Source organism: Pipistrellus kuhlii, unplaced genomic scaffold (assembly GCF_014108245.1).
Source record: "Pipistrellus kuhlii isolate mPipKuh1 unplaced genomic scaffold, mPipKuh1.p scaffold_m20_p_23, whole genome shotgun sequence".
NCBI classification, from domain to species: domain Eukaryota; kingdom Metazoa; phylum Chordata; class Mammalia; order Chiroptera; family Vespertilionidae; genus Pipistrellus; species Pipistrellus kuhlii.
This window is the reverse complement of record NW_023425522.1, coordinates 1,025,113-1,234,529: the sequence shown is the minus strand read 5'-3', so window position 1 is coordinate 1,234,529 and position 209,417 is coordinate 1,025,113. Positions and strand designations below refer to the sequence as shown.

The following is a 209,417-nucleotide window of genomic DNA, read 5'->3' as shown; positions in this document are numbered from 1 at the left end:
CATTTTAGGAATTGCTTGACGTTGTAAGAGGTTAAGAGTTGTTGGTACACTGAGGACTGAAATGTTAGGAGCTGTTAGAGAACAAATTATTCAGTGACACAGTACAGAAAACTTTATTCAAGGAACACTTTCTTATAGGCACAGGGACCACCGCAATGGAATCTTCCGGTGGGCAATAGAGATTGGGCTCAAGTGGGAATATGGTATGGCCAATGGAACGTATAGCCAAGGAGGCGGGGGAGGGGTGTCCGTGGATGGAAATTAGAGGAAGAAACGTGAGAGGTGAGGAGGATCTGGCTAATCTGACAGGGCCAGGGTGCTCAGACATCACCCAGATAATGGAGGATGAGAAATTCAACCAGATATGGAGGGGGAAACAGACTTATCAGCATCCTTGCTAAAACTGGACCCCGTGGATTTTGGACTCTGGTCCTGCCGACAGCAGAGACAAACAGGGAAGTCTGGAAATCAGGCTTCCTGACAAAATACTTCAGAGGAGCCTGAGTAGAATTTGGTCAAGAGGATCTGTCAGCTCTTTGCCCTGTGCTGTGCAGCCCCTTGGTTTTGTTATAGTTAGTGTTTTTATTCCAATAGTTATTGAGCCCTAATTATTTTTTAATATATTTTATTGATTTTTTTTTACAGAGAGAAAGGGAGAGGGATAGAGAGATGATGAGAGAAACATCGACCAGCTGCCTCCTGCACAACCCCCACTGGGATGTGCCCGCAACCAAGGTACATGCCCTTGACCAGAATCGAACCTGGGACCTTTCAGTCCTCAGACCGATGCTCTATCCACTGAGCCAAACTGGTTCCGGCAATTGAGCCCTAATTATGTGTCAGGCACAACGTTAGTGTTCTAGATCTGTCTGTTAACCCTCCTGACAGACATGCCAGGTAGATATAATTATCTCCAACTCAAGAAGGAGCCATGAAAGTGCCTGTTCTAGGATTCCACAGGTACGGAGTAGCAGTGTTGAAGTTCAAATTCACGTTCGACCCACTGAAATGACCACCGTGCCAACCTGTAAGTTAAATATAATGAAAGAGTTAAATATAAGCAACAGAACTCATTCCCAACCCCAGGGCCTACCCAAGTTCCAGGGGCAGGCCCTGCAGGGAGTCCCAGCACCCCAGCTTCCAGGCCCGCTGCCGCAGGCCCAGGTGAGCTCGCCCCGCCCCGCCCCGCCCCACACGCAGCGCTCTGATTGGCCGCCTCCGGAGGCGGGGCGGGGCGAGGCGGGAGCGGCTGGTCACGTGGTAGCTGCGCGGGCCCCGGGTCTCGGGCTCCGGTCGGTTGCGCAACAGCAGCGTGGGCCGCGGGGTCGGTGTTGGTGTCGGTGTCGGTTTCCGTGTCGGTGTCGGCAGGCGGGCGCGCCCAGTCGGTCCGGCAGGTGCGCAGCTCCGGGCGGGCCTCTGACCGGCGCTCGCCGCGCTTGGCTGTGCGGTCTCCAGGCCCCACGTGCTCCGCGGCCGCGCAGGTGAGGGGCGCGCGGGAAGCCTGGGATGGGTCGGCGGAGCCCCGAGCGCCGTTCCCGGTCCCGGTGCGGCAGGGGTGGCCTCGGCTTACCACAGGTCCGGGCTGCGGCGCTCTGGGCGCTCAGGCCGAGCTTTTAGATGCAGGGCAGCCCTTCCCCTCCCAGTGTCCTCACAGCCAGCAGCGCCGGGTGCCTCCACCGCCGGGGAGGGCGAGGCCGGGAGAGAAGAGCCGGTGTAGGCGGAACCCTGCAGCAGGGCACCCGGGATCGAACCGAGGCTCACCGAGGCCTGCGCTCCCAGCCGCTACGTGTGCGGTCACTTTCCTGGATCCCCGGGGGAGGGCCTGCATGCTGCAGCCCGTCCTCGGAGACAGACGTCGCGCCCAAGGCTTCTTGGCCTGGTGCCCCGCGCTCCCGGGTCCTGGGAGTTGAGTGGACCTTGGTCCGCTGAGCCCGCACCCGCAGGTGCCTCAGCCGGGCATTGCTGCACTGGAAGCACCAGTTTAGGTTTTTATTGCATCAGATTTGCAACTTCCTCCTCGAGGGAGCGGGCAGCAGAGGTGGGTGAGCAGGGCTGCGAAGAAGGGCTTTACAACTCCGGGCAAAACGGTTCAAATGACATGACCTTAGGCCCTGAGCTCTCTGAGCCCCAGTTTTCTGTAAAGTGGAGGTCACAGAGTCTGCGAGACAGGTGACACTCAGCAGATGGTTCCCACCGCAGACCCCGGGGTGGTGCCACTGTGACCGAGGCCCAGGGAAGATTTGGAGACCTGGGGAGGCTGGTGGCTTTGGAGAATGAATTCACTTCCTAGGTCTGTCTCCCTGGGGGCGAGTGAGGCTCATTCCACCATGTCGTGACCGATGAGGCTGCAGGAACTGCATCCCTAGCCCAGTGAAGGCCATACAGCACCCCTCAGGATGTTTCTTACGGGGTGCCGCAGCATAGAATAGACTTAAACTGACTTAGTAGATATAATAGATTATATCTCTAATTGGTTTAATTGAAACAAGTCACAGAATCTAGAACTCTGAATGAAGAACTCAAACTTCTTCCTGGTTAAAAAAAGCTTACGTTAGACTGAGGCTATGGATTTCCTGAGAGTGTGAATGAAGTACTCCGTCTGGGGGAGACTTGATCCTGAGTGGTCACAGGCCCCGGGGGAGGACTCGCAGTGGGTGGGCAGTGAGGGTGGGTGCTGGCCACACCACACTCTGGCCTGGTGGAAGCGGCGCTGTGCGTCAGAATTGGCATCTTGGACAGGGAAAGGGTTGCAGCAGGCGGGCAGGCTGTTGCTGCAGTGAGAAGAGTGGGAACACAGAGGAGGCAGACTTTGTCCTCTTTCCTGAGCGGAGGGAGCCGTGCCTTTCACAGAGTGACCGTGGGTCTGCTGCCTGCCCCAGGGGGGGGGGTTCCTGATGGGCTTCAGCCATTGGGTGGTTGAGAATTCTGCTTGCCACCTCAAATCCTTCTGAACTTTGACTAGTCAGTGTTTAAAAGAAGCTTTTCCCTTTGAGCCTATTTTTGGCTCTGGAGCTTTTTGTTGTGGGCTTACCACTGCCGAGGGTGCGTGTTGGTCCACACACGGGCCCATGGGTTGAACTGGCCATTCTGAGTGCAGAGGTCACCATTCATGTGTCCCTCCACCGCTGGTGGAAATGTGGGACATGGCCACCCACATTCAAGGTCGCCTGCCTGTTCTTGGCAGGGTGGTGCCGCTGTGACCACAGAAGTGTCCGTGCGTTCCAGCCCAGTGCTTCATTTCTAAACGTACAATAATGGCTGCTTTGTAAGCCCTAAGAGGAATTTCCTGGTTAAAGCTTATAGTGCCAGAGATGGAGGATCACTGTAATTTGAGACTATTAGACTATTTTGTCTAATGGGCATATTTGTTCAGCAAATTTACTGTGTGTGTACTTATACGGAAAAGCTACAACTTTCTGCTGAATTTCTCTTTTACTCTCACACCACTACCACGCATCCCATCTGACACCACATGTGTGGGGGTTTCCACGCATCAGCAGTTCTGAGACACCACTGGGTGTCTTACAATTCAATCCAGCTCTACCTGGAGTTAATTCAGCCTCGAGACTGCCTCCTTCAGATGTCAATCACAAGTAATAGGTCTCGGGTTATCCTATTCTGTCCTACTCGGCGACAAAACAGAGGGTCCCATGACCCCCTCCTGGGATTCCATTATTTGTTAGAGCAGCTCACAAAACTCAGGAAAACACTTAAAGTTTATTAGTTTTTTGGATTTTTTAAATAAAACTTTATTGTTCAGATTATTACAATTGTTCCTCTTTTTTCCCCCCATAGCTCCCCTCCATCCAGTTCCCACCCTACCCTCTGCCCTTACCCCCCACACTATCTTCATCCATAGGTGTACGATTTTTGTCCAGTCTCTTCCTGCATCCCCCACACTCCTCCTTTCCCAAGAATTGTCAGTCTACTCCCTTTCTATGCCCCTGATTCTATTATATTCACCAGTTTATTCTGTTCATCAGATTTTTAATTCACTTGATTTTGATTCATTTGTTGATAGATATATATTTGTTGTTCATAATTTTTATCTTTACCTTTTTCTTTTTCTTCCTCTTCTTAAAGAATACCTTTCAGCATTTTATATATTGTAATATTGGATTGGCAGTAATGAACTCCTTTAACTTTTTCTTGTCTGTGAAGCTCTTTATCTGACCTTCAATTCGGAATGATAGCTTTGCTGGGTAGAGTAATCTTGGTTGTAGGTTCTTGCTATTCATCACTTTGAATATTTCTTGCCACTCCCTTCTGGCCTGCATAGTTTCTGTTGAGAAATAAGCTGACAATCGTATGGGTACTCCCTTATAGGTAACTAACTGTTTTCCCCTTGCTGCTTTTAATATTCTCTCTTTGTCTTTTGCTCTTGGCATTTTAATTATTTACGATGTGTCTTGGTGTGGTCCTCTTTGGATTCCTTTGTTGGGTTCTGTGTGCTTCCTGGACTTGTAAGTCTATATTTCTTTCACCAGGTAGGGGAAGTTTTCTATCATTGTTTCTTCAAATAGGTTTTCAATATCTTGCTCTCTCTCTTCTTCTGGCACCCTCATAATTCAGATGTTGGTAGGCTTGAAGTTGTCCCAGAGGCTCCTTACACTATCTTCATATTTTTGAATTCTTTTTGCTTTTTGCTTTTCTGGTTGGGTGTTTTTTGCTTCTTGGTATTTCAAATCTTTGACTTGATTCTTGGGATCCTCTAATCTGCTGTTAGATCTCTGTATATTATTCTTTACTTCAGTTAGTGTATGTTTAATTTCTAGTTGATCATTTTTCATACCCTTGAGGGTCTCGCTAAATTTATTCTAGAAAATTCTTGAGTAACCTTGTAACCATTGTTTTGAACTCAATATCCAGTAGTTTGCTTTCCTCCATTTCTTTCATTTGTGACCTGTTTCTTTGTATCCGCATTTTGGCTGCTTCCCTGTGTTGATAGAGTGGCTTTGTGCGCCAGGTGTCCCAGTGGCTCAGCCTCCCCAGTTACCTGAGGTGGACACTCTTGGTGTACCCCTTTATGGGCTGTGTGCACAATCTTGTTGTAGTTAAGCCTGATTACTGTTGGTATCACTAGGAGGAATTCAATTGGCTGTGAGGATCTGTCTATGCTGGGAGAATTTCTGTGCTGGAGACATCCTTATGAGATAAGACTTGCAAAAGCCTCTGTGCTCAGGGTGGATGAGGTGGAATCTCAGGGCGGAGCAGACAGCAATGGCTTCCCATCAGTTCCGCCCTAAGAGGCCCCTGGGTCTCAGTGTCCCATGGTAATCTCTGAAAGCACCTTTGAGAGAAAGCTGCCCTTGAGTTTCGCCTGCTGCCAGACAGTCCAGTTTTCCCCCAAATGAGTCTGGGTCCCCAGAGTCTCACCCGGAACTGGAGTTCAGAGCAGTCGGGAGCTTTTGTCTCCCTCTCGATTGGGAAAGCCAGCTGCATTCTCAGTTGCCAGCCCTCTCTGCGCTCACGCCTTCATATCTCTGCCTTCCGCAGGTCCTCTGAGTCTCAGTGTGCTTTTCTCTTTCCTTCTAGTTGTAGAATTTCCACTCAGCCAGCCTTCCTGTGGTTCTGGATGATGTCCATTTTGTCTGTTAGTTGTAGTTTTGAAATAATTGTGCGAGGCAGCAGTTTAGGTGTTTACCTATGCCGCCATCTTGGTTTCTCTCCGTTTATCAGTTTTTTAAATATAATTTTATTGATTTCAGAGAGGAAGGAAGAGATAGAGAAACATTAATGGTGAGAATCATTGGTTGGCTGCCTTCTGCATGCCCCACACTGAGAATGGAGCCCACAACCTGGGCATGTGTCCTGACCAGAAAGTGAACCATGACCTCCTGGTTCATAGGTTGACATTCAACCACTGAGCCAGTCCAGCCAGGCTACCAGTTTTTTCAGAGAAGTGATAAAGGATACAGATGAATACGAGGATGAGGTCTGGCAGGGTCCAGAGCACAGGAGCTTCTGTGCCCGTGGAGTTAGGGTGCATCACTTTCCAGGGTGGATGTGTCCACCGACCTGTCAGCTCTGAATATATGCAGGCTCCCTCATGTAGGCATGATCAAGATTAACTCCTTTCTGGAGAAGTGGTGGCAGGGCTGAAAATCCCAAGCTCTGATCCTGGCTGTCTTTCTGTTGACCAGGGCCCCAGCCAGGAGCCAACCAGGGGCCCACCCAGGGTCACCTCACTAGAACAACAGAGGCTCCTAGCTCTTTTCACTTACCAACTCACGGGGTCAGAGCCAAGGCCAATATATATATGTATTACCTCGGTACTCTTGGGAGGTGGGCTCTCTCCTCGTTACTGGATCTTCCTTCCTTCCTTCCTTCCTTCCTTCCTTCCTTCCTTCCTTCCTTCCTTCCTTCCTTTCTTTCTTAATCAATCTTTATTGTTCATATCATTACAAAGGTTCCTCATTTCTTCCCCCCCCCCACCAGGTTCCCACCCCACTCTCCACCCCCTCCCCACTCCCCCATTGTCCTCATCCATAGGTGCATAGTTTATGTTCAGTCTCTTCCTCCCCCCCCCCCCCCAGAACAGTCAGTCCACTCCCCTCCCATATCGCCGACTCTACTACAGTGAACTGCTATTATTGTTCATAAGGTTTTTCAATCTCCTTTTTTTCTTGTTGTTTTGTTTTTTTTAATTAATAAACTTTTACACTTCTAAGAATAAATTTTAAAATCTAATAATTTTAAACCTTGTTTTTTTTCTGCCCTGGGAATTGAGAACAAACTTGTTTACATGTAAACTTGCCCTTAGGCTTAGGCTATCAAAAGGTGTAGCCATTCAAGTGTAAATGGACACATTGTTTAAACATAGCTGCTGGCTGGAATTGGATTACCTGTTCTGGGTAGGAAGGGCTTGTCATTCCCTTTCTCCATTAAAATTGAGGTGTTAGCTTTAAAACCTCTTTTTGGCAAGAGATCTTAAACTTTCAGAACTTTAAATTTTTCAGATAGTAAATCAGTTACTTAGCATTTTCTCAAATCAATAATACCTCCACATGCCCAAGGATACACTTCACACAAAAGACATTTACAAATAGATCAACCAACCTCATCCAGGCCCCACACAAGGCACTCACAGATCAAAACCCCAGCGTTATACTAACTCAACACATCCAGATCTAAGCCTTCCTCACGTGATTCAGCAGACCCTCAAGTTCCCCAAAAGTTTCCAGCCATGTCTGAGAGGCAGCCTTGGGGCGGAGGCAGGCAAGGAGCGAGCTGTTCCGGGCCTGGCTGCTCCGGGCCTGGCCTCTGTTGCTCTGGTCCGTTCCACAACCAGCTGCTCCGGGTTTGGCCACTGCCGCTCCCGACCTGGCTGCTCTGGGCGTGGCTGCTGCTGCTTCGGGCCTGGCCGCACCCGACCCGGCCGCTCTGGGCCTGGCTGCTCCGGGCCCGGCCTCTCCGGGCCTGGCCGCTCCCGACCTGGCTGCTCCAAGCATGGTTGCTGCTGCTCTGTGCCTGGCTGCTCCCAACCCGGCTGCTCTGGGCCCGGCTTCGCCTGGCCTGGCCATTCCAGGCCTGGGTGTTCCTGGACTGGCCACCCTGGGCTTGGCCGCCTCTGCCTCAGGCCTGGCTGCCACTGCCCCAGGTCTGGCTGCTCCAGTGCTGGCCGTTGATGCTCTGGTTCTGGCTGCTGCTGCTCTGGGGCCTGGCTGTTGCTGCTCGAGGCCCGGCTGCCACTGCCTTGTGCCTGGGCACTCTAGGCCTGGCCGCCGCCATTCCAACATTCTGTCCTTTTTTTTTTTAAACGCATTTATGTTGCAATGTTGGCTGCTGAGTTGAGTTCTGACTTAGTCTTCAATTTTTCAAGATCTTCTTTGTATTCTTTCTTAAATAATTTTACTATCTTTTGCCCTCACTTGATTTCTTCCCATTGAAAACTTCGGTTTCTTCCTCCTTGTCCTGGAAGCTCAGCAGGTTGGCCTGTGGCGCCCCTTTGTTCTCCGCGGGCTCCTGTGCTGCTTCAGCCTGTTGCCGGGGTTGGCGCTGCCCAGGAAGCAGCCCCCGGCCTCGGCTTCGTGGCCCGCGCTCAGCGGTCGAAGGCCCAGGGGCACCCCCCTAGCCCCCCTGGGGGACCCATCGCCCGGCTCCTTGCTGGCGCCTGGCTGGCCGGTGTCCAGCAGGGGCTCCTGTTCCTCGTCGTGTTCCTCCAATCTGGAGCTTCTTTTCTCCTTCCCACTAGGGGAGTCTAGCATCAGAGTCAACAGACTGTCCTCTGTGCGCAGTGTGCCCGACTCCGGGGGCTCGCTTTTCGCCGCTCCCCCAGGACTCCACCTCACAGCCCCGTCTCCTTCTGCTTGAGCCTGGGTCCCCAGGGATTGGCACAGAACTGGGGTTCAGAGCAGTCGGGACTGGGGCTCAGCGCCGCCGGAGGCTTTGTTTCTTCCCGCCAGGGGAATCCAGCATCAGAGTCAACATTCCGTCCTCTGTGCGCAATGTGCGTGACTCCGGGGCTCCTCTTTTCGCCGCTCCCCTGGGATTCCGCCTCACAGCCCCGTCTCCCCCTGCTGGAGCCTGGGTCCCCAGGGTCTGGCCCCTAACTGGGCTCAGCGCTGCCAGTTCTGGGGTTCAGCCCAGGCTGGGGGTTTTATTTCCTTCCTGCTAGGGAATGCCAGGCAGGCACCCAGCCCTCTCCTTCTCTCCGGCTGCGTCCTGTCCGCGCGCGCGAGTGTGTGCGTGCGCGCAGCATGTCTCCGTACCTTAGGCTTTTTCAGCTCCTCTGATTTTCCTTCTGGATTTCTTTTTCCTTCTTGTTGTAGAATTTTCAGTCAGTCAACTACCTGTAGCTCTAGGCAATCTCCACTCTACATTTTAGTTGTATTCCATTGAAATTGTTGTGTGCTGCTGCGGTTAGGTGTCTACCTGAGCAGCCATCTTGGATCCTCCCTCTCGACTGGATCTTTCTTAATCTAGACGCCCTCTCCTAGGATAGGCCTTGCCTCCACGTCCACAGTGAGCTCCGCTCACCCCAGCACCCATCTCTTGTCCTTGGTGGCGCTCTCATTTTATCCGTCTGCATTTAGTACTCTTGTTCAGTTTGCTACTCACCTTCCGCACCAGGAAAGGCCCTTGATGGCAGGCCCAGTCTGTTGCTCACAGTGTGTTCCCAGTAGCAATGCCATGGCGGCACAGAGAGGCCTGAGTAAACAGTTGTCGGTGAATTGTTTTATTTTATTTTTAATTTAATGTTCTTGTTAAGCCTTGCCCGAGATATTTTTTCCATTGATTTTTAAAGAGGGTGGAAGGGAGTAAGGGGGGAGAGAGAGAAACATCGGATGTGAGAAAGACACACGTGGATTGGTTCCCTCCCAAAAGCACCCGGATTGGGCCTGGGATCCACATGCAGTCGAGGGGTGTGCCCTTGATGGAGATCGAACCCGAGACTCTTCAGTGCATGGGCTGAGCACTGCCACTGAGCCACACCGGCCAGTGGATGAAAGCTTTCCAAGTGACTGGAGCGCTACGGAAACGCTGCAGCTTGGTTAGGGGGATGGGTTCCTGGGAACATTTAACTTTCGCGCCAGGGGAGATGCCACACGTCACAAAGTCTCGTTCTTTGTAGAAACGTAAATTCCCCAGCGTTTTGATGGGATACAGCTTTCTGATGAAAAATATTGATCTACGGTTTTGTGTTTTTTTCCCCCCTATCTATAATTCTTACAGGGCAGTTTGTAGTTAAGCCAGTGCATGCTTTAACTTGCAGTTTCTACAGGAATCCTGTGGTAAAGAGAGCGTACGATTTTGGGTTTCGAGTCTGACCTTCATGGCCAACTTGCTGTGCAGCCACAGCCTAAGATGCTTTACTTCTCTGAGCCTCGTTTTCATTGCTTGAAAAATGGAAAACATTAACACTTAAGTCAGTAATTTGTTGTTCAGGCAAAAATTACTTCATGTGTGGCCACACTGAATTCTGTGGGAGATTTAAAAAAAATAAAAGTAACACCAACCCTTGCCTCCCAGGAGGTTGTGTAGCTGGGGAGAGCCCAGCAGGAAAGGTTAGTTGAGAACAGGCTGGACGCTCTGTCCGCAGGGTCAGGCCTCCCAGGGAGCGGGGTGGTGCTCATCACCAACTGGATAACAAGCTGACATCGCAGTTCGGAGCGGACCGGGAGTCCTGCATGGTGGTGTTGCAATAGAATGGTCTCATATTTGCCAAGCAGTTGAAGGGAGGGGCTAAAAAATAGTGTCGATACTTTAGCAACTCAGAGAACTAATGGGTTGCATTGAGCTTTGACTAAAATTAACACTGGAAGTTCTTCTATTTTAGGCGACTTTGAACCAGTGCAATGGCGACTGCAGTGAGCAAGGCTCCCGAGAATGCTGACCTGTGGTCCTCGCACGAGAAAATGCTGGCACAGCCCCTGAAAGACAGCGACATCGAGGTGAGGTGGTGGGGTCTTTGAGGGGGTCCTTAAACCCCAGTCTCCTGTTTCCTCTCTAGCTCTAATCCTAAGTGCCCTTCACTCAGAGCAGCCTTGCAGTCAGTGTAAGAGGCCAGGCTCACAGGCAGCCGCTGGCAAAGAGCTGAGAGCCCTGTGGGCAAGGTTACAAAGTGCAGAGTGCTGTGCTGGGTGCTCGGGAGGGACGGGAAAGCCACTGAGTTTTGACCCTTTTCTTACAGTTCAGAGGAGTACATTCAGACACCAAGAAGCATCTTTTATTAATGCATTTTTAAAAATATATTTTATTGATTTTGTACAGAGAGGAAGGGAGAGAGATAGTTAGAAACATCGATGAGAGAGAGTCATTGATCAGCTGCCTCTTGCACACCCCCTACTGGGGATGTGCCCGCAACCAAGGTACATGCCTTTGACTGGAATCGAACCCGGGACCTTTCAGTCCCCAAGCTATGCTCTGTCCATTGAACCAAACCGGTTTCGGCTATTAATGCATTTTTTAAAAATATATTTTTATTGATTTCAGAGAGGAAAGGAGAGGGAGAGAGAGATAGGAACATCAATGATGAGAGAGAATCATGGATCAGCTGCCTCCTGCACGCCCCCTACTGGGGATGGAGCCCGCAACCTGGGCATGTATCCTGACTGGGAATTAAATGTGACCTGCTGGTTCATAGATCAATGCTCAACCACTGAGCCACACCAGCCTGGCCTAACCGTCTTTTAAGGAAGCTTATCTTAAGAAAGAGAAGCAAGGAATCAGGGAGAGGAAAACGAGGTGAAATGTAAAACTAAAGATAAGATGGTATAGAGTTAAAAATTAGGTGAGATGTTTATCTTAACTAGATTCTGAGTTTGGTTTTTTGGGTTATGGTCAACCTCTGAGGTGGCTGTGTAAAATGGCTCTTCTCTTTCCTCGGCCATTGTTTTGATCAGAGCAGAACGCTGAGCTTAGAGGTCCCAGTGTTTATGTCTGTTTTCTCCTCTTCAGGTTTACAGCATCATTAAGAAGGAGAGTCACCGGCAACGGGTTGGACTGGAGCTCATCGCCTCGGAGAATTTCGCCAGCCGCGCCGTATTGGAGGCCCTGGGCTCCTGCTTAAATAACAAGTACTCGGAGGGGTACCCCGGCCAGAGGTATGTGGATGCTGCTGAGCGCTGCTCCGGCAGGCGGGCGCGGCGCGGGTCTGCAGAGTGCGGCCCCGCGGGCGCCTGCCTGTCCATGCCGCGGTCCCACACACCTTCACGCCGGGCGGTGAGCGCCGGTGTTCCAGAGCCGCCAGGCCAGGTCACCGACGGCTCCTGGGGGCTTTCCTGCCGAGCCACCAGGCCCTCTAAGGGTGCGGAGCTGCTGAGCGGAGGGGAGCCTCCGGGAAAGGTCGGCAGGCGCCCTGAGGGATGCCGTGGGCGGGGTTGCTGCGTGTGAGCAGTCAGAGCGGTCTCAGGAGTGGACACTGACCTTTGCACAGACGCGTTGCTGTGTTAGGAATGTTGGCTTTACGTGGGCGGTGATCTGGGTCACCTCCCTCACCGGAGAACCGGAGAAACCGTGCTTTTACAGTCATCGCCGACAAAGTGCTGATTACAGAATCGACGTGTGGTTGTGCAAATTTGTATTTTTGTCCCGAAGGACACAGAAGAAGCAGGGTCACCCTGGGAGTTGACCTGGCAGTCCCCCCTGAGGTGCTCTGCGCTCTCTGCAGATCGGCCAGACAGCGAGGGCTGTGTTCCTCTGCGAGAATGACTCACGTTTGCGTGGCACTCGGGGAGTCACTGGGTGTTTTCACAACCACTGTCTCCTTTGAGCCTCACGGCTGCCCCGCAGGGACAGGGGGGCCGTGCTCCATGCTGTGAGGACGGGAGAGTGAAGACTCACTAAGATTTGGTGACTTTTCAAGTTCGCACACAGGTAGTGGAGCTGGGGCAGATGTAGATGCTTTCCAATGGGGCCATGATAAGAAATATCTGGTCTTTGTCCCTGGTTTCCGGCACCTGAGCTCCTAAAACTCTTGGGATCTGATAGGAATGTCTTACTCATAATGAACACACCTGCGTTTGTGTTAAGAGGTGACCCTGGCTGGGCCTCTAGAGGGCTTCAGGGTGGGCTGGTGGCCAGAAAGACCAAGGCGTGCTGAGGGCTGAAGCCGCGGTCACCACCGATGGCCCAGGGAAGCCTGTGCAAACCCAGCCCGGTGAGGGGAGGGCTGCCCAGTTGGTGAGCGGTGGAGGTGCTGGGCGGGGGCATCCTGAGAGGCCCGGGAGCCAAACCCTGTCCCCACACCTGCCCCACGCGTCTGGCCAGTGGGTCAGTAAAGTGCTGTCCTGCGTCCCATGGGTCTCTCTGGTGAGTTCCTGAACGTGAGAGAGGGTATAGGAATCCAGAGTTTATCAGAAAGAAGTGAGCAGCCTGGAGACAAGCCTCTGAAGTGGGCCGGCCTGGGGACTGAGCCTGAGCCTCGGGGCTGGGGCTGCCCCGCTGGTGGTCACAGCTGAATTGAATTGTAGAACTGATGGCGTGAGAAAACCCCCTCACATTTGACATCAGAAGTGTTGTTACCGGAAAGGGGCCCAGGCGGTGGGTGGTTGATGTGGTGCAGGGAAGAATTCATCCGTGAGTCCAGGTGACTTTGTGGGACGCTGATTGAAGCTGGGCAGTGAGACAGGAAGGGCTGGGACAGAGGCAGCAGGAGAGCCTGGGGGGTGGGGGGGGCGGAGAGGGGGGAGACCTGCTCCGTTCACTAAGGAGTCAGAGAAAAGGGGTCAGGGAGACAGATCACATTGGAGGGTGAGCCGGGACGAGCTGCCGCTGCCCATTGCTCCCTGTGGGTCCCGTGGAGAGCAGGGGCGCCCACCCGAGGGGAGGGAAGGCAGGGGCGCTCCTGGGAGGGGGAGTGCCAGCTGGGTCCCTCCTGAGGGTTTATGGCTGGGCATTTAGGGGAGGAATTAACCACTTTCAGGGTCATGGTCTCCACTAATTGGTCAGCCCCAAGGCAAGGGGTTTAAGCTGCAGGACCAGCAATATGCCAGGAGGAACAGGCTACCTGTGGGCAAGTCTACACCAGGTTTGCTGTTCCTCGTCACCCAGAGCTCTGTGTCTGCTGGATGGCTGGCCAGTTTGTTAGCTCTCTGTTTCCCCAGCCCATGTGGCAAGGAACTTCCCTAATTCCCTACTAACCTGCCTTATTGTGAGTAAAAACCCCTCAGTCGCCCTTTTTTCCTTTTTGTGGTAAAATATACATAATAGAAAATTTTCCTTTTTAAGTGTGCAGTTCAGTGGCATTAAGCACATTCACAATATGGTACAACTATCGCCACCATCATCTCCAGAACTTTTTCATTTTGTATAAACAAAACTCTGTACCCATTAAACTGTAACTCCTGCCAGCAAGCACATGAACCAGGTGCCAACATCACTGAACATCAGCGACATTCCGGTCAGAACCCCAATGAGCTATTGCCTCCCTCCCATTAGGATGGCTACTGTAGACACACACACACACACACACACACACACACAAAACGAGTGTTGGTGAGACTATAGAGGAGTAGGCCTTGTCCCCTGTTGGTAGGGATGTAAAATGTGCAGCCACTGTGGAAAACAGTACACAGGTTCCTCAAAAAATGAAAAATAGAATTATACTAGTGGCCTAGTACACGAAATTCGTGCACGGGGGTGGAAGGTGTTCCTAAGCCTGGCCTGCACCCTCTCCAATCTGGGACCCCTCAAAGGATGTCCTACTGCTGGTTTACAGGGATCGGGCCTAAACTGGCAGTTGGACATCCCTCTCACAATCTGAGATTGCTGGCTGTAGCTGTTCACCTGCCTGCCTGCCTGATCACCCCTAACCATTCTGCCTGCTGGCCTGCTCACCCCCAGCTGCCTCCCCGCCACCGGCCTACTTGCCCCCAAATACCTCCCCGCCAGCCTGATCACCTCCAACTGCCCCCCCTGCTGGCCTGTTCCCCACCTTCCCCACTGGCCTGCTCACCCTCAACTGCTCTCCCCTGCTGGTCTGATCACCTCTAACTGACCCCCACTGATCACCCCCAACTGGCCCCCTGGTCTGCTTACCCCCAACTGCCCCTGCCATTCCATCTTGGCATGATCAGCCCCCAGTGACCCAAGGTCCCAGCCACTCCTTTTTTCTTTTTCTTTTCTTTTTTTTTTTTAATTTTTCAGCACCTCCTTGAGCAGAGGCTAGGGCCGGCTGAAAGCAAGTATCTAGGATATATTTATCTTCTATAATTGAAACAGAGGCCAGGGCTGGTCAGGAAGCTTGGCTTCCTCCATTGCCAGGGGGAACTCAAGCCTCCTGCTTGCTCCAGCTCCGTGGCCGCCGCCATTTTTCTTGGGATTTGTTTATCTTCTATAATTGAAACTTTGTAGCCTTGAGCAGAGGCCAGGGCCAGCACAGGCGGGAAGCTTGGCTTTCTCCATTGCCGGGGGCAACCCAAGCCTCCAGCTGGCTCCAGCTCAGTGGCTGCTGCCATATTTGTTTAGTTAATTTGCATACTCACTCCTGATTGGCTGGTGGGCATGGGTTGGCATAACAGAGTGATGGTTAATTTTCATGTTTCTCTTATTAGTATAGATGATACAGTAATTCCACTTCTGGGTATATATTCCAATAGAATTGAAATCAGGGAATTAATAACTCTCTATCATCTAACTCTTCCTCTCTGTGAAAAATCAACAAAATATATAAAAACGAAATCAGGGAATGAAACAGATATTTATACACCATGTTCATAACAACATTGGTCACAGTAATCAACATATGGGAGCAACCCAAGTGTCTATGATGGACAGGTGGATAAGCAAAGGTGGTCTATCTATAATAATAAAAGTGTTATATGCTAATTAGACTGGACAGCTGAACGACCTTCCAGATGTCCTTCTGGACTAAGCCTTGGTGACAGGGGCCAAGGCAGAGGCAGTTAGAGGCGATCAGGCAGGCAGGCAAGCAGTTAGGAGCCAGCGGTCCCGGGTTGCAAGAGATATTTCTGACTGCCGGTTTAGGCTCAATCCTGCAGCTCCTGGATTGAGAGGAGGGTGCAGGCCAGATTGAAGGACACCCCCCCTCCCATACATGAATTTCATGTACCGGGCCTCTAGTACATACAATAAGAAAAAGAAGGAGCCGAAACCGGATTGGCTCAGTGAATAGAGGGTTGGCCTGTGGACTGAAAGGTCCCAGGTTCAATTCCAGTCAAGGGCATGTACCTTGGTTGCGGGCACATCCCCAGTGGGAGGTGTGCAGGGGGCAGCTGATCGATGTTTCTCTCTCATCAATGTTTCTAACTCTCTATCCCTCTCTCTTCCTTTCTGCAACAAAAAACAAACAAACAAACAAACAAAAAATCAATAAAATATATTTTTTAAAAATAAAAGAAAAAGAAGGAAATACTACCACATGCTGCAAGGATGAACCTTGAGGATATTATGCTTCATGAAATGAACTGGTCACAAAAAGACAAATACTATATGACTCCATTTATACGAGGTCCCTAGAATAGTCAAAATAATAGAAATGGAAAGTAGATGGTGGTTCCTAGGAGCTCGGGGAGGGAGAAAGGGGGAGTTGTTCAGTGGGTGTAGAGTTTCAGTTTTGCAAGATGAAAAAGTTCTAGAGATCTGCTGTATAACAGTGTGAGTACTTATCGGCACTGAACACTACTACACCGTGTACTTACAAATGGTCAGGTGGTATGGCTCGGTTGGTTGAGTATCGTCCCATGCACCAAAAGGTCATTGTTTAATTCCGGTGGAGGCATAGGCCCATGGTGCTGGCTCAGTCCCTGTGGGGGAGCATGCAGGAGGCAACTGATCGCTTTGTCTCTCACTCTTTCTCTAAAAATCAATAAAAACATTTTTTTTAAAAATGGTTATGATGTTAAATTTTGTTAGTAATTTTTACTATAACTAAAAAAATGTAAACACATATAATTTCAAAAATTTCTAAGCTTTTTGTGACCACAAGGCCTTAGTATTAAAAATTTCTTCTGGATTGAGTTATCATGATTATTAGTATGTATACCAATAAAAACATAAATATATGAGAATTTTTTAAAAAATATATTTAAATTTTTTTTTAATTTATTCATATTTTACAGAAAGGAAGAGAGGGATAGAGAGTTAGAAACGTCGATGAGAGAGAATCATCGATCAGCTGTCTCTTGCACACCCCCCACTGGGGATGTGCCCGCAACCAAGGTACATGCCCTTGACCAGAATCGAACTTGAGACCCTTCAGTCCACAGGCTGACGCTCTATCCACTGAGCCAAACCAGTTTCGGCAATATATGAGAAATTTTGATATGTTGTCATTAAATGAGAAGTAAAATTTTATTAGAAATTCAAAAACCCTCTACCTCTCCCTCCACCTATCCCCCTGTCAACCACCATTGCACATTCTGTCTCCCTGAGCGTGACTGCTGTTGGTGCCCACGTCGGGGCCGGATCGGGCTTGTTCCGCTCAGCACGAGGCTAATGCCAGGCTGGCCCTGTAGCTCACGTCCGCTTCCTCGGGGATGAGGAGACACTGACTCGGAGTCGGAGCGGGCACTGGGGAGGGCGACCCCGTGGCTTCACCCGGGCCCACTCCTGTGCCATCCAGCGCGCAGTCTCTGGCTCCGCCAGAGGCCCTGATCTGCTCCTCTCGCAGGTACTACGGCGGGACCGAGTTCGTCGATGAGCTGGAGACCCTCTGTCAGAAGCGAGCGCTGCAGGCCTATGGTCTGGACCCCCAGTGCTGGGGGGTCAACGTCCAGCCCTACTCGGGTAACTACCTACCAGGCTCACAGAGAGGAGCTGAGCGAGGCCTGCCCATCCACGGGAGTTAGAAAAAGCCTCCTGTCAGCTTGTCTTTCTCCACGGCTTTGGCTCCGCTGTCCTTGCCCCTCAAAGATAGTGCACGGTCTGACCCTCCCCCCCTCCCCTCCCTTCCAAAGGGATGGGTGTGGGGAACCTCTGGGGGCTTGAGGAATGCATCATTGTTTCCCGTCCAAAGTCCACGTGCCCCCACTTTGAAAGGCCAAAACTCAGAGTTTGGAGGAAGGGAAGATTTGTTGATCGAGAAGATGGGCCCTGATCTCAAACCCATCTTAAGAAAGCAGAGTTGAGGCCCCGCAGACTCCCTCTGGTGACTGGCACATCGGGAGCAGGCCGTTAGCCTAGCGGCCATGGGAGCTACACAGATTTAACCTGATCGAGTCAGAGACGGAGCATTTCTCTCTTCCACACGGTGGCCTAGTCTGCTCTGGCCCCTTCCGGTGGATGGTCTGGTAGCTCAGCTGGGAGTCCTGCGAGGTGCCGCCTGGGCAGGAGCAATTATACGCCCTCTGGTCTGCCCGCTGCAGGCTCCCCTGCCAACTTCGCGGTGTACACCGCCCTGGTGGAACCCCATGGGCGCATCATGGGCCTGGACCTGCCAGACGGAGGCCACCTGACCCACGGGTTCATGACAGACAAGAAGAAAATCTCTGCTACGTCCATCTTCTTTGAATCCATGCCCTATAAGGTAAGAGTGCCTCTCTCCACTGCCTCCTCAGAAAGCCGCCGGCGTGTGGCTGCTCCGATAGGAAAGAGCTTTGCACTGTAGGAAGCCCCACGTTCACCGTTGGTCATGTCCCTGCCCTGGGTGTCCTCGGGCACACAGGGCAGGCTGGGCGGTGGGGGTGGAACCCCGAGGGGCTGAGCTGCGGCACAGGGACGGTTGGGGAGGCAACTGTGTAGAGACTCCAGCCACAGCAGGGCTGCCAGCTGCTCCAGAGCGAGGGCAGTGACACCTCCCAACAACCAGTCCCCCAGCTGGACCCTTAGTGACAGCAGCTGCAGCCGGAGCTCCCGCCGCAGCCCGCAGCCCCATCAGCACCTCGCCAGCCTCCTTAGCCAGGCCCTATGCCCATTGCGGGACCGGCACATATTTATGTGGGGCCCTTGTCATTATAAGCAGTTTGGTTTAAAAAAAAAAAAAAAAGTATGTAAGGCCCTGGCCGGGTAGTTGAGTTGGGTAGAGCATCATCCTGCTATGAAAAGGGTGAGGGCTCAGCCCCACTCAGGGCACATGCAGGAGGCGACCAATAGTGCATGAATGGGTGGACAACAGACCATGTCTTCTCCCCCTGCCCCCAAATCAATAGAGAAAAGTGTGTGTGAGACCCGTGGCCTCCTGGGGGTGCAGACAGTGCGCCGTGAAGATGGGAGAGAGTGGTACAGAGGTGGCATGCACACCTGCTCACGGTACACCCTGTGCACCTGCTGCTTCCTCGATTCCCGGTCAAGGGCAGGTACCTGGGTTTTGGGTTCAAACCCCACCCATGCAGTGTGTCTCTCTCACCTCGCTATAATGTTTCTCCCTCCCTCCCTCCCTCCCACTCTCTCTGAAAAGCAATGGAAAAAAATATCCTCTGGTGAGGACTAACAACAACAAAAACATACTTAGGAAACAAAGAAAGAGCCGTGGCCAGTGTGGCTCAGGTGAGCGTTGACCTATGAACTGGTCAAGGCCCATGCCCGTTTGGGGGCTGGATCCCCAGTGGGGGTTCCGCAGGTGTTTTTTTTTTTAGCATGTTGCATGTCCTTGGTTGTTTGCTGTTTTGCTTTGTTGTGTGTTTTATCTGAGGATATTTCCCCATTGGTTTTTAGAGAGAGTATTAGAGAGAGAAAGACATAAATAACGATGTTAGAGACACATCGATTGGTTGCCTCCTTCACGCTCCCTAACCAGGGCCTGGCTCAGGGAGGAGCCGGCAACCCAGGTACATGCCCTTGACTGGAATTGAACCTGGGAACCTTTGGTCTGCTGGCCAACGCTCTATCCACTGGCTAGGGCTGTTTGCTGTTTTATTAGCCTTTGTCTCAGTTCTAGTAATTGCACATAAGCTTTTTTTTCCTCATTGATTTTGAGGGGCAAGAGAAAGAGGAGGGAGGCATCGATTTGTTGTTTTGCTTATGTGTGTGCTCATTGATTGCTTCTTGTATGTGTCCTGACAGATCAAACCTGCAACCTTGGCGTATCAGGACTCTGCTCTAACCTGCTGGGCTACCCGGTCATATGCTTTCTGAGTGCAAGTGCTGGCTCATTTCTTTCCATGGGAAGCCTTGGTGTTTGCAGTGGCGGTATCTCACTCGCCAGTGCTGACCTTGAACGTGGAATCTGAAACAGGACAGTAGTGATACAGTCTTTGCACTGAGAGCACAAATGCCGATTTCTGGCTTCTTTCACCGGGGGAAGCCTGTGGCAGAGGAGCCGTGGGCTTGCTCTTCAACCTTCACGGGGGCCTTTGGGGCGCCTTGTGCTTTTTAGCCCAATGTCTGCTGTTATCGAAGTCTTCCTGGTATTAGCAAGCCTGGGGCCGCACCCAGTCACCCCACAGCCACCCTCTTCTTTGGCATGCACTATGCAGGCTCAGTCCTGTGGACAACGGAGGCCAGCCAGTGTTGGGCTGGTCGGTATAGAGTGGCTGAGACGGGACCCTGGCCAGCTTTGCCGGCTCAGCTGCTGGAGGATAGCTTTGGGCACCGGCATTGGTAGTCAAGCAGGAGGACACAAACCTGATTGGTCTTCAGCAGCAGCTGTTACCCATCAGGCCGCTCTCCCCCAGCCTCTCAGCACTGCCCCAGGGGACTTTCACACCAGCCACCGCCCACCCCGGGCCGGGCAGTCCATCCCTGTGGAGAAACAGCACGTACCTGCTGTACCTGCTGTCCTCTGCCCTGTGAGTAAGGCACCTCCTTCCCGCTGGGCCTGTGCCAGGAGGGGGCTCCTTCCTCTCCGAGGCCTCCACTCTGCTCTGGCTGCAGGGCAGTTGGTCACATGCCTGTGAATCCTTCCAGGAGATGTGTTACTGCCGAATTTTTGAAATTAAAAACAAACAAACAAAAACAAACTTTAAAAAATATCCCACAAGTTTCAAAATCAAAAAGTGCAGGGAAAGAGTAGCAACTGATTTTTTTTTTTTTTTTTTGTGGGGGGGGTAATTATGTCCTCTAAAAGTTTTTAGAATGATGTCCATTTTTTTAATGTGGATCAGCCATTGATTTTCCAGTTAACAGTTTCTTTGCTGAGTTTAGGTGACTAAGAAAGATTCAGCTACATCCTTAAAACAAAACAAAACCACAAGTGGTCTTTCAGCCTGCTTTCCAGACCAGAACTCGCGCACGCACATCTGTGCTTGTGTTGAACTGAAAGCATTTTTTTTTAAAATATATTTTATTGATTCCTTACAGAGAGGAAGGGAGAGAGACAGAGAGCCAGAAACGTCGATGAGAGAGAAACATTGACCAGCCGCCTCCTGCACATTCCCTACTGGGGATGTGCCCGCAGCTAACATACATGCCTTGACAGGAATCGAACCCGGGACCTTTCAGACCGCAGACCGACGCTCTACCACTGAGCCAAACTGGTTTTGGCTGAAAGCATTTTTTTAATTTGGAAAGGATGACCACCTAACTTCATGGGGTGGGGCTTCCATGCGAGAACTTTCTCTCCACCTCCTCCCCGAGGGCTCCCATGCCCCCCACACCCCTAAGACTTTCCTACAGTACCCCCTGAGATTTTTTTTTAATAAGTTTTTATTGATTTCAGAGAGAGAGAAAAACATCCAAGAGAAAGAAATGTGGGTTGGCTGCCGCCTGCATGCCTCACACTGGGGATCAAGCCCGCAACCTGGGCATGTGCCCTGACCGGGAATCAAACCGTGACCTCCTGGTGCATGGGATGGCACTCAGCCACTGAGCCACACTGGCCCCTGTGATTATTTTTACTTCCCCTTCGCGTACGTAGATGCTTTAACATAACGTCAGTAAATTGAACTTACTGAGAAACGTCCTACCACCTGCACTCCATCGGGATTGAGTTGGTGTCTGGAGGCCTGTGGTGGCTGCGGCAGGCACCCTGCCGACCTCGCACCACATGTTGGAGTCCTCGCTGCCCTGCGGCTCCGCACCTGGTCCCAGCCGGCTCCCTGCCCGCTCTGTTGCCACGCTGTCCCTCCCCGCGCACAGCCTGCATTGTCACCTTTGAGTGCTTTTACATGTCTCTCAATAATGCTCTGGATAGCGGCCTTGCACATCTTTTGTCATGTTAAAATTTCATTTTCTGATTTTTGCTGCTCATGGATATGAATATAATTGATTTTTTAATTGGCTTTTGATCCTACATCCAGTGACCTCACTAATGCAATTACTAGTAGCTTGCTTCTGAGTCAGGTTTGCTAGGTCCTAGGTATACAAGCGGTGAGGGAAGTCCGCTCTCAGGTTTCCTGATCCCACGACTTCGTCTCTGTGGCCTCCCTGGGCTGGCACTGAAGGAGCTGCCGGCGGGCACCTCCTGTCGGCTGCCTGCTGCCCTCGCTCCTGTTCTCTGCAGGGGCTTTCTAGTTCCTCCTCATCCCAGGAGAACCTGGGGGGGGGGGCTCACTGTCCCCGAACCCCTCAGGCCTTCATGGGTCCGAGTGCTGCTTGGTGGCCTGCACTACAGGGGCGTGCCAACGAGGGCTCCCGGCCTGGGCATCTTCCTGCCTCAGGCGGAGAGGAGTGGACAGCTCTGGGCGGGGGAAGGAGCCGCCTGGCCCGGGGCGGGGCTCGGGCCCCTGAGCTTGGTGTCCATGCTTCCACAGGTGCACCCGGACACTGGCTACATCAACTACGAGCAGCTGGAGGAGAATGCCCGCCTCTTCCACCCGAAGCTCATCATCGCAGGTGATGGCGGCGGGACGCGGTGGTGGTCCCGGCCCCGGGCTCTGCTCCTCCCCGGCCGGGCTCACGCCGGTCTCCGCCGTGGATGGCTGAGCTCCGGGTCTACGTGCGTCCTTCTCTCAGGGCGGAGACCACTTTGCCGCATTAGCCCTGTGGATAGGTCCGAGGCTGTTCCCGAGAAGCATCTGGGAACGTTAATCCTTAGTAACGGGGGTGGTATCACAGGGGGGCTGTCCTCACCCAGGGCATCGAAGAGGCAGAGATCAGAGTGGCTGCCTGGACACAAGATGTTTTTCGAGAGCGTCCTTCATCTCTGTTCTCCGATTGGAGGGAGACGTTCCAGGCTCTCTGCTTGCCGCCGGGCCGAGCTGGCTGCGGCATCTCCGACAACGGGTCGCTTCTGCCGCCTTAGGAACCAGCTGCTACTCCCGAAACCTGGACTACGCGCGCTTGCGCAAGATTGCCGATGACAACGGGGCGTACCTCATGGCCGACATGGCGCACATCAGCGGGCTGGTGGCGGCTGGCGTGGTGCCCTCCCCCTTCGAACACTGCCACGTGGTGTCCACCACCACCCACAAGACCCTGCGAGGCTGCCGCGCCGGCATGATCTTCTACCGGCGAGGTGCGTCCTCGGGCGGCAGCTGTGCGGGCGGGCCAGGTTCCTGCCCTCTGGGTGTGCACAGCCATGGTGGGGCGGGGGAGACTGGATCTGAGAGCGGCTGAGGGTGAGGGCAGGCTGCAGGGATCTGGAGAGAAGCCGCAGCGCAGCTGTCGGACCCGGGAAGGGAGGTTGCATCATGCTGGGCGGCCGCCTCAGGTGCCGAGGGGAAAGGACTGCGTGGCTGACCAAGGCGACCGGGGCCGCCGGCACAGAGTTGTTTTGGTGAATCGCCGTGTTTTTTCTAGAGAAGACTATAGGCATCGATGTACCAGTCATAGTGCCCGTTTGTCATGTCAGTAGAACTTCTCTCTCCAGCAGTGGGATGCTTCCAGCCCACATGTATGTGGGTGCTCCATATTTTGGGATTCCCACCTGTGAGAGAGCCGTGTGGGCCTGTGCAGGGGCCTGGCGTCAGCAGCTCCTCCCTGGCCCCGCCCGGCGCACCATGTGCGGTGGGCCCCTCTGCACCTGCAGGCCTTTCCGTGCGCTGGGTGTCCGGGCAGGTAGCCCCCTCCCGCCCGGGAGATGTCTGCCTTCCCCGCTGCCCGTCTGCCCGCTCAGCCAGCCGGAGTGAGTCCTGGCCCTGCCTGGGGCCAGCGGTGAGCCTCTGCGCCCCCCTCAGCTCCGGGCAGGACCGCAGCGCCTGCCATGGCCGCTGCAGTGAGCATGCGTGGGTTCCTGCCGGGAAGTGCTGACAGCCGTTCCCTAGTTGTGCCGGCGGCCCTGGTTGCCTGGCTCACAAAAAGCTCTGGACACATCGGTATTATGGTCCTGATTTTTTTTTTTTTAATATATTTTATTGATTTTTTACAGAGAGGAAGGGAGAGGGACAGAGAGTTAGAAACGTCGATGAAAGCGAAACCGACCAGCTGTCTCTTGCACACCCCCTACTGGGGATGTGCCCGCAACCAACGTACATGCCCCTGACCGGAATCGAACCCGGGACCTTTCAGTCCAGAGACCGATGCTCTACCACTGAGCCAAACCGGTTTTGGCTGGTCCTGATTATTAACTCTTCTCCAAAAGGAGCCCAGTCCCGTCTCTAGCCGCCCGAGTCTCCTCAGAGTGGCCATCCCGGCACTTCTCTGAGGAGCTGTGCCCCAGGCGTATTCTTTGTGACGGTCTCTGAGGGAAATGTTCATCATTCCGTTCCATCTGTGAAAGGGGGGTGCCCCCTGGCAGCCGGCGCCCTCTCTGCCCACAGCATGTCATGCAGGTCTCACCTCCCGAAGCGCCCACGGCTCCGCAGTCTGGGTCAGTCCAGGGGAGAAGCCAGCCCGTCTGTTGTTCCATCCTGATCTTTCTTCATCCAGGAGTGCGCAGCACGGACCCCAAAACCGGCAAAGAGATCCTGTACAACCTGGAGCCGCTCATCAACTCCGCCGTGTTCCCCGGGCTGCAGGGCGGGCCCCACAACCATGCCATTGCCGGTAGGACCTCAAGAACCCAACCCCAAGCCCTCGGCGGTGTCCCTTCACCCATAGCAGCCCCGGTGGTCAGTCCTACTTCTGTTCACCCCCTCACCCCCCACCAAAGTCCTCCAGGACTTCCACGCTGGGGAGACACGAGAGGAAAGTCCCCGTCTGGGAGATAGCCCAGGGGGATGGGGACTGGCCGAGGCAGGGGCAGGTGTGGCGCCCTCGGGAGCTGGGTCAGGCCAGTCTGTGGAGCTCTAAGAACCATCGGGGAGGAATCAGACAGCTGGAAGAAGGCATGGCAGAGGGAGGGGGTGAGCGAGGACATGCCTCTCCCTGACCTGTGGGGAAGACACCTGTGTCAGATCCTAGCACCGTTGGCCTTGGGGCCGCACCCGTGGCTCCTGGACCCGATTCCAGGACCCCCAGCAAGCAGTCCCGACTCATTTCCTCTCTGTACAAGCGGCTCAGAAATCTGTGGCGACCTCAGTCACTCACTCTCTTCTTTGGACAAAGCAGTTGCTAGGGGAGCCCAGGACTAAGGTCTAACCCCGCAGCTCAGCGTCTGCAGTTCCTTCCGCCTCAGAGGATGGCGTCGCCCAGCCTCCAGCCTCTGGCGGGACGCAGCCCGTGCGGTCTGTGTTCTCCATTTCTGTGCTTCACAAGCACACAGGTACCAGGTGGGTCAGGACGTGCAGGTGGCCCAGGCCTGCACCCTCGCCTGGGGTCTGATCTGGCCTCACCGCCCCAGCTTTCAGCAGCATTGTCACACATGGAGCTGGAGGGCTGCCCGCCAGCCCGCCTTGCTGAGAGCAGCTCTCCTGTGACATCTCCATCCCGGGAGACCAGCTGCCTGGACCGGAAGAGGTCGGGCGGCGCGGCCAGGTCAAAAACAGACGTCACTTGGGGGTGTCGTCCGCCCCTTTCCGTGACGGCGAAGAACAAGCCTGACAGACCAGGCTTTTGAGTCTGGGCCTGTCTGTGCTCCGTCCCGCCTCTAACCGCTGTCTCCCTGCAGGGGTGGCTGTGGCTCTGAAGCAGGCCATGACGCCGGAGTTCCGCATGTACCAGCGCCAGGTGGTGGCCAACTGCAGGGCGCTGGCCGCGGCCCTGATGGAGCTGGGCTACAAAATAGTCACAGGTACAACTGAAACTCAGGTGACACCCCCGCCTGGCTGTGACCCTCTGCTTCTGACTCCCCCGGGCAGGGTGTGGCTGTAGCGGGGCCCTGGGCTGCGGCTGCCGGGGTTTGAGTCAGGGCACCTCCAGGAGGCGCCCTGGTGGCCTCCCCCCCCTCACACAGGGACAGCTGCCCCCTGCTGGGCCAGTGTGGTGGCCTCCCCCCTCACACAGGGACAGCTGCCCCCTGCTGGGCCAGTGTGGTGGCCTCCCCCCTCACACAGGGACAGCTGCCCCCTGCTGGGCCAGTGTGGTGGCCTCCCCCCTCACACAGGGACAGCTGCCCCCTGCTGGGCCAGGGAGGCTTTCTGAAGGAGTCCCTGAGCTCACGGAGAGGCTAGGAACACCGTGGTCACGCCCAGTGGGTGGCAGCACCAGAACCTTGCCCACAGCGACACCTGGCGTGGCCTGCAGGACTGACCCACTCACCCCACGGGCCACGGTGCAGCAGGCCACCTGCGGGAGGCCAGGGAGTTCAGATGCCGCTGGGCCCGCCTTTGCCTGAACTGGAGATGGAGGCCCTGCGTGAGCCGGACTTGGCTGCGGGCTCGCTCGGGGGCCGTGCGTCCCTCAGGCTCAGAGTCAGGACGGCCGTGGGAGCTGGCAGGCAGGGAGCGTACTTCGCTACCGAGAGGAAGGGCAGCTTTCTCGGGCTTGCCGGCTGCCGTCTGTGCCAGGAGAGGTGGCCCAGGGAGGTGGGTCCTGGTGCCCTGTGGATGCAGGTGCCACCCTGCCTGCTGCCTTTACAGACCCCCGACTGAGGAGTGGGCTCCCCACGAGGCCTGTGACGCATGAGCTGGGCAGATGCCATGTTCTCTGAGAAGCATCTCTTTCCTTCACTTCCTCTCTTTGCTTTCTCCTCCCTCCTCTACACCTTCCGGTAAGAAAGCCCCGGGCTCTGTCGGGACCGGGACCTTCACGGTTCTCTAAGTCACTTTCTCAAACGTGGATGTGCACTTAATGCAGGCCCGGGGCGGGTCCTGCCTCCAACCCGCTCCCAGGGGGCGCTGGTCTGGGAGCCAGGCTTGGTTGGCATCACTGGGATTTAGGACAAACTCATCTGATAGAGGCACCCCCACAGCCCTGCTGCTCAGAGCCTTCGGTGGGTCCCTACTTCCTGAGCCCCCGGCCTGTCCTCACCCCTCGTTCCCCCTGCTCTGAAGACTGGGTGCAGCTGAAGCAGATCATGGGCACTGGGAGGGCAGCCAGCACATCTGGGTACCAACCTGCCCGGCGCTGGCCAAGCATGATTTACAGCCTTGCATGTCGCTGGTCTTATGTTACAAAGGGGCGTCCGCGGTTCCAAACGCTGAGCTGCCTGACCAAAGCCACACGGCCAGGAAGCGGGAGGCTGTGGGGTCCAGGGCTAAGCGCTGACTTGGTTTGTCACCATCTTTGAAGCCACAGCTGTTGCCCAGGTCGGTGACTTGGCATTAATGAGAGTTGAAAGTGACAAGACCCAGGTACTGTACTTGGGAGACTTCCGGGCACGTGGGCCAGTTGCAGAATGTTGTCACCTCGACATCTTCATCTGCACCACTCCCTACGATCGCCCTTGCAGGACTAGAGGTCAGATAGGACAGGGTAGTAGTGCTGGCGCCCAGCACGTGCTCCACAGAGGGAGTGGGTACCGTTGTCCCATAAACGGCACCGCCACCTGCTGCCTTGGAGGGAGCCTCGAAGGTTGGCCTCAGAGATGGTGGGAACTGTCAGAGAAGGCGGAACCCCGAGCGGCACTCGCAGACACGCGAGGCCCTTGCCGGGCAGCCGGCGGCTGGGTCTTTGCAGTGGGGAGGCCAGGGAGTTCAACTCCCTGCATCCTCCCCTCTGCCTCACCAGGCATCCTGCTGCACCCCTCGGTCCTCCCTGTCCAGCCCTCGGGTCCTGAGCATCTTTCCAGGACATGCGGTGGGGCTCACTGTCCTCCCAGCCCTTTTCCTAGGAGGGAGAATTCCTCCACTCGCATGGAGTCACCATCTACATTCTTCCACATCCAACTTGGTTTCCAGGTGGTTCTGACAACCATTTGATCCTCGTGGATCTCCGTTCCAAAGGCACAGATGGTGGTAGGGCTGAGAAGGTGCTAGAAGCCTGTTCTATTGCTTGCAACAAGAACACCTGCCCAGGTGAGAATCCTCCTCGGTCTTCTTTTTAAAAAATATATATATATATATTTTATTGATTTTTTTACAGAGAAGAAGGGAAAGAGATAGTTAGGAACATCATTTATCTGCCACTTGCACATCCCCTACTGGGAATATGCCCATAATCAAGGTACACGTCTTTGACTAGAATCGAACCTGGGACCCTTGAGTGCATAGACACTCTATCCACTAAGCCAAACCAGCTAGGGCCTCCTCGGTCTTCTCTTACACACTGTCTGTACCTCTGGGCTGTTGCAGCTGTGATAATGGGGGATACGTGTGCCGTGCCAGGTGGGAGCGCAGCAGCGGTTCCAGCCAGGACAGGGCGAGGGGGTGCTGGGAGACAGGCTGGCGCTCAGTGGGCTGTTAACAAGGATGGGTGACACAATCCGAACCCAGAGGCTGGCCTCACTGAGGAGCAAAGGCCACGTCATAGAAGTGACTTTCTACTGTGCCTGCCCCTCCTCTCCGCTGAGTCAGTGCCCTCCTCCCGCACGTGGGCACCTGCAGGCCTGTTCTTTGCCCAAGGGTCGCTTTCCCACACACGGTGGTCAGAGGAGAGTGTGAGTGCGGCCCCAGGACAGGCCTGTTTCTGTTGAAGGTGACAGAAGCGCCCTGCGGCCCAGTGGGCTGCGACTGGGGACCCCGGCACTGACGTCCCGAGGACTCCTGGAACCGGAGTTCCGGAAAGTAGCCCAGTTTATCCACAAAGGTAAGGATGCTTGTCTGGAAGTCCGACACCTCGACTGTGTATGGAGTCTCTGAGCACTGCGACCCAGCCACTGAGGGATGTTCTGGGTCAAGGCCGGGTGTGGGGGACAGGAAACAGTAGAAATCGCTTAGCAAACCATTGGTCTGGAACATCTGTAAACTGGTCCTGCCCACGGAGGGGTGCACACAGAATCACTCTGGGTGAACATTAATCCCTACGGCTGTCATCCCCCTAGCTGGGTCTTCGGGTCTCCTGGTCCCAGAGGACTCCTTTGTGTGTCACAGGGATAGAACTGACTCTGCAGATCCAGAAGGATGTTGGGGACAAGGCTGGCCTGAAGGAGTTCAAGGAGAAGCTGGCAGGGGATGAGCAGCACCGCAGGGCCATCCGAGCCCTCCGGGAGGAGGTGGAGAGCTTCGCGGCTCAGTTCCCTCTGCCCGGCCTGCCGGCCTAGAGCCACCGCCGCTGCACCTGCCCCGCGGCTCGGCAGGACCAAGGACCCAGTCCCCCTGAGAAGCACCACACAGGGCCCGGCAGCCTCTGGGTGCTCTCGAAAGGTTTCTTTGGGACTTTCCTCATGTTCTCTTCACAAATCAAAATCTGCTTAAGCCCCACTGTTAGTAATTCTGGGACAAATTATTACCGTGTTTCCCCGAAAATAAGACATCCTCCGAAAATAAGACCTACTTACAGGTTTCCTTCTGAGGGAAATATAAGGCATCCCCCGAAAATAAGGCCCCCCTAGGGTAAACATGAGAGATTTGATCCACTGATTCTGAAAGAAATGGAGTCACAAGAAATTCACCAGGAAATTCAGGAATTGGATTGCTATGATGTTCCAGAAGATGATGACATGATTGTCATTGAATAAATGAGTAAATTCTTGATACTGTAGGATTCACAGTTTGCTTTGTGTTGACAACTACCGTACTAGCCCGTACCATATACAGGTAACAAATTTCCTTTGTTTTCATTTAACAATAAATGTGTACCGTATTCTTCATGGAAAAATAAGACATCCCCTGAAAATAAGACCTAGCGCATCTTTGGGAGCAAAAATTAATATAAGATTCTGTCTTATTTTCAGGGCAACAGGGTAAGGAGTATAAATCTAAACCTCACTTTCTCACAGCTCTGTTACAGTTATTCTGGAAAAATGTAACCCTATTTAGCCTTCACTCCTTGAGACAGCTGGTAGGGCAGAGCTATTGGAACGATGCCAGGAGCTTCACTTACCGAGTTATTTGGCTTCCTCTGGCGCACTGTGGCAATGAAGAAGCACCTGCGCTCGTAGCTTATTCCCCGGTGCTGTGACCTTAGCACTGCAGAGGGAAGCCTGACCCCTCTGCTCTGAGCTTTGGCTCGATTCTCAGACATGCCCACAGGTGCCCCAGGCCATGGGTTCCGAGCAGCAGCCCAGCGCAGTGGCCTTCGCCCTCAGCTGGCCAGGTGGGCGAGCCTGGGACGCAGCCTCCTGCGGAGCGTCAGCCAGGGAACCTCGTCCTGCGAGAGAACGCCCTCCTGTGATCAATAAGCCAATGTCACCTTCCCAAAGAAACTTTATTTTTCACAAAGCTGAGTGCAAAACATAAATGACCATTTTTAATAAGCACAGTCAAATTTTTAACCACAGAATGTCTACAAGAATTACAGCTTTAAAAAATACAACCAATTTTTATATTTCAAAAAATAACTCAAAATAAATTAATTTCTTAAACAGTACACTTCTCGTACTGTTTGTTTGGCATTTACTCTGGTGGAACTCGGGCGCAGCCGTGCCTGGGGGCGGCTGTCCCCCGGGTCTCGGTCATACTCTTGCCACTGTGACGACTGTAGCTCGCGTGCTGGTCAGACTCCCACCATTCACAGACGTGGACAGAACATGCGGAAATAAAATACTCAAAAATAACAAACGAGATCTCAGACAATGCTCGTCACTGCAGCCTTCCAGGCGGCCTCTGGGCCGGCGTGTGCTGCCGCAGCGCCGGGCCGCCGGTGCCCAGGCCCGAGGCCCCGCTGGAAGGCCCCGGGGCCGGTGTCCGGTGTGTTGGGGTTGCTCCGGTGCAGTGGGGACAGCGGCGCAGCCTCTGTGAGTGCACGCAGTGCCCTCGTCTGTGCCTCCATCGGGAGCTTTACGCCGCTCAGAGGCTTGCTTTAGGGCTCTCTCCTCCCAGCTGGAGACGAAGGGACGCCTCCAAGACCCTCGGTAGCCCCGCAGCCAGGACTTCCCACCAGCAGCTGAGTCACTGCAAGTGCCCGTCCCCTCTCCTGCGTCCTCTTCCCACGTGTGTGACCACCTTACTAATGAGGCCATGTCAGGTCAGAGCTCACAGGGAGGGCTCAGGAGACCTGGTGTGCTCCAGCCACATCCGCTGAGCCCATTTTTGTTCCTAGCCAGAAGCCGAAACTTGATGCTTTTTCCTTATCTCTTCTAACAATTCCAGATTTTTTTTTTCTTTTTTCATTTTAACGGTATTGGAGAAAAATCAGAAAGCTGGCTGGCTTGATTCAAGGCATGAACCAAAACATTCTTCTGAAATGGGAGGAAGCATCTGATTGCCAGCTTGGGGAGTCAGTGCCTCTGAGTGCCACCACCTGTGCAGAGATGGCGGCGCAGCACCTGGCCTGCAGCGTCGGGCCAGGGAGGGACATGCGGTGACCAGTGCAATGCAAGGTCTTCAAGACCACTCTTGGCCTCCAGACACGTTACTGAACCGAAACAGGCCTGGCATTTGGGGTAGAAACTCGGCCTTCCCTGGATTTTGAAATGGGATTTGTTGTTTGTGGGGGGTTGAAGTCTATATACTTCGAATATAATAATAACCTGAAATAAAGTTAAAAGCTAAATGGTAAATGACAGGTGAGCTGCCATGCCCATTTCCAAATCTGGTGTAATGTGTATAACGTCAGCCATTGCAGTCAATCATGGAAAAGTCACAATTTCCAAACTTCAAAGATCCCACTAAAGGAGCAAGGTCCCTGGGGAAGGCAGGAGGTAGCAGCTCAGGCTGGCGCCCTGACGGCTCTGCTGTGCTCTAACAGCTCCTGGAGGTCACTACGTGCCTGCAGCCCAGGCAGCTGTTACCGGCACTGCGTGGACCAAGGGGAGGGAGGCAGGTACAGGAAGTGAAGAAAACCCCATTTCAGGGCCTGCCTTCAGGGGACTAAAGAATGAATAAGGGGCACTGATGTCCTTGATTGGGAAGTGTTTGTAGATGTCTCATTGACACTGGCCTATCCTACAGGACAGCATCAATCCCAATTCTTGGGAGAAATGACCAGTCTGTCGCATAGGGCTCCCCTCGTTACCACTTATCGCTGCATCTGGTAGGCCCCAGTTCAGCCTCAACTGCCTCTGCCCAAACTGCCCAGCCCATGTGCCACTTTCATCCCTTTGAAAAGAAACACACGGGGCTTCAGGCAATCCTTTGAAACCGTCACCCTGAAAAGTTAAATTTTAACCCAAATTTAAATCCTGGAGTTCACCCTCTGCTCAGTGAGGCCAAGGCGCTTCTCCTGCAGAACCAATCCCAGTGCGCTGCCCTGGGCTCGCCCGCGCTGTGGAGCAGCCTGTCCTGTTGACAGCCCTGGCCTCGCCCGAGTCCTCAGGGCCTTCAGGGCTGTCCCTGAGGCCAAGCTTCTGGGCAAACAGCCCCCAAAGCGGACGTCTGTGGCAGACGTGGCTGTCGGCTTCTGGAAGACCAAGTTCCACCTGCCTGCATCAGCTTCCGCAGAGCAGCGGTAACCACAGTCCGTGTCAGTGTGCTGGTGCCAGTGCTCACTTCCCATCTTGTCACTGGGACCCACAGACCTTTCTTTCCCGGAGACACAATGCACCAGCTCGTGTTCCTGGAGGCCTAAGCAGACAGCAATTCCACCCAGTGAGAAAACAAAGCAAAAAACAAAGGAACACGGGAGAGGGAGATAACAGGCAGGGAGCTCCCGGAGAGAAGAGGCTTCCTGTGCAGCCTTCCCGCTGCCAACACCTCACCCGTCAGAGCCACCGCAGCTCCTGGAGAGCCAGAGGCACAAGGAAACCAACCAGTGTAAGCACACCGCTCACCACCAAAGTGCTCAGTCACAGCCTCAGGAGCAAAATCACGTCCACAGCCAGCCACACGAGAAGCCTTCCTCTTTTCTGAGGAAGCCCCGCCTGACAGGAGTGGGGACTCTGACCAGAAACTGCTGGTGGGAGCCAGTGGGCCGCATCCTGGGCAGAGGGCCTGGGCGGGGAAGGACTGAAGGAGTGATGGACGCAAACCCTCCTTAGTCACAGTCTCTGCCTCTCCGGGACTCCAATGGTGTGCCCCACAGGTGGCAGGCAGACCAGGTCTCGGCACACGGGCACGGCCCCCAGATTCGCACACGTGCCCAGGAGCACCACTTGTCACTGGCTCAAGGTGGTTTTATCACAACTTTGTGGGAACAAATTAAAAAGCACTAATACCAGAGTTCTCCCTATTTAGGGGGGAAACAGCTTTAAAAAAAAAAAAAAGGTATAAAATTCTCAAGGTTGCAAGAAACCCTCCACCTACATAAACTGGAAGAAGCAAGTGGGAACTGAAAGCAGCTCAGGGAGGTTGTGGTGGGTGGACTTGGGCACATCTCCCGAGAAGGTGGGAGAGTCATGGGCAGAAGAGCTGCCGAGAAGTGCCAAGGCAGGCAGGTCCATGGAGACAGCCGCACAGACAGCTGTCCTCTTTCCTGGAGGAAGTCCTGGCCCCGAATCAAACCATCTGGGCTGCCGCCCACACCAGCCAGTTGCACAGAACTCTGCTGCCCCGTGCTGAGCCCCCGCGAGAGGTAGTGAAGTGGTTGCGAGGGCTTGCTTTGGGTGAGAGAACAGCGCTGGCTTACTCTGGCCAAAAATACTGCTGGGTCAGACCCCAGCGAGCCTTCATGGACCCTCCACCTCAAAGAGCAGTTCCCACTGACAACTGGGGACCAGGGACACCACTCCCTCTGCTGGCCTGAGGGAGCGATGTGCAGGGTGAGAGTGAGGGTGGGACAGGGAGCTGCTCGCTCTCCCTGCAGCGCTGGGCTGACACTCGCCACCTCCCAGCGGGGCAGAGCCTTCTCCCCCCCCTCGCTCAGGGCCTCCCCAGGATGACAGGCCCTAGGAGGCCACTCAGTTGGGATTTGAATGAGACAATGGATATTCCACCCTCTTGTTTTCCACAAAATCATTCCAGTTAACAAGTTGTTTCACTTGATTTTGCCACTCAAGTGTTCAGTGAGGATGAGCGTGGCCACATGTTCTTCCCATCATGGCTTTGCCTTCCTGCCCCTCACCCGACCCCTCCGAGGCTTTCCTCTGCCCTGGCGACCAGTCCTTGGGAAGCCAGCGTTCCCTCCAGGTCCTGCCTTACCAGGGAGACGAGAGCTGTTACTGTCCTGGGTGCTTTCCGAGAGCCAGGCTCCTCCTGGCCAAGTCCCACTTGCAAGTTGCCCGAGCCACCTTGGTTTCCTTCCCACTTGACACCAGAAGTCTAAACCACTCCGAGGACTGCTTGGCAATGTCATGTCCACCCTTCTCTTCCCTGTGCCCCGAGTCACAGTGGCAGGATCTGACCTCAGATTTTGTACAAAAAACTGGGGACATAGTCAAACCTGAGCATGGGCTGGCTGGTCCCGGGAGACTCCTGCATATAGTGCAGCTTCAGCAGCTCAGCCAGGTACTGGACCACCTTGGCATCTTCATTCACTAGCCCCAGATTCAGCTTCAGAAAGCTGGCCTGCCGGCTGGCAACCAACCCCTCTACCTCTTTGCTGTGGGCAGGCAGGTGCAGGTGGTGGCAGAAGGTGTAGAGGAAGGCCTTGGAGCAGAGCTGGGTGAGCATGCTCTGGACGTGCAGGTAGTAGGTGCTGCCCCGCTTGATTTGAGTACGGTGGTCTGCCAGCCGGGGCACCAGGGTGCCTCTGTAAAGGGGGCAGCGGAGGGTTTTGCTGTCCAGGTCCAGGATGCTTGCGTAGCGGCTGTAGCGGCTCAGAACGTGCAGGGTGCTGGCACTGGCAGGGGATGCCACTCTGAAACACATAGGCCAAGGTCAGGAGGAAGGGCAAGGCCAGGAAGATGGAAGCAAACACTTGGGAGTGGGGCTTCCTGTCCCCAGGCCACTCCCACCGGCCAGCACTCACTGGCTTTCTGGAAGGCAAACCTGCTCATCCTCGTCTTGTAAGGGCTCCTCACCCCCTCATGAAGCTCCAATGCCTTGGCAAGGCCAACAAGTTCCCGTATGACCTGCTGCCTGCTGACCCGAGCTACATCTGCTCCTAACCCAGACTTAGCCATGCCAAGCTTCCCCTGGGGCCTCAGAGTCAGCCTGTCTGCTCTGCCTGGATACCCTCCCTCCCTTCTGGGCATGGCTTATGCCAATGCCAACTTCTCCAGCCTTCCCTGATCCCCTCCTCTGCTTTTAGCTATGACCTTGGTCATGTTCCTCAACCTGAGACTTATTTGTAAGACAGAGATAATAGTTCCTCTCTCTTGGGGTCACTGGAGACAAAGAGTTGTGCTCAGAATGCCTGACCCTGGCCACTGTGTGAGAGCCGTCTTCTTGTCCTGCCCACAGACCCAGGGCTGTCCCTGATTCGGCCTCTTGCCCCACTGCCTTGCACATCAGGGCTAGGCAGGGTTTGCTCAGTGAGGGAAGGAAATCGGAGCGGTCAGTCTTAGTAAGCAGCTCCTTAAAACTCTCCTTTACATCCCTTTTTCCCTGTTGTCTGGCAGGTCAGCAAATGGCTGGCCAGGTTTCGCAGACTGACAGACTCTGGAATTTAGGGATTGTACTGGATCCAAGATGGTGTGTAAAATGGACTGACAGTCACTTGGGACCAATTGTGGGTAATCTCACAAATTTTCCTTCCTAGATGTTGTCATCTTGTATAATTAACAATCACCTACTGAGCATCTGTTATTTCCAGGTAGTGACCCAGGGCAGAGCAGGTGGCGATGAGCCTGCTTTGGTTGGAAAGAAAAGCCAAGCACACCGAGTGAAGGGGGATGTGTCTCAGTCTCCACAGGAGAGACCTCGGGCCAGAGGGTTCTGGAGGAATGGCCTTGGGACTGGGCCTTGAAATGGAGGCGGGCCTTGGGACCTGTGGAAAGCATCCAGACCAAAGATGGCCAAGGGGCCAGGCCATGAGCCAAACACCTCCTCCGGCTCGGCACCACCAGCCCACCCAGGCACTGCTGCTGCACAGCCAGGTCTCACCTCATCTTCTGGGCCCTCCATCCAGCACCCATCTCGGTCATACTGGCCCCAGGCTCAGCCTCTCCCAGGAAAGCTGACATCCCCACCCAGGCCCACCTATGGCAGCACCACTTCTTTTCAAAGATGCTGCTCCTTCTAACTCTTCCTCCACTTCTGCTTCTCTCAAAACTCCTTATCAGGAGGCCAGGCAACATGGGAAGAAGTCAGTTCCAGGCCTGTCCCTCGGCGGCACAGCACCGGCACCCGAGCGCCTCCCACTCCACTTCCCTCACCGGTGTGGTTCTCTATGGTCTGTCCCAAAGCCAGGGAGGCCCAGAGGGGCCATCACTTGCCCAAGATCTCCTGTTACAAAGTGGCTGAGCCAGGACTCAACTCAGGGCCCCGAGCACTGTTTCCCTCCAGAACGAAGTGCTTTTCACGAGGTCCAGGGCTTGTTACTACTGCCTACTAACAGTACAATAACCTCTGCTTCTGACTTTAAGTAATGGGAGACTAATTTGATTGTGTCCATATCCTGTATCCACTCTGCAGACAGTGAGGGCCTACCTTAGAAGGAAAATAAAATCAAACCGCCAATGACACTGGCTGCTCTGGGGTGAGTCCTTAAGAACAGTTCATCATCTGAGCTGTTTTAGCTGGAGGCAAAGCTCCTGAGCCACACAACTGTAATTCCAGATTAACTTAGCACACGGGGCCAACCCCTCCACAGCTGACCACGCAGACACCTCTTCTACTCCTGCTCTTTAATGCTGACCCTCAGCGGGGTCTCAATCCACCTGTTTCAACGCTGGGTCTGCCTGTGGGGCTGACTCACCATCCATCTACAACTCCAAGCACTCTGAGGGCTGCCAAGCACGACACTAGGGCTGTTGACACATCTCAGATGTGCCTGCCTCCGGCTCCACCTGAGGACTACTCTAAGCCCCGTATACAGACAGGATCAACAAGTTTTGTTCAGGGAATGAGTGACATGTCTGGTCCAAATTCACACAGCTAATAATGTTGACACCAGGATCTGAGCTCGGAACACACTCTGCCTTCCTCTAACAGCACGACTCCATGGGTTTTCATCTCTTGATACTTCCACACTCTATTGTTCACCTCTCAGAATTATTCTGGGTGATTTGTAGCAAATCTAGGCCCCAATCCATTTCTAGTCCCTCAGTTGATCATCCAGTGACAAGTCCCCTCGGGAACAAGACCTCCAGCCCATCTGAGCAGGACCCTGGAGGCAGGTGCTCCCATTCCCAGCGGGTGCGCACTCAGGTCCGCAGGAGAGCTTCACAGAGGTAATCATTTCCCACTTGGGATTCTTGAAAAGAACTCAACGGCCACTTCCGACAGGACTCTCACTTTCGCCAGGACTCTCACTTTCGCCGAGGGCTGCTTCAAGGCTCAGAAGTCTGGCAGTGTGGGCCACACTCAGGCCCTGGCCTGCCTTCCTATTCAGGATGGGACAGACCATAGGAAACTACAGAAGGCTCACAGACCAGATGTGATGCGCCTTCCGACCTCTGCAATCACAAGGCAAGCCTCCGCTCAAGCTGACGGCGGTTGACAGAGCTGGGGCTAACGTGAGTGTTGCCTGGGAAGGACATGCTCGCCCTGACACAGTTGCCGGCTCACCTTATAATTCTGGCACTGGGCACAGTAGCTGGCACACGGCCCTCAATAAGTGCTTGGCAAATGGTATTCAGCGATCCAACCCTTTTCTTTTCTCAGGAGGAAACAAAGCCTTGAAAGGAGCAATTTGCCCAGGTGCCCACTGTGGATGGACAGTGAGAGGGACCCCACAGGACTCAGACCACCTCACACCACCTCCACTCCAGGGTGCCAAACACACTGCCCATTGCCACCTACCCTCTCCTGCCCCACAGAAACATCGTTAACATATGACAGCAGGATTTCCAATGCAGCCCAACCTGGGCCTGAGTCCTTCCCAGCAGAGCACTTCAATCAGGCACGCAGTAGAATGAAGTTGATGTAAGAAATGAACCTCTTGCCCTAACCAGTTTGGCTCGGTGGATAGAGCGTCGGCTTGCGAAATGAAGGGTCCCAGGTTTGATTCCGGTCAAGGACATGCACCTTGGTTGCGGGCACATCCCCAGTAGGGGTGTGCAGGAGGCAGGTGATGGATGTTTCTAACTCTCTATCCCTCTCCCTTTCTCTCTGTAAAAAAAAAAAAAAAAAAAAAATCAATAAAGTATATATTTAAAAAAATAAAAATAAATGAACCTCTTTTGCCATTCTGGCACATTCTAAGGAGGGAGTTTAAGGGAAAGCCTCCAGAAAGGGCAAAACCATCTTAGGCCTGGTCCTTAATAAGCCAGCTGATGTTGACAGATTGATATGTTTTAGATGCTCCATCTTTTGAAGTAAAAATGACCAAATTGAAGGGTTAGGGTGAAAAGCTTGAGTCGGAGAACAGAAGGTGTGTGAGTGTGTATGAGGGAGCATATGGGGAATATCAGCTCATCATTCCACCAAGAACAGTAGCAAAACACAATCTCTGAAAGCCCTTTCCTTTTTGGGACAGAAGGGTTAATCCAAAGATCACAGAGGTGCCACCAGCAGAGGGTGAGGATGCTGGGAGGCAAGACAAAGCCTGCCAGGGCAGTCAGTGCCATCATCTAACCTAGTGACCCTCAGATTCTGCATCTGTAAGCAAAGCTTTTATTTTATTTATTTCTTTTAAAAATATATTTTATTGATGTTTTACAGAGAGGAAGGGAGAGAGATAGAGAGCTAGAAACATCCATGAGAGAGAAACACCAACCAGCTGCCTCCTGCACACCCCCTACCGGGGATGTGCCCGCAACCAATGTACATGCCCTTGACCGGAATCGAACCTGGGACCTTTCAGTCCCCAGACCGACGCTCTACCACTGAGCCAAACCGGCTTCGGCTGTAAGGAAAGCTTTTAATGGTTTCCTATGATGCCCACGGAATGAGCTTATCCACGTGTCACAGGCACATCACACCACGTCCCATGATGTCACTCTTCCCAACAAGGGCAAGTTCACCCTCCAGGTCATTCAGAGACCACAGGCCTTCTCCAGTCTCCCTTCCTCCTTCAGATCTGCCACTAAATTACGCTGTTTTCTTAGAACACACAAAACACCTGTTATCTCTCTGTGTGGCAAGGCCCCGGTCACCGTCTGCCCTCTCTCCTAAACTACCAAGTTTTCCAGAGCAATGGCCTTGCTCGGGTACCTCCAGCTGATGTCGCAGCACCCGCCAGAATGGCTGTAGGTCCTCAACAAGCCAAGTCATGACATGGAAGCAGTATTTGCTTGAATCCCACCATGATGACTCTGAGGAAAGCCTAATGCAGCAAGGGGTTAGCTAAGTCCAGGTGACTTCATAAGAAGTGTGGACACAAGGAGACTCGGGATGGTGACTCACTGGTATTAGGAACCCATGTAAAGGGGAAGTCAGAAAATTAGAACCAGCGGTGGCTGACTGCCGTATGGAAATGTCTGCTCTTCCCATGTGTCAGCAGGGGCTCTGCTGATCACCTTGCTCAAAGCCTGTTTTACAGATGAGCAGAGCAGGGTGGAGAGAAGGGACTGAGGACACTGAACACAGTGCATACACTGAAGGAGTCAGACATTTGTCAAGCAGTATTTGGAAAAACAAAAAGAACCTATTAAAGCACAAGGAAATGAAATAGAAAGCATTCAGAGGGAGAATAAATTGGCTTTTGCATTTCCTTATTAAGACAGCCTTCAAATGCAAACAGGACAGTGGAGTGAAAGCCACTGGAGCCCTCTGATGTCCCTCTCAGCAGCCAGTGATGGCTGCCCTCCTGTTATTACCACAACCCTTTCTCAGATGCAGATCTCGTTAGTCATTTACACCACAGTGTGAGTCTGAGGATAAACAAGGACCTGAGATCTAGAAGACCAGTCTTTCCCAGGCCAACTGAATAAGAACCTCTGGAAGTGGAGCCCAGGAACTGTGATTTTTAAAATAGTCCCAAAAGCCCGGCCAGTGTGGCTCAGTGGTTGAGCATCAATCTATGAACCAGAGGTCATGGTTCAATTCCCAGTCTGCACACATGTCCAGTTTGCAGGCATGATCCCAGTGGGGTCATGCGGGAGGCAGCCAATTGAGATTCTCACTGCTGATGTCTCTCTCCCCTTCTCCCTTCCTCTCTGAAATCAACAAAAACATGTCTTTAAAATAAATAAAATGAAATTCTCCCATAATTCTTGCACAACTGGGTGCAATCCAGGACTGGCAACCACTTAGGAACTACAATCCCTTCATGGGACTAATAAAAAAGGAAACAGAAGACCAGAGGGGAATGAGCTGTCAAAAGCAATGGTGAGTTAGTGCTGGCCCAGACTGGAAGCCAGGCCTCCCGATTCTGGGTCCACCACACCAACTTTTAGCCTCACCCAGAGGCATGTGCGTTTGAAGCCTCATCTCTAACCGGACAGGTTCCTTCCCCACTACCTGTAACAATTACCTCTGCAGGCCAATAAGCTTCCACTTCTGAAAATCCGTAATGTGCAAGGGGGAGGAGGCCCAGTGCTTCACGGGTTTGGCATAGCAGCTGTAGTTGGGGACGAAGATGGACAATGCTGTCACAAGCTTCCTGACTATGGCCTCGTCCTCCCCCAGGACCACAAGCGTCCTCCCACTGAGCAGGGAGTAGATGGCTGGGTGGGCAAAGGGGTACTGGCGGATGAATTTTAAGGCATTCTGTCCGGCCCTCTTTTTATGCCTCTCAAAAGAGGGGCCAGTGAGTTGAGCAGATGAGGGAGTCCTGTCCAAGCTGGTGGAGGCTACACTGCTCACATAGCTGGTGGTGTCCGAGTAGTTGTCCAGGCTGATCTTACTGATATCCCTGCTAGCCAGCAGCTGGCCTGGGTCCAGCTCATAGGCAAGGAAGCCTTCAGAACTGTTGTCTCGGGAAGAAGGGCTGGCGTTTTCCACTGCAAAGTCCACACAGAACCCCGGGTCCTTCTGCCTGTAGCGTTGTGGTGGGACGCTCACTACTCCATCCCCGTCAGAGAGTGCGTGGACTGGAGTGGTGAGTGGCACCAGCAGACTGTCGCTCTCCTTCCCAGTGCAGCAGGAGTCTGCTTGTGACGAAGTGTTTTCTAAACTGCCCTCCTCTGGCTCCCCCAGCTTGGTCAGGCTGATGCTTGCCTGGAAGTGGATGGCTCCCTCATTGTCATCTGCATACAATTCTTCTTCATTAATAGCACTTGGGTAGCTGGCCTTAAAGTCATCAGGGATGAGGGCCTCAGAGGGGCAGGTGCTGAGGACTTCAATACTGTCCTCGCTGATGGTCCTATGGCTGGCTGCTTTGCTCCGGATCACCTGGGGGCTCAGTGGCACCATGAGGCTGGCCTGACTGTCGGACTTCGACAGCACAGTGGTGGACTTCTCCGTGCCCAGAACCTCAATGCTTTCACCACTGCTGACACTCCCTTTCATATCCATATCCAAGTAGTCTAAGTTCCCCTGGAGATCAAAACTGCTCATTTCTGCCACCTCCACTTCCTTACAGTCCTCACCGCCAAACTCCTGCTCCATCTTGATCACCACAGATTCCACACTGGACTTGTAAGAGCCAACACTAATTAATACTTGAGGAATCGGGCATTCTTCTAGAGATCTGGAAGGTGGCCTGTCTTGACTGGGCTTAGAGGGTATGCTTTCTTGTTTCTCTACCATCCTATCATCATCTGCAAAGTCTTCAAAGAGAAAGTTTGTTATGTGCTGTTGCCTTAGTAGTGCTCTGTCAATCTGGCTAGTCAAGAGATAGCACAGGTCTCCTCTGAACATGTGCTCAATGTGGCTGAGCTGAGCCAGGGTCTTGGTGAAATACTCAGTGTCACAGAGCTCTTCCAAGGTCTTCAACTTCTTGTCAAAACACTTGGTGGACTTTGCTTTGATGAGTTTTGGGATGTAGGCAGGTCTGCAGGTGTAAAGGTCTGTGTCAGCATACTCATCAAGGTTAGAAGTAGTGGATGCCTGGTCAGGCTGATCCTGAGCATGGTCCACCTCCCCGGAACACAAATCAGACCCCTTCAACTTCCGATGAGGGTATGAGCGGATCTGCTTCAGGAGGTCTTGATGTTCAATGATGGATTTCTCTACACTAGCCAGTTCATTGGCTTTCTCGATTGCCTGAGATGAGTAAAAGCCCTTGTCATTGGCTTTCTTCTGGACCTCCGTTTCAGTGTGCAGCACTGTCCTAGTGTAATCCAAGTCTTTCAGCTTTTTCTCAAGTTCCACAGCAAAGGCCTTCCTGTTGCCCGACTTCAAGTACTCTGAAGCTTTGGAAAATTCAGCTGACAGCTCCTGGAACTGCTGCATGATTTTGTGCTGGTCTGCTGAGATATACGCCATGCAAAAGGGCCTCACAAAGCCACGGGCCTCCAGGTCATACAGCGTGAGGTGGTGCACGTAAGCAAAGGCTCCCTCTTTGGAGTCTCCCAGCACCACCTTGGAGTCCTCCACGAAGTTCAGCTTGGGATAGGCAGAACCAGGAGGATGGCCCACGAAGGAAGCCTGGTAATCCACAGACATGATCCGTAAGGAGAAGTAATTGAGATCAAAAGTACCGAAAACTTTGGTATCATTGGGGATAGTCAGCAAGGGCTGGGGTCCCACCTGCTCCGAGAACTCGGAAATGAGGATGAAGTCCCGAGAGAACTTGGCTCCGGACAGTTTGGACCATGGGTTAGCTCCCTGGCTTGTGAAGGGGAAGAGCGGCACCGAGTACTCTTCTGGCAGGGCCGGCTCATTGTAGGGCTCCTCCTCATACTCGTCCTCTTTGGTGAAGGCCACCACGTCAGGGGCGCTGATCATATTTCCAGGTATGCAGAGAGAACATTGAGAGGAAGTGAGAAAGAACGCTGGGGTAATCAACGCGGGGAAGCCAGGCCTCTGCAAGAGGAAGCAAAGTCTTCGTTGCCTTCGCTGAGCCCTTGGGGGGACTTGCCTGCCTCTCACACACCCGAGAACTCAAACTCCCGCAGCCCCTAGGAGGCGTATCCCCTCCCGGGCCCTCCGGGCCTCATGAACTCCGCAGGTCCCGAAGTCAGGGAGGCCGGCCGTCCTCCTCCCCTGGCAAGCGCGGCCGGCGCAGAGCACCTGCAGCGAGGTCACCGGGACTTCCCCGAACCCACTGGTGACAGCAACAGCCCCGAGCCTGACCTGGTACCTAACGTGGGCTACAGGCTGCCGCATGGACCAGTCAAGCGTCTGTCGCCCCCACGACCCGAGGGCAGAAACGGTCCCCGCTCCTTGGACGCCACAACCCAAAGACAGCTACAGCGACGCCGCCATCTTGGTATCACATGACTCGCGGTATCGGCGCCGAGTGACCCGGAAACGTTCGCGGAGTTTTCCGAGCCAGAGCGAAAAAGGTTGTGACTGAGCGGCTCGGGGCGGGGCTGTGGAGCAAGGACCAATCGATTAACTAGCACTGTCAGGAAAGAAAGGAAATGATGCGGGGAAGCGGAAATGTGTTAGGACCAGGGGCCCGGGAGCGCGAGGCGGTGTGGGAGTTGTAGTTCGCGGGGCTGTGGACTCGCGCCGGGCGGAAGTGGCTGGAGAAGGCGGGCGGAAGCGGCCGCGGCGGGTGCAGAGGTGAAGACCCAGTTGGCGGCAGCCCCGAAGCCGGTGGGCGTGTGGGAGGAGACCGCGCCGCGGCCCAGCGCTGGCGGCTCTCGTAGGCTCCGGTTCCCGTAGGGTGGGCGCGGGGTGACCCTCACCTCTGTGTTCCCCAGCATGTGCGGGTACCCGGGATGATCTTCCCCGTCTCCCGCTGCGCGCTCCGGTGTCTGCATCGGCCCGGGGGCCGGACCTTCCCCACCTCCGCCATGGAGGTGGCCTTCCGAGGCGTGCGGAAAGTCCTCTGTGTGGCGGAGAAAAACGACGCGGCCAAGGGGATCGCCGACCTGCTGTCCAGGGGTCGCATGAGGCGGGTAAGTGGGCGCATTTCCGATCAGCGGTACTTGGGGCCCCGGGAAGCGGGACGTCTTGGTGGGTACGGGAAATAGGGATGAAGGCGACTTCTCTCCCACCTGTGGGACTTCTGTCTCCCCGAGACCATTGCAGTGGCCTCCTGTCTTCTCTTAGGACTGATGGGCATTTAAAAATGTAGTTCAGAGGTTTCACTCATCTGCTTTAAAGCCTTGGATCTTCCTTGCCAACAGCAGTGGTTGCCAAACTTGTCTGATCCTCAAAACCACTGGGGCAGTGGCTCTTCGGTGGACCTAGGGTGAGACTAGGCCGGGTGATCTGTGTTTCAACATTTTTCCCTCCGGATTCTAAAACTCGGTTAAGTTGGGAAGCACTGCCCAAACTCCTTTAACCTGGCAGTCACGTCCTGCCCGATCGTCCCCAGGTAGCCTCGCCCTCCTATTTTCTGCCATTCCCTCTGCGCAGTGCAGCGCCGCTGACTTGACTCTAAGTGTGTATTGACAGGGCAACATTATGTAAGGTTTGGGGATTAGAGGCAGATGGCAGCCCTCAACCCGTGGTCCTTAGTGCCAATTCAACAGGAATTCCCAATTTGGGGTCACAGTGAAGAAGGAAACTATTCAGGGCAGAACATCAGAGAGGTGACATCCCATCCGTGTTTCAGTTTCAGCTCCAGCTGGGAAACTGTCTTAGGTGGGGAGGGGAAGGGTGCTCTCAGCGCCAGTGGGCAGCTGGCTCATGTTGCCAGAGTCCCAACTCCAGTCCCTGTCTAGTCCTTCCCCAAGCAAATCTTCGCGCCGACTCTCCCTCAGGTTGATTGGTCCAAAAGACACGATGATTGGTCAGAATGGGCTTCTCTGATTGGTTCGTGGAGAAGCTGATGAGGCTGTGGCAACACTGCTCCGATTGGATGGGGAAAGCCTCATTCCCATTGGTTGAAATATTGATCCAGAAACTCCTTAGTAAGGGCCATCTTAGGCGAGATAACAGTGTTCGCAGGCAGTTCAGTGCAGGCTTCTCTGTGAAGTGCAAATTGCGTAAGAGGCCCCTGTGAAGAAATGGCTGCTGGGCTCTGTTTTTTGTTGTTGTTTTTTTTTTGTGTGTGTGTGTGTGGGGGGGTGTTAATTAGAGAGAGGGAAACTTCCATTGGCTGCCTCATGCACGCCCCCTTCTGGGGATGGACCTGTTTGTGACCTGTCGGGAATGGTACCAGTGACCTTTGGTGCATGGGATGATGCCCAACCAACTGAGCCACACTGGCCAGGGCTGTTTGTTTTTAAATTTGAGCCCAGTTAGCCACGAGGAGGCCTTCCTAGTAGGTATCTTCTTTCTCAGGATTCACACTGGCATTCAAACTGGTTCTTAGAGAGAGGCAAGTAAGGGGTAAGATGTTTCTAGACACTCTGGGGGCACAAAGGGAGGGGACTGTGAGAAAGGGTTTGAAAGGGAGTTGACAGGAAGGTCTTAAGAACTATTCAGGAGCCCTGACCTGTTTGGCTCAGTGGATAGAGCGTGGGCCTGTGGACTGAAAACTCCCAGGTTCCATTCCGGTCAAGGGCATGTATCTTGGTTGCAGGCACATCCCCAATAGGGGGTGTGCAAGAGGCAACTGACTGACGTTTCTCTCTCATCGATGTTTCTAACTCTCTATTCCTCTCCCTTCCTCTCTAGAAATAAATAAATAAATAAATAAATAAATAAATAAATAAATAAACTATATATTTAAAAGAAAAAGAAAATCTCCCAATAACAAAAGTGGATTGTTGCCCTGGCTGGTTTGGCTCAATGGATAGTGTCAGCCTGTGGACTGAACAGTCCCAGGTTGGATTCCGGCCATAGAGCACAGGCCTGGGTTGCAGGCTTCATCCCCAGTGTGGGGCATTCAGTAGCCAGCCAATAAATTATTCTCTCTCATCATTGATGTTTCTATCTCTCTCTCCCTCTCCCTTCCTCTCTAAAATCAATAAAATATGTTTTTAAAAAAGAGTGGATCCTTGCTGAAACTGGTTTGGCCCAGTGGATAGAGCGTCGGTCTGCGGACTGAAAGGTCCCGGGTTCGATTCCGGTCAAGGGCATGTACATTGGTTGTGGGCATATCCCCGGTAGGGGGTGTGCAGGAGGCAGCTGGTCGATGTTTCTCTCTCATTGATGTTTCTAGCTCTCTATCCCTCTCTCCTCCTCTCTGTAAAAAATCAATAAAATATATTTAAAAAAAAAAAAAAGAAAAGAAAATGGCCCGTCTACACCTAACTCACTCACTTCTGTATCTTTCAGGGCTCTGTTAAATGCCTCTTCTTCAAGAACTTTACTCAGCTTCCTCCCCCTGCAGCAGGTGAGGGACACCACCCAGTAATCATTGCTAATGATCCACAGGTCCTTGAGGACTTTCCTATAGTTTTCATAGTTTTATCTTTACATTCAGGAGAAAATGTTTTAAATAAAATTTTAAAAATGTGTTTTTATTGATTTGAGAGAGGAAGAGAGGCATCAGTTGCCTCCTGCATGCCCTGTACGAAGGTTCCAGCCTGCAATCCAGGCATGTGCCCTCACCCAGCATCAAACTGGCCACCTCTGGGTGCACAGACTGACTGAGCCACACGGGCCAGCGCAGAAGGAGGAACCTTAAATGGATCCTGTGCATTCGGAGGCAGCGTGTGATCAGCGTGCTCAGGGAAGGTGTGGGGGGCACTGGGAAGGCGTCACAGAAGCTACACTCTCGGTCTGTCAACGAGGGTTCCTTTCTCTGGGCTCCAAACGCCACTGTCATCTGGGAGCAGCCTAAGCATCTGAGAACTTCACCCCCGAGTGTGCTACCCTCGGGATTACAGGGAGGAAAGTTTGAAATAGCAGGAAAACATTTTACATCCTCAGGACGACCCGTTGGTAAGGAAGGCTTCCCGGAAAGCCCTGCACTGGGGTCACACATGCTGTTGGGTGCATCGCTTTCTGGAGAGCCCAGGGCAGAGGTTTGAGACGCTGTTCCAGACTCGAGGGCCGTTGGTGTGCACCTCAGCCACTGCGCTGGACTGCGCAAGGCCGAGTGGCAGAGCAGCCGGGACTTCCGCCTTGGTATGTGTCAGGGTCCGTATAAGATTTTGTTTGAGAAGACTTCAGTGCTTCCTTAAAAAGAATTAGGGGGAAGGAAATAGAAACCATTGATTAAGCCGTTTTTATTCTGTATTACCAGTCTCCTCTTATCCGAGGTTTCACTTTTCATGATTTGTTACGTGGTCAACCACGCTCTGAACATATTAAATGGAAAGTTCCAGAAGTAAACCAGTTGTAAGGTTTAAATTGTGTGCCGTCCTGAGTAGTATGATGAACTCTTGTGCTGTTCCACTTTGTCCCGTGTGGAAACCCTTCCGGCTGTCCACGCTGTGTACCTGCCTGCCACCCCCAGGCGCTTAGCAGGTGTCAGTTACAGCTGGCTGTGTGGGGTCGCAGTGCCTGTGTGCAGGGAGCCTTGTTCTGCTTGATGATGTATTGAATACTGTATTCTTACAATAAACTAAGGAAAAGACAATGCTATTAAGCACAACAGCTGGCAATCAGATGTGCCAAAGGGAATCCATCGATGCTTCCTTAAGTGAAACGGTGTGTGATAAAAACAAGCAAACCGGTAATGTAGGGTGCAGTAGTGCTGAGGATTCAGGGACCTACTGGGGGTCTTATTTCTGAGGATAAGGGGGACCACTGTACTGAAAAGGCTTAAGAGGGCGTCTCTTTCCTTGGCAACATCAGAGCACTGAACTCTTTTTTTTTTTTTTTTTAGAATTGAGCTGTTAAGTATCAGATAAATCCCTCTTTAAATTTGCCATTATGCCCTGGCCGGTGTGGCTCAGTTGGCTGGGTCTTGTCCTGTGCACCAAAGGCTTGCCGGGTCTACTCCCGGCCAGGGCACATGCCCAGGTTTCAGGCTCAATCCCTGGTAGGGGGTGTGCAGGAAGCAGCCAGTCAGTGTTTTTCTTTTATTGACGTTTCTCTCTTAAAAATCAATTTAAAAATCTTAAAAATAATAATAATAAATTTGCCTTTATGCCTCAAAGAACCTCATTCAATGTTCCACCCAGAAAAATTGTATTTGTGAGGCTGAGGGAGAATCTTGTCCATACGATTTCTCTTGGCCCATGAATGGAAGTGTCCCCAGTTCCCATTTTGCCTTTCTCTTGTCTTCTGCCCGGTGTTGGTGTGAAACTCACATGCACAAATACAGCTGACCCTTTATGGGTTTGAACTGCACGGGTTCAAGTGTGCATGGATTTTTTTCAATAAATATGTACAGCACTGTAAATGTATTTTCCTTACGATTTTCTTAATAGCATTTTCTTTTCCTTAGTTTATTGTAAGAATACAGTATTCAATACATATTACAGCCGAAACCAGTTTGGCTCAAAGGATAGAGCGACGGCTTGGGGACTGAAGGGTCCTGGGTTCGATTCCGGTCAAGGGCATGTACCTTGGTTGTGGGCACATCCCCAGTAGGGGGTGTGCAAGAGGCAGCTGATCAATGACTCTCTCTAATTGATGTTTCTAACTCGCTATGTCTCTCCCTTCCTCTTTGTACAAAATCAATAAAATATATTTTTAAAAAATACATATTACATACAAAATGTATGCTAACTGTTTATGTTATAAGCCAGTCAACAGGAGGCTGCTAGTAGTTAAGTTTTGGGGGAGTCAGAAGTTATATGTGGCCTTGGTGGCCCAGACGCTTGGAGCGTCTTCCAGTTCACCAAAAGTTTGTGTTTAATTCCCAGTTGGGGTGCGTGCAGGAGAGGCTGATTGATGTTTCTCTGTCACCTCAATGTTTCTCTCTCTCCCTCCATCCTTCTCTCTCTCTTTAAAAATCAGTAAAAACATAACCTCAGGTGAGAATTTTAAAATGTCATATGAAGGTTTGACTGAGTAGGGGTTTCTGCCCCAATCCCATCTTGTTCAGATCAGTACCCAGCCCCACCTTGTTCAGGGTCCCTTGCACTCTGGCCTCTGTGGGAGAGGAGGGGATCGCCTTAGAGAGGCTCTCGCTCAGGCAGAAGTGCGGCTGGAAGGCTGTGTAGACTGACCCCAGTCCTGACTGGTCTCATAGAGCCCATAGGTTTCAGAGCCACGGACACCTTAGAGATAACTTCACTCAACAGTAAATTGAAGTTCAGAAAGGTGAATGATTTGCCCACATTTACGGTTTATTGTTACAATTTTATAGCCAGGAAGTAATAGAAATATGTGGAGAGCCGAAACCAGTTTGGCTCAGTGGATAGAGCGTCGGTCTGCGGACTGTAAGGTCCCAGGTTCGATTCCGGTCAAGGGCATGTACATTGGTTGCGGGCACATCCCCGGTAGGGGGTGTGCAGGAGGCAGCTGGTTGATGTATCTCTCTCATCGATGTTTCTAGCTCTCTATTCCTCTCCCTTCCTCTCTGTGAAAAATTAAAAACAAAACAAAAAAACAAGAAAAGAAATATGTGGAGAGGGGGAAAAAATAAAAAGTTATGCCCTAATCCTTTCTCTGCCATTAATTTGTCTTGTGACCTTAGACAAGTCCATTCTCATCCATAAAAAGATGTTGTATTGTCGAAACCGGTTTGGCTCAATGGATAGAGCATCGGCTTGGGGACTGAAAGGTCCCGGGTTCGATTCCGGTCAAGAGCATGTACCTTGGTTGTGGGCATATCCCCAGTAGGGGGTGTGCAAGAGGCAGCTGATCGATGACTCTCTCTCATCGATATTTCTAACTCTCTATCCCTCTGTACAAAATCAATAAAATATATTTAAAAAAAAAAAAAAGATGTTGTATTAGCTGGTCTCAAAGCTCAGCATAGAAACTCCATGGGCTTTATCAGGTCCATGCTTGTAACTGTGTTTTGAGGGACCACTAAATAAATGGTGTTGGTGCTGAAACCGGTTTGGCTCAGTGGATAGAGCGTTCGATTCCGGTCAAGGGCATGTATCTTGGTTATGGGCACATCCCCAGTACGGGGTGTGCAAGAGGCAGCTGATCGATGATTCTCTCTCATCGATGTTTCTAACTCTCTATCCCTCTTCCTTCCTCTCTGTAAAAAATCAATAAAATATATATAAAAAAATAAAAATAAATGGTTTTGGTAAGTTAGCTCGGCCTCTGTAGGAAATGTTGTTCCATTTTTAATATTCTCACTTAGCAGGGTTTTGCTTGATCTTTATGCTGAAGAATCTTTTTTATGTAATTTATGTGTTTTCTTTGTTTTGTTTTATAGAGGGAAGGACTTTCTAAATTCAACAAGATTTATGAATTTGATTATCACCTGTGCGGCCAGGTGGGTGGTACAGTATTTCTATCGGACAACAGCGTGCTTTCAGATCAGCTGCCCCTTTGGTATACATTCTTTCCATGTTTAATCGTGGCTAAAAAGAGCAGCTGTTTACTACAAGTTCTCCCTAAATTGCTTGTATTTTAGAATTACTTAAGAAGAGTTAGTCAGCCTGGCCATTGTAGAATATGCACCATCTTTAAGAATAACTATTGTTATGATCTAAAGAGCCCTGTTTACAGATGACTACTTTGTAATTTGTAAGGAAGTCTCTTTTTAATAAAATATGTGGCTCCATCTCAGCTGTTTTTATAACAAGAAAGAAGCTAATGTGTAACAGTTTGAGAAAACTTTAAATGTTACAAAAAGCATCAGGATACTAAAATTAAAATGGTGATTTCATTGAATTACTATGGCTTTTGTCTCCAAAGAGCTATATTTATGTTTGTTTCTTCCCGATCATCTGGGTTTTTTTGTTTGTGTATTTTTTTTATAAACTTTATTTTTTAGAGCAGTTTCAGATTCACAGCAAAATTGAGCAGAGAGGAAGGTACAGAGAGTTCCCACATACCCTCTGCTCGTTCCCCCCTCTCCCCCCATACACACACACAGCCTCCCCAATTATCAACACTCATAAAGATAAGGAAAAACAAAAGAACATCCCTCATCACAGTGGTACATTTGTTATAACTGACAAACCTACCTAACACATTATAATCACTCCGAGTCCGTTAGAGTTCATTGCATGTTGTATAATACTTTGGGTTTGGACAATGTATGTCTCCATCATTATTTCCACTGCCCCAAGATCCTCTACACTGCCTGTTCATTTCAACCCCCTCCCAACCACTTTCATTTCCTCAATAGAAGTTTCTCCCTTTTATTTGAATGATGTAGCAAATATAATTGCTAAAAGACTGACTCAAATTTTGTTGCCATTTAGAATGTTACCATGATAATGACTTCGGTTTCTGGACATTTGCTGGCTCATGATTTCCAGATGCAGTTTCGTAAATGGTCAGTACAATTCTTGGGGAGCAGAACTTGCAGATTATTATAGTAAGTTGTAGAACATTACAGGAATTTTTAAAATATATTTTATTGATATTTTTACAGAGAGGAAGGGAGAGGGATAGAGAGTTAGAAACACCAATGAGAGAGAAACATCGATCAGCTGCCTCTCGCACACTCCCTTCTGGGGATGTGCCCGCAACCAAGGTACATGACCTTGACTGCAATCGAACCCGGGACCCTTGAGTCCCCAGGCCAACACTCTATCCACCCAGCCAAACCGGTTGGGCCATTACAGGAATTTTGAGGCATATTGATCCTGTTGCATAACCTATATTATTAAGATGACTGAGTTAGTTTGTGCTGTTAGAGTGAATACCACAGACGGGTTGGTTTATAAACAACAAACTTACTTCTCTCAGTTACGGAGGCTGGAGGGCAGAGGTCAGAGTGCCAGCAGGGTCCGGGTGCCAGCCGCTGGCCTCACTGCGTCTTTCCCTGGTGGAAGGCCTAGGGAGTTCGTGTGGCCTCTTTGTAAGCACACTGGTCCTACTCCTGAGGCTCTACCCTCAAGACCTGATTACCCCCAGGGCCTCACCTCCTAACACCCTCACTTTGGTGTCAGCATTCCAGAGTGTGAGTTCTGGGGAAACAGCGTGGGCTGTAGGAATGACCTAGGATGAACAGGCTCACCATAGGCTTAAAATAAAGAGCCTCTTGTAGAGTTCGCCCCAAAATAGCCAGGACTTGGTCATGCAGTCGTTGGATTGCATTTATCTGACGGCAGATATGCATGGGAGGCTTCTAGAATTTCTCCCCAGCAGCTCCTGCTAGTGGTCCTGGGAAGTGGGAGGTGCATTGTGCAGAGAGTGTGAGTCTTGCTTTTGATCCTCTGGCATTTTCATGCGGGACTTTTTCTGCGGGGAGCCCCCCCTGAGTCTCTGGGGTAAAGTTTCTTCATTAAAATGGAGAATTCCCGTCGTGCTGAGGTGGGATTTTTGTCTGTTTCTATTTCCTTTCTAGGCAGAGCTGCAATCCTCTTGTCCTCTTTGAAGCAGAAATTGAGAAGTACTGCCCAGAGAACTTCGTAGACATCAAGGTGGGATCCTTTGGAAGACATGGCAGTGGAGATGAACAACCACAGATAATTAAACTGAGTGATTTCTGTGTTTTGAATGCATTAGAATTCAGAAGCAGAGTTTCCCACCAAACTAAGTGCCATGATTCAAAAAAGTATTCCCAAAATGAGGCCATTGGAACTAAGTGGCAAAGGGACTGGAGTCGGCCTTTTTTTGAATAATAGTTGTTTAAATAAACTCTAAGGATAAGTATTGTTTAATTACTAATTCTAGCGCTGACCCCATCTCTAGTCAGAATGAAGAGTCTACAAAGTGTGTAAATGGTCCTTTGACGGTAAATTGTGAGTTTTCAAGCAGTCAGAGCACCTGTAGTTAATCCAGTGCTGGCTGGGAAACCTTGGGATGAATCTCAATTAGGGGTCCGTTCTTTTTTAACCAAAACATAAGCAGACCCACCAGAGCAGTGGTCAGCAAATTCCTTAGTCAAAAGAGCCAAATATCAACAGTACAGTGATCGAAATGTCTTTTGAGAGCCAAATTTTTTAAACTTCTTATAACACTACTTCAAAATAGACTCGCCCAGGCCAAAGAGCCACACTCAAGGGGCACATGTGGCTCTCCAGCCGCAGTTTGCTGACCACGGCTCTAGAGCTGCATGTGCTGAGAACTGAGTTTAGGTCACTTCTTGCTGGAGTGGTTGCATTAAGCCAGGCTTCTAGAAGCTCATTGATGAGTGTGACTCTAAGCTGGAGGGTGTGCTAGCTTCTTCACACCCTTAGAACTGGTGAACATCGTTTTCTCGGGTTCTTTTTCTCCCCATGGTGCCCATTCCAAGAACACGTTAATGCTCAGTGGGTCTGTTTGTGGAGAGGTACAGAGGAATCCCGCCGCGGGCTGTGCTCTCACTGCTCTTTCCCTGCGAACTTCAGAAAACGCTGGAACGAGAGACTCGGCAGTGCCAGGCCCTGGTGATCTGGACCGACTGTGATAGAGAGGGTGAAAATATTGGGTTCGAGATTATCCACGTATGCAAGGCTGGTAAGTGATACCCCCTCTGAGTTCCGTTCTTCGGGAATGCACCCAGATGATTCTCCGGCATGGATGTGTGAATGCTGTGCCTTAGCTTCTCCCACATACCCTTCCTCCTGTGTGCCCCAGAGCACGTCACCGACCCCGTGGGAGCCTCGGCCTCCTCCCTGGAAAGCCGGCCAGCCTGGCACAGTTCCCGGCGCAGCCACTCAGAGCTCTGAGCCCAGGCCTTACCATTATTCGCTCCAAGTACATTGCCAGCTCCTTGGAAACATGGACTTTATTTTAAAATATTTGTTATTGATTTTTTTTAAGGGAGATAGTAAGGGAAAGGCAGAGAGAGAAACATCAATCAATAGCCCCCCCTGGCCAGATAGCTCAGTTGGTTAGAAAGTTGACCCAATACAACAAGGTTGTATCCCTGGTCAGGGCATATGCAAGAACCAACCAATGAGTGCATAAATGGGACAACAGTTTGATGTGTTTCCCTCTCGAATCAATTTTAAAATTATGTTTGTTGAGATAACATTGGTTAATAACATGTTGATTCCTTTTTTTTTTTTTTTTTTTTTTTAATTTTCATCCAAGGAGTCGGAATATTTTTTCCACTGATTTTTACAGAGGGGGAAGGGAGAGGGAGGAAGAGAGAAACATTGATGTGGAGAGACATGTGGATGTGTTGCTTCCTACACTTGCCCCAACTATGGGTGGGAATGGAGCCTGCATCCCAGGTGCATGCCCTTGACCAGAAATCAAACCCAAGACCCTCCAGTGGGTCACTTAACACACTTACCAGGGCAAAATTTCATTTTTAAAAAATCTATATTAATTTTACCACCTGAAATTAATAAATGGTGAAGTGAACTTAAATGTGAATCTGAAGATCTATATTAATTTTACCACCTGAAATTAATAAATGGTGAAGTGAACTTAAATGTGAATCTGAAGTTATAATGATTCCTGAAATTTTGTTTTAATTTAAAAAAATTTTGTTGTAAGGTATTGATTTTTTTTTTTTTTTTTTTTAGAGAGAGAAAGAGGAAGAAAAAGGGAGAGAGAAAGAGAAGCATCGATGTGAGTGGGAAACGATTGGTTGCCTCCAGTATACCTCAACTAGGTATAACCTGAAACCTGAGTATGGGCCCTGACTGGACATCGAACCCACAGCCTTTCAGTGTGTGATGGCACTCCAGCCAGGGTGACACCTGGCATTTAAATGCATTAACTTTCAGAAGTGCCCGGCTAACTCAGTCGGTAGAGCATGAGGCTCTTAAATGCATTAACTTTCAGGTATAGTACCCTGTTTCCCCAAAAATAAGACAGTGTCTTATATTAATTTTCCAAAGATGCGCTAGGTCTTATTTTCAGGGGATGTCTTATTTTTCCATGTAGAAGAATACGGTACACATGTATTGTTAAATGAAAATAAAGGAAATTTATTACCTGTATACGGTACGGTAGTTGTCAACACAAACCAGACCAACTCTGAATCCTACAGTATCAAGAATTTACTCATTTATTCAATGACAATCATATCATCTTCTGGAACATCATCATAACAATCCAATTCCTGAATTTCCTGGTGAATTTCTTGTGACTTCATTTCTTTCAGAATCAGTGGATCAAATCTCTCATGTTTAGCCTAGGGGGGTCCTTATTTTCTGGGGGATGCCTAGTATTTCATTCAGAAGGAAACCTGTAAGTAGGTCTTATTTTCCGAGGATGTCTTATTTTTCGGGGAAACACAGTATATATGTTATTTCCATGATAGGACATGAAATTCCCTCATAGGACCTATTAATTAACATTTATCTTTTCCCAAAAGGTCTAAGAGCAAGTGAAATTAAAGTCTTGAAAGGCTCACCAAGACGGTCTCAGTTAATTGCTAAAATTAGCCCACTATGGCGGCTGGCAGTGCTCACCTTGGCGGCTATAATGAATTCCCTCTCAGAAAGCATATTGCTCATTCGATTGGATGCTTCACAGCTTTCTTCGTTCCAGTTGGCCTAAGATCAGGGAGCCCTTTTTTTTCTTTTTTTTAAATATATTTTATTGATTTTTTTAAAGAGAGGAAGGGAGAGAGATAGAGAGCTAGAAACGTCGATGAGAGAGAAACATCGACCAGCTGCCTCCTGCACACCCCCCACCGGGGATGTGCCTGCAACCAACATACATGCCCTTGACCGGAATTGAACCTGGGACCTTTCAGTCCGCAGACTGACGGGGAGCCCTTTCTGATGAGAGGGCAGTGTGACCTGGTTCTGACCTCGGTGACCATCTCTGTTTGCAGTGAAGCCCAGTCTGCAGGTGTGGAGGGCCCGCTTCTCTGAGATCACCCCCCGAGCCGTCACTATGGCCTGTGAACACCTGACCCAGCCCGACCAGAGAGTGAGCGACGCCGTGGACGTGCGGCAGGAGCTGGACCTGAGGATCGGTGAGGCCGCACCCGCTCCTCTGCCGGCCGTGCAGCCGTTGGGTTTGGGTTATGGAACCAAGAAGGAGGCTTGGGTGTAAATACGTGCAGCTAGCTTTGACCTTGCAGGTCACCATTTTCTTGTTCTTCCTTTCCTTCCTCACTTTCCAGGAGCTGCCTTCACCAGGTTCCAGACGCTGAGGCTGCAGAGGATTTTCCCCCAGGTGTTGGCAGAGCAGCTAATCAGTTACGGCAGCTGCCAGTTCCCGACACTGGGCTTTGTGGTGGAGAGGTTTAAAGCCATTCAGGCTTTTGTGCCAGAGATCTTTCACAAAATTAAAGGTAGGGCGGGGAGGTGTTTATGATGTGGAACCTGCAGGCCCAGAGTGACCAGGGCTCCATGAGCATCGGTGGCATTAATTAAATATTTAGTTTTAGTGCTGATCTTTATTCTACCCCATTACCATATTCAGAATCCACTTAACATTTCCTCAGTGACCTTCTCTATTTCCTATTCTTTCGACCTTCGCTGTAATGCTCCTAGTTTCCCTGTCCTATCATGCGGCTGAGGCACAGCCTTCCTGTTTGTGTTTCCCCGATAGTAACGCATGACCACAGAGACGGCGTCGTAGAATTCAGCTGGAAAAGGCATCGTCTCTTTAACCACACAGCGTGTCTTGTCCTCTATCAGCTGTGCATGGAGGTAAGAAGTATTCTGAAATCTCAGTGACCTGGGAAAACTAATTTCCCCAAGGCAGTCCCTCTCTGTTGGTGGAGGTGATTCTGTCCCATCTCCCCCTGGGCTGTAGCTTTCAGGATATCACTTTTGGGGACCAATAAGAGTAGAACCTCATGAAAACAGCACTAAAAATTGTGGGAGAAAAGGGCCTGTGGAACGTTTAGGTAAAATGAGAAATGTTTACCAAACTCTCCCCTGAAGCTGTCATAGCGGCTAATAAGGACCAGCTGGGCCAGTGCAGGCCGCGCGCTCTCAGAATGGAAGGAGTTGGGAAGCTTCTGGTCTGATTTTTTTTTTTAAATATATTTTATTGATTTTTTTACAGCAAGGAAGAGAGAGGAATAGAGAGTTAGAAATATCGATGAGAGAGAATCATCTATCAGCTGCCTCTTGCACACCTCCTACTGGGGATGTGCCCGCAACCAAGGTGCATGCCTTTGACCGGAATCGAACCCGGGACCTTTCAGTCCGCAGGCCGACACTCTATCCATTGAGCCAAACCGGTTTCAGCTGGTCTGACTCTTTCGGCTGTTGGTCAGAGGAAATCTAAAGAGATGACAATTACACAGTGATGAAGGACCGGAGGTAAAAGTAGCATAAGTGAATAGAGAATGCCAGGGGGAGCAGGAAGGGGGCTGTTCCAGACATGGTGGTCAGGAAAGGTATGTCAGGAAAGGCTGAGTGATCAGCAGCAGGCCGCCACAGGAGGCCCTGGGGAAGCATGTGCTGATCAAGAGAGCAGCACATGCCAAGGACCGGCTCAGCCACAGGCCAGCCCGTGCCTCAGCTGTGCCCCTTAGACTGACTGTCCACTTTGCGATGCTGCTTCTTGCCAGTCAGCACGTGACTGCCAGTGTTAACTCGGGGCTGCACGGGGGGCACCTCAAGAAAACGTGGAGCTCTCTGATGAGTCAGCTGTGCTTCTCAGCTGCAGCCCGTTGGCAGGTTTAGCATTAATTTGCTAAGGGGAAGTAAAGATATTGAGTACCTGCTTTGTGCCAGACACACCGTGTTTACATGTGACTTTTTTATTTTTCTTTTTTTTATTAAGGTATTATATGTGTACATATCTTACCATTACCCCCCTCCCCAACATGTGACTTCCTTTGGAATACTGCCTACACGAGTGGTGGTCTCTCATTTTAGAGATGAGGGGCTAGACGTAGGGGTGTCGAACTCAATCAGAGAAGGGGCCAAAATCTAAAATCCAGCCTAAATCGCGGGCCGAATGGTTTACTGAACAGTCATAAACTGTCATTGTGATGGAAACGCAGCGGAGTGCAGTGATGACAGCGCGGTGCGGGCCACATTGCAAGGCCTGGCGGGACGGATTTGGCCCGCAGGCCTTGTGTTTGACACATGTGGCCTAGAGGGAGTGAAGGAACTGCACAGACACATTGGAGCCAGTAAGGGGCTGGATCCCAGTATGTCTGACTCCAGCTCCTGCAGACCATGCTGCCCCCCAGGAGTCACTTGTCTGTCCACGACTTCACCCTTTGACTGTGAAGGTCACACAGCCACCCTGCACACTTATCTGTTCAGTAAAAAAGACCTGCCCTTTTACGTGCTTTGTTAGAATACTAGAGGCTCAGTGCACAAAGTTCGTGCACTGGTAGGGTTCCTAGTGGCCTCTGGCTGCCCACCAGGTACTTCCTCCCTTCCCCTGTCTGTCTGCTGCCACTGCAGCTTCCCTTCCTCCCTTCTTACCCCTCATCACTGCCACCGATGGTCAGGGCCCCCTCCCATTCCCTGGCCAGCCCCGCCCCCTGGTCAAACTCCCGGTCGAGGGGACAATTTGCATACTACACTTTTGTTATATAGGATAGGATGGTGCAAAAAAAAGGCAGGTGGGATGAGCTCCGTATCAAGAGCACCTGGTCCCAGTCTATTTGGAAAGAGAGATTTGGATTTGGATATACAAATATTCTCATTACCAAATCACTTAAGTTGAGTTCTTTGTCTACTTGAAATCTATTAAAAGTGTGAAGTTGTCTTAAAATTAGACCAACTTCATCTTGTATTATATAATTTCTCCTGTTTCTAATTCTGTATTATTAAGAATTAAAAAATAGCCGAAACCAGTTTGGCTCAGTGGATAGAGCATCGGCCTGCGGACTGAAAGGTCCCAGGTTCGATTCCGGTCAAGGGCATGTACCTTGGTTGTGGACACATCCCCAGTAGGGGGTGTGCAGGAGGCAGTTGATCGATGTTTCTCTCTTATCGATGTTTCTAACTCTCTATCCCCCTCCCTTCCTCTCTATAAAAAAATCAATAAAATATTTTGTTTTAAAAAGGAATTAAAAAATAAGTAGCTCCATGCATGCAAGATTGGAGACTGCTTAGTTGAGGCGCAGGCTGCTGTCGTTCACACGCTCCCGAGGAGGCACCGGAGGGAGTTCCCCTCACAGTCTTGTTTGGGTGGGAAGGTGGTGATGGCGCCCACCACTGTGAAGTTCCCCTCACAGTCTTGTTTGGGTGGGAAGGTGGTGATGGCGCCCACCACACTGTTACATGGAGCGCTGCCGAGGGGTGAGGGGGCCTCTGCCGATGGTGGGTGAGCAGCACGCTGAGCGGAGCCTTGCAGGACGGCGGCAGAGGGTGGTGCCCGCAGGTCCCCACACCTCTGCTTCTCTCGGCTTTCCAGGACCCCAGGGCGACTGTGGTGGAGGTCAGTTCTAAGGCAAAGAGCAAGTGGAGGCCTCAAGCTTTGGACACTGTGGTATGTTCTGGGGATTGCGCCAGCCCTGCCTTCCTGTTTTGGGGGATCAGACGATGGCCCAGTGACATCACTGTCCACGGGGCCACACAGGAAAGCGTGTGGAAAAAACACACTCCAAACCCTGGGCCTGCTTGGCCTCTGCTCTTTCATAGTCAAGTTATCCATGCGATATCACTATTTTATGTGGAGCTCGGGAAACAAAAAAGAGAGAAATCAGCCATCACCTCACCATTCTTGTGTAATTACTGATGTAACCTTTGTGTCTTCCTTTTTTCATATGCTTAATTTTTAGAGTTGTAATTGGAATATTGTTTTTTCCCAGCTAAGTTCTTTTTTAAAAAAATGTTTCTGCATAATATATAAGTATTTAAATATCTGTTATATGAGCCTACCCAAGAACAAATTTTTTGACCCTATGAGCCCCACCCAGTGGGACACAGTCCGAGTAAACACATCGGGGTTCCCTTTCCCAGCCACCAGTGTGCAGGAAGTCAGAGAACATCTGCCGAGGCTGACTCCGGAGGTAGAAGACCAGCCAGTGCGGCTCGGAAATGCCCGACTGCGTGAGGGCGCTGTGGGGGCGGGAGAGTGAGCACGGGTTCCAGACCGCAGGCAGCGGTGCTGTCCCCCGCTGGGCGGCTCTGCTTCGCCATGTCCCGAGCATTGCGGGATGTCAGCCAGCGGAAGGGGCAGCCGGCTCTTCCGCACGAGGCTGGCAGAATGGCATTCATCATTCAGGGGAACTTCCAGGATCCGAAGGGTGTCCCCAGACTGGGGTGCCCAGGCTATCTGTGAGAATCTGTACTGGATGCTTGTTAAAAATGCAGATTTCCTTCCCTGGCTGGGTGGCTCGGTTGGTTGGAGCATCATCTCCTACGTCAAAAGGTTGTGGCTTCAGTTCCCATTCAGGGCACTACCTAGGTTAAGGGTTCCATCCCTAGTCACAGCATCCACAGTGGGTAACAGAGGGAGTCTTGCTCCCTCTAAGTGACAGCAGCTGGAGCGGCGGGCCCAGCCAGGCCCGAGGGAACTGTGGCTGTGCCATGCCCTCGGGCTGCACTGCACCCTAACGTGCTGCTGGCGTTCACAGGAGCTGGAGAAGCTGGCATCTCGCAAGCTGAGAATAAGCGCCAAGGAGACCATGAGGATCGCCGAGAAGCTCTACACTCAAGGGTAAGTGTCTCGCCTATGGGTAGAATTTGATGCACCTTAATCAGCGTGGAATATTCTAGAAATAGAGTTTATGGGGAAACACACTGTCTAGCTGTCACCTGAGTGCTGAAGTAGAAAAATTTTGACACTGACTTCTCCTAATAATGGAAAGTTATTTCAGAGTCTCTTCTAAAGCAAGGGCCCATCGAGTAAGTTCAAATCCCAGTCTTGATCCCTCAGCAACTCCCGAGGGCCCTGGCAGGCGGCAGGCAGCACCTTACCTTTAGGAGCTGTTTGCCTGCTGTAAGCCATCCTGCCTCAGGGATCGTGGCTCCCAGTGCCGTCCAGGGACCGTGATCCACAGACTGGTACGCAGCCACACGCTACGGCTGACTGCCGAGTGCCTGAGATTTGGGGTGTGTGAATTAAGATGTGCTGAAGTGTGAAATACTGTATAATCTGGGTTTCACAGATTTGCATGGAAATGAGAACATGGACAATCTGGGCAATGTGGGAGTGGCCACCAGGAAGCTTTAATTCCACGTGGGGCCTCCGTGCGGCTCACAGCAGCACTGCTGTTTCTGTGCTGGAGAGCAGCGCGGGGTGCACACTGGCAGCTTTCGGGCCATCGTGGGGCTGCTGTCAGACTGGCCTGGGGAAGGCCCTGGAGGGGCCCGCACACGGCTGCTGGCAGAGCTGAGCTGTGTGAGTGTGCCCTGGCTGTGCCCTCCATTACTTTATCCTTTGGCTTCTTTGCGTCTCATCGCAGGAGAGCCTGCTGCTTCTCACCCCTTTGTGGGGGCGCGTCTCAGGACTTCTGTCCGTGTAGGTAACCACGGTACTTTGCATGGCTGGATCAGATGAATGATTTCAGGTGTCACCAGGTATTTTCAACCGAATTCAATTTTTTATGGGCCAATCTCTTGTTCTGCTTGTTTGCCTGTGTTTTAGGTACATCAGCTATCCCAGAACTGAAACAAACATTTTCCCCAGAGACTTAAACCTGACGGCGCTGGTGGAGCAGCAGACCCCGGATCCACGCTGGGGGCCCTTTGCCCAGAGCATTCTAGAGCGGGGGGGCCCCACCCCACGCAACGGCAACAAATCTGATCAAGCTCACCCTCCCATCCACCCCACCAAGTACACCAACAGCTTGCAGGTTGGTTTCCCTGGCCCTGCTACCCCTGGCACCAGAGGGAGGTGCGGGTCCGGTGGTATTGGAATCTACTCTAGGGGGCTCTTATTGCAGGAACTACATGATTGTGCAATGTCTCTTCCATTTCAGAAAAGAGATGTCATTGTCAAAGCTCTCTCCTCTTCCATAGTCTTCTGCCTGGCTTCCATGAAAGACCCCCATGGTGGGTTCTGCTCTCTACCCAGCCCACTCACTTCCCACTCTCTGTCAGCTCCCTCTGCTGCTTCATTGATCCCTGCACCCCCAAACTGATCTCTGCACAGCCCCCCACCCACAGAACCCTGGCCCTCTAGATCCCTTTTCACCTGGAAGAATCCTATTCATCCTCCCAAAACTGGATCCGTTTCCATTGCCTTCCCCAAACTTTCACATACACACACACACACACACACACACACACACACACACTCCTCTCACAGCAGGACTGCCTGCCACCTTACATTTGCCAGCTGGGGAGTAAGCTCCTTGGTGCCCCCGCTAGTTAGGCTTGTTTGACATCTGCAGGTTAGTAAAGTCTTGTATCTTCTTTTTTTCTTTCTTTCTTTCTTCCTCCTCCTTATTCCTTTTTCATTTTCTTCTTTTTTTCTTTAAATTTTTTTTTAAAGAGAGAAAGGGAGAGGGAGAAGATAGAAACATCAATCGGCTGCCTCCTGCACACCCTCAGGCATATGCCCTGACCAGGACTTGAACCAGAGCCTCGGTGCATGGCACAACACTCAATCCACTGAGCGGGGCTTCTTTCTCCTTTTTTATTTTATGTTTATTTTTATATTTTATTGATTTTACAGAGAGGAAGGGAGAGGGATAGAGAGTTGGAAACATCGATGAGAGAAAAACATCTATCAGCTGCCTCTGTACACCCCTACTGGGGATCAAGCCCGCAACCAAGGTACATGCCCTTGACTGGAATCAAACCCAGGCCCCTTCAGTCTGAGGGCCGATGCTCTATCCACTGAACCAAACCAGTTAGGACTCTTTCTCCTTTTAGTAACACATTATTCTTTCTGATTTTTTAAAAAAATACGTATTTTTATTGATTTCAGGGAGGAAGGGAGAAGAAGAGAGAAATAGAAACATCAGTGATGAGAGAGAATCATTGATCGGCTGCCTCCTGCAGGTCCCACACTAAGGATCAAGCCCACAACCCAGGCATGTGCCCTGACTGGGAATCACCCTGACCTCCTGGTTCATAGGTTGATGCTCAACCACTGAGAAACACAAGCCAGTCTATTTTTTCTGATTTAAAAAGTAATACATGTTCACTTTAGACAAATTAGAAAACGCAGAAGATTGTAAGGAAGAAATAAAATGTCCTCTAATTTTATCTCCTCCTGAGAAACGTCTGTTTTCTATGCATGTATATTATATTCTTGCATTAAAATTGCAGCCTTAAATAGTTTGTAAACTATTTTTTTCCATTTTATGTTTTTCCACATGCTGAAATGTTTTAATGACTGCATAGCTGGTCTGTTTCTGAAGGATTAAGTTATTCCAACTTTTAGATACATAGTATACTAGAGTTAACAGGTGTATACATAAATATTAGTGCAAATCTCTCATTATTTTCTTCTAATACATTCTTAGCAGGAGCACTAATGGATACAAGCATGAACATCTTATGGGCTCTTGATAGATTTAGCCTCACCAAATGCTGGATTGCTGAATTGGTAGAAAATCACCAACCCTATGTTCATGAAGTTGGTGTAGGCTGCTGGGTGCATACCTACTCTGTATCTCTATGTACGAGGGTGCCTGTACTTCTTACGCTTTCACCTTGCTGTCTGTTTAGGTTGGGTTTATGGTCAAAAAGTCACTTCCTGCTGTTGAGGGCAGCATGACTCTTGCTTATCGTTGCCTGATGACTAGAATGGTGAAGTTGATGAGCCCACACCCATCAGCTCACGGGGCCGTGGCCTGGCACGCCACATTTGAGCAGGGGGACAGGGGTGGTGTGCTCCCTTCTGTGCAGAACTGTGGCCTGGAAGGGCCTACACCAGGGTGGCAGTGCTGCTGAGATCTGAGCGGTGTTCTGGAGGGAATTTCAGGCTTTCTTTTCTTCACAGGGAGATGAACAGCGGCTCTATGAGTTTATCGTTCGCCATTTCCTAGCTTGCTGCTCCCAGGATGCTCAGGGGCAGGAGACTACGGTGGAGATTGACATCTCTGGGGAATGCTTTGTGGCCCATGGTCTTGTGATTCTGGCCCGAAACTATCTGGATGTGTACCCATATGACCGCTGGAGTGACAAGGTGATAAATCATAGGTGCAGTCAGACACCCATGGGCCTCGGCGGGGAGGGGGCGGGAAGGCAGTCGTGGTCCCACCCTAGAGCCATTGCATAGCCGGCCATTGCATAACTGGGGGCATGTTCTTCAAACCGGAAGCTGTCTTTTGCTGAGTGCCGTGGCACAATGGTTTGACTGACGCTTCTGCTCTCTGTAGACCCTTCCTGTGTATGAGAGAGGCTCCCACTTCCAGCCCAGCACTGTGGAGATGGTGGACGGGGAGACCAGTCCACCCCAGCTGCTTACTGAAGCCGACCTCATTGCCCTCATGGAGAAGCATGGCATTGGTCAGTAGCTCATCACCATGGTAACTAGCAGTTCTCAAGCACAACTACTATAATCTGGACCTTGCCTTATAGCTGAAGTGAGGCTCAGAGAAGTTAATGACTTAACCTGACGTCTCAAACTGTGGGTTATTAAAATGTAGGTTCCAATAACTCCACAGTCAATGCTCTTACCACTGCTCTGCACCACACACACACAGGCGCCTCAGACCCTGTACCACACACACACACACACACACTGGCGCCTCAGACCCTGCACCACACACACACACAGGCGCCTCAGAGCCTGCAACACACACACACACACACACACACAGGCGCCTCAGAGCCTGCAACACACACACACACAGGCGCCTCAGACCCTGTACCACACACACACACACACACACAGGCGCCTCAGACCCTGCACCACACACACACACACACACACACACACACACGCTCCCGTGGGTTGCTGCGGGTTTGGTCTAGGCCAGTGGTCGGCAAACTCATTAGTCAACAGAGCCAAATATCAACAGTACAACGATTGAAATTTCTTTTGAGAGTCAAATTTTTTAAACTTCTCCTAACGCCACTTCTTCAAAATAGACTCGCTCAGGCTGTGGTATTTTGTGGAAGAGCCACACTTAAGGGGCCAAAGAGCCGCATGTGGCTCACGAGTCGCAGTTTGCTGACCCGGGTCTAGACCACTGCAGTAGAGTGAGTCACACACAGGTTTTTTGCTTTCCCAGCACACACAGAAGTTAGGTTTATACTGGACTGGAATGCAATAGCATTATGTCTTAAATGTATATACTTTAATTTGAAAACACTTTTTGCTAAAAGGTGTTAACCAGCATCTCCACTCCAGAGCTGTGCCGTGTTTCCCGAGGGAGGGATTGCTCGGTGCACATGAGACGCAGGGTGAGGTGCCTGGAAAGAGCCATTTCCCTCCGGCCTCGCTGGGGGCGGGGCTCTCGTAGACGCAGTATTGGGGGCGCAGGCTGAGATTTGTTTGTGTTAAATGAGGTCTCAGCATGTGACAATTGAGAAATCCACACAGAAACCTCTCAGCCTTTTGAAGTCTTAGGAGGCCACGCAGCCGGAGCCTCGTCTCCCCAGGGACTCTGGTTTGGGTTTGCGCGGCAGCCACCTATTCCAGATGCTGTCCCTGCTGCTCTCATGGCACCCGCCCGCCCACCCACCCGCCAGCCAGGCCCCTGTTAGCCAGGCGTGGCCATGCCCTTCGGGTTTGGTCAAAGCCTTTCCCGTAATTGTTTCAGACTTAGAAAGTAGTTTATATTAGGTTTATCGGGATGATCATTTTGTAAGTCATAGAGATGTTTGATTACTTGGTTGTACACCTGAATTTAACATAATATTGTATGTCAACAATAATGGTAAATTTAAAAATTATTTTTTTTAAATGAAATAAGTTTAAAAAGAAAAGCCAGGCCATAATTGTTTTTCCTACCAAGCCCTGTAGCCAAAGTGTTACAGGTGACTCTCTTGTGACCGGCCTCCTGGCCCCTCTTCTCACAGCTCTGAGGACGGTCTCTGAGCCTCGGCCAGGGGGCTCCCTGGGGGTCAGGGAAGCAGGCTGTTTCCTCTGGGGACAGCTCCTCCCTGCAAAGTGAGTGCTGGAGTTCTGTGATGCAGGAAGGCGTGCCCTGACCTGAGTCCACTGGCCACCCCTGGACTGACCAGAAAGCCCATGCATTTAGCTAAATGAGAGGCAGTTCACCCATGACGGATGCATTGAAGTGTGAGGCCTGGGTCCCGGGGCACAGCGGCAAGGCCTGGTCCTTCTCTTCAGGGGCTGGTCTAGCAGGAGAGCCAAACCAAACCAGCACATTAGATACACATGCTGGCTTGGCTCAGTGGATAGAATGTCGGCCTGTGGACGAGGAGCCCAGGTTCAATTCCTCTTAAGGGCACATTCCCGGTTTGGGGCTCACTCTCCAGTACCGGGGCATGCAGGAGGCAGCAGATCAATGTTTCTCTCTCTCTCTCTCTCTCTCTCTCTCTCTCTCTCTCTCTCTCTCTCTCTCTCTCTTGCCCTCGCCCTCGCCCTCTCCCTCTCCCTCTCCCTCTCCTTCTTCTTCCTCTCCCTCTCTCTTCCGCTCTGAGATCAATCCCTCCCTTCGGCCCTCTCCTGGTAGCTCAGCTGGTTAGAGCATCACCCTGACACACCAAGATTGTGGGTGTGATCCCGGGTCAGGGCACATACAAAATCAGCCATAAGTGCATAAGTGGAACAACAAATCGATCTCTCTCCCCTTTCCTTCCCCTCCCTTTCCCCTCTTCCTCTCTTAAATCAATAAATTTTTAAAAATTAATAAATAAAAGGTCCCTTTGGCCCCAGCATAAAGAACCGGTGGGTGGAGGGAGAGACCAGAAAATGGAGCCTGCGGTGTCCTGACCAGCTGGGTGAGGGGCCTGTGGCTGTGGCTCCAACTGAGCTGAGGGGGAAACTTAAAGACGCAGCTTCAGAGCTGGAGTTATAGTGCTAGTGAGTGAGTGAGTGGGTGTGAGGGAGAGGACGGTGGCCGTCGTGGTTTCCATATGGTCCAGAGGTGACTGGAGGAGTGGTGCAGAGAACAGGCCATCCAGGCAGAGGGAGGGCCCCCGGGGCGGAGGTCTGGATTAACCGAGTAACGAATGGCTTTCAGGTACTGATGCCACTCACGCGGAGCACATCGAGACGATCAAAGCCCGGATGTACGTCGGGCTCACCCCAGACAAGCGCTTTCTCCCTGGGCACCTGGGCATGGGGCTTGTGGAAGGTAAGGGAGGGGTTTGTGGGAGGTAAGGGCGGGGCTTGTGGAAGGTAAGGGAGGGGCTTGTGGAAGGTAAGGGAGGGGCTTGTGGGAGGTAAGGGTGGGGTTTGTGGGAGGTAAGGGCGGGGCTTATGGAAGGTAAGGGAGGGGCTTGTGGAAGGTAAGGGCGGGGCTTGTGGAAGGTAAGGGAGGGGCTTGTGGAAGGTAAGGGCGGGGCTTGTGGAAGGTAAGGGAGGGGCTTGTGGAAGGTAAGGGAGGGGCTTGTGGGAGATAAGGGAGGGGTTTGTGGGAGATAAGGGAGGGGTTTGTGGGAGGTAAGGACGGGGCTTGTGGGAGGTAAGGGAGGGGCTTGTGGGAGGTAAGGGTGGGGTTTGTGGGAGGTAAGGGCGGGGCTTGTGGAAGGTAAGGGAGGGGCTTGTGGAAGGTAAGGGCGGGGCTTGTGGAAGGTAAGGGTGGGGCTTGTGGAAGGTAAGGGCGGGGCTTGTGGAAGGTAAGGGCGGGGCTTGTGGGAGGTAAGGGCGGGGCTTGTGGAAGGTAAGGGAGGGGCTTGTGGGAGGTAAGGGCGGGGCTTGTGGGAGGTAAGGGCGGGGCTTGTGGGAGGTAAGGGAGGGGCTTGTGGGAGGTAAGGGCGGGGCTTGTGGGAGGTAAGGGCGGGGCTTGTGGGAGGTAAGGGAGGGGCTGGCAAGGCGTCCAGGGGAGGCTTCACTCAGATGTAAGCTGGCTGCCGGCCACAGAGCACCGCTCTCCGCAGGCTATGACTCCATGGGCTACGAGATGTCCAAGCCGGACCTCCGCGCCGAGCTGGAAGCCGACCTGAAGCTGATCTGCGAGGGGAAGAAGGATAAGTCTGTGGTTCTCAGGCAGCAGATCCAGAAATACAGGGCGGTTTTCACCGAAGCAGTGGCTAAAGCTAAGAAGTGAGTGCACGCAGGGGGCACATTTCCCTGAGGTGGGAAGGCCGGTCCACCCTCTCCTGCGGCCTCGGCCTGGCTCCTCCCCGGCATTTCCTCCTGAGCTCAGCGTGTTCCTTTCCGTGGAGCTTTGTCAATATTGACACCAACAGAGAGAGCTGGTCCAGTTATTCTGGGCTCCTGGCCAAACACCATCCTCCTGATTCAATTGTTTTGAATTAGTAGCGCACAATCATACACCAGTAAGCCAGGTGCTGGGGTAGGACCATTGTTCTCAGGGTGCTGGGAGGGGCCGTTCAGCAAGCAGCGAGTGTGTGTGAGAAGGTGTTCTGCCCGTCGTGAATGAGTGAGCTGGTCAGAACCAGATAGGACTTCAGGGGGGAGCCTGGGCCTGTGCAAGTTGTTTGATGTGAGGCCACTGACCGGCAGGAATGCCCCCTCCCTGGTGCTGTCTGTCACCCAGGCAGGCCAGGGCCACTTGGCCAGTGCAGTCCTGTGCAGCGGCCTGGGCTGGGCAGCCAGCTGGTTCCCGGGTCGCACGGGTTAAACGCACATAAGAATGTTGCAAATGCTTTGCTGTTTCTTCAGATTGGACGAAGCCTTGTCCCAGTACTTTGGGGAACGGGCAGAGGTGCCCCAGCAAGAAGCCATCTACCCAGCGATGCCAGCTCCTGTCAGGAAGTGCCCACAGTGCAACAAGGACATGGTCCTCAAGACCAAAAAGAGTGGCGGGTCAGTGCCCAGCCTGGCCCCACCTTTGCTTGCCTCGCACCTGCCAGTGTGGCCAGACAGCTTCTGCCCGCCCCCTTTTCCCTTTCCTTTAATCCTCACCCCAGGGTATTTTCCCCCTGGCTTTTAGAGGGCGTGGGGGAGAGGGAAAGACAGAAACTTCAATGTGAGAGAAGCATCGATTGGTTGCCTGCCGCACGAGCCCCGACCAGGGCCTGGGCCAGGGAGGAGCCTGCCACCGAGGTATGTGCCCTTGACCGGAATCGAACCTGGACCACAGGTTGATGCTCTATCCACTGAGCACACTTGCCAGGGCAGCAGTTCATTTTTTATTTATTTATTTATTTTTAATATATTGAGTTTTTACAGAGAGGGATAGAGAGCTAGAAACATCGATGAGAGAGAATCATCAATCAGCTGCCTCCTGCACACCTCCCACTGGGAATGTGCCTGCAACCAAGGTACATGCCCTTGACCAGAATCGAACCTGGGACTTTTCAGTCTGCAGGCCAGCGCTGTATCCACTGAGCCAAACCGGCTCATTTTTTAGGGCAGCGGGCAATACATGCCAGCAGTATTTCCAAGTGATTCACTTCCAAGGACTGTGTCTATTTCTGTCCTCCGGGCGCATGCCCTCTACCCTGCTGCAGAGATGCTTGCTTGCAGCCCGACCCCCTGGAAGGGCCGGCCTGAGCCCTCCCGGCGCCTCACACCTCACCTGCCTCTGTCTAGAGGACAGCAGCTCTTCACCTGTCAGGTGTCTTCCTCCTGCAAATGCTGGGCCAGGGCTCACTGCTGCCCCTGCCCGCCTCTAGTGCTGGGCCCCTGACGGAGGGACAGCCGCTCAGCCTGTCGCCTTCACCTGCAGTGGGCCTGCTCCTGGTCCAGGGCTTCCCTGAGCACACACCTCCTCTCGGGCCTGGACCCCTGGTGTCCGTGGGGGGGGGGCTGTGTGAGACGTGAGGGGCAGCAAGTGCGTCTTACAGGGTGGCATGGATGTGTGTGTGTTGATTCCAGCAGTTCCAGGCTTAGAACTATAATGTGGTGCATGGCACATTCCACTGCCCGCCTGGCACCTTGTAATGTGGAGAGAATTGAATTAAAGCTATTTTTTCAGTATATTTTTTAATTGATTTTAGAGAGGAAGGGAGGGGGGAGAGGGAGAAATTTCGATCGGCTGCCTCCTGCACGCCCCCAACTAGGGATTGATCCTGCAACCTGGGCACGTGCCCTGACAGGGAATTGAACTGGAGCCTTTCAGGGCACAGTAGTGCCCAGCCGTGAGCCACCCATTCCGGGCTTGAGCTTATCTTGTAACAACTCTGTCTTCACAGGCCTTCTGTTCATGTAGAAGGCAGCTTGGCCAGTCTATACTGGACTTTGAATGAATTCTCATATTCTCGGGGGGGTGGAAGGAAGAAAAAAATGTTCTTGCCAGATGGGTGACAGCCTGGGACTGTCTCCCCCAGTTCCCGTTTCTGCCTGACCCTGGTCCCTGCGCCCCCAGGTTCTACCTCAGCTGCACGGGCTTCCCGGAGTGTCGGTCAGTCGTGTGGCTCCCTGACTTCGTGCTGGAGGCGAGCAGGGATGAGAGTGTGTGCCCGGTGTGCCGGCCACAGCCCGTTCACAGGTGAGGGGGCCAGGCAGGCCTCAGGAGGGGGCACACTCGGGGCTTCGCGTTCCCCGGCCCGCGGTGTGTTTGCTCGTGGCCGCCAGGCAGCGGGTCTCCGATGGGGAAGGTCCCACTGGTGCCTGTTGGTGTGGGAGTCAGGTCCCTGGGTCGCCTCTTCTGCTCGATCGCCAAAGTGTGCGCACATCGCATATCCCTGCGCCCTTCCCAGCCCAGCTCACGGGGGAAGGTCCTCGCACCTGGGCACTGACCCCTTACATTTGTAACAGTCATTGAGGGATGTTTATCAGTACTTACCAAGTTAAAGTGTAGACATCTAAAATTGAGCTTATTAATTTGTTTATAACATACATTGCACACTAACATAAATAACACGTTTTTAAGCTAAAATGCCTATTTTCCAAAGCAAAACAGTAATAAGAATGCATAGCTTTCCATTTTTGGAAGTCTGATGCCTGGCTTAAGAGAGACAACTGGACTCGCATGCCTGCTCCCATACTGTCTGCTGGGTTCGCTGCATGTGTTGTAGCCTCTGAAAAACCCCACTGCGCACCCTTGGAAGAGTAAGAGCAGAGCAGACGCGGCATTGTTACAAAATACGCTCGGCCTCGCCTGGAAAGGCCGGGAAAGCGCAGAGGCCGCTGGCCACACTTGGAAGCCGCTGGTGCCACGGCGCCTTGCAGAGGCCTCTGTGCAGCGGTCCCCCTGCCTCCCCTCCGCTCCTGTGGAGACCAGGGGGGCTGGTGCATTATGGGATGCCAAGGGGATGGTGCATTATGGGATGCCATTATGGGATGGCAGGTCCGGCCCTCTGGGGACAAGAAGACTCTGCACCTGGTAGTAAATGTTCCTCCTTACCTTCTGGCCCCATTAGGTTGAAGTTAAAGTTTAAACGTGGTAGCCTTCCTCCGACCATGCCTCTGGAGTTTGTCGGCTGCATCGGCGGATGTGATGAGACCCTGAGGGAGATCTTGAACCTGAGATTTTCCCAGGGCCCCCCCAGAGCTTGCCCGCCCGCCAGCCAGCCCTCTGGCTACCTGCAGGCTAGCCAGTCTCTGAACCGAATGGACAGCAGTCAGCACGGCCACCCGCAGCCCCCCAGCACCAGGCAGCCCAGGCCCTTGAAGGCTCCGGTCCGGAATCTACCACCAGCCGCTGCTGCTGGTGAAAATGACTCTGTGGTCTGCAACTGTGGCCAAGAGGCCGTGCTGCTCACCGTCCGGAAGGAGGGCCCCAACCAGGGCCGGCAGTTCTACAAGTGCCCTGCTGGCAGCTGCAGCTTCTTCCTGTGGGCCAGCGGCGGCCCTCCCTCTGCACCGAGCCCCCCTGGCGGCTCGCTGGGACGGCCCACTGGCTCGGCGAGCCGCCCCGGTGGGGTTGGTGGCCCTGGGGATAACTCTGGTGGTGGCACGTCCTGCCTCTGTAGTCAGGCCACTGTCACACGGACAGTGCAGAAGGACGGGCCCAACAAGGGCCGCCAGTTCCACACGTGTGCCAAGCCGAGGGAGCAGCAGTGCGGCTTCTTTCAGTGGGTGGACGAGAACGTGGCGCCAGGTGAGGAGTGGCCTCCCCGCAGGGGGCAGGGGGCAGTGGGCTGGGTGGGCGGGTCCTGCTCAGAGACCTCGGAGCTGTGTGATGGGAGTGTGAGCATCAGGCTGGCTTGCTCCTCCATCTGTGTCCCAAAACAAAGGGTGCCCACGGGAATCTGGTAGCTTGCTGTCCTCCATCCTCACCAGGTCACCAGGTAAGCCTGGTCACAGTTAAACACATGAGGAAGTGCCTTTGTAACCCTGCAGGGTCATTTCCATCAGCCTCGTTTTTTCAGTGAAGAAACTGGCCCTGAGGATGTCTAGGAACGTGCCCAAGGTTATAGACACGGCGTGAGGGTGGCACCCCAAACGGGCCTGTGAGACCGGCGCCGGGTGTCGGTCCAGGAGGTAGGGAAGGCACAGAGAAGTGCCTGCCTGCTCTTGTGTGCGGCGGAGCGTACGTTCTGAGCGTGACAAAGGCCTACGAGTGTAAAGCCCACGAGGCATCTGCTCCCCGGAAGGATGCTCTCTTCCCGGCTCGGCCTCTCCCCTGCCCTCCCGCCTCAGGGGAAAGCTTAGGCACAGTGATCACTTTCAAAACTGACTCCAGGTGAAAGTCACTCTGGATCTGACAGGAGATATTTCCTTCCATAATTGCAAATAACTGTTCATACGGGTATATTGGCTGGGCTACAAAAATATTCATTGTGGCTGCATGAGGCCCATGGGCCACAAGTTTGACATGCTTGACCCAGAAGGCTCAGTAAAAAAAGTGGGGCTGGTTCGGTGGGTGTGGCTCAGCAGTTGAATGTTGACCCAGTATCCAAAAGGTTGCCAGTTTGATTTCTGGTCGGGGCACAGGCCTGGGTTGCAGGTTTGATCTCCAGTGGGAGGCATGCAGGAGGCAGCCAATCAATGATCATTTTAGAGAGAGAGTAATACCAATCTCTCACCATTGATGGTACTATCTCTATCCCTCTCCCTCTCTCTAAAAGTGAATAAATTTTTTTAAAGTGCAGGGCTGGCTGCCAGAGCCAGAGGGGCCCTGCTGGGACAGACTCCCGTTTGCGTGGAGAGTTCAGACGCAGAGCCACTCCTCCCGCTGAGAGGAAGCAGGTCTGCCCCCCAGGCCAGCTGACCGCTCCCCTGGCTGACAGGCCATCAGCACAGGCTGCGGAGGGACTGGCAGGATCCAGAGCGGGTTTCTTTGCGTGGAAGGTGGGGAACGGGGTGGTCCCAGGCCCTCTTGTCTTTGCTGCCCCGCCTCCTGACCGCAGGCTAGCCTCTTGCTTGGGTTCCCGCTTCAGTAGAAGGGGCAGCGCTCATTTCCAGCACCACGTGGGCCGCCTCCAGAGCTCAGGGCCTACGCAGGGATCTGTGCTGTGCAGAGCAGTGGCCTGGTCTGGGGTGGCGGTGAGTACGGAAAGGAACCTGCGTTTCCTTCCAGGTCAGTGTGACTTTCCCTGGCTCCTCCCACAGGGGCTCCAGGAGCCGTGCCCTGGCCAGGAGGCGGCGGGAGACCCCACGGGCCCCAGCCCACGAGCAAGAGAGCGCGGGCCGGCTCCTCCGACCCGGGGTCCGCGGCCAAGAGACCTCGGAAATGCAGCCTTTGCCACCAGCCTGGACACACCCGCCCCTTCTGCCCTCAGGGCCGAGGAGGGTGAGCGGGCACGTCCCCTCGTTTCCCGGAGGAGCTGTCTTCCTAGGACCCAGCTGCCCTTCACCCCCTGGGGGGCAGCGGGGCTGCAGCCGGCCTGTTAAGGAGTCAGGTCCAGGCTGCTCCTCCAGGCCACCCTGGGCCTGGGCTCCGAGTGGCCATGCCGCTGCCGAGGAGGCCCCCCGCCCCCGGGGTCCTGTTGGCGGCAGCTGTGGCCGCCGGCCTCGGCGCCTCCCTGCGACCAGCACACCGTGGCTCCGGGCACAGGGAGGGCTTCTCCACTGACTTCCTGGGAAGGGGCTCTTGCTCTAGAACTGTCTACAGAAGTCTTTCTCCCCGTGATCCAGAAGCCTCTGTGGCCAGGACACGCCTGCTCAGGTGCCTTAATAAAGAGTTTCACCCTTCACTCTGGCGGCTCAGGTGCGGAGTCTGGGGAACGTGGCAGAAGCAGGGGGTGTAGATACCAGCCAGTGCCCACGGGACTCTTGCCAGCCTCTGGCCCTCATGGTCTCCCTCGAGCCGGTGCCTTTTTCCCCTGACAACATGGCAAGCGGTAAGCCCAGCTTCTCACACCTTGTCCTGTAGGGAAGGTAACAGTGCGATTCAGATCTGCCTCCCTCCCCTCCGAAGGCCACCCGTGCCTGCCTGCCGTTACCGACCCTGTGGACAGCACTCAGCGCACTGGCTCTGTGAGGGCGAGGCCAGCAGAGCGGTGGGAGCTGCCAGTCACGTCCAGCGGCCGAACAAGTGACTCCTTAGGTCTTGGGATGCCCGGCCCGTCCTCGGGGGGACGCCCGGCCCGTCCTCAGGGGTCGCCCTGCTGCGCTGGCTGGTGGGGGAGGGGAGGCAGGTGGACGATGTTTAGATGTGCAGCTGCTCCTGGAGCACCTTGTCAGTGGTTCAGGTCATGACCCTGCATTTGTGAGGATTTGGGCTTCCCCCAGACCCGGAAACCACCAGTCCATATTCTGTCTCTGGTCCTACCTATTCTGAACATTTCATATAAATGGAATCGTAAGTGCCCAGCCAGTGTGTCCCAGTGGTTGTTGACCATGAACCAGAAGGTCACCAGTTCGATTTCGGGTCATGCCTGGGTTGGAGGCTTGATCCCCAGTGTGGGACGTGCAGGAGGCAGCCCATCAATGATTCTCATGTTCCTATCTCTCCCTCTCCCTCTCTTAAAATAAATGGAGTCATACAGAATGTGACCTCCTGTGCTTTGTAAGGTTCATCCACATAGAACCTTGGACTCGTTCCTTTTTTATGACTGAACTAGGGGCCTGGTGCAGGAATGTGTGCATTGTGAAAGGAATGTGGGCCGCAAGGCTGCAGTGGCCACTGGGGCAGGTCTCGGCCCATCCTCCACAGCCCCCAAGTCCTGTCCCCTCTACCAGCAGCCCCACTCTTGCCGCTGCCACTCCCACACACCAACAGCACTGACTCTGCGCACACCCACTGATGGTGCAGAGCGATTGGGGTCTGCACCTTGAGCAGGTGCAAGCAGCACTGCTGCCCTGATCACCCCTCAGGAGCAGGGGGAGGTGAAGAAGGCCTCAGGGGTGACTGGAGCAGGCAGCCGCTGCTCACACCTGCTGACAGTACCAAGCAATAGGGACTGGTGCTGGGCACCAGCAGCAGGTGTGAGCCCCTGGGCAGGACCATGGTGCACAGCAGCAAAGAATTTTCAGTAATCACCAGAATCTTGCCCTGATGACAGTGACTTGGTCCCTGCTTGGTCTGGCACCCCCACTCACCTGCTCCATCATCCCACCGCAGCTGCCACCCACCATGTTCCATGAATGTTCCCTGGTGGTCAGCACACATCATAGTGACCGTTTGGTCTATTTGCATATTAGGGTTTTATATGTATAGACTATAGATAGGCTTTGTGCACAAAATTCGTGCATGGGGGCATGTCCCTCAGTCCAGCCTGCACCCTCTATAATCTGGGATCGGGCCTAAACGGGCAGTCATATATCACTCTCACAATCCAGGACTGCTGGCTAACTGCTCACCTGCCTACCTTCCTGATTTCCCCTAATTGCTTCCTGCCTGCCAACCTGATCATCCCCTAACCACTCCCTTGCCAGCCTGGTTGATGTCTAACTGCTCCCCTGCCAGCCTATTTGCCCCCAACTTCCCTCTGCTGGCCTAGTCCCTCCCAACTGCCCTCCACTGCTAGCCTGATCACCCTCAACTGCCATCCCTTGCAGGCCTGGTCCCTCCTAAAAGCCCTCCCCTGCTGGCCATCTTGTGGTGGCCATCTTGTGTCCACATGGGAGCAGGATCTTTGATCACGAGGGGGCAACCATCTTGTGTGTTGGAGTGATGGTCAATCTGCATGTTACTCTTTTATGATGATGATATTCCATCATATGTTCATTAATTTGCTGATGGACATTTGGGTTATTAATTACCTTTAGCTAGTGTGAATAGTGCTGCTATATACATTCAAGTATAAGTATTTGAACACCTAATTCTTTCCAGTATATATGTAGGAGCGGAGTTACTGGGTCACGTGGTAATTCTGTTTAACTAACAAATGGTTTTCCACTGCAGCTTTATACCATTTTACATTCCCATCTCCAATGCACGAGGGTCCTATTTCTCTACAGTCTTACCAATAATTATTTCCTTTTTAAAAAATTATGGCCACCCTAGTGTGTGTGAAGTGATAGCTCATTGTGGTACTGACTTGCATTTTCAAAATGACCACTGATGTTGAACATCTTTTCATGTGCTTGTGGCTATTTGTATATCTTTGGACAGTTACCTACTCAAGTCTTTTTTCCATTTTTCAATTGGGTCGTCTTCGTTGTTGAGTTGTAGTTCTTCACAGACTTGGGATACTAGAGGCATTTGTGAGTTCTACTCTTCGTACAGGTGACGCCTATATGTGCCAAGACCAAGAACTGCTCGATCAGGCTGTGCCAGGACAAACTCAGCTCAGGTCCTGGCACCCCAATGACTCAGTGCTGGGCCCTCACCACTGAACCCGAGTGGCCTCGCCTGTGGCACCTGGTGCTAGTCAACTGGGGACACTTTGGTGGAGGATTCCAGGCTTGACTGTAGTGAGGACTTCACAAATAAAAGCCTATGAGGGAAAAATATAAAAATAAAAGCCTGTGAGGGACTTTCTCGTGTCTCTTGACTCGGGCTAGCAGCATTCAGTGCACTGAGAAGTGGATCCTTCCCCCGACTGACAGAAGGTTTGAACCCCATCTACAGCTGCACAGGCAGGACAGGATAAAATGACCCCCACTTACTAAGCCCCAGCCACGAGCCACAACTAGGAACTAGCCACCTAACTGCGCCGTTTCTCAGCCTCCAGCTCCACTGCAAGGGACACAGGCTCTTCCTCTGAGCAGCTAAGAGGACTGAAACCGTCTCCGCCTGCACGCTACCCTCTTAGAAATGCAGTGTTCTCTCTGCCACAGCCACCGCTGCCTCAGAGAAGAGGCGCTCTGGCTGATGCATCTTGCACTTCCCTGAGGCACCCCTTCTTGCCCCAGTCTGAGAACTAGTGAGAGTGGCCGCATCGCACAGCTGCTGCTGGCTGAGGGCGCCTGAATTGGATGCTCACTGCTCTTGAGCAGCTGGAATCTAAAAATATAAGTTCTGTCACCCTGGCAGCCAGACAGTCTCAGCATTGCAGTCACTTCAGGCAACAGCTTGGCACTGAGGCCTGCTCCCCTTTGGGGCAAATTGAAAGCTGCCTTTCCTTGTAGGGCTGCTGCAGCCCAGAAAGTCAGCTGTTTGGGACCAAGGACTCTGACTGGAATACACAGGCAGCATGGGTCAATGAGCACACCGGGGTGGTGCCATGTGCCCCATTGGCCATCCTGCTAGGGACATGCCTGCCTCAGACCACTCAAGTTCACACGGAGGTGGCTGGGGGTAGCCTAGAGAGTTTGGTGCAAAAGCACACAAGTGAGAGAGTCAGATTCTGGCCTTCCTGCTCTGAGGCTCCAGCCAACCACTCTGTTACCTCAGGAAGTTGGCAGTAGTGCAGAGGTGACCCAAACACCGTCCGCAGGGCCATTTGTTGGCTTTGGAATACACTCTGGGTGTCATCCACGACACCCTTAGCTTCCTCATTGAACTAAGTGCAACCAAATGTGATGTTACCGGGGTTTTTTAAAAAGCTAATTTTCTGATTAGAAAATAAGTATATTTTTTGCCCTAGCTGGTTTAGCTTAGTGGATAGAGTGTTGGCCTATGCACTGAAGTGTTCCAGGTTCAATTCCAGTCAAGGGCACATGCCTGGGTTGTGGGCTTGATCCCCAGTAGGGGGCATGCAGGGGCAGCCGGCTGATCAATGATTCTCTCTCATCATTGATGTTTCCCTCTCTCTCTCTCTCTCTCTCTCTCTCTCTCTCTCTCTCTCTTCCTCTCTGAAATCAATAAAAATACTTTTTTAAAAATCTATAAATATAAAAGGCCAAATGCCTGTCCGACCGGTAGCTATGATGCTCACTGACCACTAGGGGGCAGACGCTCAACACAGGGATAATGACATTACGTAGCAATGCCCGGCTTCCTCTCCCTAGTGACTAGCCTCCTTGCAGTTTCTTCAGCCCAGGAACATGACTTGCTTTATAGCCAGGTGCAAACACTTCACACTTTCACCAAATGTCTGTGAAGTGTTTTCCATGCCTCATCTCATTTGATCCTCACAGAAATCCTGGAGTAGGGAGATAGGAGACTCAAGGGAATACTATTTTCATTAGCCGGAAAACAGAGATGACCCAACTGAAAAGAAGTAAGAAATGGTGGACCTTGAAAATTACTTCAGGTTTTCTCACTGCGCGGAATATAGTCAAACACTGCTGCAAGTTAAATATTTTACCCTTTGTTTTCCCTGCATGATCTACAATAATAATCTGCTTCATGTTGATGTTTACTGCTGAGTTGCTGATAAATACCTGGAAGAGAAGTTGGGGTGGAAAAAGTTGAGCTACATCAGAAAGCAGGTCTAATTAAGCAAGCTTATTCCATATATAAAAGGCCAAGTTGACTAGCACATGCATGATACATATAAAGCTCTCACTGGTGCCAATCACACGCATGTGTTTCAATCTGTCATTGTCGATTATAAATTTGGTTGACACTTCTATTATAAAGGGTGAATAGTGATATTAAAATATTACTTTTGATTAATTTCCTTTCAATATGCATGAATCTTTGCATCAGGACACTAATATTCCTATATAATAAAATGGTAATATGCAAATAGACCAAGCAGCAGAACCACCGAACAACCAATCAAAGTGTAATATGACATGATAATGACATGCTAAGTCTGCTCAACCATGCGCTATGACACGCACTGACCACCAGGAAGCAGATGCTCCGACTGGAAGGTTAGCTTGCTGCTGGGTCCAGCTAATCAGGACTGAACGAGATGAGCTGGACATGCCCTGGAGCCCTCCTACTGTTCCACCCTGGCCCAATGGTGCACTGGCGGGGTCCCTCAGCCTGGCCTGTGCCCTCTGGCAATTCAGGACCCCTTGGGGGATATCAGAGAGCTGGTTTTAGCCCGGTCCTGCAGGCCGCTCCTCTTGAGAGGGCGACACAGGGCTCATGGCTGGCGAGCGCTGCTGTGGCAGCAAGAGCCTCATGATCAGGACTGATTGGGCGTGAGCCCATGGCAGGCACAGTGGGCCAGGATGAGTGGTAGTGGCAGGTAGGAGCTGCAGGTGGCATTGGACTGGGTTTCGGCCCAATCCCTGCAGGCCACTAAGATGGGCCTCTAGTATATATATTTTTTTGAAAACTGCAAATGTGTCACATACCAGGTTGAAGGCCCCCTGTTTTAAAACAGAGCAAAGGTGGAGCAGTAGCCGAAACCGGTTTGGCTCAGTGGATAGAGCGTCGGTCTGTGGACTGAAAGGTCCCAGGTTCAATTCCGGTCAGGGGCATGTATGTTGGTTGCGGGCACATTCCCGGTAGCGGGTGTGCAAGAGGCAGCTGGTCGATGTTTCTCTCTCATCAACGTTTCTAGCTCTCTATCCCTCTCCCTTCCTCTCTGTAAAAAATCAATAAAATATACATTTTTTAAAAAGTGTAGTAGTAGCCCTAGATTATGGACTTTGGGGTGAGCTGTGCCTGGCCCTGGTCTCTTGACCTTGGGCGTCATGCCCTTCCCATACATGGAGGAGCTTGATCTGCTCCCTTGGGCTCCACGCCTAGCCTCACAGCCAGCTAAGTGCTGGATTTTCAAAGGCCCATCTGGAACCAAAAGGCAGGAGGTGCTTTCCTAGTGTGGCTTGCATGCTAGCTCACAGGCAGTTATGCTGGAGGTACACTCGGGCCTGCTATGGTCTTTGAACCAGGGGTTCCTGAGCTGCCACTGGATCAGCTTCATTTTGCCTCAGCACATACCAGGGAGATGGAGCCCCGGACACAGGCATCGCTAGTGGGAGAGGAGTCACACTTAAATTCTCCACTCCAAGTAAGATCTTACGAAGGGAGAGTAGAATGCGGGACACGGCAGTGAAGGCTGGTGCTGGTTTAGAGGTGGATTGCATGCTTCTGTCTACGTAAGGCAGCCACTTCCCCTTTCTGCCCCGCTCTGGCCAGGCACAGCTCAGGGCGTTGTAATTTTCTGGGCTGCTGGCTGAAGTCCTTTTAGAATGCAGTTTGGCAAGGTCCTTCAGGATCTGCCGAGATTCAGCCTCAACCCATGAACCAGGAGGTCACAATCCTATTCCCGGCCAAGGCCCATGCCTGGGTTTTAGGCTCTATTCCCCGTAGGGGGGTGCAGGAGGCAGTTGATCCATGATTCTCTCTCATCACAGATGTTTCTATCCCTCCCTCTCCCTTTTCTTGCAATCAATAAAAATGTACTTTTAAAAATTGAGATCCTTCAGGATCTGAACAAGTTTGAATGCTTTCCATGGCCAGGAATCTCCTCATGAGGGAGCCCCTGTGCACAAAGACCACAGGGCTTATGGCTGAAACCAATGGCAGGTCTACGCGAGATGCCTGTTCCTCCAGCGGAGAGGATACTGTGCAGCTGAGGACTCTGTTGCTGTTCTGAGCAGCTAAGTGCTTCTGAGGAGACACCCTCAGGAGTGAAGTAAAAGGAAATGTTTCTATGCAGGAAGTTATTCCTGAGCCATGTGGATGACTTCAAACCATGACTTTCATTCTGAGCAGGTGGCACCACAACTGCGGGCCTGGGCCTTGGGCAACGCTAAACCAGGCCAGGACGACGACTGTCAGGCTGCCCACCACCGCTGAGGTCTGCGTACACGATGTTCAGACCGTGACGCACCTGGCGCAGAGCTGGCATCATCTTTGCATCAAAGGGAATCCATGAAATGGTAGCAACAACCCCTGCGCCTGGAACAGACCAGGACTGAGCCAGCCAGACACCACGCCCAGGCCAGCCTCCAGCAGGTGACAGTTGTCCTTAGGAGCCCGCCATGGCAGACGCAGCCTGGTGGCGGAGGCATCCTTGTGCTCGGGCTCCGTCTGTGAGTGAGGCACCAAGGCCCAGCAGCCTCCGGTTTGGGGAGGCATTCATTCTGGGCCAGGCTCCGGGCTAACGCTCCCACCAGCACTTACTCCTCGCAGCCACCCTAGGAAACAGGTATTATGACGAGAATGCAACGCACAGCCGCTGCCTCCAGCCTGTCCCTTGCCAACCCTAGGCTGCCATTACAGCTGCTTAAGGCTCTCTTTGCACCAGCTCCTGAGACAAGTTATCTGAATGGCCCTCAGCTAAGCCGGTCTCCTGTCCTTTGACCCTTGTCATAGCCTCTGAGTGCAGTCATCATAATCTCCAGGGGCAGCCCTGTTCCACGGGCGTCCCTCGGATGACTACTTAGGAAGTACACTGGGTGCGGAGGAGAGGAGGGGAGGAGCATAGCGGTGGTGGCCACACCTTAAGGACAGGGCCTCATTTGTCATCTGCTGACGAAGGCAGAGAGCCCCAGCAATGGACACTGATGCACTTGCTTCCCTGTCTGGACAGGGAGAGAGAGGTCACACTGCTCTGTCACTCCTGGCGGAGAGCTTTGGGGGCAGCTCCAGCTGGAATGATGCTGGCAGGAGCGTCGGCCCAGAGCCTGGCACAATCCCAGAAAGCACAGGGGCTTCGAATAAAAAACTCAGGCTTCGGGAAGATACAAAACCCGAGTTGGTTCCCATTACAAAAGCAGAACATCACACCCGCAATCTTGTAACCTCCTTCCATATAAGCTTTTCCAGAGAAATGAGCCCCTCCAGTCCATTCCCAGCCCCTCTGGCCCAGCTTCCAGAACTCCCAACAGTTGCTTATGAGACAGCATGAGTCACACGAAGGCTTGTTTTCTCTTTTATTCTGGTTCACATTCTTTGAGGCACAGCTCGGCTTCAGCAGGAAGGACACCACGGTAGGAGGCACACGGGAAGGGGGGGCAGCCCTCCCTTCCCTATCCCTGACTCTGCGGGCCCAGGGAGAACACAGGAGTCGGCTGAGCTGTCCGTGTGGCACGGCCCAGGCCCATCTGCCCCACAGGCCTTCCCGGAGGCCCCCGCTCTCTGGCTGGCACAATACAGCTGGCTCTGGGCAAGACGGGCAGAGCCCTCGCTCCCGGTGGGCAGGGGCTCCCGCAGGGCCCTCCAACTGCCTCTGCAGGAGAGAACTCGCCTGATGGAGGAGAAAGGGCCTCACAGGTGTGAGGTGGGCAGCACCCCAAGCTGAGCCCCCACTCCAGGGTAGGGGAGAGGGCTCAATAAGCAAACTAGACCACAGATGACATCAGAAAACACCAGCTTCGAAGTCTGTCAAAAAGCTGCATTCCCTGCCACAGCTACCAGGTGACTCCGGCCCATGGGGATGAACAAACACCGGGTGTTCACCATCCTGCACCAGGCGCCTAGAGATGCCAGGAGCTGGCACCCGAGGAAAGCACCAACTCACCCTCAACAGAAAAACAGAGCTGGCCTTACCCCTGCCGAGGACAGCAGACCATCTGCTGTCAGGGGATCCACTGCTGGTGATGAGGGACCAAGCCCAAGGTCCCGGGTCGGCCCAGAGGACTGAGGGAGTGGGTGTGAGTGGCTGGCCCTCCAGGCTGCCTGAGAGGCAGTGCGGCTCAAGCTCTCTGGGCTCAGAAGGTCCCAGTGATGGCTACCTATGCACATGCTAACCCCGGCCTTAGCCAACACCTTTTTATCCTGACTAAAAGCAAGAGGAAGGGTGTTCTCCAGCATCAGAACACACGCAGCCTGCCTGCCTCGTCTACAGCAGCCCCTCGGGGGCCTGCAGGCCGCGGTACAGCACGTGGCCGAGGCTGTCCACCTCCTCCGGGCACAGGCTGGCGAAGAGGTTCACACCGGGGCTGAAATGGCAGGGCAGGCTGGCCTGCTCCAGGCTGCTGAGGAGCAGCTCCACGGCCTGCAGAAAGCGCTCCCCCAAAACCCCCTCCGCCCAGTCTGCCTCCTCCTCGCCCAGACGGAGAACCACCTGGGTCAGGTGGCCCCGGCTCAGCTGCCTCAGGGCCGGATGGCCTTGGCAGACACGACACAGCAGCAGCAGCAGCCGCTGGCGGGTCCCAACCTCACAGCCATCCAGAGCTCGCAGCCGGGCAGCCTCTGCCGGGTACAAGTCCTGCAGCCAGAAGTTCCCAGCCAGCCCCTCCAGGGGCCAGGCGACGAGGAGCCGGCCGTCGGCGCTGGCGCCGGTGATGGCCAGGAACACGGCGACGGTGAGCTCCAGGCACTCGTGCTGCACCTCCAGCAGCAGCTCCTCCGAAGCCACGCTGGGCCGGACCCAGCACCCGAGAAGGCTGCCGATCACGGGCCAGTTGACGGAGGCGGCCAGTGTCTTGCGAAACAGCTCCAGCAGGACGCGGGACGAGAGATAGCCACCCACCAAGAAGCGGTCCCAGGGGCTGCTCCCGCGGGGACAGAATTCAAGCTGAGTCCTACGCACAGCCCAGCAGCGAGGGTCCCTGGCCACGGTGTCCATGCCAGGCACCAGGCTCCACAGGCCCGGCTCCAGCGCCAGGGGTGCCAGGAGACGCACGTCGTCAGCAGCCCCTGCCTGCAAGCCATCATACAGCGGCCCCCCGGGCACAAGCGCCCCGAAGGGCAGCTCTGGGAACTTGCTCTGCAAGTAGGCCTGCAGCTCGAGGGCAATGTCGCCAGCCAACTGTTTGGCCAGAGCCACGTGGGCCCCTGGGATGCTCACGTGGTCTCGCTCGAACGCCAACAGCTTCTCTTGGAAGGTCAGGCACAACAGTCCTGGGGAGGTAAGCTGAGGAGACGACTGAGGGTCAGCACCTGCAGGCCCCTCTGCAGAGTGAAAGGGCCAGGGAACATGTCAGAAGGCCCTGTGAGGAGCCACGAATCTCCCAGGTCACCAGGCGTGTCCTGGCCTGGGCCTCCTTCCCCTCACCTGTAAGAACCAGCTGAGAAGCGGCACCCAGCTCAAGTCCTCAAGTAGAAAGAATACTCTGACGACAAGTTCTCACTGCCCCAGCTCCCCGACTCTTTGGGGCCAAAACAGTTCATGCAGAGTGCAGTGGGGTCCTGGACCTGTTTCCTGATCTGAGCCCCCATATCATAAGGCTACTGCCCTACTGCGACATCACCCCCAAAGTCCACGTGTCCCAGTGGGTGGCAGAAGGGCAGAAACACACACCATGAAACATGCAGGGAGCCACAGCCCCAGGGGACAGGGGCTTGCACAGGGCACACAGTCAGTTGGTGGCAGAGCCCGAGTTGCATCTCCTGAGTGTGACCACCAAAGGGGGACCCACCAGGTTAGAGGGGAAGGGTGCCATTCACCTGAGGCAAAATGTGAGGGGACTGGGAGCAGCACAGGCTGGCTGTGGGCAGCAGGTGAGGGCCGGGGCTGTGGGCGTGGTGTGGCCTTGAGCAGGCTCAGTTCCTTCCAACTGTCCTCCAGGCTCGTGGCGTCTGCCTTGGCATCATCCTCGTCCCGAGAGCTGGCAGCCCTGTCAATGAGCTGCGGGCAGAGTGGCACAGATCAGAGCACCTGAAGCTGGGGCAGCACAGCAAAGCTCCAGGGCAAAGCAAACAAGCTTGCTGGGTAGAGAAGCAGATGCCAGCTTGGGCGGTCCCCCGCCCCCGCCCGGGCCCCGCTGCAGGCCCCAGCCCTGTGATCCTCTGGGAGCCCCAGGTGTAACTGGTCCACCGTGGCCTTACCCGCTTCACAGCCAGGGTGGCAATACCCAGCACGGCAGCCCCGCCCACACCCAGCACCAGGCGGGCATTGGCCAGGAGGAAGTCCACAGCACTGCCCAGCATGTCGTCATCATGCCGCTTCCCCCGCCTCTGGGAGAACTCTGCCATGTCTGCCTAAAAGAGAGCCAGGGTGCAGGGACCACTGAGTATGGGCAGCCAGGCAGACACGGCAGGCGAGGGTGGGCACTCCCGTTCCATCATCCTGGGGTCGCTGGCTCAAGCCCACAAGGGGGGTCCTGAGAGCTTCCGCAGAAAGTGGCCACTCACAGGTTTCTGCGAGGAGAACCTGCAAACAACCTACCCCACCCGCTGGACAGAGGGCTCACCCAGCAAGTGCCTAAGGCAGGTCAAAGGGGCCCAGCACCCCGACCCCGGGACTCCTGACATCACAGACCCGTAGGAAGGTCTCAGCATCACTCCAGCTTTACAGACACACGCTGCTGGACCACACAGTGAGGAGGGGGTCTGTGGACCCACAACAGCAAACCCTCCAGGGTCTAGCCCCCCAAGAGGCCCTCCGGACAGGTCTTAGAGGCGGCCTCGTCCTGGTTAACCAGGGCGGGCACAGCAGGAGGCAGCAAGGCCCAGGGAAATCCACGACTTGGAGCCCTACCCCAGTGGTCGGCAAACTCATTAGTCCACAGAGCCAAATATCAACAGAACAACGATTGAAATTTCTTTTGAGAGCTGAAAACCAACTTCTGCGCATGGGCCACGAAGTTTCAATCGCACTGTATGTGCGTGCCCACAGCTGGTATTTTGTGGAAGAGCCACACTCCAGGGGCCAAATAGCTGCATGTGGCTTGAGAGCCGCAGTTTGCCGACCACGACCCTAGACAGCCTGCCCTGGAGGGCCTCTCAGACCTTTGGGGGATCTCAGTGAGGCCAGTTACCTCCAAATCTTGATAGAGTAGCCCCAAGGCAGAGCTATCAAGTCAATGACGGGACTGGTGAGAGGGCCCAGGCTGCCTGGGCAGGAGCTGCCTGTCAGTGGGTATGTGCCAGTCAAGGCCAAAGGCCTCTGCCCAGCGGGCAAAGGAACTGCACACACAGATCCAAACGGAGGACTGGCCAGGGCCCGGCGACTGGGGCCTCTCTGCGCCTCCTGGGCTTGGGACGTTGGGGATGGGGAGCTGTCCTCGGTGTGGGGAGCCAAGCGACAGAGAAGATAAGCTGCGGGCGGTGGGCCGCCCAGGGCTGTTGCCAGGTGGGGAGAAGCCTGAACCACTTGGGGACTCAGCCCCAGCACCACCCTCCATGTCTCAGACTATAAACAGGTACCGGGGCCTGGGTTGGTCAAAGGCTGGGGGCGCCTCCAGCGAAGCCAGGAGTGCCCTTTACAAGCCGCGAAGAGCTTTCCCGGCCCGCCTGCCCCACCTGGCGGGCCACGCAGGCCCAGCCCGCAGCTTCCAACTCGGGGGAGGGAGCGCGGACAGGCGGTTAAAAATAGCCCTCCCGGCGCCACCTGTCCTCTCCCCTCTGCCCGCCGGGGTCAGGCTGAGCGGGCCCCGCGCAGGCTCCGAGGGCCCGTCCGGGTCGGTCCACAGGGGCACGAAGCCCTGAGAAACTGAGTGACGGGCCAGAGACGGGATTCGAACCCCGGCTTGGAGGCCCCAGCCAGGCCACCTCATCTCCTCCTTCCTCCGTGAGGCCGCGGCCCAGACCTGCGTCCTGCGCGCCTCGCCTCGGGCCGGGGACCCCGCGCGGGCCGCTGGCAGCGGTCGTACCTGCGTCCTGGCGTCAGTGCACCTGCCGGCGGGCGCCCCGGGCCTCCCGCGTCCAGCTCCCCGCTGCCCGAGCGTGGAATCTGAACCCGGGAGCAGACGCCGACTCCGACAGGCACGCAGACGAGCAGGCCCCAAGTCCAATCAGAGCGCGAAGACCCGCCTTCTCTCTCCGAAACACTAAGTGACTCATCCAATGGCGGCCAGGCCACGCCCCGTCGGGTTGCGCGCTCCCTGGGGGCGGGACTTTCTGGTGCGCCGGCCTTAAAGGCGCCGGGCTGCGTTCGGAGACGCGCAGCGCGGGGCGGGGCAGTCCTTCCCCCGGAGCCCGGGGTGACGCGCGGGCCTGTAACCCGAGCCTCCGCCGTGGGGACGCTCCGGGCCCACATTCCTGCCAGGGGCGGGCGGTCAGGCGGCTGCCGGCCGCGCTGTCGGCTGTCAGGTGACCCTGAGGTCACCTCTGCGAGAGGCCCGCCCGGTGGCCTCGCTCTTCTCACCTCTGGGTCTCTCGGCGCGGGCCGGTTTCCCCTCGTGTGACACGAACACCAGCCCCCACCCTGAGGTGACTGTGCTCAGCCCGCGGTTCACTCACTCGGCATTTACTTACGGGGCCTGTGTGCGGGGGAGGGCGGACAGCAAACAGCGAAGATGTGCTGTCCGCATGGGAATGCCGGCCCACGGGGAGTCATGACGCGCACACATCGCGCGCCTGCTTGTGCCCGAGCTGCACCTGCGGCTCTCGTGTCTCTGGCGACAACCTTGGCGGCATTTCCCGGGCGGAGCGGCCGGAGCGGGCCTGGGCTTGAAGGCGCTCGAGGGCCTCAGCCCGGGCCAGGCGTCATGGCCCCCCGCCGCCAGGCCCCGGGCGGACAGACCCCAGCGGCCGGGCCGGGCCCCTCAGCGGGCGCAGGGCGGCGGGTGCGGTGGGCATGCCCCCCGGGGCGCAGGGGCGGCGCCTGCAGGGGGTGAAGCCTCCCGCGCGAGCACGGGGACGCCCGGACCCTGCAGGCCCCTCCGCTCCTCGCGCAGACAGGGAAACTGAGGCGCGGGGAGGCGGCGCTAAGGCGGCGCGCCGGGTGCCGGGCTGGAGGGCGCGGCCCGCCCCGCCTCCCGCTCGCCGGGGGCGGGGTGAAGGGCGGGGCCCGCTCCCCGCACCGCGCCCGGCGGAGAGCGCGGCGGAGAGCGCGGCGGTGAGAGCGGCGCCATGGAGGCCACCGGGGTGCTGCCGTTCGTGCGCGGCGTGGACCTCAGCGGCAACGACTTCAAGGTGAGCGGCGCGGCGGCGGCCGCCTCCTCCCCGCGTCCCTTCCGCCGCGGCCCGCGCTCCCGCTTCCTGCCGCCGCCGCGGGCCTGGGCCGCCGACCTGGGCGGGGCCGGGCCGGACGGGGCTTTCGGGGGCCTTGATCCCCCGCCGCGAAGGACTCCCCTCGGCCTCCGTTCCGGGGCGCCGGGAAGGCCGGCTGGGGGCCGGCCGGGCGCTGGGCTGGGCGTCCGGCTGGGGGGCTGGGAGCCCGGGCCGGTCCTGGCGGCGGGGCCCGGGCGGCGGCCTCAGCTCCGCTCCCAGCTGCTCCCGGCCCCGCTGAGGTCGCGCCGAGTCCGGCCCCGACTCCCTGCGCGCAGCGGCACCCGATGCCCCCGGGTCTGGTGCCCTCCGCCGCCGCCCGTTCCGGTGTGATCCTGGGCAAGTCACTTCCCCTCGGGGCTCCGCGGTTTCCTCCTTCCGAGAGAAATGGGGCTGAGAATGGCCCTCCAGGGGCCGGGGCGTGGGCGGAGCGCCGGGCAGCGGAGGGAGGCAGGTGGGAGGCTGCCCAGCTGCCGGCGGAATGACCAGGCCACCGGGAGCCTGCCAGCCTGCCAGCCAGCGGGTGGGTGAGGCGGTTTAGAGCGGCAGGCAGGGAGGAGGTGGGCAGGGCCAGTGACTGAGGAGGCAGGCCAGGATGGAGGAGAGAGCTGGCCTGGGACAGGGGGTCAGCCCAGGCTGAAGGGAGGGGGTGGGTAGGCTTAGACCCGAGTCTGTATAGTGTTGGGGAGCCCAGACTTGCGGGGGGGCAGGGCCTGTCTAGCCAGGACTGAGGAGGAGGCAGGTTGCATTTATCCACATGTCCACACACTTTTTACCCCTTGCACAGGTGACCACACCACTTTCCTCAACCTCCATCTCCACTCACCTGGGCTCTCCACGTGTCCTTTCCAGATTGGAAGTCTGAGTCCCTGGCTGGGAATGTAGTGTGTGGGGAAGGGGACACAGCCAAGGGCACTAAAAGCATATGCTCCCCAGGCTCCCTGCCACGAGGGCTGGGGGTGCTGAGGTGGGCATTCCAGTTGGTGGAATGAATGACGAATGAGGCAGTGCCTGTGTAGGGGGGTGGCTGGGGCCTTGCACTGGGGGTTTGGATCTTGCCACAAATAACTTGTAGGCTGATGGCAAGGTGAGGGCACAGGTAGGACCTAGACAGAGGTTCAGGGCCACCCCCACACTTGGCAGAGCCTGGAACACTGGGTGAAGGCATTTGAGCCAAGCTGAGCACACAGCTGGGTGCTGGAGGTGTTCCATCCCAACCCTCCAGAAAGAGACTATCTTAGGCCAACAGCCATCCTAATAGTCATTGCTCACAACAATTCTTTTACCGGGGGCTTTTATCAGCCCTCACAACAATTCCATTACAGGGGGCTTTTATCAGCCCTCTTTATGGTGAGGAATTGAGGCTCAGAGTGGCAGAGTGCCTTGTCCAGGGTCACACAGCGGGCGAGATTGGCTCTGTTGCTCCCCAGAGGTTCCCATGGGCATTCGGGGGCCATAGAGGGTGGCAGAGCAGGGACGTTCCTCCCCCAGACCAGCCTCACCATCAATACCCCGCAGGGAGGCTACTTCCCTGAGAATGTCAAGGCCATGACCAGTCTTCGGTGGCTGAAGCTGAACCGCACCGGCCTCTGTTACCTGCCAGAGGAGCTGGCTGCCCTGCAGAAGCTGGTAAGGAGTGTCATTGGGCAGGGTGGGTGCCCTGGGGGCTGGGCAGGTGGACAAAGCAGACCGAGAACGGTGGTGATAGGTATGAGCAGAGCTGGCGAGGGCAGAGGCCCTCTCCCTGGACGCCTCAGGGAGATGCGGGTGTGTGCGGGAGGGCGCTTAGAGGTGGACTGGGCCTGGGTGGCCGAGGGACCCCAAATGGTGCAGTGATGGTGGCAGGTGGAGACGCCATAGACACCCCACTGAGTCCCTGCTCCTTCGTCCTGGCCCAGGAGCACTTGTCTGTGAGCCACAACAACCTGACCACGCTCCATGGGGAGCTGTCCAGCCTGCCATCTCTTCGGGTGAGTGATGCTGGCGGCCACCAAGCTTCGGGGTGGGGACTGGAGTCTAGCCAGGGGTGCGAGGGCAGGGCCAGACCCCAAGCTGGGCCATCACCCCTGCCGCATCCTTCCCAAAGGGGAGAGAGTATAATAATGTCCTGTGTAGCCTCTGGGTAAAAACGAGAGGGAGTACCCCAAATCCCACCTATTCGGGCAACAGCGACAATAATAACAACTGGTAGTGGCTAAGCGCTATTCCATGTGGGTTTTTTCTTATAATCCTGACCTCTACCAAGAGAACAGATGAGGACATTTGGCCACAGAGACAGGTCATTTGCCAGAGGTCACGGAGCCAGGCAGCGGCAGAGCTGGGGTAGGGGTGTTTGGCTGAAGGGGAGGTGGTCAGTGGGACCTACTTACACTGCTTCTCTTCACGGAGCTTCCGGTAACTCAGAGCACAGGCTTGGCCAGACCTTGGGGCCTTGGCAAAGGCCGATCCCACCCAAAGCCAAACCCTGAGATGTTAAGGACTCAGGCTGCTTAAGTTCAAGCCAGCTCTGCCACTTCCTGCCCGCGTGGCCTCAGGCAAGTCCCTTCCACTTTCTGGGGAGGTCCCGTGGGCACCCCACAGCCTGGCGAAGGAGAGGCGGCCTAGCCCGCGCCCTGCTGCTGCTTGTAATCACAGCCTCCTCTCCCCCTCACACTCTCAGCACGTCTGTAACATGAGGTTTCAGTCCCAAGGGGAGAACGAACTCAGTCCACACTGGTCTCTAGGCCCACCCTTCCCTGTCTAGCAGCCCTGTCTTGCCCTCTGGAAAGGAGCAGAAGAGGGATATTTTCCAGAAAAAGTTCTCTGAGATCTGGGCTCTGGGGCCTATTTGAGCTGGGCTTTGAGGCATGAATAGGAGCTTATAGGGAGAACAGGAAGAGCCTGCCCGGGGGAGGGACTGTGTGCAAGGCCAGGGTGGGGGAGCGCTCAGGCCAGGCCTCCAATGATCACTCGGGCGGCCTCCCTGATCTCCCTGCTCCTCCTGGTTTATCCCAGGCCATCGTGGCTCGAGCCAACAGTCTGAAGAATTCTGGAGTCCCCGATGACATCTTCAAGCTGGATGACCTCTCAGTTCTGGTCAGTGGCTCCCACCCACTGTGATGGTCCCTGAGTCATTATTCCATTTTACAACGGGGGTAACTGAGGCTTAGCATAGTCGGTGCCTTGCCCAAGGTTCCTCATGCAGTCAGATCCTTAACCTAGGCACCCTTCCCGCCAAGGTCTGGCTGTCTCCCTTGGCCCTGAAACCCCCTTATCTACTCCCCTCTCAGTGCCCAGCCTGACCCCTGACCTGGCCTTATCCCTCCTACCCAGGACTTAAGCTACAACCAGCTGACGGAGTGCCCTCGGGAGCTGGAGAACGCCAAGAACATGCTGGTGCTGAACCTCAGCCATAACAGGTGCCCATCAGGCTGGGATGTGCTAGGGTGGGCCGCAGCACATTGGGGACAGGTGGGCATGCGCCGCTGGTTGGTTGCCTCATGCCCTTCTCCCTCCCTCCCTCCTGCCCAGCATTGACACCATCCCCAACCAGCTCTTCATCAACCTCACTGACCTGCTGTACCTGGACCTCAGCGAGAACCACCTGGAGAGCTTGCCCCCTCAGATGCGCCGCCTGGTGCACCTGCAGACGCTTGTGCTCAACGGGAACCCCCTGCTGCACGCACAGCTGCGGTCAGCGGCGCTCGCCTCGCCCTCCAAACCCAGCCCCCGAACCAGCCTGGCTCCTTATTCCCAGGAGCCCTGAACCTTCCCATTTGGGTTTGGTGTGGGCGGTGTCCCTTAGCCAGACCCCACCTGGGTCCCCTGTGTTGTCCGCCTCACCCCTCAACTGTCTTTGAGCTTGTCCCCTAGGCCCTCTCAGTCCTATGCCCTTGCACCCTCCCCTGGCCTGACCACCCCTCTCCCTGCAGGCAGCTCCCAGCTCTGACGGCCCTGCAGACTCTGCACCTCAGGAACACTCAGCGCACCCAGAGCAACCTCCCCACCAGCCTGGAGGGCCTGAGCAACCTCACAGGTCGGCAGTGCAGTTCCGGGGCCTCAGCCTCTGCTGCCCGCAGGCTCCTCATCTCCGCTGCAGGAAGGGATGCAGCCTGCTTCTCTGACCCCCTCCCGAAAGGGAAGTTTAGGGTTGGCGGTTATGAGTCTCCCGTTGTCGTGGTGACTAGTAAAAACACAAATGAGCACCCAATTTATGCGTAGATGCCCGTGTGCAGGAGTTTCTCTGAGGCTCGGGGAGGTTAAGCTGAAAGCCAGAGCCTGGAGGGGGTGCGGCAGGGTTTGGACAAGGCCTGGCCGCGCTGGAGCTGCCGGGGCCCTGGCTGACGCACCCTCCCCCCACGCTCCAGATGTGGACCTGTCCTGCAACGACCTTACGCGGGTGCCCGAGTGCCTGTACACCCTCTCCAGCCTGCGCCGCCTCAACCTCAGCAGCAACCAGATTGCAGAGCTGTCCTTGTGCATCGACCAGTGGGTGCACGTGGAGACCCTGAACCTGTCCCGAAATCAACTCACCTCCCTGCCTGTGCGTCCAGCCCTGGGTAGGTGGGCAGGAAGGCTACTGGGCCACCCTGGCTGCTGCCCTGACTGCCCTGCCTGCTTTCTCTCCAGTCAGCCATCTGCAAACTGACCAAACTGAAGAAGCTGTACCTGAACTCCAACAACCTGGACTTCGATGGGCTGCCCTCGGGCATCGGCAAGCTGGCCAGCCTGGAGGAGTTCATGGCTGCCAACAACAACCTGGAGCTGATTCCCGAGAGCCTCTGCAGGTGTGGACGGCGGGGCAGGGCACGGCACTGAACCCTAGGATGGCTGGTGCCCACCCTGTGGCCTTCGGCATCTTACAAAATGGACGATTTAACTTGGCTTTGTGGATGGCGACCACACGCACCGGCGGGTGCCAGCAATTCCTAGTTCGGGTCCCCAGAGCACCTTTGGGAGGACACGGATAGCATGAGGCCAGAGGGGCTGTGCTGCTTCCCACCCACTGGCCTCCGGCTCTGACCACTCCCCCAGGCAGAGAGCCGGGGACCCCTCAGCAGCTTGCAAACTAATTTGAGCAGAACATATTATTGGTGCTTGTATCCAGGGCCCTTAGCCTGCAGGTCAGTTGGAAAACTTCCCTGTCAACGTCACAGAAAGAATTCAGTCACTTAGCCGTGAGGAGGTGCCGTCCACGTGCTCCCGCCTCCCCTCCTTCCCACACCTCAGAGCGCCCGTTCCTTCACTAGCTGGGCTACCCGCCTCTGCCCTGCCTCCCCGCCCTGGGTTGACGTTCCCCTGCCCCCATCACCTGTCTCAGGCCCGGCTCTGTTCCCACAGGTGCACAAAGCTGAGGAAACTTGTCCTGAACAAGAACCGCCTGGTGACCCTCCCAGAGGCCATCCACTTCCTGCCAGAGATCCAGGTTGGGGCAGGCCCAGGCCGGCAGGAGTGGGGGGTACAGACAGATCCTCAGGAAAGACCGAGCACAGGCGTGTCACTGGAATGAGGGGCCTCCTGGAGGGGTAGCCTTGGCCGGGGTGCTTTTGGGGAGAAGGTGATCTACATCCCTGTATCCATGTCATGCTGGACGGCATCATTTAAGTCCTATAGAAGGGAAACACAAAGGCCAGGACGGGCATTCACTGAGCTGGGATGTGAGCCAGGCCCCTGGGCGCAGCCCGAGTGGCTGCAGAGCAGAAACCAAGTTTGGTGTGGCCGGGAGGTGGGACTCGGGCTCAGCGCCACCTCTGCTTCCTCCGTGAGGCAGGTCCTGGATGTTCGGGAGAACCCCAGCCTGGTCATGCCTCCCAAGCCCACGGACCGCACTGCCGAGTGGTACAACATCGACTTCTCGCTACAGAACCAGCTCCGGCTGGCCGGGGCCTCCCCTGCCACCGTGGCCGCCGCCGCTGCCGCCGGTAAGCAGGCAGGTCTGGCTGAGGGGGCTGCTCTCTGGCCCTCCCTCACCGTCTGTCAGTTGGGTGGGACACAGCTCTCTGGACACTGGCAGGTGGGGTTGGCCCTGGGTGGCTGGATGCCCCAGGGGCAGGTCAAGCCGGGCTTAGCCATTTGCCTTCCCCAAAGCAGGCGGTGGGTCTAAGGACCCCCTGGCTCGAAAGATGCGGCTCCGGAGGCGCAAGGACTCGGCCCAGGACGACCAGGCCAAGCAGGTGCTGAAGGGCATGTCGGACGTGGCCCAGGAGAAGAACAGGAAGCAGGAGGTAAGTCAGGCCGAGGGCTGGGCCACCCTGGACTCTGGCCAAGACAGACTGTGTGACCCAGGTCACCACGGAAGGGGCTGGGCAAAGGCCCTGAGGCGGGTGAAGCGTGGAGACGGCAGCGTGAGTGGCTGCGCAGACCAATCCGTGCGCTGTGACTCTGACCCCAGGAGAGTGCGGAGGCCCGAGCCCCCGGCGGTAAGGTGCGGCGCTGGGACCAGGGTCTGGAGAAGCCGCGCCTCGACTACTCAGAGTTCTTCACAGAGGACGTGGGCCAGCTGCCCGGCCTGACCATCTGGCAGATTGAGAATTTCGTGCCCGTGCTTGTGGAGGAGGCCTTACACGGCAAGTTCTACGAGGCCGACTGCTACATCGTGCTCAAGGTGAGGTGGCCCCCGGGACGGGCCCGAAGTTGCTGAGCGTCCTCGGCCCACGGCTGGTCATGGAGAGAGGGGGAGGCTTTGCAGGGGAGGCGGATGGAGGTGGCCCAGGCGGAGGTGTGGCCCCATCCCATCCTGGGGCGGGGAGCCTCTGGTGAGCCAGGGCGCCAGGGCTGGCTGGGGAGGGCTGACATGACTGGCCTGGCCCCCAGACCTTCCTGGACGACAGCGGCTCTCTGAACTGGGAGATCTACTACTGGATTGGCGGGGAGGCCACGCTTGACAAGAAGGCTTGTTCCGCCATCCACGCCGTGAACCTGCGCAACTACCTGGGTGCGGAGTGCCGCACTGCCCGCGAGGAGATGGGCGACGAGAGCGAGGAGTTCCTGCAGGTGCTGGCTGGGCGGGCTGGAGCGGGCGGGGCAAGGGGGCGGGCGAAGGGGGTGGGCAGGGCCCTGAGACCAAAGGGTTTTGGAGTCAAGACCTGAAGCGGAAAGGAAGCAGGACAGAATGGTGAAGGCAGGGGAGCAAGATAAGGCTGAAGGTGGGAGCCTGGGTCATCAGATGCCAAGGGAGCTGGGGAACAAGCCAATATGGCCAGCGGGTGGAGCCACCAGAGGTGAGGAACAAGCCAATATGGCCAGCGGGTGGAGCCACCAGCTGGACACCAAGCGGCAGGGCCAAGGGCTGGACTGAGTCCAGTGTGAAGGGTTAGTGAGTGGTTCTGTCCCTCCTTCCAGCTGCTTAATTGTAAATGAGGCCACACTTGATTTTACCCAGATTCGCCCAGTGTGCCCTTCTGCATAAGCCTGCTCTGTCCCTACACACACACCTCAGCATGCTGAGCACACCTGAGCTGCACAGGAGTGAACAGCCTTCCCTTTGTCCGTCTTGCCACCCAGGATGTGTCTGTGTTTATAGACACAGGTCTTGCTTCTCCTCTTTAGCTTCATCACAGATTTTAGCACCAGCACAGCTGAGTGAGGTGGGGTTGGTGGGAGGTGCGTTAGCTCACGGTAACGGCTGCATCCTCGCACACAGGTGTTTGATAACGACATTGCCTACATTGAGGGTGGAACAGCCAGTGGCTTCTACACCGTAGAGGACACGCACTACGTCACCAGGTGAGGAGGTGTGTGGGTGGCAGCACGGACCTGGACCCAGCTTGGAAGGACTGGGGCGGGTGTTAGGGTACACTGGTCCCGTGGTGTCCCCTCCAGTCCACTTTTGCTCTGGCCTCCAGGATGTACCGTGTGTACGGGAAAAAGAACATCAAGTTGGAGCCTGTGCCACTCAAGGGAGCCTCCCTGGACCCTAGGTGAGCTCCAACGACATGAGGTGGGGGTGCCTGACTCTGAGCCTCCCCTTTCCCCAGGGGGGACAGAGGTGGCCCTAGAAGAAGCCTTCCAGCAACTCCTTTAGACCTTTTAGCCCCAGGACGGGGGGTTTGGGGGAGGGGGCTCTGAACAGTCATTGCCTGTACCTATCACAGATTTGTTTTCCTGCTGGACCGCGGGCTGGACATCTATGTGTGGCGGGGGGCCCAGGCCACCCTGAGCAGCACTACCAAAACCAGGTATGAGACTGCGCCCTGCTCACGCTTGGGAGGGCTTCTGTGCAAAGCAGAATTGTCACCTAAGGAGGGGCGTGGGCCTTGCTGAGGGCTTTGTACCTGTCCCCAGGCTTTTTTTTTTTTTTTTTTTAATCAATCTTTATTGTTCATATTATTACAAAGGTTCCTCATTTCTTCCCCCCTCCACCAGGTTCCCACCCCGCCCTCCGCCCCCTCCCCACCCCCCATTGTCCTCATCCATAGGTGCACAGTTTATGTTCAGTCTCTTCCTCCCTCCCTTTCCCCAATAGTAAATCCCTTTTCAGATAGTAAATCAGTTACTTAGCATTTTCTCATATCAATAATACTTCTACATGCCCAATGATACACTTCACACAAAAGACATTTCCAAATAGGTCAACCAGCCTCATCCAGGCCCCACCCAAGGCACTCACAGATCAACACCCCAGCGCTATACTAACTCAACACATCCAGATCTAAGCCTTCATCACTTGATTCAGCAGACCCTCAAGTTCCCGCAAAAGTTTCCAGCCATGTCTGAGAGGCAGCTGTGGGGCAGGGGCAGGCTAGGAGCGAGCTGTTCCGGGCCTGGCTGCTCCGGGCCTGGCCTCTGTTGCTCTGGTTCGTTCCACAACCAGCTGGTCTGGGTCTGGTCACTGCCACTCCCGACCTAGTTGCTCTGGACTTGGCTGCTGCTGCTCCCGGCCTGGCCGCACCCAACCCGGCTGCTCTGGGCCCGGCTGCTCCGGGCCCGGCCGCTCCGGGCCTGGTCACTCCCAGCCTGGCAGCCGCTGCTCTGGGCCTGGCTGCACCCAACCCGGCTGCTTCGGGCCTGGCCGCTTCCAGCCTGGCAGCTGCTGCTCCAGGCCTGGTCGCTCCCAGCCTGGCAGCTGCTGCTCCGGGCCTGGCCGCACCCAACCCAGCTGCTCCGGGCCTGGCCGCTCCCAGCCTGGCAGCTGCTGCTCCGGGCCAGGTCGCACCAGACCCGGCTGCTCCGGGCCTGGCCGCTCCCAGCCTGGCAGCTGCTGCTCCGGGCCTGGCCACACCCAACCCAGCTGCTCCGGGCCTGGCCGCTCCCAGCCTGGCAGCTGCTGCTCCGGGCCAGGTCGCACCAGACCCGGCTGCTCCGGGCCTGGCCGCTCCCAGCCTGGCCGCCACTGCTCCGGGCCTAGCCGCACCCGACCCGGCTGCTCCGGGTCTGGCCGCTCCCAGCCTGGCAGCTCCCAGCCTGGCAGCCGCTGCTCCGGGCCTGGCCACACCAGACCCGGCTGCTCCGGGCCTGGCCACACCAGACCCGGCTGCTCCGGGCCTGGCCGCTCCCAGCCTGGCAGCCGCTGCTCCGGGCCTGGCCGCACCAGACCCGGCTGCTCCAGGCCTGGCCGCTCCCAGCCTGGCAGCCACTGCTCCGTGCCTGGCCGCTCCCAGCCTGGCAGCCACTGCTCCGGGCCTGGCCGCACCAGACCCGGCTGCTCTGGGCCTGGCCGCTCCCAGCCTGGCAGCTGCTGCTCCGGGCTTGGCCGCTCCAGACCCGGCTGCTCCGGGCCTGGCCACTCCCAGCCTGGCATCTGCTGCTCTGGGCCTGGCCGCACCAGACCCGGCTGCTCTGGGCCCGGCTTCTCCTGGTCTGGCCACTCCGGGTCTGGGTGTTCCTGGACTGGCCACCCTGGGCTTAGCCGCCTCTGCCTCAGGCCTGGCTGCCACTGCCCCAGGTCTGGCTGCCCCAGTGCTGGCTGTTGATGCTCTGGTTCTGGCTGCTGCTGCTCTGGGGCCTGGCCGTTGCTGCTCCAGGCCCGGCTGCCACTGCCTTGTGCCTGGCCACTCTAGGCTTGGCCGCCGCTGTTCCAACATTCTGTCCTTTTTTTTTTTTTTTTTTTTAAAAAAATGCATTTACAATATGTTGCAATGTTGGCTGGTGAGTTGAGTTCTGACTTAGTCTTTGATTTTTCAAGATCTTCTTTGTATTTTTTCTTAAGTAATTTTACTATCTTTTGCTCTCACTTGATTTCTTCACATTGAAAACTTCTTTGGTTTCTTCCTCCTTATCTTGGGAGCTCAGCAGGTTGGCCTGTGGCACCCCTTTGTTCTCCGCGGGCTCCTGCGCTGCTTCAGCCTGTTGCTGGGGTCTGCGCCGCCCAGGAAGCAGCCCCCGGCCTTGGCTCCGTTGCCTGCGCTCAGCGGTCGAAGGCTCAGGGTCCCCCCCACCCTGGGGGCCCCGTCGCCCAGTTCCTCGCTGGTGCCCGGCTGGCCGGTGTCCTGCAGGGGCTCCTGCTCCTCGTCGCTTTCCTCCAGTCTGGAGCTTTTTTTCTCCTTTTCGCTAGGGGAGTCTAGGATCAGAGTCAACAGACTGTCCTCTGTGCGCAGTGTGCGCGACTCCGGGGGCTCCGCTTTTCGCCGCTCCCCTGGGATTCCGCCTCACAGCCCCCTCTCCCCTTGCCTGAGCCTGGGGCCCCAGGGTCTGGCCTAGGACTGGGGTTCAGAGCAGTCGAAACTGGGGCCCAACACGGCTGGGGCTCCTGTTTCCTTCCCTCCAGGGCAATCCCGCATCAGAGTCAACATTCCTTCCCTTGCAAGCAATGTGTGCGACTCCGGGGGCTCGGCCTTTCACCGCGCTCCCAGGACTCCACCTCACAGCCCCGTCTCCCTCTGCTTGAGCTTGGGTCCCCAGGGATTGGCCTAGAACTGGGGTTCAGAGCAGTCCGGACTGAGGCTCAGCGCCGCCGGAGGCTTTGTTTCTTCCGGCTAGGGTAATCCAGCATCAGAGTCAACATTCAGTCCTTTGCGCGCAATGTGCGCGCGACTTCAGGGGCCCTGCTTTTCGCTGCTCCCCTGGGATTCCGCCTCACAGCCCCGTCTCCCCCTGCCGGAGCCTGGGTCCCCAGGGTCTGGCCCATAACTGGGGCTCAGCGCTGCCGGTTCGGGGGTTCAGCCCAGGCTTGGGGTTTTATTTCCTTTTTGCTAGGGAACGCCAGCCAGCACCCAGCCCTCTCCTCCTCTCCGGCTGCGTCCTCTCCGCGGGCGCGCAGCATGTCTCCGTACCTTAGGCATTTTTCAGCTCCTCTGATTTTCCTTCTGGTTTTCTCTTTCCTTCTTGTTGTAGAGTTTTCAGTCAGTCAACTACCTGTAGCTCTGGGCAATGTCCACTCTACATTTTAGTTGTATTCCATTGAAATTGTTGTGTGCTGCTGCGGTTAGATGTCTACCCGGGCAGCCATCTTGGATCCTCTCTTCCCCAGGCTTTTTGCAGAAAAAATTAACAAGAACGAGCGGAAAGGGAAGGCAGAGATCACGCTGCTGGTGCAGGGCCAGGAGCCCCCCGAGTTCTGGGAGGCACTGGGGGGTGAGCCCTCTGAGATCAAGCAGCACGTGCCCGATGACTTCCGGCCGCCGCAGCCCAAGCTGTACAAGGTGAGTGGCTCACGCTGGCCTGACTTCAGCGGCGGTCAGGGTGGGGGAGGGGCCGCGGGCCACCACGGCGACTGGTCTGCATCTGGACTTGGTGTGAAGGTGCCACATTGTGGACAGAATAGCTGAGCCAAGGTCTGGAGGCTGGCTCTGAGGCCACCAGCAGGGTGTGGGCTGTGTTTCCTGGAAGGAGCTGCAGAGGGAGGCTGAGTGCCTGGGTGCTAGGCCTGAGAACCTGGCCTTCATTCTGTAGGCGACACGAAGCCATGGAGTGTCTCAGCAGAAAAAGGACAAGTTAGAAAATTAGAAACAATAGTAAATTCTGGAGCTAGTAGGCAGGAAAAGAAGCATTTAAAGTCCTTCCACTGTTAGGGTGCCCTTAAAATGGCCTTGGAGCGGAGGGAAGAAACGAAGGCCCAGAGAGGAGAGGCAGTGGACCCGAGTGCGCACAGCAGGCAGTGCCAGGCTCCAAGAAAGGACTGGTTGTGGGTGGGGCTTGTGTCCCCAGACCCCGCCCCTAGGGCACTCACCTTCCTCCTGCTAGGTGGGCCTGGGCCTGGGCTACCTGGAGCTGCCCCAGATCAACTACAAGCTGTCAGTGGAGCATAAGAAGCCGCCCAAGGTGGAGCTGATGCCCGGGATGCGGCTGGTGAGACGCACAGGGAGGAGGCGAGCGGGCAGGACGCTCCCCTCTGGCCCAGCACTGGCTGACCCCCAGCTCTGGCCCCCAGCTGCAGAGCCTGCTGGACACGCGCTGCGTCTACATCCTGGACTGTTGGTCCGACGTGTTCATCTGGCTCGGCCGCAAGTCCCCACGCCTGGTGCGCGCCGCCGCCCTCAAACTCGGCCAGGAGCTGTGCGGAATGCTGCACCGACCACGTTATGCCATGGTCAGCCGCAGCCTCGAGGGCACTGAAGCACAGGTAGCAGTGCGGTCCAGCTGTGCGAGCCACACCCCACCCCCCTTCCGGCCTCCTCCCCGGGATTCTGAGGATCCCTCAAAGCCCAGACCCTCTGAGTCAGCTACTGTCCTGCTGAGCTGAGCCCAAGCCCACTGCTTCTGTGCTGCTGCTAGGCCCCGCCCCTCCAGCTCCTCTCCGGCTTCCCAGTCCCCCTTCCATGGACTCCACCCCTCCGGGACCTGCCCCTCCCACTTCTGGTGTCTAGGCTCCTCCACCTTCACACCCCATCCCCACCTACGGGCCTCACCCCATCTACTTCCACTGCAACCTTAACTGCTGACCCTCACTCGTGTTTCTTCACTTGGCAGGTGTTCAAAGCCAAGTTCAAGAATTGGGATGACGTGTTGACGGTGGACTACACACGCAACGCAGAGGCCGTGCTGCAGGGCCAGGGGCTTGCCGGGAAGGTGAAGCGTGACGCCGAGAAGAAAGATGAGATGAAGGCCGACCTCACTGCACTCTTCCTGCCGAGGCAGCCGCCCATGGCGCTAGCAGAGGTGGGGGCGGGGCCTCGGGTATCGGACGCGGGGCGGGCCTGGGTGGCGGGGCGGGGCCTGGGTGGCGGGGCGGGGCGAAGTGGAGGTGGACTTGCCCCATGCTGAATGGATGCTGCCTGCCTGGGTCCTGGGAGGAGGCTCTGTGCAGGCCCCTGCCCAGGGAGGAGGGCCAGCTCCAGGGGCCCACCGGCGGGGTGGGGTCACACGCAGGCCGAGCAGCTGATGGAGGAGTGGAACGAGGACCTGGATGGCATGGAGGGCTTCGTGCTGGAGGGTAAGAAGTTCGCTCGGCTGCCTGAGGAGGAGTTCGGCCACTTCTACACGCAGGACTGCTACGTCTTCCTCTGCAGGTGCTGTCCCCTAGCGCCTCCCCGGCCCAGCCCTCCGCTCTGAGCCCCTGCTCACTGCCCTCTGACCTGCAGGTACTGGGTCCCTGTGGAATACGAGGAGGAGGAGAAGGAAGAGAAAGAGGAGAAGGCCGGGGCCGAGGGCAGAGAAGGCGAGGAGGCGGTGGCTGAGGCGGACAAGCAGCCGGAGGAGGACTTCCAGTGCATCGTGTACTTCTGGCAGGGCCGGGAGGCCTCCAACATGGGCTGGCTCACCTTCACCTTCAGCCTGCAGAAGAAGTTCGAGAGCCTGTTCCCTGGCAAGCTCGAGGTGCGCCCGCGTGCCCACGGCACAGCGCCGTACACACAGCTGGGGCGGCGGGGGGTGTCTGTGGGACTGGGGCTCAGACCAGAGGAGGCTTGGCCCATGAAGGGTTGGGGGGGTTCCACGAAGCTGCCCCTGACACTCCCATACACGCAGGTGGTGCGTATGACGCAGCAGCAGGAGAACCCCAAGTTCCTGTCCCACTTCAAGAGGAAGTTCATCATCCACCGGGGCAAGAGGAAGGCGGCTCAGGGTGCCCTGCAGCCCAGCCTCTACCAGATCCGAACCAACGGCAGCGCCCTCTGTACCCGGTGCCTGGCTGGGGAGAGGCGCAGGTGGGCAGGTGGGCTCAGTGAGCCACCCTGACTCCTTGCTAACTCCCCACTCTCCCTCCCCCCCTTCCCCCACAGGTGCATCCAGATAAACACCGACTCTAGCCTCCTCAACTCCGAGTTCTGCTTCATCCTCAAGGTGGGGTTGTGGAAGTGACCAGCACTGTGGGTCCGGGTGGGGGTTGCAGGGTAGGCCTGACCTGAATCCTCCGCATACTCCCAGGTTCCCTTCGAGAGTGAGGACAACCAGGGCATCGTGTACGCGTGGGTGGGCCGGGCGTCAGACCCGGACGAGGCCAAGCTGGCGGAGGACATACTGAACACCATGTTTGAGGCCTCCTACAGCAAGCAGGTGACCAGGGCAGGCAGTGGCCATGGGCCAGCGAGGCAGGTAGGGACCCTGAGCTGAGCCACCCTCTCACCCGCAGGTCATCAGCGAAGGCGAGGAGCCTGAGAACTTCTTCTGGGTGGGCCTAGGCGCGCAGAAGCCTTATGACGATGATGCCGAGTACATGAAGCACACCCGGCTCTTCCGGTGAGGCTGCCAGACCTCCCCACTGCCTCCTGCGCTCTGGGACTGCTGCCTCCTGCGCCCTGGGACTGCTGCTGGGGACCTGACTCTGCCTGACCTTGGCCCCCAGGTGCTCCAATGAGAAGGGTTACTTCGCAGTGACTGAGAAGTGTTCTGACTTTTGCCAAGATGACCTGGCAGATGATGACATCATGTTGTTAGACAACGGCCAAGAGGTGAGGCCCCTGCCAACCCTGCCCATTCAAGGAGCCCACCCCTTTGTCAGTGGGAACCCTTAGCCCAGAAGGTCCCCCTGAGACCACCTCCCATCATACCCACAGGTCTACATGTGGGTGGGGACCCAGACAAGTCAGGTGGAGATCAAGCTGAGTCTGAAGGCCTGCCAGGTGAGCTGGGTGAGGGCGGGCGGAGCCGGCCCGAATGGCCTGGAAGGCCTGCCCAAGCCTCACGCATGTCCTGCCACAGGTGTACATCCAGCACATGCGCGCCAAAGAGCACGAGCACCCCCGCCGCCTGCGCCTGGTGCGCAAGGGCAACGAGCAGCACGCCTTCACCCGCTGCTTCCACGCCTGGAGCACCTTCCGGAAGGCCCTGGCCTAGAGCTGCCGCCCACCCGCAGTGCCCCTGCGGAAGCCACGCTCAGTGAGGAGAGGAGGGCCTCTCACCCACCGCCTGGCCAGGCGGCCCTGCTGCCCTGCCCGTGCCACAGCCCCCCCGGCAGCACAGCCCGAGTGACAATGGGGCAACCCTGTCTGGAAATTAGACTCCTCCGGTGTGAGCCCCTTCCCTGCGAGGGATAAAGGACACGGTTGCCCTTTAAGATATTAAATGCTTTTATTTTCAATATTAAAAATCGGCACTTTTCATATTAAAACAAGGCTAATGTTAACAAAATTACAATCTACAGGGAAACCCATTCTGACCCCACATAACGCATACCTGACTGGGCCCCAGTCCTGGGTGCCAAGGGAGCTCCCAGTCTGTCTCCCTCCCTCCCTCCCTCCCTCCCTCTCTCTCTCTCACTCACACACACACACTCATATACACACTCATGTAGAGGGTGGGCGGAGGAGGACATGCTAGCCCAGGAACAAGTACCAAAATAGTTTTAGAAACGAGTGTCCAGCCCAGCACTGTCCAGTCCAGGCATTAGAAAAATATTCTTTGCAAAAGGAGGGGGAAGGCTGGTGTGTGGAGTAGGTGGCATGGGCTGCCAGCTCAGCTGTCCTTCCCTGTGGCACCGGCTTCCAAGTTCGCCTGTAGGAGAGGCCAGTCCAAGACCCCTCCCAGGCCCACACCCTGGGGCCCACACGGGCAGGTGCCTCGGGTCCACAGGTTAGCAGGCACAGCTGTGCGAAGGGCCGGGAGGAGACACAGATCCTGGATCCCAGCTCCAAGCAAGGCAGTGCAGCTGGGCAGCTCCGGCTCCCTGGAGAGGAAGAGAAGGGTCAGCAGAGGTCTGGGGCGGCCAAAGGGGCCGACAGCCTGGCTCCTTGGCTGCCACCTATCGGGCTCCTCCAGGTAGGCCAAGGGCCGCCCCGTCCCCCCACTCCCCTGCAGCAGTAACTGCTTACTAAAGGCTGGCCAGTCTGTCCCCAGCAAGAAACAGAGTTGGGGTCTGCACCTGATTGGGGGGTGGGGTGGAAGCTCTAGGTAGCAAATAGGGTGGGTAGGCTTATGAGCCCCACATGTGGACAGGGCCACACTGAGGCTGGAGTGGTGGCCAGTCTCAGGCCAGGCCCCGTTCTCCAGGCTCAGCCCACAGGGCCCCGCCTTGTGCCTGGTGATCTCAGCTGCTGAAATGAGCTAGCAAGCCTCCCCCCCACCCCACCCTCTAGAGTCCAAACTGCCACCACCTCTTGTTCCAAACACAACCTATGACACCCAGGGGCTGGCAGGCTGGCTGTTTAATACGAAACAGCGCAGATCCCATCCGTGGGCGCCTGGAGAGCAGCAGGCTTCGGTGCACTGGCGTCCCAGGGGCCTGCTGGGCTCCGCCGGGAAGCCAGGCGGGCCCTGGGGTTGAGGCGGGGAACCTAGCAGACCCAGAGTGGCTACTCGTGCAGCACCTCATTTAATCAGGATGGCACAGGCTCGAGCCTCGTCTTCCACCAGGTTCCTCAGGTTCTTCTCCGCCTCCTCCGAGGAGCTGGGGGAAGGGGCGGCGATCAGGACTTGGGTGAGGCCCCCTGGGTCCCACATGCCCAGCTCAGACCTGAGGTTGGCTGAGGCTGGGGGAGGGATGCTGGGGAGCCGAGGCAGCCCTTCTGTGGATCCTGCCCGCCCACCTCACCCCAGGAAATCCTGCACATCCTCCACCGTGATGTCCCCTGTCGTGTCCAGAGTGGTGTCAGCGCTGATGGCCGAGTCAACGGACATGGGCGAGAGCGTGGCCTCGGGCCGCTCTGGGGCGCCTGCAGGGAGGAAACGGTCAGGCCTGTTAGGACCTCTGGGGCCCAGGCCCCAAACCAGCCATAGCAGGATGTGGCAGTATTGAACCCCCTGCCCGTCTGGCCTGGCGCACCCTCCCCAGCATTCCAGCTGTGCCTCCTGCAGAAGCCTCCCCGTCAGGCTGGCTGGCTGGGGTCCTGCCACCCATTCCATGCCCAGCCCCTCACCAGCTTTTGTGCCGCAGACAGGATTAGGGCTTCCATCACGGCTCTGTGGGGCCAAGAGGATGCCGGGGGTCCCGTTAGCCTGGCTCAGCTTGGGCGACTCTTGGAGTTTGTAGCTGCAGAGACAGGGCCATGATGGGGTCACAGGCAGGCACCTCAAGGCTCAAAGAACCAAAACCCCTGTCCTCGCATTCCTGAGACCTGGGACTACACAGTGCTGACACCAGAGAGGGCTGCCCTTGCTCCACGCAGGATCTGGGGGTGGGGCCACAGCAGCCTTGACCGGACCTCCCAGACCTCCACGCACCTGGCCTGGGCAGCACCGTGGGACCAGCGGATGTCCAGAGCACAGAGCGGCTCTGTGATGTTCCGGGCACTTAGGGAGAAGCGTTCGAACTCCGATGGTGAAATCAGGTAAAAACCTGGGTGGGCGGGAGAGAAGGAGCCGAGAGTGAAGTCAGGAGACGGTTCCACCCTCAGCCTGCAGCTGGCCTCTGCCCACACGTGCTGACGGCCCTCCCGCCCCCTGGCCGGTGCTGTGCCCACACGGGACACCCCTCCGCTGCCGCTCTCGGGAACACTCCTGGACCCGCCTGGGCCCTTGCCCCAGGGAGCTTCGCCTCACCCTGGCCGTGGCGCGTGAAGACACAGGAGGCGATGCCGCTGATGTCCTCCTTCCGGATGCAGGAGTAGTGCACCTGGGGCCTCAGGCCCGGCACCGAGAAGACGTGCACGTCGCCCAGGTTGGTGAGGCAGGCCAGGCAGGTCTCGGCATAGTCCTCGCAAGCCACGCTGGCGAACGTGGCCAGGGCCACCTTGCGCACACGACAGCCCTCATGGGCTGTCAGCTTGAACTTGGTCTTGGCGCTCACCTTGGGTAATGTGAACACCTGGCAGCGGGCAGATGACCAGTGAGCACAGCCTGGTCCGGTCCACACCCCAGCCCCTACGCAGAGCCCAGCCTGCCAACTGGCCCTGCCCCTGGCCACTAGCACCTCTGCCTGCACACCCTCCTCCTGGAGCTGCCCTCCTGTCCTGGCCCGGCTCCACACTGCTCCTAGCGCCTCCCAGGCCCCTCCCTCAGAACCTGGCCAAACCAGTCTCGCCGGGTTGTGAGGGTTAGGCGGCTGGTGTGCCCCACACCAGGACCTCCTGCCAGGGCCCAGAGGAGAGGGTCAAGGGGTTCTGGTGGGGACCCAGTGAGGTAAGCTGAGGGCGTTATCGGGGTTCTGCAGGAGCACCCCTGCTGGCTGGTGGGGTCCTGCGGGGGGCTCAGCAGGTAAGGAATAGTCAAGGCAAGAGTTGTGGGGCCCCGTGGTGTCTAGGAGGCAGCAGCCTGGCGTGTCCGCAGCAGCTCACCTTGAACTGCTCCTCCGACGCGATGAGCACGGCGTGGCCGCCCTGCATGTCGGGCGCCTGGGCCAGGTCCCGGGAGGCCTCGAAGGGCTCCGGCAGCGGGCGGCCGCGCCCATCCAACACGGCAATGGCCACCACGGGCGCACGGTGCATCAGCTGCACCTCCTTGCCCAGCACAGCCTCCACCGCGCGCTCGGACCGCTTCTCGCTGCCTGCCGCTGCCAGTGGCACCTCCAGCGCGTAGGCAAACACAGAGCCTGAGTTGGTGCCTGCCCACATGGTGGGTCCGTGGTGGGCCGCTGTGGGGCAACAGGCTGTGAGGCAGGCATCAGCCCTACACAACAGATCCCGCCCCTCCGCTCCTGCACGGACCCGGGTCTGCTTCTCTCCTGCTCCACTTCGGGGTGACCTCAGCCAGCTCCGTCGCCTTGGGCACCCTCTCTGAACTGCTGACCACAACCCGAGCCTCGGACACCACTCTCCTAAAGAGGCACCTCCGCAGAGACGGCAACGGCACACAAACTGGACCCTGACCTCTCCAACCCGCCCACGGCACCCTCAGCCCCATCAGAGCCCCAACTCTCCCGCCCCCACATCCCCTTACTAGCCCTGGCAACACACTCAGAATAGGGTCCTCACCCCAAAGGTGCATCAGGGTCCCAACCGCACCCCGATTCACTCCCACCCCTCCAGTGTGTCCGGGCAGCAATCAGACACCACGTCCCAGGCCTGGGCTGAAACGAGCTGAGACCATCTCGCCTCTCGCCCCGTGGGAGCCGCACCTCTGGGGAGACCCTCTAGTGGGGAATCCGAGCTAGAGAACCAGCGCCGAGGTGGGCCAGCCCTGGAAGAACGGTGACCTCAGCAACAAGCATTGGGGAGCCGGAGCCCAGCCCCAGTCAGCCAGGAACTGAGCCCCACGGCCGCCTTACAGTGACTGGGGAGACCCACGGGCTGCCACGTCCAAACTGGGGAAAATCCACGGAATTAAGGACCCGCGACAAATAACACCAGAGGCTAAAAGACACATCACTGAAATGCCCCGTGCAGGCTGGAGGCGGACCCAGCACCAACCCTAAAAGGCACTTAGAAGAAAGGAGACAGAGCCACCCCCAGAATCAGTATCCGCTTCACGGAGCACAATCCGGGCGGGCACCTCGCTGTAGGTCACAGCTGTCAGACACGAACTCAAGTCCTCCCACTCCGGCAAAAGGAGCGGCAGAGCACAGGTGACTACTCTCTGGTTAGTGGAGGGGTTCGAGTCCCAGTATGTGAGTTAGAAATCGACCGATGAATTACTCGATAAACCCGACGACCCAGTTCTCTGTGAGGGCCGGCTCAGGGGCCAACCAGTTGGGGTCAAAGCCAGCTTTTTAGCGAGGCAGACGGCACAGACCCTCGCGGATCCCTCCCTCGCTGCTGACGGGCCGTACGGCATTCCCGCCCCAAACCCTGGGCTCTCAGTCTGAGGTCCCGTGGCTCCCCTCCGATCCCTTCCAGCAGGAATCCCGGGGGAACTGTGTGGCTGGCCGCCGGTGCCGCCCGGAGGCACCAGTAACGCCTTTCCACCCCCTGCCCGTCTCCTGGATGGCCAGCTGAGGCCCGCTTCGTTTCTCCAGCCCGTCCCGCCCCGGGCCTCACCATCGCGAAGAAACGTGTCGGCGAAGTAGAGGCAGCGCACCACGCCCGAGAGGGAGTCGTCGGCCGAGCGGGGCTCGATGCGCCGCTGCACGGGGGTCATCTCCACGTCGTGGGGGCAGGCCTGCTCCGCCAGCTGCGCGTTGGCCTCCTGCAGCTGGGGACGCGGGGCTCCAGGACGCTGTCCTCCCCTCAGAGCCCAGCACCCTCCCAGCTCACCCGAACGCCCACGGGCTGAAGGCTACTGAGGGGGGCAATAGAGGCGCAGACACAGGGCACCGGCCAGGGCCGGGCCTGGCTCCATGTCTACCCCGCCGCCGGGGGGTGCTGCCCGCAGCCTGGCCCCAGCTCACCTTGCTGTTGGTGTTAACAGCCCGTTTCTTGCCTGAGACGCGGCTCTTACGGATGCGCCGGAAAGACTGGCGCAGGGACTTCTTGAGAGACTTCACCCTGGAGAGCGGCCCCTCCATCGCCAGGGAGTCGTTGGGGTGAAGCGTGCACCTGGGGGCAGATGGGCCCGCTGGGTACAGAGCAGCCTCTGTGCTCCTGCTGCCCGGGGGCCGGGCATTAAGGGTCCCAGGTCGGGAAGCAGGAGCCCGGCATCGGGGGGCTCGGCACTCGGCCAGCAGCACCTCGCTAAGGTCAGCGCTGGAGCCGCCTCACCGCAGGCTGACAGGAAGCGGAGGCCTGGCTGGGGTGGGACACACCGGCGGTCCCCCAGAGCTGGGCCAGCTGGGCGGACAGACCCCTGCTGGGGCTGCAGGCCGCACCACACACCTGGCCAGCACAGGGCTCTTGCGCTGGTAGTCGAAGAGACCAAAGCCGTGACTGGTGCCAAAGGCCACCAGGCTCCACTCGGTGTGCAGCGTGACGGCGGTGACGGCGGCTGGGGGCAGGCACTGAACCAGCACCCGGGGCTGGAAGCCGGCGGGCCAGGGCAGGGGCCCCGTGCGCGGGCTCAGCCGCTCGTGGCCCTTCCACGTGAAGCCCTCTCGGTCCTGGAGGAGGTCCATGCTGGCCACGCTGACCGCCTGCTCCGATGGCACGTCACTGAGCTCCAGCACCAGCACCTGAGCCCGCAGCCAGGGCAGGGAGGGGTCAGCACAGAGGATGGGCCACCATGCCCCCCGAGCCTGCAGTCACTGTCAGGGAGGCCCCAGGGTTGTCTCACTTATCCACTGAGCCAGCACTTACTGAATGCCTACTGTGCCCTAGCGCTGCACTGAGGATTAGTGACAAGACCCACTGGTCGCTGCCCTGCTGGGGCAAAGTACCCCCACAACGCCTATCTCCCACTTCACAAAACACCACTGAGCACCGCCGTGTACTCTGAGTGCTGGACAACAGCCCTGACCAAGCCCTGCTGCTCCCTGCCCTTCCAGGGCTCACCTAACACCTGCGCCGGCCCTGGCCCCAGGCCTCCAGCTCCCTGCCCCAGGCCTCCAGCTCCCTGCAGCCAGAGCTTGGTCTCCCACCTCAGGGCTTTGCCCATGCCAGTCCCTCTACCACTTCACCAGACCCTCCAGTTCAGGCACATCTCTTCCCAAAGTCCCTCCCAACCCCCCAACCCTGAGGACGTCAGGCTTACCTGGCCTGCGGTGCCGGCCACCACCATCTGCGCGGTATACTTGCAGAGTGCCACCTTCTGCACCCCGAGTCGGGGATCGTCACTGTAGGGGTCAAAGCAGCCCACCTGGGGAATGGGGTGGAGTGAAGACACAGGGCAGAGCCGGGGCCGGGCTCCCGGGGCGGGGCGGGGCGGGGCCCACCTTGCGGAAGGGCGGCCAGTCGTCCTCGGGGGCCTGGGCCAGGCTGTCGGCGTGCTCGCAGTCGGTCTGGAAGAGGCCAGCTGTGCTCAGCTTGTAGAGCGGCCGCAGCGCCACGCCGGAGGCGTCCCAGAACCGCACAGTGCCGTCCTCGTGGCTGCAGGAGGAAGCCGTCAGCCCACCCTCCATCCACTCAGCACTGAGCACCTACTGCACAGGCCAGACATTGCCCAAACGCCTACTGTATACAGCAAATAGGAAGCACCTACTGAGTGCAGACTATATGCCAGGCCACACGCACCTGGGCCCTTCAAACAGGGTGAGCGATGTAGACACAATCGCCAGGGTGGTGAGCAGGAGGCAGAAGAGGGGAGATCCAGGGAACAGAGGACTCGGGTTCTGTCCTCTCTGGGTTACCCAGCAAAAGGTCACAGCGCAGAGGGGTCAGCTGGGCCCAAGGCAGCAGCAGAAGCAGGGAGGCCAGCAGAAAGCAGGGAGAGGGGAGGCGGGAGCAGGGAGAGGGGAGGCGGGAGCAGGGAGGCCAGCAGAAAGCAGGGAGAGGGGAGGCGGGAGCAGGGAGGCCAGCAGAAAGCAGGGAGAGGGGAGGCGGGAGCAGGGAGGCCAGCAGAAAGCAGGGAGAGGGGAGGCAGGAGCAGGGAGAGGGGAGGCAGGAGCAGGGAGAGGGGAGGCAGGAGCAGGGAGAGGGGAGGCGGGAGCAGGGAGAGGGGAGGCGGGAGCAGGGAGGCCAGCAGAAAGCAGGGAGAGGGGAGGCGGGAGCAGGGAGAGGGGAGGCGGGAGCAGGGAGGCCAGCAGAAAGCAGGGAGAGGGGAGGCGGGAGCAGGGAGAGGGGAGGCGGGAGCAGGCAAACCTGGGGCGTTGCCAGGGGGGAAGCCCTGGCAGGAGGAGAAGCAGGAGTGTGGGGCTGGACGGGAAGCCCCAGCGGCCCCGAAAGCCGTGATTAACAGTTTCCAAGCAGGAGAGGGAGGCGGCCAGGCCATGACTCCCAGCACAGGCAGGCAGAGGGGCAGGGCAGGAAGTCAGCCTGAGTCACCGCACCGGCAGGCCCAGGCTGGGCTCTTCGGCACCGGCCCTGGGCAGTCCGCAGGGCCAGCTGACTTTCCGGTCCCAGGACAGGCTAGGTGACAGAGCTCAGTTCCAGGCCCCGGGACCAGAGGGAGGGGCTTGAAACAGGGTCTAAGGAAGTTACAATCCAACCCACCCTCCTGAAGGGGAACCCGGTCCCACAGGGGCCAGGCCTGAGTCACTGGGCAGGTCAGTACCCGCCTATCTAGGCTGGGCTCTCCCACACCCCGTCCCACTAGCCCACACACACACACGTCACAACTGTGCTTGGCCACGGGGCTAGTTTGCCCTACCCAGTCAACAGCAGCCCTCGCTGAGAAGGTTCCTGGGCCAGGTTCCGGCCCCCGGTGATGGGCCAGCTCTGGGAGAGGACGAAGATGTCAGTGGAGATCAGGACAAATTCTCCTCCCTTTTACCCTGGCTGACACCCAGGACCCAAACTGCTTCTGAGCCCAATGTACACCTGCACGTTCCACCTCCAGCTCTGCACTGGCTGCACCTCTCCCAGGGACACCCTCCCCACAGGCGGGCCGGCCAGGAGCCGCGCGCACAGACCGAGGCCCCGGCGGCGGGCGGGGCGCTCTGCTGCTCCCCCGCGCTCACGATGCGGGCCCACAGCTTGGCGGGGACGTTGGCCACATGGGCCGAGCAGGTGATGGCAGACGAGTGCAGCGGGGCCAGGTAGGGGGCAGGCAGCACCGGCCAGCCAGGCATCTGCAGGTCTAGCACCACCAGCTCTTCTTCGAGCAGCACAGCCAGGGCCTGGGGCTCGTCGAACTCTGCGGGAAGGGCAGGGTGAGGAGCACGGCCACGGGCGGTGCGAGGGCCAGGCGGGGGAGGGCAACACACCATCCTCTGGCCGCGTGCTGTGCACCGTGAAGAAGTCAATGATGCGGGAGGTGAAGTCCAGTGTCACCAGGGTGTCAGCCCGGAGCACGCTCACACAGTGGCGGTCACCGTAGCTGGCCCGGGGCATGCCGCCGCTAAAGATGATAAAGTGGCCCCTGTACGGGGGTGGGGGCCCTGTGAGCCACCTGGGTCTGGAGCTCACACTGCCCAATCCAGGGAGAGCATCACAGGACAACCCTGAGCGCCTCTGCCCAGCCAGACCAGCCCGGCCCCGAGACCAGCTCCCACCTACCCGGAGGCACAGTCCCGCCACAGGATCTTGTTGATGGCTTTGCAGGGAAAGGGGCCTGCAGGGAGGGACAGTGTCAGCTCTGTGCTTGCCAGGACTGAAGAGCCTCAGGTCACATCTCTCACCCCTTCTCCCACCCAGCCCACATCATTCCTGCTGCAAAGCTGCTTCCTGCCTCCCAGGGAGGAGCCCAGGCCCCTGACGGTACACCCACAGTGGTGCCACCTTCCACAAGTCCCCCTGGGTGCCCCCGTGAGTGCCAGAGCTTGGGATCGACACTCGTCAGAGCCCTTTGCTTAGGGAGCAGGGGCTGCCCTCGGCCTGCCCGGCACTCACCGTAGGGCATGGTGGCTACCGTAGGCTGCATCACTGGAGAGCTGCCAGCGTCCGCGGACCAGATGGCATAGCTGCCATCGCTGTGGGAGCTGACCAGCGTGCTGCCACTGCGCTCCCAGCACAGGCTCTCCAGCTGCTGTGGGCAGAGCAGGTGGGCATGAGCAGACAGCACGGCAGAGGGCCCGGCCGTGGGCACCGTCTCCCCACAAACCTGGTTCCCCAGGAAGACGCGGTCTGCACACTGTGCCGCCCGGTTCCAGATGACCAGCAGGCCCCGGCTGTAGCCGATGAGGATCCGGGTGGGGTCCCGCACGTGTCCCTGCAGGGACTCCACGGGGCCCAGGGCCTTGCCGCACCGGTAGTCATCTGGCACACTGCGGAGGAAGCCAGTGAGCCAGCAGGAGAGCCGCCCGCGGTGGGTGTGGGAAGCCCGCCTGCCTCACCTTCGCAGAACCTCCTCGGGGCCCAGGGTCTGACCCTCCATTAGCGTCAAGGTGGGAACATCCAGGAAGAAGACGCTGCCACCTTCAGTGCCCAGGGCGGCCATGTTGCCAGCAGCCACCAGGAGGATCACGGTGATGTGGGCAAGGGTGGGCGGGCCACTGTGGGAGAGAGGGAGGGGGTGAGGCCACTGTGGGAGAGAGGGAGGGGGTGAGGCCACTGAGGGAGAGAGGGAGGGAGGGGGTGAGGCCACTGTGGGAGAGGGAGGGAGGGGGTGAGGCCACTGAGGGAGAGAGAGGGAGGGGGTGAGGCCACTGTGGGAGAGGGAGGGAGGGGGTGAAGCCACTGAGGGAGAGGGAGGGAGGGGGTGAGGCCACTGAGGGAGAGGGAGGGAGGGGGTGAGGCCACTGAGGGAGAGGGAGGGAGGGGGTGAAGCCACTGAGGGAGAGAAGGAGGGGGTGAGGCCACTGAGGGAGAGGGAGGGAGGGGGTGAGGCCACTGAGGGAGAGAGAGGGAGGGGGTGAGGCCACTGTGGGAGAGGGAGGGAGGGGGTGAAGCCACTGAGGGAGAGAGGGAGGGGGTGAGGCCACTGAGGGAGAGGGAGGGAGGGGGTGAGGCCACTGAGGGAGAGAGGGAGGGGGTGAGGCCACTGAGGGAGAGAGGGAGGGGGTGAGGCCACTGTGGGAGAGGGAGGGAGGGGGTGAGGCCACTGAGGGAGAGGGAGGGAAGGGGTGAGGCCACTGTGGGAGAGGGAGGGAGGGGGTGAGGCCACTGTGGGAGAGAGGGAGGGGGTGAGGCCACTGTGGGAGAGAGGGAGGGGGTGAGGCCACTGAGGGAGAGGGAGGGAGGGGTGAGGCCACTGTGGGAGAGAGGGAGGGGGTGAGGCCACTGAGGGAGAGAGGGAGGGGGGTGAGGCCACTGTGGGAGAGGGAGGGAGGGGGTGAGGCCACTGTGGGAGAGAGAGGGAGGGGGTAAGGCCACTGTAGGAGAGGGAGGGAGGGGGTGAGGCCACTGAGGGAGAGAGAGGGAGGGGGTGAGGCCACTGAGGGAGAGAGAGGGAGGGGGTGAGGCCACTGTGGGAGAGGGAGGGAGGGGGTGAGGCCACTGAGGGAGAGGGAGGGAGGGGGTGAGGCCACTGTGGGAGAGGGAGGGAGGGGGTGAGGCCACTGAGGGAGAGGGAGGGAGGGGGTGAGGCCACTGAGGGAGAGGGAGGGAGGGGGTGAGGCCACTGTGGGAGAGAGGGAGGGGGTGAGGCCACTGAGGGAGAGAGGGAGGGGGTGAGGCCACTGAGGGAGAGAGGGAGGGGGTGAGGCCACTGAGGGAGAGGGAGGGAGGGGGTGAGGCCACTGAGGGAGAGGGAGGGAGGGGGTGAGGCCACTGAGGGAGAGTGAGGGAAGGGGTGAGGCCACTGTGGGAGAGAGAGGGAGGGGGTAAGGCCACTGAGGGAGAGGGAGGGAGGGGGTGAGGCCACTGAGGGAGAGAGGGAGGGGGTGAGGCCACTGAGGGAGAGGGAGGGAGGGGGTGAGGCCACTGAGGGAGGGAGGGAAGGGGTGAGGCCACTGAGGGAGAGGGAGGGAGGGGGTGAGGCCACTGAGGGAGAGAGGGAGGGGGTGAGGCCGCTGAGGGAGAGGGAGGGAGGGGTGGCTCCTCTTAGGAGAGCAGAGGGCGCTAATAGCTGCTAGGGTAGCGCACTGTGGCCCTGTGCTCACTGAGACCTGCCTCTCCAGTGGACGGGCGAACTGGGAAGGCCACGTGGTGGCATCAGAACGAACTCGCTCCATTATGCACAGGACGCCAGCATCGGGCGGGGACGGGGACAGAGGCAGCTCCTCTGGTCGGAGACGGGCTCCCAAGCCCCTCCCACCCCCGGGAAGGAGAGGCAGGAACCAGGCTACGCCGCCGGCCCTGGAGCCTCCTGTCTGCACGCGCACACAGCCTGGCAGGATCCACCTCACCTCAAGCTTACCCTTTCACCTGCACACACTGTGGCCTGTCATCCCGCCCCAGGACACGCCAGGGGATCTGTGCTAACGTGAGCTCAGCTGGGACCGCGCCACACCTGCCACCGCCATGCAGGGAGCGCAGGGCCTCCAGCAGGTGCGGGAGTCTGGGGCCCGGTGCACCTCCCACCTGCACCCCTGAAGCAGCGCACAGCCCGCTGCTCCCCTCAGCTCAGCCGCAGCTCCCCTTCAACACCCGCCCCGGCCCTGGAGCCCTTCTCAGTGACAGGCTCCAAACGCTGCCTGTGGGACCCAGGCTGAGCTCCCTGCCGCCCTAACCCAGCCCCTCGGCAGTTTCCCGGCCCCACATGCCTTTGCAAGGCGGGCTCCCCAGGCCTAGTGGCTGGACCCAGCCAAGCCCACCCGTTCCTGGCACCCGAACCTGTACCAGCCAAGCCCACCCGTACCTGGCACCCGTACCCGTACCGGCCAAGCCCACCCGTACCTGGCACCGTCGAAGCCCAGCCGAGCGGGCAGCTGGAAGCTGAGTGCTTCCTCCAGGTGGGCACAGCCGTTGTGGTGGACGATCTCCCAGAGATGCAGGCTGCTGTCGTCCAGCAGGGTCAGGAGGCGGCCCTAGGGGATGTGCAGAGACAAGACTGGCTGGTAGGACTGGGAGGGGTCCCAGGGTTCAAAAGCCAGCCAGCAGGGGCACAGGCTCACCTGGCCAGGCAGGAAGTGCATCTGGGTGACGGTGGCCATTTCTCGGTGCAGGCCTGTGAATTCCACACCGGGTGCGCCATAGCTGAGGCAGCAGGTCAAGGGCAGAGCAGGCAGCGATGCCCGGCCTCCTCCTCCAGGCCATTCGGAGAGCTCCCAGCCAGGCTGCCAACCAGAGCCCCTCAGAGCCCAGGCGGCCCTCCCTGCCCCAAGTCACCCCCTCGCTCAGAACGCAGGCCCCACCAGCTCCGGGAAGTCCTGCTGTGGTCGAACCTCCGCACTGTTAGCCATGAGATGGGGCATGGACTCCCACCTCACGGGGGGAAGTGAGATAAAACATGCTCGGCACACGCGGCCCACTCTCCATCGGCCTCACGTGTCTGTGTGCACGGAGCTGGCCCCACAGGCAGCGAGGCCAGGCCGGGCTGCTTCTTCCCACAGCTCCAGGCTCCGGCCACGGGCGAGGAAACCAGCCTCTCCCTCGGGCAGGCAGGCCACAGCCCCCGCCCGAGAGAGGGGCGAGGCCAGGGCCTGTCCATGTCACACACCAGCACTCAGAGGCTCGAAGAGGCTGGGTGACCTGCTTCAAGTGCCCGGCACCAGGACCAGAGCCTCAGCAGCACCAGGTCGGTGGGGACAGGCAGGGCTTGGGGGCCCGGAGGGAGGGCGAGGGAGAGGTCAGCAGTGCCGCCCGGGAACAATGCAGGAGCCAAGCGGTTGCTTGGAGCTGGAGCTAGGATTCCCTGCAGGAGCGGGAAGCACACAGAAGAGGGGACAAAAGAGGGGGCAGGAGTGCTGGGCAGGACCCAGAGTCACCAAGGAGACGGGGGAGGGGCGCCTCTGTGTGCAAGGCCTCCTCCTCAAGCCTCAGTTTCCAGCCCAGGGTGGCTTGGGGAGGAAGGAGGGCTGGGGAGAGCTCTGGCCTCCTCTGAGGCTCTCCCAGGCGTCCAACGCGTCCTCTGTGAGCACGAGAGGCCCGTGCCCAGGAAGACAGGGCACAGGAGGGCCAGCGGGAGAGGCTAACAGACGCGTGACATGGGCACCAAGGACACCACCGCGGAGCACAGCACGAGGGCGGGGCACCCCTGGAGGGCTGGGCGCAGCAGGCCGGGAAGCGAGGAAGTGGATGTGGATGGTGCTGGGGGAGCACCCGCCCCGCCACACCCCCTGGTGTAGGCAAGCTCACCAAGTGCAGGTCCAGATGCCGCCCTCCCCTCCCCTTTACAGGCACTGACTCATTCTGTGCACCCAGTGTCCCTCCTGAGGACACGGAGACCCAGAGGGTGACGTGGGGAGGGGTGGGGTGCACCTCACTCCAAGCAGGTGCCAGTCAGTCTGCACCTCTGTTTCCCGGAGGGAGGGAGGGGGGAGGGCTTCACTCGGGCAGGGGAAGTGTGACGCTCCACTCCAGGCAAGAAGCATCCAGCTGTCTGCTTGCCCCCACCCGCCTGGCTGACAGGGAAAATGCCCGCTTTGTGCGGCACACACAGCCCATTGTATGGCGGCCGGCGGCCAGGTGGGGCCGAGCTGCGCTCACCATGCAGAGCCTGGCACTGCCCCCAGCCCTCGGCTGGGCACGTGTCTCACATTGGCACACACGTGTAGCCGGTCACCAGGGAAAACCCACTTACGTGACCCTGGCCCACCCACCAACCTTGACCGGTACCAAGACTGACCAGTCCCCCGGCCCAGCTCCCCGTCACAGTTGCTGGGCCGTGAAAAGCAGGTCGCCTGGGTAACTGGCTGAAATGCAGTGAGGACGCCGAGCCCCACCCCACACCATCTCCGTGAGGAGGCAGCTGAGGGCAGAGCGGCACCCGCCTCCCAGGGGCCAGGGGCCTCGAGGCCCCCAGGCCGGGCTGCCGAGAGCCAGCGCACAGGCAGCGAAGCAGGCGGTCCTTGCCGCCCCGAAGGCTGTGCCCGCAAAGGATACATCTTGACGGCCCCAGACCTGGTGCCGATGGCCATGATGCGAAGCTCGGGGTCGAAGGCCAGGGCGCTGGGCTGGTTGGGGAAGCCATGCTCCACGGTCTGCGGGGGAGGGGGACACTCGCACAGGCACCGCTGCCCTGGCCCGCCCGGCCCACCCCAGGCAGCCTTCAGGCTCTGCGGCTGCTGTGTGCCAGGAGCCAGGACTCGGCGGTCCCCGTGCTCCTCGTCCGCAGCCTGAGGACACTGAAGTGGCAGTCCTGCCTCCAGGGGTATGGGAGGGTCTGAGCCAAGCGCCCGGCCCTGCACTGGGGCTCCAACAGGAGAAGCACCAGGAAGCACTGCCCCAGGGCTCTGCCCTTAGCCCCAGAGGAAGCTCGGGGAGGCACCATGCGGTCTAGGCCCCCCCCCCCCAAGTCATGGCACTTCCCAAGCACGGCTCCACGTGGAGGTCAGAGGCCAACCCCCAAGGCCATCTAGGAAGAGGCTCTTGAGTCAGAGACAGAGGAGCTTCCTGCAGGCCCTGGAGGTGTCACCACCCCCGACTTGGTTCCCAGCTGGAAGCTGAGCAGCGGCTTCCCCCGGTCCTCCCTCCCAGGGGCCAGTCCCAGCGCAGAGCGGTCCCACTCCTCCAGCCCAGAAAGTTCACACTCCTCCCCGGGGCCGAGCTGGGGCCTCTGCTGGATGCCTATACCCCAGCCCATGTCCTCGACGCCAAGCGGGACCCCACCTGACCGCGGCCTCAGCCAGACACGTTTTATAAGGAGCCTCATCACCCCGACAGGTGGCTCGGTTGGCTGGAGCGTTGTCCCACTCCAAAATGGTGTGGGGTCCTTTCCTGGTCAGGGCACACACCCTAAGTTAAGGGTTCGATACCCAGTTCAGGTACAGATGGGAGGCAAGTGATCGATGTTTCTCCACCACATTGTTTCTCTCTCTCTCTCTCTCTCTCTCTCAAAAGAGAGGGAAGGGGAAGGGGAAAGGGAAGGGGAAGGGAAAGGAAAAAAAAAAAAGCAGCAAAACCCTGATCCCCAGGTGTCCAGGTCTCTTGCCTCAGCCTCCCTCCTGCTCGGCCTCCTGGCAGGGACTGAACCCTCCGGGCAGCTGCCATGGCCTTGGGCCAGTCACAGCACTCTCCAAGCCTCAGTTTCCCATGGAGCACTGGGGACAGGGAGTCACTTGAAGACACAGTTGCCCATTTGGCTGAGGGTGGGGGGCAACTTCCCTCTCCCACCAGCACTGCCATGCCAACACTGGACTGACTGGCCAGTCCCCTCCTCTGCCCAGGAACCCTCCCGCCCCCGGGCTCCCAGCTACCCGGAGAAGGTTAAGGCCTCACATCTGGACTTGTCTTCCTCCTCCCACTCTCGCCCCCTCTCACTTAATTCTAGGCCCAGTGGCCCTTTGATCTCCTCCAATTTACTAGCAGCTTCCTGCCTCAGGGCCTTTGCATCTACTGTCCCTCTACCTGGAATGTGCTTTACCCTGCACTCCCCATCATCGGGTCTCAGTTGGGGCATCAGCTCCTCAGAGGGCCCTACGCCATCCTGGCTACAGCAGCCGTCCCTGCTCACGTGCTCCAGGCCCTCACAGTACTGGCCACCATCCAAACTGCCGCACATCTTACTCCTCTGTTTTGGCTTTTCACTCTCTCCTCCGCTATGGCATCAGCCCCTGGATGAAGAGGGTTGTCCCCTTTGTCCTCGGCACCTAGGACTCACACGGTCAGAGCTCAGTGTCAGTGGACATCCCTCCACAGGCAACGTGCAGACAGGCCTGGGATGTGGGCCCAGGACTGAGTCCAGAGTTGATGTCTGCCCCTGGCCCCCAACCCCACTAGAGAACCTGGGTCTAATCGCTCTTATTTTATTTACCTTATTTAATTTTGGCATCTATCCTCTAGTGATCATATACCACTCCCCCTGGTGAGCCAGCCCCTCGCCCAAGACCACCTCCCTCCTGCCTCTGCTGCCCACTCAGCACGGGCCCTCTCTCCTCAGTGGGGAGCCCTCACCTTTTGCCCAACCAGGACCAGCCGGCCGGAGCCTCCTAGCCTCCCACCTTCTGCGGCATGTCCTGCCTTCACACCCAGCTCACTGGCTGGGGAAGTGACACCTTAGCTCATCCTCTCAGCCAACGCACAGGAGGGGCCCGGAGCGCCTTCCCTCTGGGCTGCAGGCTTCTGGCAGGCTCTTGGAGAGTCTGAGGGTCCTGGCAGCAGCCCCCCACCCCTCAGAACCCTGCCTGTGCCAGGAGATGCCCTGTGCCTTAACCACTCCATGTCCAGCCATCAGAGCTTTCTCCTGGACAAGAGTCTCTTCTGGGACCACAGCAGCCCCGCAAAGCTGAAGTCAAATCCCTACCAATAAGGAGAAGGACAAAGTGACCGGTTCTATCTGTGGCTCTGAGCAAGTCTCGCCTCTCTGAGACTCCCTTCTCTCACCTGTGTGACAGAGCAGCCAGTGCGAGCAGCTGGACTCACACTCTGGAGGAGTTAGCAAGGGGCATGCCCAGGGCAGAGGGAGGAGGGGGCTGAAGGCGCTGTCTTACCCAGGGAAAAAAGGAGGGCAGCCCTCCATCCCGCCTCGGCCTAGGTTGCATGGCCTAAATGGCACAGGAAGCCACAGCAGGGAGAAAAGTGGCTCCATGTCAAGGGAAACTGAGGCCCACGACCTGAAGTGGGGTTGGGTACACAGCCAGGCATTTACCCTGAAGTCCCCACCTGGCAAGGAAGTCGGGAGCCCTGGGTGAGGGAGGAGAGGAACATGGAAGGGATTTCCCAGCCCTACCGCTCCAACATCTGCCCCACTCCCCACCCCTCCCGCTCCACCTGGGTGTGAAAGCAAACAAACCCGGCCCTGCGCTGCCCCAAGGCGGGCAGGGGTGCGGAGGAGCCTCCAAGAGGGGTAAGAAGACAGAGTGAGACACAAAGTGAGAATTCGAGAACCCCACACAGATGGAGGGGCAGCAGGAAGAGGATGCAGAGATGCAGAGAAACAGGCAGAGACGAAGGGAAACGGAGAGGAACGCAGACACACAGGGACCGAGGCAGGGACCCCCGCCCTCCGGGCGGGCGAAGGCTGAGCGCGGGGAGGCGGTGGAGTCGGAGGGCGGGGCAGAGACCCAGAGACTCGCAGAGCCCCGGGAGGAGGGCCGGCGGCCCGCGGCCCCGGAGAGGCACACCGGGAAGCCGGCGGAGACCCGCGGCCACTGGGACTGGCGCGGGGGCGGAGGCGAGAGGGCGGCCGCCGAGGAGCGCCCAGCCCGCCGCGCTCCCGCCGGGCGCTCCCTCCCCGCGGCCCTACGTGGCTGCGGCGCCCGGGCCCCCAGCCCCGGCCCGCGCCCTCCCGCCCGGCCCGGGGCCCCAGCCCGCACCTTGTTGAAGGCGAAGAGCTCCTGCTTGAGCTTCTCGCGCTGCGGGTCAGCGCCCTGCCGCCGGAACCGAAACTTCATCATCTTGCGTCCCTCCGCCCGGCCGCGCCCGCCGCCGCCGCAGCCGCCGCAGGATGCGCCGCACGGCCCCGCGGGTCCCGAGGCGCAGGCGGGGCGCCGGGAGGTGCGCCTGGCGGCCTGGGCTCGGGCGTGCGGGGCGGAGCCTCCGGGGGGCGGGCACAGGAGGCGAGTGAAGCACGACTCGGCCAATGGGCTTGCCCGTGCGCCGTCCGCCCCGCCCCCGCCGGCTAGACCACGGGAGGAACTGGGCTCCAACGCCGCCCCGGGCTCGCGAAGGGACGCCGGCCGAGCTAGCGCCGCAGCGCGGAGCCTGCCGGGACTTGTAGTCCGAGAGCCGAGGATCCAGTGTGGACGGCTGGGCGAACTTTAGAAGGGGCTGGCGCATGCTCCCGACCCTGGAAGAAGCCTTTTCTCACCTCCAACTAGCGAGCGACATGCATATTCAGACACTGAGGCTGCCCTATCCCGAAAGCCAGGAGAGCTCTGACTGGTGCAACTCCCTGGCCCCTCAGCCCGTTCCCCCATCTCACTGGCATTGACCCAATGTGTACCAGTTTTTCGGGACACCATTTTGACTGTTCTCCACTGTACCAGGACGCCTCCCACCGACATGCTTTTTGCCCTTGGTGTGTGGTCAAGAGCTGAGTGGAGACCACAGGAAGGCCCTTAGTCCCCAAGCCCCTGGGGAACTCCTACACATCCTTCAGGACCCGACACAAAAGGCTCTATGTGGCAGCTCAGGGATTCTCAGGAGGTCCATCAGCCAAAAGGCCAGCAAAGTGGAGAGGGCTTTCCTCAGGAGGGGACAATTGGGAAGGTCCTGAGATTAGATTTGAGCTTTTCCAAGATAGGGCTGGAAACTATATAAATACAACTGTGCCTGCCTACGATTTCATTGTCCCCACCTACCACCCAGGCCTCTTTTTCTCATCTGGACAACCACCTCAGCCAGGCTGACGATACACTGCCCTTGGCTAAGGGCTGGACAGGTCTCAGGTCCCATGAAACTTAGATGGGGGAGGGCAAACCTGGCCCCATTCCCACCAGCTATGTTAAGGGAGACTTCTGACCCTCAGAGGCAGCTGCCAAGCAACAGGGGCCTGGCTGTCCCTCTCCGTCCAGGCGGCCCTGCCTAGCACTCCCCTGGGTTGGGGCTGCATCTGGAAGAGGGACAGGTGAGGGGGCAGGGTGGCGGGAAGAGGAAAAATGTAAGGCACCACTCAAAACTGACTCACTGCTCTCCACAGCTCTGTGCAGGAGTCCCAATGCTGCTTCCACACAGTGAGGGTCACAGGCAGAGATGTGTTAGGAATTTGTTAGTTCATCTCCCAACTTCGCCATTTAGAAGCTGTGCAGCCTGGAGTAAATTACTTAAGCTCTCTTGCCTCGGTTTCCTCATCTGTAGAAATGTGGATAATACTAGTACTTACCTCAAAGGTTGTGATGAATTAGTACTTTAAAGCCCTTGGATTGTGCCAGGCAGACAGAAGAGCCGTGAGTGGTAGCTGTTATTATTAGAGTTCTTACTAATTGCCATTGGAGCTCTGTCACCCGGGCAAGTCCCTGCCCTTCCACAACCTTCATTCTTTGAAATGATACTTAGTCATCAGGTGGTAAGCATCCCCACTCTGCTCAGTCTAGGGGATGGGACAGAGCTGAGTGGAGACCACAGCCACCAGGAGTTCCCTGTGCTGTGATGGGGGAGCCAGGCAGAAGCAGTGACCCAGGGCAGGTATCCTGGAGGGAGGGGGTACAATTCAAGCTGAGAGGAAACAGGTGGAGAGGAGGGCCTCCTGGTAAGAAAGTGTTCTCAGTGTCCGAGCTCTCCCCCAATCTGTTCCCAATGCAGATCCCAGGCCCACCAAATGGGAGTGCCCGAGGAGTGGGACCCCAGATTCTGGATTTTAAAACAGACCTTTCCCAGGCCCAACTTGCCCCCATCCCCAAAGCCAGACAGGGTTAGGAATGGCACTGGGGAGGGGACCATCTCCCAGGCTGGAGGATCTGGGGGACTAACAACTTTCTCCTCCCCCTTGAGCTGGGGCAGCCGGACCTATGATCGCCATGGGAGCCCAAGGCAACAGGGCCAGGATGCCAGGCCAAGTCTGCTCCTTGCTGGAAGCAGGAAGTAGGGTCTTCAGTGACCCCCTATGCTGGGATGGAGAGGCTGCCGGAGGCAGCAGCGGGCGTTGGAAGAAAAGCGGCTCCCTCCTTCAAACTCAGGTCAGCTCTGGCCAGGGAGGAGCTGCTACCTTCTCGTTATTTTCTAGGTGAGGTGGCCTCTCCCTGTCCCTCCTCCTCCTAGGCCACCCAAGCCCCTAACCCAGTGCTGAGAGGGACCCAGGCCTGGTTTCAAATCCTAAGATATCACCGAAACCGGTTTGGCTCAGTGGATACAGAGTCGGCCTGCAGACTGGGGGGTCCAGGGTTCGATTCTGGTCAAGGGCATGTGCATTGGTTGGGGGCATGCCCCTAGTTGGGGGAGGGGTGCAGGAGGCAACTGTTTCTCTCTCATCAAAGTTTCTCTCTCATCAATGTTTCTGGCTTTCTATCCCTCTCCCTTCCTCTCTATGAAAAATCAATAGAATATATATATTTTTTAAAAATCCTAAGATATCCCCTTGCCAGCTGGGTGATGTCAGGTAAGGCTTGAGCCACCTTGAGCCTCTGTTTCCTCATCTGTAATGCTGTGAGGGGATGATTCAGAACAGGAGTTGAGCACCGGGCCTGGCAGGGTCTCTATCTAGTGAGTCAGCTATTTTAGGACTCGCTTCAGGAGATGGTGGCATTCTTCAGATTAGCACACTGGCTTCTGCTGTGGGGCCTTTGCACTTGATCTTTTCCTTGCCTGGGAAGCTTGGGTTCACTTAGCAAACCCCCTCTCTTCCTTTGGTCTCACTTAAAGCAGCTTCATGCCGGCTGTTTCCCCGTTGCACGCCTCCCTGCCCGCTTCTGCCGACCTCCCCAAGACACCACCTACTTGACTTCGGCACATGTGTAGTGGTTGGCTCCGGAATCGCTTCCTGAAGGTTAGGTATTTTTTTAATGTATCCAACTTTACTGATCTGAGAGAAATATCAATTTGTTGTTCCACTTATTTACTTCATTGGTTTTGTTTTAAAGATATTTTTATTGGTTTCAGAGAGGGAGGGAAAAGAACGATAGAAACATCAGTGATGAGAAAATCATTGATTGGCTGCCTCCTGCCCGCCCCACACTGGGGATCAAGCCCAAAACCTAGGCATGTGCCCTGACCTGGAACTGAACCCACAACCTTGGCATATCAGGAATGATGCTCTGACCAAGTGAGTTACCTGGCAGGGCCAGAGCTAGTTTTTTAAAAGAAATTTTTCAGTTAATTGTCACCTGAGGATATTTTCCCACTGATTTTTAGAGAAGGGAGAGAGTGTAGACAGAAGAGAAACATCAATGAGAGAGACACATCAATTGGTTGCCTCCCACACATGGCCCCAGGCCAGGGATCGAGCTTGCAACCAAGGTACATGAAGTTCTATCCACTGTGCCAAAACCGGCTAGGTTTTTAGTGCTGTTCATTGCTGTGCTCCAGTGCCTAGGACAGTGCCTGGCACACAGTAGGTACTTGACAGAATGTGAAGGAAAAAAAAGAAAATATATATAATTTTTTTAAGATCTAAAGCAAATATGACAAAATGTTAATGCGGGTGCTTCTGTGGCTTATTTTAAGTATTTCTCAGTGTGTTTGAAATATTTAATTAAAAAAATAACAATCCGCCTAACTGGTTTGTCTCAGTAGATAGAGTGTCGGCTTGCGGACTAAAAGGTCCCAGGTTCGGCCAGGACCGGTTTGGCTCAATGGATAGAGCGTCGGCTTGGGGACTGAAGGGTCCCGGGTTCGATTCCGGTCAAGGGCATGTACCTTGGTTGCGGGCATATCCCCGGTAGGGGGTGTGCAAGAGGCAGCTGATCGATGACTCTCTCATCGATGTTTCTAACTCTCTCTTTCCCTTCCTCTCTGTATAAAATCAATAAAATATATTTAAAAATAAATAAATAAATAAAAGGTCCCAGGTTCGATTCCGGTCAAGGGCATGTACCTTGGTTGCGGGCACATCCCCTTGGGGGGGGAGGGGCGTGCAGGAGGCAGCTGACGGATGTTTCTCTCTCACTGATGTTTCTAATTCTCTATCCCTCGCCCTTCCTCTCTGTAAAAAAATCAATAAAACATATTTTAAAAAAAGTAACAATCCACACTATTTAGGAAGCGAGTCCAGAGGAGGTGATGGCTGATAGGGGTTGGGGGAGGGGGCAGGGAGGTAAATAGGGTGGCCCTGAGACAGACTGGCGTGCACTGACGGTGTCCTCAGATAAATGCTCTATCTGTGGAGGTAGACGTGAGGATAATCCCACTTTACGGACTGTAAACGGAAGCTCAAGGCAGAGAATGACTAGACCTGTGGGGCAGAAGGGGAAAAGGGTGCCAAAGGGAGAAGCCCCAGATGGAGGCAGAGAAGGGGCAGCAAGGAAGTGGAAGGAAAACCAGGAGAGCGTGGTTGAGGGAAGAGGACCAGCCTTCCAGGAGCTGGCCCAAATCCCAGCTGAAGCCACAACCCTCCTCTGGTGCCAAATCACACAGACAACTTCTACTTGGTGGCTCCCCCAGGGGTCTGGCAGGCCGGAGAATTCCCGGAATGGGATCTGGGTTGGAAGGAAATGAGGAGGAAAAACAAGCAGGATGGAGGGACTGACGGGGAGACCACTGGGGAGCCTGAGCCAGGGGGAAAGTTGAGCCCCCTCCTGGGTGGTATGCAAAACGAAGGTGGCTCCAAGGGCGCTCTTTAGGGCACTGGTAGGGGAGGTGGCAGTGGATCTTGAGCCCTCAGTCAACAGAGGGTGAACAGTGTGTTGAGCATCAGTGAAAGAAAAGCCAAACAGGACAAAACCGGTTTGGCTGTGGATAGAGCATCGGTCTGCGGACTGAAAGGTCCCAGGTTCAATTCCGGTCAAGGGCATGTACCTTGGTTGCGGGCAGATCCCCAGTGGGGGGTGTGCAGGAGGCAGCTGATCGATGTTTCTAACTCTGTCCCTCTCCCTTCCTCTCTGTAAAAAATCAATAAAATATATTTAAAAAAAGAAAAAAGAGAAGTCAAAACAGACTGGGGGAAGAGTGTTAGGCAGACCCAGCCTGTCCTTATTTTATATAAGGAAGGAAACAAGAGAAAAGTGACCTGCCTAGCCTGTGTGGCTCAGTGGTTGAGCATAGAGCATGCAACCAGGAGGTCAGAGTTCAATTCCAGGTCAGGGCACATACCCTGGTTGCAGGCTCAATTCCCAGTTGGGGGTGTGCAAGCAGCAGCTGATCAATGATTCTCTCTCATCATTGATGTTTCCATCTCTTCCTTCTTCTCTCAACTCAATAAAAATGTATTTTTTTAATTGAGAGAGAAAAGTGACCTTGGGCAGGTCACATGGGGGATAAATAATAATGGTCTTTGGACCTCCAGCCAGTGTGCCTCTCTGGGTGCAGGGCTCTCAGCCCTGACACTTGGTGTGCTTTTCTCAGCTCATGCTGGGCCACAGGTCTTTGAAGGGAGTTGCAGGTTTGAGGCTCCAGGGCTGAGCAGGTGAGCATTGTCACGGGCCTGTTGGAAGGGAGAGTTCTGTGCTTCATTCCTCTCTGTGGCCCCAAGTTCCTGTTTCTTTCTGGGCCTCGATTTACTCATCTGCAAATGGGGGTAAATATTAATTGCTACTATTTAACAACACTGAGCACTTAGTCTGTGCCAAGGACCATAGTCATTCCTTTAATCCTATTCTCACTTTACAAAGGAAGAACCAAGGTCAGAGGAATTAAGTAATTTACCTCAAATCACATAGCTAGTACATGGTAGAGTCAAAATATGAGCCCAGGTCCCGAAGTAAGGCCTCAGAATTAAGTAAGACCATTTGGAAAGGGCCTCACTAAATTCTTGCCCCTGGGTCTCAGTTCCCCATCCAAAGCAAAGGACAGCTGCCCCTGCCCCACTCTGAAGCACCATCACTTGGACTTTGCTGCCCCACTGTGGGTACAGGGAAGAACTGCACCAATGAGCACCCTAAAACCTAACTGGAGGACCCCAGTCCCCACAATGCCCAATAATGGCTCCAAAAGCTAACCGTGTAATTTTAATAATTTTTGCAAGTCAGTTGTTAAGGCCATTATTAAAAATTAAATTATATAAAATTAAAACTAAATTATATTAAAAGCAAAGGTGATGTTCAAAACTAGGCACTTCCTCATTTCACTGTATTTTGCTATTGTCTGTGCTTTTTTAAAAAAGATATTCACCCTCGGATATATTTTTATTGATTTTAGAAAGAGGAAGGGAGGGAGTGAAAGACATCCATCAGTTGCCTTCCATATGTGCCCCGACCAGGGATCAAATCTGCAGCCTAGGTATATGCCCGACTGGGAATCAAACTCACAACCTTCTTGTGGATAGGACGCTTCAACACTGAGCCCCCTGGATGGGCTAATGTAACTCTTGAGTAGCCAGATTTAAAACAGTAACAGGAGACAGCTGAAATTAATTTAAATAGTATATTTTATTTAACCTGGTATGTCCAAAATACTATTTCAACATGTAATCAATATAAAGTAACTAAGGATATCTTTTACATTTTTTTTTTTTCATTACTAACTCTTCAAATTCTGGTGTTTATTTTACACTTAAAGCACATCTGAGTTCAAACTAGCCACATCTCAAGTGTTCCAACAGGCAAATTATCCAATGGCTGCCACAGTGGACAGCACAGGTCTAGACTGAAGAAACAGGTGGAATCTGGCTGGGCTGGTTCAGACGGCTGGAGGCTCATCCCAAACACCAAAAGGTGGCTGGTTTGGTTTCCAGTCAGGGAACATGCCCAGGTTTCGGGTTGGATACCCAGTTGGGGCCCATGCAGGAGGCAACCAATTGATGTTTCTCTCTCTCCTTTCCTCTAAAATCATTTTTAAAAAATTTTAATAGGTGGAAAAATATTAATGATGTAGTTTAAATTTAAAAGTAGTGCTAAAGCTGAGAAATTTTAATCCAATTAACAATTTGCTCAACGATGAGAAATCTGTATGTCGCGCATCAAATTTAATGACAATAAATTAACTGCTGCCTACCAGTGTGGCTCAGCTGGTGGCAGTGTCGTTCCATATACTGAAATGTTGAGAGTTTGATTACTAGTCAAGGCACATACCCAGGTTGTGGGTTTGATCCCAGTTGGGGCATGTAAAGGAGGCAACAAATCAATATTTCACTCTCACATTGATGTTTCTTTCTCCCTCTCTCCAAAACCAATAACAGCGTGTCTACACTGCTCTTGTACCAGATTCTCTTTTTAATCCTTACTGGATTAAAAAGAGAATCTGGTACAAGAGCAGTGTAGTAGGCTTAACAGTGGCCCCCCCAAAATATCAGGTCCTGCCCTAGCCGGCTTGGCTCAGTAGACAGAGCATCAGCCTGGGGACTGAAGGGCCCCCAGGTTGACTCTCGCCAAGGGCACATGCCTGGGTAGCGGGCTCCATCTCCAGTGGAGAGCATGCAGGAGGCAGCCAATCAATGATTCTCTCTCATCATTGACCTCTCTCTGTCTCTCTCTCTCTCTCTCTCTCCTCCCTTACTCTCTGAAATCAATAAAATTATCAGGTCCTAATAATCCCTGGAACTTGTACATGTTTTTATATTTTACATTTTTTTAACTGTGCAGATGTGATTGAAGATCTTTACATGGGAGATTATTTTTGGTTATCCAGCTGGGCCCTAAATCCAATCATACAAGTGTCCTAAGAAGATGGAGGCAAAGGGAGATTTGATAAACACAGAAGAGAAGTCCAGGAATTTCAATACCCATTAGAAGCTATTAGAGGTAAGGACTAGAGGCTCCAAAAGAAGCATGGTCCTGACAACACCCCAGTAATAGCAATTTTGGGTGTCTGGTCACCAGAACCATGAGAAAATAAATTTCTGTTGTTTTTGGTAATTTGTTACTACAGCCACAGAAAACTAATACAAGTAGATGGGATGGAACTCCATTTGCCATATTGTGATTGAATTAGTACCACAGGTAGGCTATAAATGTAAGAATTCAGGGGGGAAAATCAACAAAATCATTCTGTGAGAAACTGGTTACAGAGAATTTATGATAAAGAATATTGTATATTTTATTTGTACTTTATGTGCTATACATCTTTTATATCAGTACAATTTATAATAACATGTGTGTATATGACACATACCAGGTCTGTCCTGTATCCTCAACACCCAGCACAGAGCTTGGTACACAATAGGACACTCAAATATTTCTTGAATGAATGAATATGACTTTGGACCTCAGTTTCCCCCACCATACAACAGGGCTGGAGGAATGAGATGGGCTCCCCAGGTGGGCAGTACTGGTGCCAGATGTTGTTAAGAGTACCTACTGTGTACAAGACTGGGCTGGGGCAGACTGATGGACACAGCAGCTGGCCCAAACAGCTGTGCCCCAGAAAATGGCTGGGAACAGTCAGATTCAAGGAGTCAGGCATGGGATCTCACATTCCCTTAGGCCTCTGCAGGCTTGGGGACTGCTCAAGGGATTATCACAGTCCAAGAGATGGGGTGCCAAGTAGCCTCTGTACAGGCACAGAGAGTAGTAATGCCAAAGACACAGCAGGATCTGCTAAGGCGGGACCCTCTTTCTCTATGTTCTGTCCCTCAATACTGCAGGGCAAAGGGCCTCTTTCACCCAGGGACTGGGAAGAACCAGGGTCTGGCTTTGTCACAGCTACAGAAGAGAGCCCTCTCAGTTCCCAGCGTTCCATGTGAGGCCCCATTCCATGCTCCTCATCAGGGGCCCAGGCATAGAGGGTGGTGCGCACCTCTACATGTATATTTACATCACCCTGGCAAGTCACTCTCCCTCCAGCTCCAATGTCCCCTCTCCGGGAATCCAGGGCCCAGTCTGCAGCCAGTGGCTGACCCCTGTAGGCCAAACTAGCCAGATCTGTTACCTATTTGCAGGAATGACCCCTGGCTGAACAACTGTTCCATCTGGACTTCCCTCTGTTAAATGGGAAGTGGCTTACCAAGTTTCCACAGCAAGAATTTGGCCAAGCAGACTGGCTCTGGGCACTGGAAGCAAATGAAGGAGATTCTAGGCCAAAGCCCCTAACCAGAACCTGGGAGCCAGGTCTGAGATCTGGAGGTACTAAACCCTCCGGGCCCCAATCCCACTCCATCCCAAAATGTCTGCCTGTGTCCATATACCACAACTCTACTGGTATGAATTTTGAAAGCAAGGACCAGGATAGTTTTGCTCACTATTGGGGCCACAGTGTGGGATTGCCCAGAATATAAGAACTCAATAATTTGTTTAAAGAGCAAAACCACTTGTGTGTCTTCTACAAAGACCAGGCTCTCCCCACTGCTTTTGCTCATGCTATCCTTCCTTCACTAACACACATCCTCTCTGGTCTCCCCTAGGAAGAAGAGCTTCCAGAACTCGGCAGGGTAGATCTTGGCTCCTGGGAGTGGGAGAAAAATCAGAAGTCCAGTCCACCTTCAGCCCGCGGCCCTGTGTCAGTGATTGGTCGTCTCCTCTGGAGCCCTAGTGGACAATAAACTCTGCTCACTACCAACCCCCATTCAGAGTTTAGAGAGAAAATAAAGGGATGAAGGAAGCACCAAAGGCAAGCCCTCTTATGATAGCATCAGACACCTGTTTCAAAATATATTAGATTTGGTTTTTATTGTTGAGCACACATATCAGGGCAAAGTGCTGCACACGCAACTACAAATCATTGAGGGGGGAGAGGAGCTGTAAAAAAAAAAAAAAAATGCAACTGCCTTCGTTATGCAGCTCCAACTTGAGGATCCATGCTGGCAAAGGAGTTCTGGCCCTGAGAAGGGCTTCCTAATGGTGGCTGCCCCAGCTCTCTGCAGCCCCAGGCCTAGGACTCTATAAAACAAGGTCTTCCCCACGGTGGTGGCAACGTGGGGAATCTGCTCAGGCCTAGCAAGGAGACATTTCTAATAAATCTAGACCAGCAAAACCGCACAGCCCTCGAGAATCGGAGGAGTGGGAACTGCCAAAGACTATTTTTTCCCTTTTATTACTATTTTTTAAAAGCCCCTTCCCCAGCTCCCATGCCCCGAGGTGGAAGAGCCACTAACCCAGTCTGCAGACCTGGGCTCTGGCCTTGGATGTGTGCTGCAGGCAGGCACCTTTCTATGGGGGTGACATGGGGAGAAGGCCCAAACTGCCCAATGTAAAAGAAAGGAAAGGAAAAGGAAAAGAACAAGACCAAAGGAAAAAAAAAAAAATCTAAACAAAATTCCTGCTACACATAATAGTTTTCCATACCCCATTTAGAAGCAATTTCTAAAACTGTCCCAACATGGCCAGTCTAACTGTTCCGTACAATCACACGCATATGCCTGGAAGGAGCAACCCAGCAGAGGCGTGCTCTTGGCAAGAGGTCAGGACCGCTGCAGCCAGGAACCTGTAGGCAAAGCAGGCCAGTGGGCATGGAGGAAGCCCTGGGCTTGCCAATAGCTCTGGGGTGCAGGGCTGGCACTATTGAAGCCCCTGCTCAGTCATCTTGAATGTTTCTGCAGCAAGAGGAAGAGGGTGTTGTGTGACTTTCCAGAGCCTGGAGAGCAGGTGACAGGTAGAAGGACAGCAAGGCCCAGGAGACCTCAGCCCAGCTTAGACATTGGGGGGGGGGGGGGGGGGGGCGAGGAGGAACAACTTCATTCACAACACTGAGAAAATTTACATATAGAGCAAAACAAGAATTTTCTTAACCAAAACATTTTGCTTTTAAATAAAACCAGCCTGACACAGCCCCACTTGACGATGGTTGCCCCGTGTTCCTCTACTAGCCACTCCAGAGTGAGCTGTCAGCCTTTTCATCCAAGAGGAAAACCAAGACCAAATTCTGTTCTTTAGCCTCAATAGGCAATAAACCAAGGAAAAATAAAAGGGTCTAAACAAACAACAACAAAAACACACAGAAACAAAACCCCTCAAAACGCAACAAAAATGGGCGGCTATGTGAGGATTAACCAGAGTTCCCGAGAGGCTGCAGGGGCCTCAGTGCCTCCGCATCTTCACCTTTCGGGTGGGGCTGCCCGCGGCCTCTGAGCAGTCCTCCGACTCATAGGACTTGCGCCAGTAGTTCTCAGAGCTGAAGCTCCCCCTCCGCCGGTGTGTGGGCAGCAGCACTGAGCGTCGGTTCTCTTCCTTGTCCATCTCCAGGATCCTAGGCCTGCAAGGGTCAGGGTGGGAACGGTTACAAAGAGGCTGGCATGGCAGCAGGACCTCCCACCTCTGCACCTAGCTCTGACCCTCACTGGCAGGATGACTCACCCCCACTCTCCCAGAGGGCTATACTGGCAGAAGCAATGGCATTGTTGTTCCTGCCCACGAAGTGTCTCCTATTCGTTGAGACACTTCCTAAGTACCCTGTGTGGTCTGCACAGCTCTGAGTCTGGTGCACGAGGACACTGCCAAGGCTGCCGAATAGAAAAAGGCCTTCCCTATTATAGCCCAACACCCTGCACAGTCCTGCCATCTCTCTTTACTTCTCAACCTCCCATCTACTCCTCCTTTCTCTCTGCCCACTACACCCAATAGCCCCTGAAACCACCAAGTTCTTCCTGCCCCAGTGTTTCAGCCCATGAGTATCTCCTGCCTACAATGCCCTGCCCACGTCTTCCTCATCTGTCTGGTCTTAGCTTACACAGTACTTCCTCACGAACCGTCCCCACTCCCTCTGAAATGGGGCCCTGGCCCGCTAGCTTCTGAGTCCCAAGCTTTCCTCCTACCATTTAAGTATAAGCCACAAGAGCGCTTGTCTGGGTGGACTGGAAAAGGGCAATCACGGGCAGGCCATGAAGCATTCCCACTTGTCAGAGTCTTGGCCTAACCTCTTCTTTATGAGGATACAGGCAATCAGGGCTTAAGTGTGAATGGCACCAATGCCACCAGCCCAGGGGAGCTAGACATAAAGCTTGAGAAATGTGGGCCATGCCAAGCTCCTAGCCACCTATCCCAGACGCTTCTCTATCCATCTCACCCTGAAGGGAGGCCATGGGGCTGCTTTGCTAGCCTTATTAAGGGTCCTAAGCCAAGTACCTGTGAGCAGCGTCGGGGTCTGCCTTGCGGTGAGACCGCTTGGGTTTCAGAGCAGGGTCCCTGTTGTTCCCTGACAGGCGATCTGAAGCATAGCTGGGCGGTAACACAGAGCTGCTCAGGGACTTGGTCTCCAACCGGGGCGCGTCTAATCTAGTCCTGCAAAAGAAACAGGCATGGGGTCACCAGGGGGCCTCGGGTGGGGGTGTGGATCCCAGCAGACCAATTCTTTCTCCCAAGTGGGGAGGCCGGAAGCTCGGCTCTGTGCCTCAGTCTCTTGTAGTGCAACTAAGGCAGTGGTTGACAAACCTAGGCTCTCAAGCCACATGCGGCTCTTTGGCCCCTTGAGTGTTCTAACACCACTTCTTCCAAATAGACTCATCCAGGCTGAAAGCCGACTTCTGCAAATTGGCCACGAAGTTTCAATTGCACTGTACATGTGTGCCCGCACGTGGTATTTTGTGGAAGAGCCACATTCAAGGGGCCAAAGAGCCGCATGTGGCTCGCGAGCAACGGTTTGCTGACCACTGAACTAAGGTTTGGTCTGGATGACTTTCAAAGACACTTTTAAAATTCAGGCTTAGGATCAGGGAACAAGAATACTTTTGTATGGCCCTAGCCGGTTTGGCTCATTGGATAGAGCGTCGGCCTGGGGACTGAAGGGTCCCACGTTTGATTCCGGTCAAGGGCATGTACTTGGTTGCAGGCACATCCCCAGTAGGGGGTGTGCAAGAGGCAGCTGATCGATCCTTCTCTCTCATTGATGTTTCTGATTCTCTATCCCTCTCCCTTCCTTTCTGTAAGAAATCAAAAAAATTTTTTTAAGAATACTTCTGTAGGAAGACTTCCATGACAGAAATCAGCTGCCCCCAGGAAAAGATCCCAGGGCACTCTCTGAGCTGGATGAGGCAGCTTCGGGCCCAGAGGTGCTCTAGACATTTCCACCTGCCAGAGGACTGAGAGCCCTCTGGTGGGCACCAACATACTCCAGCAGACAACTTCATCCTTGCCTAAAATACCAAGGCAGGAAAGTTCTCCTGGCCAGGCCTAGGGAAGGGCTGGAGGGGAACAGAGGAAGAATTTCCCCCACTCTCACTCAGGGACTGCGGCAGAGCCAGGAGAGCCCAGGCCCAACTCCACATTCATGTACTTGGCTCTCACCCCACCACAGCCACCTGGCAGCTTCTGTTTATTCCAGGATACTGACCAGGCCAAGGGCTTTTGAAGGCAAAGTTCTCACCTAGCAATGGGTGTGGATTTCAAGGAATACAATGCCTACCTAGTAAAGAAAGAGGATGCAAGTAGAGTCAAGGAAGGGGGGTTGGAGAAGCTGGGCAGGGAGGTATCAGGGCAGTGATCTGAAGCCAGGCTAGGGAAACCTCAAAGAAGCCCAAGGCTCCTTGCACGGTACAGAGGAGGCTGGCAAGTCAGGCTGGTACAGCAAGGAGGAGGAGAGAGGCCTGGGGTGGGGAATAATTGGTGCATAGCTGGCAGAAGGCCCCGAAGGCAATTTCCCATAGGCTGCTTCACACAAAGCAGTAATTTGGTTCTGAGGAAAAAGGTGCTGTGATCAGGGCAAGACTCAAAGGACATCCTCACAAAATTACTGAGGGGAAGGAGGGCTGGGATCAGAGGCTGCCTTGCCCTAGCCTGCCTGGCACTCTTGGTAACAACTGCACCCAGTCTTTGCAGTTCCCCCTACCCCTACGGCTGGCCTGCTGTAAATAGAGAGGGAAACTGGGTCAGAAACGTAGGAAGTCACGTGTCCTGGAAGTCTTGGAGAAAGGGTTAAGCTTAGGTAAGACTCCAAGCCAGCCAGGCAAGAGTCACGGGGCTCCGAACCCGGGCAGGGGTCTTCTCCTAAGACGAGCAGGAGGCACCTTTTAGCTGGGAACACACGTGCTGACGCGCTCAGGCTCAGGAGAGTGGGCAGGAAGGCCACCTAACTGGTCCCTGCCCTTTGCTTTGGCTCACACAGGCAGAGGCCAGTGGCGCACAGCTCTTCCAGCCTCAGCCTCCCCTCTGGGCACTCCAGGCTCAGGGAAGGAGGACCTGATAGCAAGAGAAAATCCAGCCCTGATCATCATCCCTTTCTGGGCCTCAGTTTTCCCATCTGAGCAAAGAAGGAAATGTGACTGGCTCTAAGGCCACTTATTTTTTTATTTCTATTTATTTATTATTTTTAAAAATATATTTTATTGATTTTTTACAGAGAGGAAGGGAGAGAGATAGAGAGCCAGAAAGGTCGATGAGAGAGAAACATCAACCAGCCGCCTCCTGCACATACCGGGGGTGTGCCCGCAGCCAACGTACATGCCCTTGACGGGAATCGAACTCGGGACCTTTCAGTCCGCAGACGGACGCTCTACCACTGAGCCAAACCGGTTTCGGCTCTAAGGCCTCTTAGTTCTGAGGGTCTAGAAACCAAAGATATGCCCTAAGATTCTTCAGAGAAACACCAAGAAGAGGTAGTGCTGGGCAACACCCATATATGAAGGTGGGAATTACAATCACCTGAGCCCCAAATCCCTCTATCAGGCCAGACCTCATATCCTTATGCTGAGAGGTCCAGGCAGCAGAGATAAGACCAAACAAGACATTAACCATTAAGTTTGACTGCAAGGACGCCAAGAGTCTGAAGCCTCATGGAGGAACATCTGGCACCACTAAACTAAGTCCTACACAAGATGCCACAGGTGGCAGGGACCACACACTCAGGGCAGAAAAGCCCCTGATTCAGAAAGCCCTGGTAGGCAGGGCATAGTACCCTGGAGTTGTTTCCTTGGGTTAGTGACACATGGCAAGAGAGCAGCAAAGCCACCAAGAGCAGAGCCCAAACTACACACCTCAGGGGCCAGAAAACACAAGCACATCCTGCCATGCTGGCACAGGCCACATCCTGGTTTGGCCCCACCCTTAAGCTGCTAACTAGGTGAGCGGCCTGCCCGGGCACAGTAGTGGTGCCCCTCCCTAGGGTTCTAGGACTGCTGGAGAAGCTGGGAAGAAAGTTATGACCAGCTGATTCTGGAGAGACAGGACAGGGACCTGGACGGGCCCTGCTGTCTCTAGCTGCCTAAACGAGGAAAGGGTACTATTCTCCGCATTGACTGTTCTGTAGTTATCATGGGGCGGCCCTCAGAGGAGGGATGATCAGAAGTGGCTCTACCAGAAGTCCAGAATCATATACTTTGGGGACAATATAAGTGTTGGGGCTCCGAAGGGCTCCTGACCCATCGCCTGGGGCTGTTACAAGTACATCTCAGAAAAGCTGGAGAAGCTCCTGTCCCTCCACATTCAAAAGCCACAAAGCTGCAGGAAGCCAGGCCTGAGCCAGATCCCAAGCCAGAGTCCACCAGCAGCTTAACTTCAGACCAAACCCCTCTTCAAAGACCAGGGAGCAGGCAGGCCCTTCAAGGTTCAGTGTGCACAGCCACAGATTTGGAGTAAGACAGACCAGTTCTACCAGTAAGGTCTGGGCCCCTCAGGAGCAACAGGAGGAAGACCTGCATTATAGAACTGAGTCAACATCCCCTGGTCACAGCAAGGCACCACAGGCACATGAGGCGAGGGACGGGCCTTGGCACAGGGGAAGCAGAACAAAGGGCGGAGGACAGCATTAATGTAACACGTTGCCATGTGACTGAGGGGATGGGGAACTGACTCTCTTCTTTTATCACTCAGGGGATCCTCCAGAGAAGCTGCTAGATAATACTCACTGCAAAGGTGGGAAGCAATGCGAACTGGAGATCAAGCCACTTGCCTAAATCACACAGCTACAACCCTACGATGGCTTCCGAAGCCCAGGTGGGTTCGAATAGCTGCAGCAGAACAGGGCAGTGCAGACAGACCACCACCACAAGTCTGAGCTTCAGGCTCCGCTACCAACCACTCCCCCAACTTCCGGCTCACCCTCACCAAGCACCCTTCTGTGCTAGTAAGCCTGGCTGTCCCCATGGGAGGCAGGAAGCAATGTGCTGGAGCATATGTGAGTACCCCCTTGTCTACTGAGTGACCTAGGTCAGTGGTCGGCAAACTCACTAGTCAACAGAGCGAAACATCAACAATACAACGATTGAAATGTTTTTTGAGAGCCAAATTTTTTAAACTTAAACTTCTTCTAACGCCATTTCTTCAAGAGACTCGCCCAGGCCGTGGTACTTTGTGGAAGAGCCACACTCAAGGGGCCAAAGAGCTGCAGTTTGCCAACCACGGACTTGGGCCCCTAGGCCTTAGCTCCAGCACCTCTGAGTATGAAACCCCACAAAACCCAGATCTGCATCACTGTCTCTCCTACCACAGTGCCCAACCTCTCTAGGCATTCCACCTTCCCTCCAACCTCCCTAAACATCATGTACTTTCCATCGTGCTCCCCCACGAGGCAGTTCTGGGACAGTTACAGAAGTCTGCTCTAGCCAGAAGAGCCTAAACGGCACATGGGGGTTACTGCCCAAAGCAAGGGCACTCACTCCAAGCACACAGTCCTGGGCTTCCAATAGGTCTCTTCTCAAACACAGCCTGGAAGATACCCAGCCCCAAAGGGTATCTTTCCCAATCATTCAGCCTAGTTGTGGTAAGTGCTCAGGGATCCCACAGTTCAGGCCTGGTCAAGTCTGTCATCCTCTAGGAACTAGGTCAGACACCAGGCTTGCTTTCCCTCTCCTAGGCCACTGCACACTGCGCCCTCCTGGTGTCCCTTTCCTAACCGCTCCATGTACCTCTCTGCTCGTGCTGTACGCTGACTGGGCACAGCCTTACACTGACCCAGCAAGAGCAGAGGGGAGGCATGCTAAGGAAGGGGCTAGGAGAAGCACACACAGCATTCTTAAGTTTAACTATGCCCAGCACCACAACTGCTCCAATTTATAGGTGAGAACATAAGGCTCAGAGCCAGGCCAGGAACCCAAGTCAGTCACATCCCCTGGTGATCTCATCACCTCTTTATTCCTGGGCCAGTTGTGAACACAACAGGCTGGTCAGGCTGCCCAATGGGTAGGGTGTATACATGTGCACACACTCATTCGACCAGAGAAGAAAGGTGAGCTAACCTTTGGCACAGGAGACAAGAATTGTGAAGACAGAAGCTATGGCAGGGATCTCAGTGGGGATGATGTCTCAGACGTGGCCAAAAGCTCTCTACTCATCCCCATCCCTCAGGGGCAAAGCCGAGTGTGCCTTCCAATCTCACTTCAGCTCACCCACACACACAGCCCCACACTAGAGCTTTCAGGGAGCGTCTCCCCTGATCCTGAGATCCCTTGATCTAAATGACCAAATAACCTCCTCCAGACAATTTCTGCCATGCAAATACATCCCTTACGCCTCTGCTCACATGCTTCAGCAGCTCCCAGCACCCTCCAGATTTCTCTGCACAGCACTAAGTCTTTTCTGACTCTTAGATTGTATCAATTGCTCCAACCCATCTCTACTCTGTGTTCCAGAATGGACTTCCTCAGAGTCCCGAGATTTCAAGCCTCTGTAAAGAGCATCTCTTCTGTCTTTGCCCCTAAGCCTCTTCTGTGCTTGTGTGAAGCCCACTCATCCTCTGACCACCTTCATGTAGAAGTCTCTGGAAAGCCTTCCTAGGCCAGTCCCTGGTGAAGTGCTAAATGCCTGTCCTTCCCCAAAGGAAAGGGAATGAGACCACGTTCCTGGTACTAGCACAGAGCCTAACTCATACCAGCCTTGGTTAACACTTGGCAAATGATACACCAGCTGCTGCTTCCAGCTTCAGCCTACTCCGAGGTGAGCACCATTTGACCAGGAAGTGTATTCACACTGCCCTAAGCCACTTTATGTAGTGAGCTATCCTATGAAGAATAAAGTCTTGTATACAAACACCCGGGGATTCCTGAAGACTAATGGATTGGATGCGCTGGCCACCAACTAAAGTCCATGAGAGCCCAGAGCTCTCTCCTGATGATCAAGTGTTGATCCAAGGCCTCCTTCCCCGATATCACCCCTCAACTACAGAGGTCCTCTAAACTTCCTGCCTTTGAACTTATTACTTCTGCCTAACAAGCAGTGTCTAGCACAGGAGCCAGATCACTAAGGCCCCTCCTCCCCCTTTTTTAAAATTTTGAGAATATGTTTATTAAAGCTAGGAACAGTGAAATGAGGAAGGGCTTAGGACAGAAGCAACAGGAGAGCCTGGGCAGGGCTACACTGGCCTCTAAAGGTGTTACAGGAAAGAAGTGCACATGAGGGGCTGCTCTGGTTCCTGGGAAGTCAGGGAAAAGGGCCTTGGGGACAGGTTCAGGAGATACATCCGAGAGGGAAGAAAGGTGTGCGTATGCTGAGCCTTTCTTAAACACCCTCCCCAAACCTACCAAGCTAGATATAATTTTTTTTTTAAACATCACCTGGGGATATGTTTTTATTGAATTTTTTTAGAACTAGAGAAAGGGACAGGGAGAAAAACATCGATGGGTTGTCTCCTGTACATGCCCTGGGATTGAACCTGCAATCTAGATATGTGCCCTAACTAGGAATCGAACCCGTTCCCAACAACCAAGCCACCTGGCTGGTGCTGGATATAAATACCTGCTCCCCCCAGGCCTCAGGGAACACACTCTGTCTTCTAAAATAGTGCTCATTCAACTTGTGCTGCACTGGCATGCAAAATGCCTACCTATCACGTACCAAGCACCAAGTTGCCTTGGGTGCTTTGTGCAGGGTAGATGCTTAATGTTTCCAAGTCAGGAATTCCTGGTCAGAGATCATTCCAAACTTGCTAGATCACCTGAGGCAGTTCACTTCCTACCTGAGCCCTTTTCCAGAGTTCACACTCTACTCTGAGAATGTGCAGGCAGTGCTCTACCCGTGCCTAGCACCTAGTAGGTGAATGCGTGGCATGGAGCAGCTTGCAAGGTCCTTCAGAAGACTGCACACCAGAGAATCATGGAAAGAAATGGGACACCACTACCACCTGCCCTGCTGAATTGCTATACCCCAGAATTTAGGAGCCCCTTCATTCTCTAAGGAGTAATTTAAAACTTTAACTAGGCCTTCAAGAAGGTTAAGTCCAGCTTCTCGCCTGGGGTACCAATGACTGACGAAGAAGCATGTTAGGCAGCTTGCCCTGAATGGACTGAGACACAGAGACATTCAGGGAAACTGGGGGATGCTGAGGAGCTGACCAGCCTGCAATCTACTCTCTGTAGAGCAGCCCCCTTGTCACTTAAAATACTCATCTATTAGCTCTTTACTTGCATAGCAGAAGCAAGAAAGCCCTTCTGTATGTGAGATTGTTTCTTAAAATCATAGCATACACCCCAGTGACACACTAGGGCAGGAGCAGGGCATGTGTGGGGTGTGCCACTGTGCCATCCACAAAGGGACCACAAGACCCAGCACCAAGAGAGCCAGGTTCTAGGCCTCACTCAGCCATTTACTGGTAGTACCCCCAAACATATAATACTAGTATTATAAAGCCAAGCTACAGCCCAAAGATTCCACTACTACGGAAGCTCTCAGGTCACCCCAACGTCCCAGTCCTTCCTGTGAGAAATGATGGCACCATGTGCATGATGACTCAGCATCACCCATATTCAAAGGAGCTGCATTTTGTTGAGCTAGAAAGCACTTGGCAAACACCCCTCTATTTCCTCCCCATAAAGCACTAAGAAAGACCATCCCAGCTGACTGACCTGAGCCAGTGACAGAGGCTCAGGCCTTTGCTCAGCAACCTGTGTAATCTTTTTCTGAACTTGAGGGAAGACAGACTGGCTATACCCCTCTGCCTGTGAGTAGGGCCAGCTCAATGCCCAAATTCTACTCATTTAAACGTGACTTCACAGAAGACATCAAATTAACCAGGTGCCTCACTACGGCCATACCTCTGATGTCTGGGAAGTGCCTGGGCCTGGATGCTCCCCTTTTCATCTTGTCACCAGCTGTCCTTTTCCAAGACAAGTCCCTACAGCTACTCTGGAGCTGCTCCTCCTCAGCCTGAACTCTTTTCCTCTGAGCCAGGCCTCATGCTGAACCCCAGATGGATAAGGCTCTCCCTGTCCCTACAGAAAGCAGATGTGGAAATTCACAATGCTAAGTGTACTGGCTGTGACAATTTAAGCAGGAAGGGGGTATAATAAGAGGATTACAGGTGTGTATATAATGCTCCCTGAATGTCAAAACCACAATATCTGAGCCTTGAAGGATGGTTAGGTTAACCAATGTGCAGTGTGTGAATGTGGGTCACTGGGAGGGTAGAAGCTGAGCGTGTTAGATGGAAAAGCATTCCCAACAGAGATCACACTGTTGCAAGAGCCCAGGACAGAAGTCCAAGGTCCATACTAGGAAATGCAGGCACTGTAACGGAAATGAGGAGTAGAAGAGATTAAGCTGCCTGGATGGATAGGCAGAGACTAACAAGGATTCTGGATTTTATTCTATCAACAGAGATGCCTGTGCCTCAGCTGCCTAGGGAAGCTGGGGAGCACTTTCCCACTCTTCAGCCCTCTCACACCAAAAGCTCTGTGTGTCTGCCCTCCAGCCTAGTACATGGCTGGCTCTTGGGACCACTCAAGTCACCTATAAATAGCCATTATCTAAGGTCAGACCACTGTCAGGGGCCCAGTTGGCTAAAGAGCTTCTTGGAGGAACTAGTAAGAGTATAGACACCTAGCTCTACCAAGAAGCATCTAACTTAGCCAGCCAGGTATGGGAGCCACCACCAAGAAGGAAACAGCCTAGCCTGTGTGGCTCAGTTGTTGGATATCGACCTATGAATCAGGGTTTGATTTCCCGTCAGGGAACATGCCCAGGTTGTGGGCTCTATCCCCTATGTGGGCTGTGCAGGAGGAAGCCAATCAATGATTCTCTCTCATCATTGATGTTTCTTTCCCTCTCCCTTCCTCTCTGAAATCAATAAAAATATTTTTTAAAAACCGGAAAAATAAATTTACCAAAAAAAGGAATCAGCTGTTACTCTGGAATCAGCTGATACACCTCCAGTGAAGATTTCCAAGATAACCTATTGTGAGAAGCTTGGAGGAAACACTTGTAAAGTTGCTGCTCTGTTTCTGTATCACCCTAGGAGTTCCTCTGTAGTTTGTTTTGGGCAGACCACTTGTCCCTGACTGCACTTGAAGTTGTCAAGTACAGACTGAGAAGAAATGACTAGAGAGAGGCTAGAAAGGACCTAATACTTGGATTCCGTCACTTCCAGATTCTGGGTTTTGGCCTGTGCTGGGAATCACAGGATAAGAAAGTAAAAAGGCAAATAAAAACCTTTCTTCTGATGAATTCTGGGAACATTCTTTGGCTAGAGCAGAGAGGCTGCCAGCTGCCAAGCTGACCCATGTCTGGAGCTCCCAAATATGTCTCGTACTCTGCCTTCACTATAGTTTTTTTTTATTTTAAATATATATTTTATTGATTTTTTTACAGAGAAGAAGGGAGAGGGATAGAATTAGAAACATCAATGAGAGAGAAGCATCTATCAGCTGCCTCTTGCACACCCCCAACCAGGGATGTGCCCGCAACCAAGGTACATGCCCTTGACCAGAATCGAACCTGGGACCTTCCAGTCTGCAGGCCGATGCTCTATCCACTGAGCCAAACCGGTTCCAGCTCACCATAGTTCTAAATCATCTCCATTCTACATATGATAAAAGACTCACAGTTTTGACTTGATGAAGTGGCAGAACCACACCAAAGAGACTTCACCAGATTATTCTGAAGTTCCAGGCCCAAAGGACCAAGATACCAGTTATTGACTGAAGTTAAAAAAAAAAATGGCAAGTCAGAAATAAGGACTTAAAGGTAAAACCTAGAACAAGCTGAGCATAAAATACCCATGAATCCATAACAATAAGTAAATGATTGAATAAAGACATAAAAGTAGGGGAGAAGAAACAATTCCTGTTCAGAATTCCAAATACTTTGTGGGGCTACTCCCCCTTACAGAGGAGGAGCTAACTCCCCACTAAGTGTATGCTACACACAGTGACTTCCCTCCTAAGGAGACAGTATGGACAGAGAAAAATAGTATAAATTTAGCATGCAGAAATCTGATTACCACCACCATATCAAGCTCAATATCAAGATCCTGTGCCCTAGACACAACACAGAGGAGAGTGGTGCTTTATTCTTCTGTAGTCTTCCTCTCCAAAACCTGTAACCTGTCTAGCCATGAGAAAAACATGAGACAAATCCCAATTGAAAGACATATAAAACACCTGACCATCAATGTTATCAGAAGGCAAATCTGAGAAACAGTCACAGACAAGAAATCTAAGGTGATATGACAACTAAATATAATGTGGAATAGTAGAACAAAAAAGTCCATTAGGAAAAAACTAAGGAAATCTGAATAAAATATGTACTTGAGTTGAAAATCCTGGATCTATATTAATTTTTCCATAGTAATACAAATACCACATTGACATGTTAACAATAGGGGGGCATGGGGTGCTTGGTACATGGGACCTCTTGGTACTATTTCTACAATTTTCTGTAAATCTAAAACTGTTCTAAAAAATAGTTTATTAAAAAAATTTTAAAAGCCCTGGCCCTGATTTCTAGGTGATTAGAGCATTGGCCCACGTACCGAAGAGTCATGGGTTCGGTTCCCAGTCAAGGGCCTGTACCTGGGTTGCAGGTCTAGTCCCTGACTCTGGTTGGGGCTCATGTGGGAGATAACCAATTGATGTTTCTCTCTCACACTGATGTTTCTCTCCCTCCCCTGACTTCTTTCTACTCTCTAAAAATCAACAGAAAAAAATAGTCACGGGAGGATTGACAACAAAAAAGATGGCAAGCTTTAAGGACATCCTGCTCCAGCTTGGGACTAAGCACTAGTCCTGCTCTGCTCTGCTCTGATGTCTTAACTGATCCTGGGCAATTACCTTGCCTCTCAGGACTTGGGTCAGCCCATTCATCCCATGAGCAGAAAGAACTGCAGGTCAGGCTAGTTTTGGCAGTGTTGGCCAGTACACCCCTGACTCCCTGGCCAGAGAAGAGGAACAGCCAGGCCTAAGCTATGCACCTGCTGAACACTGTAGCCTAACCTCCCACCTTCGTTTCCTTTCCTCACTCTCTGCTCCCTCCCAAAGTGAAAACACAGGCATTTTAAAAGCAAGCTGCTAAGGCACAGTCTAAAAATAATCAACAGAAACACATGACAAATCAGAACCAAGGAAGCGGGGAAAAGAGGAGGTTATGGAAATGTGTTTCCCAAATCTTGTCTTAAGACTGTTCCAATAAACACTGAGAGCATGGGCTTTTGCTCAGTCCTAACTAAGCTCCCTAGAAACAGCTACAGAACTTAATTTTCTGATGAAGAAGAGATACAACATTATCCTCACAGAATTCAATTAAAAACAAACAAACAGACCTGCCCTGGCCAGGTAGCTTGGTTGGAGCATCGTCCTGATAAGCCAAGGTTAATTGCAAGGCAGGGCACATATAAGAACCAACCAATGAATGTATAAATAAATGGAAAAACAAGTCAATGTTTCTCTCTCTCTCTAAAAACCTATAATGTAAAAGTGTAATAAGCTAATTAGACAGGACCACTCTTCAGACGAAGATGAAGCAGAAGCTGGGGCTTCTAGGAAGCCTGGGTCCCAGGTGCCAGAGGAAAGCAGTGCCGGCAGCTGGGGAGGGGGGACAGGAGGGAGGAAAAGGAAGGCCTATTCTTGCAGGAATTTTGTGCACCGGGCCTCTAGTCAATAAATCAAAATAAAACACAGGAAAAACCCCAGACCTTACAGCCTTTTCCTTCTCTCAGGTTTTCTGCTGCCATGCCAGATAAAAGGAGACCAGTTCTAAGGCAACCCAAACCTAGATCTTTAGACAGGCAAGCCTGCAGGTGCCAGACCAGGGCACTTACTTCCTGAGGATGATGACTGCTCTTCGCTCCTTGATGTCCTGAGGCCGTATGCAGTGAGTGATTTCATCAGCAGCATATCCACTGAAAATAAACACAGAGCATGTGAGCATGGAGAGTAATCAGACAACCAAAGGAGAAAAAATATGGCCCAGGTCTTATTGCAGCTGTGTGCCTCATTATTTGAGAGGTAATTAACACTTCTGTCCTAAAACCATGCAAGGAAAACCTGAGATGAGGCAAAGGAGAGCCTTAAGGCAGAAGCCAAAGCAGGAATCCCCCTGTACAAGCGAGGAGCCTTTCTTTTAAAGGGCTACCGAAAAGATATACCTTCGTCACTTTGGAGACAGTTGGAGTGACTCAGGCCAGACCTTGGTGACAAAACAAAAGTATCTCCTCCTCTTCTCCCTGTCCCTCACCCTTTGGCTGCAGAGGAATCCAAGTTAAACGCTGACAGCACTGACTGCAATGTTCACAAAGAGAATCTGTCTACTTGAAAAATAAAAGCTTTAAAAAAACCTCCATTTGGGGGAATCCAAAATCTTGAAGACAGCTGTGACACTCAAATACCTGTTTTCATCAAGACACATGATTTTTTAAACTGCTCACCAACCAATAAATGTAGATGATTGTCCTTTTCACCGCTAATATCTTTCCTATTGATACTCTGGAAGCAAACTCGGCTTCTCAAGCCCCATCACATGCCCTCATTGAGAGCGCGGCCCCACTCCCACTGATTAAACATTTGACACAAACCAGAGGGTCTGGACCACCCTGGGGCAAGCCAGAACCTGAGGTAGGTTCCTTACCAAGAAGACTGATCCAGGCTCCCCATGCAGGGATCTGCCAGCAGCAGAGGCCTTCTGGGCCCTATTTCCAGGGCTAGGAGCTTTAGGTCCCCTCCTACGTTCTTACCACTCCACACTGGGGAAGTGCAGATCTGGGCTGCAAGACAGTCCCATGTAAACACAGGCCTTCTTCAGAGAGCTAAAACCGATTCCCCAAAGGTTCTCAAGGCACATTCTATGACCTAAATCTGCAGTACTGGCTACAGGCAACCTTCCCTAGTGTTAACAAGTGTTATCAATCTGTTTGCCTTTACTGCAGGCACTACACCAAGGGCCTTGACTTCCCATCTCCAACAAGGAGCCACTCCCTTAACATAGTTCTGGAGAAAATCCAGATGTTTGCCAAGTCCTGACTGTCCCCATGCCCAAAGGGCTCTAGAATGTAAAACAAACCACAGGGCCCAGGTCTCAGAACTAGTGAGGAGGAAGGACTACAGGAGCCTACAGAAATGACCCCTCCTGAAAAACTCATTAGCACTGGTCTCTGGAACTTCCTGGCAGTTGTGACAGTGTATGTACTAAGCCCTCCTCAGAGTATCAGGCTTCGCTGGGAGCGGGAGGCTCAAAGTCCTGACCAAGGGACATTCTTCTGGCCAACCTTCAGCAGAAAGTGTCCAGCAGAGACCAAGAGGGTTATTTACTACTAGGGAACCTACCTGCCATAAGAGAACCTGTTTGCAAGGCCTGGTCTGCCAACTGGAAACTTAATATGCCTGGGTCCAGCTTTACCCTTGGCATAAAGAAAAGTTCCAGTGCTGCCTGCTCTTTTGTTCTCATAGAGGAGAGAAAAGAAGAAATACCTCATGCTGGCCAGCCTGCCTGGGATGAGCCCCCGCAAGCAGCAGTGAGCAGTATGCTACAAGCATCAAGACTCAGAGACGCCGAAACCGGTTTGGCTCAGCGGTAGAGCATCGGTCTGCGGACTGAAAGGTTCCAGGTTCAATTCCGGTCAAGGGCATGTGCATTGGTTGCGGGCACGTCCCCAGTAGGGGTGTGCAAGAGGCAGCTGGTCGATGTTTCTCTCTCATCGACGTTTCTAGCTCTCTAACTCTCTCCCTTCCTCTCTGTAAAAAATCAATAAAATATATATAAAAAAAAAAACTAAAAAAAAAACTCAGCCTGGATCTGTCACCCACTAGCTTTGTGCCTTAGAGTGACCCCTCAACTCACCAGGGCTGGGTCCCCCTCACTGCCCACCCACACTTCTCTACTACTACATGTAGCCGTATGAAAAATATCTTCCCTACAAGACAAAGCTTTGCAAAGTTCTTACTCATCTCTGCATACAGTGGACACAATGACAAGTGTGTTGAGCTCAACTGTTTTACTGCTTTGAAGCCTACTTCTGTGTCTGCAAAACAGCAAGTCACTCTTCATAGGATCAGGTGCAGAATAAATGAGAAATCTGAAAAACTCAATGAAAAGGGACTGTACACTTCTCCTCTAGGGGACAGTCTTGGAGACTGAGTCGTTAAGGCACATTTCCAAAACGGCCACGATTCTCCTTCTACTCTGTGCCCAGCCTGGTACAGGATAAAACCAGAGACGGAGGGACTGGCCAAGATATTGGCCTTGTGACAGCCTCCCTCTGGCTGTTGATACCTGCTTTGGGCATCATCCAATGATCTTTGCATGGCTGAGAAGCTTAGGTTTTGAGTGGGTAACAGGTCAGCCACCTGGGCAAACCTCCAAGAAGACACACTTCCTAATTTGTAGGAAAGCTTCCTACAAAGAAGGTCAATCTTCTCTGAGTTCCAATTCTGTATACACCAAGGTACAGATGGAGTAGCTGAGCAGAGAAGGCAACTCATCTCCATAGGCACTTTACCAAACTTCAAACATTCTATCGTGTGAAAGAGAGTCAATCTTCACAACAGCCCTAAGGCATTAACAGCCCTGTCTGGCAGAGGAAAAACTAAGGCCCAGACAGGTTAAGTAACTTGCTCAAGGTCAAATAGCTAAGGCGGTAACACTGGAACTATAATCAAACTCCTGGTTTCAGTGTGCTACACTGGTTTTTGCTTTTTTATTTTGGATAGGAGAGTAGGTAATAAGGGCTAGGAAGAAAAGCCCGTCTACGTTTCCTGGTGACAAGATCCGGTCTTCACTAGCCTCAGCAATACCTTAGCAACAACTGTACACAACTGCCCAGCTGAAAATGCCCATCCAACCCTGCAATTTTTATGGCCTACTTATTTTCTGCTTGCTCTGAGATTAAGCTCTGGCACAAATTAACTCCACAGCTTGATTAAGACCACAGCTTGGCCAAAACTGGTTTGGCTCAGTGGATAGAGCATCAGCCTGTGGACTGAAAGGTCCCACGTTTGATTCCGGTCAAGGGCATGTACCTTGGTTGCGGGCACATCCCCAGTAGAGTGTGTGCAAGAGGCAGCTGATTGATGATTCTCTCTCATCGATGTTTCTAACTCTATATGGCTCTCTCTTCCTCTCTGTAAAAAATTAATAAAATATATTTAAAAAAAAAAAAAAGACCACAACTTACCTACTAGCTTCCTTTCCTTCGCTGCCCTCTGCCTTCTTGTCAGGCCTGGCAGAGCCAATATCAGCCAACTCCCCTGGCCCAGAGTGCCTCCTGAGAATGCACCGCCCTGACTTCATCCTGAGGCCCCTTCCCCTCCATGAATCAAAGATTCCACACAAGAGATGTGGCCCAGACCTATATGCCCTACTTTCCCAACTATTTTAAGCCAGAAACCTAAATTTTGCTTTCAACCCGCTGAACAAGATCAGCCCTTAGCCCAGAACTGGCAGGGGTGCCTACTCCACCCCATCCATTATCGAAGTTACAGGCTGAGCTCACTTCTTCCTATACCATGGCAGGGTGATACAGTCATTTCCAGACAGATGGCTAAGGCCTGCGTCTCTGGGCACAAGGCCACCACAACCATTGACCATGTAGTAATGATTGAAAGTAGCAGCAAGTAAGCAATTAGGCTGAGGTAATCATTCTAATTAATCCAACTGAAATATGTTTTAATCTGCCCATTCACACTACAAGGAATAAAAGAATGTGGTATGGAGAGGAAGTGAAATATATTATTTTCCTAGAGAACAGCATTAAGAGAGTCCACTCAAGCCCAACGTGGGAAGGTAAGGGGAAAAACAACTGCTAACTGGGTTTGGAACAAAGTCTGAAGTTATTCCAGAAGGGTCTGTGAGGCCTTGCTCTATGTCCACGGTTGGACAACGATGAGTTAATTTGTGCCACACACTAATATCCATGCTGACATCTCTCTCTCTCTCTCTCTCTCTCTCTCTAAAAGCCTAAGGGGCTATCCGACCAGTAGCTATGATGTACAATGACCACCAGGGGGCAGATGCTCAATGCAGGAGCTGCCTAGCTGTGGTGACTTGGCAGCTGAGGTTCTCGGGTGACGCACCCTGGAACCAGAGAGGAGGGAGGCCGATTCCAGGGTGTGTCACCCAAGAACCGCCCTCTGGTAATCCAGGACCCCTCGGGGAATGTTAGAGTGTGGGTTTCCGCCTGATCCCCATAGGCCAGGCTGAGGGCCCCACCACAGGCCTCTGGTTAAATATAAAAGTGTATTCCTACCATATTGCCTTGGACAGGTACAGACATTGCCACCAGTAACTGAAGTCTGAGTCAGATGAGGATTACTACAAACCTTCCCCATCTACAGAGAACCACTCTTCATCAGCCGTTCCCTTCTAATGGCAGCCTGACAACTCAACTCTGGGCTGGGATCCATACTACCGTGTTTCCCCGAAAATAATATATCCTCCGAAAATAAGACCTAGCGCATGGAAAGATAAGACATCCCCTAAAAATAAGACATAGCGCAAATTAGGGAGAAAAAATTAATATAAGACACTGTCTTATTTTCGGGGAAACAGGGTAGGAAGTGAAAGAAAGCTTCACCTTTTTACCAACTTGGGAAGAACCAAGCAGGATTTGAAGAGAACCACAAGCAGGCAGGTGTTCACCCACCTGCACACCAAGTAAGCTGAGAATGCTAAGTGGGCAGGTGCTATAAGATTTAAATAAGTGGGGGTGTTCAGAACCCTAGAGCAATGGTCTCCAGTGAGGATGATTTTGTCCCACAAGGGACATTTGGCAACATCAGGAGACATTTTTTACTGTCATAGGTGATAGTGGCATCTAGTGGATAGAGGCCCGGGATGCTGCTGAACATTCTACAATACACAGGACAGCCCAAGCACAACAAAGAATTAGCCCACCCCAAATGTCAACAGTACTGCTATTTACCAAGGCATGCCTCACCAGAATCTACTTCAGGTCCAGGTGAAGGTGAAAGCTAATAATAGACTTCATCTGCCTCAAGTCAGCACCTACCCATGCCCCTTACCTAAAAGAGTTTGCTTAGCTAACTCCTAGTGACCCTTCAAGTTTTCCTCCCCCAAACTCCAACACTCCACAGAGTAGGTTAAGATGTCCTTCCCCTTCAGTGCACTCCTGCAGTTACCTCCTTGGGTTGTACCCATCTGCAGTCTCTACCGGGCTGTGAATTCTATGAAGGGAAGAGGCATGTTTTATCAAATCCGTAGCCGCTTCTCCAAAGAGAGAGCAGGGACTCATTAAATGGCTGTGCACAAAAGCAAGCACCCATTTAAGGGCCAGGCCCTGTATCACCCACAAAGTCACCACACTTAAATTCTATCAGACTTTGGAAGCTGGCATCACTCCTACTTTACAAATGAGGCAGCAAGCTCAGAGACCGCCCACGAGATCCCACAGGAGAGCTGGATTCAAAGCCTGGGGCAGCACTTTCCAGGACATGGCTGAGCCTCCTACACTAACTCCACAGCCAGGGGAGGGACTTGGGAAGTCCCTCCCCTGGCTTTAGGACTTTACTATTTTGAAGAAACGATGAAGATAATTTTCCTGATGATGCAATCCCATTGTCAATCACTAACTGACCAGCATTGAAAAATTTTTTTAATCTTTCAATTATAGTTTACTTTCAGTATTATTTTGAATCTGGTTTCAGGTGTACAACATAGCTGTCAGACAATCATATACTTTACAAAGTGTTCCCAGTCCTGCATTTTCAGAACCTGAAACTTCTGTTCTTCAATAAAGAGGAATGCATGTGCATAGGGGTGGGGGGCTTCTCTGTCACAAACTGCTCCTTGTTACCTCAATACACAACCAAATACTGTTAGACCTTCTGATGGCAACCCCTGTGACTATGTGGAAAATTGATATCCCATTAAGAGACCAAATGGCCCTTGTATTAAGTCCTCTCAGATCTAATACCATTCAATGAAGTTAGACACCACGCTGTCTTCCACAGCATGTCACTTGGGAGGGTGTGCCCTGTAATCCCATCCTAAAGGGCTCTGCTAAGACACCAATCTGGGAACGCCATGTATAGGTCCGAGAAGCCAGAAGCCCAATTGACAAAGGAGCAACTGATACATAAGGAAGCCAAAGTACTGCTTCTACTGCCACTAACTTCTCCAAATTTCCCACCAGGAGGCCTCCAGAATCACAAGGCTCTGCTGCCATCCCAGGTATGGAATCAGCCTCAGCTGTTCAACTCAAATTAGATGACCTACTCATGATATTAAGAGGGCTCCACCGACCCTGCTTCTCCCCATGACTGTGGGCTACAGCACTGACTGCACTTCAGAGGTTAAACTGCTCACAACAAAACCAGTGTGTCCTGATGCTGTACTAGAATTTGGTGGTCAACCCAATCTCTCTGAACAGCTGGAGTCTAGACCTCCTAGGAGGTTTGGGGATTACTGAAATACATTGCTAGTTTACTTGTTTCAAGGCTGAAGGAGGCAGCTTCCAGATCATGTTCTGCTTCTTATAAACAGCAAAGGTATTCCAGCAGGCAATCTCCTGTGGGGGCCAGGGCACTGACTAATTCTCAGCAGAATCTGGGGCCTAAAATAGGCCAAGGACCTAAGTTCTGCTGCTGACATAACTACAAGACCAAATTCCTGGTAGAAACCCGCTTTATTTTGTTTCATTAATTCCTGATAACAGGTAACAGGTCTACTGCAGCCAACAGGGACTGAATTTTAAGTGTGGCCTCACACTATTCCTGACCCACCCACAACTCTGTTCAATTAATTCCAAGGAAGTCATTCCCACTATTGGGAATGGAGAATGTGTATCAATTAAATATGCTCCGGGACCTTCTCCTGTATTTTCTGTTAAGAAATTCATGAACAGTTTATTTTCTCTGTTAAGAAAACCACGAATGGCACAGTTGGGAAGATTTTGAGTTCAACTCATTTTTTAAAAAACACACACACTTGAAAACGGAGGCCCAGAATAAAAAAACTTGCTAAAATCACAAAGGAAAAGAGATTGCTAGTATCTTAGCCTTCTGGAAAGATGCCTATAGATTAATTCTCAAGTCAGTCCGTGATCACGTCACACCTACCCTCCGGACACAGAATTCTAGATAGTTCCCAGACCCGTCCCTACTTTCTTCCTGCAAGTATTAAAGACAGGAGTAAAGTGCGGGCTCCTATTGGCTGCTGCCCCTGGGCCAGGGTAGGCAGCTACAGCAGCAGGCCGCCCTCCTCCCAGGTGGGTTACCTGAGCACAGTCACGCTCCCCCTGCGCACAGGCAAGGAAAGCACAGGTTCCGACACTCGGATGGGCTTGAACTGGAACTTGCAGCCGAAGCAGAGCGCGGAGTCGCTAAAGAAGGACACAGACACGATCGGGCGCTCGAAGATGTGGATGGGGTCCACGTGGGACACGATGCAGCCCCCCGGCTGGTAGTCGTTGATGACGGCGCTGTTAACGAAGCCCTCGGGGATGACGCGGTGCTCTACCAGCTTCTGGATCACCAGTTGGTGGACCCACTCAGGGATCTCGTCCACGTCGCCCGGCGGGTAGAGGCGCTCCTGGCCCGGCCCGCGCTTCTGCAGCTGGGCGCCATACGTGTAGCCCTCGCCGAAGAAGTACTTGTTGCGCAGCGGCGCCCGGTCCACTGTGTGCTCGTTGTACAGGCCCTTCTCGGCGCGGGACACCACCTCGTCGATGCGGGCCTCGATCTTGGCGCACTCGTCCTGGCTGAAGAGGCGCATCTGGCGGATGCCGCTCTTCACCTTGCGCGCCTCCTCCTCCTTCTGCAGCTGCTGCTCCTCGTAGTCGCTGCGTTCGGGGTCCGAGTCTTCCTGGTATTTGCGTTTGGCCCCGGACGGCGGGTAAGGCTCGGCGGCGGCGGCAGCGGCAGCGGCGGCGGCCACGGCGGCGGCAGCAGCCGCCGCTGCCTCCCGACTGCCCGCCTTATAGTTGTCCCGGGACGTCATGGACTTAAGCTTTTCACGCAGGTCCGTGTAACCGCTGGCGGCCGCCATGGCCCCGCGACGCTGCTCTAGGGTCCTTCGGGGCGGCCGGGCATGGCTCTCGAAGGACGCGGCCCGGGGACCCCGGAGGGCAGGGTCTCCTCAGCGCCAGGTCCCCATACGAAGACCCGGCTGCGAGAGTTGAGGGCCAGGCGCTGGGTCGAACCTCAGGGGCGGCGAGTCATGCAGCGGTGGGCTACGAAGCTTCCTCCTCCTCCACCTTCTCCACGTCCCGGGGGGCAGGGGCGCCAGCAGCGCCTCATGCCGCGGAGAGCGGCTGCGGAGAATCGGCTCGACTCCCGGCTGGACCCTCAGACGCCCGGCCCAGCCCGCACTTTAAAGCGCTCCTCACGACGTCACGCGCCGCTCGCCCGACGTCCGCCAGCGCCGCTCCTCAACAAGCTCTCCAATGCGCACGCGCAGTGCCGCAGGCCACCGCGGCTCCGCGCGCAGCGGGCTTGCGCGAGCTCGCGGGCCGGGTCAGCAGAGGTGCAGGCGCAAGCGCAGACGGGGAACCGCCGGCCGGCCGCCACCCCTCCCCCACGCTAGGACGCCGAGGGAGCACTCTCCAAGAACACCGAAGGGCTCCCTCCACAGGGGTGTGCTCACACTGCCAACGCTATCGCTGTGCTGCGTCACGGCATCGTTCGACTGTCCGAAAAACGCCTCAGCCCCCAGCGCGCAATCACCGGGAAATCGCCAACAACCTAGGTTGTCGGGTTACCGTCCCTTTTGGTTCTTTCACTTCTTTCATGGGCCCCCCCCCACCCCCAAGCCACGCGCCGGGCGGACCCAGAGCGGAGCTTCCGGAAGTTGGTTGGTAATCCTGCTTGTCAATCAGGCAGTCGCCTTGGCTACTGTATCCGTCAATTAGTGGCTGGGAGGGCTATGAGGACCCCTCAAAAATGAATGGGTGTCTTAGTAGGTGCCTGAATGAGGACCCTACCAGAAGAAAAAGCCCTCAGACGCTAAAGGAAACTTCTGAACTGCCCGGCTAAGAGCACCGACTCCCATCTCTGACCCGAACCACGATGTTCGCAGAATCTGGACGCATTGGCGGGGCACCTCACTGCCCCTCTCTCCCTCACTGCCACCGCTGCCTCCCGCAGCGGACGTTCCCCGAGTCACGTACGTGTGGCTTCGGTGCGTGCGCAGCCGCGGGACGCTCCGGGATTGGCTCAGCTTTTCCTGGGCGCTGAAGGCGGGTGTGAGGGCGGCTCTTCCGGGGACGACACAAGAAACCTCTGAGGACGGGAAGGCTCGCGGAGAAGGCAAACTTTACTACTAGAGAGATTAAAAAGTTTTGAAGCACTGTGGTCTGGCCGGGCTCCGCGTGCGCAGGGGCGTGGCGACTGGGCGTGCGCCGGGGCGTGCCCACGGTGGCGGCTGCTGCTCTCCCTCCCGGATCAGTTCGTCCGCTGGGCTCGGCGCTCAGGGCCCCTGTCCGTGACCCCTGAGCCCAGCCTCCCCCTGACGCTGCCAGGTCTGCAGACACCCTTGCGTTGGCCTGTACGCAAGCGGTTTCAAGGCTCGGTTCACGTCCTCTTAGTGCACATGTGTCAAACACAAGGCCCGCGGGCCAAATCCATCCCGCCAGGCCTTGCAATGTGGCCTGCAACGCGCTGTCATCACTGCACTCCACTGCGTTTCCATCACAATGACAGTTTATGACTGTTCAGTAAACCATCCGGCCCGCGATTTAGGCTGGATTTTAGATTTTGGCCCCTTCTCTGATTGAGTTCGACACCCCTATCTTAGTGCCTCAATGAAATGCTTCTGCATCTGCCTTCAACCTCAACTCTGGTCATTTTGCTTCCCGCCAGTGTGCTTGTCAGGGCGAACACTGGACTCTGAATTTGTTTATTTGTTATTTTTTAATCCTCACCGAGGATATTTTCCCATTGTTTTGTTTTGTTTTAGAGAGAGGAAAAGACAGAGAAACATCAATGTGAGAAAAACACATCTATTTGTTGCCTACTGTGCGGCTGGGGCCAGGGAGGAGCCTACAACTGCGGTCTATGCCCTTGACTGGAATCGAACCGGGACCCTTTGGTCCTCAGGCCAACTCTATCTATTGAGCTAAATTGGCTAGGGCTGGATTTGAATTTTGACCTGGCAGGCTGTATGACCCTGGGCAAGTGACTTTTCTTTCTGAATCTCAGTCTTCTGGTCTGTGAAATGGGAATAACATTAGTGCCCACCTCACATGGTAGTTGCGAGGATGAAGTGAAGTCATGTATGTTAAGCAGAGGGTATTGCTGACTTTGAGTCTACACTTCAGTTTCTATAAACTGAGGATCCTACCAATCCCCCTGTAGGGAGCTGGAGGCTGTGTAGTGACTTAAGGCCAGGACAGCAGGATCTGTGTAATGGGGAATTCTGGGACCCTGGGCATTGTTCTTAAGCTCCCTGCCAGATCACTTGCAAAAGGCCACACAGCTAGCCAGCATACAGATGTGGAATTTGAACACAGGCCTTTCTGGGTCCGCAGCCTGGGCCTTTAAGTACCAAACCAAGATCTGAAGAATCTTGTGGGTCCGGGCTGGGGAAGACCAGAGTGGTGACTGTGTGGACATTGGAACCTGGCCACGTCCACCCCCCTGTCCCACACAGGGGCAACAATAAGGTCATTTTGGTTACTGTTCAGCACGCAGATATGGTGCATCCTGCTACACCCATTTGTGATCCCCAACCTTCACCAGTTGACTGTCTCAGGCTCCCATGCCAGACAGACATTTTTCTTGTATTATTCTCACTCCATGGTAGGCTGTGGGGTTTGGTCCTTTCTGCTCTGGATCTTCTCACATCTACCTGGAGTTCCTATCTTTCTGGGTCTTGGAACAGGTAGGGGGGCCCAGTGTGGTACCCATAGGGTATCTGGGAACACAGCAGGGTCTGACTCTCCTACCACCTCTGACTTTCCAGTCTGCCTCATGGAGGTTGTTCCTCCTCTTAAGAGGACTCGACTCCCTAATGCCACCAGAGCAGCTGTTAAGGCGCAGGTCCTGAAATCAAAGGCCCAAGTGTGTTCCTTACCCAGTGCTCTGTAACAAAGCACCCAAAACAGACCTCAGTCAGTCATCCAGCTCACAGATTTGCAGTCTGGTCAGGGTGCAGCCAGGCGGCTTACTCTGAGCTCATGTGCATCAGCTGGGATGGCTCAACCTGGAGGAGCCACTTCCCAGTGGCAATCATCTGACCTACTCGTATTCTGAAGCCCAAAGGCCTCTCAGCTCACACCTGGTAGACCTGCAGCAGGGCTAGCTCTTTGTGGGGCTCTTTCCTCACTTCTCTCACTGGGCTCTTTATCTCGGGGCTGCTTCTGAAAGAAACCAACCTAAGGCATTGGCGAAAGTGGGGCATCCCTGGATGGCCTGATTGATCCCTCAGTCCTCCCCATTGGACCTAAATCTCTCCCAGTTTAACTTCTACACGACCGCCATTATCCACACCACCACTGCCACACCACAGCGTCTCCCCGCTGACATTGCAGCAGCCTCCTCCCTGCACTCTGCTTTGTGATCAGAATGACCTTTTCAGAATACAATCTGAGCAGACTGCCACACCTCCGTTGAAAAAACTTTGAAAGCTCCTGATGGCTTTGGGGATGAAATCCCACATGGTCTGCAAAGCCTACCGAACCACCCTGTGAGCCTCCAGTCTCAAGTCCTGCCACTAGGAATGTCCACCCCTAGGAATCTCCACTTCAGGGTTTCTGCATGCTGTTTCCTCCCCTCCTCACCAGCTAATGCCCATTTGCAGGTCTTGTCTTGCTCTATATTTTAATTATGAGCAACTTACGGTGCCTGGCATTTGCATAGTACACAATAGTGCTTAATAGGTAATGCATAAATCCTTCCTCTGATCCCGTGGCTTCAGCCAATTATGCCCCCACATACCTATTCAGACTTCCTCTCCCAAGTCTGCTGCTCCCCTCTCCCCCCACCAGGTTCCCCAAAGCACCAGCACTTTCCTGTAATATTCATTTATTATTTTATTCATGTTACCAGTATTTTTGATTTATTTTTTAAAATATATTTTATTGACTTTTTACAGAGAGGAAGGGAGAGTGATAGAGAGCTACAAACATTGATGAAAGAGAATCATCGATCAGCTGCATCTTGCACACCCCCTACTGGGGATGTGCCCGCAACCAAGATACATGCCCTTGACTGGAATCGAACCTGGGACCCGTCAGTCCCCAGGCCGATGCTTTATCCACTGAGCCAAACCGGTTTCGGCAACCAGTATTTTTAAAGTGCCTAATTTGTGTTAGGCATTGTCGTAGGCTCTGGAGAATATAGTAGGGAACAAAGACCATTTTCTCTGGAACGTTTACTCCCCTCTGCTCCATCTAGTCCTAACAAACTCCTACTCAGCCTTCAAAACCCAATAACAAAGTCCTATTCCTTGGGAAGCTCTCAGACTTCTCCCTCCCCAGCCCCTAACATGGAATTTCTTTCTCCACTCTACTCTCTTGAACCTTATGTGGCCCATCCAATGATGGGGCCCAGGGTTGGGGTTACCCAAGGAGTGAGACACAGAGGTCTACAGGGAGAGGTAGAGGTAGACCTCTGCTGGAAGTTCTGTTCATAGGCAGTGAGTCAGGGGCACAGCTAGGCCTCCAGCTCCTGCTTCCTCCCTCAGATTTGTTTTCCAGCCACTCAGCAGCCATGGAGGACTAGCTGCCAGGTGCACCTTTTATTTGTATTGAAATAACCAAGGGTCATGAATCCAAGTTGCACGCCAGTACGGGGGCCCAAGGAGGACATGTGAGAGGTTGAGAAGTGGAGCAGATCTGGACTTTGGAGCAGAACATCAGACCCATCAAACTAAAGGCAAAGTCCAGTTCATCCAGGCCACTGGTTTGGGGCTTCCCTGCCACAGGTGGGAGTCAGGGCCAGGGCCTGCAGTGTACTTGGCAGGAGGCTCGTGGGCAGCCTTTGGGGGTTCCTCCTGCGTTCTGGGTCAAGATTGCATGTCTTGACTCCATCCCAACTCTGGATAGGTCTTGGGTTCCTGGGGACTTGGGTCATTCCTCCTCCTCCATTTTGGTCTCCCCTCAGGTTCTGGTCCGTGTGGAGGTCATTAGCTCAGCAAACCCGGTAGCTCCCCCGGGCCACAGAGCAAGCCTCCTGGCAGAGTGCAGTTGCAGGGCTGGAGGCCGGGTCAGAGCAGCGTGATCTCACTGGGGGGCAGCGTGAGCTGCTTCTCCCGGGCACTGAGCAGGTTCTCCACGTGCACAGCCACCACTCGACACAGTTCCAGGCCCTGTGGGAGAGACCAGAGTCGCGGCCATCCAGCACTTCCCCAGCTCTCAGCGGGGGTAAGTGGATGGGAGGCAGTCTCCCCAGCTCCCCCAGGCCCTGGAGGAGCACGATAAGCTGGAGGGGGGATGCTGGGCTGTAGGCTGGAAGGGGTAAGCAAGCAAGAGACCAAGGGCATCTGCCAGCCTTATCGCATGTGAACGGGTGGCCTAGGGCCAGTTACTGCACCTCTCTGAGCCTCAGTGCCTCATGTAGGATCTCCGTTTACCAGGGTCTGCCTCATGGAGCTGTGGTGAGGATTCCATGTGTACATTCTTTAGATTTTAAAAAATATTAGTCCAGCCAATAACTGGCAAGTTTCTAACTGCATTGCCACTGTTAGCACCTGGCACTCACAGCCCAGAATAAGCTGTGTCTCAGCCTCAGGGCTCCCATTGGGGACAGAGGGGGACGGGAGGTGGGGAGCTGTGGAAAAGCCCCCTGAGAGTATGGTTCCCGACCACAGGCAGTTGGAATGCCCTGAGGGCCAGCAGAAGCTGCTCTGGAAAGAGAATAGAAACAATGAGGGCAATACTGACTGAGTGGCAGGCATGGTCCTGTGTCCTACCCCTGCTAGTCCCCAGGGTCCCTCTGAGGCACACACTCTGAGATCCCATTCCACAGGTGAGAAAACAGGCCCAGACCTCACAGCTGGTGGGTGGCGGAGACTTGAACCCAGGCGGGAGGAGGCCAACACTCTGAACTGCCTTTTGCAGAGGTTCGCTGTGCCAGTCCCACCCTGGGGCACCTCAGCTAATTTGATCTGAGTGAGCGCACAATGGGGTCTCCTCCCAGCCAGTTCTCCCACCTGCCTGCCGCAGGGCGCAGGCCTCACTGGGATCACTGCCCCTGACCGGGGTGGAAACGGGCTCCGTGAGAAGCAGGGGAGCCTGATTCCCTCACACAGTCTGTCGGGCGGACAGGAGAGGGGCCTGGGTCTGTTGGCTGAATCATGCTGCACTCAGACGTCACTGCCTCCTGGAAGCCTTCCCTGATGCCTTCCCAGAGAGCCCAAGGAAACCCTCAGCACCGATCGCCATGCTTTATTGGAGAAATTCTTTGATATCTGTTTCCCCCATGAGACTTGGGCTCTGCGAGAGCCAGTGCTAAGGGGTTTCAGTCACTTCAGTGTCCCTGCAGCCAGGGCAGAGCCTGCGACCTAGGGATGCTCAGTGGTTATGTGTTGAATGAATGTGTCCCTGGTACACATACATGCAAGAGGCAGAAGTGGACAAGCCAAAAAGATCTCTACCAGTTCATCCAGCCACGGCTGCGCATCTGCTGTGCTGGCACTGTGTGTGAACATAGTGCTAGACACACTGCCCTTTGTCTGACAGTCCAGTGGGGGGGACACAGAACACATAAACAAATAACTAAATGGTTTGCCAGCCATAGTGTGGCTACCGAAATAGAAGGAGATGAGTATCAGGAAGGAGGGTCAGGAAGCCTTGTAGGAGGAGGTGAGGTTTGTACTGAAACTATAATAAAGGGAGGGAGGGAGCCCTGTGGTTAACAGGCGAAGGGGGCAAGCATTCTAGGAAGAGGGACAGTGAGTACAAGGGTCTGGGCAAGAGGGGGAGGGCAGTCTTGTCATTAGGGAGCAGGGAGAGGCCAGGATAGCTGGGGCGAGGGCCGAGAGCAGAGGGTCATGGAGAAAATGAGAGGAGGGCACAGGGAGGGAAAGGGCTCTTAGGAGGATAGGGAGGGAAAGTGGAGAGACCTGCTGATCCCCAAGGGAGATGCTGAGTGGGTCATGCAGGAGACAAGAATATGACGTCTGAGTGCAGCATGACTCAGCCAACACTCCCAGGCCCCTCTCCTGTCTGCCCGACAGACTGTGTGAGGGAATCAGGGGCTCTCACAACAAATGGTTTGGGGAGCCTCAGTGCTCAGAGGGTACTGGGTGGGCAGGGAGGTCCAAACTCAGCAACATTCAGAGGCAGTCCGGGAGGAGGCACCAGGAAAGGAGCCCAAGAAAGAGTGGGTAGTTGGCAGGTATAAGGAAGGAGTCCACTGGCAGGAGCTGAGAGAAGAGGATTCTGGGAAGCAGACTGGGCCAGAGGGTAAGGCCAGAATTGGGGTGACCTCGGCAGAAACAAAATTGGGGTACAGTAGGAAGTAAACTGGGGAGCCTCGTCCTGAGTTGCAGGCTGTTCAAGGGCCACAAAGAGCCAAAGGGGCTCTGCTCTGGGCAGTGGGAGACCCTCTCTCCTGCCTTGGGAAGTCAGCTCCTTCCAGGTGGGCCCGGATGGCATTGTCCTGGGCCCAGATCTTGAGGAGGGATGCGGCAGGCTGGCAGAGGCAGATATGTGGGTCCCAACCCCCATTCTGCCCCATCTGTGAGCCTCAATCCTCTTTCAATTGGGTGAAAACTCTGGTTTTGCGTCCCACCCCCCACCCCCAGGGCTGAGATACTTGGACAGGAGCCCAGAGGTCTTTCAAGGAACAGCCACAGTGGCTGCAGATAAGGAACAGGCAGGTGGGCCTATGTCCCTGTATCTCACATGGGGACCCCACTATCCCTCCTTAATCCCAGTCCCCACATCCACCTTCGAAGCCCAGCTTCTGTGTCAGGGCCTTTCACTGACCTTCTAGTGCCCCCAGAGGAAAGCCCCCCTCTCAGCGTGGCCCTCACAGACCTCCAAGACCTCTCCTGTCCTAGCTGCCTCCCGGTTCCCCACAAACTCCTCACGATTCTGCAAACAACCTGGCTCTTTCCCAATCTCATCACCAAGACCTCGCGGGGAGACCGCTGTAAAGGCTGCAGTTCTGTGCAGTTCTGGGGTAGTTCTGTCCCTGCACTGGCTGGATGTTCCCTGTGGCCTGGCCAGAACATGAGAGGAGGGGACAGGGGTGAGTCCCCTTGGAGCCTGGTGAGTGAAATAGGGAGTGAGGGTGGGTGACAAGGTCTGGGTGCTGGGCGAGGGCCCACCTGCTCCAGCTGCAGCTGCATGGTGCGCTGGGCTGCCACGTCCCCCAGCACGATCTCCACGTAGGGGTAGCTGGAGCTGGCTGTGGGCCGCTGGGTCCATGTCGACTGGATCTCCTTCAGGGGGAACTTCACCATCAGCTCCTTGGGGCAGGGGCAGACAGGCCTATGGGTGGGACAGTCTCACCCACCTTTATCCCTCCCCCGCAGACCTGACCAACAGGAGGCAGGACACCCCGGTCGAGTTCCAGCTCGCCAGTGACTTGCTGTGTGACCTGCAGCAAGTCATCGCTTTACCTCTCTGGACCTCACCTGTAAACTGGTTCACAATGCTAATGCCCACCTCTGCAGTGTGCCAGGCCCTCTTCCAAGTGCTCGGGATCCAGGGGTGTGTAGATGCTGGGGTGCCCTGACCTTAACATCAAGCCTGCTTCTTAACACCTGCACTCCTGAGGAGCTTCTTTCCAGCTCCAGGGGCACTCAGAGCACGTGAGCGTGGATGCCTCCATTAATGACAGATGGGACGTGGGGGGCAGGCACCTTGACTCCCTTGGCCCCAGGCCAGAGGGCATCTCTGTGGGGTGTGTTCCATGCTGCCTCCCAGAGAGCCCGCTGACTCATGCCACTTGCATGGCGGCAATTTGCTTGCTAACCTACACTTCCCACAAAGTGAGGCTGTCCCTTCCCGATCTCACTTCTTCACTCCCCCTGCTTCCCAGATCACCTCCCAATAAACCACCTGCCCTGTCCTCGTGTGAGGTCCACTTCTGGAGGAACTAAAGAAGGGGCAGCGTGTCCTATTTGTTATGTACTTAATCGTGTCCCCCCAAATCCATAGGTTGAAGCCCTAACACTCTATACTCAGAATATGGCTGTATTTGGAGATTGGGCCTTTAAAGAGGTGATTAAGTTAAATTGCGGCCATTAGAGGGGCCCTAACTCAATCTGACAGTGTCCTCATGCAATGAGGAAATTTGGACAACAGACACAGGAACACACATGCAGAGAATAGGCCACATGCGGACCCCGGAGAGGGGAGGGGCCTCAGGAAACCAGCCCTGCCGGCACCTGGGTCTTGGACGTCCAGCCTCCAAAACGGAGAGACGATTTCAGTCCATCTCTATTGCCGAAGCCCCAGGCTGTGGCAGCCTATGCTGACTAAGACACAGTTTGAATGTTTAGCGGGTTTTACTGTCACAGCTTCCTGGGTGGGTTCTATCATCCCTGTGTTCCAGACGAGGAAATGGGGCTTAGTGAGGTGCGGGACTGCCCCCGGTCTCACAGGGGTAAGTGGTGGGGCTGGCTCAGTCCCTCTGAGGGTGGGTCCGAGAAGAGGGGTGGGGTCTGAGGAGAGGGGTGGGCTCCGCGGAGAGGGGAGGGCAGGGCGCAGGCTGAGGCCACTCACGTGGGTCTCAGTGCTGAGGAAGTTGAGGCCATTCTGGTTGACGGCAAGGATGCTGGGGGCCGGCACAGCAAGGTTGCTGCAGCTCTGGATGAAGAAGAAGGAGGAGCCAAACATGGGTGAGGCGCTGAGGAGGCCTGGGGCAGGAGAGAGACGGTCAGAATGAGGGGCTCATCGGTGGCACACGACCTTCAACTGCATGTTGCCTACCGCCCTCATCCTCCCCACTGCGGCCAGACAGGTGCTCCCTCTGAGCCTCCTGCTGCGCACCGCCCTGCCCTCCCACTGCTTGCAGCTCCGAGCCCTGGCACCTGCTCTCTCTGCCAAGAACCACCAGACTCTAGGTGGTGCCTTGGTGAAAGCCTTAGAAAGGTGTTCTCTAGCCGAAACCAGTTTGGCTCAGTGGATAGAGCATCGGCCTGCGGACTGAAGGTCCCAGGTTCGATTCCTGTCAAGGGCATGTACCTTGGTCGCAGGCACATCCCCAGTAGGGGGTGTGCAGGAGGCAGCTGATCGATGTTTCTAACTCACTATCCCTCTCTCTTCCTCTCTGTAAAAACTCAATAAAATATATTTAAGAAAGAAAGAAAGAAAGAGAGAGAGAGAGAGAGAGAGAGAGAGAGAGAGAGAGAGAGAGAAAGGGAGGGAGGGAGGGAGGGAGGGAGGGAGGGAGGGAGGGAGGGAGGAAGAAAGAAAAGAAAGAAAGAAAGAAAGAAAGAAAGAAAGAAAGAAAGAAAGAAAGAAAGAAAGAAAGAAAGAAAGAAAGAAAGAAAGAAAGAAAGGTAGGTGTTCTCTGCAGGCAGCTCAGCTGGACTCACGCTGAAATGCCTTTGTGCAAAGAACAAGGTGCCTTCGTCTCCACCCTCCAAACCCCTCCCCAGCAAAGCCGCCGGGACCAGCTCCCTCAGCCCCGGACTCTCACCCAGAAACTGGGCGCGGGCCTGGTGGGGGCTGAGCGCTTGTGTCTGCTGCCGGTGCTGACTGACCAGGCTGAGCCAGGTGGAGCCGGCCGTGGAGTGGTAGAGCTGGGCCGGGATGTACTGCTGGACCTCCCGTCTGCATGGGAGGGAAGGTGTCCTGAGCACCTGTCTCCTGCCATCCTCCCTGCAGGCTTACGCAGAGCAATGTGCTCCTTGCTCCTCCCCGCAGACTGACCCCTGGGAGTGTGGAGGGTTTGGGGGCATGAAGTGCTCCCAGCGCCCTGGCACACAGCAGGTGCTCAGTAACTGCTGGCAGCACCACTAGACTTCCTGTTTGAAGAGGAGGGAACTGAGGCTCTGAAGAGCTCACTGACTAGCCCAGGGCCACACAACAACCAAGTGAGCCTGAGTGGGGGCTGAGACTTGAATCCAAGGTGGGTTCATACTTTGTAGTGCCTGCCCCCAAGGAGACCCCAGGCCAGAGGGCTAAGCACAAGGTGGTGGCAGGTGTGGAAATAGCAGAGCCGCAGAGCCGCCACCAGAGGCAGAGTTTGGGGTAGGGGAAAGCGGCAAGACCCCCCTCTCCACTCCAGCCCCTTCTCTAACAGGCTGGCTTCCTCAGGGCGGCGCCCGGGCCCCTCAACCGCAGTTCCAGTCATCCCAGGACCCTGAGCTGCAGGCTGGGGAAAAGCTGGGAGAAAATCACGGGCATCCCTTTCCCCAGGACACCCCTTCTTTGCAGGGCTGGGGTACAGGCCTGGCGTCTGGACCTGGCCTCCCAGGGTTGTATTCTTGTCTCTCCCCCCCCCCATCTCCCACGCACAGCTAGGTTTCAGTCAGCCATGTGACCTCTCTGGCCTCAGTTTCCTCATCTGTATAAAGGGAAAATAAAGTGGATACAGAGTGCTTTGCAGAAAGTCAGAACTCAATGATTCTTTCTACCCAGGATTAGATTACAGTATACTTTTGTGTGTTTCCCTGTTTTTTGCTTAAAACAGTAACATAAAAGAGCTTTACGAATTGAGCCCTTGCTGAATTACGGCACCCGGACATGCACTGTAGATACATTATCTTACCATTATTCACACAGGGGTTTTCAAATTGGGGCTGAGGCTCTGGGGGGCGGGGGAGGGTCAAAGACACTTCCATGTTAACACTAAGCCGTTACTTGGGTTTTCCCCTCTCGCTCTCTAACAAGTACAGGGGCGCCTGCCGGAGGCTACACGGCAGGTGAGACCAGCGCAGGCTGGCTGCAGAAGCGGCACGAGGATGCAGTGTCTCCTGTTCAGCCACGCGGTGAAGAAATCCCCAGCCCCAGCCCGTGTGGCTTAGTGGGCTCAAGCAGCATCCCGTCCGCCAAAAGGTAGTGGGTTTGATTCCCAGGCAGGGCATGTTTTGGGAGGCAACCCATAGATGTTTATCTCCTAGATCACTGTTTCTCTCTCCTGCCCCTTGTTCTAAAATAAATAAAATAAAATAGATTTACGAAATGTAAAAACAGTGCCACTCTTCTAAAACTTTTTTGAAAATACATTTTTATGTTGTTTACATTAACATGTACTGTTAATTTATATTATCTTTATATAAAAGCCTAAGCGACGACCGCCTAGCTGGTAGCCATGACATGCACTGACCACCAGGGACAGACGCTCAATGCAGGAGCAGAAAACACAGTGTCATGGGCCTGGTGGGGGCTGAGCCCTTGTGTCTGCTGCTGGTGCTGACATGCAGTTGAAGGCCGCGGGCCCCTCTCCCCTCCCCTCTGAGATTCACCAGTCTATTCCATGTTTCCATGCCTGTGTTGAACGTCTGCCCCCTGGTGGTCAGTGCACGTCATAGCCCCAGTTGAACTGTTGAACAGTTGCTTAGGCCTTTATATAGAGAGATATAATATATTATTATCCTTGTTTTTAAGTTAATTAATCAATGTCTTAAATTGTTCCTTAGTTTTAATTTTGACTATGGTAAATATATATTAGTAGATACAGGCTGCATAAACAAAAGCTCTTTGGGGCCCTATTCCTGAGTCCAAGTCTGAGAAGGACTGATTTGTCACCCCCGTGAGGACACAGCCCCCAGGAAGGCCTGGCTGGGTGCCACACCCTGGTGGCCATTTCTGCATGGCCACGTGTATTCCCCGGCTGATGGCTGTGTGTCCTGAAAGCTTTTTATCATTAAACTTACTCTGAGCTGTTAATACCAGCTGGAAGCAACCTGTTGTGGGAGGAGGGGGGGCCCGCTCTTAGGGCGAGTTGGAGGATGTTAGCCCATCGCCAGATCAGCCCTTCCCGGAGAATCTGCTGGTGTGAGCGGGCGCACAGGGCCTGGGGTGTCCACCTCAGAGAACGCGGGGGCTGGCGGGTGGGCAGGTGCTCACATGCTGGGCAGGTAGAAGTGGTCCTTGGCCCGGTGCTGCAGGGACGCCAGCTTGGACACCTGCTGCAGCTGTTGCTCGCGGGGCTGGCCTGCTGGCATGCTGCTGAAGAGGCCCTTCAGGTAGTCGGGCAGGACCTGCAGGGCAGCAGGTGTGCAGGGCGTTCAGGCACGTGGGGCATGGAGTCCCCCAGTGAGGTGGGACTGCAGTGTGTGGGTGTCTGCTGGGCTGGGGTTACTGAAAATGGAACATGCCTGAGTCACTAAAAACAGATTCCTGGGCTGTACCCCCAGACTCTGATTCACTAGCTCTGGGGCTAGACTTAAGGGTTTGCACTTTAACAAGTTCCCAAGGAACGCTGCTGGCCTATAGGCCACGCCTAGACCAGCACCGGACTGGACTGCGTGGAGCAGTTGGCAACAGTCATACCATGTGGCCATAAAAGCCAAGTAAGCTTATTTTGTACTTGGAATTGGGGAGAATTTGGCACCAGTTCCACCCAAAAAACACACTCTCTGTCCAAGCACTTGCACAAATGTTAGCAGAGGGAGCCAGGTCTACAAAGCCCAGGACCCTGGCTTAGGGGACCGGATTCCACAGGGAGCAACACAAAGGTAAAAGCAACACTGGCAGCCAGTCCTCCTAGGCTCCGAGAGGGACAGGCTATGCTCTCTGTGGAGGGGAGAAGGGGAAGAGTGCTGTTTGGGGCAGCCTTGCTAGGGAGGACTTAGAAAAGCAGAGACATGCCCGGCCAGTGTGGCTCAGTGGTTGAGCATTGACCTATAAACGAGGAGTCAGGGTGGGATTCCCGTTCAGGGCACATGCCCTGTTTGCAGTCTTGATCCCCAGTAGGGGGTGTGCAAGAGGCAGCCAATCAATGAGTCTCTCATCACTGATATTAGGTAGTGAGGGTCACGTCACTGACTGCTCCGAGGAAGCCACGCAGAGAGCAGGGCACCAGGGCTAGAAACGTCAGGGGGATCACCCGAATCATGAAGGCCTCACACGAACGGCCTCACAGTCCTGGGGGAGCCAGGAAGGTTCCAGAACATGAGTGGCCCACACGTGCTGACCTGGTTATAGTGCATGGTCACGTATAGCTCATTCTCAAACTTCAGTGGCTGATCCCAGAGCACACGCCGGAACCAGAGCATGTAGCTGCTGTCCACCTGCTCCATCTCCGAGGCCACGTCCAGGATGTAGGTGCAGCGGCTGAGTGGGCACACGTGCTGGCCTGTGGAGAGCCAGAGGCAGCTGGGGGCACGGGCATACACCCCAACCTGCCACCCAGGCGAGCATCACCTGGGCAAGCCCCTCGCTGGGACATGCTCTGGACCAGGGCGCCCTGCTTGTGGGATGCTGATGGCTGCCAACGGGAATGCCTCTCTACGGCCCTGGGTCTGGGAGAGTGATCTGGGTCGCGCTCAGACACAGCCCAGTTCGTTTCCGGAGGAGGTGGGAACAAGGAGAGGCACAATGGTGCCTATAGGCAGAACCCCTTCAGAGGGCGCTGCTGGGCTCCTGAGTGGGGGTGGGGAGGACGCAGCCGGACCCCCAGAGGGCCAGAGCTGTGGCGAGGCTGAAGGCAGGCTTCTCTATTTCCTGCAGACACTTCTGCTCCCGCCCCACAGCGCCCACAGTTTTACCACGGAGTGGGCCGTGTCGTGATGATAAAGTCCAGACTCTTGAGCCCAGATAACCTGGGTTCAAAGCCCAAATATGTGACCTGAGGCAAGTCCTTTGGCCTCCAAGGCAGGCTGATTACTGGCCCCTTCTCAAAGACACCCATGTCCCAACCCTGGAACCTGAGAGTATGTTACCTTCATGGCAAAAGGGACTTTACAAATGTGATTAAGTTAAAGATCTTGGGATGAAGACATTATCCTATCAGTGTTTCCCAAAGTGTGGTACGCGTACCCCCAGGGGTACGGGAAGAGTTTGGTGGGGTACGCATTGCACCGGAGTTTGGTGGGGATATGCACTGCACCATGCTTAGCTGTGCCTAATTCTATGTTCTCATGAGTATGAGGGGTACTCAGCATTGGGGTACACATATGTCAAAAGTTTGGGAAACACTGTTAGGTCATCCAGATAGACCGAATGTAATCTCAAGGATCCTTAAAAGAAGAAAAGAGAGGGAGGGAGAGGGAGAGAGATGCTGCCTTGCTGGCTTTGGGGATGGAGGAAGGGCAAGAGCCACGGGATGTGGGTGGTCTCAGCAAGCTGGAAAAGACAAGAAGAGAGTGTCTCCCCTGGAGGCTCCAGCGGAACAAGCCCCAGGACTGGCTTCAGGACCTGCAGAGCCATAAAAACATAAGCCCCCGGTATGTGGTGATTTGTTACAGCAGCAACAAGAGACTACTACACCCTCGTGGGCCTCGGTTTCCCCGTCTGTAAAAGGGGTGGTAATGGCTCCACGTACAGGGCTGTTGTGAGGACTGAAGGAGGTGATGGAATTCAATGTTTGAATTTAATTCCACCACCTCCTTTTTCCACTACGCCTGGGCGTAGTCTGTGTCAGTCACAGGACTGCCTGTCACTGCCTTCCCCTCCTGCCAGGCCTTGGCTGGACTCCGGGCACGGGCTGAGGACGGACACGTGGTCAGGGATGAGGTGGCAGCGGGAGAGCTGGGAGGAGAGGGTGCAGCAGGCCAGCTGGCGTCTCCGTGGATGAACAGCAGAGGGCAGGGTGGGGCCACGGGAGGAGGGCCTGTGAGACCCGGGGAGGGCCTCGATGGCTATGGTAAGGCATGCGTGGCGGGAGAGCTCGCCTGTGTGGGTTCCAGGAGCTGGGGCCTGTTAAGGGAAACCTTCCTAGGATGGGCTCCTTGCAGGCAGGGTCCCTGGGCGGCCCCGAGGGGCAGCGGAGGGGACAGGGGCCCCTCTTCCGGCCTGACGGGCGAGACAAACGTACACACAACGGAGCAGAGAGGGACAGACCAAGGGCTGGGGTGCTCGGTGCACAGAATGGATCCTTAGAAGAAGAAAAGAGAGGGAGGGAGAGGGAGAGAGAGGGAAGCCGTGTGGAGCGGCTTCTGGGAGATAGTGGCATCTGTCCTGAAGGAGGAGGCCACGTAGGGCGTGAGCCCAGCGTGCTGGATCCTCTGGCAGCTCACCTCGGCTGGTGACGAGGAAGATGACGTATTCATCGAAGGCCTCGGGGCGGGTCAAGGCCATCTCCGCACAGATCTCCTTCACCACGTCCAGGGCCACCTGCGGGGAGGGGGGAAGACGAGTGAGACCGCCCGCCGCGCCCACCCCCGTCCTCCAGACTGCCCGGCCCTGCACCGAGGCGGCTGGGCCCCAGAACCGCCGCACAGGCAGGGAGACAGCTGGTCTGAGAGGCCCAGGCAGTGTGACCTGAGCTGGAGGCTCCACCTCCCCAGGCTCAGCCTGCTCTTCAGCGGAGTGTCCTGCCTTGTGGACTATGTGAGAGAGCCTGGAGGGGCTCAGCACCCTTGGGGGCCACTCTGGAGACTGGGGCACCCTTGTCCCCCCTTCCCCCCAGGGGCTGCTTGCTGGAAACGCCCCTCACTCACGGTGCAGGTTTTGATTTTGAGATGGCGTTCGAGGCCCCCCGGGAGGAAGAAGAGCTGCCTCTTGGAGCTGCGGCCCGCCTGGACAGGAGGGTGAGGAGACAGGGCAGGCTGGGTGGTGGGATCCGGGCCGGCCGTCGGCCCTGCCACGGGAGTCCCTGTGCCGGGCCAGAGGCCTCTGAGCCCAGCAGGCCTCTGTGCTTGCCCTGACCCCACCCCCGCGCTCACCAACAGAGCCCGGAGCTCCATGCTGCTGGGCAGCTCCAGGCGGCCGCCGCAGCGCAGGGTTTTCTGCAGGTTCTGCTCACAGGCCTTGGCGATTCCTGCAGAGACAGAGCCAAGGCCTTGCCCAGGTCGGCAGTGAGAGGCAGGCTCCTCTGGCCAACAGCCGACAGCCCACGGGGTTCTCTGCACAGCCGGCAGGACGAGCTTTTACTCTCAGTCCAGAGCAGGGCAGTGATTTGCCCAAAGTCAAAGGCTGGTGTGCAAGTGCCTCATTCAAACCCACCCCCCGCAGGCTCAGGCCTTTTGTTAAGTCCACAGTCCCCTTGGCTACCCTATGAGCCCTGGAAACAGCTGTCACCTTGAACTGCTGGCGGGAACTTGACCCTAAGAGGCTGTGTGACTATGGGGATGCAGCTTGCCCTGCCTGGCAGGAGGGCCTGCTTCTGTGTCTCTGACTAGGCAGTGCCGCTCCCTGCTGGGGAGGGCGAGCCCAGGAACCGCTGGGAGCCCTGGGGCTGGGCCTCCACCTTGAGCATGCGCTAAGCAAAGCCGAGGAGGACTCGGAGGCGGGGAGGGAGGTCCCCCATCTTTCACTGCTGCTGTGGTGACCGCAGGCCCTGGCTCTTTCTTAGGGGGACCAGGGAGTTGCTATGGAAACAAGGCTGGAAATGAGGTTAAAGAATGGCCCCTTTCCTCTACGCTCCAAGGGGGAAGGCCAAGCCCCTGCCCCAGCTTTGGGACCATCCCTGTCTGGACCGCTCAAGACCCTGTTGGTTCCCAAAGACCCAAGGAGCAGAGCCTGCCCAACAGCCATGCCTTGCACCCCTCTCCCCTCCCCCATGCCACTCTGCCCACCTCCAGGCTTGGCTCCTGCCACTCAGGGCAGAGAACCCCCCAGAGCCACTCCTCCTCTGGGAAGCCCATCGCATCCCCTCTGACAGGCCTCCCTCCCCTGACCAGATAGCCAGCGCCTCCACAGCACCGGGAGGGGGAGTCAGCGAGCATGGCCGGCACCGTGCAGGGCCAGGCTCTCCGGATCCCCCTCTTGCTGGCTGCCTGGCCGGGGCCCTGACAGACCCTCAGCCCTGGGCCCCCTCGCTGTGCCCCTCACCCTGGAAGGGCAGGCCTGGGCTCTGGCTCACGTCCTGGAGGAAGCGGACGAGGGGTGGCCGGAGGACCTCCGAGCAGCTGTGATAGGCGGTCAGGATGTACAGCAGCCTCCAGCCCCGCAGGCAGCTGTCCCTGTGGGGCACGTGCATAGGACCACATCACATGGCCACGGCAGGTCTGCCAGGCCCGAGTCTCCTGGCGGGGCTGGAGGGCCCCAGTTCCCAGGCAGCTTTGGTCGGGGTGTGCTTCCTGCCTGGGAGGGCGGGGTAGTGGCCCCAGCGCCAGGCAGGAGGTAGTTCTGCTTGGAGGCAGGGAGGGAAGGCCGGAGACCCGGGCATGCACCAGGGGAGACTCTCCGAGAGGCTTCCAGGCAAAGGTCCATGAGGGGGAGCCGGGGAAGTGGGGGGGCTGTGGGAAGGCAGTGGCAGGGGAGGCCTGGTGGGCAGGGACAGGAGCATGAGCTGAATGGCTCTAAAATTCCCAGGAAGTTGGGAGGAAGGGGGAAGGGGGGAGACAGGGACAGGACAGAGAGCCAGTGGCAATGAGAGCAGCACACGCGTGGGCACTTGCTGTGTGCTGCTCCCTGCGGGAGGGTTCCGTCTGCGGGGCCGTAGTGCCTGGGGAGCTTCCCTGGCCCTCCCCACCCTCACATCCATGGGCACGTGCTGGGCCATGGCGGAGAGCCAGGTCTGGCCAGGTTAGAGCCCAGTCCCCCCCCATGCGGTGACTGCTTTAGGGACAGGAATGTGACCAGGTAGAGCCCGTCACAGCTCTGCACCCCCAGCCGCCGTGTTCGGTTGGGGATAAACGTGTGTGACTGTCAGGCCAGTGAGACTGGCTGGGCTTTGCTGCAGAGAGTGGTCCGTGCTGCTTCCTCTGGGGCTGCTGAGCGGGCCATGTCTTTCCAGAGCGGCCACCGTGCAAACAGAGGGGTGGTGCTGGGGACGACATCACCCCAGGAAGCCGCCAGGACAAGCCTGCTTCCCGGCAATGCCCGGAGCTAGCCAGGCCCGAACTCCTTCCCGGGCAGCTGGGCGCTCTTGCTTAAACCAGCTTGAACTGAATTTCGGGCACCTGCCACCACGCCTGGACTCACACGTGACTGCTACCATCCACAGGGAGGGCACGGAGGCGCCGAGAGCAGGTCTCAGACCGCGCAATTCCAGACCCGCACGCTTTGTCTACTGAGTGAGGAGGGCGGGGGGCGGGGCAGGCCTGGCAGCAGGAGGGGGCTGTGCTCCTGGAGGGACAGGGACGGGGACAGGGACAAGGGGGGGCACGCACTGCTCGCTGCTGGCGCGGTCTGTGAGCTGCTTCACCACCTGGCAGTAGCACTCGTCCCGCAGGGCCTCCTGCTCGGTGCACAGCTGCGGGCGGCCAGGTCACGCCGCGGGCGGCACAGAACAGAGCGGGCGTGAGACAGGCTCGTGTCCCTCTCCCCCCCTCCCCTCCTCGGGCCACGCTAGAAGCCGCCCACCCCAAAGTCCTGCAACTCTGGTTGCCGAGGGGAAACTGAGTCACAGGACGGGGGAGAGAGCACGGCACAGCGGGCGAACTGACCTTCAGGAGGGTGCAGAGCACATCCCGCTCGCGCTGGCCCTTCAGCGGGGCGTCCCCCATGAACCGCATCACGGCTGCAGGGAACACCCCGCTCAGCCGGACCCAGGCTGCCCGCCCTCGGGGACCGGGGCCCCCGAGAGGCTGTGGCGGGGCAGCCGGGGCGTCTCTTTCTTAGGGGAGCCCCCTGTCTGAGCGGGCGGGAGGTCTGAGGAGCAGAGGGGTGAGGAGCAGGGGCAGGTGGTGCCGCCCCAGGGTCGGGCCCACCCCACACCTAGGAACATGTCGGCGGCCATCTTGCTGAGGTCGGCGTCGCTGAGCTCGATGAGGGATTCCTGGAGCGGGCTCTGTCAGGGAGGAGGTGCGTCAGGACGGGGGGCGAACAGAAGGGCCACGTGGATGTCCTGTCTCGGACACGCAAAGGGAGCCGGGGACACTGGGAGAGGCTCGCAGGCCCTCAGGGGCTGAGGTGGGTCACTCTGAGGACGAGGCTGTTTCCTCCCAGGCCTGCACCGCCATTTTACAGTTGGGGGAACTGAGGCCTGGGCTGGCACCTTGGTGAAGCGGAGCATGTCCTCCAAGGTTCTGGACTCCCGGCCCTCCTTGGATTTGAGCCTGAGGCCGTCCCTGGGGCAGGAGCAGAGGGGAGACCATGTCTCGGCCTGCGGTTCCCGCCCCCCGCATCCCCCTCCACAGGCTCCGCAGTGGGTGCAGGGGCCTCACGCCGGAGGGCTCTCCCCTCACAGGGGCCGGCCTTGCCCTTGGATGCTGACGAAGCCCCGGGAGGAACCCCGCAGGTGGGGACGGGGTGGGGTCATCACTCACTGGGGTCTCCTCTGAGGGTCTCGGAAATACTTCTGGGCGAACGCCAGCATTGTGCGCGGTGGGGGAGCCAGGCCATCCTCCCCAGGACCAGCCGGGCCGGTCCTGAGGGGGGAACCCTGTAGGGGCAGGAGCAGGAGGGCCTGTCCAACCGCCCCCACCCGACCCCATCACACCCGACTCAACTCAACCCCCGGTGAATGCCCCCAACTCCCCTTCAGCCAGGCCTCTGCCACCACGTGCCCAGGGGCCACCCCCTGACCCACTTGGCCGTGCCCACGGCTGGAATCTCCAGATGCCTGGTTGAGCTGGCCTGGCCCTTACAATTGCCTCTACCCCACTCCACCTCTCACTACCACCACCCCCATGCGCGACCCTGCCCCCCAGGGCCCCGTCCTGCCACCTGGCCTGGCCACAGTCCCGCGGACCCCCCCTTCTCTACCCGTCTGGCCACATCCCCAACATCGCTGTCACCTGCCACAGCCCACAGGCCGGCCTCGCCCCCACCCCCTCCAGTCCGATGACCCCTGCGGCCCGGCCCCCCGGCCTCACCTCTCTCCTGCGGCCCACCTCCCACGCGGCGGCCGTGGCGCCCACGGCGGCGGCCACGGCGGCGGCACGGCCCCGGCTGGGCTCCGCGGGCAGCTGCAGGAAGTCGGGGGCGGCCACGGGCTGCACCAGCTCGGAGGGGAAGCGCCCCACGCGCCCGTGGACGGTGCCGAGCCTCCAGCCTGGGGGGTGGGGAGGACGTGAGGGGAGCAGGGCTCCCCTCGGGGACTGAGGGCTCAGGCACTCCCTGGAGCTCCCGGTGGAGGGCCGGCTTGGGAAGGGAGGCAGGCGGCACGTGTGGCACAGAGGGGTCCCCCACACACGGAGACGCCGACGCCCACAGACTTCCGCCAGGTTAGCGGGCAGAGGGCTGGGAGGGCCTGGGAGGCCTGGGTCGCCGGGGGCCTGGGTCGCCGGGGGCCTGGTTACTGGGTCACTGGAGGCCTGGGTCACCGGGGGCCTGGTTACTGGGGGGCCTGGGTTACTGGGGGGCCTGGGTCACTGGAGGCCTGGTTACTGGGTCACTGGGAGGCCTGGGGTACCGGGGGGCCTAGGTCACTGAGTCACCGGGGGCCTGGGTTACTGGGGGGCCTGGGTCACCGGGGGCCTGGGTCACTGGGGAGCCTGGGTTGCTGGGGGGCCTGGGTCACCGGGGGGCCTGGGTCGCTGGGTCACTGGAGGTCTGGTTACTGGGTCACTGGGAGGCCTGGGTTACCGGGGGGCCTAGGTCACTGTGTCACCGGGGGCCTGGGTTACTGGGGGGCCTGGGTCACCAAGGGCCTGGGTCACTGGGGGGCCTGGGTTACTGGGGGGCCTGGATCACCGGGAGCCTGGGTCACCGGGTCACCGGGGGGCCTGGGTCACCGGGGGCCTGGGTCACCGGGGGGCCTGGGTCGCTGGGGGCCTGGGTCGCTGGAGGGCCTGGGTCACCGGGGGGCCTGGGTCGCCAGGGGGCCTGGCCGGAGCACTCGGGCCTGAGGACCCGCCTGCTGGCGGTGCGATGCAGGGAGGGGAGCTGGGTGGCTCTGGGGTTGGAATATGGAAGCGAGCAGTGGACCCCGGACCCACCGAAGTCAGGGCCTCTCCGCTGCAGCTCCTCCAGGTACACCACCTTTTTGCGGACGACACAGCCGGCGCTGTAGCCTGTGGCCGGGCGAACGTCAGCCACTGCCAGGGAGACCCCGCGCCCGGACTCCCGCCAGTGCCCCCCCCAGGTGCCCAGACTCCCGCCAGTGCCCCCTTCCACCACCCTCCGAGGCACCCGGACTCCCGCCAGTGCCCCCTTCCGCCCCCCAGGCGCCTGGACTCCCGCCAGTGCCCTCCCCCCCCCCCCCCGAGGCACACTGACTCCCGCCAGCGCCCCCCCCCAGGCGCCCGGACTCCCCCCAGTTCCACCCCGCAGGTGCCCAGACTCCCACCAGTGCCCCCTTCCCCCCCCCCCCAGGCACCGACCCAGGCGGGGCGGCTCCGGCGGCTGCAGGTGGATGATGTCGCCCTTGTGGAAGGCCAGCAGCGCCGGGTCCTCGGGCAGGAAGTTCCTCACGGCCACTACGTAGTCCGAGTCCTGGAGGCCAGGCGGGTGAGGCCCAGCCCTGCCCGCCCGGAGGCAGGGCCACCCCCTTCACCCATCCACAGGCGTCCCCCCACTCCCTCAGAGGGCTTTCCTAAGTGAGAGGGGAAGGGCACGGGAGAAGGCTGAGGGCAGGAGGCCCGGCCTGAAGGCGGCAGATGGTGCTGGGCACAGGGACACACCGCCCGCGCCTGCCGCGGCGTCCCACTGCGGCCTGCGGCGTGGCGGCCCGGGGCGTGGCCTGCGTGTGGCGGGCGCCGTGGGGCGCTGCCGGGGCCGGGGCCGGGGCCGGGGGCACGTCGCCCGGAGTGAGGAGCACAGCCTGGAGCTCAGGGAGGCGCTGCTGAGGAGCGGGCAGAGGTGAAGGGCAATCCAGCGCCAGGCGGAGCCGCCACTGGGTCACTGGCCACCACACGCCCCGCTTCCCAGGCGGGTGGTGGGGTGGCTGCGCTGGGGCTCAGCTCTGGGGGCTCCAGGGGCTCCGGGGGAGGGCCCTGACCTTCTTCAGCTCCAGGATGAAGTCGTCCACCAGGGTCTTGACCTGCCGAGCGCGGGCTGAGAAGAGGATGACCTTCTCGCTGGCCAGGTTGAACTCCAGCATGTTCCGGGAGGGGATGGTCACAAACAGGATGTCCGCAAAGCTGGGACAGGAGCCACGTGAGGGAGGGCGTGTGGCCAGAGGGACGCCTGTGCCACCAGCCCCGCGGCCAGGCGCTTCCCCAGCCTCCCTCCCTGTCTCTGCAGCGCCCGCCCGCTGCCCACAGCCCCGAAGCCCCATCCCTCCCACTCTGCCCTCCCTCCTGTCCTCCTCCCTCCCTCCCTCTTCCTTCCCTTCTTCCTGCCTTCCTTCCTTCCGGCCCCTCTTGGTCCAGCCTCCGCATAGACTGAATGATCGCCATCTTTCAAGGCGAGGCTGTGGATGCTGCTGGTGGGCCAGCCCCTCCCCGCCCTGAGCTGTGCGGACCGGCCCGGGGCAGGGAGGAGAGGACGCGGCTGGCCTCTCCCTGGGCCCTCCCCGCTCCCAGGCATGTGGCGACCACAGTGAGCTCCGTGGCAGGGCTGGGTGTGGTCTGGGGCAGGATGGCGGGTTCCCAGCTCATCTGCTTCTAGCTGTGCCTGAGCCAAGCGCCTCGCTGCGCCCAGGTCCCGTCTCTGAACGGGCTGGAGTTGAGGGCGGGCACCATGCTGGTGCTCCGTGAGCGGCTGGGGAGAGCCGGTGAGGAAGGCGGAGGCCTGTCCGTGCCCGTGCCCAGCGAGCCCGTCCCCGCCGCCCGCACCTGTACGTGCGCAGGACACGCAGCCGCCCGCTGGCCTCCCGGCTGCCCCTGGCCATCTGCAGGAGCTTGATGCCCGTGTGGGCCACAGCGAGGATCTGCACGCCCGTGCCCACGCTGCCCTGCGGGGACAAGGCCCGTCAGCTTCGCCCTAAGCCCGGGGGGGGCAGGGTGGGACGGACTGGCAGGGCTGGGGGCGGGCGGGCTGGCACAGGGCTGGGGGCGGGGTGGGCTGGCAGGGCTGGGGGCTGGCGGGCTGGCAGGGCTAGGGGCGGGGCGGGCTGGCAGGGCTGGGGGCTGAGCAGGCTGGCACAGGGCTGGGGGCGGGGCAGGCTGGCACAGGGCTGGGGGCGGGGTGGGCTGGCAGGGCTGGGGGCTGGGCAGGCTGGCACAGGGCTGGGGGCAGGGTGGGCTGGCAGGGCTGGGGGCGGGCGGGCTGGCAGGGCTCGCACCGTGGCCGGGAAGAGGCGGGAGAAGTAGACCTCCCAGCTGTCGCGTGCGGTGTTGACCACGGCCCGCTTCACGCTCTCCGTCACCAGGGGCCTCTGTGTGTCCAGCTGGTTCTGGGCTGAAGGGGCAGGTGGGTCAGGACCCTCCCCCACCCTGCAGGCCCCACTGCAGGGAGGGAGACCCCAGCTCTCAGTGCCGACTGGGAAGCCAGGATGCCAGGCCGGCAGACGGCCCAGGCCCCCAGCCGGTCAGGCAGAGCTGCCCTCAGACTGGTCGCCTGGCCACGGGAGAGCCCAGAGCTGAGCAAGGAGGGGTGCCGGGAGGTGAGGGGGGCGCATCCCTCCCTGGCGCCTGAGGTACCAAACAGGGCCTTCATCTTGAGCCTCTCGTCCTCGGAGATGCGCAGGCAGGCCTCGGACTGCGTGTCATGCAGGATCTGCGGGAAGGAGCTGAGCTGGGTGTAGGCGGCCCTAGGGACTTCCCTCGCTGGGACCCAGGCTGGGCTGTTCTAGGCCGAGCGGGGGCTCCCTGTGTGCAGCCGTGGGTCCTCTGGGTGAGTCAGATCCTAACCCCTAGACACTCTCCTCTCGCCTTCCCGCCAAGTCAGGCCACCCCTCCCGCCTTGGTGTCCTCATCTTACATTGGATCTGTCCAGCAGAGACAAACCACGAGCCCGGTTAGATGGGCTTGTGACCCCGACAGTGGGAATAGGGTGCAGGACAGCCGCCCAGCCACACATGGTGAAGGAGCCCAGCTCCGAGTGCAGAAGCAGAGTCTGCAGACGGCTAGTCCACGTGCCACTGCCCTGCTGCGTCACCGAGGCAGAAAGGACGGAGGCCTCACCTGCCGGAACAGGAGGTCCAGCTGCACGGGGTGGCTGTAGCTGTCCTTCGGGTAAAACACCTGTGGGGGGGGGATCCCATGAGGACCACCGCGGCCCCCCACTCTGCCCCACACCTGCACTCGCTCCAGAGCAGCGGCAGGTGCCTGCTCAGCTCCCCCTGGCCTGGTTCTCAATCCGGGTGCCCCCTGCCCCAGCCAGCCCCTCCCCGGCTCCCGGCACCTCTTTGCGCAGGAAGATCTGCCAGGGGGGGTCCTGGTAGCCATAGAAACTGGGGTTGGGGAGGCGGTGCAACTGCGTCTGCACTGGGTCCTCGGCTGGCTCCAGCGACCTTGAGGGCAGTGCTGGGGGCACAGCGATCGGGTGTGAGGGGAGGCAGGGCTGTGAGGGATGGGTAGAGTGGCACCCCACACCCTTGGCCACAGTCACACCTGGTCACACGCAGGCAGAGCACTGCCACAGCCCAGCCCGCCCTCCGGCACATGCTAGGAAACAGGCACCTAGCGTGTGCGGCCTGTGCCGGGGCCGAGGGTGTCCCGCAGAAGAGGCAAGGCGCTTGACTTTAGGGTCTCCTGGCAAATGTGGGCGAGACAGAGGATTTGAAATGACAGAGCCCTCAGTCTGAGAGCTACGGGTGGAGTAAAACTGGTGGTTCAGAGAGGGGTGAGAAGAGGGGGCAGCAGGCGAAGCGCTTTTGGAAACGAGCACTCAGGCAGGAGCGGCGAGGGCAAGGAGCAGGCCTCCGGGAGCACCGAGGGACAGAGGGCCCGGGCCGGCGGGAGGAGGCCAGGCTGGGAGGGGCAGAGCTCAGGCCTGGGAGGACATGGAGTTCCTCCCAGGAGCCACGGGGCGGCTGCCAGGAGCTCGGTGTGAGTGGATTTATATCTCGTGAGGTCACTGTGGCCACCTGAGGCAAACGATGTCGAGTTAGGGCTCCAATTGTGATGCCAGAAGGCCTGGACTTCGATCCCTGGTCTAACACCTTTAAGCTGTGTGGTCTTGGCAAGTTGTGTAACCTCTCTGTGCCTGTGCCTCTGTTTCCCCATCTGTGACACTGCAGGTACGAGTGGCACTGTGTCTGGGGCGTAGTGAAGACTGAATGAGGCCCGGGTGGGCCTGGCTTGAAATCAGTGTTGTTTAAGCGCTGACCTAACTGTACAAATGTCCACACAGTAGGTCCACATGGGCCACGGACATGCAGACACACCTGTGCTCACACAGACTCACTTCACACGTGGACACTTCCCTCTTGTCCCTCCCTCCCTCCCTCTCTCCTGGCCCCTCACCTGGCGCAGGTCGCATGGATGGCCTTGGTGCGCTGGTCACTGGCTTCACCAGGGCCACAGCCTCCCTGGGCACCTGCCCCCAGAGAGAGAGCTCAGGGGCGCAGCGGGGAGGAGCGGCAGCGGCCGTGCCTGTTGGGGCAGCTGGTTTCTGAGGCTCCTGGAGGCCCCTCTGCTTCCCAGTCTGCCTGGGCACGGCCAGACTGCCCTCACCTGTGTGCCAGGTGCTGCCGCCGCGTGGCTCATCTGCCCTTTCAGGATCATCAGGGCTTCCTCGTGGGGGTCTGGCCGCTTGGCGAACACCCTCCCGCAGTCCTTCCTGGGGGAGGTGGGCGCTGAGTTCCTCTCCCTTTCCGTCACCAGCCCCTGGAGTAAGGACCCTCTTCCTCCCCCCCACCCCCAACCCCCACCCCCGTCCCAGAGGGGTCTCCCAGCCGCCCTCTGTGGGGGAGGGGCCGTGGGAGCATCTGCATAAACAGCCCCCCCCCACGTCGGGGGCCCAGGCCGGGGAGGAGGCGGCCTGCGGCTGGGGCAGAGCTGACCTGAGGGCCTTGGGCTGCCCGCCCTGCGGCGGCTGCTGGTACTGCCGGACGATGTTCCTGATCTGTTGCGTGGGCTGCGGGAAGTGCTCCGAGTTGAGCGTGGAGTAGCGGACCAGCTCGGGGCCCGGCAGAGCTGTGGCGGGGGGCAGAGTGAGACACGCCTCCCGTCCATCCTGGCGGCCGCCCCCAAGCCCCGCGGGGCAGGACACTCACTGGTTTCTGGAGAAGACCTGTCCTGAGGTAGAATGGGGGCAGCCACGGGCTTGGTGGGGGGCCTGGGGGCCTTGGCCGGGAGGGTGGGGGTTGAGGGCTTCGGGGCGGAGCGCAGGAGCACGGGCTTGGCCGGGGGTCCGGTGCCCACGAGCGTTGGCCGTGTCTCGGGGGCTGGGGGCTTCTGCAGAGAGCAGACGTGAGGTGAGCGTCCTGGGACACCCAGCTCGCTCTCTGGGACCCGTGCCGGCCCAGGACGGTGTGGGGTCCAGGCTCAGCGAGGTGCGAGGACGCCCTGGCAGGCAGGCTCACCTCCGCGGGGAAGGGCCTTGGGGCGGGACTCAGGGGCTGCTGCTGGAGGGCCATGGCCTGCAGGGTCATCTCTCTGGCCTGAGGAGAGGCGGGGTGTAACCAGGCAGGCCCGCTCCGGACACCTCCCCCCCCAGGCCCCTCGCACGCACCAGCAGCACGGCCTGCTTGTGGATGAAAGCTTGCTGCAGAGCCAAGGTGGAGGCGTCCAGGACTGGGACTTCGGGGAGCCGGGCAGCGGGCACAGATCCCAAGGCGTGGAGGTGAGGGAAGGGGGAATTTCCGGCCACCTCCCCCCTTGCCTCCCCTCCCCCTGCCCATGGCCGCCCTGTGTTAGCACAGAGGGAGCCCGGGGAACAGCGGCCCCGGCCTTGCCCAGCCCTAGAACCAACCTCGGGGCAGGTACTGACTTGGCTTTGGCTCTGGGGGTCTCTCGGGGGTGTCTTCGGTGCCGCCGCCGCCGCCCCCAGGCTGGCCTCCCCCTTTCATGCGATAGGCAATGGCCGTCGGCTTCTCCAGGTCCTGGGGGCAGCGGGAGGCTCGGGTGGCCGCCTTGGCGCTGGCCTCCCGCGGTCCCAAGGCAACGGGCACCCGACACCAGCCTCCTCCTCCATCCCAGGCCTCCCGCTGGCCGAGCACTGTGTGCGCCAGCCTCTGCCCTCACACACTCCTCAGTCCTCCCACCGCCTGGCAAGCTCCCGGTGACCCCCCTTTCACGGAGGAGCAAAATGAGGCTCAGAGGGGTGTGCCCTGCTCAGCGCTCCACACCGTGCCCTGAGGGCTCCTGGGAGTTGTGCGCGAGCAGGGGGCCGGAGGGGGCCGGACCCCTCAGGACACGGGAGTCTGAGCCTCTCTCCAGCGTGTCTCTAGCCGAGAGGACCCCTCCGCCTCTGCCGGGTCCCGTGGCCCGGGCTGTCCCCGGGGGTGTGTGTGACTGGGTATGAGCAGGCCGTGCCCGCGGACCCCCAGCCGTCCTACCGCATCCCCGGACAGCACGGGGTCGAAGAGGCTGTCCAGGTAGCAGTCCAGGCCCTTGTGGGACACAGCAGGCTCTCCGGGGCTGTCCAGGCCTGGCAGGGGGCACACGTCACCTTCTCTCCTGCTGATGCCCCCCCACAGCCCCAGGGCCCCCCCACCAGAGACAGCGCTCCTGCTGGTCGACCTGGGTGGGCTGTTGTACCTCTCTGGGCCTCAGTCTCCCCATCTGTACTGTCCTCATTGTGGCTGCAGTACCCATTGGAGTCCGCCACGTGCCCCTGTGGTTGAGGCTTTGTGGGCATGTCCTCATCTGAGTCCCAGCTGTTCCCAAACACCCTGTGGGTGAGGGGAACATGGAGCATCTGACCCCCAGAGAGACCCAAGGCCTCCCAGACCACCCCACTCCCACTCCCACCCCCACCCCCACCCCCACCCCCACCCCCACCCCCACCCAATCTCCTCTGCACAGGACTCCAGAATTGAATGCCTGACTCTTTAAAGGTGGAGCCCTTTGGTCAGCCCCACCTCCCTTAGTCCAGACGCAGTCAGAGGGGCCGTCTTGGCTGTGAGAGGCCGCCAGTGGGGGGGGTGGGGGGGCAACCAGCCACCTACGCTCTCGGGCTTCCTCGGCCCGCCACGGGCCCTTCTGCACCCACAATGAAGTAGGACTTCTGTCGTGGGAAGTCCCTGAGCAGCTCGAGGTCCGACACCAGGTCCAGCACGTAGTCGTGGCCAGCCAGCTCCGCCCACTGGGCCCCGTGCTTCATGGCCACCGTCCAGCCCCGCCAGCCGTCCGCCAGCCCCCTGGGCAGCACATGAGGGACGTGAAGGAGGGACGAGGCCAGGAGTGCCACGTGCGGAGACTCTGGGATAGGAGCAGACCCCAAGCATGCCCAGAGGGGACCCGGGGCTTTGGAGAGCCCGGCCTCCTGCCCCTCCCCCTCCCCCTTCTTCCCGGGTGCGTGGTGAGGGCGCAGGGCGGCGTGAGGAGCCCACCTGTGCCGCAGGATGTCTCCAGCGAGCTCCTCCCCCGTGCTCCAGGAGTGAACCGGGCAGGAGAACTGGTCGCCTGGACGGGAGCAGACGCCAGTCAGCCCGGGAGGTGGCAGCTGGCCGCCTGGCTGCTTCCTGCCTCCTTCCTCCAGCCTCTCCCTCCTGCCCAGGTCCTGGTCTGTTCTTTTCTGCCCGGCCCCTCTCCCACATTCCAGATCCCCCCGCAGGCACACCGAGACCTCCTTCCAGGCCACGCCCAGCACCCCCTTTCCGCACCCCCAGCTTCTCCCGGCCGGGGCAGAGGCCTGAGGGGCTCACCGTTGAAGCAGCCCACATCCAAAGCCATGCTGGCCTTCTCCCGCGCTGCCGTCCACTCGAGCTGGGTCGGGGGGAAGGTGCGGGCAGCCCCGGGGCCCTGCTGCTGGGCCCGGCCCATGGCCTGCATGAGGCGGTGCTGGCACACGGCCTGGAAGCCGCTCCGCCCGTAGTCAGACACAAACCTGGCAGGTGGATGGAGCGGGCTGAGCGGAGCGGAAGCTGCCCGGGTCAGGGAGGGTTCCGCAGCCTCTAAGGGAGGCCCCGGCTGGCCCAGAGCTTTGGGGTGAGCAGGAAAAGGCCCAGAGCCCCCAGGCTCGGCTACAGAAGGGGACCAGGCTAGCCCCCACTATTCCCAACCAGCAGAGTTACGCGGCCAAAGAGGACAGCCCACCTGAGCTCGTCAGAGCGAGTGTCACTGACGGGTGGGTCTGCCGCTCTGCAGGCAGGAAAGGGGGGCTCCCCCACTGTCACACCCCTCCCCAGCTGCACCGCCCTGAGCCTGCTGCCAGGTTCACCCATCCTGAGACGGCTGTGGCGTTTCAACCTGGCGCAGGACCCCTGAGCCGTCCCCTGCCGGCGGCAGGCATCCCGCATTCCTGGCTGCTCCACTCCCAGCCGCGAGGGCCTGGCCAGGAGCCGCGGGGGCGCGGGTCCACAGCGGCCTCAAGAGGGAACCTGGAGCTGTGCCCACAGGAAGCCCTGGCCAGGCAGCGGCCCGTCCCATCGCTACAGGTCCATACGCTGACTAGTGGGCTGCCCACGCTGCACGCGGCCCTGCCCCTCTACACACCCTGAGCTTACAGCCCCCAGAAGGCAGTCCGGGGGCCACCCCTAGTTTATAGGTAAGGGAAGAGGTTCAGAGAGGAGCCTGCGTGTCCGGGGTCCTACAGCAGGTGATGTCACAGCTACAGGGGACGGCACCCAGGGCCTTGCCCCCTTCCTGACCCCCGGGGTGACGGGGACCCTCCTCCGCTGGAGGCTGACGCGGCCTGTCCTCACACAGCGCTCACCCTGCTCTGTCCTAGGCATCCCACGTGACCCTCTCAGAGCCTAGGAAGCCACATTCCCACCATCCTCGCTTTACGCTGAAGAGACGGAGCTCAGGAGGGTGCAGTGACTTGCCCAGTCACACAGCTCTGATACGGCTGAGGTGGGACCCGACACAGACTGTCAGAGGCTGTGCTTCTAACCACTCACTCCACCCAAGGATGTGAGAAGTCAGGGCCAACATCCCAAATGCCCGCACCCTGGTTTCCACCCGCTGTGCCCTGCAAGTCTCTTCTCCAACCTCACTGGACCCCGACCCTTCACAGCAGCCCAGCTTCCCCGCACAAACCCTCACTCCTGCCAGACCTCTAACACCGCACCCGGCCTGGGCCGGTCCGCGTCCAGCCAGGTGCCACTCACTTGAGCAGGTACTTGTTGAGGCGCGAGGAAGGTGCAAAGCCACTGAGGCAGGCAGCCAGCAAGAGCCAGCCCCGCTCGGCATTGTGGGTCCTGGTGTTGCGCCACACCTGGTTGGCCAGCTGAGCCAGGATCTCGTCCCGGAGCTCGGGCACTGCCAGCCCTTTCTGCACAATGTAGTTCCCGAAGACGTGCTCCTGGGCGCCGTGCAGGTGGGGGTCGCCCATGAAACGCAGGACCTGCGCACAGACACTGCCCTGGCCTCGGAGCCTGCCCTGCCGGGTCCCCACCCCCATGCATCCCTCTCACGTCCTTCCCGAGCCCGTCTATATAAAGTCCCCATCCTATGTAATAAGAGAGGAGCATGCTAATTATCCGTTATGCTAATTATCCGGGCAGAACGGTCTACCACATAACGACGGGACCACAGATCTGCAGGGGGGGGGGGGCAGTGAACTACTAGCGGGCGTCAGAGAGCTACAGGAGGGCGGCGGTGACCTACTGGTGACCTACTGGATTCGTGTGCAAGGCTACTAGTCACAATGTAACTGTATCCTACACCAAATGACCAGGCAGTGCCCTCCAGCCATGGGGAAAAGCCAGGAGCCAACAGCCATGCTGGCTTTCTCTCCTGCCCGTGAACCTTCTGTAGCTCCCATACAGTCCCACCCGCCCAGCACCCCAGGCCCCAACTCCATTCAGACTCCAGGGGCCCTATATCCAACCGCACGCCTCCATGGAAGCGTACTCCTTGGCTCCATCGGCCTTGGGATAAAACCCGAGCTCCATCCCTCTCTTGCCTTTGCTCTCCGGAGCCTCTGTTCTAACCACATGGATTTCCACGTCTCTCTGTGCCTCCTCCACAGCTGGGAGAGTCTGACTACTCTCTGACTCTGGCTCAAATGCCCCTCCTCCCACAAGCTCTCAGCCGTGTCTGGGGCTGGAGCAGGGGCCCCTCTGGCCTTGCCAGCCTCCACGCTCACTGTGCACGCTGGTAGCCACCAGCCAGATGTGCCGTGCCTCCTCTCTCAGACTAGGGAGCCCTTGAGGAGAGAGCCCGACCTGTTCTCGTCCCTGGGAACGGCCTTGTTGCCAGGAAGACGGCCGGGAGAGGAAAAGCCCCAGCCCAGCTCCCCATGCAGAGTGGCCAGACCCCTGACAGAAACTCTCCCCCTGGAATGGCTCGGGGCTTCGGCCAGGGGGTGCGTCAGGAGGATGGACGCCCAGAGCCTGCCCTCAAGCAGGAGCTCCCCAAGGTGCCCAGACAGACTCGTACCAGCTTGAAGATGCTCACGGCTTCTGCGTGGTGCTCTGCTGGCAGCCCAGTGAGGGGCATCCTCAGGGGCACTGTCAGCATCCCGAAGGCAGGCTCCTGGGGGCACAGGCAGACACATGGGCACAGAGCCAGCACTGACGGCACATCTGGATCCATTGCTCTGTGCCAGGTGAGAGCACAAATGCCCAGAAGGCAAGAGCCCCTGTCCCCAGTGTGCAGATGGGGAAACTGAGGCCTGGAGGGGGCAGACACCAGCCTTCAGCAAGTCGGTGGTAGTCAGCCCGAGCCCATCTGGGCCCTCTCTGTGGGATAACGAGCCGGGGCTCCACTGCCGGTTACATTTCTGACATCTTCCCAGCCTGGCTGCCAAACGGCCGCTTCCCAAGCCCCTGGGGACCCCTGCTACCCAGGCCCCCGTGGGCCCCAGGCTGCTCCCGACCCAGCAGCTGTAGGGAGAGCTTGCACCCACCTCAGGGCAAGGGCAGAAGCTGCGCTGGGCTGAGGTCAGTATCAGTTCTAACTGATCTGTGCCCACTGGCTGGGCTGCTGGGCCCATGCCAGCCCTCACCTTGAAGTGGCACCGGACAAACTTGGCCATGGGGTAGTTGTTGATATCCAGGGGCAGCGTGACGCGGGGCTCAGCCTGGAGCCGGGGAGTCCGGACAGGTGCCACCCGGGGCGTCTGTGCTGGCCGGAGGCCTGTGGCAGGAAGAAGGCCGAGGTGCTGGCTCCCCTGCCCGCCCGTGCCCACTCCCACCGCACGGCCGCACCAGTGTACCTGCCGCCGCTCGCAGGAGCCCAGCCAGCTCTGCCGGCACCTCCAGGTGCCCCACGGCTACCACCTCCCGCTTGCTCAGCTCCTGGAGGGACAGCGTGGTGAGGGAGGGCCTGCCACACCCCCACCTGCCGCCCGCCCTCCCCTCCTGGCCCCTGCTGCCACCCAGACCCCGCACCCACCTCCTGCTCCCGCAGCCGCACCTCCTCCACCCGGAGCCTCCGCTCTGCCCTCAGCTGCAGGAGAGCAGGTGGTCAGGGCAGGGAATGGTGGGCAGAGGCCCTGGCGGGCCGAGCCGGCTCACGCAGGATGGCCAGCAAGGGAAGCAAGGGGTCAGCTTGCCTGATTTCTGGAGGCGACTCCATCTCACAGATGGAGGGAGCAGAGGGGTGGCCAGAGACAGAGGAGGGCGAGGGAGAAAGAGCAGGAGAGAGACAGGCAGCGGCAGAGGAGGAGCCCTGGGGGAGAAAGACGCCTGTCCCGCAGGCCGTCAGGAGCAGCGTGAGCCTGTGGTTCCCGGTGTGACACGTGTCTGCTGCTGGTGTACGGACAACAGGCCCAGACTGGCATCTGGTACGAGCAGACCCGGGGAGCCCAGCACCAGGACACCCTTCACGTTGAATATTCATTCCACCCTTTCTGCAGCCTTGGGGGGGAGACGGGGGGCCAGGCCGGAGAGGGGCTGAGGTCACATAGCTAGTGAGGGGCAGAGAGGGGATTCGAACCCAAGACAGTCTCCTCCTGGGAGCTAAGTGCCTCCTCCCCAGCTCTGCCACTCCCTGGACCGAGCCGGGACAGGCCTGGCTCTGGGGGGAGGACAAGGGGAAGGCCGCACCTTGAGGCGGTGCCGGTGGCTCACGTATGTGTTCACTAAGGACCGGAACTTCACCAGACTCCTCCTCATCTGCTGATACCGCTGCCTGCGGGAGGGAGGAGAGACGTGTCTGGGGGGCGGGGCAGGGGGTCATGGATAACCGGGGCAGCGAACCTGTGCCAGCCTGGCCTTGGTGCCACACCTCACTCTGGGCCCTTTGGCACTAAGGAAAGGAGCTCCATGGGGGCAGGAACGTGGCTAAGATCACAAGCCCGGAGCCAACCACTGGGACCCCACAGATCCCACTGGGTTGGAACCCCAGGGTCCCCTCCTTGGCTGGATGGTTCCCACCACCAGTGACAAGGGCCAGGGGGTGGGACGGGAGGGCATCCACAAGCAGAAGCACAGAGAATGCGATCATTCTTCCAGCAGAGGCTCCCTCTCGGCTCGCATTCCTCCAGGAACAGGGAGCTCACCACCTAAGTTCAGCCTCTCCCAAGCCTCGCCCAGGGCCCCGGGCGGTCCTGCCCGAGATGGCTGCACCTGGCCAGGAAGCCCCGGGCCCGGCTCTGCAGCAGGACGATCTTGCGGCGCAGGGAGCGGAAGCGGCGCCGGATGAAGAAGCCACGCAGGCAGCGCTGCAGGGTGAGGGCCGCCAGGTTGCGGACGTGCTCCCGCATGCTCTCCAAGAGCTGGTGGAGGTGCTCCTTGAGAAAGAGCTGGCAGAGGAGGCAGTGCTGAGGCCGGGAGGGCCAGGGACTAGACTCAGGACCCGCCTTCTGCCTAAGTCTATGGAGACAGCAGCCAGGGCCACCGAGGGCTGGGTGTGGAGCACGGAAGCAGGGTGAGGGCATTAGGCGGTGGGATGGCCTGGGCAGGGTCTGAAGGAGGCTGGCATTCTGCTCACCAAGCTCCCTGGGCTGCCTTTGGGACAGGTCTGAGCCCACAGGCTCGGTTCTGAAGCCCCTGAGCCCGAGCGTCCGGCACTGAGTGTGGGTGGGACTCACCTTGCTGACGCCAACGCGGTACATGTTTGGCATGACTGTGCACAGGCGGCTCAGCACCGACACACACATGTCCCCGCTGGCTGGCAGGTTGTGCTCCAGGGCCACCAGACAGCGGTACCTGCGGGGCCAAATGCAGCCTGAGCCATGGGGCTGCTGCCGTCACCACCCTCTTCTCCTCAGAAGGCACCCCTCCCTGCTTCTCCTGCCAGGAAACGGTGGACCCCTTACTGCCATCTGCTGGAAGCTGGTCATAATCACAATTAAAACGGTTTCTCTTTGGAATCAACACAATAGAACTGTGAAAAACGGCAAAACAATATCTCTGCCAGACACCAGCGGGCCCGTGGCGCAGGCGGCGTCTGACTACCTGTCGACGAAGGCCTGGAACGGCAGCCGCACCGGGAAGCCCTCCTTGCGGATGCGCACGGTCTCCAGCACCCCCGAGTAGCGCAGCTGGGCCATCACCACGTCCGCCTCAAAGAGGCCCGGCTCCTGCGGGGGGACCCGCGTGGGCAAGGGCGCCGGGCACGCGGCAGCGACATGGCGGCCGGCGGCCGCGGGCGTGGGGAGAGGGCTCTCCCGGAGGCCTCGGCGGTCACGCACCTTCTTGTGATTGGGCTTCAGGCAGCGCACGAACAAGGGGTTACACCTGCCAGGGCGGGAGGCAGGTGAGGCCTGAGAGGAAAGGGCTTCCCCCGGGGCTGCCGAGGCGGTCCCGCCCGCCTCACCCACCTCTCCATCTTTTCTATCAGGTCCAGGAGCGACTGCTGGAACTTGGCGGCCACGGTGTGGGCCTTGTGGAGGCGGGTGACGGAGCTGCTCTTGCCCAGGCGCTGAGGGGCGGCCTGGGGGGCGTGGCTGGAGAAGAGGCGTGCCACCACCTGGGCAGGCATGGGCAGCAGCCAGGGCAGCCGTCAAAGCACGAGAGGCAGAGCGAGGAGCCGAGAGACAGACAAGGAGAGAGATGGGGGGCGAGAGAAAGCGAGGGAACAAAAGGAGCCGAGTCTCCAGACCAAGAAGCACAGAAAACTACCCCAAGGTACCGCCCTGGGTCCGCGGACTCCTTTTTCTTCGGTCTGGGGGACACGGGCACTAAGGGGGGCATGGTCACCAACCCTAGGATGACCTCGGGAGGAGGTGCCATTTGACAGACAAGGAAATCGGTCCCAGACGGGGAGGTGGCAGAGAACACGGACAGGAGAGCCAAGCAGATGGAGGTGGGGGCGGGGCGGGCTGACCAGGATGAGCAGGGAGAGACCCAGCGAGCCAGGGCCAGCCAGGGCCTAGCCCTCTAGGGCGGGGCCAGGAAGGGAGAAAGTACAGACCGGAGCAAGCCTGCGGGTGGGGTCAGGGTTGGGATGGAACTGGGACCCCCCTTTCTCGGAGGAGCATGCCTGGCTGTGGGCTGTGCTCTGGGCCGACCAGGACGGGGAGGGAGGCCTGCTCACCCGCGTCCGGCTCCGAACGAAGAGGTCCAGCACGTCCTGCCGCACCTGGTCGTGGTTCTTGTCCAGGAACTTGTGCACCTGGGGAGGGGGGGCAGGGCTGGGGCTGGAGCCTTCCCATGCAGCCCGGTGCATCAGTCTGCCTGCTGCTGTCCTGCTTCCTCCCTGAGCCCTTGGGGGACCCGGCCCTGCACCTCCAGGCCACTGTCACCGTCTGTCTTAGGAGGGACCGGACCCCTCCCCCTGGAGGTCCCCACCGCCCTCCCACTCCCAGGACTGGCCCCGGTCTTGGCCCCACCCTCAGTGGAGGACACTGTTCTGTGTGCGGCCTGCAGGTGCGGAAAGAGCGGCCCGGATGGGGACAGAAGCTTAGGATCCCGGCCCAGACAAAGCCAGGGCAGGAATGTGCCTGAGACAACAGCGAAGAGACTTCCCTCGAGACACTGCTGCTGCTAACAGCCCCCCTTTGTCAAGCCCACCCTCGCCCTGGGCTCCTCACACCCGTGAGACCGACCCCGTTATTATCCCCCCTTTCCAGGTGAGGACACGAGGCTCTGAGCAGCGAAGGGCCTGGCCCAGGGTCATACAGCCGAGGGTCAGCAGGGCCGGAGCGGGAACCGGGTGGAGTGTCTGGAGCCCGTGTTGTGCCTCCGACCTCAGGCGCGGGCCTCACCTGGTAGGTGACTTTGCCCGCGTAGTGCCTGATGGTGAACTCGGGCAGCGGCATCTTGGGTTTGGAGTACAGAGGGTTGGCGCCGTGGTGGTAGTGGCACTTCTGCAGGAACGTGTGGTCTGTGGCCTGGGGGAGGCGGGGTTCGGTGGGTGGGCAGGGGCCGGGGCACCCTGTTCCTGGCCTCGGGGCAGATTCTCCAGCCCCGGCTGATCCCCAGTGATCACAGCTTCCCCTGCTGCCCACTGCCCTGGCGGGAGCCTGAGGAGGCCCCTCAGATGGTGTGTCTGGTCAGCTCCCAGCCGCCTCCCCTCCGGCCCAGCTGACTCTGCACTCTCTTGTCCACTGCCCAGAACACCATCCCACCCTTGTGTTCTCCAGTCAGTATGTGAGGCCCAGCCCCGAGGCCACCCCCTCCAGGAAGCCCTCTATGATTCCCATGGCTGGTGCGGCCCCTCAGGACACCTGCACCCCCACCCAGGCTGTGGTGGCAGGCTGGGTGTCCTGAGCCCCCGCCCGCGCCAGAGCAGAGAGGAAGGTGGGCCTCAGGCCTGAGGAGGACCCGGGGCTCAGAGACGGGAGCCGCCTGAGCAGCTCACCTGGGGGAAGCAGCACTGGTCGTCGAGGATGCGCAGGATGCCGTAGGGCTTCAGGGAGATGAGGTTGATGCAGGGCTGGTTGTCAGCGAAGGCGACCTCCCGCCAGCCGATCTGCTCGCGGAGGTACTCCTCCTGCAGTCAGCCCGGGCTCAGCGCCCACCCCCCCACCCACCCCCCGCCGCCGCCCCCTCAGAGCCGTCCCCCAGGAGGAGCCGCCTGAGGAGGCCTTGCCCGGGCGCCTCTGCCTGCACACCTCCTAGCACGGGGCTCACTTCCTAGCAGGGCCACTTCCTCCCTCCACCAGGACAGCTCTCCGGGGCGGAAAAAAACCCCAGCTGGCTCGGCCCTGGGCTCATCCCCCACACCTGCCCCGCAGAACACAGGCCTCACGTGCTGCCCAGCTTCCCGCCTTCCCTCCCTGGGCCTCCGACAACCTCCCATCCGCCCTAACGACCCCGAGGCCCTCCTGGCCCCGAGGCCCCGGGCCGAGGACCGAGGGGGCGTCCGGCGCCCGCTCACCTGCTCCTCCTGGAAGACGATCTTGTTGAAAAGGTACTGAAGGTTCTCGTTCGCGTAGTTGATGCACAGCTGCTCGAAGCTGTTGAAGCTCAGGTCCTGTGAGGCAGGGATGAGGGGCCTCAGCCATCTGTCCCTCCCAGGGCCCTGCCCCCCAACCCCCCCCAGCTCAGGCGCAGGGCCCTCCTCGCCATCCACGGTCACTGCTTCGGGAAGCGGGAGCCTGACCACAGGCCCTGCTCAGCACCCGCTGTGGCTCCGCTATGCACAGGCGGAGGGAAGCCTGGCAGGCCGGGCCCAGGGAGGCAGCTTAGGCCGTGGCTAAAGGCCCAGGCCCTGCGCCCTAGCCCATCTGGCCCTTCTAGGAAGTCCTCTCTGGCCCCTGCCCGGCTAAGATTTTCTTCAGCTCCACCAGTGCCAGGCTGCCTGTTACGGCTCTGACCACATGGTTTGTCCATTTCTGCCCCCCACGCCCACCCAGTGCCCAGGTCTGGTCCTTTCTGGGCCCCTTGTGTTGCCCGCTCAGAGCTGGCACCGGAGGCCTCAGGGCGGGCCTGAGGGTGAGGGAGGGACATGGGAGAAGACCAGGGAGATGATAATAAGGGAGGGGCCTGTGCTCCAGGCCGAGAGCTGAGACGTGAAGCCGAATGCCCCCCACCCGCTCAGGAGCCCCACCTCGAAGCCATAGATGTCCAAGATGGCGATGGACAGTGCCTCCTGCGGCGGGGAGACCAGCGCGTTGACCCTGGCGATGAGCCACCCGAACAGCAGCGCATACAAGACCTTGGCGATGGCATCCCTGGAGCAGAGTCGGTGACGGGGGTGGGCACGGGGGTGGGCACAGGGGTGGAGCTAGCCATCGGGAGGCTCAGGGAGAGAGGGCGCAGCCTCACCTGGCATCCACGGCACTCTCCACAGTCAGGGGGGTGAAGATCTTCTCTCGGATGGTCTCCTAGGGAGAACATGGCCCTGAGCGACAGCAGGCTGGCCACCACCTCCAGGAAGTCCTCCGAGGATTGGGGGTTGGGTGGGGAATGGACATGGAGTGACTGGTCTTAGGTCGACAGTAGGCCGGGGTTGAACATATGGCCCTCGTCCGCCCTCCTGCCTGGCTGTGCTGGTCAGGGTGGGGCTACTGGCCCAGTGGGAGAGGCAGGGGCATGAGCAAACAGGACGCAGCGAGACGGGCCTTGGGAGGGGAAAGAGGGCCAGGGCTGGGAGGCCACGGAGGCACTGGCTCAGCTGGGGGTCAGGATCAGCTCCCCGGAGGTGCCAGCTGTGCTGGGGCTCAGCATTCCAGGCAAAGGCCTGGAGCCTGGGCACCGAACGCCTGGGTCTGAGGTTAACCCCTCCGGGCCTGACTCAGAAGGTGGATGGACAGGGAGGAGAGGGAAGGGGGAGAGGGCCCTCAGGGTGAGGCGCACAGCAGTGGTGGCCAGCGCTGGCCGGAGGCTTTGACAGACCCCCAGGCCCGGACTCACGGTCACTTTGAAGGTGATGGCCTTCTGCAGCCCCTCAGGGGAGATCTGCAGCAGCTCGGCCACGGCCTGGATCTCCCGGGCGCTCACCACCGAGGCCACCTCCTGTGCGTCTGTCTGCAAAATACCACCCAACTGTGCTTTGCGCTGAGGAAGTACATTTAAAGTTCATATAAAAAACATAAACAAACTGGAAGAACCAGGAAAATTCTGAAATAGGAGTGCAGGGGGATCTTGGAGATGGTTGAATGTATTTCAAAGTTACAATAATTAAAACAAATAGACATATAGTACGTAAGCAGATTAATGAAGCACAATAGGAAGTCTGGAATTAGGCATAAGTACACATAGGAAGTTAGTATATGACAAGTATATATATACTTCTCAAGTGGTGGAATTACTATAAGTAACTGCCTGGGGGAAAAAGAAGTTGAGTCCTTGCCACATACCTTACCAAGATAAATTCCTGATGGACCAAAGATTCACACGTTAAAACAACAAGCCATGAGAGCCATACGAGATCTTGAAAAAAGTATTGGCGAAACTGTTATAATGTAAGAGACAGGTCTCTTTAAAAATGCTTAGAAAACTCTAAAATTTATACAAGATTGATTAAATTCCTGGAAATAATTTTTAAAATCTGAAAGGCCAAAGCAAACAACCACCATGAAAAACGAAACAAAAAAAACCAACACCAAGATACCTGTAAATAAAGTCAAAATATATATATGATAAACCAGAAGACATATTTACAATTCACATCAAAGACAAATTCACATCAAAGACAAGGGCTTATTTCCTTCACATAGAGAAAGAGCTCTCATACATCAATAATAGAAGGCTGGTCTGGCTGCTGTGGCTCAGTGGTTGAGCACTGACCTATGAACCAGGAGGTCACTGTTTGATTCCTGGTCAGGGCAATGCCCGGCGTGTGGCTTGATCCCCAGTAGGGGGCGTGCAGGAGGCAGCCAATCAATGATTCTCATCATTGATGTTTCTATCTCTCCCTCTCTCTTCCTCTCTCTGAAGTCAATAACAATCTATTTAAAAAAATAACAATAAAAAGATGAACAACCTCAAAGTGGAGGGAAAAGAGCGATTGAGCTATGCTGGTGCAGCCTGAGAGCCAGACACAGAGCACTGCTCCGGAGAGACGCCGGTGCCCACGGGAGCCGGGCCCCGGGAGCCGGCCGTGGCGCTGCGACCCCTCACCTCGTACTTCTCGAAGTAGACGTTGCCCAGGTGCAGGATGGAGGCCAGGATGCGAAAGATGCTGTCCTGGTCCTCCCCGCTGAAGCCCAGCACCTCCATGGCGGCGAGCAGCCGGCGGAAGTCGTCCGCGTCACTCTTCCCCGCGATCTCGCAGTTCCCGCCCTGGGTGAGGGCAGGCCGGGGTCAGGCACCCAGGAGGCGCCGGGAGCCCGGACATCCCTGCAGCACGGCCGGGCCGTCACTCAGCACCTCCGTTCCATGGCCGGAGTCTGAGCAGGCACCGTGCCCAGTGCTTTGCACACATTTCCTTCCTTAAATCCTCACCACGTCCCTGGCAGTGATACTGTTCGATCCCATTTTACAGGTGAGGAAACTGAGGCACTAGAGGGGAAGTATAGTAGCTCCAGGCTAGTACTTATTTCTGTTGTGGTTTCCAGAACAACGGAGAATCCTGTAGGCCTCCTGTGCCCTGTCCACCTGCCACCATGAGGCACTCACATCCAGACGTGCCCTCCCAGCCCTCCATCCTCTTTGCTGGACACACGGCTCGGCTCTTTCGGCCCCTCGGGCTGCGGGTGCTCACCTGGTTCAGGTAGTAGTAGGTCTCCGCCTCCTGCAGGCTGAAGGCCTGCCGCAGCGGGGCGGGCAGCCCAGCCAGCAGCTCGTAGAAGATGTGGTAGTTCCTCTCGTTTTTGGCCTGCAGAGCGGGGGTGTGAGTGCCGAGAGGGAGCCGCCCCCGAGGCGGCCCCCACACACATACAGGCCCAGGTGCTCCCACAAACACAAACACACTCCCAGGCCTGCAGGTGGGCCTGACCCTCTGTGCTGAGTGAGCTCCCTGCCTCTCGGGTGGAGAAGCCGGGGGTGGCGGTGGGGCGGGCATTGGGCAGAACTCAATCAGAGGAAGGCGCTGCTCTGGCCTGTGTGCTGGCCACACACGGCCATGCACGCCTCTGCCCAGGGAGCAGACACGGGCCTCCGATGGCTCATTTAGCCAGCGTGGCTCACACCCGACTCCAGGCCCAGGACACAGAGGGGAACAGGCAGACAGGAGTCCCTGCCTCATGGACCACCTGCCAGCTGGGAGGCAGATACTCAGCAAACCACTGGCTAAAACACATGTGTCAAACACAAGGCCCGCGGGCCAAATCCGTCCCGCCAGGCCTTGCAATGTGGCCCGCACCGCGCTGTCATCACTGCACTCCGCTGCGTTTCCATCACAATGACAGTTTATGACTGTTCAGTAAACCATTCGGCCCGCGATTTAGGCTGGATTTTAGATTTTGGCCCCTTCTCTGATTGAGTTCGACACCCCTAGGCTAAAACATAACACAGGTCAGGTGGTGAGGGTGCTCTGGGGAGGCAGAGGCAGTGAGGGCGTGGGAGTCCACTCTGAAACGGGACGGCTCCCGCAGGGCTGGCGTTTCGGGCGGATGGAGGGGGCAGGGGTGGCTTCTGGAAAAGAATGCTCCGGGAGAAGGAGTGTCAGTGCCCAGGCCTGGGCAGGTGGGGCCTGTGTGCTCAGAGACAGGGAAGAGCCATGTGGCTGCAGGGCATGATGGGAGGGGGTGGGGGAGGCTCAGTCACATGCCACACACACATACATTGGTTCATTAATTCACCCTTTACCCAGCCAGGCCAGGTGCCAGGCTCTGAGCATCTGCACACACACACACACACACACACACACACTCACTCACACATGCACACACACACAAACACACACGCATGCACACACACTCACACTCTCACACGCACACACACTCACACAAACACACTCACGTGCACACACACACTACACACACTCACACATGCACACACACACTCTCTCACACACACTCACACACACACACACTCACACACGCACACAGACTCTCACACATACACACACACACAGACTCACACACACACAGACTCTCACACACTCACACACACACTCACACACACACAGACACACACATACTCTCACACATGCACACACACACACACTCACACACACACTCACACGCGCGCACACACACATGCACACACACGCACACACAGACTCACACACTCACACACACACACACATGCACACACAGAGACTCTCACACACACACACACACGCACTCAGAGAGACATTCACACACACACACTCTCACACACACACACACTCACACGCACACTCACACGCGCACACACACTCTCACACATGCACACACACACTCTCACACACAGACTCTCACACACACAGTGGAGGCCGGCCCACCTGAAACACAATCCTGGACTTCTCGAGCAGGTACTGGGAGGTTATGGCACCGGAGATCCCGCCCCTGTGGGGAGGCTCAGCTCAGGCCCGGGCTGTGTGGACTCCGCGGGCTGTGCCAGGACACGGGGTGCACCGCGGGGTTTTGGGGGGTTCCTCCACTGTCCCACTCACCCTTCCAGAAAGATCTCCACAAACTTCCCGAAGCGGCTGGAGTTGTCATTCCTGACAGTTTTGGCGTTTCCGAAGGACTCCAGGAGGGGTGTGGCCTCCAGGATCTAGAGCCCAGAAGAGTGGACGTTATCCGGGCTGCCCCCCGCCCCCGGTTTCCCAGACACAGAGCTCCCCGAACTCCCGTTTGTGGGGCGTGGTAGAGGTGGGCTTCCTAGAGCCCCGGGTCTTTCTCGTCTCCCTCATCGCTCCGCCTCATGCTCCCTCAACGCCCACACCCTGCACACAGACCCCAGCTCCCGCTCCCAGCCCGGCCTCCCACCAGGGCCTGGCCAGGTGTGAGACACTGCTGCTGGCCAATCCTGCTATTGCACACGAGTGCGCACACATGCACACCCTCAGAGGCAGGAGCACGCACACACGCTCACATACCTTGATCTTCAGGAGCAGTCGGTAGGAGGAGGAGGCAAAAGGAACAAGAACAGAAGGTCACTGTCGGACTGACCACCACTCCCCCCAAGCACCGGGGCCTCAGCCAGAGGGGCAGCAGAACCACCAGAGAAGACTACAGTCATGAACCCCAGACACTCCCAGGGCTCCGGGCTTGGGGACTGCAGTGTAGCACCAGATGTGGGTGTCTGCTGGGCCTACCAGCCAGAAGGTTCTGGAGTGTCCTCTTCCCCTGCCCTCACAGCCATGGGTCACCTGGGCTCCTGGAAGGGTCTCCTCCCTGATCCTGCCTGTGCTCCCTCCAGGGGTCCTTGGAAAGCTGCATAGTCCCCTTCTCCCTCCGGCTCCAAGCCTAGTCCTCCAGTGAGCTCCAGGACCCTACACAGCCCGGCCTCCGCTGGCCTCCCCGCCCCTCCCTTCCCGCCCAGCACCTGCCCTCCGACTGTGTCCTCAGCACTCAGGCGCACTCCCGCCTCTGAGCACGAATTCTCCCTGTAGCGCTTAGCACCACTGGCAACTTCTCCCATTCCTTTGTCTCTTGTCTCCTACACCAAAATTTCAGCTTCCACACCCAGGAATCTGTCTTTTTTGCACACCTCTGTGGCCCCAGTGTCTATGTAGGACTCAGTGCATAGGAGGCCCTCAACAAATCTGCTAAATAGATGAAATGAGCAACAGTATCCTGTGAGAGCAGAGCCACCCAGGGCACACAGCTAATCACACCTCCCACTTAGTAAGCACCTACTGTGCGCTGGACCCTTTGATCTAATTAACGAGCCTATAAGTAGGCCCTGACATCGCTTCCGTTTTGTAGATCAGGAACCGGAGATGTGGAGAGGTGATATAATGTGTCTGTGAGAGTGAGAGCCCAGCAGCATGATGGGTGTGCACAGAGCTGTGTTTATGGCGTTCTCTGGCTGACTCATCTTCTCAGGATAAATCTTAAGGGGGAAGCAGGGGATTCCCAGGCTCTGCAGAAATAATACCTTGGGGAAAGTGTGAGTTCCTCCATCTGGTCACTCCCATAGACCCGCTTAGTCTAAGAAATATTGTGCCCATTGTACAGAGGAGTAGACTGAGGCCCAGAGAAGAGCAGGGGCCAGCCTGGGGTTGCTCAGTGCGTCAGGGTCTGCCTTGACTGTGGCCTGTGCTACCCCTTAGTTTGGGAGTTCCCTGAGGGCAGCTGAGGGTGGGTCAGCTGCTTTTCTGTCTCTAGTGCCCACTGCAGGGTTGGGGCACATAGCCAGCAGATAGGAGCCAGGGGCAAGGACAGGTAAGTCAGGTGGGTAAACATCTGGCCATGTGGTGCCATCAGCCCAGCCCCCAGGTGGGTGGTGCCTGTGGTTTGGGGTGCAGAGGATCCAGAGAGTGCCCATCTTGGGGGACCCATGTCATATTCTCAGCCCTGCGGCCTGCGGTCCAGCATGACGAGGTCCAGTAAAAACACATGGCAAACCTGCCAACAAGAGAAAGGCCAAGACTTTTTCTGGCTTGCTGGGAGGTATGGGCTGAGGTTCACGGCACCATCATGCTGCCCAATGGGAGACTGGTTGAGGATGGCCCCATAACTGGGGCAGGGGAGCCAGGACAAAGGACATTGGTTAAGACCGTGGATTCTGTATACTTGAAGAAATAATGGCAGAAAACTTCCCTAGCTGGGTGAAGGAAAAAGTCACACAAGTTCACGAGGCACAGAATGTCCCAAGCAAGAAGAACCCAAATAGGCCCATGCCCAGACACATCATAATTAAAATGCCAAAAATTAAAGACAGAGAATCTTAAGGCAGCAAGAGAAAACTGCTACCTACAAAGGGGCTCCCATAAGGCTGACACCTGATTTCTCATCAGAAACTCTCCAGGCCAGAGGGAATGGTATGAAGTACTCAGGGTAACGGAAAGCAAGGATCTGAGACCAAGATTACTATATTCAGTAAGGCCATCATAGGCGGTCAAATAAAGAGCTTCCCAGACAAAAAAAAAAAAAGACTAAAGGAGTTCATTACCACCAAACCAGCATTACAAGAAATGCTAAAGGGACTGCTGTAATAATAAGAAGAAACAGAGATAGAAACCTAGCCATACAGAATTGAAGTGGCAATATATAAGTACCTCTCAATAATAACCCTAAATGTAAATGGATTAAATGCTCCAGTCAAAAGGCATAGGGTAGATGGATGAATATAAAAACATGACCCAATTATATGCTATCTACAAGAGACCCACCTCAGAACAAAAGACTCATACAGGAAGAGAGGAAGGGATGGAAAAAATTGTCCACGCAAATGGAAATTTAAAAAAAAGTTAGAGTAGCAATACTTATATCCGATAAAATACTTCAAAATGAAGGCCACTGCCAAAACCGGTTTGGCTCAGTGGATAGAGCATCGGCCTATGGACTCAAGGGTCCCGGGTTTGATTCTGGTCAAGAGCATGTACCTTGGTTGTGGGCACATCCCCTATGGGGGGGGGGGGGGTGTGTGCAGGAGGCAGCTGATCGATGTTTCTCTCTCATTGATGTTTCTAGCTATCTATCCCTCTCCCTTCCTCTCTATAAAAAATCAATAGAACATATATATATTTTTAAAAAGCTGTGGTACATTTACACCATGGAATACTATGCAGCAGTAAAAAAGAAGGATCTCTTATCCTTTGAGACAGCATGGAGGGACCTGGGGAGTATCATGCTGAGTGAAATAAGCCAGAGAAAGACAAGTATCACATGATCTCACTCAGATGTGGAATATAATGAACAAAATAAACTGATGAATGGAGTGGATCCAGAGCCACGGGAGCATGGAACAGAGTGCGGAATCTCGGAGGGAAGGCAGGGAGGGTGGGTGGTGGGAGTAATCAGTCTTTGTAGGCACTAAGCATGGCCATGGACAGGACATCAGCGTGGTGAAGGTGTGGGGTGGGGGCCAGGGTGGGTTGAGGAATCAATGGGGGGAAAAGGGGAACATATGTAATACTTCCAACAATTAAGTTTTTTAATAAGGCCATCAAAATTTTTGGTTGCACCCCCCCAAAAAAAAAAAAAAATTGGGGAGAGATCACAACACAACAATAAAGATTAAAAAAAAAAAAAAAAAAGCTACAAAAAATAAAATAAAGTAAATAAATAATAAAGTAGGTATTTGCCTAAAATGGACCCAGACAGGCCTGTGCGATGCCAGCAGCAGGGTGAGAGTGGCTGGGAAGGAAGCCCACAGGCGTCCGGCTGGCAGACTCAGGCCAGCACAGAGAGGCGCAGGCCTGCCTGCCCACAGCGCCAAGCACACACCGGAGCCTGCCGGCAGCGCTTGGCCGGGACTCCCATCCAGCCCCTCCGCCCTCACGGTCATCTCCCTCCTGCGGGAGGGGCTCCATGCGCACCCTGGCCTGCCTACCCGGGAGTCTGACCTTAGAGGCTTGGAAAACCCTGCCTGGAGCAGAGGGAAGGTCTACTTAGCCACCAGGGGACTTAGGCTGATAGGAGGGGCTGCCAAGGCCAAGGTCAGCAGCAGAGGGGCCCCGCCAGGAAGTACCCTTTGGACCTGCTACCCCCAGAGGGCTGAGCAGCCCCTGCCTGATGCCCCTAAAACCACCTGCTGGATTGCCATTGGCTGCGTCACTGTGGCCAGTTAGAAACCTTCAAGGGCCCAGAGTGGGTTCTAAGCTGGTGGGTATTTGCCTCCAGCCCCACCTTCCAGGGCTCCAGGTCATGGGGCAGCACCTCCGCCCACGCCATGTCTGTGTGGATGCCCAGCAGACACCTCCCGGCACCCTTGTCCTCTCTGCAGCCCTGCTCGGCCAGCTGGCAGCCCTGTGCTGCCCGTGGCTCAGGCCAAATGCCTGGGGTTGCCCTTAGACAGTCCCCCTCTGTTACAACCTTGTCTGTGGCCTGTGCTGTCCCTTAGTCCGGGGGTCAGGAAGTCACTGGCTGACTGAACTGCCCTGGGGTCTACTTCCTTGGCCTGAGCCACCGTCCTGCCTCAGCCGGACTCCATGCTGCCGCTCGGTGTCCTGCACACCCCAGACCTGTTTACCCGGGGCCTTTGCACTTGCTTCTCTGCCTGCCTGCTCCCCCCCCAGACATCCTCAGGGCCCGCTCCCTCCTCTCTGATCACCTTTCCAAACCACAGCCCCACAGTCCCCTTCCTCCTCCCTCGTTTTCTCCACACTTAGCACCTTGTGCGCTATTTCTTCTGTCTCCTCCACTAGAATGACATCCCACGAAGGTGGGCACATGAGTCAGTCTGTGCTGCTGCTGCTGCCTCCCCAGAGCCCAGCGCAGGCCCCGCACACAGTAGGTCCTCGGGAAACCTCCAACATCCTCAGGTCCCGAGGACTTGCACTCTGAGCGGACCTCCAGCCCTGCAGACTCTGGCCTGGCTTCCTCAGCATCCCAGCACCTGCCAGCCCCACCCCCAGGGCCTCCCCCAAGGTGCTCCTGGGAGGAAAGAGCGGGCCCCAGGTCCTAAGAGAACTCTCTGTGCAATCCTGGGCTCATTCTCCAAGCCTCCAAGTGGAGCCAAGAAATCTCATCTCCGGGAGCACGCCGGCCTCAGCTGAGGCCCCGGGAAGGCAGACGCTCACCTGCTGCAGGAAGCCCTGCTTCTGGTTCACGGAGGCCAGGTAGCGCAGGATCAGCTTCGTGGCCTCGGTTTTCCCAGAGCCGCTCTCGCCACTGGCCAGGCAAAGGGGCAAAGTGAGCCCCAGAGGCTCAGTGCCTCCAGCTCCCGTGACCCCACCAGGGCACCGAGGACATGGGCAGGCTGGCAGCTCAGAGACGCTGAGCGACCCCGGCCCATCCACACCCGCACAGAGGCCCTCAGCCCGGGCGCTCACCTGGTAACTACATGCTCACCTGATAATTATGCACTGGTTCTGTTTGGCATCGAGCATTTTGGCGAAGGCGAGATTTGCGATTGCAAAGAGATGCCTGGAGAGATGGGGCGGGTGCTGCCGTGGCCATCCTCTGAGCTTCCAAACCTCCCAGAGGGCAGGGGGTGGCCTCTGTCCAGCCAAGCCTGCTCCACCCCCTCCTTGGGGAAATACCCCCGATCCCTCCCATGGTCTGAGCCACAGTAGCCTCCAGCCCAGCAGGGCACGGCCAGGCTCGGGGAAGCAGTGTTGGGCTGAGCAGGTGGACTGCCGCCGCCGCCATCCCTGACCGCCGGCTGAGGGGCAGCCCGAGGCTCAGCGAGCTCGGAGAGAGACCAGGAGAGGCCAGTCCAGGGGGTACTCACGGGGGGTTCTCTCCCAGGGCCCGCCCTCTGTACTGGTGCACCTGCTCCAGCCCGTAGATCCCGAACATCCGGTAAGGGTTCACTGACACCAGGATGCTGCCGATGTAGGTCTGCGGTGCGGACAGCGGCCTCAGCCCACGGTCCTCGCAGCCCCGGGGCCCCCCTAGCCCCGGGGCCTGGGCCCGAGTCCGTGGGGACAGTGGGGCTGCCTGAGCTCCGTGTTCGGACCTCGGGCCCTCTGAAAGCTCCATGGGTCCTCCGTCCGGCAGTGGGGCTCCTGGCACCGCCCCAGGCGGAGGCTGGGAGGGCCGAGCGTAAAGCCCGGTCATGGTTCTGACCGCAGGCTGTACGCTGAGGCCTCCCTCCCGAGCCCGGTCGGAGCCAGGGTTCCGGTGCTGCGCCTCGCCTAACGCCCAGCCTGCACCACCGGGCGAGGCAGGGCGGGAGTGCAGGGCTCTCACAGGAATCAGCCTCCCGGGGACCCCGATGCCTGCGCTGTGGTCAGGGCTCCGTTCTGCTATTCTGCTCCCGTCTGCCCCTCGGCAGCCTGTTCTGGGACCCAGGTCTGTGGACTCCAGGACTCTGGGAGCCTGCCATTGGGCTTCCGGTCTCCAGGCCGCTCCCCCAGCGCCCACCACTCTAACACCGTATGCGCAGGCCCTCGGATGTCAGAGCCCCTGGCTCCAGTAGGCGTTCTCAAATAGCGGACACCTCAGAGGTGAAGCGGGGGCCGCTATTCTGGGCCCAGCAGATCTTTGCTTCCCACCAGGCCCCAGCGACAAGGCGTCAGCGACGGCCAGACGCAAGCCCAAGGCAGAGCCACCCACAACTCACGTAAATGAGGTTCCGTTCAAATCTGGTCTTGAGGTTGGACAGCACGGTGGTCTCCTGGAGGTCTCTGGGAAAGCAGGCAGGAGGGCAGTCAGGGTCCACTTTCCCCCAGGGCAGAGCCTTGGCCAGAAAGCCTTCTCTCTGGCACTAACCAACCATGAGGCCTTGGGAAGTGACTTAACCTCTGTGCCTCAGTTTCTTCATCTGTCCAATGGGTATGATTAGCAGCACCCGCTGGGCTGGCGATGCTCTGAAGCAGCAGATGTGAGGGCTGAGTCACCATCATGGATAACAATACGGACCAGCACAGCCTCACATTTTGGGCACCTTCAACGTGCCAGCACGCTCATACCATAGCCACCCCGCCCGCCCGCCCGATCTCACAGGTGAGAAACTGAGGCACAGAGCGTGAAGCGACTTGCCCACGGCCCTGTGGTTGCTAAGTGGTGGGTGGGATTGAGCCCAGGCCCATCCGATGGCAGAGCGGAGCTGGCATCTGGCTTTTGTGACCTGTATGGCCCTCACTTTGCAGACGAGAAAACAGGCTCTGACCACGTTCCAGGAGATGAGAGGCACCCCTGGTGAGAGGGGGTGCTCCCGCTGGGAGTGTGGCGACCCCCCCACACCCCCTCGCCGGCTGCCACCCCACCACTCACTCCAGCTGTGTCATGTCCTCCACACCGTCCTCCCGCTGCTGCTCCGGGAACCGCGCGGACGGCAGGTTGCGGATGGAGTGCATCTGTGAGAGAGCCCCCGGTCACCGGCCTCAGCCAGGACCCGCTCCTTCTGTGAGGAGGGAGCCCCAAACGCAGCCGGCTGGGTCCTGGGGCCCTTGTCCTGGGATGCCAGGGGCTGTGCAGCCTGTCAGGGCCACACGGCTGCCCTCTACCCGCGAGGCCCCAGGGGCCCCAAGCCCTGCCCATGGGCGCTGCTCCCTCTGCCTTGCCAGGAGCCCTCCGACCTCCCCCTCCCAGCCCTTTCCAGGTTGGAGCCAAGTCTTTGCTCTTGAACATTTGTATCTTGGTGCATGGGGCCTCTGGTCTGCATCGACTGGCATCACTGCTGCCCCTGCATGTGCCCGGTGCCAGGCTGGGCAAACAGGAAAGCCCACACGCACAGACCTACACGCAACGGCATTTACAGGTCAGACAACTCCCATGCACACCTGTTGAGATATGTGAAGGCCCGTGATGCCAGGCTGGAGGCATGTGCTCTCAGTGTCCACGTTCTCATGTGCATGGACACCTAGGGCTGCCCCCACATCTGGGGTCTTGAGACAAAAGTCCCAAAGCCATCTTTGGGCTGCGAGGTCCACTGTGCCTGGCTATGTGCATGCGCAAGACCCCAGAATGCCACAGCTGCTCAGACCTTGATGGACGCACACGAGCACACACGCACACTTTCCTTGTTTGGCTGTGGTACACCCATGCACACACCCCAGGCACACAAGCATGCATGTGACCCACGTGACCGAGAGCACACATGTGCACCTTGCCTTCCCACACCTCCCTGCGCAGGGGAGGAAAGGGGACACCAGGAGGGGCCTGTGCTAAGTAGGCCACGGGGAGGATCACCCCGGCCTGGCCTCCCGCCCACTGGCCTGCCCGTGTGTGCCAGTGGCCGCGAACCCTGAATAATTCAGCCACTCACGTATTCGAGGGTGAGGAGGGCCCAGGCATCCTTGCCCCGCACCCCAGGGCGCCCCGTGGCCCGCTCCCGCAACGCTGTGGCCCACACGGCCCTGGGCACCCGCCGCCGGGGCCACGGTCCCCCTAGCAGCCAGGCCGCCCCCGTTGCCATGGCCGGGCTCGCTGGCCGCCCGCTCCCCGGGCACCGGTCTGCATAGGCTGAAAACCGCCTGCTGCCCCTGCGTGTCCGCCCGCCCAGGAGTCCCGGGGGAGGCTCCGGTGACCACCCCCCTCCGCTGACAGCCACGGGCTCACATTCCAGCATGAGCATGGCAGCCAGGCCTGGGCTTGGCACCCCTCAGAAAACGGCTGCCCTCACCTTGCAGGGGCCCAGGCTGGAGAGGCCTGCTGGCTCTGCCAGCCCTGACCCACTGTGTGACCACTGTGTGACCCACTGTGCGACCCACTGTGCGACCACTGTGTGACCACTGTGCGACCCACTGTGCGACCACTGTGTGACCACTGTGTGACCCACTGTGCGACCACTGTGTGACCACTGTGTGACCACTGTGTGACCCACTGTGTGACCACTGTGTGACCACTGTGCGACCCACTGTGCGACCACTGTGTGACCACTGTGTGACCCACTGTGCGACCACTGTGTGACCACTGTGTGACCCACTGTGCGACCACTGTGTGACCACTGTGTGACCCACTGTGCGACCACTGTGTGACCACTGTGTGACCACTGTGTGACCCACTGTGTGACCACTGTGCGACCACTGTGTGACCACTGTGCGACCACTGTGTGACCACTGTGCGACCACTGTGCGACCACTGTGCGACCACTGTGTGACCACTGTGTGACCCACTGTGCGACCACTGTGTGACCACTGTGTGACCCACTGTGCGACCACTGTGTGACCACTGTGTGACCACTGTGTGACCCACTGTGTGACCACTGTGTGACCCACTGTGCGACCACTGTGCGACCACTGTGTGACCACTGTGCGACCACTGTGTGACCACTGTGTGACCACTGTGCGACCCACTGTGTGACCACTGTGTGACCCACTGTGTGACCACTGTGTGACCACTGTGTGACCACTGTGCGACCACTGTGTGACCACTGTGCGACCACTGTGTGACCACTGTGCGACCCACTGTGTGACCACTGTGCGACCCACTGTGTGACCACTGTGTGACCACTGTGTGACCCACTGTGTGACCACTGTGTGACCACTGTGTGACCCACTGTGCAACCACTGTGTGACCCACTGTGCGACCACTGTGTGACCCACTGTGTGACCACTGTGCGACCCACTGTGTGACCCACTGTGCGACCACTGTGTGACCCACTGTGCGACCACTGTGTGACCACTGTGCGACCCACTGTGTGACCCACTGTGTGACCACTGTGTGACCACTGTGCGACCCACTGTGCGACCACTGTGCGACCCACTGTGTGACCACTGTGTGACCACTGTGCGACCCACTGTGCGACCACTGTGCGACCACTGTGCGACCACTGTGTGACCACTGTGTGACCACTGTGTGACCCACTGTGCGACCACTGTGTGACCCACTGTGCGACCACTGTGTGACCCACTGTGCGACCCACTGTGCGACCACTGTGCGATGAAGGGGCTGGACGTCTCGCTCCTGAGCCCTCACCTCAGTTTGTCCAGAATCCGTAGCCCAGAAACTGCCCTATGCAGGAACCCCAGAGAGAGAGGACCCCATCGCGGGAGTCAGGAGGAGGCCAGAGGAACAGTGTGGGTGGGAATGTGGTGGGTCAGGTGGCAGACAAGTCCTGCAGTTTTGTCCTCAGCCCAGCTCTCTGGGGGCAGCTGGGGGTGGCGAAGACAAGATCCCTTCCCCACAGGGACCTGGAAGAGCTCCCGTGCCTGTCTGTGCTGGGCTTCCCTTGTCCAAGCCTCCAGGGGCTTGGGAAGCCCGGGCCGTTCTCCCCCAGTTACAGCCGGGTCCTGCGGCTGTCTCCTGCCCGGTTCCCCGGGACAGAATCCCACGCCTCTCTGTCCTGTGCCCCCATACCTTGTTCCGCCAGCGTTTGAGGCTAACCTCTTCCCAGGGGCCCCTGTGGGGCAGAACGGCAGCTTCGGGGCCCAGGCGGCAGGAACGGGGGCAGGCATGCACTTGTGGCCAGGGCGGGTGGGTCTTCGCTGGCAGCCAGAGCGTGGACCAGAGCACACTCCAGGCTCTGGGCTTGAGGCTGGGTTCTGGGTCCGTGGCCGGCTGGGTGGGGGGCCGCAGGGTGGCAGGACCAGGGCGCTGGGGAGAGCTCGGTTTTTGCACCTGAGGCAGGACCACAGCCAGACGCCCGGGGCCTGCGTGGTGCCGCTCAGCTGCCCTGGGCGGGGGCCCTGGGACACCAGGGGGCTGCAAGGGGGCCGGGGCCCTGGGCAGTGTTCCCCAGCGGCGCCGTGGCGGCCACGTGGCCCTCATCCTATCGCGAGCGGCCAGAGGGTGGGAGAGGCTGAGCCTTAGCGCCTTCTGCTCTGGGGGAGAGCTCTTGGGGGGCTCTGGGCTTGGGGGCTCAGGCTCTGCTGGTGGCCCAGGGCTCCCGGCGAAGGCCTCTTCTTTGGGCTTCTCAGGGCTGGGGCTGGCGGATTTGGTGAGCTCTCCAGGCCCGGGATCATGGTGTCTACCCAGGAAGACATCAGTCATGGCAGGGTCTGAGTCTTCCAGCTGGGAGTCCGGGGCCGGCCCAGGGCCGAGGTGCTGCAGAAAGGGGTTTTCGGGTATGGGCGGCGGCCTGGAGAAGCCGCGGCGGCTGCCTGCCCGGGCCGGCCAAGGCGAGGAAGGGCGCTGAGGCGGGGGCACGTCCACGTCCCAGCTGGGGACCAGCGGGGGCACCGTCCAGGGCACGTCCGAGTCCTCAGGCTCCTGCCGGCCCTCCTGGAGCTCCGCGGCGGCCGAGGCTGCAGCCACTGCCGCGGGCCACGAGCGCGGGCCCAGCGACCTCCGGAAGGGCGGCCGCACCCGGGGCTGCACGGCGCGGGTGGGCGGCTCGCTGAGGCGGCGCCACGTGTGCGGGAAGCGCGAGGGCAGGTTGAGCGAGCCACGCCGGCGGGCGCCCAGCAGCGGGGAGGGGAAGGGCGGCTGCGGGGGGCCCGGCCGCCGGGAGACGCGGCGCGGGGACAGGGGCTCCCGCAGCGACTGGGGGCGGCGGGGCAGGGGCGAGAAGGCCCGCATGGAGAGCTGGGGGGACAAGGGCCCCAGGGGGGAGCGGTAGCCCAGGCCGGGCAGGCTCCGGAGCGAGGGCTGCGGAGAGGGCAGCGGGGGCCAGGCCTGCCTCCGCGACGCCGGCGGAGAGGCCCCGGGGAAGCCGAAGGTCGCCCCGCGCCGTGAGCCCCGGAACGAAGGCCGGGGTCCAGGGAAGGCCAGCAGGTCGAGGGGCACGTCGGGGCTCACGGGCGGGGGCTCCGCGAAGGCCCACCAGGCGGCCTGCGGGGGCAGCGGCACGTGCGCCGGCGCGGCCCAGGGCGGCGGGTGGCGGCGGAGCGAGCCGTAGGGCGAGGCGGGCGCGGGCGCGGGCGCGGGGCTGGGGGCGCGGGGCGCGGGCGGGGCGAGCAGCGCGCTCCAGTGGGCGGCGGCGGGCGGGGGCGCGCGGGCCGGGGCGCCGGGGGGGCGCGCGCGGTCGTGGGCGCGGCGCAGCATGATGGGCGTGTTGGGCCGGTCGGGGTCCATGCCCGCCAGCTTGTAGCCGAAGCGCTTGTAGGCCGCCTCCCGGACGGCGGGGCCGCCACGCCGGGCCTTCTGGCTGCCGCCGAGCCGTGGGACCGGCTTCTTTTCCGACAGCGTCTTCTTGAGGAAGCGCGCCAGCGACGTGGCCGGGCGCGGGGGCGCGAACTCGGGGCCGAAGGCCATGCCGCGGGGGGCGCGGTGGGCGCCGAAGGCCGACAGCGCCCGCTGCAGGTTGCGCTGGCGCGGAGTGAGGAAGCCCCAGAGCGGGTGCGCGTAGGGCCGGGCGCGCGCGGGGGGCACCTCCTCCTCGTCCTCCTCGTCCTCCTCGTCCCCCAAGGGCAGGGGGATGTCCAAGGAGGGCGGCAGCGGCACCTCCAGCTTCTCCTTCCCGAACAGCTTCACCTGGGGCCGCGGGAAGAGGCGGAACCTGCGGATGAGGGAGAGCTTGGACCTGGCGGGCTTGTCCATGCCTTGCTGTTCGAAGAAGGTGGCGCTGGGCAGGCGGAAGGAGGTCTCCCGCCGCTCCCTGGGCGCCTCCTCCGGCTCCTCCGCGATGTCATCCATGGGGTAGGCGTAGGGGTTGTGGGGGGACAGGATGGGCGGCGGCACCCACGGGTATGCGAAGGCCGACTCCTCCGGGTAAAGATAGGGCACCTCGGGGGGGTAGATGGCCTGGTCCCCGCCGCCGTAGAAGCCTTCCGCGTAGGGGATGCCATAGGGGGCCTCATAGGGCGCCCCGTAGGGGGCTTCATAGGGCGCCCCGTAGGGGGCTTCATAGGGCGCCCCGTAGGGGTCCAGGGAGGGCACCCCGGGGGGGTAGATGGCCGGGAAGTCGTAGGGCAGGTACGGCGCATCGTAGGGGGCGAAGGGGTCCAGGTAGCTCTGCGGGTACGGCTCGGCGTCGTAGTAGCCGTAGGGAGACGCGTACCCCCCCGGGGGGGCGTAGGGGGGCTCGTGGTCCTCGTAGCCGTAGCCGTAGGCGGCCGCGGGGTGGTAGGGGCCGCCGTAGTAGTCCAGGGGGTAGTAGTCGTAGGGGCCCTCGGGCGGGTAGGCCTGAGTGTGGTCCCCGAAGGGCGGCCAGGCGGGGCTGTAGGGGCCGTAGGCGCTGTAGGGGCTGTAGGGGTCGTAGGGGCCGTAGGCGCCGTAGGGGTAGGGGCCGTAGGGCGCGTAGGGCGCCAGGCCGGGCTCCCGCTCCTCGAACTGGGACAGCGAGCGCTGGTCGTAGTAGGCGTCGCCCTCGCGGTGGTAGTCGTAGTACTCGCCCAGGTCCTGGAAGCCCTCCAGCCCGTACAGCGAGCGGCGGGAGCCCGTGTGCCGGAACGGGGCCTCGTCCTCGAAGGGCAGGAAGCCCACGGGGTCGCCGGACTCGTAGATGCTGTGGCTGCGCGGGAACCTGCGCAGGCGGCCGCCGGGCCGCAGGATCTCGGCGCCCGAGGGGAAGGGCAGCTTGCGGGAGCCCACGCGCGAGCCCGGGCGGCTGAGCCAGGCGTCCAGCACGGCCTGCTCGCTGCCCGCCTCCTCCGCCTTCTTGAGGAGGAAGCGCTTGGTGAGCCAGTTGATGGCGGTGGAGGCCTTGCTGAGCGACTGCGCGCGGGGCTTCAGGCGGCCGTAGGCGCGGCGGCCGGGGAAGCGGATGACCATGAAGGACGGCTTCTTGCCCCGCATGGCGCGCTTCTTCTTGCCCACGCGCATCTGCGTCATGAGCTTGGACGTGGACTGCAGCACGGTGCGCGCCTTGCGCTTGCGCTTGGTCTTCTGCGGGCCGGTGTGCAGCCCCCAGAAGAAGGCCGAGGCGCTGCGGAACTGGCCCTTCTTGGAAATCTTGGGGGTGCGGTCCCGGAAGCCCATGAACAGCCGGGAGGTCCCCTTCAAGCTCCGCTTGGGCTTCTCGGGCTCGCCCTTCTTCTTCTTCTTCTTGGCTTTCTTCTCTTCGTCCGCCATGGCGGCTGCCTATCCCCGCCGGCCGAGGCCGGGCTCCGCGCTCAGGGCTCGGGGGTCGGAGACGGGCCTGCGGGCCTGCGGGCTGCGGAGCGGCCTGGGCGCTGCACCGCGGACCGGACCGGCCTGTGCCTGGGAGGGAGCCTGCGCCGCTGGTCCGGCCCGGGCTGCCAAGAGGGCGGATCCATAATTCATCCGCTTCAGACGCCGCCTTGGGTTTCACCGGCAGCCGCGGTGGAAAGTGCGTGGGCGCTGTTCCCGGAGCCGGAGGCCTGCGCCGGGGACGTCCTGGCCTTCGGGGTGATGACCCTGCCGGCGGGGCGCCCCCTCCTGGGGCCCCCCAAGGGAAGGCCTGGGTGACGCCCAGCCCCGGAGAGGGGCAACGCGCCCCAA

At 56.8% G+C, this 209,417-nt stretch overlaps 8 protein-coding genes and 1 long non-coding RNA gene across 29 annotated transcripts; 3 read left to right on the top strand and 6 right to left on the bottom strand.

Moving 5' to 3' along the window:
- The first annotated feature begins 1,289 nt into the window (after positions 1-1,289).
- Positions 1,290-28,863, top strand: SHMT1 (serine hydroxymethyltransferase 1). Of its 3 annotated transcripts, none has more exons than XM_036451851.2 (12): positions 1,290-1,481; positions 10,280-10,394; positions 11,401-11,546; positions 17,075-17,190; positions 17,769-17,929; positions 22,032-22,113; positions 22,523-22,735; positions 24,088-24,204; positions 25,208-25,330; positions 27,378-27,494; positions 28,114-28,224; positions 28,509-28,863. In XM_036451851.2, the coding sequence occupies exons 2-12, from the start codon at positions 10,299-10,301 to the stop codon at positions 28,676-28,678; spliced, it is 1,452 nt and encodes a 483-aa protein (XP_036307744.1). In that variant the 5' UTR covers positions 1,290-1,481; positions 10,280-10,298; the 3' UTR covers positions 28,679-28,863. The 3 variants fall into 3 exon arrangements, with proteins under 3 accessions (XP_036307744.1, XP_045442422.1, XP_045442423.1); XM_045586466.1 differs by having other exon boundaries at positions 10,266-10,394; XM_045586467.1 differs by lacking the exon at positions 1,290-1,481 and having other exon boundaries at positions 9,983-10,394.
- Positions 28,864-29,765: 902 nt separating this feature from the next.
- SMCR8 (SMCR8-C9orf72 complex subunit) lies at positions 29,766-42,863 on the bottom strand. 3 transcript variants are annotated; one of them, XR_006742518.1, is made up of 4 exons: positions 42,618-42,863; positions 39,913-42,347; positions 30,970-34,251; positions 29,766-30,933 (listed from the first exon to the last, which is right to left on the bottom strand). XR_006742518.1 is itself a non-coding variant. In XM_045586465.1 (3 exons), exons 1-3 carry the CDS (start codon positions 42,648-42,650, stop codon positions 33,798-33,800), a joined length of 2,922 nt encoding a protein of 973 aa, XP_045442421.1. In that variant the 5' UTR covers positions 42,651-42,863; the 3' UTR covers positions 29,766-33,797. The 3 variants fall into 3 exon arrangements, 2 of the variants coding, with proteins under 2 accessions (XP_045442421.1, XP_036307743.1); XM_045586465.1 differs by having other exon boundaries at positions 29,766-34,251; XM_036451850.2 differs by having other exon boundaries at positions 29,766-34,251; positions 39,913-42,863.
- A 156-nt stretch (positions 42,864-43,019) lies between these two features.
- TOP3A (DNA topoisomerase III alpha) lies at positions 43,020-73,202 on the top strand. Of its 7 annotated transcripts, none has more exons than XM_036451845.2 (19): positions 43,020-43,390; positions 49,621-49,680; positions 50,618-50,691; positions 51,709-51,784; positions 52,694-52,802; positions 55,084-55,227; positions 55,378-55,548; positions 55,809-55,909; positions 58,590-58,664; positions 59,755-59,837; positions 60,768-60,975; positions 63,075-63,260; positions 63,454-63,583; positions 66,232-66,345; positions 67,091-67,256; positions 67,839-67,982; positions 69,487-69,609; positions 70,484-71,163; positions 72,618-72,936. In XM_036451845.2, the coding sequence occupies exons 1-19, from the start codon at positions 43,211-43,213 to the stop codon at positions 72,800-72,802; spliced, it is 3,009 nt and encodes a 1,002-aa protein (XP_036307738.1). In that variant the 5' UTR covers positions 43,020-43,210; the 3' UTR covers positions 72,803-72,936. The 7 variants fall into 7 exon arrangements, with proteins under 7 accessions (XP_036307738.1, XP_036307739.1, XP_036307740.1 ...); XM_045586462.1 differs by lacking the exon at positions 43,020-43,390 and adding an exon at positions 46,629-46,670; XM_036451848.2 differs by lacking the exon at positions 43,020-43,390 and adding an exon at positions 46,925-46,982.
- Positions 73,203-81,102: 7,900 nt separating this feature from the next.
- On the bottom strand, positions 81,103-86,030 carry MIEF2 (mitochondrial elongation factor 2). 2 transcript variants are annotated; one of them, XM_036451852.2, is made up of 4 exons: positions 85,725-86,030; positions 83,959-84,111; positions 83,578-83,758; positions 81,103-83,082 (listed from the first exon to the last, which is right to left on the bottom strand). In XM_036451852.2, the coding sequence occupies exons 2-4, from the start codon at positions 84,103-84,105 to the stop codon at positions 82,028-82,030; spliced, it is 1,383 nt and encodes a 460-aa protein (XP_036307745.1). In that variant the 5' UTR covers positions 84,106-84,111; positions 85,725-86,030; the 3' UTR covers positions 81,103-82,027. The 2 variants fall into 2 exon arrangements, with proteins under 2 accessions (XP_036307745.1, XP_045442424.1); XM_045586468.1 differs by lacking the exon at positions 85,725-86,030 and adding an exon at positions 84,891-84,921.
- A 788-nt stretch (positions 86,031-86,818) lies between these two features.
- Positions 86,819-102,445, top strand: FLII (FLII actin remodeling protein). 5 transcript variants are annotated; one of them, XM_036451837.2, is made up of 30 exons: positions 86,819-86,988; positions 88,582-88,692; positions 88,962-89,033; positions 90,058-90,138; positions 90,376-90,461; positions 90,574-90,735; positions 90,975-91,078; positions 91,410-91,585; positions 91,672-91,829; positions 92,383-92,467; positions 92,813-92,963; positions 93,133-93,266; positions 93,434-93,646; positions 93,856-94,035; positions 94,685-94,767; positions 94,887-94,961; positions 95,136-95,219; positions 98,450-98,621; positions 99,163-99,267; positions 99,350-99,541; positions 99,889-100,077; positions 100,288-100,427; positions 100,500-100,734; positions 100,885-101,039; positions 101,139-101,199; positions 101,284-101,412; positions 101,489-101,595; positions 101,702-101,807; positions 101,913-101,978; positions 102,058-102,445. In XM_036451837.2, exons 1-30 carry the CDS (start codon positions 86,926-86,928, stop codon positions 102,190-102,192), a joined length of 3,810 nt encoding a protein of 1,269 aa, XP_036307730.1. In that variant the 5' UTR covers positions 86,819-86,925; the 3' UTR covers positions 102,193-102,445. The 5 variants fall into 5 exon arrangements, with proteins under 5 accessions (XP_036307730.1, XP_036307729.1, XP_036307731.1 ...); XM_036451836.2 differs by having other exon boundaries at positions 93,130-93,266; XM_036451835.2 differs by having other exon boundaries at positions 86,898-86,988; positions 88,555-88,692.
- A 439-nt stretch (positions 102,446-102,884) lies between these two features.
- On the bottom strand, positions 102,885-120,126 carry LLGL1 (LLGL scribble cell polarity complex component 1). 6 transcript variants are annotated; one of them, XM_045586460.1, is made up of 23 exons: positions 119,930-120,125; positions 116,559-116,656; positions 114,629-114,710; positions 114,411-114,541; positions 111,968-112,126; positions 111,736-111,898; positions 111,525-111,660; positions 111,192-111,246; positions 110,900-111,054; positions 110,606-110,829; positions 110,344-110,411; positions 108,971-109,124; positions 108,790-108,894; positions 107,979-108,271; positions 107,555-107,702; positions 107,205-107,358; positions 105,567-105,862; positions 104,833-105,097; positions 104,515-104,629; positions 104,211-104,323; positions 103,886-104,006; positions 103,662-103,741; positions 102,885-103,021 (listed from the first exon to the last, which is right to left on the bottom strand). In XM_045586460.1, exons 1-22 carry the CDS (start codon positions 120,008-120,010, stop codon positions 103,663-103,665), a joined length of 3,195 nt encoding a protein of 1,064 aa, XP_045442416.1. In that variant the 5' UTR covers positions 120,011-120,125; the 3' UTR covers positions 102,885-103,021; position 103,662. The 6 variants fall into 6 exon arrangements, 4 of the variants coding, with proteins under 4 accessions (XP_045442416.1, XP_045442417.1, XP_036307732.1 ...); XM_045586461.1 differs by having other exon boundaries at positions 111,525-111,657; XM_036451839.2 differs by having other exon boundaries at positions 102,890-103,000; positions 103,643-103,741.
- Positions 120,127-126,552: 6,426 nt separating this feature from the next.
- LOC123652935 lies at positions 126,553-127,566 on the bottom strand. Its single transcript, XR_006742519.1, has 2 exons — positions 127,366-127,566; positions 126,553-127,333 (listed from the first exon to the last, which is right to left on the bottom strand). It is a non-coding gene; the product is annotated as an uncharacterized LOC123652935 (long non-coding RNA).
- A 758-nt stretch (positions 127,567-128,324) lies between these two features.
- Positions 128,325-153,440, bottom strand: ALKBH5 (alkB homolog 5, RNA demethylase). Its single transcript, XM_036451854.2, has 4 exons — positions 151,374-153,440; positions 143,967-144,047; positions 132,137-132,292; positions 128,325-131,267 (listed from the first exon to the last, which is right to left on the bottom strand). Exons 1-4 carry the CDS (start codon positions 152,141-152,143, stop codon positions 131,093-131,095), a joined length of 1,182 nt encoding a protein of 393 aa, XP_036307747.1. The 5' UTR covers positions 152,144-153,440; the 3' UTR covers positions 128,325-131,092.
- Positions 153,441-156,387: 2,947 nt separating this feature from the next.
- On the bottom strand, positions 156,388-209,038 carry MYO15A (myosin XVA). Its single transcript, XM_045586459.1, has 65 exons — positions 207,929-209,038; positions 205,434-207,868; positions 202,407-202,489; positions 201,754-201,817; positions 200,920-201,029; positions 200,538-200,612; positions 200,261-200,357; positions 195,245-195,348; positions 195,074-195,137; positions 193,409-193,522; positions 192,826-192,987; positions 191,617-191,730; positions 191,029-191,087; positions 190,811-190,934; positions 190,139-190,234; positions 189,620-189,751; positions 189,024-189,149; positions 188,354-188,431; positions 187,638-187,786; positions 187,509-187,554; positions 187,273-187,397; positions 186,906-187,023; positions 186,442-186,617; positions 185,920-186,004; positions 185,267-185,320; positions 185,088-185,169; positions 184,878-185,008; positions 184,310-184,405; positions 183,037-183,272; positions 181,630-181,811; positions 181,315-181,387; positions 180,931-181,122; positions 180,521-180,654; positions 180,319-180,410; positions 179,751-179,862; positions 179,493-179,560; positions 179,344-179,421; positions 179,035-179,215; positions 178,822-178,954; positions 178,493-178,598; positions 178,283-178,355; positions 177,219-177,340; positions 176,999-177,058; positions 176,516-176,591; positions 176,158-176,273; positions 175,709-175,827; positions 174,931-175,072; positions 174,314-174,425; positions 173,930-174,004; positions 172,865-173,043; positions 172,316-172,431; positions 172,045-172,117; positions 171,765-171,837; positions 171,494-171,567; positions 171,218-171,300; positions 169,935-170,065; positions 168,827-168,921; positions 168,602-168,679; positions 168,179-168,275; positions 166,136-166,296; positions 165,066-165,199; positions 162,691-162,824; positions 161,772-161,905; positions 160,370-160,510; positions 156,388-157,402 (listed from the first exon to the last, which is right to left on the bottom strand). Exons 1-65 carry the CDS (start codon positions 209,025-209,027, stop codon positions 157,301-157,303), a joined length of 10,485 nt encoding a protein of 3,494 aa, XP_045442415.1. The 5' UTR covers positions 209,028-209,038; the 3' UTR covers positions 156,388-157,300.
- Between the last annotated feature and the right edge of the window lie 379 nt (positions 209,039-209,417).

Excerpts from the sequence above, each read along its gene's own strand:
- TOP3A (XM_036451845.2), top strand. The coding sequence starts at position 43,211 with ATGATCTTCCCCGTCTCCCGCTGCGCGCTCCGGTGTCTGCATCGGCCC. Across the intron at positions 59,838-60,767 it reads GAGAAGCTCTACACTCAAGG|GTACATCAGCTATCCCAGAA; the intron begins GTAAGTGTCTCG and ends CCTGTGTTTTAG. Across the intron at positions 67,983-69,486 it reads AAGACCAAAAAGAGTGGCGG|GTTCTACCTCAGCTGCACGG; the intron begins GTCAGTGCCCAG and ends CTGCGCCCCCAG.
- FLII (XM_036451834.2), top strand. The coding sequence starts at position 86,926 with ATGGAGGCCACCGGGGTGCTGCCGTTCGTGCGCGGCGTGGACCTCAGC. Across the intron at positions 86,989-88,554 it reads TCAGCGGCAACGACTTCAAG|ACCAGCCTCACCATCAATAC; the intron begins GTGAGCGGCGCG and ends TTCCTCCCCCAG. Across the intron at positions 93,647-93,855 it reads ACTGCTACATCGTGCTCAAG|ACCTTCCTGGACGACAGCGG; the intron begins GTGAGGTGGCCC and ends CCTGGCCCCCAG.
- ALKBH5 (XM_036451854.2), bottom strand. The coding sequence starts at position 152,143 with ATGGCGGCCGCCAGCGGTTACACGGACCTGCGTGAAAAGCTTAAGTCC. Across the intron at positions 132,293-143,966 it reads GCAGTCATCATCCTCAGGAA|GACTAGATTAGACGCGCCCC; the intron begins GTAAGTGCCCTG and ends TTTCTTTTGCAG. Across the intron at positions 131,268-132,136 it reads GACCCCGACGCTGCTCACAG|GCCTAGGATCCTGGAGATGG; the intron begins GTACTTGGCTTA and ends TGACCCTTGCAG.
- SMCR8 (XM_045586465.1), bottom strand. The coding sequence starts at position 42,650 with ATGCGGCAGCCTGTAGCCCACGTTAGGTACCAG. Across the intron at positions 42,348-42,617 it reads TAGCCCACGTTAGGTACCAG|AGGCCTGGCTTCCCCGCGTT; the intron begins GTCAGGCTCGGG and ends TTCCTCTTGCAG. Across the intron at positions 34,252-39,912 it reads AAGCTTATTGGCCTGCAGAG|AGTGGCATCCCCTGCCAGTG; the intron begins GTAATTGTTACA and ends TATGTGTTTCAG.
- SHMT1 (XM_036451851.2), top strand. The coding sequence starts at position 10,299 with ATGGCGACTGCAGTGAGCAAGGCTCCCGAGAATGCTGACCTGTGGTCC. Across the intron at positions 22,114-22,522 it reads CCCGAAGCTCATCATCGCAG|GAACCAGCTGCTACTCCCGA; the intron begins GTGATGGCGGCG and ends CTGCCGCCTTAG. Across the intron at positions 25,331-27,377 it reads GGGCTACAAAATAGTCACAG|GTGGTTCTGACAACCATTTG; the intron begins GTACAACTGAAA and ends CTTGGTTTCCAG.
- MYO15A (XM_045586459.1), bottom strand. The coding sequence starts at position 209,027 with ATGGCGGACGAAGAGAAGAAAGCCAAGAAGAAGAAGAAGAAGGGCGAG. Across the intron at positions 192,988-193,408 it reads CCTACTACTACCTGAACCAG|GGCGGGAACTGCGAGATCGC; the intron begins GTGAGCACCCGC and ends GCCCTCACCCAG. Across the intron at positions 178,356-178,492 it reads CGGCAGCACCTGGCACACAG|GTGCCCAGGGAGGCTGTGGC; the intron begins GTGAGGGCAGTC and ends CTCTGGGGGCAG.
- LLGL1 (XM_045586460.1), bottom strand. The coding sequence starts at position 120,010 with ATGATGAAGTTTCGGTTCCGGCGGCAGGGCGCTGACCCGCAGCGCGAG. Across the intron at positions 111,899-111,967 it reads CCCGAGGAGGTTCTGCGAAG|TGTGCCAGATGACTACCGGT; the intron begins GTGAGGCAGGCG and ends CTTCCTCCGCAG. Across the intron at positions 103,742-103,885 it reads GATGTGCAGGATTTCCTGGG|CTCCTCGGAGGAGGCGGAGA; the intron begins GTGAGGTGGGCG and ends CCCTTCCCCCAG.
- MIEF2 (XM_036451852.2), bottom strand. The coding sequence starts at position 84,105 with ATGGCAGAGTTCTCCCAGAGGCGGGGGAAGCGGCATGATGACGACATG. Across the intron at positions 83,759-83,958 it reads CCACCCTGGCTGTGAAGCGG|CTCATTGACAGGGCTGCCAG; the intron begins GTAAGGCCACGG and ends CTCTGCCCGCAG. Across the intron at positions 83,083-83,577 it reads CCCCTCACATTTTGCCTCAG|AGGGGCCTGCAGGTGCTGAC; the intron begins GTGAATGGCACC and ends TTCACTCTGCAG.